The 286,195-nt window shown below is 43.0% G+C and overlaps 6 protein-coding genes across 17 annotated transcripts; 3 read left to right on the top strand and 3 right to left on the bottom strand.

The window, feature by feature from the left end:
• Nucleotides 1-11,493: 11,493 nt before the first annotated feature.
• Nucleotides 11,494-25,405, bottom strand: ETS1 (ETS proto-oncogene 1, transcription factor). The gene is made up of 8 exons (XM_053451870.1): nucleotides 25,087-25,405; nucleotides 16,783-16,902; nucleotides 16,486-16,686; nucleotides 16,088-16,162; nucleotides 15,705-15,953; nucleotides 14,982-15,242; nucleotides 12,030-12,148; nucleotides 11,494-11,772 (listed from the first exon to the last, which is right to left on the bottom strand). The coding sequence occupies exons 1-8, from the start codon at nucleotides 25,166-25,168 to the stop codon at nucleotides 11,557-11,559; spliced, it is 1,323 nt and encodes a 440-aa protein (XP_053307845.1). The 5' UTR covers nucleotides 25,169-25,405; the 3' UTR covers nucleotides 11,494-11,556.
• Nucleotides 25,406-67,157: 41,752 nt separating this feature from the next.
• FLI1 (Fli-1 proto-oncogene, ETS transcription factor) lies at nucleotides 67,158-94,130 on the top strand. Of its 2 annotated transcripts, none has more exons than XM_053452269.1 (9): nucleotides 67,158-67,681; nucleotides 78,439-78,650; nucleotides 80,495-80,646; nucleotides 80,902-81,105; nucleotides 82,931-82,993; nucleotides 90,097-90,162; nucleotides 90,926-90,988; nucleotides 91,921-91,968; nucleotides 92,594-94,130. In XM_053452269.1, exons 1-9 carry the CDS (start codon nucleotides 67,649-67,651, stop codon nucleotides 93,121-93,123), a joined length of 1,371 nt encoding a protein of 456 aa, XP_053308244.1. In that variant the 5' UTR covers nucleotides 67,158-67,648; the 3' UTR covers nucleotides 93,124-94,130. The 2 variants fall into 2 exon arrangements, with proteins under 2 accessions (XP_053308244.1, XP_053308245.1); XM_053452270.1 differs by lacking the exon at nucleotides 67,158-67,681 and adding an exon at nucleotides 68,283-68,526.
• Nucleotides 94,131-102,562: 8,432 nt separating this feature from the next.
• On the bottom strand, nucleotides 102,563-110,145 carry KCNJ1 (potassium inwardly rectifying channel subfamily J member 1). Its single transcript, XM_053452357.1, has 2 exons — nucleotides 110,080-110,145; nucleotides 102,563-104,928 (listed from the first exon to the last, which is right to left on the bottom strand). Exon 2 carries the CDS (start codon nucleotides 104,911-104,913, stop codon nucleotides 103,792-103,794), a length of 1,122 nt encoding a protein of 373 aa, XP_053308332.1. The 5' UTR covers nucleotides 104,914-104,928; nucleotides 110,080-110,145; the 3' UTR covers nucleotides 102,563-103,791.
• A 4,400-nt stretch (nucleotides 110,146-114,545) lies between these two features.
• KCNJ5 (potassium inwardly rectifying channel subfamily J member 5) lies at nucleotides 114,546-117,585 on the top strand. The gene is made up of 2 exons (XM_053452356.1): nucleotides 114,546-115,482; nucleotides 117,255-117,585. Exons 1-2 carry the CDS (start codon nucleotides 114,546-114,548, stop codon nucleotides 117,533-117,535), a joined length of 1,218 nt encoding a protein of 405 aa, XP_053308331.1. The 3' UTR covers nucleotides 117,536-117,585.
• A 5,451-nt stretch (nucleotides 117,586-123,036) lies between these two features.
• Nucleotides 123,037-190,595, bottom strand: ARHGAP32 (Rho GTPase activating protein 32). Of its 11 annotated transcripts, none has more exons than XM_053451730.1 (24): nucleotides 190,479-190,595; nucleotides 168,862-168,970; nucleotides 162,238-162,344; nucleotides 161,783-161,867; nucleotides 147,454-147,540; nucleotides 145,590-145,727; nucleotides 144,608-144,700; nucleotides 143,876-143,998; nucleotides 143,477-143,554; nucleotides 143,229-143,310; nucleotides 141,380-141,430; nucleotides 140,558-140,620; nucleotides 136,273-136,422; nucleotides 134,877-134,979; nucleotides 134,612-134,756; nucleotides 133,946-134,028; nucleotides 132,453-132,581; nucleotides 131,624-131,784; nucleotides 130,649-130,850; nucleotides 129,805-129,953; nucleotides 129,602-129,676; nucleotides 128,188-129,174; nucleotides 126,122-126,540; nucleotides 123,037-125,967 (listed from the first exon to the last, which is right to left on the bottom strand). In XM_053451730.1, exons 2-24 carry the CDS (start codon nucleotides 168,964-168,966, stop codon nucleotides 123,736-123,738), a joined length of 5,847 nt encoding a protein of 1,948 aa, XP_053307705.1. In that variant the 5' UTR covers nucleotides 168,967-168,970; nucleotides 190,479-190,595; the 3' UTR covers nucleotides 123,037-123,735. The 11 variants fall into 11 exon arrangements, with proteins under 11 accessions (XP_053307705.1, XP_053307704.1, XP_053307703.1 ...); XM_053451729.1 differs by lacking the exon at nucleotides 190,479-190,595 and adding an exon at nucleotides 177,300-177,412 and having other exon boundaries at nucleotides 131,639-131,784; nucleotides 132,474-132,581; XM_053451728.1 differs by lacking the exon at nucleotides 190,479-190,595 and adding an exon at nucleotides 177,300-177,412 and having other exon boundaries at nucleotides 132,474-132,581.
• A 41,703-nt stretch (nucleotides 190,596-232,298) lies between these two features.
• Nucleotides 232,299-244,037, top strand: BARX2 (BARX homeobox 2). Its single transcript, XM_053451669.1, has 4 exons — nucleotides 232,299-232,666; nucleotides 241,524-241,830; nucleotides 242,773-242,857; nucleotides 243,139-244,037. The coding sequence occupies exons 1-4, from the start codon at nucleotides 232,480-232,482 to the stop codon at nucleotides 243,436-243,438; spliced, it is 879 nt and encodes a 292-aa protein (XP_053307644.1). The 5' UTR covers nucleotides 232,299-232,479; the 3' UTR covers nucleotides 243,439-244,037.
• The last annotated feature ends 42,158 nt before the right edge of the window (nucleotides 244,038-286,195 follow it).

The following is a 286,195-nucleotide window of genomic DNA, read 5'->3' on the forward strand; positions in this document are numbered from 1 at the left end:
GAGGGTATTAAACATGCATGGGATAGACGTACGGCTCCTGAATCTAAGACGAGACCAACGACTGATTAAGGTTTGAATCTTTACAGCAGGAGATAATAATAATAATACGGTAATAATAATAATACAATAATATTAATAATAATAATAATGCAGTAATAATAATAATGCAATGCTATTAATAATAATAATAATATGGTAATATTACTAATACAATAATATTAATAATAATACAGTAATAATAATAATAAAATAATATTAATAATAATAATGCGGTAATAATAATAATAATACAATAATATTACTAATAATACAGTAATAATAATAATAAAATAATATTAATAATAATAATGCGGTAATAATAATAATACAATAATATTAATAATAATGAGCCAGAAGTCCCTTTCAGTTGACCTTTAATAAACCTGCATCAGCATTTACGATTTCCATAAAAATGCGTCTAATAATTTCTTCTGAAACTTGCAAAGTCTGTTAAATCCCCCCGAGCTCTTTTCATGGAGCCTCAGAGAGGGACATCACCCCCCCCCCAAGCGCCAAAACCCACACAGCGACGCGAAGCATTTTGGTTAAACGGCGAGCAGAAAGTTCAGCCATATTTCAGTTTCTCGCTTTGACTCGATGTTTTCGGGCGTTCTTCGCTGTGCGTGAACCGGATAAAATGACTCGTTACCCAGAACATCACCGTCTCCTTAACCTGCCCCGTGCCTTCCACATAACAGGGGTCATATATATATATATATATATATATAGTCTATACTGTATGGGGTTATATATATATATATATATAGTATATGGGGTAATATTTATAGTGTATGGGGTCATATATATATTAAATATATACGGTATGGAGTAATATATATATATATATATAGTCTATGGGTTATGGGGTAATATATTTATATATATTAAGTATATACGGTATGGAGTAATATATATATATATATATATATATAATCTATGGGTTATGGGGTAATATATTTATATATATTACGTATATACGGTATGGAGTAATATATATATATATATATAGTCTATGGGGTAATATTTATAGTGTATGGGGTCATATATATATTAAATATATACGGTATGGAGTAATATATATATATATATATAGTCTATGGGTTATGGGGTAATATATTTATATATATTAAGTATATATGGTATGGAGTAATATATATATATATATATATATATATAGTCTATGGGTTATGGGGTAATATATTTATATATATTAAGTATATATGGTATGGAGTAATATATATATATATATACATAGTCTATGGGTTATGGGGTAATATATTTATATATATTAGGTATATACGGTATGGAGTAATATATATATATATATATATATATATATATATATATACATAGTCTATGGGTTATGGGGTAATATATATAGTATATTGAGTAGTATATTGAGCATGGGAAAATATTATAAATAGAATAGGGGGTATAAAGTTCCCCAGTTATCTGCGTACCGGGTTGGATATGCCTAGACGAGGGCCGGATGGGGCCGATCTGCCAGCACATTCTGGGTTTCTGGGTTTAAAATGTTATTTTATGGACAGGGGTGAAGGATTTGTACACATGAGCTTACAGTCTAGAGAAAGTACTCGATAAAGTGAGGACTTCAATCACCGCCATGGATTCCTTTCAGGACGGACTCGGTTACGTCGCAGCCTCCGTACGTAACAGAATAATGTGTTTTGGGAAAGTTTATCATTTTATCATTTTTTTGTTGTCTGGTCCCCGCGATAAAGTCACCCAAAACGTCGTCAACAGGAAGCGGAGGAAACCAGGAGTGGAGGGAGAAGAGTCCAGGGCCGTCCATCGCTCTCCCCGCAGGAAACAGGCCGCTCACTCCTTCAGCAAACACAATAACCCAAAGGAAACGCGTTTCACAGAATACAAAGCGGGTCAAGGATACAGACGCTGGGGGAGCGCGGGGCAGGCGAGGGGCAGGCGAGGACGTGTGTGCCGGGCTGACACGCACCGCGTGGTCACTGAAACAATGTAACACGGCACAGTGAATCACAGCTCTCTGACAATGAAAGCTCCCGGTGTATCGTGACTTCATTCATCACGGATCCAGGTGCTAAAATAATACAAGAAATCCAAATAACGGACAAAAAGAGGCAGAAACAGGGATTCCTGCAACAAAAAGGACAGCTGAACAGTGCAGTTATTGGAAGCGGCTTTGAATCACGGTGTTCAGATCCCCGCCGATCCTTGAACATGTGATGTGCTGACAATGTACATGGCGCAGTTCACACGCACTCGCACACGTATGTTTGGTTTCTGTCCTGCGTGTGGATTTTTGCTCTTTGCGTTCACAATTCACACATTTGCAGAAAGTGAAGTCTATTTATTCTCATATATTTATTATATTTATTTATATGGCGCCAGCAGATGCCGTAGCGCTGTTACAATAGGGGGCAATAAGAATGATGGAGGAACTGCCAGGAACGCCCCTCTGGCACCGAACCCTCATGAACGGCACAACCTTTCCCGTCGCGCTGTTCTGGGGACTCGGGGGGTGGAATTATTTCACTGAGGATCGGTTTGCGACGTGCTGGCGAGCAGCGCCGTTTCTCCCTGTGCTGGGCGGAGGATCCAATGTCTTTGTCCCCGCCGACCCTCGCTCGGCCAGAGTTCAGACCTGTAGGAAGCATTTTCCATCTTCCTGTTATTGTGTGTAATGCAGTCCGTGATACCCCGCAGCCGATGACACGGAAGGCACAGGGGTCCCTGAGGTCACGGCTGTCAGCGGAGCCGCTTGTGCCAGAGTGGGTGACACAAGCTGACGGCACGAGGCTCGCTGCATCCTGACCCAAAGCTCCCGGTTACACCGGTTACACCGGTTACTGCCTGCCCTCACACCCGGCAGGGGAGGACATCAATCTACACAACACACAATCTACACAATACACAATCTACACAACACACAATCTACACAACACACAATCTACACAATGTTAGGCGAGAAAGGGGAGGCTCAGCCGAATCAGCCGCACTTGTCTTTGGTTATTTTGGTGTCGGACGATTAATATATAAATATAATAACACGACGTGGCCTCTTTTATTGTTTATCTCACTTTTTATCATTAATAAAGATTTAAAACCTGAAACAAAGTTTAACTTTCTCATTATCTGTAAAAAGAGAAGTGAGAGTTTCAGAAAGGGGTAAAATAAGAAGTGGGTCCGCCGCAGGCAAATCGGGGAGCGGTTACCCTGGGTGTGGGCAATAAGGGGCTTTCATAGAAAAAAACAATCAAAGCCACACATTTTCTAATCAAAAACATGTCGGATTAACCAAGTGCGACTTAAAGCGACATCGCAGTCAGAGATCCGGGGTAATCGAGAGAAAGTACTGTGGGATCCGATACGAGACTCGGGATCTGGGGTGAAAAAACAGATGCAGAAAGTCTGAATGAAACGTGATCCTCCCTGCGGGCAGATGTTACGCGGCGGGAGCGCCGGGAGCGCATGCGCCCTGAGATCTTTCGCTAAATTTAGCAGCAGATATCCAGATGTAACCAAGTCCAGCCGCGGCGCTCGCAGATTAATAATCCTGAGTGATGAGCTCCGGGAGGTGAAGGGTTATCGCCGGACCTCAGGCCTTTTCCTTCTCAGATACGAGATTAATCCTGACTTTCTTTTCAACAAAACGAGGCAGAAAGTGTTAAGATTGCGTAGAAAGTCAAAGCGGACAGAGATAAACAGTCCCTAGATCCCCAGGAACAGAGCGTTCTAATTAATAACTCTATATATCTAATTAACAACGCTATAAACTAATTAATAACTCTATATATCTAATTAATAACTCTATATATCTTATTAATTACTCTATATATCTAATTAATTACTCTATATATCTAATTAACAATGCTATAAACTAATTAATATAACTATATATATCTAATTAATAACTATATATCTAATTAATTACTCTATAAACTAATTATTAACTCTATATATCTAATTAATAACTCTATGGACTAATTAATAACTCTATATATCTAATTAATAACTCCATAAACTAATTAATAACGCTATATATCTAATAATAGCTCTATACACATGAATAGAGCGCTATGTTATATCTTATATATATTATATATTGTAATATTTTATTTTGATATATTGTATCTCGCAGACTGACGAGGTTTCCGAATATTTCTCACATTGGGGCAGATTAAATAATCGTATTCTCTCTCTGGGAAATGTCGTCCCGTTAACCCCCCCCAGCGCTTCATCTCCCCCTCCTTCAACCAAGTTAACCCCTTTATGTCAGTAAATCCAACACGCTTCATCTTCACAGCCCTTATTCTCACCTTTCCAGAATACTCGCACATGTAGGGAGATTCAGGTTGGATCGTTTGGGTTTGACTCTTAATCCAAGCTGCCCCAACCTCAGAGGTGAGCCCAAACTGCCCCCCTGCTTTAATGTGGTGCGGAGGATGAATGATGGGGTGACCTTGCCGTCTGACCTTGGGATCCGGGCTGAATAACTCTTTTACTGCAAGTGATTTTTTCTCTTTGTCCAGATCACTAATAGAAACCCCAATGATTCACGAGCATCGGGAGCGCCGATTCATCTCCCAGCTCTTAACCCTTTCATAGGGTCCGCATATGTACGGCAGATGCCCCCGGCTATCGGAATCTCTCTGGTGGGAATGGTGTTAATGGAGAGAGATGGCTCCGCTGACTACTGCGGTCGAGCTCCTTTGATTTTGGATTTTCCCAAAGTCCTCCATATGCCAAACATCTGAAACAAACTATTTATAACTGAATCAGACGTAAGAAAAGCATTAATAGAAATATTCCAGAGAGGTGAAACAAAGTAACACCGAGGTAACCCTACTCGTTCAACCAATATAAAAATATTTAAAGTAAAACGCGTTTCAGGGAGTAAAAGTCATCGCTAGAACATCCAAAATATGTCTAGTAAGGTATTTGCACATACATGGCCCAGGGCTTAGAAACATCTGTCCATCTTACGCGGATCGGCCGCTCATTCTGAATCTTTTGGTCATTATGTTTAATAAATCCCCAAAATAATTCCCTAATGAAACATTTACCATCCAGAAAGTATTATTGGGGGAATCCCTACGGACATAATGATCCCGCCTGGATTTTTTGGTCAGTTTGCGTGGTTTTACTGAATGGCCGGCGGGGTGTATTTTGGGGTCATCTGTGTTTGCTCGTGAAAACATGTCAGGGATCGAGTGTCTCTCCTGGGACGGCGGCCCCTGAAACCTCGCAGCTTCTGTATCACATCTGCTTTTACTTGGGATGTGCAGCCATCCTGCCCTCTCGCCCTCCCTCCTGCCCTCTCGCCCTCCCTCCTGCCCCTGTGGGTCAAATAAACTCCACTCCTCGCTGGTCTCTTGTTTTTATATGTAAGACTCCCAAGTCAGACTCCTTCTCTTTTCTCACGGCCACAATCTGAACGCACCGCATCTCCAAAGGGAGCTTCATGGCCGGCGACCCGGGAGCTCCCGGCGACCGATCCGATCGGTCAATGAGATGAAGTGTTCGGCTCTCCTACAAGGTTAGGGAACAAACCCCAAACGTTCCACTTGTATAACCCCCACGATCAGCCCCGGCCGGCAGGGGTAACAGAGGAATTGTAGCCCTGCTTACCCTGCAAAGCGCTGTCCTTTTTACCAGATGCGGGGCTAATAAGCTCAGAACGTGGAATAAGACGTCACGTTACTGGGGTACCCAGCGTATGAAATATCATCGGCTTTGGCCAACATGCGCAGCATCTGCCATTCAGTGTCCTCGCTGAACATGCAGCGACAGGAGGAGATGCTCTGCTTTTTATTTCATTCACAAATCCCCCTCGTTGGCGCATTAAAGAGCGCACATCGCGGAGTATTAAGGTTTGGCGAAAGCTCAATGAGTTCCTGCTGTGAACGGAAAAAATGTAAATTCTCATGGAAAAGACGGAGATTTTTAGACCCTTCGTTTGCCGCTAGGAGAGATTCCCTGGTGACCTCTCAGGCACCGTCTACGTCTGCGGCAAAAAGCGACGCTGCCGTGGCGGGAATGTTTCGTCCGGATCCCAGCTAGTAAATTACAACAAAGGAGTTCGAAACGTTTCGGCGAAGCCGCAAAACACAGCATAACATATAAAGCAGCGTCGTCCGGCTGCGGGGGTTGGCGGGACCCGCGGTGAATTCCGAGCTCCCGGGATATATAGTTATACTTCATACAGTTTGTGCTGCGTTACCGACACGCCGTTATTCATGAGAGTTTTCCTCGGATGCCCAAATGGTCCCCCCCGTCTTCTTTACTGCATTGTCGGGGGGCATCTGGCTTTAACTCTAGAATTTAGGAGCGCAAATACCCCCTGGATTAGCGAGTAATTGCCCGTACTCCAGTGGCCCCCTGCGTGGAATAAATCCTCGGCTTTCCTTCTTTCTGCAGAGCGTTGCAGCTGATAACGCCCTGCAGGGTCTGTGTATTCGGATAAAGCGGGAACCGGCCCAATTCTCCCACGAAAAGCGGTTTCTCTTTTGGTCGGTTTCTGGCAGCCCGGACCCCCCGGGCTCCTAACTTGGCTGAGGTCATGTTTTATTTTTTTCCCCTAAGGAAACTTTGTCAGCATTTTCCCGTCAGGAAAAAGAGCTAAATAAGTGTAGATTTTGCGAAGAAGGACAGAGTAAATATTTGTTTGGATTGCGGCGGCAGGGCGCAGCGGCGGGTGAATGCGCTCGCCGGCGGGAGGTTACTGTGCTTCTAATTACAGGGTTTGGCAGAGAACGAGCCGCTCCGTGGCCTTTTCAGGACACATTCCACGTATAACGAAAGTTCTGAACTGTAATAAATCCAGCGCAGAATACTCGGCTTTTGTGTGAATTATTAGTTATTAAGTGCAATGGAATGAAGATTGTGCCGCTGTGGAAGGGTTGGAATTATATTTATTATGTATCAGGAAGCTGAGCGCGTTCACAGGACGCAATGCAGCTAGAAAAGTATTTTTCACAAAAAAAATGAAAACATATTTCGCTGCGACGTTCTGAAGCCAAAAATGGGGCAACCACGCGGTCATGAGCTGCGGCCGTGCAGTAATCACGCGGATCACCCGCTAAGGTGAGAGATAAAGATGCGGGACGTACGGGGTCCGCCCTGGGCCGTGTATGAAGGGTCAGCGACACCCGGGAACCGATTAGACTTCTAACCCGAGATCGCGAGGCAGAATCAGAATCGGATTGTGATGCCCGACTCTTTATTCCAACCCGTTCGGTAAATAAGATGAAGCAACAACCGCATCACTTCTTCCCGGAGCAGAAACGTCCAGCGCACGGGGCTGGGGATGCCCAATAAAATGACGCATGTGCTGGACACACGCAGCCTGCGTCCCGACGCCGTGCAGCCTGCGCCCCGACTCCGTGCAGCCTGCGGCCGCGGGTACCCAGGGAGCGGGACCTACAGCATGAGCCGCGATAACGCTACACGAGAGGCTCCGCTGGCATTCGCCCCGTCCTGCCCCATGACTGCGACATTGCCGTGTTCTGTCGGCATGTTACATGTTTGCTGAGAAGTCGCTGCGTCAGACGTGGTCACCGCTGAATTCAGCAGATTCCAGGTCGCTCTTCAAACCATATTTTGCTTGGTTTTGCGTAACGAGGCTAGATGATTCATGGCGGCTGCGAAGCTCAGCAGGCAGAGCGAAGGAAAGAGACCAGATGGAAAAACAAAGAGGGTCTGAGAGAGGCCGCCGGGGGCCGTCTGCAGCTCCATCCCACGTGAGATTGAAACCACATGCTGTTGGGAGATTTTTGCAGCACATGTTCCTCTCGTGTGTAACCGGCTCAGCGACGAAGAGACAGAGAATAAACCACCGATCAGACTACCAGGAATCTCCATTCCCACCAGAGTAACCAGCCGGGGTCTTCATCATGTTCAGTGACCTCGTTTCATAATCCTCACCCATCCACCAACATCCTGCGGCCGATCCCACCCGTCCCGGCGGCCGCACAAACCGCCCTCCGTCAAACGCATCGTTCCACCGAGGAGCTGACCTGAACCTGTCTGTCTCTTTCTCTACAGACTGCGTGAAACATCGTTTTCCTTTTCTCCTCGAACATTCGGTGTCCGCTTCCTCGTCACGGGCTGAGCTCTTCATACGGTTACAAAGGAGACGTGAAATCACCTTCACCTATTAATGGAGATTTCTTAAAGTGAGACTTTTAGAGCCGGAAGGAAGGGTCAGAAGATGGATATTCCGTAAAGGTTACAATTCTAGCGCGATGTCAGACATGTTGTGGAAACGTCACCAAAAACCCAACGTAATGCATGAATATATTCAATTAAGGGACTCTCGAGATACCAAAAATAGATAGTAAGCTCTGCAGCTCTCCTCTGCTTCATCTACTCGTCTACTATAAGTGGATTCAGATCTCTGACTGGCTGTAGGAGAAACTCTAAGGATCATCAGCGAGTTAAACATTCATCGGCTTCCACGAGATGACTGTAACCTGGTGTTGGTTTGCGGTAACATTGTTTATGGGTATCCATGGTAACGAGAGACAAATAGTTTAATGTAAATGGCGTGTAGATACACAAAGCGAGGCACGTGCAGCATCCACACGCTATAGCGAGATGCTTATGGCTTCTAAATAGTTAACAGCACTGAATGTAAACACCACTGTGACGTCCAGGACAAATTGCAGACTGTGTCTTTTACTTTATTGATCACCATCCGGCCCCCGGCCCCCGTCTAGTCGCTCGTTTCTCCTGCTGTAAAGACTCAAACCTTAATCAGTTGTTGGTCTCGTCTTAGATTCAGGAGCCGTATGTCTACCCATGCGCGTTTAATCCCGTCGCTGGATTAATATTTAATAAAGTGCATATCACGGGTTAACGGGACAGTTTCATATTGACACAGAGACAGAGACATAGAGACATATCGAGACACACAGAGACATATAACATTCCCCAGAGCCCGTCACAGCGAAATGAGCGTGAATGAGCGGCTGGCCGCGAGGCGGGAGACAGGAGGACACCGGACTTTTCTATAAATGCTTCATTTAATTGCAAAGGATTTAGAACATTTTAACAAATGAATATATATTCAAATATACAAACGTATAAAAATATTTATCAGAATTGATGTTCCTGCATCAGTCAACGACAGGGAAAAAAAATAACATCTTAGAGACTTTGTTAACTAAATGCCGCGTCCGGCCCTCCGTGTTGAGCGGACACGGCTCGGCCCCGGAAACGCAGCCGTGAGAATCTGGAATCTCTTTAACCGTCAGAAAAACAGTACGTGTGACAATGCTACACCGGTCAGCTACCCCGCGAACGCCATATAAATTATTAAAACACCGCAAATCGCTGCCAAATACCCCAAACGTTATAAAAACATACGATAGATCCTGGAGTGCACACAGCTTATTACAACAAACATCTATTTATCCTACACAAACCTCTTTGGAATGTTTGGGAAATCCGGCACCCGGGAAGCGGCAACGGGCCGGTTACCGGCAGATCCGCATTTCTGTAATAAGGCACATTAGGCAACAAAACTCCTAAGCAGCGCGTTCACGATATAACCCCAACGAGCTGGGCTCCAGACCCGTGAATAGATCGTAAGCTCCAAGGACCAGGGCCCTTCTCCTTCTATCCCAGTCTTAACATTCGTAACGGAACCAGCTGGTGCTATATTCATAAAATGTAAAAAAGACATTATGGGTAAATGTTTTCGGGTGGTCGGTCATCATTTGGCCGTTACGGCTAAACGTTCAGTAGTAACGAAGTTTAAAGGAGGATTCGAGAATTGAGAGGCTAATAATAATAATTAATAATAATTAATAACATCGCGTCACGCATTACGGGTTTCACCGTTCAAAGCCGTTTCATTTTAGCTTCAATCCATTAATAACCCCTCTGCCCCACGCAGGGTTAAAGAAAGCCAACGACTTTCGGTTTGTGAAATCTGGACTTTTTGAACTGTTTTATGATTTTCAGACATAAACGAGTGACTTGTTACTTGTTACTGCGATTATATTCATTAGAATGTTTAATGAAAAGGGACTTTCGTGGTTTCAATAATCTCACAGTTTTTACAGCAGTTTATCTTACGGGGGACTCGTCCTCGTAGAGCCGCCCGGCAGCCGTGCTGTTTGATTTCATTCCGTAAATTAACACAAAAGCACCGATTTCCAATGAAAACTGAAAGTAAACTAAAAGAATACAACCAAACAAAAACCCCCGGAGTCCCCAAAAGAGATCTGCAAATCCAGACAAAGTTCAGGGAAAGAATCCGAAATAACGGTCAAAATCTGGATTATTGCTTTAAATCTCACAGGAGGAACTGGGGTTTAAACTTTGTTTTGGGGGAAAAACAACAGAGAATGAGTACAAATGTATCCATTACGGACCAAATCGGTTACTAATTCTCTTCTGGCTGCAACCCCTCTGTGAAAGGGTTAATCCCTGGAATGTATAAAGGATTCTCCGCTGGTTCCCATCTTTTGGATAGGAATGAAGATTTGATAACGCGTCTCCTTGAGTGCCTTAAATGACTCCTCGGCTCCAAATCCACATTTCTCAGGATCCGGAAGTTCTTTCTCTCCGTTCCGCTGTTTCTTGTAGGAATTATTTACAAAGCGCCGAGTATCCCGCCGCTCGATGGGCTACGTATAAAACGTCTGACTCAGCAGCCAAGCATCGGCCCTCAGGGACAGACAACCTCTACGTACACAAGGAGCAGCTATAATGTCCTTCAAGTCTTGGGGTGTTTGGGAGCCCCTGAAGAGCGAGGAGAAGCTGCAGGGTTAAAAAACACAACCCCCCCCCCCCGCTTAGCTTCTGCGGAGCAGCCCTGGCCCCCGGCGTGGACCCGGAGCCCCTGCTTTTGGGCACTGCTGTGAAAGCTACTGATAACGCAACTGTACAAGCGTCTCGTACAAAAGTTCCTTATAAAATATATACACACTCTGTAAAAATACAATCGGGGAGTCGCCCGGCCCCCGAATCCAACCAACGGGATGCGGCTCAGCTACATCCCCAAAATAAGACGAGGGGACACGGACCCTGCGCGAGGCGGCTGCGGGAGAGCGGGAGCTCCTCGCCAAACCGTGCAGCAATACAGCCAGAGAGGCAGCCGCCGGGCGAGCGCCACCCCGACGGCAGCCAGAACCTGCGCAGACGCACCCCGAGGGGCAGTGGCCAGCGACACAGGATGGGCTGCAGGCAGGAAATATCCACCTGCTTCGTGGTCCATCGCCTGCTCTGCGCATGTCTGGCTTGGCAAGAAAAAAAAACATAGGAAAAACGTCAGGAATTGGGAAAATACGAAATACTGGCACAAGATTAGGAAAGAAAATGTCTTCTGAGATAAGCGAGTCGCTCTCCTTCCTGATCAGCGACGGACCCCGAGCCGTCTTCCTAGGTGTCCCCCGGTCTCTCGTTTCCTGTTATACAATTTTCCCAGAATCCTTTGCGCCCGAATGAGAAATGGCGGTGAGGGGCGCCGGGGGCCGTAGGCGTCTCTGTTCTTTGGCCCAGGACTTGGTCCTATTCGTCCGTGTCCGGTTTAACGTCGAGCATGGCGTGAAGCTCCTCCGGCACGTATCCCAGCAGGCTTTGCAGGTCGCAGACGAAGCGGTAGACGTAGCGCTTCCCCGCGGTTTTGTGGATGATGTTTTTGTCGTAGTAATAGCGCAGGCCGCGGCTCAGCTTCTCGTAATTCATTTTGGGTTTGTTTTTCCTCTTCCCCCAGCGTCTCGCAACCTGTGAAAACAGACATTAAATAACGACGTGTTCCGTCTTAAAATCCACCCCAAAAAACTCAATGCCGGTCCCCATTATCGTAAGAGTTTGGTAATATTTAGTTTTTTTGAAATTTTAATACAAAAAATTCAGATATTTTTGAATAATTTTAATAATTGTCGAGTTTCTTAAACAATACATAAGCTGGCTGCTGAGATGCATGCTGGGAAGCGACAGAGCGCCACACGGTAAGTCATCAGGATGCAAGCGTCGCCTACCTCGTCCGGGTCGGAGAGTTTGAACTCCCAGCCGTCGCCCGTCCAGCTGATGAATGATTGGCACGATTTGTCCGTCAGTAACTCCAGGAGGAACTGCCACAGCTGGATGGGTCCGCTGCCTGCGGGGAAAGGAAACGCCGTCACCTCCTGCTTGGCCGTCATTTCCCACAACGAAAGGCCTTGTCAACATCTAACACGTAAAGCATCGCTGTCTCTGTCACTGTCCGGCGAGACCCCCGCACCGCAAAAAAACTGTGCATCACTGAGCACCCCGAATGCAAACGGGAAGCTTTAATGGACAATAGTTGGCCTATGATGACGCGTAGTGATGTCATAAATAAGGAAAGCGAGCCAACAAAGCTACAAATTGATATATTCTCACTTTTTTTCGGAATGTAAGAAAGTTTAATTTTACTGAGAGGGTGGTAGATAAGTGGAGCAGCCTCCCGGCATAAGTGGGGGATTTAAACATGGCATGGTATTCCCCGGCATAAATCTCCCTGCCCAACAGCTTTGGAAAAATGTAATATCCACCGGAACCTGTTACAGACAAACACAGATCAGACGAGGACATTTTGGACCCGTCGGCTGACGTATAAATCTGTGATCGCCCCGTCGCATTCTATGCTCAGCACAGATTCAGCGTTTTGAGGCAAACGTCCCTCTCACTCGTCTGCGACCCGCGAGAAGTTTAAGCTGACGGGGTTTCCGTGTTCCAGACATCGCCTGCGCGGCGTCACGTGATTCAGGAACGAGGGATGTTTAACCTCATTGTGAAGCCACAGAGCTGACAGTCTGTCCTCTAACGAGAAGGATTTCTTAGACTGATTTTTGGGGTCCAGAAAATATACATTTCGGGAAAACGACACTAAAATATTTCGCCAAACGACTAAAAACACATTCAGCAAAAAGCTCCCGTCGGTTTATTAAAGTGTCCGCGGGATGAAAGCAGCTGCAGTACCGGCACCGGCCAGTAGCCGGCATTCCCTGCGCATGTTTTGGCTCCCGGATCATTCATTGGCTACTCTCCAGGCGTCACATAGACATAAGCCGAGGGCCAACGGCGACGACTCCATGCGCCACTCGGAATGGCGTCACCGCTATATGGTTACGATACCCGAGTTATCTGTACAGAGCAGTCCAGATCCGATGCAATCAAATCAGAAACAGTCCTTTGGTTTCCATGGTGACTGCATCCGAACTGCCTGCTAGGGCAGGAATCTCTCCCATGTGGTGCGCAGGGATTATCAGAATAATGAATATTCTACTATTTGGCCGCATAAAGAGTCCATACAGAGATCGACAATCTGCCCATTAAACGCGCGTTAAACATGTGATGGCACCGTGCAGTTGTCTGCGTGCCGGAGCGTGGCAATGCATTTCTCGCTACATGCGCGGCTGGATAATCTCACAATGGCCGACAACAACGCGATACTGTCTTCTAGAGCAACCCGACGACCCCTGCCCTGCCCGGGTTCAAAGACTACGGCCAGTCAATGAGAATCACATGCTATTCCTGGCTCACAATGGGGCTCTGTTTGGACCGGGCCGGTCGTGGCGGCCGGAGCAGGAGGCTCATTAGATTTGTCACGCGACAGGAATGTGGCGCCCTCACTGGGAAAAAATGTCCCCCCATTCAGCCACCAGGACCCCGGCTCCTAAAAATAACCTCCGGAGGAGACAGGACCCCATTCTACCCCCGGGGTGCAGCCACCCCCGCTCCAGGACAACGTCTGCTCTTCCAACATAATGGACTTTTTAATGGTTTTAATGGGGGAGGAAATCACAAAAAAGGGGGACAAGACAAGATCCAGACCCCAGGAAAGGGGGCTTTAATGTACATTTTACCAAACTGTGCTGCCCCGGCTCTCGCATGAAACGAATGCATCGCCGGCCGCTAACCCCACTCAAGCGGGAGTCAGAGAAAACGTATCGTGACCCATGGACATTATTTCTACAGCCACCATGCGCAGCGACCGCCAGGAGAGAGAGAGACAGAGAGGGGGAAAGAGAGAGAGAGGAAGAGGGAGAGGGAGAGAGGGGGGTGAGGAAGGGGGAGAGAGAGATAAGTGTTCTCCAGGCCCCGTGGCCGCTTCCCTTTAAATCCACCTCGAGTTAATGCTGTAAACAGGGTCGGGGTAACCCTGTGTAAGTGAAAGACAGAGACCCCCGAACTCGGTAACGAGCAGAGTGTAAGCTCCGCGTGTTTGTGGGACAGACTGGGGAGAATCTGCCCCGCCAGACGTCGCGGGAGAGAACGTGACAGAGGCTCCCCGGCACAGCCGGCTATATATACATGTTTGTGGGTTAGCAGAGTATGTGGTCACGCATGTACAGGAAAGGCATCTACCCCCGGGGGCTGGGGCCATGTCTTCTGCAGACTGTTACCCCCCGGAACGTGCCTGACACCCCGACACCCGGGAAAAGGGTGAATATTGGGTCCCTTTCTGCCAAAATAAGGCCATCTATAAGAACGGGAATGTTTTGGCGCCTGTGAGCGCTGATCTGATGAAGACCCAACAGCGTCAAAATGATGAGATAACACTTAATACGCAGACCAGCACGTGAGGGGTTAATCTGCACATTATCTGCTTTTTTAGCCCCCCCCCCCGAAACATCTGAAATGGGGGTAACTTTGAAGTAGAGCTCCCCGTGCCGGCGCGACGTGTTCACATGTATGTAGGCGTCGTGTTGTAGCGTGTGAGCGGTTAGACGTGTGCATTGTCTGAGATGCTATCTGCCTGCTCCTCACACACAGAGGTGTGAAAGCGTCCCGGGGCGGAAATATCTCCCCCGTCTGCTGCGGTGCCTGTGCAGGCGCGACCTCACTTCGCTTATCAGAGACAAGATCACGACCTGCCGGCAGAGGAAGATAATTGCCCCTGCCTGGCATCCAAGTTGCCCCAGAAGCTCCCCCTGGTGCTGGCGGTAAGGGCTGGGAGGGAAGCGCACCTGTGTACCCGGCCAGAGCGGCCGCCGGGATGACCGGCTTGTCCTTGTTCAGCTCGGCCCGGTCTCTCACGTAGTCCTTGAAGGTGCCCTTGGGCTTGTGGCTGGGCAGCGCCGCGGGGTAGTCCTCGGAGTCGAAGCTGTCGTAGGACGGGACGCGCTGCAGGCTGCTGTACGAGGATTGGCTGCCCCAGGACTGGGTGAGACGGTCGCAGCTGTCATGGCTCTCTATGCTTTCAAACGACTCCTGTCCACCCAGCTTACCTGTCCAGGTAAAGACACAGACGTTAGAGGCATACTGGGGGCCAGCGACGGCAAACTACCCGGACAGACCAGATGCCTACGCAACATGCGCAGCCATCACGCGAAAGCTCCGCTGTCACACAGCTGGCAACAGCAGGCAAACCATAGAAATGGCGACCATTCGGGGGCCACATATCTGCCCCCAACACTTTTATGCTTACATTAAAAAAAAAAAAAAAAGCTTCATAATCTACAGAATAAATTCACCCGAAACCTCAGCCCGAGAACGACCTACATTTCAGGGCCCGGCTCGGGGGCCACACAGAGGGCCGGCACTTTCTATATTAACTTTGTCGTCTCCGGCTCAATCACATTAACTATCATTAGGATTCTCCAGCACCCCTGCGGCCCCCACTAACTGCCCCCCCCCGTTAACACCATTACGGCGTGTGAAAGCTTTGAAGCGCCCCTCGCAGACCCTACCTCGGCTGATGCGTCCCACGCACATGTTGTCGGGAGACACGACCTCCTGTTTGATGGTGAAGTAATCGCCCTGCAGAGAGTCCGGCTGCAGGGGGTCGCGCAGGAGCGAGGAGGGGTATTCGGTCTCGTATTTCAAAGACAAAAGTTCCTCTGAACTGATGGGGTGCAGGGTCTGGTACGACTCCGTGATGAAGCTGGGCTCAGAGAACTCCGAGGGGGGGACGCACTGCGCATGTTCGATGCCGTAACCTACAGAGACAAATCACAACCTCAATGCTCTGCAAGCAGCCAGCTGCCATCTGTGCATGCGCGTGTGGCCCTCTAGAACCGGATCAGACAATTACCCCCAAAAAGCCGGAGAAAGCAATAAAAAGAATACTTACTGATGAAGTAGTCTGAGGTATATCTTGGCTCCGGGTATGCAGGGGTTAAATCACTGGTTTGGTACGATTTTGAGTCTTTCGGGGGAAAAAAAACGAAGACAATAAATGTAAAATGCCCCCAACGTGAGGCTCAGAGATTCCTGGCACTCAAGTAGTTAATAATAGCTTTACCCTCCCAATTACCCCCCGTTTTTACCCCACGGAGAAGAAAGCGGCGGGGCCCGATCTTCTAAATCCCCGACTACCGTGTGCAACACGCTATGAACACGCCTAGCAGCGTCACGCTAACAGAGCGCTATTAACACATTTAACGAGTAACCTCTTGCGCTTATCGCTGGGGTACGGGGGCCGAGATGCCCCCCGCGCTGGTTTATGGGGGCACCGGGGATCTTGGTTACCTTTCTGCAGGATCTCCAGGTGTTCCCAGAGGATGTCGCCCACGAAGTCCGGGGCCAGCTGGAGGAAGCACTCCTTGCCCAACGCACACAGCGCCGCTCCGCTCATCCCAAACTTCTGGAAGTCCACTCCCTTCAGGGTGAACTCGTTCACGGCCCAGGACACCCAGTCTCTGACGTTGGCGTCCGTCCACTCGCGGGGATCTGACGGGAAGTAAACACAGCTTAGTCAGTAAAGCCCTAGCGCCTGCATCGAAACGTTTCCCATCTGCCCCCGAGCGGGGAGAACCGGAGCCTCACCGACAGGAATGCCCAGCCGCTGCTGCTCTTTGGTGAATCCGCTGAAGGTGGCGCGGAGCGCCTGTGACATCATCTCCTTGCTGCTCGGGGTGAGAAGGGGCACGTCGGCGCACTCCATGTCTGAAACGAGACGTGACGGTCAGAGAGGGGGTCCGCGGCGCGTAACGGAAAAACCACGGAAAGAGCTCAGGCGTCTCACACGCTCCTGGGGCCCCCGCGCAGCCACACGCAATGACATCATCAATTCCAGGGTCAGGTAAGACCTGCAGGAAAACTCGGAGCCCTAACATAAAGCCTGCAAACGCCTTCCAGGAACAGCCTGCCGCGTCACGTGAGGCTCCCGCACAGCAGCCAAATCCACAACTCAACTTCCATGACGTTCCAGAGTTACCTCTAGGAATACTTTCCTGCCAAGTCCGGAGGGCCGAGTCTAGATCCGCACATTGAGACTACGCTGCGGAGCAGCATGCGCTGGGGCTGCGCACAAACAATGCAGCGATCACCCCCAACGCCCCGTCCCCATCACGCGACCGCCTCGAGCTTTACAGGCATTAAGCAGACACGGCCCCAAACAGCGATCACAGGGCCGAATTTCCCTGGGTGCAGGCGATGCAGACCCCATCACACTTTATGTATACATTTTTCAGGTTATTTTGTCTATAAAGACGTTTCTTGCGAAGTTATTTTGTCTGCGAGGAGCGACTTCCATAAATAATAATAACCGGGCCTGCCGAGTCGCGTTACACGAAGACAGAGAAATAACATAACGAGATTAACATGAAATACCAGGAAATTGGGAAAAAGCAAGACGCGCCGAATTAAGTTCCATAAAGTCCAAACCCTCAAATAATAATAACGACCGGAAATCATTAAGCGGATCGCGGGCGCCATCTAAATACTCAGCAACGGGCATGGAATTCCGTGACGGTAACGGGGGTCCGCGGGAGAGAATAGCTAAAATACGGGGGATCCATACGGGGGGGATATATATACAGCGGGATATCTATGGGGGGGATATATACGGGGGGGATATATACGGGGGGGATATATACGGGGGGGATATATACGGGGGGGAAATATATATATAGCGGGATATCTATGGGGGGATATATACGGGGGGGATAGATACGGGGGGAATATATACGGGGGGGGATATATGCGGGGGGGGGATATATGTGGCGGGAAGTGGGAACACCACCGATCGTGCAGACATTGTAATATTCTGAACCCCGGGATTTCTGTCATTTAACTCCCAAACTCCGAGCCGGCAGGTAAAATAATGATTGCTCCGCGTCGCGGTGAGAAGAGGTGAATTCCAGGAAACAGAGAAGGAAACGTTCGAGTTTTTAGAACCACTAAAGGTCTGTGACGGTGTAAATCGCGCAGGGGCGGCCGCCGGCTCTCCCGGGGATCGTGTTCCAGGCAGGGAGTCCCAGCCGGTGGTCTTCACAACCCTAAAGGGGGATTAGGGGACATTAGCAGAGAGATTACAGAGGATTATCCCGGCTGCAAGGGCTGCGCATGCAACGGAGGGTAAATTGCAGGCGCCGCTCATAGCGGATCATAAACTCCCCAAATTCTGTACACAGGGGACCCCCAGCACCCAGCCAGAGTAACCCTTTAAATACCAGGGAGAGCGTCAACCTCCTGTCTACCCCTGACCGTCCCAGGTTCCCGCGTAATGTTGGAATGGAGCCGGACAAAACGCCGATAATACCAGACCCGGCGCCATATTGTAAACTATTTAATGGCAGCGCATCCCAGCGGTGTCGGGGGTTTTGTAGGTAGCCCATTCCTCTCGATTCCTGCACCGGTTATAACGCGAGTTGAATGGGGATAATGAATAAGGAGCCGTAGGGATGCAAACTGATCCGAGTGACGCCATCGGCAAATCCACCAACCGTTCCAGGCAACCAATCAGGAAGAGGAGGTCAGGGGCAAACGAAGTGTTAAGAGCAAGAAACGAGGGGCAGATCCACGACACAGCGTCCCCCCCAACCTCACTCCGGCACAAACCTTCGGGTCCTAACGGGGTTTAAACATCACCCGAGATGTCAGACAGATAATTACCGTCAGCACGAGGAGGGCGAGCGGCGCCGGGACCACGGAGCGGAAAAAAATACACCGTCACCCGGCGGCGGCCGCAGACAGAACCCCGACAGTTTGGGGGGGTTATTGCCCCGGGTATGGGGGGGTCGGTAATTTGTAAAAAGACAATAAACATTTGGTGCCATTTTGGCAGAGAGTAGCTGAATCTGGGGGTCACTGGGCCCAGACGCAAAGGGTTAACGGGACCTCCCAGTGAGTCACCCCAGCGTAATACCCCAACCACCAGCGGGGCGACAACGGGAGAGAAGTCACTGCTTCACGTCCCAAATATTCCCACACTGCCTGATTAACCCCCGGCCCTCGCCGCGCCGCGCACGCACGCACGCACATCCACAAACATGGGAACCAGATTGTAACCCCTGCAGTTTCGGGAGGGGCGATAAACCCAGCAGCAAACCGGTTAAAGCCCCAGCCTTCTCCTCCCTGCGGCTCACACCAGCCGGAGAGCCCCCCCAGCGCTGCCCCTTCATATGGAAGTCATTTGGTTGACGAGCGGCCCCCTTATAGGAATTTCTTCTCACAGCCCCGGCGTGCCGCTCCCCGAGGGATTCCTCCCTTTAATAAGCCGAGGCGCAGCGGCCGCCCCTCTCACGCTACCCCGACGTCCACTTCCCACCCGGCCCTCGCTACGCTTCCCACCAAACGCGTCTCCGGCGTGTGGGAAAAATTCCAAGCAGCAGCGGCAGGGAGTCGGAGCGGACCCTCTCAGCGGACCACTCCAACCCAACACCAACGGGGAGCGGGACGCGGAAATAACGGGGCAATTCCTGGGAACGGATACAAACGGGGCCGCAGAGAAAGGGTTAAAGTCACAGATGTGAGCGATTAGGAGACGGGATTACGGGGTTATTATTATTTATTGGTATATGGCGCCGACATATTTTGCAGCGATGTACAATGGGTTACGTGACCCCGTTTCGTGTGTTAATCGTGCAATTGTCATAGCAACCGACGGGGTGGCACCAGAGTTATTCACTATTCATTCCCCTCCAAAGTCTTTTATCAGGAGATTATTTAGTATTATAATGAAGAGCAAAGTGAGCTGATGTTGTGGTCTGGCTCAGTACAGACGGGGTTTACATTAAAATAAAACATTTCTCAGAATCATGCGTTGCCGGGGGAGACGCGGTGAACGTGTGACTCGCAAACCTCCGCTCCGAGTACAGATACTTTGTCTCGTTTTTACTAAATCTCTCGAATGACTAAAAACCCACGAGAAACGGCAACAAATTCAGTATCAATATGAGAAAAACGGCCGGTTACCGGCAATAAACGGTGACATGCAAATGAGGGCCGGAACTCTCCCCGCACAGACTAAACGTGTCTATTATACATTATATATACTGTACATTATATATATATACTGTATATATACACTATAGGCTTATGCTAGTGCCGCTGGGTGACCCTCTCCCAATCGGCCCCCTCCCCACCCCAGGGGCCGCGACGAGCCACTAACTGGCCGCTGACTGTCGTTATAAAGAAAATGTCAGGGAGCGCAAGAGCGGAATAGGAGCCGAGCCGAGGGGCATTAATGGGGACGTTGAGGACGTTAACAGAAAGAAGCTGCCAGAGGGTTAAAGAGGTGCTGCAGCAGCTGCGTCAAGAGATCTGTTACTTTATTATTTATTACTTAAATTATTATTTATTGTTTCATATAGCGCCATCATATTCCATAGCGTTGTAGCAACAGATGGTCAGTCCCCAGACAATAAGGCTCCTTAGCCTCGGCGAGGACAGAACGTGTCTTCGGAGGAAGCTGCAGCCAGAGGTGTGAAGAGCGTTACTGCAGCTCTCTGCCTCCGTGACGTGTGTCTCTCCTCAAATAGAAACTCCCAATACATTCCCCGCGTGAGATGCGTCGCCGCGGAGTCACCGGGTCAGAACCGCGCCGCGTTTAACAGATAAAGTGTCAGAAATGAAGAAATATTTGTGGGGCGAATCGGTTTTCGGGAACGAGAAATAAAGCCCTGAATCCAAACGTAACGGAGAACGCGGCCCCCCAGAGACCAACGGATCGCCGGGGCTTCTGCGGTGCCGGGGGTTCGGAGAACGTTTCATGCAGAGGATCTGCGGCTCCTCAATAACTTCCCCGGCCGAGGGTCCCCCCAATAACATCCCGGCCGAGGGTCCCCCCAATAACATCCCGGCCGAGGGTCCCCCCAATAACATCCCCGGCTGAGGGTCCCCCCCAATAACATCCCCGGCCGAGGGTCCCAATAACATCCCGGCCGAGGGTCCCCCCAATAACATCCCGGCCGAGGGTCCCCCCCCAATAACATCCCCGGCCGAGGGTCCCCCCAATAACATCCCGGCCGAGGGTCCCCCCCAATAACATCCCCGGCCGAGGGTCCCCCCAATAACATCCCGGCCGAGGGTCCCCCCAATAACATCCCGGCCGAGGGTCCCCCCCAATAACATCCCGGCCGAGGGTCCCCCCCAATAACATCCGGGCCAAGGGTCCCCCCCAATAACATCCCCGGCCGGTCGCCCCCAATAACATCCCGGCCGAGGGTCCCCCCCAATAACATCCCGGCCAAGGGTCCCCCCCAATAACATCCCGGCCGAGGGCCCCCCCAATAACATCCCCGGCCGGTCGCCCCCAATAACATCCCGGCCGAGGGTCCCCCCAATAAGATCCCGGCCGAGGGTCCCCCCCAATAACATCCCGGCCGAGGGTCCCCCCCAGCCCCCACCAGTCCAGAACAAACCCAAAACCCGGCATTTGTGATTTTAGAAATATTATGGCACAGACCCAATTCTGTCTTAAATAAACATAAATTTAATGATTCGCTGCTAGAGACCTGAAAATAACTCCTCATACAACGTGCCGGGCAGAAAACGCCCCCGACAGCCCGATTCACACCCTTACGGGGGCAAGTGCCGCACTGTAAATGTGGGGGGGGTTACTCTGCATTGTCTCATTTGGTGTCAGCGAGATACGGGGAGCGAAGCCGAGGTCCCCGCCGTGTAATAAACTCGTCTAATAACGAGGGTCTCGCGGAATCCCCCCAGGAGTTTATAGAAAGCAGCTGACCGGCCAGTCGCCCCAACTATAAATGCAGTCACCGAGGCCGAGACCCCGTAAGACCCCTGTAAGTCAATGAACCATTTTCATCGAGGTTGGTCGGTACGTAACGATTGCTGCCGGCCCCCAGAACAAAACCACTGAGCTGCACCATCCTCTGCACACGGCAGCCATTTAAATACACAAAGGGTTAAACGAAGTACGGATGTCAGGACGAGAGACCGTAGTCTAAAAATAGAGGCGGAAATGTGGTCTTAGAAAGCATTTCTCCACGGGTGGTAGGTGCATGGGATAGCTTCCCAGCAGAAGTGGTAGAGATTAATCCAGTGGGGGAATGTAAACATGTAGATTAGGTTTGCGTTTTTTACAGATTAGATGAAACGATGGCTCTGATTGGCCAATAAATTTAACGTATCAATGTTAAAAAAACAACAGTAAATACGATAACATCACGAAGATGATACAAAGTGTGCTCCTAGTGGGAGAAGCGGCTGACCAGTAGAGGAGGCAGCTGCACAGATAAGGGGTTGGAAGATATCAAAGAAATAATCAGATTAGGCAAATCCCCTTATCTCCTGCCTGTGGAGTCGTTACTCAGGCGGTGGGACTCCTGTCCGCACCATCAGGTCTCCCGCAGAGCTCACAGGTCGGCCTCCATACTGTCTGCTGCTGGGACACGCGGGGCTCGAGCACCTAAATAACTACAGAGCGCACCCCCAACATTATCATTTACAAATAACCAGAGACCACCCGCTGCGGGCGGGAAAAACGTCTCTCCCCCTAGTTATAGATTTCAAACCTTTACTTCGCAACTGAATTGGGAGAGAAACCAGAATCTAAAACTAGATGGGATGGAAGGAAGTTTTACTTAGATGGTAGTCGTTAAGTGAAACAGCCTCCCAGCAGAGGTGGTAGAGGGTAATACAGTGAGGGTATTAAACATGCATGGGACAGACATACGGCTCCTGAATCTAAGACGAGACCAACGGCTGATTAAGGTTTGAGTCTTTACAGCAGGAGAAACGGGCGACTACACGGGGGCCAGATGGGGGCCGATCTGCCGGTGGGTTCTGGGTTTCTGTTTTGTAGCATAAAATACACTACAAGTGGGACAAAGAAAAAAGAGCTCGCGCCCCCCGGCCCCCGCCGGAAAAACACAACTATTTCAAATAAAAAAATAATAACCGGGAGGCCGAAGAATCCGACACGAAGTTTAACAAACCATGTAATACGGGGGGGGGGGGGGGCGACAAATTTTGGACAACGAAAGGTTAACGGCTCCAAAAAGGAAGGCTGGAGGCCGTTACTAAACCCCCCAGATGTGAGACATAAATAATATATATCACCCCCCCCCATTAGGGCTATAAAGAGTTCTAGCTGATAAAGGGGCAGATGTGGCTTTTAGCTCCACACTCAGTGAGTGACATCAAAGGGGGTTTAATGTCATCACCACCCCCCCCCCCCCAGGTACAGAGACCCCCCCCTAATTACAGCAAAGAAGGTTTAGCATCAGAGCCTTTGGAGCAAATATTATATACCATGGACATGCGGCTTAACCCTTTCACTGCCCTCGCTTGCAGGGAACAAAAATTAACCCATTCAAAACAAGGCAAGGCCCGGAACGTCAGCAGAATGAAAAGTTGTGTTAGAGAGGAATGAAGAGCCGTTTGTGACGAGGGAATGAATCCTAATGTCACCTTTAACCCATGACTTGCTGGGGTTGGAAGGAATGGAAAAATGCATTTTTTGGTTCTCAGTAGTGCACCCTTCCCAGACCGCAGCCGCGCAGGAGCTCAGCTGTGTAAATAACGCAGAGAACGTATATTTCATTTAATAAAAACACCACAAATCCTGCACCCTCTTCAATGAGCCCCAAAACCCTGAGTCCTGCGCCTGTCTCACAGATCATATAACATGGAAAACACATGGGGGGGCATAGCATTCAAATCAACACATTTACAACCCAAATCAACAATGGTACTGTACCATACACCCCCCAATCACTCTGTACTGTACCATATACCCCCAATCACTCTGTACTGTACCATATACCCCCCAATCACTCTGTACTGTACCATATACCCCCCAATCACTCTGTACTGTACCATATACCCCCAATCACTCTGTACTGTACCATATACCCCCCAACCACTCTGTACTGTACCATATACCCCCCAATCACTCTGTACTGTACCATATACCCCCCAATCACTCTGTACTGTACCATATACCCCCCAATCACTCTGTACTGTACCATATACCCCCAATCACTCTGTACTGTACCATATACCCCCAATCACTCTGTACTGTACCATATACCCCCCAATCACTCTGTACTGTACCATATACCCCCCAATCACTCTGTACTGTACCATATACCCCCAATCACTCTGTACTGTACCATATACCCCCAATCACTCTGTACTGTACCATATACCCCCCAATCACTCTGTACTGTACCATATACCCCCCAATCACTCTGTACTGTACCATATACCCCCCAATCACTCTGTACTGTACCATATACCCCCCAATCACTCTGTACTGTACCATATACCCCCAATCACTCTGTACTGTACCATATACCCCCAATCACTCTGTACTGTACCATACACCCCCCAATCACTCTGTACTGTACCATATACCCCCCAATCACTCTGTACTGTACCATATACCCCCAATCACTCTGTACTGTACCCAAGCCCCCAATATCTGCACTGTACCATATACCCCCCAATCACTCTGTACTGTACCATATACCCCCAATCACTCTGTACTGTACCATATACCCCCCAATCACTCTGTACTGTACCATATACCCCCAATCACTCTGTACTGTACCATATACCCCCAATCACTCTGTACTGTACCCAAACCCCCCCAATATCTACACTGTACCATATACCCCCCAATATCTGTACTGTACCATTTACCCCCAATCACTCTGTACTGTACCCAAACCCCCAATCACTCTGTACTGTACCATATACCCCCCCAATATCTGTACTGTAGCATATACACCCCAATATCTGTACTGTACTCAAACCCCCCAATCACTCTGTACTGTACCATATACCCCCAATCACTCTGTACTGTACCATATACCCCCAATCTCTGTACTGTACCATGTACTCTGTATAGTGTAACTGCCTCTCACTCACACTCACCGGAGCAGGGGTAAGACTCATACTCCGCTTTCTCCGTCTTGATGATGGTTAATGTGGGTTTGATGTCTAGCGCAGCTTTCATGGCTGGACCCTGAGGACTGCACTCCGGGGTCCTGATCGGTGGTCGCAGTTTGGTGGTCGCAGTTTGGGGGTCCCAGGGGTTGCATGCACTCCGGGGTCCTGTTCAATGACTGAAGTTCAGGGGTCCTGGTGGCAGTTTGGGGGTCCCGGGGGCTGCATGCACCGTGGAGATCCCGTGGAGTGGCTGCAGTCGGGGGTTTCTGGGGCAGGTTTGGGGGTCTCTGAGTCTCTGTCTCCGGCTCAGTGAGGCTCTGAGTGAGGGAGTGAGAGGCAGAGCCGGGGGGGAGCTGGAGGGGGGGAGCTGGAGGGGGTGGGCCCGGCAGTGACAGCAGCAGAGGGGCAGAACCGGGGGTGGGGGAGAACGGGGGGGGGCAGGGGCTGGGCTCAACGGCTCAGCGCACGGTATGGACTACTACCCGCAGCTCACATAGTGTACAATACAACACAATGCTACACACTACATACATTACTACATACTACATACAATACTACATACTACATACAGAACTATATACAATACTACATACAATACTACATATAGAACTATTTACAATACTACATACAATGCTACATACTACATACAGAACTACATACAATACTACATAAAGAACTATATACAATACTACATACAATACTACATACTACATACAATACTACATACAGAACTATATACAATACTACATACAATACTACATACAATACTACATATAGAACTATTTACAATACTACATACAATGCTACATACTACATACAGAACTACATACAATACTACATAAAGAACTATATACAATACTACATACAATACTACATACTACATACAATACTACATACAGAACTATATACAATACTACATACAATACTACATACAATACTACATATAGAACTATTTACAATACTACATACAATACTACATATAGAACTATTTACAATACTACATACAATGCTACATACTACATACAGAACTATATACAATACTACATACAATACTACATACAATACTACATATAGAACTATTTACAATACTACATACAATACTACATATAGAACTATTTACAATACTACATACAATGCTACATACTACATACAGAACTATATACAATACTACATACAATACTACATATAGAACTATTTACAATACTACATACAATACTACATATAGAACTATTTACAATACTACATACAATGCTACATACTACATACAGAACTACATACAATACTACATAAAGAACTATATACAATACTACATACAATACTACATACTACATACAATACTACATACAGAACTATATACAATACTACATGCAATGCTACTCATATGATTTATACATTAACTATACATTATACAGGGGCCGGCTCGCTGATTTATCTATACATTATACAGGGGCCGGTCACTGATTTATCTATACATTATACAGGGGCCGGTCACTGATTTATCTATACATTATACAGGGGGCCGGTCACTGATTTATCTGTACATTATACAGGGGGCCGGTCACTGATTTATCTATACATTATACAGGGGCTGGTCACTGATTTATCTATACATTATACAGGGGGCCGGTCACTGATTTATCTATACATTATACAGGGGCCGGCTCACTGATTTATCTATACATTATACAGGGGCTGGTCACTGATTTATCTATACATTATACAGGGGCCGGGTCACTGATTTATCTATACATTATACAGGGGGCCGGTCACTGATTTAACTATACATTATACAGGGGCCGGCTCATTGATTTATCTATACATTATACAGGGCATTGTCAGACGTGCAGTTTTGCATGTTTTGCCCCGCTGGGGAGTTATTTGGTGACGTTGGGGACATTGTGATGACATCGTGATGATTACACAGATTGCGCAGATAATGCTGTATATCTGGTGGGCAAACAGTGTCCACAAAGTGTCAGCCCTGGGGATCACACACATAGTGTCAGGGGCCACAGATCTGCAGATAACCTGACATTCACTGTCATAAGCGGGGCTTGGCTATAAATGGTTAAAGTATAGACAGGAGTGGGTGGGGCTTGGCTATAATGGTTAAAGTGTAGACAGGAGTGGGTGGGGCTTGGCTATAATGGTTAAAGTGTAGACAGGAGTGGGTGGGGCTTGGTTTTAATGGTTAAAGTGTAGACAGGAGTGGGTGGGGCTTGGCTATAATGGTTAAAGTATAGACAGGAGTGGGTGGGGCTTGGCTATAATGGTTAAAGTGTAGACAGGAGTGGGTGGGGCTTGGCTATAATGGTTAAAGTGTAGACAGGTGTGGGTGGGGCTTGGCCATAGCGGTCGGGTCGTGGGTAGAGCAGTTGGGGTCAATGTCCTGAAAAAAAACTTGCTCTATATAAATAGCCAAGGTTTGTACCCAGCAGCCCCTCAAATGTCAGCAGCCAATAAATGCGAGCGGATAATTCTCAGAAAAGCACATGATGTTGGAGGGCAGTAAATACTAAATAAGACTCGACATCCCCCTGAGTGACAGGAAACCCACCATGGAGGAGTCTCATAAAAGAGCCGAGAGCATAAAGCGCTGCTTGTTCCGCGTCTCTAGGCGATGCTAATCAGGCCCCTCCAAGCATCCATGCCGAGCGCAGCTCCCCACCGGGCAGGGATAATGGCTCAGCTCTGCCCAGACAATTAGCCGGCTAAAAGGGCAGCTCTGCGTAGCCGCCACAGCCAGCCACGTGTCTATCCAGCAGTTCATTGAGGAGATAATTAAATAACACGCTTTCCCTTGTTCCAGTGTCAAACCGGCCCTTTCTCAGGCTTTGTGCGGCTCCCCTGTCTGGGGCTGGAAGGCACAAAAAGTGCAATTAATCCTGAACAGAAACCTAAAACATCTCAATTCATCCCAAAAAAAAAAAAAGGATAACGTAATCAGATAGGGGTCTCGTGGGACTTAAATGCACCGATTGTCTTTGCTTAACGTTACTTTCTGTAGAGCGAAACAACAAAGATTCATACAAAGTGATGTCAGGGCCAGAGGAGCTTACACTCTACCTACAGATTAGCAGCTCCCATGGATTGTGGGGATTGCAGTTCAGCAGCCGCTGACCCGTCCTGAAGAGTTTGTGGACAGAGAGAACGCATCCGAAAATATAGAGAAAGAAGAATGTTTCATATCAAACATTTTTTTCTCTTTTTTGGAAAGTTGGGACATTCCTGAAATCTCTGCCGTGACTTTCTGAGGCTTTTTATTACTTGTGACAAAGCATCCGGCAGAACTCCCCGCTACGGGGCAGGAGGAGAGTCTTAATGTACGTGAAGAAAACATATGGTATGAAGCAGGTCACGCCACACTCGCTATGTGTGTGCAGCCAACAAAAGCAGTAACAAAGTACAATGCGAAAAGAAAAGATTAGCGGAGAGGACAGGAGGTTCAGTTAGATACGTAGATTGCCAAGTAGGAAAGCGCCAAAAGGCTAGATTGTAAGCTCACGGGCCGAGTCCTCACCTCCTGCTGTATCTGTGTAAATGTATCTTTGTTATGTATATGGTAACCTCCCCATATTTAATCTGATACATATCTGACGCGTTATAACAAAAAAAAGGGGCGAGGAGAGAAGACTGCGGCACCCGATCCATCCAAACCGAACCCACCGGCTTCCCCGAGCAAACATGGAGCCCCCATCAGCACAGAGCGAGCCCCCAAACGCCGCTCGCCTCTGAGATGTCAGACACGCTCACTCGCGATCAGAGCGCTCGCCGTAGGAATGAAGCCAGAATGCGACATTTCACAGGAGTTCAGAAAAGCCTGAATGTCGTGACAATGACTCCATGGAGTTCACATTCCTGCTCGGTTTGTTTCTTTTCTCAATCTTTTTAACAAATCTGGGCCGTGGCTTTTGTTATTCTCTCCCACGACATCGCCTTCTCCACGCTCGCGTTTATTTATTTCCCCAAATGATGTTAAAATATCCCTTTCATCCACCGTTCCCAGAACTACGCGTAATAAGCGCCGGCCCCAGCCTTTGGTGCTAATGGCTTTTGCCACAAATTGTCTGAGCTTCTCTTACTGTAAAAGGGGAAAAAAATGAAATGAAGGCCAGGCCTGTCCCTGGGGGCCATCCCTGAGGGCCATCACCCGGTGAAGGGTAGAATGAACTCTGCTAATTCAGCCTAATGGTGCCTGAAGCAACTTAAAAGATTCATTTAGAATGTGCGTGTAATTCTGCAATTATCATATGTCCGTCAGAGCGGAGAGAAAGCCGAAAGAATGACTGAGCGTGGAGTGGGGCTGGAATGACTGAGCGTGGAGTGGGGCAGGAATGACTGAGCGTGGAGTGGGGCAGGAATGACTGAGCGTGGAGTGGGGCAGGAATGACTGAGCCTGGAGTGGGGCAGGAATGACTGAGCTTGGAGTGGGGCAGGAATGACTGAGCGTGGAGTGGGGCAGGAATGACTGAGCGTGGAGTGGGGCAGGAATGACTGAGCGTGGAGTGGGGCAGGAATGACTGAGCGTGGAGTGGGGCTGGAATGACTGAGCTTGGAGTGGGGCAGGAATGACTGAGCGTGGAGTGGGGCAGGAATGACTGAGCGTGGAGTGGGGCAGGAATGGCTGAGCGTGGAGTGGGGCAGGAATGACTGAGCGTGGAGTGGGGCAGGAACATGTCGTGCGTCAGCCGGGTGGATATTTGTAATTTAGATTGTAAAGTGAAATTTTCTAATTTTAAGAAGTGAAACCAGCCGCATTCAATCTTCAGAGCAGAAAAATAATCAGTTACTAGAATGTTACGGTGCTTTCACTCGTTTTACCGCTACGTGCGCCTCGTAAGCGCCTTCGGCCTGTCCTCATTTGAGTAACTTTTACTTGGCTCGTGGACCACAAGCTGCGCAGGCGTAATAAACCAGGCCATTGAAACGGGCAGCCAGTGGCAGCTAATAAAAATTTAAATCATTTTTTATCATTTTTCCATTCCTGAAATCACTATATTTTGGGGGAAGTAAATAGAGATATTATCATCTGTCAAAAATAAAGCTAAAAATCAGAATGCCCTGGGGATAGATTAGCGAAGGAGGAGCTGCTGAGTGACCAAGTCATTTATACGTTTCCAGGAAAGCCGTCGCCTGTAAGATCTGAATCACGGAGGGTCCCGTAACACACGGCTGGCGACTTTAAAACTAAGGACAAGAAAGATGTCCCAAAAAATAACGCTCCAGGACCCCCCCAGTTTACTGGGCTTCATTTCACAGTTTATGAATGTTTGTAAGTAAGCTCAGAAATGATCGAGGGTGGAAAGGTATTAGATTCTACCACTTTTGCTGGCAGGCTGTTCCACGTATCTATCACCCTATAAGTAAAACTTCCGTCTGTTCCATCTAAGCCTCTAGTGATAGATTCTGGTCTCTTGTAACATTTCTCGTCCTTGTTAAATCTCTATGAGTTTAAATGTCTCTCTCTCATCCCCTCTCTCTTTTCTCCCTCGTCACCCTCGTCTCTCTCCCATCCCTTCTCTTTCTCCTCTCCCCTCGCCTGAACTCTCTCCAGGATGTCAATATCCTTCTGGGGTCTCCAGAACTGTACACAAGAATTTAGCTTATTCTAAACTTGAGGTTAATTCATACACACTTGGAGCAAATGAAGAATGAGCTGACCCCCATGACTTGGCACCGGTCCAGCCCAGTCCACTTCTCTAAAAGTTTTGTTTTTGGGGGTTTTGGTGCCCTCCAGAACTCCCTCAACAGAACATTCTGGAGACATTAAAACTTGCGCTGGGGTCGTCATTAAACAAGCGTAGCGAGAAGAATCGCGACGGCTGAGCTCAAACACTGCCTTTAATACTGCGACCCGTTACTGAGCGAAGGGCTCTGCTTTACTATTAACTCGTAACCGGTTCTGGTTCTGGGGAGAGACACAAAATCATTTCTCTCATCACCCAGCGGCCGGTATGTGTTTATATATCAGTGCCGAGCATCTCCCACACTGAGTCACGGCGTGGAAATGAATAAACCGCCGGCATCCTCCTCACCGGGCCGGCATCTTACGTCACGATAACCCCCGATCTGCAGAGCTGTGAAAAAGTATTTGCCTTCTTTCAGAATTCTTCTATGATTTATATTTATCCGGTTTAAATGTTTTGGATCATCAACTAACTTTAATATACGACAAAGATTACCCGAGTAACACAAAACGCATCGTGTCATACAGAGGGATAAACGCTCTCCCACCCGGCCCGATGTGAAAAAGTAATTCCCCCTTAGTTACTGAATCAACCGATCAACCAAATTTAATCAATACTTGGGTTCAATTCTACTAAACGCACCCCGGGTGATTACTGCCGGCCCTGCTGGATCTAAACGTCAATTAAATAGAACCCGTCTTACAAAGTGAAGTCGGCTGAAAGGTCTCAAAATGCAGCGCATGATGTCACCACCTAAAGAGACTCAAGAATAGAAGTGAAACAAAGTCATGGATATCAATCAGTCTGGAAAGGGTTAAAAGACATTTCTAAGGCTCTGGGATGCCAGCGAACCTCGGTGTTAACCATTATCTACAAGCGGAGAACATGTGGAACGGCGGAGAACCTTCCCAGGATTCCTCCAAGAAATCATTGACGACTCGTCCAGGAGAGAAGTGCCGCCTCGCCTGCCTCGTTAAGGTCGGGGTTCCCGAATCCCCAATAAGAGAACGCGCAAAAATCTCACCCATGGGAGAATTCCGAGAACCCGAGAACCACCGCTGACCAAGAAGAACACAAAGACTCGTCTTACATTTTAATAAAAACATCTCGATGACCCCGAGACTTTCGGGATAATATGGTACGAAGTACATCAATGGCGGCCAAACCAGTAACTGGCTTTACTTTTCACAAAAACGGTTTAGATTAATACATGAAACCATTTAAAAGTTCCGTGTTCTGTTTACCAAGTTGTGTTTGTCTTCTGTTAAAATGATCTGAAACATTGAAATTTGACGCAAAAATAGAAGAAATGGGGAAAGGGCCAATACTTTTTCACAGCTCCGCAGACCCGACGCGCATCACCCAAACCGGGCGCTTCATCAGAAGAGCGTCTTCCAGCCACAGCCCTGCGGATGGTCCTCATAGTTTAGGCCGCATTACCTCCTGCTAATGGCTTCATGAAATAAATCAATAACGGCACTTACACGGCTCCAAGCGTCTGAGAGGGAGCGCCGGCATCTCACCAATATACATAATATCACTCGTTCCAGAACCATACGTCTCGGGACATGATATATCGCTACTGGATGCCAAAAGAGAACCCTGCCGGGTTATATCCCTGGCTAAACTGGAAGCCATAGATCATGTTCTGCTGAAGCGAGGTGTAGATGAGGTTGGAGAGGCAGCCGCAGAGCCGGGTATCACTTTATGAACACAGATCCCGTCTCTGAGACTGCCGGCGGGTCAAACATTTCAGTCCGTGTTAACGTGAAGCGCCTTTTCCCGTTTATGAAGACCACAGATTCCGGGCTCTCGTCTTTTTACGTATTTTGCGTCTGACGCGGCTCCGTTTGGTTTATATATTAAATATTTCCCCATAAGTATTACACATTCCCACTTATTACTACAGCAGGACGGCTATAAATTGCGGCTTGACACGGTACTTCATGGGTTAAAAGGGTTAAACCCCCGTGGGTCAGGCACACAGTTCCCACAGTTTACATAACCCCGTTCCCAGCTCCCCCCCGGCCCCCGTTCCGAAGAGGAATCTGCCCTGGCGACCATAATCCGGAAACTAAAAATATCTCTTGGTTTATAAACAAGTCCTAATGAGAGCAGAGACGGCCAAGCTGGGGAGAGGACCACCGATAAGATCACGCTCACACTCCTGAGGGGGTGAGGGGTCCCGTTCCTGATCTCTGTCCAGCATGTAACTGGATGCGAGCTCCGCGCTCAGTAAGGATGCCGCACGGAGCCGCGATGGATTCCCAGCGTAAAGGTTCTAAAGTTACAGCATTTAACGAGCTCATTATCCCAACGTATGGGAACGCCGCGCGCCCCCCGGGGCAACGAGAAGCGAGACCGTTCTGCGCTGGTGTATAGAGGGACAGCGGCCCGGGCGCTCCTTCACAGACCCTCCACGTCTTTCCATACATTTAGAATGTCTTTTGCCCCCACACTTTGCGAATGTATTAGTTGACCCCTGTACTAGACGACATACACATTGGGGGCATTTTCTATGGTGACTGTCTGCACCCACCTGGTCCAGCCACCCCAGGCAAATGCCCGAACTGCCCGGCAACCGCCCGGCAACCACCCCCCCACACTATATATACGCAGGGTGGACACGCTGGTTTCTAATATGATGGCCTGACCCGCTTGCGAGCCAACATCACATCCTACAATAACCCACACGCGGCCTGCGTAGATTGTTTCATAGACATTTAGGGGTCTTCAGGGTTTAAACCTGGGTGAAATATCCAATAAAACACCAGTTTATAGGAGTTTATGGGAGTTTCGTGCCGCAGAGAGGCCTCTATTTCTTGCCATTTCAGGAAACTGCAAGTAATTCTGAGATAATGATTCAGAGCGCTGAGCGCGGCTTTATTATTTAGTAAAGATACACAGGATAATATGTTATATATATATATATATATATATATATATATATATATATATATATATATATACCATCTGATCATGTGACAGACTGCTCAGCACTCGCAGCAGCGCCGCGTTCTGGAGGATGGGATCAAAAAAGATATATTCTGCCCTTAAAATCTTTAAAAAAAAAAAAACAGCAATAATGCGACTGAACACAAGGACCGCAACGAGCAACGGATCGCATTCCCTGCGCTGTCACCAATGCCGGGGATTCCACGTAAAGTGGCTCAGAGTTGTAGGAGACCGGAGGCTTCTCTGGAAGGGCCACCTATAGATTTCAGGATCTCCTGAAAGGTTCCAGTCATAGCATCACTTGGGTCCCGGTCACCAGAAAAGCCCAAGTCAGGTAACGTCACACGTAGGTCGCAGTAGGTTACTATTGGGACGTCACAGCATGACCGCTGACCCCCAGAACCCCCCATTTCCAAGTGCCATGCCTGATTCAGGTACAGCGCATGCACGGTCGCAAGCAGTTCCATGAGTCAGGACCCTGGCAGATTGGCAGCAAAATAGGAACAATTAGGATCAGAACGTTTGCGTAAGTGGACCGAGGCCAAGCGCTGCTTTAACATGGTAAAGGGGGAGCAATCTGCAGGAACGTTCCTTTGATTTCCATGGTAACAGCCCCAGAAGTGCTCTTCACACGTAACCTCCTCATATCTCAGGACAACGATGACTGCAAGCTCTTGGCACTAACCTGTATGGGAACGGAAAATTAGGAAACAACTTTTTCATTGATGAAACATCGAGCACATGAGCTCATCGTGAACACGTATGTAGCAGCGACAGCAGCCGGGTCTGGCTGGGCCCGTCAGAGCAGCGCATGCATACACGTGAGTCTCAGCAGCTGCCAGGAGCGGACTCTGAATCAGAAAAGAAATAAGTTCATTCATTCAGAGAAGAGGAAAATGGGAATACTTTCAAATCCAAGAGCTCTAAAAACAGGATATTTACCACCAATAACGAGTTATTAACCTACCGCCTGCAACAAAACTAAATAAACCCCAACAATAAGAATTATTAAAAAGAAAATAAACTAAAAGCAAATACTTGGCGCTCAGACCGGGCAGCCGACGCGGAGCCAACCACGACGAGTCCCGTAAAAAACACGTACACGAAATACAGAAAAAATGTCTGTTATACTAAGAATTTTTAGTGAATTTCAGTGTTAAATAACATTTTGCATTATTAGATTAGGATTAGATTATACTCCAGGAAATGGGAACGTGTATCTACTACAATTTACAAATCCTGGGAATGATATGAAGTATACAGAGAAAATACCCTGTAAACGATCTTTGCGGGTGGGTTATTATTTAACATTTTCAGTGCCAGAGGAGTGAGAACCGGATGTCGTACATATTTCTATGGTACAAAAAAAGTGGGGTGTGAGTGCGGGGGTCCCAGGATATTGGCCAACGCAGAGGAGTGAATAAACACACGTAGCACCCCCGTTGTGCAGCTAAAGGGTTAATAGCATTCATAATGTGTAACAGCCTTAAAGAAGTCCCGGTATTTACAAGCCGCTCAGTCATTTACTGGTTTAGCAATAGGCTGAGAATTCAGAAATATTTCCAGTAACCCCGTGCGTTAAAACCGAGGCGCCTCAAACGCAATCGCACCACAGAGGTTAAAAAAACGGGGTTAAAAAACAAGAGAAGAGCGACCAACGCCGCTGAGCACTGGATGAAGGAGATAACGGACGCTGAAGGACGCTACGGTGGAAAGAAGCCGACGCATTCCGCGGCGCAGCTTTTCGGCCGTGTCTTAGGGGGGCAGAAAACGAGCGCCATCTTTAAAGCGCAATGAAACACTTCGAGCCAAACCTTTTGTTTGGAAGCCAAGCTGCATGTAGCGAGGGTGCTGGCTGCCCGGGACAGCGGGGGTTAATGATGCGAGGGCTCTGGTTTGTTTCAGTAAGGGAAGTGTGCGCAGAGCTGATTACAGGGAAGGCTTCCTCTTTTCCCATAACCTTCAGACCCCCAGTGGCCTGAATGTTTAAAGCCTCCTGCCATCTTTCCCTTTATTTTATTCGTGTTTATTTTTTGGGGAGGGGGAGCGAGCTGACGGCTCCTTCATGCGCCCAACTTCTTTTTCCTAATCCCGATCCTCCTTATTTCACATTCACTGAATTGTTCCTTAATATTTCCTCCGTGTCATCACTCACACCCGCCGCTCCTTCCACGCAGCCCCCTCTCGGGACCGTCACCAGTCACCCCATCGCCAGAGTCATGGAACCAGCAGGACCGCAAAGCAAATAGCCAATAGGATCCCACGGCCAGCAAAAAACATCAAACTGAAACAAAAACATAATATTTTAACAAAAATAATGTTATAATGTATCCAGATCCCTTCCATAAATCCCTTGACAATTGCCAGCCACTAAAAACAGCCATGACTCTCCCCACCAGCCACGACTCTCTCCATAGGCCACGACTCTCCCCACCAGCCATCACTCTGCCCACCAGCCACGACTCTCCCCACCAGCCATCACTCTCCCCACCAGCCATGACTCTCCCCACCAGCCATGACTCTGCCCAGCGCTCTTCAAATCTCACTCCCAGCTACAGTGGCCATTATCGGTGGCCGGTGTCCCTGTCCAGCCCATCCAGCCCGTCTGATTCTCCAAAAACCGAAATCTTTTATATTCTTTTACTGACAGGATCCCTCTGCCATTTCCCATCACGCTCCTCCATTACCTTCTCTCTCCCTCCTTCTCCAACGTTCACAATCCACTTACACCTCACCCTCTAACCTCAAAACTTTCACCTCATAAGTGCCGCGTTTCCCTGCGTTTCCCACCACGGAGCCTCCTGCCCCGATCGCCCCCCACCTTCCCCTTCCAGCTGCAACATCCCAGCTGATGCTTTTAATGAAGAAGTGGATCCTGCGTCACGTTAAACACAGAGAACATCTGGACAGAGACCACAGAGGGGGGATCTCTGCTAAACCCAGCAAGCTGCGCATGCGACCCATGGCTGGGAAAATGGGGGAGGCGAGGAGTCCTGCTGCACATTAATAATAATAATGGCATTAAGAGAAACACATGTCCCTAAGCTTTAGCACAATGATTTTCCCAAAGAGCGGCAGAGAAAGGGTTACCCAAGATGCTCATTTCTACAAGGAATGTTAAAGATGATTTCTGAGACCCCGGGACTGATTGCTGGATTTATAATGAGAATTATTTGCTTCAATTCCAGAGAATTCTTAAACATTTATATTTATTTATACACAATTCACACACACATACACAATTCACATACACATACACACACACACACACATACAATTCACATACACATACACACACATACACAATTCACATACACACACACACAATTCACACACACACACACACACACACATACACAATTCACATACACACACATACACATACACAATTCACACACATACACAATTCACATACACACACATACACATACACAATTCACACACATACACAATTCACATACACACACATACACATACACAATTCACACACATGTACACAACTCACACACAAATATGCTTATTCAGAGTTTATGAGGATCCGGTGCTCTCTTTTTTTGGAGCTATTAATAAAAATCCTTTAATACAGTTTAAGTTCCAAAAAACAGCATAATTATATTTATGTGTGAAATATTGGGACGCAGGTTAAATATATGATTCGATAAGAACGGAAGTGAGTGCATCTGTTTGATGAATTCAGTGACATATAATCAGGAGCGCCGCGTAACACCCATAACGTTACCCTCACCCGTTACCCTCACCCATTACCCTCACGCGTTACCCTCACACGTTACCCTCACCCGTTACCCTCACACGGAGAGTGCAAGCGAGGAACCCGGAGCTCAGTGCAAGGTAACAAGGAGTGTGGAGCTGATGGAAGGGAGAATTTGTGTATTTATATCTATGGGCATGTGAGTGTCTGTCACTGTATGGTGTTAGTGTGAGTGTCTGGTTCTGTATGGTGTTAGTGTGAGTGTGTGTCACTCTATGGTGTTAGTGTGAGTGTGTGTTACCGTATGGTGTTAGTGTGAGTGTGTGTCACTGTATGGTGTTAGTGTGAGTGTGTGTTACTGTATGGTGTTAGTGTGAGTGTGTGTCACTGTATGGTGTTCGTGTGAGTGTGTGTCACTGTATGGTGTTAGTGTGAGTGTATGGTGTTGGCAGGAGCGTGCATGTTTCCTAGTGTGTCAGCATGTATGTGTATGTTAGTGTATCATGTTAACATGTGCGTGTGTGGTGTTAGCATGTGTGTGTGTGTGTTAGCGTGAGTGTGTGTGTCAGCTATGCTGTGTTTGGGGTGAGCCTTGGGGTTAGTGGTCTGATAAAGATTAACTTTTTGCTGGCATTCAGTCTACAAAAGAAACTAAATGGTTTCCGCACATTATTCAGGAAATACGAAACTTCACAAAAAAGTGTTTAGTTTTTTACAGCATTTTGTGTTATGTATTTTACCAAATGGCAATAAAATCCCCCCCCCCCGCTGATAAATGTGTTGGATTTCACTGGATTTTATACTTTATTAATAGAGTCAGACAAAAGATACGCGAGGGGCACAAAGGCCGAGTGTGCGAGGCGAATGAAATAGCCCGGGGAGGATCGCTCCCACCGCCGTCTTCTCATCTGATTCATACCCAGAGCTCGGCATTCACAGAGGCCTCCCATTCATAGCCTCGACGCATCGCAGCCTCCACATTGGCCAAGCGGCCGGCGGCTGATGCCGGAGAGGGATGGAGGGAGGCCGGTCATTAAACGGAAAAAAAAACACGAGGAGGAGAAGAAGAAGAATGGAGTCTCAGAAGAAAATGTGTTTCTAGTGAAGTCATGTGCAGCTGGAGGGGAATCTTCAAGGGACAGTCTGGTCTCTCGCATTAACTCTTTAATAACCCGAGTGACTAGCAGCACGCATTATCTGAGTCTGACCGCGAGCTTCCGATAGATTCCGCACAAAACGGCCCAGCTTGTGGGATCCTGGTGAGCGGGTCCGTGTATCACACATACATCCACCGCTAGGCCTTGGTGTCAGATGAGACACAATAAAGATGGCAACTCTGACCACATTTTGGTGGCAACTGAAAGTTAAGACCCCTCCATGGTCAGGCAACTGGAGGTACAACAAAGTATACAAACATAGAAATCTAGAATTTGCCGGGAGATCAGCCCCACTCAGCCCGTCTAGTCGCCCGTTTTTCTTGCTAATCAGTCGTTGGTCTCGTCTTAGATTCAGGAGCCGTATGTCTATCCCATGCGTGTTTAAATTCCCTCAAACCTCTACCACTTACTGGGAAGCTGATCCATTTATCTACCACCCATAAGGGAATCGTGATGAAATATCACTTTCACAGACAATAGGGCAAACCTCAGGGTTTGGAGCAGCAGGAACTGCCCTTTGTTTTTTACGGACATTATTTGTAGAACAGCAGATTGAAATCCGTTGGTCCCATCACTTCCACCCACGCCTCCTGACACAAGGCATTTGGCCGGTCACCTTAAATCCCCAACCTTCAGCAGAGGTGCAGACTCCCCCCTTCTGAATTTCATCCTCCCAAACAGATGTTCCTTGTGAAAATTTCAGAGCCATTCATGTCCGCTTATCCCACAGGGGGGCAAAAGAGAAGGGCGGATGAAGAAACAGAGGAAAGGAATCGCCAGTTAAAAATAGGATGAAAGAAACGCAGAAAAAATGCAGGGTATTTGGCAAGTGCGCGTATGAATGTGTATGACTGAGCGACTGCGCATGAATGACTAGCTCTCCTCTGCACACGCGAGTGAGTAATTCAGTGCAAAGGAATCCGTGATGTGTAGAGAATTCCACATCATTTCAAAATCACAATGTTACCATCGATATTGCAGGCAGGTGACACGCGCCAGGTATGTGGAAACACACGCAGGTCGGGAGTGAACCCTCGAGGAGCGTGTTTCTCAGGCCGTGGCTTTGGGAATGTGTTTATATGTCTGTGAGCACGTCTGTTGCGTGCTGCCTTAAGCAGCGTTTGGAAAATGTATCACAGCTGGAAAATGCATTTATTTATTTATTTTCATCTGATGGACGCGAGCCTGGAAAGGCCTGGAATGGTGAAGCCGCTCACGAGATCGCAGGAGGGAGTGGGAGGAAAACCAAGCAGAAACACGTCGGACGGCAGAGGACTTCAGGGTGTTTTCCAACGCTAGGAAATGCATTTATTTACTAGAAATTCATTGCAGAGGATCCCGTAATCGTAGGTTTCCTGATTCCTACACCCGAGCCCGTTAATAATCGTCATTTTATGGTTCCGACACCGGAATTCAGAGCAGAGAGAAGAGAAGTTACTTGACGGATAACAAAGACAACCAGAAATATCTTACGTTTTTGCAAATCTTCAATCTTTTTATGGGAAGAGCCCAACTTTTTTACATCTTCCTCCTTTACTTGGTGAATTTCAAAAAGAATAAGCTGCTGTTCTTGTCAAAAATACTCCATATCTGATGATATTTTAGACAAATCATTGGACGGCGTTGCGGAAGACGGCGCTAAATAAATAAATAATAAATGTGGGGAAATTCTATTGTCTGGAATATAAAAAATGAAAAAGTCTGAGGTAATCTTACATTTTCCAGGGGGGGGATTAATGAAAATAATGCAAGGCCGTTGCCGCCGCCTGCAGGACGTGGCGTAGAATTAGGGGGCATTGCCCCCCCCCCCGCGGGACATAAAGAAGCGCAGCGGCTTGGTTTGGATGAAGATTACATTTGATTTTTCCTTCTCTTGAATTTTACTAATCCCGGGTGACAGATTTTCAGATTCTACGCATTCATTTGGTGGCACCAAGGACACCCCCTGCCAAATTATCACTAAATGTCAGTGTCAGGTCACCAAGCCTTCATTATTGTGCCAGCTGAAGGATTTATTTACTGTCTCCAGTTGCCGTCGGCAGGGTGTGAAGTTGCCGTCGGCAGGGTGTGAGACCGTGTTAAAGGGGCAGCATGAAGCCGCACATTGTGAGAACGTGGGCACTTGTGGAAATGACTGTGCCGAGTGGGTCACGTATACCTGGTCACGTATTGTGGCTTCCTGTAGCTTTCGGGGGTTAAAGATGAAGTCCCCAATCTCTGCGTGGTTTGTGAGTCATACCTTCCAGAGCGGCCGAGAGCGCGGTCTCCGTCACCGTCAGAGCTCGGTTTCCACTGTGAGGCCGCTTGATGTCTGCTCATTAAACATAAGCCAGCCAGGGGGGCAAATAACCTGCGAAAGCCCTCGTTACAGGCAGGGGGTATCAGACATGTAAGCTTTAAGGTACACGCTAACTACTTACCTGCAGTATGCGGCATCCAAAACCCGGACGGTAATAACGGGCAGGCGTCGCTCTACAAAGCTGAAGGCATTACGTTAAGGCAAAACTTGTAAAGGTTAAAGAATGGAGCAGCGATGGACGGCGAGGCGGATATCGCGCAGTATATTAAATATATGGCTGTAGCTGCTCACGGACAGCACCGGTTATGGGTTAGGAGCGAGACAAACGCCTGACCTTCTGAAGGCCGATACACAACAGAATTACAGTCTGTGTAGATACGGCTTCCAGCATCAGTTCCCGCGTATAATGGGAGTCCAGAGCCGCATTCTGACTGAGGGAGAGACTTCTGAGCACCCCTGGATCATTATTTCATCATAGAGAGACAGGCAAATATTCCCACCAACCTGATAGCAGAACATTCAATGTGGAACACAAAGTACAAAATGTCCAGGACGGCCGCGGGTTCAGAGAAAGCAGCGACCGAAAGCTCTACAAATGAACCCTAATAATAAAACATGTTTAGGAGCCCCGCAGTAAATCCCCGCTGGCCGCTCCATGTTTCGCCAGCACACGAGAACTTGTCCTCCTGATGGACGGTGGTGGAAGGAATAAGGAGCCCAGAAGATAAAGGAAGCCTGTTGTACCTCATCTCGGTAGCGGCACAAAAATAGGGTCTCCAGGGCTGGCAGGAGGGACACAGGAGAAACTCTGGGGCGTGAAAGTCATTCTGTGCCAAGTGCTGTCCTGCGTTTACCCCGAACTCCAGTGGGACCCCCGGGCCGGATTCCGCTCCCTCCGGCCGTAAGAAAGGGGTAGGTCCTGGAGACTCATCGCTGGCCACCAGGGATAGGTGCTGACATCCACGGCCACATCCGTGCCAATGATATTAGTGGCCATTATCATTATTATTATTTATTGTTTTATATAGCACCATCAAATTCCGTAGCGCACGTTTTGCGTCTGTAAACAAATATTCAGAGATCCGGCACAATCTGACGGCAAAAGGGTCCCTGTAATATTTAAATAACCCAAGACACGTTAAAGTGGTTTTACTACACAGCCTGCAACGAAAGGGGGGGCAGTAATAACTACCCCACAGGCCTCTGCCCCTGCCCCTAGTATCTGCCCCTGACCCCAGCATCTTTCAGTTCTCAGGCTTAGGCTAAAAATATCCCAATCCGAACAAATTTCCTTATTCTTTGTAAGATAAAACCTCTCTAGAGAGCATTTATTTCTGAGCTAACATCCTACTCGCTGATCAAATCCATCCTGCAAAATCATCCGAATTCTTTCACTACTCCCCCGTGATCTGGCTCCGCTCCAATACGCTCTTTATTTTCAGATAAAAGATTCACAGTCATTAAAAAAATACAATATTTGTCTGTCATCAGCACTCATAAGGTTAATTTCATGCCGTTGCTCTTACTACTTCCGATACCCCAATTAACACCCGGGTTTTTTTCCAAAAGCTTCACTCTAATCCAGTAAAATGAGTTTAAAAAGAATTAAAAGCCATATTTTTGGTGCATATTTTGGTGAAATAGTTTTGCTCATGGCAGCCGCGCAGGTTTAAGGACAGACCCAGCGCTGGTGCCAAATGGTCTAGCTTTATAAAGAGCCCCTCGGTGTGGGGAGGGATAAATGTGAAGCAGTCAGCACATTCTGTTAGTTTCCATGGTGATTGCTCCATGTTTAGAATGTAATTACTTATTTCAGGACACCCCTCTTTCTAGGAGCCCCGCTGAGTCTATTCTCACCCCGCTGTGTGTAATTTGCACCCACAATGCGACGGCATCGGCGCCCACGCAGCCCCAGCACCCGTCTCAAAGCGCAAAGAGAAAGCGGTCGGTTCGAAATGAAACGCTTTGCTTGGAATTATCCTGAGTAGCAGCGCGGCGCGGAAGCCTCGGACCAAATCGGACTAAAAATAAAAAATACATAAATGCAATGTCCAGATAAATTACTGAGAACAAACATGCTTTGTCACATTTCCATTGTGTTCAGTTGCCTTTGGGAGGTAGGTAAGTGGAACAGCCTCCCAGCAGAAGTGGTAGAGGGTAATACAGCGAGGGGATTAAACATGCATGGAATAGACATACGGCTCCTGAATCTGGCTGTTCCACTAATCTACCATAATAATAGAAAGACAAAGGGCTTTATTTCTGGCTATCCCTGCCTGCTTTGTACGTGATGCTGTCTGGCAGCAGAAACCATTAAAACGCACCCCTCACCAAAACTCCCAAAACTGTATTTATTTCCCTCAATACTTTATCTCCACCCCCCGTATCTTTGATCAGAGTTGCGGTCTCCAGATAACCTGCGCCGAGCGCCGCTTCGCTGTCAGGCTCTCCACGCGACTTCAAACGCTTGCAGCAACAGAGAAATCGGTTTCCTGTTATTCTGCAGGTGCGAAAAATTCAGCGATCGGCACAATTTCTGTCGCGCTGACGAATAAAATGTTCTGTTTATTTAGTCAGAAGCCAAACCGTGATCTCAGAATATAAGACTCCAAATAAACGGGGAATTTCAGAAAAAAAATCTTCTAAAATATACATTTTCAAGAAATGAAAAGCCGAATGTAATGCGATCTTCGTAAAACATCCGAGGTTCCTCTTTATTAAATGAGGTCAGATTGGGGCCGATTACAATCCTCCAACACAAATAATATATAAAAAAATATCTTCAGAGAGATAAATATATAAAAAAATATCTTCAGAGAGATAAATATATAAAAAAATATCTTCAGAGAGATAAATATATAAAAAAAAATATCTTCAGAGAGATAAATATATAAAAAAATATCTTCAGAGAGATAAATATATAAAAAAATATCTTCAGAGAGATAAATATATAAAAAAAAATATCTTCAGAGAGATAAATATATAAAAAAATATCTTCAGAGAGATAAATATATAAAGAAAATATCTTCAGAGAGATAAATATATAAAAAAATATCTTCAGAGAGATAAATATATAAAGAAATATCTTCAGAGAGAGGACGCACTGCTATGTTTTGTATTCAAAGAAATACTTTTTTTAATTTTATTGACAGCAACATAAACTTACAAAAAAAACCAACCTTATTTCCAGGGTACAGAGTAGAGTACGGAGGGTTAAAAGCCGTTTTTAATATTTGTTAATAAACACGTCACAAAATGTTTACTTTTAGTCTAATTGCTAATGCCATTCCAGACTGCAGGGACGGCAACAAACTATCCTACGCAAGTAAAAGATAATATTCTAGCAATAATAATAAATCATATTTTAAATGTTCTGATGTTTGCTTGTTTTATGAAATAAGCAACATTCTATCAGAAAATGAAACCACAAAGTGCTGCGTTCAGATGCTTTATGGTTAAACGAGAAGGCCTGAGATCATGCGATGCGTTCCAGCGTCCCTGCAGATTGTATACATTGGCTGCTTCATTCACCGTTTTACTTGCCGTGTGCAGGGAACCTAAAGTTGAGCAACAAAACCAGTAGATTGTACGACCATCTGGGATCAATGCCAAAAACTCAATAAAAAGAGCAAAAGGCGTCTCGGAATGGAGCCAGCTCAGGGCGATCGCCAACAAAGAATCTTAACAATGAACAGAAAGGAATCGGAACAATGCAAGGAGTTTATAAATAAGACGCGGTCCTACGGAACCAAGCGAGGGGTCAGGGGACAAGTAAAGGGTCAGATTAAACAAAGCTCCAAAGAATGCGGGAGAACGTGGAGCCTCCTTCCGCTTTCCTCATTCACCCTGCGCGCATTTTCCTGCTCAGACACCCCGTAGATAGGGCCATAGGACCTAAAAGCATGGATAGAGGACCGTGTCGATGGCGTGCCTATGGAGAGACAGCGGGGTCAGTCCGCATGAAATGCCAATGCCGCTTAGGAGGGGAGTTAAGGAATGATCAGCCCCGGATGTGAAACGTTCCAGATACCCCACACAGACCCGATCACGTAACAGATACAAAAGGGGAATCAGGACGATAAAGTCACTGAAAGGTAAACGCAAAATCCTTTCTCTGGCGTTTGATACGAGTAACGGTTTCTCGGTACGGTACAGATGGCCGTGAAGTCTCCGTGGGGTCAGTAACAGCGAAGCAAGAAGCAAATAACGTACTTTGTGCTTCTATCAAACATTCATTCACAAAATCCATTTCCTTCTGATAATCTGCGTCTCCCTCGGCACCCCGAGGCCCGGCTGCTGCGTCTCATTTCATGGATTTATGGACTGCATACGTTAGAAAATAATAGCGGAAATAACCGAGCCGGTGAGCGGATGACGTTTGGCCACCAAAAGCAGCTCGGCAGCTGGACAGCAGCGGTTTCACCGCCCTCTAGTTACCCCCATTTGTACCGTTAACATATATAATGCGTGCACCAACATGGGGTAGTTTGGCATGCCCGAGGGCTATAAATAAGACCCGAGCTTCAGGGCGCCTGTAAGCACCTGTGAAAGAGGTTATTTGGGGTCAAAAGGAAAGTCACAAATAGGTCTGTGAACCGACAAGACATGGTGATGAATGTGCGTGTTAACGTGACCGTTACGTGTCCGCAGGAAGAATTACACAGCATGTAACACTTCACAGGAGGAGCCCAGCGTGTGCAAAGCTGCAGAGCTTTAAATCATTAGAGAGCCCGCAGCAGACCAACACCTCGGCCATGGGACCCCCAAGCTTTATTTAAAAATATTGCGCACAAAAGAATTACTGGGATCCGAAAAAAGAAAGAATTTTTCCCTTCTAGGTGATCCAGTACAGGGCCTTCCGAGGCGCGCTGAGCAGACGGATTTATAAGATTTCACAGAATAGAAATATCCGCAGCGATTAAGGGATCTCATAACCTGGAGGAAAAACAAGAGAACTAAACATTTACAATCATACGGCGATCATATTCAGTACAAGCGGCGCGTCAGTGAACTGAAGGATTCATTTGTTTATAAAAAAGGAAAATATTACATTTCCATAATACGAGTTTAAAGAAATCTCATGCCCTCTCCTGTTACAGAATCATAATGCAATAAAATGCGATACAAAGTATATTTCAAGCTAAAAAAAACAATAAACGGGCTTCCTCCAACATGATTGTTCTATTGCTTACAAAACAGGAAATGGCCCATTAAACATATGACATCACAGGACAGCTTTTGCATGTGCAGCAGGAGCATGAGGTCACTTCCTGTAAGTTACACATGATTGGTCCTGTCACAGCTTTGCACAAAAACAGCTGTTTATGCTTCATGTGTTACAAATATGAGCCGGACAAGTTTTAGCTATCAAATCCGGAGATATTTTCTACCTTTTTTCTGTATGACTTTAAACACAAAGGAGCGGGAATCGGCCGCCGCATGTATAATAAACTCATTTGTATTTATAAAAACGATGTAACTTATACCAGAATGCTTTTCATTGATGTATTATTTCCGGTGGTATTGAATATAATGATATATAATATAATGGCTGGTTTGGATTCTGATAATGAGATTGTTTACCAGCCCCAGTGTGTCGTGGGAGACGTCGTCCTCCGCAGAGTTCCCTTTAAAGGGCCGTTAAGAAAAAAAATAACCGCAAAAGGTTATTTTAACGCATTATAGACTTTCTTATCCGGTGTCCAGAGTTACGTAGGTTGGGTGGTCAACAGGCTGCCTGGGCCCCCCAGTCAAGTGCGGAGCCCCCCCAGATGAGCCAGAGGAGAATATATTATATTAACTATATTTAGTTAATTAAATAACGATCGGTTTTCACCGAGCCATCGCGCTGCCTTTCCGGAAAGCCTTTTGTTTCTCTGTAAACTGTTTTTTTTTCACCTGGGAAAAGTCTCTCGAAATGCTGCAGATGTCCGAAGCGTTCCCGTGAATCACTTGTCGTTATTAAGGGCCTGGATAGCGCTGCCAGGTTTAGACACAGCGCAGACGTTTATCTGTTACATCTGTGCTTTGGGGGGCGCGGAGGCTTCTGGCCAGACCCCTGCCAGCTGGGAATGTATATAAATGAAGAAACAGACCATTTACCAGCTCGGCCGGGCCGTTTTCACTGTATATTTTAACAGGTTTTGTTTTACTTAATAAAAAAATGAAGAAAAGTGTCCGGTGGATTTATTGTCTAATTGACTGTGAGAACGACTGAATCCTTCTGCTCATTCACTAACCCAACCGCGCAGCCAGCGGCCAAATACCTGCCGCCCCAGGAGACAGCGGGATTCACACTCCTAAAAGATTTTACATCCGACGAAGGATAAAATAAATTGATTGACAGATGTGCTTCCCAAGAGCTTCTGCAGCAGGTCAAGTAATACAAGGGTTTAAAATACAAAAGTTTCCCAATAGTAATGGTCAGACATGGGAAATGCACTAATGAGTGGACCCCAAGAAATGTGAACATGGTCGTGTCTCCCCAAACCGCTCTAATACCAGACATGTCATTATTTAAAGATGCTAATTGAGTCACCTGCATTCAAGCAGGGATATCAACCATAACATGCTGGGAGTCAGACGCTGTGACCCAGAGAATCCGGGTCTATAAAGGCTCATTCAGGGGCAACATTCTTGATGCGGAGCAGTGGAGTTTTTGCCCCAGAATTGGCATTATGTGTCCTTTTACGTTTACATGTGTTTGTTTCGGAACAAAAGGCTCTCATTTGGTAAATTACCCAACTCTTTCTAAAGAGATCCTGGGAGATAAGATGTTTGAGAATTACAGCCACATCTGTTAATCTGAATTTCGAAAATGTGCTCAGGGCAGGCCGAGGTTGCGCAAGCACCCGTAATACATAAAGCTTTATTCTGACCCAATAGCCCGGACCCCTCTTGCTTAGCCCCCTGCTTGTCCTAAAGACCACCATGGCCATGTTTCTCCTAATCTTTCAGCCTAAATGTCTGTGCCCATCTGCTGTCACTGTAGCCCCTCTTTTCTCTTATCTCTTTCCCCGAGGAGCGATGAGGGCTGTTGGAGAAGCTAGAACTCTGTGCGGATCTCTTCCTTTCTTCCTAACACTCTCAGCCATCATCCTAATCAAGCCATCTGATCAATAACTTCAACAGATCATCCTGACTCGACCAACTCATCCTCATCCAGCCGTCCTCTCCTACTTTTTCACTTCCCCTCAACCACCGACTAGATTGTAAGCTCCCGGGAGCCGGGCCTCCTTCTCCTTTTGTACCAGTTTGCAATTGTTTGTGACTTTAAATCGATTGTAACAGCGCTATGTAATGGTACCTCTCAGGAAAGCATCTCGGGACTAAGCCATAGATTAGAGACTAGGCCACAGACATATTTCAAGGCTTCTCTTTTCAGATCCTGAATCTAAATGTATCCGTCGTCCAAGCTTTACAACCTTTTCCTGCCCGTCTCAAAAGGATGGCGAGCGTCACTGAGGGTCTGGAGAAAAGGAAAATAAACTCATATTAAGTCTTTCTTTTGTGCCTCTCTCTCTTCAGACATCCAGACCCCCTGAATGGTCGGAAGCTCCGTCTATCTAAATATAGAAAGGCTTTACCGAGCCTTAGATCCTGTAACAGTTTCAGAGCAACATCTGCTGAGCGGCTTCCTCCATCGAGAGTTTTTTGGCCTTCAAATCAAAGGCAGGAGGAACAATGGTCCGAGCCTCACGCAGAATCAGCACCTTCCTCCCGAGAAGCGGAGGCAACTTAACTCCTTTGTTTCAGGGTAAAATAATCGCAGGGTGTGGAGGGCCGAGGAAATTGTTTGGGTCTGAACAAACAAGGAAAAAACATTTTTCTACATTTAAAAACGAGAACGGGTGGGGAATTTAGTGTGCGATGCAGCTGGATGCCGGGGGCAATTTTTGGCAAACATCACCAAAATTTTAATAGCTACCAACATCCCTGAAAACCTTCAATTCCATTCATAAAATAAACCATAGATGGGTAGAGAAGGTCCTTAAAATATTAACGGTTTGTTGCTGGAATATGAAGGGTCTCTAGGAGAAGAGGTTAAATATTTCGCTGACACGTTTCCTTCATAATGAGCAATCTCTGACATCGGGGCTCGTCATATTAAAATATGTAATTCATCACCTAATGAGATGCAGTCCGCAAACATGAAACGGCTTTTATTATTATTACTCCAAGCCAATCACAACATGCCTTTGAAAATATCATCAAAGTCTGTTTTGTAAACAGGATCCAACACCGTATTACATCTACCCCTCGCCCCAGCCCCTGGCTTAAAGGAATATCATCGTCTTAAAACGTATCCATCCATTACTTTATACAAAACACAAACTATTCCAGCTTTAAGAAGAGACGTACGGAATCCTTCCTGATCTACACGGACGAGGATGTTATCAGTGTTATTCCAGATAATGCCAAACAATGACCATACAGATGAAATGGAGTCAAAGCGATCATATAATGAACCCCTTTAATTCATTAAGCTCCCCATTACAGACACTGGACCCTGGGTTTATCCCACATAGAGGCTGATCACGGGGTTCGGGGTTATGGGGTCTTAATAGAACACTATTGCTACACATAAATCCTGACCTGATTCCAGTGTTCATTCTGGATTTTAGGCTATGACCCTGCAGGCACTCATGCTGTCGAATGAGGTCACGTACATTAGTTTATTTCAAACTTCTGCAATCTGACAATAATTGAAACAAGCCTGATCCACGCGCCTCCGAGGAGATAAAGCAGAGCAGATGTGAAGGCACCATGTGTCTGGGAAGTGTCATCACATCTCTGCTCCTCCACACAAGTTGGACCATGCCTGATCCAGAAATGGTCATCTACCAGGTGCTATGGTTTTTGATGTTTAAATATTTCTGTTTAGAGCCATGCTCAGTACACACATTATCGTATTAATATGTTCTAGGCGATCAGCTAACTATATGTACCGATGAGGCTCCAATCATCAAATGCCAATACATCTCGATGCCTTCACAATGACCACCTTTTGGCAGGTCCCCCCCAGTGTTACTTTGCCAGGGCTACGGGAATGTTTTAGGTTACTCCATGTTCCTGAAAGGGCCGATATGATGTAGATCCTCTCACGCCTCAGAAAAGGGGTAGATGTTCTAAATCTGCTAATGTTGGTGAAATGAGAGCTAGAGTTATGTTCTAGACTCTGCTTTCCTTTGAAGGGGATATTACAGATTGTACAATGTTCCTTAAGTAAGACTGAGTGTTCTTGGTTAGGGCACATATTCATCTTCCATAATAAATGGATGGATCCTAGAAATGGGAGCGATGAGATTTACATTCACTCCAAAAGGAATAATCACATTTAAAACAAAATCTCGTGTTACATAAACCAAATATATTGTGGAGACGTCTCAGCACAAACAGCCCCATTAGGTTGCCTTTGATGAGCTTCGGAGTGTAAAGCGTTTATAGGGGTATCCGAGGCCACCCAGCGCACAGAAAATAAATATAAGGGACATTCACGGCCCAGGATTTTCTGGTAGAAGAATGAGTTGCCTCTGTTTGTAAAATGTTCTCTCTGCATATAACGAGCTGTATCTCTGTATAAAGAGCTGTCTCTCCATTTAAACCACTGCCTCTCAGTAGAAGCCTCCACTCTTCTGCCTTTAGTTTCCATTGCTGTTGCCCCTGTAGCCTTCATATGTTATTTAATGACTGTATAATGTATCCATGTGAGGTATTTTACATTTGTCCACAATATAAACAAGAGGGTGGTAGGTAAGTGAAACGGCCTCTCAGCAGAAGTGGTAGAGGGTAATACAGTGAGGGGATTAAACATGCATGGGATAGACATACGGCTCCTGAATCTAAGACGAGACCAACGTCTGATTAAGGTTTGAGTCTTTACAGCAGGAGAAGCGGGCGACTAGACGGGGGCCGAATGGGGCCGATCTGCCAGCGGGTTCTACGTCTCAGTTTGGTACTTTGTACATCTTCCCTCCCATCTCTCCGCCATCTTTCCTGGTGTTATTGTTGCCGTTGAGCAGTGATTTCTTGCAGGAAGCAGCAGACCCTCCCGGGGTTCTTGAAATACATGAAGTGTTTATCAGGGAAGAGTCAGGGTCGGGAGGCAGAGGGTCCGTGTACACCGCGCTCTCACATGACCCACACGCAGCTTGTCATGCGTTCAGGAAGCCAATTCATTTCTGCACGGTCTAGATAAGCTCATTGAGTTATCAAACGCCCAGCATACGAAGGGATGACATCGGAGGCCTGAGGTTATACGGACCATCCAGAGATTGCTCTGCAAGTATTTCCTGGAAGATTAGCTGATTATCCTGGCCAAGTTTCTCTTACTATAAAAGAATTCACAATTCCCACCATATTCTTAATGCTAGCGGACTGGTTTAGTTGATGAGTTTAAATGCGGAAAAAAACAAAAACATTTTTAATGAAAAAAAAATATATATATATCAAAAAATCTTTGTAATAAAATGATGGTTCTGGTGAAATGACATGGATTCCCCCCATTCAGCCTCCCGGCTCTCATTCTGTGAGATAAGACCCTCGTGGGGGTCACCTTCCTCCTCCATGAAACCCACTGAGATCTCCAACACATTGCCCAACCGAGAGGAATGTAAATAGGTCCATAAGCTACACGGTCGCCATCGGGGTGCTGGGGGGCGAGCAGCGCGTTGGGTCATAGAGTCTGACCACCGGTAACGGGTCATTGTTGTGTTAATACCAGGAAATCTCCAGTACCTTAATCACCACGAAAATACACAGGAGGGCATCTTTCAGCCAATCGCTTATCTCTTCGGTATCTCTCACTTCCTCATGCAGAAAATTTCTATCATTTCGTCATTTTTTTCTCCGCAAACCTTTAGCGATAAAAAAAAAAATCTGCTCTTCTCGGAAGCTTTTGGGTTACAGAAGCAATGAGAAAAAAGAATTCTTTTATTTGACACTTTGTATCAGTTCTGTCGTCGTGGAACGTAAACTACTTGCCATACTTTGTGTCTTTTGCAGCTGAATTCTAAAAAAAAGGGATTGGAACCAAACGGGATACAGAAGATTGAGTGAGCGCATGCCATAGAACGCCGCATCCAGTATTACGCTATGGGATATATATATATTATCTATTTATATATCTATTCTGTACCATGGCAATGACCTTAGGAATGATTGAAGTCATCAGCACCAAGGGAGTTAAAGCGACTTTAAGGAAAGCGACAGACACTTAAATAAGGAATTTAGGGAGTTCACATTTCAAGAATCAAAACATTTTTTTAAGATAAAGATTTCCTGGATCAATTCCAGTCATTTAAAAAGATGCAAAAAGGAAACTGTAATTACCCAGGCCGGTCTCTTACTGATGCTTCTGACCCCGGTGCCGAAAGCAAGGACAATTAACCATTTCAGTGCCGAATTCTGAATGCCGGTTCCAATAGGATACCAGACACTTTTTTTTATTTATGAATATCACCAGATCTGGAGCTAATTTTCCAGAATGTCTTGTGATGACCCAAAATGAGTTAATGCTCATCCGCATCTGCAGCTATTCCACAAACTTTGTTACACTAAGGGGGACTGATTCCAGAGTATCGGCCCCCTCAGTTCATACATCTTTATAAAACATAATAATCATGCTTTTTTCTTTTTTGCTTATATATTATTATAAAAACCCCCTCTGTAATTCCTGCCATGCTGTAAGCGGAAACCTCCTCTTGCTGCCCCATCACATGGTATCAATTACCCCCTCGCCCTGAGATATCTAGATCTATAGATTGTAAGCTCCTCTGAGCAGGGCCCTCCTCACCTGTTGTCTCTGTAAGTCAATTTGTTATGTTGCATACTACTTGTTATGTCCTGTCTACCCATTGTACAGCGCTACAGAATTTGATGGCGCTATATAAAACAATAAATAATAATAGCTGTGATAATAGCGTTACGGAGGGACCTGTGGGCTGGAAACAATCTCTAGCGCTAGAGGCTCATGCGCCGTCCGCTAAAACAATGCAGGGAGAGAACAGGAAGCGGCTTACAACTTCCTGTTTGGGCTGCCGGAAAAATTACGATACAGTCTGCACTGAGGGATTTGCATAAAAATGAAAATATGAAGGATTTTTAATAACTTAATAAAGGAACATAAATGAATGCTGGATTAATATATGGTTTTATTACTTTTAAATCAACTACCATAATATTTACACAAATGAGCATCAGTTATCTTCAATAGATGGATTATGTAAAATATTACTATTTCAATTAGATTTTTTCAGGGACAGTAATGGCTGTAGCTACTAAACACTCATATCTAGTATGCATTTGGAAGATATTAATACTTTTCTTTAAACTCTAGAGCTTAATAATTGGAAGATGTAGAAGATACACAATGCAGATCAGTGGCCGCGACCTTCCTTACCTTTATGTGCTTAACAAACTGTAAAAAATTCATGATGGCGGTGACTGCAAATCTACATATTTATCATTACGGACATCCGTTTAAAGGCCAATTCCCTAATATGAAATAATTCACAACATATTTAGTGGGGTCTCAGAGGCTTTCTACAGAAGCTCATAGATTTATCAGAGCCATCCTGACTACATGTGTAGGGTGCATTCTGCATATAAATACAGATATCTGGGCAGGCAGGGGGTGTCTGAAGGGGTCCCTGTGTCTTGGGGTTAAGAATCCTAGTAGGACTCACAGACTGCATTGTATGTCTTCGAGAGACCTCTGCTGGCCACTCTATGGAACTACAATGTGTTAAAAGAGAGAAGATATTTAAAGTTTATATGACTGCATTTTTAAAATTGTCCCCTATCACAGACATCTATTTCCTATGGAATCAAATTGGTGAAATACATTATATATATATATATATATATATATATATATATATATATATATATATATATATATATACATTAATAAGAAAGTTTGTATAAAACTAAGTAGGCAAGAAGAAGTCGTTGGTCTCGTCTTAGAATCAGGGGCCGTATGTCTATCCCATGCATGTTTTTTCTTATGAAAGAACTCAGCCAGTGTCTATAACATAGAATAGCCGAAATCCTGAATTCTGTGTCCAGGACTGGACTGGGGATAACTTGGTGGCCCTGGCACTTTGAGAACATAACTGTGGTCACTGGCTAGATATGCATGTAGAGTATGGCCAGCGGGTCAGGCTGCTGCTGGAGCGGTAGATCGGGTGAGTATGGAGTGCTGTCGGCCAGAGGCTCACTAGGATTTTGCCAGATGGCCAGCCCAGGCCTCTCTGTATCTATAAACTAATTGTGAGTAGGGAGGCCTCTATAATGTTTTCTTGGAGCTGCACCTTATCTGTGTGATAGATAAATAATAACGATAGAAAAGAATCGATTCGGGCATCTAGTCTCCTTTGAATCACTTTCTCCTTAGAAATTGTTTAGGAGAGCTTTATGCATCAATAAAGACATTGTATGCCAACCTGTTTTTATGCCCATTTATTTCATGAACCTTTTTGAGAAATGCTAAGGTATAACCAGGAATTTATTGCTCACTTTATGTCAAATTACTAAATAATAGATGATTAAAGTACATTTATTGGAAGTTATTTTGTGGTTTAATGACATTTTGATGGCACAGCTCATGGAATAAACTGTAATCCTGTCACTGAAATTTCCCTGCCGGTCAGCAGGGGGCAGCAGTGACCATCAGGGCTGCTCTGGTGACACCGAGATATTTCTCCAGATAATTTCACTCATTCCTGATCTATATCTGTGTCATATATTGAGATTTTGTTTGATTCTTACATTAGTGACCTCAAATTAATATATCCAGCCCAAATAAAAATAAAAACATTTAATAGATTTATTGACAGTTCTGAAAAATATTTTAAGTCTAAAGTAGAGTGACTGCTTTCCTCTTCTAATAGGGTGTTTATTACGGTATATATATTTATTAACTTTATATTAACAATAATTGTATAGAAAGATTTCTTTAAGATAATTTATAGTACTCGGCAGGTCGGAGGCAGCAGGGGTAAGAGGCTGATTTTATTTGTATTGGGGGCAGACGGCCAGTCGCTGGGTGTCTGATGGGGTCTGATTTATACACAATGACGAGGATGAGAGGCGTGAAAGCGTCCGCTCTGCGTGAAGCGTCCATTTGCTGCCTGGGTAATGATCTGATTTCCCCTGAGCTCTTGCTGTCACTAAATCCTGATAATACTTTCATCCCCATTCAGAATGTGAACGAGGCACAGGGGCACGTGGCAGGGATTATATTCTATGGGAGGGAAATGGATTTGGCCAGACTGTGGGCCACGCACCTGTTCTAACGCTAAACACCGGCTGGCCAGGTACTCGGGGCCGGTACCCTATAACCAACATGCCGTACAGGAGTCCACTTAATGCAGTAACCCTTTCAGTGACAAAGGGGTATATGATGCACTGGCCAATCAACAGATGTATAGCTCTTATATCTCTTGCCATGGTTTTTGGTTAGTTTTTCATTCATTATGGCAAGGGCCCAAGGAATGACGCGCTAGAAGATTTGACCAATGAAGATCAGCAGCACACCGAAGATCTCCCATGATGAGTGCTGTGTCGGCTGCGTTGTGGAAAGTGTTTATGTATTAGCTATAGTTTATTGGGTGATTTACCCCATATGACCCCTTTCAGGGACCGTGTATTATTTGTAAATGACTCTAAAAACTAACCCCATCTAGTCTAAGTTTAAAACCCGACTCATCAGTGTAATTGTCACATTCTGCAGTTTTATTGGCTACATTTTAACAAGTTATCGGGAATCATCATGATGCAGTCAACTGGATCGGCACCTAATCAAACTTTTACATTGATCACAATGACTCGTTTACACGTGATTCCTGAGTGATCACAAGGCAGGGTCCACTCGTCCGAGGCTCGTCAGTCACTTCAATTTCCAGTTACGTCACTTTTACCATTAAAACGCGAGTCCTGGGCCTCCCTCTCCTTTTGATCACTAGATCTTTTTCTATCCATCAAATTAACAATTGGTTCCCAATTAAGAAGGTTTGGCACACAAAGATCCTATCAGCCAGTATCTATTTCCTCCTGAGTGCACTCAGGGGGTTATAAACTCCGTCTATAATCACCATGACTGCTTGGGTCCAAGTTGGGCTCTCTAACACTTTCTCAATTAAATGAACCTGCAAACACCTCGGCCCTGGAACAATTAAACATTCCCTGGAAAATTCAGATCAGTTTAAATTCCTCTGCCCATTATCTTTAGCCGGGCAGCTCGCTGGAACTTCTGTGTCCTACTTGTTGCTCAATCAGGGAGCAATGCGTTTTAGGGAAGCCTGTGAGAAAGAGATAAGGCAGGAAGCCGCGCTTCGTCTGGATCAGTGGTTTGTGCAATAGCAGGCAGTTACAGTTAATGCCCTGGGCTGCTAATAGCTAAAGGATATTGGAGAGGAGACGCCGGGGCGTTAATGAATGTCATGAAGGTGTTATCCATAACCAGCGTTAAAACACAGAGCTTTATCTACCAGCGTGCTCCCCATACCGAAGGATCTACCTAAGGAGCAGGACACGGGGGAACTGCAGGACCCCTGACAAAGTGGAGCGCTGTGAATTAAGTAAAACTGCAATGGGAAGGGCGCTGATGGGTACTCTTCTAACGAGTGTAATAGCAGTAGATGGCTTCTCGATGTTTCCTCCACTTTTGCGCATGAGGCGCTGACCCTAGACATGGGCGCCTACGTTACATCACAATAAACCCACTTAAATGATGATGCTAGAAACGAGGCAAACCAAGATACAGACACCTGCGAGGACCAAAAATATTAAATACGAGGTTGAGCAGCCTTCAGATCCCGTCTTCAGAAGGATATTGGCTTTTTGGAGTTGAGAAGAAGGCGACCAAAACAGCGATTAGATTAAACATTATCAGGAAAGAGACTGAGGGATCCCAATATATCTGCCTTGGGGGAGAGAAGAGAGAGAGACGAGGGGCGGGTACTTAAATATATAAAGGGATTTAACAAAGGACAACAAGAGGCCAGAATAAAAACAGAGGGTCAGAGGCTTACATCGAGTGTAAGGAAGTTTTACTTTACTGAGAGGGTGGTAGAGAAGTGGTAGAGAACAGCCTCCCAGCAGAAGTGGTAGAGGGTAATACAGTGAGGGTATTAAACATGCATAGGATAGACATACGGCTCCTGAATCTAAGACGAGACCAACGACTGATTAAGCTTTGAGTCTTTACGGCAGGAAAAATATTTTATTTCTCTAAAAGTATCTTCTAATGTCCATTATTGTTTCCAACACATTGATAAAAGATACCCGGCAGCGCTATCCATCCTCTGCGGCGCGCGCTACAGCCAGACTCTACCGCCATCATCACTGCTGAGCAAGTTTGACTGGCAGTAAAAGGGTGGACAGGCCCACATGAAATTGGAGGAGCAGCCAGTAATTAGACGGTTAATTTTGCAAAGTCTTGTTAAATGCAATGAATTGAATAATTCCAGGCTTTGGGAGTCGGGGTATCTGTAACCTGAGGATTTGGTAGCTGGATGGTTTTAATCAGACTCACATGCCGACACTCCGGTGTCTGAGAGACGGCTGTAACCCTTTCACTGCTAGACTAACATATGGTATATTATGTTAACATATTGTATTATTGCCCTCGCTAGCTAGGAACATAGTCAGCTATCAGGCGGGGAGTCTCATCGAGAAGTATAACCTCTTTCATTACTAATAAAGAGAGTTATCAGAACGTTTTTCTGAATATAAACATTTCTTAATAATTAATAAGACTTTACAAAAAAATCCTTCTTAAGGTAAAAGCCTTCAGGTTACCGGCAGGTTTTTGGCCCAAAGCAGTAAATAAAGGACCCACAGGCAAGTCCACGGCGCTGTCATGGAAACAAAAAAGCCCAATATCAGATATTTTCTCAGAACCCACTAAATATATATTATAAATAATAAATGTATATATTATAATTTATAATAAATGAAAATTTTTAGAATATTGCCTTATTAAAGAATGTACAGAACCCAAAAACAGCCCATATTTAGCATTCAGCATCTAGCAGCCCCTTTTTTCTAATATTCTCGATTTGCCCTCATATTTTTTGTCTCTTCTCCAGAGAAGACGAAATTTCCCAGCATGCACCAGCGCCCCCCCCCCCGATTGACTGCTCATTTAGCAACTTTTGATACTTTGTAACCTGCTTTAGAACTAGAAATAGAAAAAGTCGAGCAGAGGAAACAGAAAGTTTCAAATATTTAATACATTTTAGACCAAAACATAATATATGTTACAAAGATACGGCGCGGTAAATCTCAAATACAATCATCAAACCCAGTCCTTACTTTGGGACATTTAAAGAGCGCGTGTTTATTATACTCTAGTAGCCTGAACATTAAGTCAACTTTATCTTATTAGACTGTCAGCTTGCGAGCCGAGCCCTCTTTCCTTAACGTATCGGGTCATCTTAGCCCATCAGTTCTAGTTCTTTCAAACCCTTTAAATGTAGGGACTGTAAGAAGCGCTGCGGGAATTGTTGGTGATTTATAACTAAAAGATAACAATAATAACCATACGCAGTATAGAAAATGCATATTATATCATACAAGTGTCACTTTTTGCTAAATGTAATAAAATGTGAATTGTACAGTTTGTCAGAAGTACAGAAAGCGCCTGCGTCGCCCAGAGCCCGAGCGTGGCGGAGACCCCCTCCAGGGAGAGCCCGAGCATCACGTTCCCTGCTCGCAGCTCCAGTCTGCGGCCCCCATATGTTTCCAATCTCGCAGCAATTTTCTTTTTGCCAGTAAATCCACGAGGGAATACCTTTAGCCACAGACTGGCAGCACTTGGTGGGATTGCTTCAAGACTTTAAACACGGCAAAACTAAGTCCGTGCTGCCTGGCACCCTATGGGCTGGAAACTGCAAGGGTTAACCGGAGAAAACATGCTATTTACTAATTATTGTTCTTAGCATAGAACCGTATCATTGATTTTGTTTGGTTTTCCCTTTAACGTCCGTGCAAGGGCCACTGGAAGTTATATCTATGGCTGTCGCCGTCCCCCGTATGGCATAAAATTCCTATCCATCAGCCATGATCTGCCCGACACAAACTGCCCCACTTGCCCTCTAGCAGTTGGGGGAGTTGGGTAAAAAACAGAAATCCCGCAGAGGCACCAAATAATCGTACCGGTTGGCGGTTATCCTGGGTATCGATCCCATTTGGAATTGGCCATCCAGCCCAAGATAAATCCACGAGGGGTTCATGAAAATAGGACCGATTACCGAGCGCGGCCTCCATACAGAGACCTCCAAACATTAACCCTTTAGTGTTTGAGGTCACAAAGTACAGTATGGAATCTTTTCCCTGACACGCTGAAGGAGTTAATAATGTTGTGCTCATTTCTCTAGGAATTTCCATGTTTTCTTTCCCCCTCTGCTAAGAGTCTTCTGTGCGAGAAAAGCCAACTGCAGGCGCCCAGACTGACCTATGGCCCTTTCCCCTTAAACACTCTTATTAAGAAACAAAAACGTTTCAATATGTGGGGAAGCCGGGAGGAGCGGAGTGCGAGGGGGGGCCCAGCGCGCAAAACACAACGGGACAGTTCCACCCCAAAACTCTTTAATTGCCATGATTTTAAGATCTATTCCTGATATTTATTGTTTCATTCATAAAAACGCTGCCATGACTTAGAGGCTTAAAGTCCCACCATCTTGAACCTGCGTCAGGAATAAGCCAAGGAAAGTATACCCCGGGGGCCGACCTGGCCCTTCAGAGCTGGGAAGCCCCTCAGTCTGAATCTGATCTGAAAATCAGAGGGAAACATGGATCTGCCTGTATTTAGGCAACGCTGGAAGGTGCCTAGGGGCCCCGGGGAGCGGAAGTCTTTTTAAGTGTTCTGCAGCCTTATCTATGAACGTGTTTTACAAATCATTCATTTCTTGCATTTCTATTCATAAACAGACTACATTTACAGATTTTTGTTTTCTTTCAGTTGAGAGTTTTATGGAAAAAAATCTGCAGTAACAATGAAATTAGTGTTTATGTATAAAAATAGTGATTCTAATGGGAAGTTTGGAAATTAGTCTTATCGCCATAACAACCAAATGCAATGTTTTCTTGGTAGCTGCGGTGATAAGCCCATTTTCTTCATATAACTTTGGTTTTGTGGGATTGGGGGGAGACGCACAGATCCTCTTCCTAAATATAACTACAAAGACCAGCAAGTGACCCCAGAAGCGGTTTTACGGCGTAATCGTCCGTCGCGTTGCCGGAGTGCGACCAGACGAGCTTCAAACCGTCTTTGTGTCTGCGCTGAATCCCCGAAAATTGTTGTTCCCGGCCTTAAAAACCACCTGTAAGAATTGCGGTTTTCTGACCTTATCCGGCGGAATTTCGCATCCCCGACAAGATGAAAATGATGTGCAGTTTATCTCCTGTCATGCAGGATCATTACGGTTCCATTCGCCAAAAGTATTTCCAGTAAGTCCAGCAACCGGAAAACAGCTCCCACTCATATAAATCTGAGCCATTAGACCACTCAGATCAGGGCCATTGCAGGCATTTCCAGGATGATTTCAGGCACCGATACCATACAAGAAGGTATTTTACATGTGTCCACAACATAAATAAGAGGGTGGTACATAAGTGGAACATCCTCCCAGCAGAGGTGGTAGAGGGTAATACAGTGAGAGTATTAAACATGCATGGGATAGACATCCGGCTCCTGAATCTAAGACGAGACCAACGACTGATTAAGGCTTCAGTCTTTACAGCAGGTGAAACGGGCGACTAGACGGGCGCCGGACGGGAAGCCTCCAGAAATATTTGCATCATCCGTCTCCTTTCTCTCTTTTATTAGATAAAATATTCCCTTTAACTCGGAGTGAGAAAAAGCGTTAATCCCTCGCAGTAAACTGCTGCAAAGTCAGATTTTATGGTTAACCACAGCTTGCCACACCTAGAATATATCTTTAGTAAGGCCATAAACATTTAGTCATGGACAGAAAAAAAATCAAGTTCATCTTTACAAGGGATTTTTCAGGCCTATACTAATAGAATTTGTCGGCAGATCGGCCCTATTTGGCCCCATCTAGCCGCCCGTTTCTCCTGCTGTTGGTCTCGTCTTAGATTCGGGAGCCATATGCCTATCCCATGCATGTTTATATCCCCCCTGTATAACCTTTACCGCTTCTCCTGGGAGGCTGTTCTATTTATCTACCACCTTCCCACATGACAGAGTTTACTACAGCATGCTTTGTTGCATTGGATGTAAATATCCAGCACTAACACAGAGATCGATTTCATTCAGTTTCTGGCCCAATAGTTGCTCCACAGCCTGTCATGGCGGACTGCAACTTTAAATCACATCTGTATATTTTTCCCAAGACAAATCCACGGACGGCAGCTTCTTGTGCTTTTGCTCCCTTGTTACATTTAACATCTTATAGGGGTTTTTTTGCAGCAGTTGCAAAGAATGTAAACAGAGCAGAGTCCGGGGCCACATCTGGACTCCACGTTTTTAGAGTCCCACAGAAACCTGAGTGAGTCGAGAGCTTTTCCCCCATCTGTCTGACTCCCGGCAGTCAGCGGATTGGATTCATTTCCAGTGCGTGAGTTAAACGCCTGACCTTTGCTATATGAGTGACAGAGCAGGACAGGTCGGGGGGCGCTTTCTCTTCCACTCCTGGGTCAGATACAGAAATCTGCCCCCCCCCCAAACACACAACGCAAATAATCACAATTAATATCACATAAAAGCCAGGGAATTATCAGAAAGCCTGCCCTGGAAACTTGCTGGGTTTGCTGCACAGAGCCCTGTCAGATATGGGGTCGGGGAGGAACAATTGCAGGAAACCAGCTGAATACAGAGCTCCAGATAACATTTACTAAACGGCTTCATGGCAGCTAGCGAGTGAAGTCACTGGGATAACATGGATCTTTGCTCCGTTATTGTCAGCCGGCACATGATGATAGACGTTCGGACGTCTGAAAAGTATATTGCACTAGCAGCCCTGACGCTGCGCTTATTCCACACGATGCAGTTAAAGGCCAATCTTTCCATGTCCCGGGCTTTGTTTGAAGGCTGTCCAGTCATTTGCTCCAAGAGGTCCGTGTATAAAGTGGATATAGAATCAATAAGGTGATCAAGTCGCCCTTAACCAGTCATTGGTCTCGTCTTAGATTCAGGAGCCATATGTCTATCCCATGCATGCTTAAAACCCCTCACTGTATTACCCTCTACCACTTCTGCTGGGAGGCTGTTCTACTTTTCTACTTCTTGTCTGCAATGAATCCCATCAGATTTGATCTGTAGCGTAAAACATGGTTACCAAGAAAAACAGATAAAGCCAAATGGGCCCCTAAGATGGATTTTCAATCATAGAAAACCCAGAACAAATAATAATTTCAGAAAATAGCAGGCAGTAACCAGTAGCATCCCACAAACGCATAAAACAAGAAAGGTCCAACAAACGTTTTGACCCTGAAGAAAAAAAAAGGTCTTCATCGTTAGTGGTAGAGGGTAATACAGTGAGGGGATTAAACATGCCTGGGATAGACATACGGCTCTCGAGACCAGCGACTGATTAAGGTCCGAGTCTTTACAGCAGGAAAAATGCTACATGGGGGCCGAATGGGGCCGATCTGCTGGCAGGTTTCTATTAAATTTGAGCATTTCAGAGGTCAGAACCTCAAAAGCCACAACTAGCCCCCCTCTGCCTGGTTGCCCCTTGCTACTCGTAGTATAGCAGAGAATTAACCCATGGGCTACATTTACTTGAGGCGCCCAGTAATAAGCTTGTCATAAAGTTAACACCGCATGTTTTCGCCCTCCTGGCTCTATGTAGTCAAACCACAGACCCGCAGCAGACCTCCGGAACATCCCAGTCTCCCCATTTCTGGCATTCCTCATATAACCCCCAATGTCACTGTACCCCCAATGTCACCCCCTCCACTGTCCCCATTTCTGTCACAGCGGCTCAATGCTGACCAACTGCCAAGTGTCACTCACTAAAGTGAGCGTTTCAGTCCCTCAGGTGGGGCAGCAGACGTTTTCAGACGTTCATTGAAGCCAATTCCAGCCCCATGTAAAATGTGCTCTGCGGCCCCCAACCTCCCACACATTTGGCTGCCTGGCCCTGAGATATATGGGGTGTTAGGCTGCGAGAGGGAGCAGAATGCCCCATGGTCTCTGGTAACAATGCATGGAGCTCTTCAGCAGCTGCCCCTCCTGCAGTAATCCCAAGCCCCTTGGCTTCTGACCCAGTATCAAACATTACAAGTGATTCTATAACTATAAAGTGCCGTTACACGGACAGACACCATGCTGCCAGAGGCCATCTCATCTCCCTTCTAAAGATCTGAATGTGATGCACTATTGGTTATGCTTATCCATTGTACAGCGCTGCAGAATATGATGGCACTATATAAATCAATAAATAATAATAACAAAAGCATAATATATCTAATGCGGTCTGAGACAGTGTGTGTGTTCAGTACCCGGGAAAGATTATCTAAACTATTTGTAAAAGTAACCTGAGGTTATTTGTTTTCCTAACACAATGCACCCTTCAACACAATATTTTAAATAAATAGAATGTAAAATGATTGTGTGTGTGTTTATATGAACATAAAATAAATATACCAATACTATACCTAAGCAGAATTGTTTATTTATATTCAGTATAGTTGCATTCCCCCAGTATATTTACCTATACATTATTGATCCATACATTACTGAGTGATAGCATTATCAGTATCTAAACTGGTAAAGCTTTATCACCCAGACAGTCTGCACCTGAGAGCAGCCTCCTGCCTACAAAGATAGGTGGACCATCTCTTATAAATCGTGTATCATTGGCAGCTAATTTATTATAAAAAATCACTAATTATATTGAAATATTCAGGTTTAAGGAGTTTTATTTAAATATAATTCAGTATAATGGTGTGTGTGTGTGTGTGTGTGTGTGTGTGTGTGTGTGTGTGTATGTATGTATATATATATATATATATATATATAGTAGAGTAGAGGTTGTAGCCGTATTAGTCCAGTGGTGTCAATATCAAATAACAGATGGAATAAGTATCTTGTGATAATACCTTTTATTATTATTATTTTATAATACCTTGTCATTCCAAAATTCTGTTAGTCCAATAAAAAAGGTATTATCACAAGATACTTATTCCATCTGTTATTTGATATATATATATATATATATATATATATATATATATATATATATATATATATATATCCAGGTTGTAAAATGATGACGTTTAAAGCTCCAGCTATTAACCCTTGGAGCTCCTGGTCTCTTCATGTTTTACATGAATATGGGAGGGGGTTCTAGAAGATGAAATGAGGCTTTTGCCCCACAGGGGTAAAGCCAGGCTGTTAGAAAGCATTTTCATACAACCCCAGCCCTCTCTCCCGTCACAAAGAGCCCCATTCATATAGGTTATAAATGTTAGCATGCACTGAACACACAGAGCAGTGTGTGGCTGCAAAACTGGGGAAAATCCAAAATCACAGAATCTGATGCTTGCATGGCCTTAAAAATGTCAATTCCCTGGATATAAAAGCTACTGGCAGTTTAAAACATCACTGGCCTCTACATTTTGGGGTAAAGCCGACCCTGCTGGTGTATAGGCAACTCACACACGGCTGATTAATCTCATTAGTATATTTGTGAATCTAAATGCAAATATTTATACAAATGAAACAAATTCCGTTTGTAACAAACATGCAAACACAATATATTTTGGATTTACACAATTTTGTTTTTTGCCGCAGAATAATTCGTTCTACGCATTGCAAACGGGAAAAATAACGAATTGTTCGATTTCTCAAGACCGGGGAAATCATTTTTTGATGACAAATCTATGAATTAAATCAAAATTAAGAAGCCACAACTCCAATTGGAAATATCTTTGTAAATTCAAAGTAATATTTTAAATTCTCGTTTTATAGGTTAATCTGTACAGAAATGTTTGCATTTGTTTCTATATATACACCCGGAGCTGGGTTTAATAAAACATTAACACAATGATTTTTTACATATTTGAAAACTGAAGCAGAAATGATGCATTTAATAAACTAGAACAAGATATTTTAAAATGTTTCAGCACAAGAAGTTTGAAATATTTTGCTCTAATTTGTTAAATTAATTATATAGTAAATTTGTGCAAATTCTGCTTTAGTTTGTAGGCGTGTGTCTGATTTCAGGGGTGCCTGAGTAAAGTGGGAGCAAACACCAGGGTAAAATACCCTGAATCAGACATTCAGCAACTGGGGAAAAAAAAATCGAATTTTTTCTTTGAAAAGGAGTCTAAGAATTCTTGCAGATAAATTGAAAGCAGACTCACAAAAAATGACTTCACATCAAATATTTGATTCCATTCGGGTGCCTCGGCGACCCATTTGCCGGGCTGTTTTTCTGAGGTCAGGGGAGATTTGAGTCTTTCCAATAAAAATAAATCTCAAATTAATTATGGCCCCGAGCGGGAGGCCAGACAGCGGAGGCTGCAGCAGGAAAGCTGATTCTGGCAGAGCTCAAAGCCAGCAAACTGACTCTGTTGGAGGCTGAAACCCAGAACATTGAACCCAGCACTCAGATCTTTGGCAGGGGTGGAACTCAGCACACCGGCTCCGCGAGGGTTAAGGGGTAAAGCATAAAAACTGGCAGTTTGGGGGCTGAATCCCAGCAGACTGGCTTTTTTTAAGCTAAATCCAATAGGATATTTTCCTCCTATGAACATGCAAACTAACACAATATCTGTGACCTGCTCCTCTGAAATGCATCAGGCCAGACAGTAGAAACGGAGATCGGATTATGGAGTAAGGGGCTGATTCACACCATGTGATTCCCAGCCCAGGACTCATTCACACAGAATAACCCCGTTACAGGGATGGGTGTGGGGGGCTGGGATTAAGTCTCTCTCTCTAATTTTTGGAAAAGATACGAAGCATCCTCAGCCAGAGGTGCGAACATTACAAATAATTAGAATTACTGCAAATATGGGTAATGGTGCAAATGATTTGTGTTATATATTTACCTGTCTGCAAACCTTTCCTGATAGGGGCTGACAATACTTGGTAGAGAAGTGAGAGCAACAAAAACAACTACAAACGAAACCAGTATTAGGTCATGAATATCTACCTATGATGTCATTTGTTTTAAAAATTATTTACAGTTTGGACGAATGGATTGAACAGCACTGTGGTGTATGGTGGCGCTATATAAATTATTATTATAATAATGGGTAGATGGTTGTTCGGATGTCGCGGTGCTAAAGAAATTACGCTAATTGTCAATGCAGGAAGTAAATAGAAGTGCAATAGAGTGACGTCACTCAATAAGCCAATACGTTACTTAGTTTCTCATACAAACATCAGTGAAAATAGCGCCTACAGGTTAGTTACACCCAGCAAATTATGTGATTATTTCCCCAAAAGTGGCACAATTAATATGTGTCAGAAACTGCGATAATTTGCAAGAATTTCAGAGCCAAACAAATTAATAACATTATTCCAACTAAACATTTACAAACATCAAGACAAAGCCTCTGCCTTAATGTTTATTGACAATCATTTCGTTTACATTCGTTTAGAAGCAGCGCAGATTTAACGAATCCCTTGATACATTACAACCTCGGGAAAAGAACTCAGCAAATTAGTCTGAAAACATGAAATATTCTAGCCTGGAATTCCTATCCACAGAGGGCTATAACAGAGTGCATGTGATGAACTTGAGTGAGATTTGATGTGGGATATAATTTTAATGCAGAAATGCCCCCATACAGGCAGGTAGAACATTCCAAGCTTAGTGTAAAATTATATGTAGTTATTATTTCTGGAATTGACAGTTTTTGAATACAGTCTGGAAATCCTCATACACACCTTTCCATCTTAAGAGATGTGTACATCCCCCAAGGGTTAATATTCCCATGTACCTTCTCTTCCAATTGTCTTTTGTTAAGGGTCAATGGTGAGGAGGTGCGTTTGAGCAGGGTAGATGGGTATTAGTGAGCACAGAGGGTAGGTGGTATTAGTGAGCACGGAGGGTAGGTGGTATTAGTGAGTACTGAGGGTAGCTAGGGCTGGTACAGAGCATTGAATACACCTTCCTGCCCCAGTTCAGGGACTCCAGGACCTGCAAACAAGTGGCTCTGTTTCTCAAATCTGGCTTCCATTAATTAAGGGGTGTAATGGGGTGTGTGAGCTCCCCTGACCAGGAGGCTGGAGAAGGGTTAAGTCTGCATTCATTTAGTGTTGTTTCTGCCCCAGTGGCCTCAGGCAAGGGGAGAACTGACCCTGCTAGCAGCATCCAGATGTGGCAGGCTCTGGGGACTTTGGATGCAGACCCCTGGATTGGAAAGCAGACAGGAGGAGGGGGAGGCAGAGTGAGTACCCTCCACATCTCCCTCCCCCCCTCTACCCTTTACAGTCTACATGGAGACAGAACCTCCCTCCTATACCTACAGCAACCAAAGCCCTGCACCCCTCTCTGCATCTGCCTGGAAAATGGATCTGAATTGATGAGGGTAATTTCAGAGGGGGAGGTATATAGAGAAAGAAAGAAAAAATATTGGGAGTCATAGAGAAAGACACATTCTGCCACCAGCAAACAAATGGGCGCAGGGGCAGCATCTTCCTGAGGGCATCTCCCCTGCACCTGGTTGATGGAAACTTCTTTTCATTGCTTTATTCTGGACTTGTAAAAAAGTGTTATTACTGGACTAAACTGGAACCTGCAGCCCAGAAGATATGCATCTTAAGAAACTGGTAGAGCAAAGAAAGGTGGGTTACTGTGCACCCTCCCAATTACAGAGGAAGAATGAGGTACCCATACCTTTAACCCTTTCTGTGTCAGTGGGGTTATGTGGTGATGATGCTTCGAGCATCCAGTAAGTTACCCCAGTCACGTAGGAGTGCTGGGGGGATCGGTTTAATGTTGATGAGTACACATTGCAGATCGGTATTTGGGATTATTTACAAACTAAATGGACACCTTCCCCTCTAATTCGTCTTTTGGTTAATTCCAGTTGGATGCATAGTGCCCCATTTTATTTTATAACATTATTCTTCCTCTGTATTGTGGATACTTTGGATTTTTCCAACGTTCTATGCGGAACTGGTGCGATTCCGGTTCTATGTTCTGTGCTGGATGTTCCAGGCCAGTGGTGATTTGATATTATATTAATTAATAGATATTAGTGAGTGATCCCTCATATACCCTGACCGTGAAAGTAGTGCAGGGAATCGCCCTGTGACGGGGGGGGGTGCGTGGGATTTGGGGTCCCGGGCAGGTACTACCCTGTGCTGGGGGTCCATCCGGTGTGTACGGGGAGGGGGGGTTCTGGCTGAATTGTCCTCTTCTCCTTATCTCCCTGTGGCACATATCCTGTCCTGTGATGCCGGGAGGCAGCCGCACCGCAGCCAGCTTCCTCCGAGTGACTTCACTTCCCAAAATGAGTCAAAAAAACTTTCATCCGGTTAAGTGTCTTTCTGTCTGTCTCTGCCACAAGACAATCTGCTGAGAGAAACAGACAGACGGAGGCAGCAGCTGGACCGAGGGACACGGTAACCGGGTCAATGTGTGGCGCAGGACCTGCCTCCAGCTCCACATGGACGGGACCATTAAGGTAAGAGTCCCGATTGGGGCAGAACTCAGCCACAGGGGCAGGATGGGGCCCGCCATGTCTGTGTCACTTGCTCCTGCCCACAGTCCCTAAATATCCTCTCTCAGGACAGATATCAGTCATTTCCTCTCTCCTCCATCCCTGTCCCACTACGTACCCCTCACTCATCCTCTCTTTACCCCTCTCTCTCTCCGTTTCTCCATCCATCCTTCAACCCCGTCCCTCCATTTCGCCCCTGTACTATTTATCTCTCTATTCAGAGACCTGCGAGTTTTTCGCGTAGTACAGAAGTCTGGATTCTTGTGCAATTGCGGTCAGGAAAGGCTATAAATTGCGGGGGCAGCAGGGCGACCACACGCCTAGGGGCTCCCGACTCGTATGACACGGGTGACACAGCATCATGGCATGCAAAGGGGGCCAAGAACTTAACATACTCATCCAAACTCACATATACCTAGAACCATTATATGTATAGGGGACCTGGACGCATTAATATACATAAAGTCAGGTATACCTATAGCAGAGTATAGATGACCATTACAATAAATACTATAAATAATGCAATGTCAGGTATAGCTATAATACCTTTCTATGTATAGAGGACAGGTAACCTTTACAACATATAATATACACATATAATGCCATCCGTACATATAACACATTAACCGTCACCGTCGGGTACAGATACCCAATGTGGGGGAGGTTGGGGGGCATCAAATAGGCCTCTTCTGCACTGGGCTCTAGAGACCCCTAGGCAGTTATTGAACCCCTGCCTGAGGCAGGAGTTTCCCATTTCTAATTGGAATCCTGAAACACAAACTTCTTCGCTTGGTTTGTTCTTAGAACTGGCATTTACTCACATTTATCCCATTCTATGTAATATTCTAACTGATGCGGATGATAAATGGTTTCTATACAATGTATCAGTCTGTGCGATATGTATCATATCACCATGTATCAAGGGCTGCGGAGTTCTGTGTCTTCCAGCAGATTTACATAGTTTCTAATCGAGTTATATACATATATATATATATTTATAAATAAATATAATGTTTGTGTTGAATCTAAAACTAACTTGTTACACTTATTTATTACCAAATATACTGCATGTGAGTTGTTTGATGGCAGCTGCTTTCTTTATGGATGGGATTTGGCTGCAGGCAGTGAAGGGGTTACTGGGTATCAGAGCAGGGATAGGCAGTGCCCACAGACTCGGCTCTTATAATGGGGGTTTGTCCACAGGCCTGGGTGGGAGCACTTTTGATCTGCGTATTTTCTCCTTAAATCTGCTGACCTGGTGGAAAATCCAGCTAAGGAATAACATTCTTCACAAGGGAAAGTGTTTGATTAGAAGACAAACTGCAGATAACCCCAAAAGCAGAAAGTGAAGCTTTATGTCAGAGTGCGAGGTATCCATACATCCTGACCCCATTATACTAATTATATATATACACACACACCTATATACATATATGCTGACTACAAAATAAATAATAGCCAAAGAGATATTACGCTCTGCTGGCAAATAACCCAAAAACTCACAATTTAGCTGTAAAGTTACTTTGGGATCAATTACCAGTCCACCCAGCTTTACAGTATATTCCCAGTGCTGTACATTTACAAAGTCTATTGCTCAGTCCATATGCTGTATATTTGTGCTGGTGTATGAATCCAGAACATGCACTATTGCAACTCAATATAACATATACATAACCTTTGAATATTTAAACATTTTGATGAACAAATTAATTTGAAACGTTTCCTAATAAAATCATCATTCTGTATAGCTCTTACCCAAATGGATCAGCATTTTATTTGTCAGCGATCCTGGCACATGGGATCAAGTTCCATTTTCGCACTATTAACCAGTAAGTCTAGGGCCTGCCCTCTCGTAGAGTATGGGATTGTACATTAGAGAGTCCCAACCTTGTACTCATCCTTGGAACTCTAGGCCGTTGAGGTCTGTTCAGGACTTTACAAATCTTGCAAGGTGACTCTTCCACTGCACTGGAAAGTGAGATTGTTAAAATAAATAAATTGATTCCTTCCAAACCACTGCTGAACCTTCACTGGACTCTAATAGAAGATAATCTGGTGGCACCCTTTGCGTTGGCCCAATTGTGACTGCGCTTTAACATGGCTAATGATGAGATGGACATTAAAGGCAATTGTATTCTACGCCATAACTTTCCCATCTCTTACCAGTTGATGGAAAACCACTAGCCAGTAACAAAACATTTTGAGATAAAACAGATATAAAGTTTTATTTCGGGTTACAGAGGGTGTATACGTATCTTGTCCATACATTTCCTATTATATAGAGGACCCCTAAGCAGGTATTTACATATTACCTTTAATAGTAATGGAGTAATTATAAAAAAAATCTTAACAAGTCCATTGTCATTCTTATTACTGGATCATATTCTTCTGTGATCTAGCGAGTCTTGAGAAAGGCCAGAGACTGAACAGAAGGCCTCAAGAAGATGTGGCCAGCAATATGTAAGAATGGCCTCATCACGTTAGAGCCCAGCTGACTAATTCAGTTCTGTGATAAAAGATGACAATAGCCATAATTTAGCCCAAACTTTTGCAGTTTAATGCCTTAACCCAAACATTTCTGTGACAATTGGCAGTTCCCCATTTTCTGGTCTAATTTCCAGTGAAATAGAGTAATAATGGAAGGACAAAAAGACTTGAGAAGGCCAGGACCATCTTTATCACTGAACCAGTGGGGAGCTTTGTAACCAGAAGAGGTCATGGGTTACTGAAAATGTGTTAACGGGGTGCGAAAGAATGATATCCTGGTCTGTGGAAGATGACAAAGACCACTAGGGAGCTAGGATACAAACCAAGTCTTTATATGATTAGCGCACTTCTGTAAGTAGCATACAATCTGTTTTTTTCTTGACACGTTGAGCATAATTTTCATATAAAGACATATTACACGTGCCAGCATCAGAGGTTTGCAGATTGCAACGTGGTGTCTTCACAGCTGAACATCATGTGTTCCAATGAAAAGTGCCAAACTAAAAAGAGTGCAGGGACGTTAACGGAAAAGTGTTCAAATGGTGCCAAAAGCACCAAAAATGATGTCAATATAAATGTTGCTTTGTGGTCTTTCATGATCTAAAGCTTAAAGAAAATATATTTTTTTTTTCTCCATTTTGAAGATTTGAATAAATCTGTAGCTCTAAATTCTAGCAAATGATCTTCCATCCGGGAGCTGACCTGGAACGGAGCGAGGGGTTTGGTAAACAACCTATTATGCTGAATATTAATGTTTTATAACAGAATAGGACATTAGTAACAAACGTCCAGTTACTAGTAAATGCCCCAAACCTCTCCAGAACTAGTTCTTTAATCATGCCCCGTTCATATTTTCTCTGGCCCTGCTTGATCAGAACTTTATTCTGTTATGTGAAATTAAAAGAGGTCATTGAGAGGGTGAAAAGCGTTTGTTTTACTAAGAGTAAAGAGAAGCCAGATGTGTCTGAGTTGTTCTTATATAATTAAATGTTTGGAGATAAAAATACGAATGACATATCTGCGTCAATTTACTTCTTTAACGTGCGAGCGCTACCAATTAATGTTGAGTCTACAGACTGGCCCCTTTAAGCTCTTGCTCTTTCTCACCAGCTTGGACTACAGGATACCCCTCAGCCGACTGGCAGCTCCGCTGGATGGCAATGGCCAGTAGGGCCTGTCCTTGTTTTGGCTAGCAGGTGCTTGTTTAGATGGGGTCTAGAAATAAGAAACTAATCCCTAAGACCCCTCAGTTTTTGCAGTGCACCTTTACACCTTAACAAGGATCTTTCAGCGGCAATTTGGTTTCCATGGCCTTCAGAACTGATTATGGATCATGAAAGACTCATGTGTTTAAACTTTAAAAATGACAGTAAAATGCCAATTACACCAAAACATATGAAATTCAATAATTATTCATTTGGCTCAAAAGCTCTCTACTGAGAGGTAACGCACAGAAAGCTCTGGAATCTTTCCTTATACTTCTTAAGGCGGTTTCTGTCTTAATGTAAATTTATCTTGATGAATATAAGCTGTTGGTCAATGTTATGGCGCTGTAACAGTTAAGGAGATAAAATTAAAGAGATCTGTCTTTTTACTAAGAAATTATTTAGAAGATGAGTTCAAAGGACATTATATCCTCAGCACAAATGAACACAATACTTTGTGAGTAAAAATGTCAGAAGGTACAGGCTGAGAAGTAATTACGGTTGTTCCACTTAATCGTTTAAAAGACTGAATGCAGCAATCAATGAAATCTGAGTGTCTGAATTATTTGTCTTCAAAGCTCACAGTTTAGTATAAAACGTTCTCTTGTATGGGTTACATCGTTTCTCTGTACTCTAGATCTTTTGTGGGTGCCGCAGTTTTCTGCTTTTTGGATAAAAATGGTGCTCGGTATGTAACGCCTGCAGTTTTGCCAAGATTGTTACTTGATGAATGGCCGTGGAGTGGCCTTGACGGTGGACAGACTGGTGTCAGGCGATTATTCTGAGATTGTGTGTTTGGTAATTTTATCACAAAGACGCTAAAATGTGTTTCATGGGCTGTAGGTTCTGGGTGGACAGTAAGTCTTCTGCTAGATAAGGCCTCAAAAACCATAGCAGACCCAAAAATGCAGCGGCGTCATGCAACGGAACCCACAAGATTATTAGACAGAACAAAGGCCTTACAGGAACCAGGGAGGTTCGCACGTGGCTAGCAGGCAACCAGGGTTTTTCAGGGGCATGGATGGTAAAAAAGCGGCAGTCATGTTGGTTTAAGAAGCCCACAGCCTGTGGTGGCACAGAAATAATATTAATTGATCTGTAAATTCGCACTCAATGGGCCACTGCCCAGAAGAGGGAATTTGAGTCACGGGAGGGTTAACGTCAGTTGGAAGTCTGCAGTTATTTTAGAATATCCTTTTGTCCTGCTAACATTTGATAGGCTTTTAACTGCATTTAATGCACCTCACTAGGTCGCCTTTATCAGCACCAGCCGGACATCCGGTTAAACACATCCAACATTTCCTGATGTATTTCCTCTGGCAGAACAAAGGAACCATCTGACCTCCTCTTCCTATCTCCATCCCAAGGTTGTCAGACTATACAATTGTGAACAATAGGGTGCAGGTTTGCTAAGGGGTGCCACCCTGCCACGCACAGGGAGAGGGCACCGCGGGTGCCAGGGGCAGTATGATGATCACAATTCCTGCCTTTTAAGGAGATTTTGTGAAGCTGGGAGCAAAGCTTGTTCCTTGAAGTCAGGTCCTATGGTCAACAGAACAGCATTTGTTGGTTGTTTCGTCACCAAGTAAATTGGGTGTAAATCAGGGTTTCCAGTTCTAAAAGCACATTTTTTATCATTGTATAAAAGTATCAGTATCTTGTAAAGAGACATATTTGTCCTACTTACTTAGACCATAAATTATCCATGCAAATAAATCGAGAATGAATGTTTCCTCAGATCCGCAGCAGTCTGCACGGTGTTGATATCGCGGCAGCGCCACCGTTTTAGATCAGTTGGAATCTTCACAATGAGATCATTCCGTGTTTGTTAATGATGCAGAATTTGCGTATTTAAGGACTAATGAGATGCTTATGAATGTGGGGAGCACAGCAAGGGGTTTTCGGGTTTCAAAGTGAAGGAAACTTCAGGAATTCCTGAAAGCTTGGGATGTACATAAAGCTATCCTAAGAATAAAAGGTAAAAACAATCATCATAAGGGCAGCCAGATCCAGGACCATGACGGTCGCATGGGCTAAAGTTTATAACAGATTTATCCAAGAAAAAGCTGGGGTTTCCGCCGATATATTTTTTGTGTTCTGGAAAAGAGCCACATGAACCAATAAACATAAAAAACTTGGTCACTTTAAATTAACCCTTATACAATCACTAGAATTTTGCCTTTGTAGAATTATTTTCGGCCGCGGGCACAAGACTGAGTTATGAATCTGAACACTTAGAGCCATCTTTCTTCTGACACAGAAATGGGAGCAAAAGACACGGAGACACTTGAGGCTCTTGTGAGGTTTGTGCAAATTGCAGCAGAAACGTAATTCATAAAACCACATTAATGGGAATGAATGGACTGGAGAAAATGGCTTTACTATAATAAGGACGGTGCAGTCTCACAAGCTGATCGCACATCACACAGCCGGCTGACTGTTACCGGATTATTTCCTTGGCTGATAAATGGCACGATGGTTCTGGGTCTGGCTGGGTTACATTGTAGATCACAAGCTTTTATTAAACATTAAAAAGCTAAATCCTGTATGGAATTAATGGAAATAGGTTTTGTCCACATTCTCATTTTTAGTTCCAGAAAGTCCTGCAGGGGCCTTTGTGCATAAAGTGCAACGACTGGTATCGACAGGCCCAGCATCAGAATAATCTGCATCATCAACGCTACAGAAAGTAGCTTTTTCTAAATATACCAGCCCAACTTCCTGTTATTTTTTTGCAAGCCGCATCTGTAGACTAACCAAGAACAGAACTTAAACCGCAAGGAGGTGAATGGTGGAGAAAATGTTAAACTGGTGATAGAAACATAGAATTTGCCAGCAGATCGGCCCCATTCGGCCCCATCTAGTCTGCCCATTTTTTCTGCTATAAAGACTCAAACCCTAATCGGCCATTGGTCTCATCTGCCCACTTCTGTTGGGAGTCTGTTCCACTTATCTACCTAAAACTTCATTACATCTTATAGCCCCTTATTATGAAGATAATGATGATATATGACAATAAAGGTCTTTATAGCATTCATATGTACCGTATTAGATATAATAACCCCATTGATTAATACGGAAACTAAAATCTTTGCTTCTTGTAGATTTTCTACAGAGCTGAGAGGTTAATGCTGTAAAATGTGCCGTTTAGTTTCATGTATGAAACATGCTAAATACTTATGTCAGCTTCTTATTACAGCACAAACACATCGTGCAATTTGGCTTTTTCAGAGCTTTTACACAGAGGCTCAGATGTTTGCATTCAATACTTACTCTGTGTGTAGATCTGTCTCATTGGGGCTGTACGCATTACAGCAAAAAAGCAAATTGCTACTTTTTTTTTTTTAATTCTTTTAACTTTTTTATACTCAAATTGGTTCCCTTTTGTCCACAGAACAGGTATTGCTGGGACAGGGTGGCAGAGAATTCTAGAGCAATAAAATGTGAAATTCTGCTGTACTCAAAATTTGTCAACAGAATTCTGGTCCATGTGTTGATTTTTTTGTTTTTCATGATTTTATACATTAGCTTGGATGTGATGGCGTTGGGAATGTTACTATTTTAAAATATATTCAAGTTTAGAGCCAGAGTCAGACACAAAGAAATATTCCTGCTGAAAATGTATAAAGAATTTTACAAGCTGATGTATTGCTGTAAAGTGACTGAAACGTATTAATATTTCTTCACGATAGTGTCCTTTCTACTGATAAAAACGTCTCATAATCTGCCAAATGAATGACGACTTAGAAACGCTGTGAAGTAAAAAGTAAAATCAGATTATAAAAGTGACGAATTCGTATGCGAAGGATTCTGGTCTGTGCAGGCTGGGGGGACAATTTCCCTTTTACACAGTTGTGTGCCACAGCAGTCTCCTGCTCTTTTAAAATCTGAGAGCTAAAATCTAAAATTGGTTCCCCCTGACATGAAAACATCCATTTTGATTCATAATCCTTCAGTTACATCAAGGCCTAGCGCTGTTTATATATATAATAAATGTGAGCGTTACCAAATGTTCTCCCATACTCGCCAGACTGTCAGCTGTCTCTTGCCTTCGACTGATCATCAACACAAGACACGTTCCTTCCCTGAACAGGAGTTGTTATTTTTGGGCCGTTTCATGTGATGTAGGCAGAATACTCGGATTCCGCACCGAGGAAGGCATCAGGCCAGCAGATGTAAGAGAAGGCGTTTGAAGAGTCTGGGGGTGAGAAGGGGCAGAGCGGCCCCCACATAATAAATGTTACTATTATTAATATGTTAGTGGCAAACTGGCTCTATTATGTGCCTTTTGAGCGGTGTTGGGCAGGTAAGGTTCTGTCTATGTATCCATGTGTTTAAATATAAACTGTTGGGGCAACGACAGATAATCTGTGAATTTAGGGGCTTTTTGGGCGTCACTTTGTGGTTTCCTTTATAAGGCCAATTGCTTCTTTTCTGCCATCACAATCTAGGTTTCCTCAGTACAATGGAGCAAACGTTTGTAAAATGTCACGAGACCTCAGCAAAGCGACACAAAATAAAAATGAAAGACACGGATTTGCTGTTCTGAAGTCCACGCTGATAACTCTTTGGTTTTTGGCCGATAATAATACTGGTTTATTGGGCAGGGATGAAGGTTGCCAGAGGCCACCTAGACCTACTTTATAGCCAATGTGCGCTGGTTTCTAATGTAAAGGGAAATCTGGTTAATATATATACATATAATATATATAAGAAGTTACTTTGTGTTCATTTATTTGGTGAGTTGCAAATTGTGAATGGGATCAACGCAAGCTTTTGCTATAAATCTTTTAAGTTTGCTTATTTCAATGGTTTTTAGGCAGGACATTATAATGTGTTATGAATATTATTCCACTTTCCTCGTTGCTTATTTCATCGGGTTAAGGGCTGCACAGTCGAGTATATTTCCAGACACTGCTGCATTTGTTTGGAGTATTTTGTCCTGGGAGCGCTTTGAAGGATGGTGAAAAGACGTCTGCTCGCTGCCTGCAGCCCGTCCTGCGCGTCCCAGGGGCCACATGAACTGCCCACAGACTGGATCTACACAAAAAACCTTGTGTCAGTTCCATGTAACGAGGGCAACGAGCAAAACGCACAATATGCCTTTCTTGAAGGCAGCCCATAGGTAAAGCAGAACCCCCAGGCTGTATATTGGGATCAATATTAATTTGGGAATATTTTAGACATGAATTATTTACTGGATATTTACATAAAAAATTAGCTGGAATTTATGACATAGAAACCTAGAATTTGCTGCAGATTCGACCCATTTGGCTCGTCTAGTCGCCCATTTTTCCTCCTTAATCAGTCTTTGGTCACTATTATTAGATTCTACCACTTCTGATGGGAAGCTGTTCCATTTATCTACCACCCTCTCTGTAAAGTAAAATAAAAATAAATTGACACGTTGCAGAGTAATTTTATTTTGTTTATAATGTTGCTTTAAATGAATGACCTGCCATCTAAGTGTTTATAACCTGGTTATAGCACCATCTAAAGACAACCTAATCTTTGGGGGATGACACGCGCATGTGTGTAATAAACTTACATTTAGGAGAGCAGCATCTTCTCCTATACCTGCTGGATAATTAATATAATAGAAACAAGATGTTGGTGGAGGACAATGAGCTCCTTTATCTAGCGCTTGGTATAAACGTCTGTCACAGGATTAGAACTCGAACATTTTACATTAGATGCTATGAATAGATTTTTGGTCGGCCTGTTAGAGTAATTCAGCCCGAGTTGAGTTCTCGACAAGCAGGGAAAGTTTAATCTGAAATGTTTAAAACATCTGGACGTGGTGGCCAAACATTTGCTACAAGAAAGATTTCCACTGAAATACTTCCATAAGCTGCCGCTTTGTTGCACCCGCAAGTAACTTAATGGAAATAAGGTGATAACCCTTGAAGAGTAAAACATAATATTAGATTGTTTTTAACAAAAGAAACATTTCCATATCTGAGAAAATTGGGGCAGCTACTACTGGCCTGGAATTGGTGCTTTGGTGAAAGATCGGGGGACATCTTTAATGCTTTATTGCTACGATTTTTAAGTTCTAGGCAAAGAAGGACAAAGGATACCCGGGGGGGGGGGGGTATAATTTTATCCATTATAAAGAAAGGATCATCAGAAATGATTTTGTTTTGTCTGAGATATAAAAGTTCCATCTTCTTTTGTATCACAGGAAGCTCTGTCGGTGGTGAGCGACGACCATACTTTGTTTGATTCATCGTATGGAGCATCATCTCATCTCACGAAGGCTGACATGACCGCCTCAGGGAACCCCGACTATGGCCAAGCTCACAAAATCAACACTCTGCCCCCACAGCAGGAGTGGATCAACCAGCCAATGCGGGTCAACATCAAAAGGGAATACGATCACATCAATGGATCCAGGTACGAACCGCACAATGAAAACCCCTTCCGCAATGGGGTAACGTTTAAAGAGAAATTCTAGTGCGACGTGGTAAAATCTACACAAGAATTGCTCTTTTAGGGCATAGATGTTTTCTTTTCCTGTGTTTAGACGATTATCCAGTGTCACCTAGCATGGAGTAGTCTTTCAAGTGACATTTTTTATGGGCCCCCATTGGTAATTATATGTGTGTGTGTGTGTGTGTGTGTGTGTGTGTGTGTGTGTGTGTTTTATGTTGTTTTGTGCTTGGTTCTGGACAGAAGGGCTTTTCAGGAGAGCTCTAAGCTTCGTTTTCAGGACTAGGTATTGAAGGGTGGATTATGAAGGACCGCATCTAACTCAGAGCTTTGTCACTTCCAGCTAGTGGCTCAGAGTGGTGGAAGCTTTCTGCAAATAAAAATGCTTGCGGTTTATTCATAGACCCAATTACAATATGTCTGGCCAGCATTACATAGTATATGTGTGGGGTCATATGAAAGCTGTTGTGGTACATACATGACCAAGGGGTAAGAAGCAAAGTTTAGAACATTGAGACTAAATGAAATTAGATTAAATTAGAGAAAGCCCTCCATCTGGATATGTGCATTTTTGTTTGTTGTCTAAACCAAACACGACTCGCTGGGGTTTGTATAACCCCAAGCCTGCGGAATAAAAGCATAGATGTGTACATTAAACGCAGGTATAAGGAGGGTCCTCAAATATTGCAGCATTAACCTGGTCCACGTGTGCAGCGTTAGCGCAACCCCAGCAGCTCCTGCACACCCACCGTGGCAATCGTTCACAGCCCCTGGGAAGGGGAAGAGATTTTTGGTCTGCTGCCTGGAACAACAGTAGCCAAAGAAGAAAACTTAAATTCAAACATATGCTAGTCAACATCTTCTATCTAGCGTGCAGCACCGGCAGACCAGCGCGCACATTCGGAAAAAATTATGGATGAACTGTTAACCCTCGTGAGAGATCAGAAACACATTAGACTGGAAAACCCTGCTACTCGCAGTCTGCGGAACAGTTCTGCTCTGTGGCCGGCGACAACAACAACCTGTTACTGCAGAATATCTGAAAGCGGATCGATAATCTGTATGTAACGGCCTGCAACGCAATATAAACTCTGCATAATCTACTATGATACTACCCTGTACTGCACCGTGATAGAACTCTGATTTTTTTTGTTCACTGAGAAGGTAGTAGATAAGTGGAACAGCCTGCCAACAGAAGTGGAAGAGATCCATACAGTGAGGGTATTAAACATGCATGGGATAGGCATACGGCTCCTGAATCTAAGACAAGACCAACGATTGATTAAGGTTTGAGTCTTTACAGCAGGAGAAACGGGCAAGGGGCCGATCCGCCGGCAGATTGTAAGCTTTCTATCTGATCATATGCTGGAGTGTTGTGCCGTTTTATGGTGTAGCATTGTGTTACAATGTTACTCTGTGTGGTAATGGAGTGTTAATGATAAAACTGAAGCAGTGTGACTGTGAAACTTTGTGAGGAGAACTAAAATGAGGGGGTTTATTAATCCGAACCCCTAAGGATGACTTTCAAGCAGCTATACCCCATGAGAAGCTGTTCTTCATAAGGCATAGTTAATGAGATAAAGTGTTTCAGCCCTCCAGTAACTCATAGGCTGGTGAATAGAGACTAGCAAGTAATATTACAATTACTACAGTTGGGATCACAATGCATGTCTTGTATGTGTTGTGTTTGATTTGCTTTTTGATGCTTTTTGTGATACTTTCCAGACAACAGTGAATTAAATGCTGTCTGCATTCATTCTGCTACATTGATCGCGTCATTCACAGTAACCACGCTTTCCTTGTCCCAGGGAATCGCCGGTGGACTGCAGCATCAACAAGTGCAGCAAACTCATCGGAGGTTCGGAAACGAACGCAATGACTTACAACAGCTACATGGATGAGAAAACTGCTCCTCCGCCAAACATGACCACCAATGAGAGGAGAGTCATTGTGCCAGCAGGTAAATACAGATACACTGATGGTATACGGCCAGGGGTCTCACAATATCACTGCCAATACACGGGAAATATATATGCAAAAATATATAGCATTAGTATTGTAGTATACAATAGTATAAATGTAGTATTAAATTATTTCACTTCTTTGCTAGAAATAAATTCTAGCAACAGAAATGATCTAAAAAAACTAAAGTAGCATGTTTTAAACCAACATATTTTCTGCAGAATAACATGCTTTAACCTGTTTCTGTGGCCAGATCCCACCTTGTGGACACAGGATCACGTACGGCAGTGGTTGGAATGGGCCATCAAGGAGTATGGGCTCATGGAAATCGATCCCTCGCTCTTTCACAATATGGACGGCAAAGAACTGTGTAAAATGGGTAAAGAGGATTTCCTCCGGAGCACGTCTCTCTACAACACCGAAGTCCTGCTTTCTCACCTCAGCTACCTCAGGGAAAGTAAGTAGAATCTATTGTTCCTCAAACGTATTAATATGTTCCTTCATAGGAGCCAAAGACAAATACCAAGACTGTAATGGACTAAAGCTACCAAATTCGCTGGCAGGGCTTGGCAGCCCAATGTTCAGAAATGTAATCAGTTGTGGACGTAAGAAAAATAAAATAACTGATCTCCCCAGTAAAACTACTCACATTATAGGGGCAAAATGTGAGGTAAAGGAGAACCAGTGGGAGGGGATCAGGCCATGCAGGGAATCTACTGTGGTTACGATAGAACCAGGTCCACCAAATAATCTAACACACCATGAATGATTCATGTACGGGCAAGATTTAAGCGCCACGGGCAGTAACTTAAGTGGCTGCAATGCTTTCGATAATGTTTTTTCTTTATAGAAATTCTATTCTCTTTCAAACTATAATAATGTGGTATGAATGAGTACAGTAAAGAGAAGGAAGCCCCTTGACCTTGCCCATACTTGGTTTAATGGAGTAACTGAACCCCCAGTTCCCTAAATGTTATGAAGCACAATAATAGTATTAGGAGGGACGGGTCAGTGGGTCCCTTGAGCATGAGGAACCTGCCTTGCCACAAACAAATTCCATGTTCCTTGTGTAGATTAGACGGTTTAACACTCTGATCTCTAACATCAAAACCTTACGTCAACCTTTAGTGAATTTGAGGTTTACAATCCCACACAAGGAGGCTAGAGAATTACTTGGACCCCATTCCTTATCATAATATTAAGCAGACATCTGTATTCCATGTGTCAGACCTAACCAATCTATTACACCATTCAACCATTAACGACCCCTGACCTGCTTCCCACTGGGGTCGCACTGTATTGACAAGAAGTGCCTCTAAGACTTAGTATTTTACGAATGAACTAACCCTTTTCACAAAATGCCAAATTATTAAGGTCTCCATTCTCTTGTCCACAGGTCAGTCTGGAACTCATTAAGCCACTTTTTTTAAGCAACCATACTGTTTCTGCCCATGGGCTTAGATTAGCTCTATATATTAAAAATTAATCCCAACCGGCTCAAAACAAAGGACTTTCCCAAGATGCTGAAAAGACCATTTTCAGTAAAAAAAGAGAATCCTGAAAATCCACAGAATATCCACTGCATTCTTTTTACATATTTCCCCAGCAAGTTAAAAACAGACCTTTTGATTACTCAGACTCAATAGAACATTGATCTAGCATATTGAAATCTCATGTTCTCTGGTCCTGTGATTTTAGTTAAACTGACAATTAATAATAAAAAGGTCTGTTCCGGTACCTGATTTGATTTCACTGAACACTGTTAGTATCCAGTATCACAATACATAGAGAATACTATAATCAGAAGTGTAATGGTTTACTCTCAACATGCTGTATAATGCTTCACGTACTTCAGATTATTGAAAGCTGGGTCTCCCCAATGTGGGAATTCTTTTTGCACGAGCTAGCTTGAAAAGTTACAAGTCGCACGTAGAGCGAATATGGTCTTATCACCATAGCAACTGAGACAATACCAATGACTGATTAATGTGCCAAATGGGTCTGATCTGATCTGCCGGCAGATTCTATGTTTCTAACCAATGGGATCGTGCAGTCATTGGTTGCTATGGCAAAATAACCACATTTGAAGATGTGCCAAAAGTTACTATTTATACATATTTTTAGGTGGTGCAAAGCCTTTAGTGATGAATCAATCTTGTTTCAATGAAATGCTGTATGTAAACGTTATGACGAAAGCGCGTTCTCCTGGCCTGTGGAAGGAGCGTCTAATCGCAACCATCCATACCACTTAGAAAATATGAACCTTTTCCATTTCCTCCTAGGCTCGCTGGGTTATAACGCTCCATCGCATACAGACACATCTTCACGGGTGACGGCAAAAGAGGGTAAATATTCACTTACTTTCTTGGTTTAAAAAAGTTATTTAAAAAAAACAAACATCTGTGTTAACTGGGATCTGAAATATTCAAACGCAGTGTTTGTTAGAAATGTAAAATATCTGCTATGATCGCCAATAGATATCAATATGTGTAAATTTAGACTTTTTAACTACACGTAATCGCCGCTTTACCACTTATAGGCATGTTAAGAGACTGTTGGACTTTTTGAGAGGCATTATATTGGGGTTAATAGTAACAGTCCTGATATTATTCTATGGTGATAGTGTGTATCACAGAGTGCTCTGGCTGCTAGATCAAACTTACAATACAAACAATCATTTCTATAGAAGAGGTGCACTGATTTTGGTGGATAATGCTACATCAGGTGGTTTGATTTATTAATATGAGGGTTTAATATTGATAATATTGATCTATTTTTATTCTGTTTGTAAATGTCAGCGAGAATGTAGATGCTATAAATCCCGTTGAGCGATTTGATACAAATCCTGGATAGCAGAGGTTTATGGAGGACTATTTGCATGGTTACTATGCTCAGAGAATGGTTAATGGATGCTGTAGCTGGAGTTGCCAGGAGCGTGATGCGTCCGTTTAGGGAGAAGCAGAAAATCCCACTTTTATTGCAGGTGCGGCTTTTGTCTGACATATAATAGCTCGTGAGCTTGAGTGCCGCCAGCTCTCTGGTTTTCTCCTGCCGCCTCACTACCTGGGTGCGCAGGGCTCTCACGAATTGAATCAAGGTGCATTAGCAAGACAAAAGCTAATCAGTTGGCTCCCCGCTCTATGAAGCTTTGATGGCGACCGACAAAAGGATCCTTTAGAAAGGCCACATTAGGCTCCAAAATGCACTCTTAAAGACACATTCATTTTCTGCAGCCGTTGCTTTTGTTACCCCCTGCCTTTAGGTTGATACCCCCTATTTTCCTCTGTGGGACCTGCCTTGTTTATGTCTCATCCAGTTGGGTTTAATGTCCCTTGTGAGTGACAGGTGCAGCAGTTCAGTACAGATACATTGTGTGTTAATATATCCCAGGTTAGTTCAACAAAGCGGGTATTATTTATTAATGTTTAATAGTAAAACTTGTAGGAGTCATGTTCAAATTGATACAAAAGTAGAAAGGTTTTACCGTACCGCTGGGTTATACTGGCAACTGAACGGAGAGGCCACAAGTCTTGATAAGGCTTATAATATAGAGTAGGAAAGGAGAGCTTTCGGTCTCTGGGGAGACTCTCTCCCTTTCAGACACTTCATCATCAGTAGGAATCTTTACCATAAACAAACCAGGAGTCATAACGCCATAGAGGGCTTACTGGCAGTGGAGAATGGATTTTGGCCCGTTCTGTTGATGCCAGCAGCCACATTCTTGAGGCTGGGGATACATACAAACACATGTACACATGCTTATCTCATACTTGTACATACATAGTCTGTATGAGACTGCCCAGGCTGGTCACAGCACAGACCACCACGGCCATCCCTGAAAACTACTGATCTAGACGGATGTCTCAGAGAGATGACAGGTGCTCATGGCTGAGGTTTAAAGGCCATTATTCTGCTCCTCTCCCTCTATGAGTGATTACTCAGTGCTTGAGCGGTTTCAGTCGATGATCACCCACAGTATTGCATGAACTGTGGAGCGGCATTGGGCGTATTGACTGACCAATATTCTAAAACACTACAGATTACTTAATATTTACAGTTTATTCACACTCCTCTTCTTGGGTTAATGTCAAGCTTCATAGACTATGTGAAGATTCATCAGCGACATAATAAGATCACTATTCCAACAATGTCAGTTAGTTAGTAATCACTCAATGTTGGCAATAATAGCAGAAACACAAAATGAATGGAGGACATGTTGGGGTGCTTTTTTTAATGTAAAATATTGCAAAATTAGTAAAAGGAAAACCTTACAATGTTTTTCCTGATTCTTCCTCCATGGCCAGTTTAGACCTCTTTTCTGTTGCTGGGGGTGGTTCATGTAAGGTCATGCGAGGGTCACTTTATGGCCTGGTTTTCTACTATGTGCTATAAATGTACTCCTGTTGTCATCAAGAACTCTCCCAGACTAAAGCACAAGGATATTGAACTTTTTATTTATAACGTTTGCCGCGGGTGCTGCTCATGACTCTAGTTTAAGGGTTAGGGTTAAGCCTGCATTTCAGGCACTCACTCCATATTCCGTAATCTCTTAAAATGAATGGATCGCTTCTGCCCAGCACAGGCAGCGCAGTGTGTGTCAGCAGGAAAGTATGATGTAATCCCGAAGAAATCTCATGTGTTATTTTTGTCCTGGAAATAACACACCTCACTGGGGACAGCATCTCGTGGATGCGGTGTTTACACTCTACCTGTTCTATCAATATCTTGAGGTTTGGCAGAAGCGTCTAGCAAGGGTGGAGCAGCCTCTTTTTGTAAATTAGCTTGGCTGCCGTTATATGAAACACCCCTGGAAGAGGGCCACTAAACCAAGAGAACGTATCTTTTATATCTATAACATATTGACTATCACATTTTATTTACACTCCAGTCTAATCTGGGGCATTTGCTTACATTCTTGTTGTCATTGTGGCCGAGCACAAGGTCGAGTTTGCATGGTATATGCAATGGAACTTTCCACGGTCAGCTCCCCAGTGATGTGTGACATAATCTATTAAGTAAGCAGGGAATCTTGGTTTTCCATTTATTAAAGATTGAGGGTAAAATAGCCATCTTTCTTCTGTAGCCTAATTTTTTCTACTGGCTAAAGTAGTTTAATATATATATTATATATTGATGGATATATATATATATATATATATATATATATATATACACATACACACACATACATTTATACAGCATTTAGCACCTAGAAAGTCCGCAGTCAGATACATATGACAATGAACATTAGTTGGACCGTTAAGGCTGGAATGGAACGTTAGTAGATACATTTAGACAGCTAGTTCTTAGGGGGGGGGGGGTTCTATTTTGTATTGCCACGCAGTGCCAGTGATAAAAAGGAGAGGTTAAGTCAAACAGGGAGGGCTTTAGGTGGGTGATGGAAAAGTCACCAGACACAGAATTCGGGCCTGGGTCCCCAGAGAAATAGTAATTACTAACAACTCTCATCCTTCAGGAATGCACCACTATTTTATTGGTGTTCTTATAGTAATAAATCAATGCCAGGTTCCTCAATAATTAAAAAAAACCTCATAGTTACCGTCACATATTTCATTGTTTATATAAAATTCAAGTGGAGATTATTCCAAGGAAACATTGCGCACGTAATACCAACCTTCACAGACTAGCCGTTTGGCTACCTAAGCTCCTGGCAATACGCGAGCACAGAAAGTGGTACAGTGCCACGCGTACCCTTTGCCACCCAGCTTAGATGGACTTCATGTATGTATACTGGGGTTTTAAATTCAGTTACCTGCTCTGGCTTCTACAAAGTCTTAATATGTTTCTTGAGAAGTTAACACATATCTAATGGGTATATTGCGGACTTGTTATTCTGCATTTTTTTTATGCCAAGAATATTTTTATTTTATTATGTTTTATTCTTTCCTCTTTTTATTTGGTGATTTTATCACTTAAAAATAACACAAACGTTTAAGGCTTTTTTTGCTTCTATGGCGACAACCTATCAGTGCCTGGTTTTGTGTCACGTGAGAATTAAGTGCTCCCAGGAACAAATTATGAATGAGTCTATTTTTTACTTGATTAAATAAATTATTTGGTGTGAGGTTTTTGACAGTTCTAATATTTTTCTAATGTGGTGTTAAGTTATAAAAGTGGCAAATTCAATAGACTTAAGTTTGAATGTGTAACCACATAAAAATGCCCGTCTTTGCCCCATTTTGCGTTGGTGTACTTTCTGGCAAATACCTCACTTTTCGGCATAGTATGTTATAAAGGATGCTCCATTATTCAGTTTATGTTAGAGAGTTTTCCTTGTATATTTCCCTTTACCCTTCTCTGTTTTAATTGTTTTCCTTTGAAATTCCACAGCAAATGTTTTGTCTGATTCCTCTCTCTGACCCACCTCGGTGGCCGGCCACTCTGTTTTTTCACGGGAAGCAAGAAACAAAGGCCGGTTGTGCTAAAGTTGGGGGGAGACAGGAAACTCAACTCACATGGGAGCCTCCAACTCTGCCTGTCCCAGAGTCGGACTCCAGCTTGTAGAATTAAACCTGACAGCGTGTCTGGGACACGTTGTATGTAATGATTATCCGTGCCTTACGCCGAGCAAAAGAACCACCAGTTTATTAAACAAAAATAGCAAAGACCTGTTCGGATGTCGGGTTGTATTTTCCTTTGTTTTTAAGGAAAAAATAGAAACTAACAGAAAAGAAATGCAAGAATATTATTTTTAGCCAAATTTTTGAAAATGATTGGTTTTATTTTAAATTATTAGTTTTTCTAAGACTTATTTAATTGCAATAAAATAAATTAGACCACATTATAACATATCCATCTGTCAACAGGAGCCACAATGAGTTACAATACTCAAGGCCAAATCGTTACTCGGGTAAGTTTTGGCCACGCAGACATCACCTTAAGGGAGCCTGTGTTGGACGCAGATTTTGGCAAACATGTGCCAATATCTGATTTGGTAGAAAAATACATAATACCTACTCTTTTTTCCCCCACTGGCTTCCATGAGACCGAGGAGAGCTTTCCATATGGTTTAACACCTTTAATGTCATAGGTTGGGCAACACATTGAAAAGCAAATAACGCTCTCCCAGGACATGCGAAGTGTTACACGCCAGCGCTCTTTGCTCCTAAGTTACACTGTTGCAGGTCTGTTGGTAAGAGGAGAAAAATCTGAAAGATCCAAAGCCCACATCGCACTTCCCTTTACCCTGCATACACTTGTGTTTATTCGGTTCTGCGCTGACACATTACTGTGTGTCTGTAAATATAGCTTTGCAAAAAACCACATACATCACATACTTATTTATAATCATGGATATTTTGGAGACGTGAAACATCAGGACAGAAACCTTACATTCACCTTTTGTTAAAATCTCTTTTGTTAAAATCACCTTATTTTAACTGATATATTATATATATATATACACACACACACACACACACATACTGATGTACAGATGTGAGTCCCTCCTAAACATCACTACTTTGAGGATAACCCACATAGTAGTAGCGACTCACAAATGTTACCCAAATGTCTCCAATACCGGTCCTACTGGAAACCTTGACTTTATTTAAAAATACACTTAATTGGGTTACCCAAGATTCTTATACACCATCACAGCAGCGTAGAAGAGGAAGGAGTCACTTCCAGCCCGAGAATCTAAACCTTCACCCCGAGATTGGGGCAAAACCCCCGAGATTCAGGGTCTAAGCCAAAGAGTACTCTACAGATAATGTTGGGGAGACAGATCTCAATGTAATTTTTTTCATAACGAACAGTGTAAATCTAGTCAGACAAGTACTTAATCCAGTTAATTCATGAGCGTTTTAGCCATACTGGAGGAGTGAGCTTGGAGACCCCTTGACTGATCCGTGTACAGTTTGTACAGTTCCATTATGTTTCACTGCTTTATAAATTAGGAACAATGAAACCTGAGCTGTACAGCCTTGCGTCTGGAAATCTGGAAGCAGCAAAATGTTTCCTGGGAGAAGGGAAACCAAAGTCTTTCCCCTTCCATGTTCCTATGCCTTGGCTATACCAACACTGGCCTCTGCCGCCTTCCAGCGAGTTTGGCCGGCACTCCTGGCTGCGTCACACCGAAACGTTCTTATTCTTAACACTCTCTTGTTACGTGGGTGGCGTCTGCGTCTGGCACTGTAAACCCAGAATATTCTGCCAAGCCTTGTCTGCGTTAACCCATTTAGTACAGGATAAATACATTGTAATAGGATATAGACCGTAACAAAAGCATCTTTATTGACACTGGAGTAGGAAGGTGTGAATGAAATATTTACAAAGAAAATAATCTATAGGGAAAGAATCTTACAAAACAAAAATCCCAGCAATGGAAACAGAACTAGAACCCATTTATTTCCTGGACCAAGAAAAATAGATAGATTTACCTAATGTGCCTCTAGATTTTCTCAATCACAAAAAGAAAAGCGGTGTAAGACAGCCCGGTGCCATCTGAGATTTCACCATTTGCATTTTATGCAGATGAATTGCTGTAATGCTAAGACGTTGGCTCCAGTAAAAACATCTCATTTGTATAAAGGGTTTTAAGAGTGCAGGGCCTCAGAATCAAGATATTCACTTCGAAAAGCAAATGTTTTTTCAGTATAAACGTTATTCTCAGTGAATCAGTAAAATAAGAACACATTTGCCCGGGCAGGGGTTACTTCTTAGAATTACTTTAAACCATATTTTCTGTACCTCACTACCGCATTAAATGTTTTAAGTGCATGGTCTGGCATTAGATGTAATGTAATGGTGGTTTTCTATCAGTTGTATTCTGAGTGGTAAGATTGGGGAATGCAGCGCTCTCGCTTTTCAAGGGTCCAAATACTGCAGGAACCTCTCACTCCAAAACACAGACTGCGGAAAAACGCTGCCTTTTGTCATTAGGTGCTGGGTTATTACATATTGGTCATTCTTCTGCCGAGACGAAGTCTTAAAGGAACCAACAAAATTCCTTTTCTTAATCGTTTCCAGGTGTTCATGTTTTACTCAGGAACTGAAACTCCACCGAGGGAGCCCCATACGTGTCTCTCTAACAAAATCGGTTACGAGATACTTTGTATGGTTTGGTTTGCGGTGTAGGAAGCAAACAGGAAAAGGCTCTGGTGTATTTTCATACAGTTTAAAATATGCATAGATGACCTCTGGCAATTCAGCAGGCTGGCTGAGGGTGATAGAGTTAGGGGCGCCAGATTATACATTCAAAACTGGAGACTGATTACATTTACACGTCAGGCCAGTCTTGGGTTTTGTTTGTATAATGACTATATCTGAAGCTTACTGTATCTGAGCTGTCACCTTTAACCTGGACTGAAACGTAACCCATGATAACAAACATGTTACTAACACACTATACAGCTTTATATTGATGTGGTCAGATGGCAGTTAATTTCTACGACACTCGTGGCTAATCTGCCTTTTCTTTTAACAGACCCTTCTTACGAGGCAGTGAGGAGATCTGGATGGGGAAATACCGTAAACTCGCCTGTTACCAAAAGTAAGTGGCATTCAATTCACAACTTTCTAATTCCCAAATAACGTCAAACTTTACGGACAGGTCTGAGCAAGTCCTAACACTGCTATGCACCCCATTCAGCAGCAAAAGAGCAGATTGTGTTACAACTTCTACTCATCTGTCCGGTGTTTTATCTTGTTTTATGGCAATAACCAATGACTACTTGTGTGTCGCATGACAAGTATGCACACCCTGAAAAATTATTTAATCGTGTACACTTTTGCCTTTCCATTATTTCAGGAAATCAGCAGTACAGGGAATGATTCTTCTAATGCTGTATTTAGTTATAAAGCTGTTACTATATTTCAAATGGTCAAAGAGGCACACTATTTTTGTAATAAGGGGCTACTGAAAATGTCAAAATAATGCTCTGCTCTTTTAGAGTGTTGTTTTCTCTCCTGGGCATGCCAAACAGCTTATAAAAAGGATCATCAGGGCATGTGTCTAAATGACAAGAAATAATGGTTACACGGAGACGGGGGCAATAGATATGATGCTAATATCAGAATATTATCTGAAACTGACATTTAGGAGATACTTTTTAGAGATGTAGTCCATGAGTAGCATGTACCAAGGGGGTGGTCTAAAAAGCTGGGAGTGTACTCTACATACAGCTTTCATGTGCCGTGGGGTAAATCTATAATACAGGGAAATGTGAAGAAACAGAAAATGCCAAATCCCCACACCCATTGTATTGGTGATAACCTTGCGTGCTGCTGGTATCTGATACACTGTTATCTTGCAGGTCCCCCACTGGGAGGAACTCAAAATGTGAACAAAACTACAGATCAGCAGAGGCCGCAGCCAGGTAAACATGTGGGGACGCCTGACAAGACAAGAACAAAGAGGGGGTCCTCATCTGCTAAATAATGGGTTAAACTGTTTTGAATAAAGACAGAAGGGACATTTATTTAAATTGAGGAGAAATGGCAGAGACTTAGAGTTAAAATAAAGAAATTTTACTTTACTGAGAGGGTGGTAGATAAGTAGAACAGTCTCCACGCAGAAGTGGTAGAGGATAATACTGTGAGGGAATTTAAGCATGCGCGGGATGGGTTAATTTGGATCCTGAATGTAAGACAAGACCAACGACTGATTCAGGTTTGAGTCTTTACAGCAGGAAAAATGGGCGACTAGACAGGGGCCGAACAAGGCTGATCTGCTGGCAGATTCTAGGTTTCTATGAATGGTAACGCAGTTATAAGAGCGGGCTGCACCTACAGCGTTATTATTCATATAAGAGATGATATTCTTCCGCCGACAGCTTTTGTCATGTCTGCCGTTGCTAATTTTTATATTTGCAAAACCAGCAAAATGACCCTCAAGCAATTGTCATGTTAGTGTAGTACTATAACATAGTGAACTATTTTTTTCAGTATCTTCTCTATTAATCCCAGGAAGATGTCACTCACTTGAGGTCTGCTGTCTGTAGGCTGAATTTGTTAAACATACCGCTGTGGCTAATATCACGTAGAGCACTAAGCGGTTTCCCTGGACAAAGTTAGGGATCCGAGCCGTGCATCTAGGATGCTCCAAACTCCAGCCTTTTTTTATACAAGATCGCCCCCTAGTGACAAAGGGAGGGTCAAACACTTAATGAAAAGAGAGGAGAATGAAATTATTTCTGAGCACATCATGAAGCTGAACACCGTAATGTGTTTATCATGCACGTGAATATAGAGAGCGGAGCGGGCCTTGCTGTGCGATGGATGCTTTGATTTTTTCTCTCTCTTTCAATAGATCCATATCAAATATTGGGACCTACAAGCAGTCGGCTAGCAAACCCAGGTGAGAAAAATAAATGCATTTTGGATAAACACTGGATGACTTTTAGAGGCATTAAATACATCGGTACCATGGCCAGCCTGGGAATAAAAACCAGCCCAGGAAATAATTTCATGTTAGCTCCATATATCACAGCAACACTATTATGCACAGATTACATATATGTCCAGCCACACTATATTTTTGTTTTGTCATCACTCTCATCATAACCCTCAATATCATAATATTCCAAGAGCCTCAAATTTAAGTTGACAGAGAAAATGAAAATGTACATTAAACATAACCCAAAAGGTTTAATTTGACAATCTTAACAAGAAGATCATACTGACAATGGTACACTGACCATTCGCACCCAACTGACGCCAATGTAATACACACTGAAACACACGTACCGCTGTAAGCCAAACTGTGGGCTGCTATAGTTTTATAAATGATCTCTGCAGCAGCCGGCCAACATCCAGACCATCCTCAGGGCAGGTGGCCTACAAATAAATGTATGGATACTCGGGTGGGTCAGTCAAGGCCTGAGTATCCAATAAGGGTGGCTCTTGTCAGTGTCTGGACAAATCCTTTTTAACATTTACCGCTCTGATCCTACTGATGCAGTTAATATCTTCATCTCCCGCAGGCAGTGGCCAGATCCAGCTGTGGCAGTTTCTCTTGGAGCTGCTTTCCGACAGTTCCAACGCCAGCTGCATCACATGGGAAGGCACCAATGGGGAATTCAAAATGACAGACCCGGATGAAGTAGCCCGTCGGTGGGGCGAGAGAAAAAGCAAGCCCAACATGAACTATGACAAGCTGAGCCGGGCTCTACGATACTACTACGATAAGAACATCATGACTAAAGTCCACGGGAAACGCTATGCCTACAAATTTGACTTTCATGGCATTGCTCAGGCGCTACAGCCTCACCCTACGGAGACATCCATGTACAAGTACCCATCAGAGTTCTCATATATGCCGTCATACCACCCCCACCAGCAGAAAGTTAACTTTGTTCCTTCACACCCCTCCTCTATGCCAGTGACATCGTCCGGCTTCTTCGGAGCAACTACACCCTACTGGAGTTCACCAAACGCAAATATCTACCCAAACCCAAATGTCCCACGACACCCAAATACCCATGTGCAGTCACACTTGGGAAGTTTCTACTAGATCCCTTCCACACAGCGGACAGCTTTGTGACTTCACTGGTGATTCCTCTGGAAAAATATCTCACCTTTGTTGGATAATGTGTTGCCTTAAGTACAAACGTGAAGAAAATTGGGCACGACCAGGATTCTGGCAACCACACTATTGTCCTTGGCTAAAAGTGGAAATGGATCTTTTGTGGGCCAGTATTACTTAAAAGTTTTTTTCTGCCTTAAAGGTTTGACAAGTTCTGGAGATGGAATTTGCCTGGCAATAACAATCAAGCAATTTATATGAGACTTTATTTTTCTTTTTTGTTTGTTTCTTTATTCTTAATTCTGATTTTGTATTATCAGAGGCACTGGATGGCAACATGGAAATGTTTTAACCAACTGGAAACAAAAGGAAATATTTTTAAATATATATTGACCATAAGGGCATCTCATATACCCCTTTGGAGTGTACAGTGTAACAATCTCATATGTCCTTTTGCTAAATATAGGTTTATTTAACTGAAAATCCATACTTGGGGGGGGCTCCATTTAAAATGCAAATATTTAGCCCAATAATAATATCCATGCAACAGAGTGATTAACAGTTATTTATGCTCTATACAACAATTAAGGCTTATTTTGCTTCTCAGTAGATGATACACTCCTGCAACAGAACGATGTACGTACACAATCGTATTACTGCATGTCTGCGGTGACATTTATGGCGCAAAACCATCCCTCGCTATGCTGTGAATATTCACAATAAGAAATTCAGTATTCTGGGAAACACCTGCATTAAACTGGAGACTGCAACCCAAGGGATCTGCATACAATAAGACCACGCATAAAACATTTAAGATAAAATAACAGATACAAGGTATGTTAGTTATACTCGTTGTGCTTTCCGACATAGATGACACTAGAAAATTAATACCACGAATATATTAAGCCAAACAGAAAAGTAAAAACAACCAGAAAGCTAGGTTTTTATTAACCTGTTATAAAGATGTAGATAAGCCCCCCTCATGTTATTGCCTCCAAATCTCTGTGATACTCCGGCGGTAGCCCTACTAAATCCACGGTGTGCAAAGACATGTCACTGCTCAGTGATGTTCCACCTCAACCTTTAATGCTTGGCTTGGTGTCTGTAGCCAACATAGCCTTTAATTTAACCTTTATGTACCGCTGTCCACAGGCTGCACAATGCTTGGGAAGACCGAGTGCACTTATCACATCCCTATAACTACAAAAATAATTGGCTTATAACAAGTCGAATCTTCCAGACTCTCCTCTGGACTTTACTCACCTTCCCAATTACCCTGAAATTAGTAGGTTCCCAGTATTCTAAAAGGTGCCGTTCCATCTACCCTGCTCAATTTAACGCTGTTATAAACGTCTTTCCAGGAACTGATGAATGCGAAGACCTTTCACGTAAATAATCATGTAAAACTTTCCCTGATTCATGACTTTTGATGGAAACACTTAACTGTCAAATTATGCCAAATAAGACACCGACAGGTTGTTGCCATAGAAACTGAAAAGCCTATTAAAAGTTTCTGTGTTGTTTTGATGTGATTAGACCTTCAGAGGCCAGAAGGTAATGTAGTGCATTTAATGTTTCATCTAAGTGGAACATATTAAAAAGGAAAATAGAAATAGCTGTGTTGGTCCAAAAAAGATAGAGTCTTTATAAAAAGGTGATAACTTTCATTGAGCCTACATGGAAAAAAACGTAGACTTGCATAAACTTTCAGGACCTCAGAGGTCTCTTCTTCAGATGTGAAAAGGCCACTGAGGTCCTGAAAGCTTGTGATTTTACCCCAATGCAAGGCATCACCTTCAACTTAAGATGCCATCTAAGTGGAACAGCATCTTGAAAGCCCATTGTCCAACTTAGCAACCCTTCCTGGCTATTGTAGCATCTCCTATACTCTCTCTAATATACACACACACACACACACACACACAGTTTGAGTACCCCTTATCCAAATGTTTTTTTCGGATAAGGGAAGTTCAGATAAAGGATACTCACGACTGGAAAGAGGTGTCTGACCTCTCCTGTAGTCAGTAAATGCTTTCCACGTTCTCTTTTTGGCTTCTACCCGCAGTCCCAGAGCACTTCCAGTCTGTTGTTCAGGCTACCCCACAGCTCTTCCGCTTCCTCTTCCGGACTGGAAGTGCTCTGGTTCCACGGGAAGAAATCTGAACAACGTAGAGAACACAGGTGAGAAGAAAGATCCCTTTTCTGAAATACTTCTGAACACTCAATCAAGTATTCCAATATTACGCCACTTCTACTGTAACAGCACAAACCAAAGAACACAATTCCTGTGGTTTCCATGGTGACTGTATAACTTTCACACTTTCCAGACTTTTCCTTCCATATCAATGGATATCGATATCCAACAGAACAACCCAAATTATTGGATTTGATTAGAATCTCTAATCGATGAGACAATTATAATTGTTCACGTTCCGGCCTACTGTAACTGCACAAACTGTAACAATGTAACAATCATTAATCCATTCCTGTCTCATTTGTCAGGTTGTGAATGCATAATCTATTCGCACAAAAACCCAACAGAATAAAAGTGACTTATAGGACCAGAAGATACTAACATGAAGGTCTCTTAAAAGATTAGTAGCTTCTACTTCAGGTTCTACATCGTTCATGGATTCACAAACGCTGTGCGTTTGTCAGAACTGTTTTCTAAGGCTTCTCAAGCAATGGGGCAATTTTTCTCTGTCTAAATTATGAATTATTTTTCCTGTATTTCACACCAGAAACGCTCACTGCTAGTGGCAGCTGCAAAGCATTGTAGTGTCCTTAGCACTGAATGTATTAAACTAACGAGTTGACCTCGGTCACAGGTTGTTTTTTATTTTTACTTCGAGAACTGTATTTGGATTTTTAAGATTTTGTACAGGATTCTTTTCAGTTATTTTCTAATCTTTTGAACATTTTGTACATTTTTGCTTTTTTAAACTTTGTATTTACAGTCTACTCATTGCAAATAAAAATGTAAAATAAAAAGTATTTTCTTATTCTTCACGGGAGGTTCTCTGTTTAAAATGTATTTTTTTTTATCTAAAATTAATTATTTTTAAAACAAGAACTTCATGTCAAGGAAAACGGATACATCATCTTATTGTTCCAAAAGATAATCAAGTGCTTAGTTGATACCTTTTATTGGCCCAACATAGATAAAGATGTAATATACATCTACAAGCTGTAGGGACCTCAGAGGTCGCTTTCCATCTGAAGAGACCTCCTGTAAAATCTAAGCGTACATCTAATGAGAGGACTAGAGAGATGTAATGATATAATGTACTGTATAAATGTAATAATAATAACAATGAGAACACAGAGGAGCACGGCTTTTTATGGCATCTGGCACTGCATACATTTTGAGTTTACTGACACACGATAATGGGAAAGACAGTTTCAAAGGTTCCATAGATTCCTGAAACTATCAGTCTGTCAAAAGCTAAAATCAATTCAATGAAACGTATCGTTTAAACTCCAGGCATTACATTCTCAAATTCATTAGCAAGAAATACTTGGTACTCACCCTTAGCCCACACAGCGATTGTCCACTAACAATACTTGGAGTATAACAACAGCAACGGAAACCTGCAATGTTTCTCGGTGAGCTTCGGAAATTTAAAGTGTCCAATACGATGGAATGACAGACATTCTAGAACTGATTGTTAAATAAATACAGCAGCTTTAATCACCAAATCAGAGGAAGGACACAAAGACAACGAGTTAAAAAAATTATACATAATAATAATGCTTCACATGAGCTCGCTAAATGAGTAGACTGTCTATCACAGGCGTGTAGTCAGGGACTTTATCCACATAGCGGAGCAATGGTGTCCAGCGACTTGGAACATACAAAAGATCTATTCACTAAAGAGAGAGCCAACAGGAGATTTGTGATCATAACACCCTGACTTCACTATACACTGCCAAGTCGCCAACTCTAGTGACCATCAGAAAGTGCTTGCCCTGCCCTGTATAATGTATAAACAGTGAGATTTCTTCAATCTGCTTACTCATTAAGTTATACATTATGTAGGGCTCAGCAATCTTGTAATGGAGTAATTATTTATAATGAATTCTTACTCTCCTGCAAACTCCCCCTTTAGTGAATATACCCCAGAGCAACTTTAGCGCACCCCCTAACTACCTAAAGATCCATAGCAAACACACCCCAAACTGTCCTGAGGAGCCTTTAACCCAGGCAGTTGGGTTCAGCAGTAAACCTGGCAGCACCGTGTGTGATATTGGCACATGGGGGGCAGCAAGAGGGGATCCGATCAGCAGCGGAGCACAGAAATGGGGGCTGGGATAGGGGCTTCGGTTATATCACCAATAATCGATACATTATATATTCGCATTGAATGAGGGGAGACCCTTTAATGACAATACAGGTAGACTCAGGGCCGGCCGAAGACTTAACGCCGCCTGGGGCGAAGTTTAAAATGACGCCCCCCCCCTCCCGACGCCGGAAATTGACGCCACTTCCGGCGCTCATCATTACAAGCCGGCACCGAGTCTGAACAGGGAGACTCGCCGCAGAGGAGAGAGAGAGGGGCGCCGAGCGGGTAAGCGAAAACTACTCGGTGCCCCTCTCTCTCTCCTCCGCTTCAAACAAACAACCAAAAAAACGCTTGGGGCGGCAAAGTGCCGCCCCTTCTAAAGTGCCGCCTGGGGCAATTGCCCCAGTCGGCTCCATTGTAGGGCCGGCCCTGGGTAGACTGTTAGCGTTATCCAGTTGTCACACGGCTATGAATTCTCCCAGTTTGGCCATTTAAAGGCGGACGCCTGAGATTGCTGCCTGCACCCTTTGCCCCGCAGTGTGTAGAATACATCAATTATGCCTCTGGAGGGTATTTACACACAGACCGCACCTGTCAGGCTACAATGCAGACGGTGGCATTCAGGGGGCTCCAGTTCTAAAAGTCCAAAATGGATGTCGTGCCAGGGACCACAGGGTGCTTGGAGGGCCTTGAAGGAGCTGGTGAGTTTGTCACGATATGGGGGTCACATTTATTCTGCATGTAATTAATTACCCTGTCTCATGAGGCCTGGCAGGCCAGTGCTTTATTCAAGTAATTAACTGTTATTAATATCTCTATAGAATAATCTATATATATATTATACATGCCCCGACATCAACTTGTAACTAAAATGCTTGTGAGGAAACAATGACATTAATAACTTGTGTCACCCTAGCATAGTTCTCTCTATTTATCGTAAAAAGGGCCCCCAAGCAGCTGATTTATCTACTTACCCCGGTGAGGATAGTTTTTTTTTTGTTTTACACAGATTTCATGTGATTCGGAACGAGCGGGATTATGGCGTCCGGCCTCCCGTGAGGTAAAATATGGTTTTCTGGTTTACCAGGTGCAAGGGAAATAGGACCTGGCAGAGATAGCCATGTACCCCCTACAGGTGGTAATTTGCCCCCAGCGGATGCCTCTCAGACCCTCGGCCGGGTACCCGCTGCAGGCGCCCCTCCCCCCACGCACAGGTAGGCTGCGTCATCCGCTTACTCTAGTCAGACTGCGGCCACGGAATCTCCCGCGCTTTGTGTCTGGTAGCGGAGCCTGAGTGATATGGTGAGTTGGGTCTGGAACTGTGTCCCTCATAAATACCCCAAATACTACCCCTACCCCGCACCCCAGTGTACACATACTACTCCTCAAGTACTACCTCATGGATACTACAGAATACACTCTTTACCCCTCAAATACCTCATAGATACCACAATATACACTCAGTACCCCTCAAATATCGCATAGATCCCCACAATACTGCCTGCACCAAAATATATATGCAGTACCCCTCAAATGCTATTTCAGTTACCCCTAAATACTGCCTGCATCAAAATATACACTTCTTACCCTTCAAATGCTACCTCATAGATACCACAATATACACTCAGTACCCCTCAAATACCTCATAGCTACCCCAAATACTTCCTGCACCAAAATATACACTCAATACCCCTCAAATGCTATTTCCTAGATACCCATGATACTGCCTGCACCCCAATATACACTCCTTACCCCTCAAATCCTACCTCATAGCTACCTCAATATACACTCACTACCCCTCAAATACCTCATAGATACAGCAATATACATGTACTACCCCTCAAATACTAGGTCATAGATACCCCAAATACTGGCTGCACCCCAATATACACACTACCCCTCAAATACTACCTCATAGATACCCCTATGCACTCACTACCCCTCAAATACTACCTCATAGGTACCCCAATATACACTCACTACCCCTCAAATACCTCATAGATACAGCAATATACTCGCACTACCCCTCTAATACTACCTCATAGATACCCCTATACACTCACTACCCCTCAAATACTACCTCATAGGTACCCCAATATACACTCACTACCCCTCAAATACTATTTTAGTTATCCCCAATACTGCCTGCACCCAAATATACACTCCTTACCCAACAAATGCTACCTCTTTGATACCCTAATATACACTTCATACCCCTCAAATACTTCAGATACCCCAATATCACTCACTACCCCCTAAAATACTACCTCATAGATACCCCAAATACTGCTATTACCCTGCACCCCAATGTACTCACTATCCCTCAAATATTTATATATATATTGTATACTTTCCTCTGTGTATTTACCCCAGTTACCCTAAACTCATCGGGGTTGTATGAAATGTCTGAGGGTTTCAATTTCAAATAAACACTAGAATATGTGAATATTTTCCCAGACAGACCCCAAAGGAATCATTTGGGTGGTCAGGACATCTTAGTAGATGCACTATCAATAGTAAGTAAATGGGGGGGGGGGTTGATCTTACTAAGTCCACCAAGTCCAACCCTTCCACCTAGGCTTTTGATCCAAAATAATGCAAAAATCCCTAATTAAGCAGTTTTTGCAAATTTTTCCTCCTTGACTCCACAAGGCAATCAGCACTCTCCTTTTATCAAGAAGCTCTAAAATATTAACGTTTATACTATCATTTATAGCTCTTTATGTTCTGCTTTTCTAAAAAAATATCCAGACCATGTTTGAAGGCATCTATTGAATATGATAGAGCCACCTGTCTTGCCAGTGAATTCCACACCTTTATTGTCCTCCCTGTAAATGTAACTAATATTAACTACTATATAATTGGCATGAAAAATGTATTTTAGATGGTGGTGTTTTTATCCAGGGAATCTTAACAGTACTTTGGATTGAGTGCAATGATTGAACCCAACTATATCGGAGGTGCAGAACCCAGACAAAAGCAGAACAAAGAGGAACTGTTAGGAGGAGTCCCTGGGCAATGCTTCACAGTTAATTGCCTTTGGTCAAAACTTGGCATCAATGCTAAGGGCACAACAGGGGGGCATTTATATAGCCAATTACCCACTCTTACACATAGCGACCATCTACCTTTGGAAAAGGCTCATCCACAGCAAAATACCCTATAAATTCTCACGTAATGAGTTCTGTGCTTTTTTGATGCCTGTTAAATGTGTCCCCATGGATGGTTCAAGAACCGTTGCTGGTTCTTTTTATCCCAATAATGCGGTCAAATGGAAGAAAACTTAAGATAATTATATTAGAGGCCAATCGTCACCCTCTTTTGGTCAGTTACAGTACTACAGGTGCCGTGAGGTTTACTGCTAAAGACAGAAATTTAATAGATTACATTTTAGCCATTGTTTTTATGCGTCCTTTTTTCTTTTCTTTTTTTGTAGCAGAAATTGACGGTGTAAGGCAATGTGCAGTTTTGTAGACTTTAATCTGTTGGAAAGTTCAGCTCACCAGAGTTCCCCCACTCTTGCTCTTCATAACAAATATTAGCTGTAAGGCATGCAAGGGAGGATGTGATATAATTAAGATTTTGTCCGAGGCTTTATTGTAAGCTTTGCATTCTGCAGCAAAGTTGTCAAAGTTCATCATGATTGTTCCTTTCAAATATAATCCTGTCCATGCATATGTGACACCGTAATTTTATTTTTAATACTTTCTATTGTGTTTTAATCAGAAAATGAAAACACATCCTGGGTGGAAGACGTTACATGAAGCACCGCAGATGTGAGTAAAAAGACTTATTCTCCCTCTCCTAAAGTTGATGTTCTACAAATATGTTGAGCTGGGTCTAGCATATCAGACTATAAGGCTTTATCTGCATCGCTTCAGCTGAATCAATAGGTAACTTTGCTGTTGACTTGTTTAGTTGTCAGGTCCCTTAGGGGAAATGCTTTGTGTCAATGTTTCATTAAAACATGAATTCTTCAGACACTGGCAGTTCTTGTGTGCGGCTGGAAGAAGGTTTCTGATGTTAAGATCCTAATTAGTTCACAGAATCATAGCAGATGCCACTTGGCTAAACTTAAACTTGCCACCAAGGAGTCAATTTGTTGCGCTGGGTGCATTAATATAAATAGATTGAGTTACAGCTCTGTGTACCCCATGCTTTCTTTGCGTGTGCCCCTCCAGGCTCCGCTTAGGTATTTACTTTTTGTTTCAGTGGAAGCTACAAAATTCTGCACCAGACACATTTCCATAATTTTGTTCTTTAATTGTTTAACCAGTTATTTGATGTTAACTTTATTTGAACTATGAAAATCTTATATTGTCTGTTCAGCTCATAAATCTTTTATGAATCTCATAATTCTCATGTTAATTATATTTGGTATAACCATGACATCAAGAAAAATGCATAAAAAGACAATTGGTGCATTTTCTTTGTCTGTAAAGTCAGATTTAGTGGAACCTACCACCTAAGCAGCTGTGCCGCTGGTGAGATAAAATTAAGTATTGCCTAACGATTAACTTTTTGGAACAAGGTATATTGTAAACTGCATGGAGTTAAAATAACTACCTGTGTTTGATTTTACTCTTCATGGCCTTCCCATAATCATTCAGGTACTTTGCAATCATTATTTAGCAGATCTCCCTGGGGGTAAGTCACGTTCTTTCCCTATACTGTGTGTCCCGTTCCCTCCCACCTCTGTGGCCGCTTAATGTAAAACGTCTTCTCTAAGCTGCCAAAAACCAGCCACAACCAGGGCTGTTAAATATTCCTCCTGTTTCAAACATTACAAATTAACCCACCAGCTGCTTTGAAAAGGATGAAGAAGAGATCTTCCAGCATCATGTGAGCTCAAACCAGACCTTGTGACCTAGTGGTCTGGTTATGGTTGATAAATGGCACCCACTTTCAATGCCTTATTATCTAAACAAAGCAACATGTTTTGAGCCATGCGAAAAGAGGAAGTGATACTTGGTCCCCTGTCCAATGCTCCTTAATCAATAATTTGCAGCATTGTAATGGTTAGGAATAGACCAGCATTTAGAAGGTTTGATTATTAGAGGTTTACCAAAAATGATATTCATTTATTTCAACATTCACATGGAAAAAACCCTTTTACTGTAAAAATGCAATTGTTTTGTACATAGACATAACTTTTTATTATAAGTGATATATTTAGCATTACTGACAGAAGATCCATTATTCTTCATAATATGACCTTGTATCATAAGCAAGCTTTTTATGATCGACCTTCTCTAAAATTGCAGGGCAACAAACTTTTGTGAGGCAGGTTGTTCTGGAGAGGTAATATAACTGGATGCTAGACTCTGCATATCTCTCTATATAAACTTAATTGATCTCAACCTGGCAAGCAATCCTGCCTAGTTTAATTGCTGGATTGTCTAAATATGAAAGTGTGTTGTAAGAGCTCCATGAAGGTCAATCTTGCCTGGATGGATTGATACATGAACCTTCCTTTTGATTTACTCCATAAAACTCATATTTTTTTCATTTTTTGACCTGTACGTTTAGTGTATGAGTTTGGGTTATTTAAATAGTTAACTGAATAGAATACATTACCTATGTTTTCATAAACGAGGTTTAAAAACATTCTTCATTAAAAAAATAAGTCAGGGATCACAATGGCGTAGGAAATCATAGATGGGTGGGGGTTAATGAGAGTTGGCATTACGTTTTAGGTGCAAGCCACAATCACATTTGCTGAGAGCGTGCACAATCCCAGAGGACTGTACTCATACCAGCTTAATCACTGCAATAATTGAATTTAAATGCCCAAATTATAGGTTAATTAGTTACCAATAACTTTATTAAATTCCCAACTTTTGGAAAAGTCCAGCCAGTGCATAATAGATTTGCTTTGTTTTTCACACTGATTTTTATTAACACGGCTGTATCGCTTATTCTTCAGAGCCCCTGTAATCTTGGTTTATCGTGTAGTTGTAATAATGTTGTGTGTGACACCCAATAATGATACATTTCACTGTATGTCATATTTTTTTTTCTCTTGACTTGTAACACAAAATAAGACATTGAATGCTCTGAAAGCGAACCCCGTGCCTTTATGAATTAAAATAATGTGATAGACTTTTTCTTCTATCCTAAAGTGCCATAATACATAAATACAAAACTATTGTAAAACATAAACATACGCAGCTTTACTTATCCCTGATTTATCTGAAAATGTCTTGTTCAACAGATTTCTGTGGTTCATTGACAATCCCTCTAAATCTACCTTCTCATGGAGAATTCGCTTATACCAGAAGAGTCCTTATGGACTCAAAAAACAAAACAAAAAAAGCGTTATCAATGTAGTCCGGGCCTGTTGCACTAAATGCTCAGCAGGAGACGTGTATGGCTACATTTTGGTTTCGCTGGCCTCGCTGTGTTCTGCGAGTACAAAGGCCGGGTTATCATATCCTGTCTTTATCTTCGCCCTCGCGTCCTTTTCATTGTATAGACAAAAGGCGCAGTGTGGCGTTTCCACCTCCACTGTTTTGCTGAAGTTGGAGAAATCCACCCGATATTTGCCTTCCTTGGTTTTTGATACAATCGGTGCAAATCGATACCCCCAGCGTATCTCATCTGGGATATAGGAAGTGCGGACTTGGCAGGTGGCACTCGTGGCCTCCACTGTACCATCGAGGAAGACCACCAATTCGAACTCATGCTGGAGTAATGTCTCGGCTGACATTTCGAAGAAAGGACTTTTTTTGTCTATGACGTGATAGATGGTCAACGGAGAAACAAAAAACAGATTCTCATTCCCAGCATCCACTAAAAATTCAATATTAACTTGATCTAAAATAATGGTTTCCCCTTCAGGCGTCACCGTGGTTTTCAGTAGTTTTCCGTAGATGTGGCTACCTATTAACATGGTCTTCCTGAGGTTTGCCACTCTGATGAGCAGGCAGAGCTTTCCACCTCTTTTACTGATGACAGCATTTTTACTAAAAGTGATGGTTTTTCCCCTTTTCTTTGGTCGAGAAATTTTGGCCAGGATAGCCCCACACATGAAAGAGTTGATTATAACTCCTAGAATGGACTGAATAACAAGAAGAAAAATAGCTGTGCCGCACTGCTCGGTCACACATCGAAACCCATAACCAATGGTTACTTGAGTTTCCAGAGAAAAGAGAAAGGATGAAGTAAGTCCATTAATGTTTTCCACGCATGGGGTGTGGTTAACAGAAGGGTTAAACTCTGGAAGATCCTTGTGCAGATACGCAACGGCGTACCACAGCAAGCCAAAAAGAAACCAGCTGCCCAGAAACGCTGAAATAAAAATGGTCATCTTGTACCTCCATCTGAGGTCCAAAATCGTGGTCCAAATGTCAGCCAAGAATGCCAACCGTGATTCCTCTTCCACATTTCCAAACTCGATGTTGCATCTTCCATCCTTAGACACGAGTCTGTTTCTTGACCTCTTGTGTCCCGAGAACAAATTGGTGTTTAATTTCCTCCTGAGGTAGGAGAACATTCTTATCGATGTTACCTAGAATACAAGAAATCAGACATATTTTGTTTTAATCTCCCAATGGCAGACTGCACGTTATGTACAACAGAAAGGTCACTCTTAGAGGTACATCTGTGTATAAAACCAAACTCATTGGCTGTTAGGTTTATTATCTTTATTTTTACAGCAAAAGTTGCTGGATTTTACCTTATTTTACTTCCTGCTTTGCTGTAATCCTCTTCACTGATTAGTGAAATGCTCAGTTCCAAGTTCATCTTGTTATTTTAGCATGAGAAAAGTAAAAAACTAACTAGAGTTGGCAGGGTATGAAGATATGAGATCGACCTAATGGGAATGCTTCACAATAACAAGATACCTGTCCCTTTTAACTGTGCGGGCGAGTCTCCTTGAATGTTCAATCAAATCTGTGTTTTATTCTTCAAATGATGCGATTTCGGCAGCTATATGTTCCTTTGGGGGTCCTAACAAAGCACAAGATGTATAAACTAATTATGAGACCTAAACTTATTATAATTTACTCCCCCCATATTTAGTCATGACATTTATAGAAAAGGGTTATTTTTGTGTCCAAATATTGTATATTGCAAGTCTATCCCTCATCATCCCAGGCTTCCAGACAGAATAGTAGGCAATAGTTCTCATACAAATATGTTGACAACTTGTTTCAAGTAATCATTTTTTTTTCTTATACAAACTAGGGGAGCGTACAACCTAAAAAAACAGAAAAGGCAGACACCATGGGGCGTCCAACCTGCGGCCCTCCAACTGCTGCAGGACTACATCTCCCATCCTCATCAGCCAGCCCCTTAGCTGGAAGAGCATTATGGGAGATGTAGTCCTGCAGCAGCTGGAGGGCCACAGGTTGGACGCCCCAGGCATATACCTTCAGATTCCCCGGAAACAGTGCATACCAAGTATATAGCGTTCAAAAAACTTTCGAAGACATAAATATTGGGGATTCCATCATACTATATGGCCATACATTGCTTCGCCCCCCACTATGTTAAAGTACCCTTAGGAATCACCAAACTAATTTTTGGTGAAGCAGCTGTGTACTGGAGATTTCTCAGACAGGTATAAATCTGTAAACCAAGTAATAGTACAGAACTAAAAACAATAAGAAAACAAAATAATGTGGAATATAAGACAGTATATCCTGGGAGTAAAGTACACAATGATGAGGCAGTAGCAGTAAACCAGAATCTGGATAATTGATACAATAACACTTCGACAACATCTGGTACCAAACTGGGAGTTCGTGAAGATTTTTGTTCTAAGCATAATGTATACCTTCTATAGATTTGAGTTGTTGCATTTCTCTGTTAAGTTATTCACACCACTAGCCTTATGAAGGAAACATTGATAGAGCGATGACAGTAACAATGTCGGTCAAACGTGATTCTTAAAATGCCAATCCTGGGCATGCAAAGTGATCTGGAAATTGTGTCAGAAGGGATTTGACCTGTGCCTCATAATGCTATGGATTACCTTTTTAGTTATTGACCATTTTAATTATACCGAGATAAGTGTGTTTGGGATACTAGATGCACAATATCTGTTTTCTTTGGTTGTTTGCTGTCTATCAGCCTGTTCAAAAATTCTTTCCAAAACAACAATCATCCTTCCGTATAAAATATTTGTAATGGCATGAAATACCCTGGCCCCCAAAAGAAAAGTATCCTGTGTCCTAGCTCAAGGACAGAACCATCGTATTCTAGACAGGCTGTCCAGGAACAGCAAACTTTAATAATTAACTGCACTGCTGAATCCCGCGGCAGTTTAATGAGGGACATAAATATTATGGCTAGAAAAAATGGGTAAGTTCCACAGCGAGGTTTTCAGCAAGCATTTAGAGAGTGACTTGCAGTATCGTAATGAAATTCTGGCTCAGTACATTACTTTGCTTCATAAAGGCACGGTTGGATGAGTTTGGTGTGGAAGAACTTGACCATCCGCACAGATCCCTGACCTAAAAAATTGAACACCTTTTGGATGAACTGGAATGGAGATTGTGAGCTCCAACATCAGTGTCTAACCTCCTAAATGCTCTACTGGATGAATGGAAGCCGTTATGGCTGCAAAGGAGGAACCAACTTCATATTAATGTCTATTTGGAATGTGATGTCATCAAAGTCTCTGTCCGTATAGTGTATATGTACTAAACCTGAAATTTCCCAATCTATTTGCACACACTATGTCTGTAGATTTAAACGATTACGTTTTTAATGTATAATACTGATGCGGTGTGCTTTTTTTGGTTTGTTATATATAATGTATATCTGTCAACCTGCCGTAAGAGGGGCTTAATTTGGAAAACACTGAAAGCAAATGCCAAATGTGTGGAGAGCTCGGGGATCCATAAAGACAAACACAGGAAAAGTGATAACGGAAACGAGGCGTAAAAGCTTAGGGATTTGGCATCACAGATGTGAATTGTCACCTTCACAGAGATGTTTCAGCTGACTGAACAGTTCAAAATCATATGAAGTGGATTGAAAACCAGCACATCCCTGGGTTAGAACATTAAGGCATATTAAAGCATTTCTTATCGCAAGTACGTTCTAAAAGGAATTTATGATGCAAATTCTTTTCAGCTTTATAAGAGTGGTAGTGGTATCATAAAGTAAAGATTTGATCTTTTTAAACCTTGAGAAGGATTCTGGTGCAATGTTTAAAAGGGGGTATTATCACCATAAAACACAACTGAAGGGTCTTCTATGGAGATAGGCCCGGTTTTTAAACTTTCTTTAAGAGTCGATGTATAAATTCATTGCAAACACACAGTAAAGTGCCTGAAAAACGGACCTCCGTGTCCTCTGAGTTGTAACTCTGTGCTATCGCTTGAATGGTTTCATGCATTTTATTCTTGCTTTGTAAACCAGCAAATAATTTGCATTGATCTTTATGTATATTATTTTTATAGAAATAAAGCAATGATAATTGGTGTGCATATTTAATGGAGCTTCTTATCGTTATAAAATTCTGTGAAATGGATTATAAAATGTTTTTGGTGACCGTAGATGTTGACTGGGTCAGAGGTTCGTTAAAGAAAAATAGTGAGTTTAAATGCTGTGAAGCATTTTTTTTTTTGCTTGATAATGCTATGTTTGGACAATCAGGTGTCGTTTCTTTTGCCAGTTTATATGATTTTTCATAAAGGGCAAAATTTGAGAAGCGACTGTTATAGAATGTTTCACAATTTTTATTGTTTGTGCATTTTTTTTGCTTTTTATGGCTTACCACGAGGTGGTTAGAGAAGTTTTATCTTTGCATAGTGAATGATCCATAACTATATTGAGCTGTCATGTGGTAACGTTAAACAATGCTTTAAAGAAGAATTTGTGCAATAAACTGCCTCTGAGCGTCAGGCTTGAGGTAAAAATAATCATATTAAGTAAACAATTAATTTCCCATAATTGTTAGTGTTTACATGAGATATGCTATATACTCATTTCAGAGGCTTGCATGGCATCTGGTTGTCAACTTTCTCGCTCAGAATCCAGCAGTCTGGACCTGCGTGGCTCCTGTTTCCTGCACAGATTTACACTAAACTTGTGATATTGAGGACTTTAATACTATTGTCATTGACAATCTACAGACATGACCATTAATTAGTTAAGTTACGATTTGATGGAAACTATAAAATCAGTTTGTACAACCTTTCACCTTCCGACTGGATGTTCTCTGGGGCTCAATACCGTCATGCTTTTGTTTAAAAAAAAAAAAAAAAAAAAAAAGTTGCTGCAGCGATTAATCTCGTATCACCTCGGACATAAATGTGCCTCCTGGCTCTCCCTCGTCAAATCTTGCATTGGCTTTGTAAGTGCATTCACATCCGCTTATAAGTAGTGATTTTGAGGATACATTTGGATGATCTTTTATTTATATAGTGCCAGCAATTTACGCAGCGATTAATACAATACATAAATTCAAGGGGTATGACAAGACGAGAACTGACAGAGTAAGACAAACCGATACATTACGTGGAGAGGCTCGGCTTGCAAGCTTACAATCTTGATAGCTGGTTATTGCAAAAACCTACATTTGTGAGTGACTGGGGAATTATACGGCTTCTGTAACAAAGGTGGGTTATTCACGTAAGTGAGAACTGAGTTTGTAGGAGAGTTAAGATTTAATTATAAATTCTGCACAGCCTCAGAAATATTTCTCTACTAGAAGAGTTTGGCAGACACTGTATGATTTATAGTTACATCAATTGGATTTCTTGATTGAGCTATGCATTATGCAGGGCCAGCTCACAAACACTCTCTGAATAAATATATCCCAGCAAAGAGTTTAACTACACATGGCCGCTATTACATCTACATTTAATACAATTATAGTGATTAAGCCATTCTTTTTCTTAACTGTGCATCTTGTAACAAAAATACTTATAAATCCACCACAACCAAGTTAATTTATATAGCCAACATGTTGCATGCCTGACCCTCGTAACTGTCTCAAAATTCTGCCTTCTGCAGCCAACTTATGAGTACTAATTGTTAATTTTACCAAACACACACACACGGAAGCAAATCATTAGTCTTTCCTATAATATTAATCCTAACCTTAGGAGTCGTATAAGCATCGATGCACCCAGAGGGCATCTATGGAGGATGTATTTTGAAAACAGTGCTCTGGGACATCTTGAAAGGCTGTTCAATGGTTAATTATAATCCTCATTTTCAGTGATATATTCCTCTCTACTTTGGGGGACATAACATTCCCATTTGGCATTCTATAACTTCACTTCACTTTGTCTGTTATTTCACTCCCGGCATCGCCTCTGCAAGTCAATAATGACTCGGGGCATGCATAGTCCCGACGGCTATTCTGCTGTCATCTCACGTAATTCACCTGAAAATCAAAAGTTTACGTGAAGCTGAACAGAAGAGCCCTGCGGTCTCCAGAGGCTGAGGTTTGTGAAACGGCTTGCTCTCACCTTCATCCTTATCCAATATTAAATACACCAAAAGATCACTTCATCTCTGAAGGCCAACTAGATTGTTTGGTACTAGAAGTGTTTTAAGAACTTTTTTTTTTCCAACTTAGTTTAATATTGGGGATTACCCCCTCCCCATTATTTGTTTAATTCTGTTTTATTCCTATCACGCTCTGCATACAACCAGCATCCTCCCGTGTGAACCATCACGCAGATCTTTAATGTACCTTGTTACACCGTCTGCTGCCCTTCCAGCAAGTCGCAGGATGGTGGGTTATATCTGCACTCCAGCAGCCTTTAGCTGCCTGTAATGAGAACAACCTTATATATATGCAGCCGGCTTCTTCTACCTGTAAAAAGGTGAAGGGGGAGTGGAGTGAATTGCTTTAACCATTTCAAGACATTAAACTATATGAGGCCAGCGCTAGAAAAAGCCTTATCCGTTATTGCCACCTCCTTCTATAAATGGGCAGCACTTTTACATTTGAAGTTGAATGCTAAACAAAGTGTACAGTATGTGCCTCAACTATATGTCCTGCACTGCGTGTGTGTATATTATTGTAACATTTTATTGTTTGCTGAAAGTTTGTAACACCCTGGCAATGAGAAACATTTAAATATTTGGTTTCATTATAAGGACTGTCAATAACCAACCTACTTATTTTTCTGTTTATCGAGCTGTTTAGTGTGGATAAAGCGCCACTTGTTCCCTTTGATATATTTCTATTTTCTGTAATTTCCTTTCCTCCTTTTTAATATTTCCCCTAGAATTCTAGGACCCTGAGTATGTATGTCCTGCACTGTAATCACCAGGTCATTTCCACTACAAAACACAGAACGCTTTAAAAGATGCTCAGCGGATGAACTGGCGTGCTGTCCTCGTGCTGCAATGCATCTCTTCTTGTGAAATAAGCATTTTGCAAGATAAGGGAATGGCTGTGCTGCGACTAAGTGCTTACTTGAGAGTGTATTTAAAGTGAATGTGCTTAAAACAGGGTATACTTGTAATAGTTTAATAATATATAATAAACCAGGCCTGGGTCTGTAAGGTTCCTCCAATTCCCAGCTCTCTTGCCAGGCAGATTATCCCTGCAGATTAGGTCTGAAGGTGACATTTCAGACTATTTATGTAGAAAGGTGCATAAGGAGGTAAAGTTTGAAGGGTATATTTACCTGTAACAAAAACCTCTGCAACCTAACAGCCGCTTTCTCTTCAGTCTATATAACTTTTGTTCTCTTTTGTTTGATATACTTTGTTGTCTTGTTTTTTCCCACGATAGTCAATGCAGCAGGTACGCGAGTCACGGAATGCCACTAATCTTTGGAAACCATTACCTAATATACTGGGTCTGCTTGGCTAGTGAGTAAATGTGAGAGGTGGGAAAGGTTGGTTCTCCGGCCTTAAGGCTGAGGACACATTGAGGTATATTTGAAGCCCCCAGATTTGCTCTGTTGGGGTGGTCTCTCAGTGAAGTCACTAGAACTTGTAGTGTGTTTTCCATATTATTATTATTATTATTATTATTATTACAATGTGAGTGGAACATCATGGCTTCATATCCACAGTTGGCTGTTGGCTACTCAAGTTTTCTCTGCTCCAGTCCCATCTGTATTAGATATGGACCGGGTCGTCCTCTCAATCAACACAGACATGTATTTTCATTTAATACTTGTCTGTTTTATTCTGTCGGGTTAATGTTTTTTTTTTTCTCAATTTTGTTGCTAAATATACCAGTTTATAGAATGAAATGGATGTTCCCTCTGTCTCCTGGATGTGATTTGGTTCATTTTTTATGTTGCTGCATTTTTCCCTTAAGGCATTACGAACGGGAAGCGTAGCTGTTATGATCAAGTAGCAACATCAGACTTGAAATGTTACTCTGTAAGTTTGGGCTCCACACGACCCAAAACAACCCAGCAGATGGAGCTGTTCCCTGGGGCAGGTACTGCAGTGTTCATAGGAACAAATTATCACAAAAATCAGTTTGGGATCAGGCAAGGCAGCCTTCACTTTATTGTAAAGCATCCTAATTAAGTTCATGATCAAAATAATAAGAATTCGACTATACCGCTTTGTTAAATGCCCTATGCTGTGTTTAAAGTAAGCATGTTCAATACCAACTTCCCTGCAATAGTACAAGGGTCTAGAAATAAACTCTAGTCTGTGACAATTATGATTTCTGATCCAATCTTTCTGCTTCTTACTAATGTCTCGTATGTAGAAAAGCTGCGACAGAGACTCTTTTGGTTATTATTGTATACTGCTGCTTGCTTGAGTGCTTTAGCAACACAATATGTACATAAATAACCTGCCACAATGCCCTGGCACACACACTGTGACAATCTCCCCGTTATCACGGCCTGGCAGTCACACGTTGATCCGTAAAGCAGGGCTGTTAGCAATCAATCCAGCACGGGGCAGCCGGCGGAGAATCCCAGCGCTTATCCCTCTCACTGCTGGCGGCTCTGGGTAGTGCCGGGACAGGTAGGTATTAATGGCCGTTTCAAATATCAAATATGTTAGTTTATTCACGTAAAGCCAGTAAATTCAGTAGGACTACGGAAATAATTAATAATGTATCATTTGACAATATCATTAACATATGTTATGGCATACTGGTATAGAAGGAGGGGGGGTCCTTGGTCTTGAGAGCTTTTACTCTATAAGGAAAATTCTATTATGGAGACCCTGGTATTACTGAAATGTTGCATAAAAAAGGTGCTATTCTGGTGGGTCTTGTGGGAAAGCATCTAGACGTGAGCAACTCTCTCTGTCTAGATTTATCCATCTCCCGCTTCATTGAGAAAAAAGCGATTGGAACCCCCACCCACAGCCCTCTCCCCTCCCAGCACATAACACAGTGGCAGCTGGGGGGTTAATGTCTGTCACTAGAGGCAGATAGCTGGGAGCAGAGAGTGATAGAGCAGAGGATACGGGGACCGGAGGGAGAGGCAGTGTCAGAAAGTAGCAGCCCATCTCTGCCTTTGAGGTCTCCATCCTGCACGTACGGTAACGCTTTTCTTCTGATATTCTACTATTTGTGAAACGTTTGTGCCACGCGTGGAGCTGTTGATACCCACACCTGGGTTTTGGGATCTGTTTGATTTAAGGCTCGGTTAGACCTGTACTACAATGTGATGTATGTTAAAAGTTTGTAGCTTCTGCTTTATGTGCTGTACCAGTTTAGATGTTTATAGGTATAACATGCATGTTTGTAATGTTATTTTATTACATGTTTACATAACATACATCAGACACAAACAATAAAAGTACATTTTTTTTTTGTTGCATACACCACGTGTGTAGTTGCTGATGTTTACGCTACGTGAGGACAGGAATGATGGAAAAAGAACTGAAATTAGAATCGAGGAATCATTAAAAGATCGTTTAGTGTTATTACCTGGGCAGAGGTTATAAAGAATCATAGACTTATATGTTATCTTTAAGAATATATAGGACATTAATGAAAAATAATTGAAATCTGAACAAGCAGTGATTACATGTTTAACCTTTACAGCGGTTTGGCCTTTTTTCCTTTTTCTAATTTTGTTCTTTGCCCCCAATAGTGATAAATACCTGTATCATTGTAATTTCACTCGTTTTCTTTGTACGTTTCTGCCTAAAACAGTTACTTAATGGCATTTTTCTGGATGTCGCTTTTTATACCTCCTCTAAATTTAGCCCATGAATTAAGAACAACAGTGTTATAGGCGTTGGGGGGGGGACACTTGTTTGTCACCGGATCTCTAATCAGAGACTGAAGTAACTGAGTGCTGTCAAGTGAACTTTGTTAGATTTAAGAAGTCAGCAGCTAATATGTATAGAGCATCGAAGACAAAAGGTAATTTGCCTCCAAGGTGCAGGGTTGGCCTTGAAGATGCAGAATGAGAAGGTGTGTGTTTATGGCCAGCCAGTAAATGGAGGGAAATAGATGAGTTTATCAAACAACCCACCACATCCATGAAACAATATTATAATTTAGTAACCCGGTTAGTGCATTCAGAGTCCTCATTCATCCTCAGCTCAGTGTCTGCTCTCTGATCCAGATTGACAAACTCTGTGTTTTTGATTCGCTGCTGGGTGGCTTGGCGTTCGGAAGGCTGTGTTTGTAGAGAACTGAAGCCATTTTCTTCTTAAAATTTGGAAACATGCAAGAGTCTTTAACTCTTATTGTGGCAGATGGAGGAGCAGCTCAAGGACGTTCTGTACTTATACATGTACTTGGTGTTAAAACTAAAGTCAGTGAACCGTTAAGTGATGGAGGCCTTATTACAGACCTTTTTCTACACGGTACAAACACAAGTATCGTCACATGTGAGTGAATTTCCTTGGATTTAGGAAAAAACAATGCACGTTTGCACTGGTGCAGCCCAGTGGTATATAAGAGATTGGGTTATTGATCTTCAGAACAGCTGCACAACCAGGCACTAATTGAATTCCAGCTGAATTGATATAACATGGAAAGATTTATTGGAAAAATTCACAAGTGTAATCGGATTTCACCTTGGAGTTGCCCTGGTTCAGTAGGAAACGTGATTGTTTGAGAGATCTGAGAACACATGGCTTATAAATTCCTTTATTTTGTGCTTCTGATTGTACGTTTTCAGGCTTTTAAACTTTCTTTACGGTTTTTTTTGGGTACAATAATTATTTCATGGACTTTTTTTTTATTCCATCAGCTTCACCCCCATCATGGCAAGAGATTTAAGAGTCTCCATGGCCCAGGACTCCGAGGTGGACATTACACCCAGGGAGCCCAAAAAGTTACCCAAACAGGCTCGGCAAGACCCACCGCTGACCAAAGACCGTTCACATTTTCTGCCTGAACACAACAAGCAGCGTCAAAGATATATGGAAAAGGATGGCAAATGCAATGTACACCATGGCAACGTCAAAGAAACATATCGCTACTTTAGTGACCTGTTCACCACCCTCGTGGACTTGAAGTGGCACATCAGCTTGTTCATCTTCACCCTAGTGTACACAGTGACCTGGCTGTTCTTTGGCTTAATCTGGTGGTTTATTGCTTATGTCCGTGGGGACCTGGAGCACATGGGAGATAAAAGCTGGGTTCCCTGCGTTGAGAATCTTAATGGATTTGTCTCTGCCTTCCTCTTCTCTATTGAAACAGAGACGACTATTGGCTATGGCTACCGCGTTATTACAGAGAAGTGCCCTGAAGGCATAGTCCTCCTGCTCATTCAGGCCATCTTGGGCTCCATTGTTAATGCGCTTATGGTGGGCTGCATGTTTGTAAAGATTAGCCAGCCCAAGAAACGTGCTGAGACCCTGATGTTCTCCAATAATGCAGTGATCTCTTTGAGAGATGACAAGCTATGTCTGATGTTCCGAGTCGGGGACCTGCGCAGCTCTCACATTGTTGAGGCCTCTATCCGAGCCAAGCTCATTAAATCCAAACAAACCAAGGAAGGAGAGTTTATCCCTCTCAATCAGACTGATATCAACGTGGGCTTTGACACGGGAGATGACAGACTTTTCTTGGTTTCTCCCTTAATCATTTCACATGAAATGAATGAAAAAAGCCCCTTCTGGGAAATGTCCCGTGCGCAGTTGGAAGTTGAAGACTTTGAAATTGTGGTAATACTTGAAGGAATGGTGGAAGCAACAGGTAAGTGATTTGAACCCAAAGCCTTATCTATGTTATTGCAAAATGTGTATATCACACGAGACCCTGGGGATACTACACATAAAAAGGCAGTTGTCCACGGATAGGATTTTCTTACATGTTAGACTAACCGGCAGTCTCAGGTAAATAATTGGAATGACTTTCCTGCCAGTAGAAATATGAATTCTCTTTATCTCTGCATGATTAATAACTTCTGCCAGAAAATGTTATAGTTACTGCCAGTTTACCAATGCAAAGAAAATATTTTAGGCACAATCATTTAGAAGTGATATGAGAGATGCTTTTTTGTTTTTGTTTTGTTGTTGTATCCGTGTTGCTGCCAATATACTCACTTTTTTATGTTATGGCAGACATGAGTGTGATTAATTGGAAGCATTTCCTGGGCACCGGAGAAAATTCACGTGAGATGACAGGAAAATAAGATTGGCTTTCTTTGCCTCTTACGTTGGAGATCAGTTCCACCCACTGTTATTAAACCCTGCAGTACAACGGGTTATCATTAAACACATTAAGGACAGTACATTGTGAGCCCATACATGTACAGGCTTGGTCATGAAGGGGTTAAACCCTGCAGTACAGCCAATACTTCCGTGTACCTTTCACATAAAAACTGTAAAAGTACAAGTACTCTTTGATACATAGTCATATCCAAAGTCAAATCATTTCAGTTTATGTGAGATTATGATATTAAAGCGTAACTGTCCCAGTTATTGCAGTTCTGGTGGCTGCCGTACAGGAGGCTATGATAGCGAGTATATGAGAAGCACTTACAGCGGCTCACAGGATCTCCCAGTAATGCATACAGCTTGTTAGTAGCTTGCCCTTTCTGTAATCATCCAGCTTTTGCAGAAAATGTGACATTTATTTGTCTGAAATGATTAGAATTATTGAAAACACCGTATACATGAGACAGATAAAATAGATTTGAATAAACACGAATGTATTGTTCTCAACATGATTGCATCCCAAGTCTCAAGGTCTTCATGAGAATACAATGTTTACCCAGCGTGTAAAGTGAATCACTCTGGTCCCGTTCAAGCTATATATGTGGCTCAGGGGCTGAGTGGTACAGCTCACTTATGTGAAAGTTTGGTGTCTAATATCCCACCCCGCAAATTGATTTCATTATAGATACGCTGCTGTGAGTTAAGGTGTTGAGTTGAAGGACAAGGAGCAGTGTAATAACTACCGCTGTGGCACAATCCACATAAATCACGGCTTGACCCCAGTAACTGGCAGGCTAACTCCAAAACCAACATTCTGTATTTCAAGGGACATTAAGCAAGACAATAAATAACAGCAAGACTGCAGGACACTTAACCCCTTGTTTGCAAAGCAGCTGCCAAATTACATGCAACATCACGTTCTAACCGGAAACATGCCAGCAAAATACTTTTAACCTCTTGTGTGCCAGATGTCCTGAAAGAGAGGCTATGCTCGCATCTCGTTATTTTTCTTTGATTTTTGTTTTTTAAAGAAATGAAAAAAATGCAGTTTAGTTGTTATCTATTCACAGAATGTGTGAAGTCTAATTATGAATCAGTTACAGTACACATTTTATGCTTTTATTGTAGTCTCTGCCAGGCTCTTTTGTGACACAGCTCTAATGTCATCACAAGGAAAGACAGAAAATGTAGTTTTTGCCACCTAATCCCAGGTTTGATGTAGACAAATCTCCAGATGGCTTTCAGATTTCGGTACGTGCCCGCAAACAGGCTGATCGTTATCGTGATCTGTTTTATAACCTTTTGTAGGAATGACCTGCCAAGCCAGAGGTTCATATGTGGCTTCTGAAGTCTTGTGGGGTCACCGCTTCACTCCGGTCCTGACTTTGGAGAAAGGGTTCTATGAAGTGGATTACACCAGCTTTCATGACACCTACGAGGCCCCTACGCCCAGCTGCAGTGCCAAAGAACTTGATAGTCTTCAACAGGGAGGCCGCATCGCCCGTCTCTTCACGCCTCAGATTAACGAAGGGGGACAGAATGGGGCCCTCGGGTCGGAGGACGTAAAACTAGGATCTCAACCAGTCTGAACATCAGAAAGCCGAGGGAAATCTCTGCTTAAACTAAAAGAAACCAGGAATGCCGCACTCAGTCTTTGGATTCGCAGTACTGGGTTCGGGTCAGAGTTAATGTTTAAGGAAACTTTTTTTTTTTTCTTTTCATTGGTTGGTCAGATGAATTATGTTCTTAAAACCAATGCTTTTTTCTTCTCTGCATAAAAGGAATTCTCTGCACAGGATAAACAGAATATTGCTGTTCCCAATCTGTACTGCAATGGTCATTGTCACCCAATATATGTATCTGCGCATTATGGGGGTTTGGTACGGCACGCAATTTAGCACAAACCTGTGGTTTTTCTGACCGACTGTCAGTGTAGAAGTTCCTTAAACGTTAGCACTTATATACCTTATCCCACAATGCTTGACTCCCTGTCCCTGATTGGACCTATCAATGCAACTGCTGGGTGAAACGGTTGGTAAACCATCTGAAGTATTTTTTTAAAATGTTTCTAAATATTTCAGTTTATCTTGGCTGTAACTGGCGAGTAGACAATTAGCATGTATGAGACTCTTCTAGTTTGTTTCAGGATTTCGAGGAATATGCTCCATTTGTTTCCTAATCTCCAGTAGTGATGGCTGCCGACGGATTGATGAATAGATAGTCAGTCACTTGTTATTGGTTATGTGTAAAATGTTTGTATCCACGCCCTGTGTGTTTGTATGTTTGTCCCGCACTGTTTGCCAGGGTAACGTATCTGTGAATTTTTGTGACTCAATGCTTTGTTTCAACAATCGTCTGTCTGTAACGGTGAAACGCTCCTCCTTGGTGTTGGGTATTATAGATGTCTCTGTGCAGGGGGAGGGTTGGTGCCAGAAAAGCTAGCCTGGATTTTTCACAAAAGGCAAACACACAGATTAAATACAGATTAAATGTTGGACAAATGACTATTACCCCTGTCCTTAATGTTTGGTCACATCACAGCTGAAATAAAGGTGTTTGGCTTTAATGTGATTGCACACAGTCTCTGTGTTTTTCATTATTCAGTTGCTTTAATTTAAGATCTCATTAAGAAGGTATGTTTCCACTCTTTAACCCCTGCTTTTCTGCTTGTGTAGTGCATGTTTGCCTCTATCAGCAATGTACTATACTGGTCCTATAATTCCTGCACCATACAGTACATTAAGGACTCGTACACAAGGATTCCACCTTTACGAGCTTTGCAGCCTTGTCCCAAACCAATCATTTTACATTCAGAGTGCTTTTAATCTCGGAGACGAGCATGTTCTTGGAAGACACGAGAGTGGATGCATCTGCTTTGTCTTTCTCTCACCTTCTTAGCCTGTGGATTTCTTCCAAAGGAAGGTGTAAAACTTATCTAGAAGATGATTAAGTGGCTTAAACGTAACTGTGTGGAAATGGGAAGCAGGGCAGTCTCCAGCTTCTGTCACATCGCTATCCATGGTGCCTCGATTTAAAGTGATCGTGTTCTGCTAACATGAAAACAGGGTCATGCGAGAGCACGTGGCTTTCTCTGCCTTGAAGTATGTGGATCTATATATTTGCTAGCATTTCATCAATTTTATTCCGTGTAAGGTACCCAATGGAGGAGCAGGATTCCTTCTTTATAGATTTGTAGGTTGGTTGAATGGGGCGGTTGTGACTGCTGTACCTCAAGTTGATATTGGAATTTAATAAAGATGATACAATTGTTGGATTATATCCCCAACATGGGAGCTGTTAATTCCCACAGTAAAGAATAGGCCAGCCTTTTGCCTCCTGCGAGAGCTGTCATTTTTATGTGTCCATCGTGGCCTTTAAACCTCTGGGTCAGAGTTCTGAACCTCTTACTAAGCCTATTGATTATTTTCCAGGCTAATTCGCTTTTACATGCATCACAGAATTGTTGGTCTTTTGTATAACAGGCTTGGGGATCTAACCCTTTCCAATTCCTGCTGGGTAATGCTTCATGTTTGTCTGCCTGAATTGTACATTGTGGATCGGACATTTTTTTTTCGAGTGCACTTAGCTCTCTGACCTCAAAGAAAACTTTGCTAAAAAGCCCTTGAATGGAATAGGATTTAAATGACGCATGTCAAGGTGTCCTTGAACCAGTCTGACCTCCGAGCAATGAATGAAGTTTCCATGGAAACAAAAGCAGGGGATGAACCAAGACAGACAGTCAAGGCATTATATATCATTGTACACCAATAACTGGAGCAGCACCTTCTGAGTGGGGACGCACAAGTCGTAGAAAATATAATTAAGAATTCTATGGCCCATAAATATAATAAATTGTACTTCTAGATACATTATATATTTGTAGACGGTGTGAGATTTGTATTCCATTCCCTTACACCAAATCTTCATTACAATTACATGAGAAGACGTTTTTTCCAGCAACATGTTTTGGAGGAGTGAAATTAATTAACCCCCCCCCTTTTTTTTTTTTTTTTTTTTTTAACCAAGTGCTGGTGCTTAAAAACTAGTTAAATAGGGATAGGCTTGAATTAATGATGCTCAGAGTAATAGGAAATATATGCAAGATATTGAAATATACAGAGGAGATATGTGTTTTGTGACTTGTATGATACGGGAGTGATAACTAGTGCATTTTTATATATCTGCTATGGCTGGAGCAGAGAATGCTAATGCTGATAATGATGCTCACACTTGTTGGAATGGGGGCACTTTGCCAAACATGTCATAAACCGTCAAAGCCACGAACCTCACTGTGTCTGGGTTCAGCAACCACCATGTCACATTTACATAATGACCAGCATCTCCGATGATGCCATGTGGTAACATCAGTGTGGGCATCGAGAAGCGGGTGGCAATTACGTTGCATTCTTTTTCGTTTATGCCCTGGGGATTGTTGGCACTGAACCGATGTCAGAGGTTTCTCGAGAGTGGGTAGTCAATATGCAGAATGGTCATCTACATAATGCTGTGATCTCTCTGTGAAGTGGTCGATGTGATATAAGACTGATATCCTGAATGTTAGACAAGACCAATGACCAAGTGAGGTTTGAACTCTTGAGCAGGGAGATGGGGCAAATGGTTTGTATATTTGCTCTGTCTGTGTATTAATGTGATCATAAAACGCTTCCTTTGCTGGCATAACAAAGGAAAGAAGACAAACAGTAGAGGGCAGCTCCTGGTGGTGCTGAAGGTAAGACTCATTTTATTATGTTTGTTTTAAGAAACACTTATTTGCAAATACTGCTCGCGTCCCCACACATCAGCATCTGTTCTCATATGGTACCCACTGAATGAACATGTGTCTGAAATTTAAAAGGGATAAGCTGTGGTGTCATCACCCGGAAGTGCGTTTTGTTTTTTTACCCTTGGTGTGCTGTTATGAATTTTATACCAAAGAATTTGTTTCATATTATTATTTAGGTGCAGCATTTTATACATTTTAGAAATTAAAGTCTTTAGGAATCTGAACATTCAGCTCGTGTCTCAGAATACTTCATGAAATGCCACTTAATGTATGGATTTTATTGCATTTTATACTGACCTGTTCATTTTCTCTTTCATTTAATGAAATCAGTATGTTTGCTGTGTCTCTGAATAACACCCTAAAACTGTCCAGTTACAGCTTTGCTGAATTATTTCATGGTGGAGAAGCCACAGATACTGGTAGATTGTGTTATGGAGATGAATAAGGAATCAATACCAACCTAATACGCATGGTTCATTCTGTGAATAGGTGCGGGCAGAATGGTGCCGTTGATAAATTTATTTGGGGATAAACCAATGAAAATAAAAACTCCAGCCACAATTATTTGTAAAAGGCACAGTGGCATTCATTTTACATAGATTTACATTGAAGTTAAGGGCGCTCACCTGGCCAGGATTCTAGCTGAGCTGAGCTGCCCGGGAAGCACATTTACGTAGAAGATGCAGAGGAGGAACGAAATTAAACAAATTTAATTTTCAACACCAATTGATATGAATACGTGCATGAATACGTGCATGAGTCTGCATGCAGAAGCAGATAGTATAATTTTGGCTCTGGAATGTCTCTTTAATCTCTTCAGCCGAGATGTGCGAGTCCGCTTACTGAGCTCAGTGGGGTTCGGCGTTAAACCTGGTGGCATCTCACCAGCTGTCCGGCCACTGTGTCAAATTATTTATAATAAAGGGATTGAGCAGGGAACATATAAAGAAGTGTTTAAATTAATGGCATGACTGTCCCTTTATATACATTGCATTTTAATTAAATATGTTACTTCAGTGCCTGTAAAACAGGAAAATAAATCCTGCAACATTAGGTGTTCACCACACGATGGCTGTAGAGCTCCATAATGGCTGAATTTTATGGCCAGCATTGAATGTGAATGATTGCGAGCAGAGCACCTGGCATTAAGCAGTAGTAATAGTATTACATTAAAAACTATTTTTCTGTTTGTAAACAAGTCTTGCTTTCACATAATGGTTTGAGACCGTCGTGTGTATCTGTCACACAGTTGTGTGTGGAAAAACCACCTAAAATATCACTACAGCCAACAATAGACACCTCCAGGTATGCAGTTTAATGAATAAGCCACTTTTCAAGCTGATTGCGTTTGTTCCACATTGCCCCATTGTGTGTGTAGATTGGATTTAGATTATTAGACAGGGGTCTTTCACTGTCTGGTTTCCACTGTGATTGCTCTGCATGCACCAATAACTGGTCTTTACAAGGCCCAGAATACAAGCAAACAGTCATTTAGTAATAAACTGTACATCATAAGGGCTCTATGGAACTGACTTTAGCGAGCGAAATACGATGGCCTGTTAGGATTATCTGACATAATTATAGCCGGTGTTATGTCCGTGTGCTTTACTGGTAGATTGTACATATTACAATGACTAAACTATAATTTCTGTGCTGTGGAATTCTCAGTCATGCTCTGTTGTTTTAAATAGGTCTTTCTGGCTGGCACCGGTTGGATTTTATTTTTCTCAATAAAAAGATTAACTAAACAGGCAGGCAGGCGCCATGTTTTCCTTGGACAAAGCCTAATTTGATAGATCTTTAGGATTCCTTTTTTTTCTGTTGCCTCTAAGAAAGGTTCATAGATTAACATTGTTTATAAAGCTCAGCAAGGAAGAGATTGATAACACCGTTACGTATCATTAATTTAACATTGAGATGAAAGCTTTCAGTACCTTCCCTACAATCTTTAATAACGTACCCAAAAAAACTGACAGAATTCGATCTTACAAGGGTCACATAGGCCTGGTAAAGAACTCCATTTACTCACTTAGCCTTTACAAGGCAGACTACATTGTATCTCCGTAACGGTCTGATCCTCGCTGGTGACCTGGTAATCGTATCCTCTCTAATGTGGTGTATCTGAGCCAACAAAAGAAGACCAGGCACTTCAGCCAAAATACTGAGCTGCCTCCCACTGCGCCTGCTTTATATACAACAATCCACCAGTGGTAACTCGCTCACAAACCATCCACGGCCGATGTGAAAACCACCAGCAGGGTGCATAGCAATCTACTAGGTAACTATTTAGAAATAAGATACAACAGCTCTCCACGTGTATTTAATAAAACATATCACCATTACTACTGTGTGATGGTTTATAACATGAGTTCAGTGTTGAATATTTTCCTGCAAGTGGTTGTAGTAAATAATCAAATGTGATACCCCCCCTGCTCATATCTGACATTTTTCCAAGATATAGGCACAATATGTTCTGAGAACCACACTAATAATGGGATCATATTAGGAGAATTCAGATTATTCATGGTACATATTTCTTTTTACACCACTTATAACGACTTGGATTTTTTTTTGGTAACACTAAAACCAACAGGAAGCACGGGGCTGGAAGGATAGTAGAGGAAAGCTTTTTGTTTGCATACATACAAAAACCCAATTAAATAGGAGTCCTTTTATTTCTTGGTGAGTTCTATCACATTTAGGAAGGACACCAAGAGGGGTAATTGTACAGGATTATGACCTCACTGATTACAACATAAAACAGATCTAACAAGAAGGAACATGTGGCTATATCAGTGTCCATGTATATTGCTAGATGTGTACATGTATCACAGTTAATTTGTGTTGCGTCTTGTTTTTTCTTTTTTTTTTTATATGTTTGTCTTTTGGAAAAATAAAACAGTCCGCTGTCCAGCAGAGGTCTGCCTAATAAGAATGAAGTCCTCTTTTCGTCGATAACACTCCCATTCCTACAGCTCTCTAAGCCTTTCTGGTGCAGACAGCACCTCATTCTGCATGAATTTTTGTCTCGGGCCTCTGCAGGGACAGCTCAGCAGCTAGAAAGGCTCCTTGGCCCAGGGCAGTCGCATAGGTTCGTCCGTGTGGAAGAGGGAAGGCATTTGGGTTAGAATGGCTAGTGGATCGATGGTGGGGGAAGGAATGGTAGTCGCCTATGTTATCATATTGGGGCAGTGCAGTACTAGAGTTATTCCTCTTGCCGTGCAGAGTTTGATAAGGATAGAAGATACCAGGGTCTCTATCTAAAGCTTCTGGGTTATGGCCCCGGAGGCTATGGCTCCTTTCCGGCTTAGGTGGTGGTGCAGCAGAGACAAAAGTAGCTGCCTCTTCTCTGTAACCTTCGCGATGTGGGTGATCAGGTCTAGTAAGTGGTCGCTCCACTTCCCCAGAGTGCCTCAGATCTCTGTGGTTGAGTCTTGTGGGTTCCTGCAGGGCCACAGGATACTTGTTGGTAGAGGAGTGATGTGATGTAGATTCTGAGGTGTTTGGCATATTTTTGGAACTATAATCCACAGGTGGGCACGGGGGACCATTCCTTCCATCTGTATGTTGCCTGTGCCCAGGGTCTGTGTGAGACCGGTGCTCGGAGTCATGCTGAAGTCTGCTTCTGCCTGCTCCACTCTGTTTCTGTGGGAGTGATGGTTTGTCCTGGTGCCCATTTCCATAAGCAAGATGATGTGCTGCTCGTTCATCGCTCTCGCCTCGCCCAGAATAGCGGGTATCCTTTGTGTCAGCCACACTCAAGAGGCCAGGAGTCTTGCCAGGATCTGACCGGCTTCGCAGGTGGATCACATCCATCCCTGCTATATCTTCAACTAGCGATGGGTTAACATTATCGTACTGAGACATTACTGGTCCCTTGGTTCTCTGCCGTGTCCTATTCTCTCGCCTCAGAGACTGCAGCCTGTAACGGTCCATATCCTCCATGTCCCATGAGATATGAAGCGGACGAGGATGATCAGGGGGCAGTGCAGGAGGGACATCTCTACTGATGAAATTGTGCTCCCTCAGAGTGCCTCTGGGGTACGGAGCCAGTCCTTGTGATCTGTAAGTACCTTTAGGCTGAACTCTTGTAGTGTAAGAAGCAAAGTCACGGCTTGGATAGAGGTGAAGTTGACGCAAACGTAAGGTACTGTATGGATCCATGTCATAGAAAGTGCCATCTGAAGAGTAATAAGTAGTGCTTCCCGTATAGGGGCTATAACGGTAATGGACCCTCCCATTCTCAAAGTAAGGCTGCAGCTGGGTGACATGATAGTCAGACTGAGGACTGAAGGTGGGACATGGTTTGTACTGATACAGAGGCCGCGGGCAGTATGTCGGCTCGTCGTCTGGTGGCACTTCTGTTCTTGATATAGGGACAGCGCGTATGGGAGGTGGAGGAGGTTGCATAGGCACATGGAGAGACTGCACCCGTCTGATAGTAGGATAGGGAGGTGCTTCCTCTGAAAAACTGCGCGTGCCTGAGCTGACAGACGACATGTAATCAGGCCTACTCCTTGTACGCGAGTGCTTAACAGGGTTAATGTAGGTGCCATAGAGAGAAGAACTTGTGGGGGGTGTTTCACAGCGAGAACCATAGGATGGAGGGGGTATGTGTGATGGGACACTGTCTGCCCGGTATGACTTGGAGACAACTGTTTTGTGTTGCAGGAAATAATCTAAAGGCTCATTCAGAGACTCGGCTTCAGGCTGGGGTGGGGGGTATGGGTGCCGATAACTGGTTACAGGCTCAGTTGTTTCAGACTTTCCAGAGGAGGGATAGGGATAGGGGTGTCTGTATGTATCTCCCGTTTCAGCTATATCCTCCGGCTTGGCCTGGGAGGGATAAGGATGTCTGTAGTTAGGAGCTTGTTCCAACATGCTCTCAGACTGAATGTGAGCTGAATTGTGTCTGGGGAAGGCATCTTCCAAAGATGACGGCAGCATCATTGTACTCAACAGTGAGTGGTAATTGTTGGCTGTGATGGTGTCGTTGTAGTTTGAGTGGAGGGCAGTGGCCAGCCGACTCTCCATGGTCCTGACCGGTGGAACTGGTGGTGCAGAGCTGTATGTGGCCTGTGCAAGAAAGGACTCTGACCGGTGGTGGAGCTGTGGCGTCCTTGAGCTGTCCTTTGCTTGGTCCGGAACCACCGCAGGGAAACATTCACTCGGTAAGGTGGTACTGTGTTCATTGGACCCAGCAGGTTGATTCTCATCAGGTGGAATAGATACAGCAACCTGGAGCAAAGAAAAAAAAAAAAACTTTACAAACCATACTGCTTATAGCTACTTGACCTCACAGGTTTATATGCTGCCAGTCAGTGGTGCAAAATATTCTCAGATACATTTATGTAATACAAGAAATAAACAGAACAGTCTATTGTTTCAGTACCTGGCTCGAAGGACTGAGGCCTGGTGTCAGTCCTGTTAGTGGATTCTGGCTGCTCACGGGGCTGTAGTGGATGGTGGTGATGGAAAAGGAGGAGGCAGTGCTGGGTGTTGTAGCTGGTGATGTCTTTTGGGACTCCAGAGCAGGACTGGTCTCCCATGTGACAGGCAGTGGGACAGCTGGTGTGGGGGACATTTTTTGTGGGGGGCTCTCAGGGGGCGGAAGTTCCTCTGGAGGGGGAGGTAAGGGAAAATCCATAAACTGGAGATATGGAGGTCTCTTTTGTGAAGACGCCTGTTGAGCAGATTCTGCCAATGCTAATGCAAGCATACGGGCAGCATTTTTTGGTGGCGGCGGAGGGGGGATTAATGAAACACTAGGAACAGGGGCCGGTTCTTGAGGAGATTCTTCAGCAAATGCTCCTGGGGAAAAAACCCAAATTATATATTAAGGCTTTTGCTTCAGTTATAAACAAAGACCCGGCAAATACGATTTTGCATAAAATACACTGAACATGAACATCATTGGAATCTGCCGCTCATGCATCGGACGCCCCGAGGTGTTATGTCTGTGATAACATTTCTAGCCCCCGTAAGGATACAGATAGGATTTGTGAACATTTCCCACTTACTGTTGAACAGGTTGTGCTCGTGCACGCACACACACACACACGCATTCCGGTACGACCGCATCTATACCAGGTGGAAAGTACTATTCCTAGGTTAGATTTTTTTACTTTTAAAAAGTATGATACAGGCTTAAGCCACTATCCGAAAGTAGAGTGCTCCTAACCAAACGTTTTATAAGCTGAAATGGCGTAAAACTAAAATAATGAACGCTATTTTCACTTAACTTTTTTGTTCCCGCTGAAAACATGTGCTAATGTAAGTCTTTCATAAAAGCGAAGTGTCGTTAAGTGAACTTTTGAAAAGTGGGGAATATCTGTATATTTTTAAGTGACAGGGGCACTTTGAGATTGCGGGGTTTTTCTACCCATTTTTACGTAGGGTAATATTGTATGTAAGTTCTGGCTTCTAGCGTCAGAACATTCCTTCATTGTCTCCAACCTGTCTCAAGGTTGATCGGGCAGAGTCCTCGATGTAACTGGTGATGTGCCACTGGAGGTGGTTTGGGGGAATAATGTGTACTTCAGCGCATGCATTATTGACACGTTGTTAGCATACAACTCGCCAGGGTCCAAGGCAACAACAATTTGGCAGTATTTGAAATAAGCATTACGCTAAATATTGTGAGGTGAAAGCCAAGATTCAAATCCTTAAGCAAAAAGTCAAATGCCAGATCTGACATTAGTAACTAAGGGCACCAAATAGGCTAAGCCAGATGGCCTGATTGTCCACAGACTGCGTCTGGCTGTTAGTTATTAAAGGATACATTCAGTACATTTATAGCATAAAATGCAGCAAGAATAAAGAATGACATTTTTTAAATCTATCTTTTGTTTAATTATTGAAAGCAACACACCCTTCCCCCTTAGAAAAGTTTAAGTGTTTGCATAAGAAAGCTTGTTGTTTCTGTGTGATGTTTCTCGGTCAGTCACGTTAACTGGGCAGTACTGAGCGTGAAAGGAACCCGGGGCAGATGGCACATTAACAAGCACCGGTTCTACTATAAAATATACGAAACTAGATTGGGAGTGGACTGCACCTTTTTAAACACCAGTTAGGGAGTAAACCTTATATTTAGGAATTGGCGTGGGACCTTCTTTATTTTGGTAAGAAAAATAGTACACCCCGTTCTCTCTACAGGGTGTACCCTTCTGTCTCCTCCCTGCATTATATAATATTGCTGTAGATAAATCCTATATATATATATATATAATCTGCAATTATAATACCTGCCTTATATTACTCTGACTGCTCTATGAGGGCACGGGATCCACACAGGGCCCGTCTTGTCACGTCTCACTGTTGGAGTACTATTTGGAGGTTTAATTTTGACGGATTGTTTTGTGCACAAATTTTTTAGCAACTAAACGGTTGTTTAACTTAAACCGATACAGATGAATCTTTCAGAGAATTAGTGGGTATGATAACTGAACTCTTACATACCTGGAGGGGTAGGTACAGTGGGGGCTGGCTTGTTTTCTTCTAATTGCAGGACTTCTGTCTCGTCCCTTTGAGATGATCCAGCTGTGTTCCTAGTATGGAACTCCTGGTTGCTGTGATCTGTATATTCCAGTTCAGTGATATGTGCAGCTTGTGATGAAGCTGGCGAGATGATTTGTGCATTATCCTCAGTCTCTGGGCCACTGGGGCTCCAATGCAATACCAAGGGAGGCTCAGAGGATCCAGCGGACTCTGCTACAGCTGGGGCAGGGAGCATGGCAGTATCCTCCAGTCTGCATGTAGTATTTTGTCCAGACCCAGCTTCCTTGGGACGCCCATCCTTGCACCAAGCCAGTGTATGGGTAGCCCCGATTGTGCTTTGCATGCTCCCAATCATTTCAGATACCCTGCTAGGCAGCGAGATTGTGACCGGATCAGAGATGGTCACTGGACAACGAACCACTTTACGGCCTACTTTAGGCGAAAAGGCATGGACTACTTTTTCTGCAAAGGATGGGGGCTTTGGGACCTTCTCCCCACTAGGACTGCGGTCAGGGGTTAGGAAGGGACTCAGAATCTTTTCTTGGAAGGGAGACATGGGTTCCGAGCCGGAGGCACTGCCTGGAGTTTGAGCTCCCTTTTGCGTTCTGTCTTTGTGGTTACTTGCAGCGGCGTCCACATGGAATGAGTTGGTGATATCTGGTCCTTCACATTCCAGCTGGGGTGGGCTGCATTGGAAGGACATGGGGTCGAAGTCCAAGCTGGCCATGCCGATGTCTGGTGGACTCAGATCTTCATCATCATGGCAACGTGTGGACAGCATTGCAGGAATGTGAATCAGCCCCTCGTCACCATCGCTATCTTGGTCCTGGGGCAGATTATCATAGGAGTTGCAGCGATTGCAGCCATCTAGAAGATCCCCGTTATACGAGGCAGAAAGAGCATCACTGCTTGAACGAGGACGCCGAGGGCGAAATAACTTGGATTCCCCTGGGGGGGAAAAAAACAAACTTTGAGGGTACACAAAAATCTTTGTGATATACAGAAAGTAGAGACTAGAGTAAGACATTTACTGATCTGGCTCTCCCCAAGCACATTTACCAAATAATGGCACCGCATCCAAATAACTAGTAGATCCTCCCTACAGTGCATGCAAATCTCTCCTTTCTGTCATATTCAGTTCCATAGTACCAGGACCAGACTAGACCCCTCTGCCTCTCTATAGCCCTATGGTGGGTTCAGCTAACGCTAACTCTTAGAAAACCGCTTTACAGGACATGGCCCTCCAATTTGCGATGTAACGCTCACCTCCCAAGGATATTCATCTGCTTTCTTTTCATAAGTTCAGAAATCACAACAATAAGTACTGAGATATCTGCGAATGCCTTTAACCCTTTCATTTACACATCAAACTTACCCTCCGCTGCATGCAGGGAACTAAGAGACTCCTCGCTCTTGGCTGAGCGCATGGTGCTTGTGTCTCCTCTTCCTCCTGCAGACGCAAACCACATGGTCAGTGAGACTTGTTTGTGTTGCACGTTTTATAGTGAAAGTACTGATCTACTGTCCCCGAGCTATCTGTGCACACGATACATGCTGTCCCCTAAAGCTTCTGCCCACCTGCTAAGGCCTTCATTTCCAGCGGCTCACTTGGATTGCGCTGAAGCTTCCTCTTTGACATGGATGAGGAAGAGGAGGATTTGCCCAGGTTAAAAAAGGAACGCCAGCTGCCAACAGGGGACTTCTTCATTTTGTTGGGTGGTCTTTTTCTAATAAATTGCAAATAGACAGTTTGTTTCTACATTGGATTTGAGTGGGTCAGCATAGCATATACACAATATATACAATAACATTCAGGACAGGTCTAATATTGGCATCCTAACACAGCAGATCTGGGGCAGCCACTAAGAAACACCACGACAATGCCCATCTGAATCACTAGTTTGTTCCACGCGAGAAGCACGAGGAATAATCCACATGGAACGTGTGTGTGTGTGTGTGTGTGTGTGTGTGTGTGTGTGTGTGTGTGTGTGTGTGTGTGTGTGTGTGTGTGTGTGTGTGTGTGTGTTATCGGAAGGAAATTAAGTCGATGATTAAACGTGGTAGAGAACATGCCAAACGATCACCAAGATCTTACAAGAAAGTGAATGTCAGGGATTAAGGTGCGGACTCATTTACTGCGGAATGGACTGTACAGATACCGGAGTTGGTTAAAAACTCAAACATGAAAAGAATACCTCGCTTTAGCAGGAGAATGCGATATGTACTAATACCATGCAAGTGACTGTAAAGCAACAGTCTTCTAAATATTGTCTTTTATTTGGAGAACAAATCAGATATCTTCATAAAATGAATGAATGGTCGGCCATTATTACCCGCAGCTTAACCCCTTTACTCTTAGAATTAGAAAGTGCTTGTATTAAAGCAGATTTCAGGAGAAGGGAACCTCTGGTTCAGTTCTTACCTTTCAGCTGGAAAATCTATTACCGTGTGGAACTTTCCCTGCAGGGCTGCCGGCCCCTCTCCCACCTCAATGTACTTGCTGTCAGTCACTATTGGAGAGTTAATTTGGGCCTGCGTCCGTGCCTGAGCCTCCTCCAGGCTGAGTAACTTTGTTGATGGTGAAGAAACCAGAAGAGACTTTGGACGGGAGAGAGACGTGTGACCTGTTAACAGGAAGGTGGAAGGAATGTCAGCTGCGGACTGGCGCTCTACGGCACGTCAACCACCCTACACCCCTTATATGACTTATACACATGCACTGGCACACATGGAAAGGTACAGCAAAAATGGAGACAGCAACACAACCCTAGGTCAATCCTCTGCAAGCAGACACTTTGGGCTCACACAGTGTAACACAAGATGTGCATGGAGAAAAGGCATGGCTATAGGTGTGCCAATCACACAAGGAACCAGCAACATGTTTCTGCAGGAACGGCAGATCCTAAACTACATTAAGTGGCCTCTGTCTCATTCCTAAAGCAGCCGGGGTGGGACAACTATTTGTTTTGCTTTTTGGCAGAACATGGTAAAGTCCAGGCCAGACAGGAACATTCTGCCAATTACCTCGAAGTACAGCCTCAATCATCCATGAGGCTTCAGCGGAATTACCTCAAAGTTACACAATGCCAGTTATCAGCTATCAGCTCTTAACATGAAGGCTGTCTGTCACAGCCTGGATTGTGTTTGTGAAGCTGCCGGCAGCGTTTGGGTTCCCTCCTTGCTGTTTATAGGAGGATTTAAACGTCTGAAGACTCGGTATGTAGCTGTGCCTTATAACCCCTGCTCCACCAATCCTTTACAAACCTGTGACCCTGGAACCCCCGTGCCATTAACAGACAACACTGGAGGTGTCAGTCAGATTCATGGACATGATTCTAAGATGCTGTCCAAACCCCGGTCCTTCATCCCTTCCCAAAAAAGTGAAGAGGAAGCTAACCTTGCTGATACATACCAGCACCATCCCGGATCACGGCGCTGAGTTTGGGACTGAATAGAACCTCTACATGGTTCAGGATGAATTCCACCACCACGGACTGTATCCGCACCTCCATGAATGCTGCGGTGCCGCTGAAACACGCTGATTCAATCTGTTTTGACCTAAAATCAAAAGCATTCAGTCATATACCCAATTCTGACTCACAGCCTGGGAGACGTCTGCATGTTACACAACAGAAGAATAGAGGAGAATTAAATAAGAAAGTTTGGGTTTAAGCCCTGGAAGGTTTGTGGTCGCAAGGAGACTAATTTAGATCTCAAGTAACCAAATACAGAGTATAGTTTGGGCCATTTCACTGGTATTTCTAATCTGCCTCAATTCTGCTGAAAGTTTGACTAAACTGCCACGTTTACAACAATGAGACAGCCCAAAGCCGACCAAAGCTATGCAGCGGCCATCTTCAGCGGATCCACAAATTAATCTTCTTGCTTACTGAATGAATTGAAGGAAAAGTGGTTTTGAATTTGGTATTTGGATAGAAAAATTAGGCCAAAAACATCTTTACTGCTATGCTGTATTTTGGGGGGAAATCTAACCGAATGTTCAGTGTTTTGCGTTTAGGAATTTAAGCACAGAACAGATAACGATCTCGGTGTAACAGGAAACCTGTAGTGTCTGAAGAGCCAGAGAAGTACAGATTCACTCGATACCCCAGAACCCCCTGAGACAGAAAGAAAGGTTGAAGGGAAAGAATATATTATGGAAATAATGCTTCATAAGAAACGTCAGAGGCAAAGAATACCCTAATGCCTCTTGGCATACACCATACCGGGAAGTAATGGTCCCATACCGGAGCAGGTTGGGCGCCCAGACGATGGCCAGGTTCTTGGTGTGCATGTTGGTCATGGAACAGTACGTTGCAAGTCGGGATAAATGGCGCATAAGAAATTCCAGAGTCCTGCATGAGGTAGAGAATACCGTTAGGGGAAAAACCGGAAGTGGGGACAGATCGGGTCCCATTGGCTGATCTCTAGTCCCCCCCAGTGACATGCCACTTCCAGTTATGGTGCAATAAATATATATAAAATACCTGTCATTACAGTCAAATGTCCAATAAATATCCAATTACGTGTTTTATTAAGGTGGAACACAGCGTGAGAATGTATAATTATGTGTGACAAATTAGTGTATCATAACGCATGTAAGGAAAAATGCTACATAAAACAGCGTTTGTGGGCAAGTGATGCCATTAAATATACACTTCATGCTTTCAAAATACCAAAGTTCTTGGTGGGGTTTTACCCTCACTTGAGAGAATATTTATTTGGGCAAACTAGATGGGCCAAATGGTTCTTATCTCTGGTGCTCAACGGGAACGCTCTCAATGCGACGCCTAAACCAGGTCAGTCTTGGGTAGTGTGAATACAGCCACTCACAGCTTTAATAATAATAATAATAATATCATATGTCCCGTTTCCTGCACATGTTAATGACTTTGCTCAAACTATTCACTTTACTCTGTGCTCTGTTGGCTGGAGGCAGCCAGGTTTGTATTTGTAATTAAGAGTTTTTGTAAGGTTCTAGAGGAAATTTTGAATTCTGCTCCAAAGACGTCCATCATTCAAATAAATAAACTATAATATCCCAAATGCTTCAAAAAGCCTGCTAGCTTCCTGCCCCGCAGCCCGCGGAGGTCGGCTAATTTCCTTGTGTGCTGCAAACAACCCTGATTACCGTGATAAATAAATGCAAGGTGAGAGGATGCCATGCATTTCGCATCTCGTAAACGCGAGGGTGCCAGGCAGCTCGCAGCCTGAAGGAATGCCCTGTGTTTCCCATGCAGATGAATCATAAGCTAAGTTAGAGTCACAATATCTTGTGGCGCAGACAGTGGGCCTCAGTAACTCTGTCCTTTCACGATACCCCCCCACACACAGACATTCCTTAATGCCTATGGGGGTGGAGGGTCAGTGGAGCATAAACAGATGTTGCTCTAGCATGTCACCTCCGTCTGTGCTGAAGCGGACGCATGCCCTGCACGCCGTCATCTGGGTGATGAGGCTACTTTACCTTTCTGTGCTTTTTCCCTTTTCCTTGAAATTTCTACTACAAAATATCTTTACATCTTACACAAATAGATTTAAATGACACAATTTCTCACATTAGGTCTATTCACACTATAATAACATGTTTTATAAGTATGGACACATTAAGGTCCACTCCACAATTAAGAATTTAAGCTGGGGCATGTTCACTTTTGCAGAGGTGCAGATGGATGCCTGATATGTTCTGGGTACAGAGATCGAAAGAATGAACTCTGACCTGTAATGAGGTGGAGGCAGCTGTTGGATGACATCATGGATCTTTACTAGTCGTTCCTCATCTGTTGCAGCAGAGACAGCATCCTGCGGGAGAAGAGCAGGGTTCCAGACACAATGATTAGAGACAGATAGATAAGCTAACAAAACTAAGCTGTGCTTGTTTACAAAAGAAGGCCCACTCGGATCTTATCTTATGGCTTTACTGTAAACAAAGTCCAGGGTGATACAAAACATCTCTGCATATATACATTGAAAATGCCTCGGATACACTGCTATCTATGAGGAAAGTCTGACGAAGCTCTACACCAATATTGCAGCATTTTTAATATATTTAACCTTTCAGCTACCCTCTTGTCAGTCAAAGTAAACCGTACCTTTTATGGTGTCATATCCTATGCTATTTTAGAAAAGTTAAAAACTTAACAGTTTGTCCCAATAAATGCTTAAAAATCACGCAGAAGATGTCTCATTGAGGCACCTACAGCGATCAGCCACTGAGGAAAATAGTTACTTAACTGGGCAGCACAAGAGCCCAAGGTAGGAATTTGACGTGGAGAGAAGACGATTAGAAAGGTTTAAACTTATAAACTGAGCATCCTTGTTTCCACTACACTCTCTCTGAAAATCCTACACCTCACCACGTGATGAGGAACCCACTGTGACTTACAGAGAATTTCTCATAGAGCTGATAGGTCAGGAGAGGGTTTGGGAGTTCGCGGAAGTAGAGTTTACACAGAGAGCCGACACAGTGAATGTCCTGGATATACACGTCTTTAGTCAGGTCTGGGATCTGCTCCGAGTCGAACTCGTGGCTGGAAAAGTCAAGGACCACCAATAAACCTTCAAACACTCCTGACATTGATGCATGTGAAAAGCATATTTGTTTGTCAGGTGATAGACGGGTGCGTTGCGTGTGCTCGTGAATCCCTCACCGTAGTTTCTGGATGTTGGATGCAATCCCTGACAGCCGGTAGATTCCATCCACAATGCCGTGCTTCTCGATGAACTCGGTGCAGCTCCTGAGGACCTGGGGAACTTCACACAGAAAAAGAGCAAAGGGGAATCACACACGAGTGCAGCAACAGACTACATACATAGCAGATTTTAACCCTTGGACCAGCCAAATAGGAGCCCAATGAGCCCTTTAACTGGATTCCATTGACACAATATAAAACATAACACTCATGTGAGTGCAAAGGGCCAAGACACAGTCTGTTGCTCACATCACCCCCAGAGAAGACAAGTGCTTAACGTGGCCGAGCTCTTCCAGTACACCCTGCGGAGAGGCATGCAGAGTATGCAACAGATAATGTATAGGACAGGACCTGTCCACCCGCAATGAAAAACTACTGAACCCACATCAACAAGAGGTTATAACTCCAAAAGTACACGTATGTACCTAACAATCCAGACAAACCGGGATGATATAGGATGAGAGCATTTCTCATCAAGGAAGCCGCCGTTTATTTTGAATGAACCAGTGATAAATGTGACCTTACTTGAGTTGATATCTATAATATTTTGTTATGTTGCATCTTGTAGGTGGCAACGCCCCTGCTGCTGATCCGAACCCTCTGAAGTACTAAGAAGGGACACAATAGTGTCTGTATTTCCCTAGACAAACAGCCTATACGTCAATACGCTGCGCGTAGCAGCGCAATTCAGCAACAGAAACTGCCGACACTTCTGCGGCTCACCTGGGAATCGCACCTGGGTTCTGACAATAGCGAACAGGACAGAGCTTTTCCTCCAGGTGTAACTCGCACACCTGGTTTCAGGTTTCCTGTCAGGTTCTATACACCAAAAAAAGCTATCCACTGGTTCCCTGCAGGCCACACCCATGGCTCAGCAGCTCTGCCCTGTAATTACTACTGCTTTTAGTATCTTCTATGTGTGTTGCATAAACGTTAGCAGGTTCTCTGAATAATTTATTAGGACTTGTCAGCTGTGATGCATTTTTGAGCTCTTAACCAATTAGTTACTGGAATGACTTATACCAGGAGTAAGTCATGGTCCCAGGACACACTAATGTGGCAATTTGTGGATGGGCAGAACTGAACACACAGCAGTTCTATCTGCCCTTTGCCTCTACATTAGTCTGATGTGAGTTACTGTTCTGGGGGTGAGGGGTCCAATGTACATCCGCTCCACAAGCCAAGCAGTCGGCTTAAGGTCGTCACCAGGCTGAATACACAGGGCGAACCGTCTGCGCTTTTCTCATTGTAAATCATTCTGTAGCTGGCATACAGCATCCATGTGATGTGAACACGTACAGCACCGGTTACCAGCCGGCATTACCATGACAGAATACACAGAAGGGGCATTTACCATCCTGTCCGGAATTAAGCAGGTGCTCCCCAAGATCGCAGCCGAACACTCGCTCCCTCAGGATTCCCCGCTGCTTCAGCTTCTGTTTACTGGGCCGGGACTTCATGAAGGTTCTCAGGAAGGTTATGAGTTTGCCGTGTTTTCTGGACACTGTGAGACACAAAAAACAAATTGCATTTTGAGCCTTGACATCGCATGGCTTTTAAAATACTAATTAAAACACACAAAGCAGGAAAGTTTAGGAAGATAATCTTTTTGGGCTGATGGACACACCCTTCATTATTAGTTGCCAGTTGTTTGTTCACATAAATTGTACACGATTTCTAGTCTTGGTAACCAGATACTCGAGCCGCCCGTCCTTTTCTCCACCGCACCCCTCACCGACCCATGGGAAACCTTCATGGCAGAGCCATACGTGGCATGGTTGGGTGCTTTTGTCACTCTTTGTTCTCTGGAATCTGTGGCTATTTTCCCATATAGAGGAACTTGTTATTGAGTAGATGGCAGTGAGTTTTATTACAGCGAGGGTACACTCACTCCATACCAGGCAGTATGTTGGACTCGTGCCTTTTACTGCAGGTTCATATGGTGAAAAGAACTTAATTCTAGTTTTCACCTGAAAATATCTCACAGTCACTGGGTTTTAACTGTTCTTAATATCTGCTAAATGGTTGTCCATTTAGCCATTGACACTAACATACAACGCATAGGGCATGATGTCAATCAGTTGGCTGCGCATGCACAGCAATCTTAACTCAAGAGCTGTTAGCAACAGAACCAACCAAACCATAAAGCACCTTCTGCCCTGGATGTGCCCACAGACATTGTGTGTCTAACGATGTGTGGCTAACGATTGCAAACCCGTTCATGCTAACATACTTTGGTTCTGTTTATTAAACGATGTGTAATTAGACTTTACAACAAGTTACACCCCATGAGCATTCCTTAAATCTTATCCATGCACCGCCTGTGTTATTACGGTGAAGTCGCCTGAAACAATCTATGCATCTTCATGTCTGTCTGAACTTAAACCAGTGAAATCATGCACAGGTACCATGGGACGAATCGCGGCCCCCTCTGTCTCCTAAACTCTGCACTGGAAAGGGGCCTTTCCAACCACCCCTGCCAGTACTATCTTAGGCCTCATTTAATGCCCTCTGGCATACAAATACCAGCCCTCTCTCACAGGCGGCTTCAATCACTGCGCGCCTCTACTGTTCTCTTGGGCTCCAGCCCACTCCTTTGAAATCCAGGAACTCCCTTCATTCTAAACACAGAGGTAAAAAAGGAACAAACGATGAACGATTCAGAAGCCAGGTGTCTGCTGTCATTTGCTAGAACCGTAACAATAACTCCAGCTCTGCACCAGAAGAGCAGAATGCTTTCTTAGGAGGTGCCAGGGCTAATCCCTGGTATTTACCACAAGAACGTTAAAACCACAACAAAGCAAACAGCGTCTGGAACAGTTAAATCAAGGAGAAGATGAGCGACATAACAGCCAGTCTTCTTACCCCTGCTTCAGATAATCCTGGACGTTAGAGGGGTCTTGGGTAATAGACCAACCAAATAGAAACCAGTCTGGGGCTTAACGGAGAAGGTGAAACTAATACATAGAAACACATTCCCCTTGTTAGATGTGGTCTTCTCTGTGTGACCCAGCATCACGGAACTGCCCACTGTACCCTCAGGCATTTACAGAGATTGTCCCATCTTTAGGGTTAGCATGGACACCACCGCCTTACCTAGTCCAGGGATGCAAGCAGAGGCAAGAGGGCAAATCCAAATATTTCCTCAGCGTAGAAAAAAATGCACGATTTGAGTCCAGCAGCAGAAGGGCCACAAGTTATTCTCCCCACTGAATAGGACACTCCTGACCACAACACCACTACAGGCAGCCTCTCTATACTCTATACAGACAGCCTTCAACGTTACAAGCCCTCACACTCTATACAGACTGCCGTCCCACGTTCTAAGCCCTCGCACTCTATACAGACTGCCGTCCCACCTTCTAAGCCCTCACACTCTATACAGACTGCCGTCCCACGTTCTAAGCCCTCGCACTCTATACAGACTGCCGTCCCACCTTCTAAGCCCTCACACTCTATACAGACTGCCGTCCCACGTTCTAAGCCCTCACACTCTATACAGACTGCCGTCCCACCTTCTAAGCCCTCACACTCTATACAGACTGCCGCCCCACGTTCTAAGCCCTCGCATACGCTCTATACACAGACGGTCTTTCGCATTCTAAAGCTTCACAGACATTCTATACACAGATCAACTCCCATGTTCTAATCCCTCTCACACACTCTATACACAGATCATCTCTGACCAAGGACACATACTAAAACCCTCAATAACTCATACGCCTCCTGCAGTTACTGCCCCGCATGTAAGTCTCAGCCTGTTCTTGTGATCGCTGGCGATCTCATGCTCTGTTGGCTGTAGTCTTAGGATACATTCCCTTTCTTTGTAGTTCACCAAAGAGCTCCTGTCTGCTTTTCCAGGCTGTCTTCCCCCGTTCGTCCCAGATTAGCCTTGCACCATTTTCTTGTTTTGTGGAGTAAAATGAGCCCTTGTCTTCTGCCTGAGGAATCTCTCCTCCCCTCCTCCTTCACCTCAGGTAAACACTCCTCCCTTCTCCTTGCAAAGAATGAATCTCATTCTCTCCTCCAGCGTCAGTCACACCTCTCAGTACAGGGCCAGCATTACAATGCATTGTGTGGGACTCCCTCCCCCGGCTGCCATCCCCATACCTCGCAGCTCCCTCCCCAGATAAAGAAACACACGCCTGCCTCCCCAGTCATGTCACCGTCTGGCTCACATTCTGCCTGGGTGCTCAAGCAAGTCTCCAGTGCTCCATAGCCCAGTGTGGGAAAGGTCCAAGCAAAAAGATGAATCGTAGAGGACCCCGGCATGTGAGCAGGCAGATCTTTGATGGCAGGGACTGTAAATGTCCCTACACTACTCTCACCCAGTGTTCCCTCTAAGGTGTGCGCTTGTGCGTGCGCGTGCACATAGCTTTTTAAGAGAGTGCACACGTCCAAAAATTGTGCGCACAACAGTTTTTCCCCAAAAAAGAAAAAAAAAATATTTTTTTTTAAACTTTATGCGACGTGGATATTGTGCGCACAAAATTTTTGCTCTGTGAAAATTTTTGCACAAGAGAAATTTTCTGCGCACGCCAACTAAGAAAAATTAGATGGAACATTGCTCACACCTCATCATCATAACAGATGAAACATAGAAAATGGTATAGTTTTAATACATTGCGTACGGTCACAGGGCCTGGGTTAGAGGTAAATCACAGGTTTGTAGCATTGAAAGAACAACAAACAAAATACCCTCAAAAAGTGTGCATCTCCGGACGATGACACAGGGAGGTCCGAAGGGGTGCCTGAGGATGCTAGGAGATTGAAACCAAATGTTCCAAATCACAATGACCAAAAGCAGACAATGGGGTAATGTGTGGGGCACACCAGTGCCTGATGGTACAAAACCTTAGACCACTGAGATCGATACTTCATTTCCATGTATCAATGCAACGGAAAACCCCCAGGAGGGGGTTTATAATAATTAAAAGTGTCTGGGCCCTCCCTGCAGAATAAATGCTGACCCTCTCCAGCTGGAAAGGGCAGAGGGCTGGTGCCGATTCCCTCACCGCCTTTTCATTTGTGGGAACACTGTTTGATTGGCGAGTACAATTCTCCCGACAGGCGGTATCTGTAATAACTTACCTCTTTTCTCAACTACTGGGGTGATTGCGTTTTAAGGTGTTAAATCAACACATTGCAATCGCACCACTAATCCATCCAAACTTTTTTTTTGCTGAATATAAATGTAGAAACAAAGCAAAGACAGCTCTGCAAATAAAAAAAATGATAAAGAAAGCACACGCAACGCTGTCGTGATTTCCCATAACGCACTGCATGTGCCAAAAAGGAGGCCATTCCTGGCCATACAGAGGAACGGGTGTTAGTAGAGGGTGCTAAGTCTATACTACATACAGGGTTAGGCTATCAGAGCCGGTGCAGAGCCCACTGGGAGACATGGCGGTGGCGGTAGGAATGCCAGATGGGGTTACAGACCAAATAAAGGATATGGGGATATCAGAAACTCATTACTAAATGTTATACAATAAGTGTGAATGCCCATGCTATGGAGTAATAGCCACGGCAGGGACCTTTAACCGTTAATATATCTGTAACCCGGCATGTTAGGTGAATGAACTCCCACGGGCTCAGAGACACAGGATCTGCTCGGGGGACACATATGGAAGAGGTACCTGAGGAGGGCTGCGAGTAACTCTGAGAAAGGCACGCTGGCCCCACACTATCCATCTCCAAATCTGCATTTATTTAGGGAAGGGAGAGGGAAGACAAAAGCGGTTAAGGAGGGTAGTGATTAGGAAAAGCGTAATATAATTTACGGGCACAAAACTGCAGTACTATTTATACATTTCAAAAGTGCCGCAAGACAACTTCTCAATACAGAGCATGTTTAGCCTGTCTAATACAGAGACATCCCACCCTGCATACATAGCGACTGTAATAAAGAGACATCCCCTCTATTCTGCATCTCCTGCACCCCTCATAAATACTGCCTTATGATTAGTGTAATACAATAATGTGATTATTATACCATTAGATTATTTACTTGGAATGCCATGATTTCTGGTACAATTTTTACTTCATTTTTTGTGCCTGTATGAGATTTTCTCTGGAATGAGGGCGAGATGAGACGTCCTTTAAACTATTTTCACTTCCATAATTTACAAAGTAAATTGTTACTATGATATTGTCTAAGTTCACGCAGTGGCCTTTAGCGAAAGGAACGATGGATTGACAGGTACAGGTAAATGTTTTGCAGCATTATAAAGCCAGGAGCTTAACGTTAATGAAGTCGGCAAACTTTTTTAGGGTTCCTGTCTGTCCGGATCAAAGAGCGAATGGGAGCTTCCAGCAGAACGATATCTGCTACCCCTGGTATGGAGCCTCCTACCTGTATGGGACATGCTGAGCAGCCCTGCAAGTGCCTTACCCTTCGTGTGCAGAACATGCATTACAGAAAAAGAAAGTGAGGTAAGACAGAAGACATGGAACCGTACAGGGGGGGAAGTAGCTCCAGGAAGCCGGCCTCATTCCGTGCGCAGGGGAGACTGGATGGGAACAGATCACAACGAAAACAGAAAAAAGGATTAAAAAAGCAAACAAGCAGAGCCATGTTTAACCATTCCATTACTTGCTGCACCTGCAGCTCGGAGCCTTATGGCTGCAGCCAACGCCATAAAAGTGCTACATACAACGCAAAGCTTGCCACCACTGGCGTCTGGCAACGTAGCACAAAATATTCCAGGTCACCTCATCCAAGGGGACAAGATGTTTGGCAGCAGGTGCCAGGACCTCTTGGTGAAAAGGACTGAATTAGTTTGCCACGTTGCAGATGCCAGCACAACGCCTAAATATGCACAAGTGATAGATTAGTGAATTAAGCTCAGTGCTGCTCAGACTTACTGCGGCCAGAGCTGATCCGCGGTTCCTTTGTTAGTGCAACAAGCAAACATGTGACACGGAATGGAGATGGAGAACAGAAGGAGAGATTGAACATGGGAACATCAAAGAAAGACAAGACCTTAACAGACACATCAACAGGTCTGAATGGATGGATGTTTTCTTCACTAGGGTATCATGAGAATTATAGCGATAAACTCGGCAAAGCCACCAGTCCTCTGCTTCCCAGGACAAAACCTTCACAGTTCCTCGGTTAACAGAGTCCTTGGCCGGCCCTGTGACAGGCAGCAAGATTTGTACTGATGGCCAAGATCAAAACTGTGGCTGAATATAAAAATGCAGAATGTGCAGAACCTGCGCATCTTACCAAAAAACAGGCTGAAGCCTAAGGCAAGATATTGGATGTTTGTATGACAGTATATATGTGTAGAAATAAGAGAATTCCAATATTCTTCATTTTATAAATAACGAAAATGATAATGGAAATGGTGTGAATGTGACCATAAACATTCTGATTTTTAGTTAACATTTCCAGAATCCCAACCCTATATAATATCCACAGGTCTCTCTAGAGCAGACATGTTGTTTGACATTGTCTAATTACCCCCTGCCTTGGGGACACTGTGATTAGGGTCGGGGGATGGGCTGTGGTGCATTAGCTGCCACAATGTTTACTGTTGTACTCATCTTTATGGTGGGCTGTTTGGGAATTGCCTACAGTAGGAGGGGTGTCACTTAACCGTAGGTTGAGGCAAAGTAGATTAGGGGCAGATAACAGGCTATGGAAGAATGAGGAGTAGGTTCAGAGGCGATAACCAAATCTTTGGCCCAAACCACGCAGGGAGGCCACTGAGGAGGCACCTTGGAAAGATAATATTGTTCATACTCGGTTATCACTGAATACACAGGATGAGATGGAACAGATACCAGGTTAGACCAGAAATATATACAGCTATGAGGAAAACCACCAAATCAATGTCACTGGACCCCAAACTGCACCCCCTTTCTACCAAAATAACACTTCTGCAATCAGCAAGGCACACGTGCACCCCTATACCCCCTATACTTACAATCACACCCCTATATCGTCAGGAAAGAGAGAGTATGCAAATGTGCACCCCTATACCATCAGGAGGTACACCCAGGGCACCTGCTCAGGACCTGCACTGATGATATAGACTATCCATCCGCCAGACCCACCAGTCTACTTCATGTCTCTTGATTCCTAATAAATTGTGTTGATGCCTTAGGTAGACAAAGGGTTAAGTGTCTCGTAGCCTTACAACATGCTTGTGCCTAGATTACTAACTCTGAATTTTTGAAGTTCGGATTAACAATATGGCACGTAACAAAGTTGGACAAGACAATGAAATGACAGACAGAACACCGAATGAGACAATAACGCCTCCTCAGGGCGCATGGACTGGCCTGGATATCCGCACTTACCTGGCTTGGGAACGGAGTTTGTCATTGACTGGGGGACTTTATCGTTGATTAACTCCACACACTCACTGGGGAAGAATCCCACCTGCAGGGGAACAGTCAGATTCTGGATAAGCAGGTGCTGGATAAAGGAGCGAATAGGTCTTTAAAGCATATTCCAAATCACAAAAACAAACGGGCGACAAGCTGCTGCTGAGCGCAATGAATGTCTCCCAGAGAGATCCCTTAATGAATCCCTCGCACTGACCCACCTGGAATCCATGTTTCCCCCTCCACCAAGTGGTCAGCTCCTTTGGCGGCATGTCAATAACTGATACAATGTCTCCCACCTGCAGATTAAAATAGTCTGTAATGAAAAGCTTTCCCTGGCAGCTTAGCAGGACGGAGTATTACAACGTATACATCATATAGAAGTTACAGCAGGACGGAGTATTACAACGTATACATCATATAGAAGTTACAGCAGGACGGAGTATTACAACGTATACATCATATAGACGTTACAGCAGGACGGAGTATTACAACGTATACATCATATAGAAGTTACAGCAGGACGGAGTATTACAACGTATACATCATATAGAAGTTACAGCAGGACGGAGTATTACAACGTATACATTATATAGAAGTTACTGCTGGAACGCAGGTACCTCGAACGACAGTTCATCTGGGGCCTGAGCGTTGTACCGCTTTATGACGTGGGCAGCAGCAATGGCCGGGACGTTGATGGAGGACTCTTCATGTACGAGCAAGTGGTTCCCTTTGTTATCGATCTACAATAGTCCAGACAGCACAATTACTTTAAAGTGTTGTACCCATCCAGAGAAAACCTTTTCAAACATCACCCCCCATTTATTTTGCATTTTTCACTGGTATTCAGAAAGGGACAGGTAATGCAAGTGGTGTATTTACCAGGGACTCGTTAGGCAGGATTTCAATCCAATTAAAACACATTAACTATCTTGCATTTTATTCCGTCACTCGCCGAGTTGAGCCTTTTCAGAAAGTAGAGTTTAATTGTTCCATTTGGAATTATTTCCTCGCTGCTCTGATTGCAAATGTAACAATTTCTCAAGTGGGAAATCAGCTCGTATTGTGCATTAAGAATGAAATATTTCTGAGAACAGCATTTATCTCATTTCTTGTGAGAAGCATTACGCCGGGGAAGGAGTTGGAGATGCCTGTTATAGAGTCATAGAAGAATAGAAGTGATTGACTTCCTACAAAAAAAGATCCACCTCGTTTGTGCCAGGTGATCCCAAAACAGAATAATGGAGCACAAGCCCCATTCTGGCAGCTATAAATTCAGAGGGTCCTTTACTTAATACCATTTGTTTATGGTTTGTACTCCAGATACAGAAAACAAGGACTTTCCCACCTACCTCCATCCACGTCAGGGCTGGTCCGCAATTGATCTTGTTCCCGGCAATGGCTGAGAGTCGGGACAGGTAAGCCATCAGCATCTGTGTGACCAGCTTGGAGGAGATGAGCACGTTAATTAAACAATCCAGGACAAGATACTTTTCATATAATATATGTAATATTTTCAATTGGTTTCAAGCGAACTGATCATTTATGTGGCTTATTCACGTACAACACGAGCTGTTATAATCCAAGACCAACTGGCGAACAATGTGTGATGTCGTAAGATGCGGCTATCTGCGATGCCGTGATCTAGAAATGCATGGGCACTCTTGGTCACTCAAGGCAATTCATTATACAATAGTGCCATTTTCTTCTACAGATTACATGCTGAGAATCACTAATACCCATAAAGGGTTAATCCTTGTGATGTCACCTCTCCCATCCAGAACCAGAGTTCAGGTTCCTTTCACACTAAACTAGCAGCAAATACCGTAAACCTCATCGTTATGTAAATGCAAGCTAAAAAAAAATGTAAAGGATTTGCCGAGAATCACAGCATTTAGCCGTTCGGCTGCCAGTCACACCCGGCTGCCGGGGACAAAGAAAATGAACAGGTACTTTCGTCTCGCCCTCTGCACCTGGAAAATCTGCCTCTGTTTATGTTACATTTTCCATGGCAACAGAAATACTGTACTGTACGCAACTGGTTCTAAGGGTCTCTGGTACTAAACGCAGTAACGTCACGGAGCCCAGCATATAATGGCCGCCTCCACCACATGTACATATATATGTGGAACTGTAAGGGTTAACCCTCTGAGAGGTGGAAGAATGCAAACACCATTGTGCAGACCACAAGGCTACCTCAATATGTTCTTTTAAGGCGACCTGGATTTACCCCGCTGCCTACAGCCATGGCATCTTTTGGCCAACAGAGACAGCCCTTTCAGTCAACAAATGAGAGGCTACAAGAGGAATATTAATTCCATCTGGGGACGGTACCTCCGGACTGTCCTTCACGGAGTCGGCACGGGGCAGCTCTGAGAGCTGAGAGAAGCGCCGGTCATAAATACACAGATGGAGATGTTTGTCCAGAACCCGGAAATCTTCATAACTCCGCTTAACAATCCAGCTGCGTCCCTGCAAATACAACATGATTATTGAGGTGCTTTCTATGAAACGTTTCCCTGCCGGACAATTGTATTCCAAAGCAGACGGTGCACCGCAATCGCCTCAGGCGTGCAGAGGGTTAGACCAGCCTGTATTTGGACTTGGCAAAATTAATACCCACCAGTCTAATTAAAATCCATTTTCTGCCATGTGCAGTGAGAAGAGCGCTAAAGCCATCACTCCTGCAGGCTGCAAAGTCCCCCCCCCCGGGCAAATAACAGGCAAAATCTGGAATTAAACCCTAATTCTACTGCTAAGTCTGGGATATGCAGCAAAGTGCGAGGATCGGCTCACAAAACAGGGCACATGGCAGGCGCATATGTGCATCCAGCGGCAAATGGAACTCCATCGGGTTATATGATGGGTTAAATCAATGACATTATTCTAGAAAGAAGATCTGCATTACTCCAACTGCCTTTGGAAATGACCTCAGCGGCAGGTCTTGGATCGCTAACATGCGTTGGATGCAGTCTCCAGTTCATACCGTGCAGCGCATTTAGACCCACAGACGCAGCACAGGGAGCGTGGAACGAGGCCGCTGGCTGCCGTCCAAACGCTGTGGCTGGAAACAAGGTTGGGTAGACTTTGACACCGGGCCAAATAACACATTAAAATATTGATATAAACTCATGTTCGGTAAATTGTTTTCGGGTTGAAAGTTTTTGTGCACATCGCTGGAAACACAGAGACCAGCGGCATCACTCCCGCTCCACCTGCACAGATATGGCCGGCACTCGGCGAGGTTTATTGGAGAGCTACAGACAGACGCGGTAATCAGGATGCAATAAATGCAGAGATTTGTATACTGGAGAGGACCACAAAACAATGAGAATACCAGGGTGCTGTCTGCTGCCTCAGCCACGTTATCAGACTGTTTCACAATAAGAGTATTATCAGTTTTTGCTGGGATTTTCCCATTTTCTCCCTTGCTTCTGCCAGGCACGTGTAATAATGTTTTGTGAATGCCAGCCGTACAAACAGATTCAAAGGGCAGGAAACCTCAGACAGACCCCGGTGCCTACAAGATACGGTGATCTCAAAGACAGGAATAATTAGACGGTACCCCACGTGAACAAGACACACTGAGCTCGTGGATGGGAATCAGAGAGTGGACGACCCTTAATACACTCGTGTCAGTGCGAACGCCTGATGTATTATGTAGAGGTCTGTGTGCTGTAGGCTGCTCTGTTGTAAAGGGCACTTTTCACGTTCAGACGGTAGGGGCGTAACAAAACGTGGGTGGGGAACATGGGACACGCACAGCGTCACGGAGCTCTATTCAACACAATAAGCGCGAACGCCCCAAGTGTGTCTTGCACCTGTTTGCTAGTTTGTTTTTTGTTACAATAGACTGATTCTCCAGCCCAAATCCCAGAGTAACGCTGCCAGAAATCAGCACAGCTGCAGAACACAGCAGCCTCTGAGATTATCACATCCGCTCCTTGGAAACCCATTCAGCGTACGGCCGTGACATCAGGAAAATAATATTCATTTAACTTGTTGCCTTCACTTAATATATAAGTTAATAAACGGACCCTGCCTTGCATTAAAAAGAACTAGTTCCCAGGAAAAGCACTCATTATATCGCATTGAAGTTTCAGTCCTCTGCCCTGAGGAAGGTTGGACCCCAGAGGCCGCTGCACTTCTTTAGTTTACTTTCAGGGGTGACGTCATGATAAGTATGGGGGGTAAATACCTGACAAGCGACCAGCACCAGGAAGACGAGCTCGTTCGATTCACAGCCGTTCCTGCTCACTTCATTCTGTTCGTCTGCGAGTGTCAGCTGGGGAGACAAGAGATTAAATATAAATAAAATGAGATTTCTCTCCAGAATCCCAGTTTACGCATGAAATTTACTCAACTTAATACGCTGTGATTTTTTTTTGTTTTGAATAATCCAAACCAGATCTACAACCAATACTTTTAAAGTATATTATTTGTTTTATATAGCGCCATCATATTCGGCAGCGCTGTACAATGGGTGCATAAAATATTTAACAAATTTGTGTATGATATTACACGGATGCGAATACGGTATATACAGAGGTATCAGCTGCGGATGTGAATACGGTATATACAGAGGTATCAGCCGCGGATGCGAATACGGCATATACAGAGGTATCAGCCGCGGATGCGAATACGGCATATACAGAGGTATCAGCCGCGGATGCGAATACGGCATATACAGAGGTATCAGCCGCGGATGTGAATACGGTATATACAGAGGTATCAGCCGCGGATGCGAATACGGCATATACAGAGGTATCAGCCGCGGATGTGAATACGGTATATACAGAGGTATCAGCCGCGGATGTGAATACGGCATATACAGAGGTATCAGCCGCGGATGTGAATACGGCATATACAGAGGTATCAGAGGCGGATGCGAATACGGTATATACAGAGTTATCAGGGGCGGATGTGAACACGGCATATACAGAGGTATCAGAGGCGGATGCGAATACGGTATATACAGAGGTATCAGAGGCGGATGCGAATACGGTATATACAGAGGTATCAGAGGCGGATGCGAATACGGTATATACAGAGGTATCAGGGGCGGATGTGAACACGGTATATACAGGAGGTATCAGAGGCGGATGTGAACACGGTATATACAGAGGTATCAGAGGCGGATGCGAATACGGTATATACAGAGGTATCAGAGGCGGATGCGAATACAGTATATACAGGAGGTATCAGATGTACAAAACAAATACTGGCTCACAATGCCAGGGAGACGAAACACAAAGGACTGGCATTAGCATCTGATACAAACAAACGCGAAATAAAAGAATCCTCTCCTAAAAGGCCACGTCAATATAATAAAGATTTCTTTGTAAATTCATATTTACTGTGAATACCGAGAATCACCGTCATGTCTTAAAAGCTCTGGACAAAGCACCAGGTTATGCATCAAATACTTTGAAAATACACTCTTTTCTACTTATTCCATTCCATAAACGCAAGCTTTCAATGACTCAACACATTGTGACTTGTTCGCTTTTTCCCCAATTAAATCTAAAGTCAGCCGAGGACGCTGATTCCTAACTCACACATCTCTGCTTCGCCTGCACCGCTACAGGGGCATTAACGTAACGCTTGGCTGAAGCCGGCCTGTCACCACAAGAGAGTTCTAGCCCCGAGGACCAAGGACATGCTCGAAGCCATCAAATCCCGAAGGTGCAGCGAGTCCTGCCAGGCCAGCCGTCGTCCAATATAACGCATCTCATCTGGCAGAGCAGTAAATCCTCAGATCCTCAGTGCAAATAATGAATTAAAAACGTTCTGCAAGAGCAGCATAAAGTAAAAACGACCATGAATTTTAAATGCATCATTTTTGCAAGTATTATATCTGGTAAAAGGTCAATAGCTGGTAAACCGGCTGCCAGCCTGAAACTCGGAGCTTAATACTGGACAGAATTAATTCCTTTACATAATGCAGCAAGACATTAACATTCATGGAGGCGCACGCAGGGAAAGCGATTTTTCTCTGAACCAGTTATGAATTTCTCCTCCAAGGAGGAAAATGACAAATGTTGCTCTAACTGCGAACACATTACACAACGGAGCTCAAGATACACAATATATCGGGGATTAAACAGAAAACCAAAAGCCCCTGCTGCAGGTGATATAACCCTCATACCCCAGCAGCACCCAGCTTAAATAACGGGGTGGTTAGACTGACGTAACTCGAAATCACCTGATAGTGGCTAAGCCAACTCAACGTGCCCATCCATTGAAGTGGTGTCAGATTCCTTTTAGTGAATAGATGTGTTGGCCAGAACCTGTCAGCCCATCACAACTTTGTAAATGGAGCCTCCTGACTTGATGAATCCATGCACTTTATTACACACCACGATCTTAAAGAAGTATTATTGTGTTATACTAATAACCGCAGGCTGGTGAGGTCCTCTGGTTACCCGTTTGGCGGATCCCCGCTGTCCGGGTCACATATGTGAGTGAGGGCGCAGGGCCGGAAAATGCCAGTTTGGTCGCTTTCATCCTCTGTACAAGTGGCCACACACAGACAGAACTAGAGCAATGCCTGGTGTTTGCTGTCAATACATTCTGTACAAATGTACAACTCCAGCTGGTGCATCTCAAAACACAACAATACAAGGAGAACAATCCGAACCCACATACGATGGGGGAGAATAAAACATTTCCGCCTCTAACTCTCCTCAACATCAGAGCTTTACAGCCAACAAAAACTTCCACCCTGGAGATGTTGGGAGAACAGAACAACGCTGCTGCTGTATTTCAACATACTGAGAGCACAAACTCAACTAATATGTCCATAGCTCTTCTCTTTACCTCCGGACACGAGAAACCAGGGTCTCCACGTACTTCACGAGTCTCCTGGCCAAGGAAGGCCACCCCAACAGTAAAGGGAGCTTAATAAAAGGGTTCAGAACATAACAGCTTTCTGCTCCTCCTTATCGTTCTAAGCTTATTTACAAGTATTTTTTTGTGGCACTAGTTTCTATTCTGAATCGATCACCACAGAGCCCAAGACAGGAGAATTACACGGTGACCCTCTAACTAGCCGATCGGTCACTCTGGCTGACACGGTGGCAGATCACATACACCGGCAGTTTACATTTGAACTGAATCCCCAGCTCATTGTGACATATCTTACGGCAAAAATAATACAGAGATTGTTGCTTAAAAAAAAAAAAAAAAGCATAACAAATATTTATTTTCAGTGATAATTATAAAATAATGTTTTGCTTAAAGAAATTCACGAATAGTCTGTTCTTTGAAAAACAAAGAATGGATTTCACTCAACAGAAAAGAAAGGAATTGAGGGCCAAAGAGCAGGGTCCTCATTAACTATTGTTTCATGTAACGACTTGCTGTAAATCCGCTCCTTGGTCTTCCAATTAAACTGTACAGCACTTTATGAAGAATAGTCTACAGTGGCGCAGTGCAGTGAAACAGTCGCACGGTGTTTCTGGCCTCCCCCGTCCTGGGTGCAGGAGAAATCACGTTCCCGTTAGCACAGTTATAGACGGCTGACAGGTTTTATATATACTACAGCCTGAAAAATAATTTCATCTGTTATATGGCTTTACGTTGGTGCATTTTGTGGACAATCCATAATTATAGTTTAAACCATTTGGTGACTTATGTTGAAGAGGCTCTACATACAGTACAGGCATAAACCCAACCTTACACCGGTGCCATTCAGTGGACGGTAGGATCCTGCCCAACCTGCAGAAAGACGTTGACTCGTTACCCCACGGCTCTCTCTAACGTCCAGCGTGACACCGGCACCTCACACGGGGCTGGCGGCTGAGACCGTTAATACCGCAAGAAATTGGCAACGTGAACTCAAATGTCTTAAAAACTATTTTCAAGCATCGAGGTTCCCATTACTGCATTCTTACAGATTTCTATATGGATTTGTTATATGTGTTTCATTGTTAGAACATTGTTTTCGGTTACTGGGGTCAACGTAGCAGCACAAGGTTTACCAAGCTGTACTATAAGGAAATTAGTACAAGACTTAAATGTGAATTTCACATCAGGAATTAAAGGAGATTAATAGATTTTTATGTACAATGCGAGGAGTCCGTATCTGGACACTAAAACTCCAAAATAGAACGCTGTGTCAAAGACTTCTATCGGCTGATACCGCAAGGTGCTTGGCCAGAGGCTTTACCTGCCTCAGACAGCAGAGGACATCATTCCCCACCGACCCCAGGAGGAGAGCGGACTGAATGCGTTCCTGCACGTGTATCCGAGGCCTGCGTATCCCAGCTGCTGTGGCGCATGTTAAAATGCTGCTTAGAATTCAACTGTCAAAACCTTTCGAGTGATAAATGGGAAGGCGGCATTTTAATGGGAAGGTTGCACACACAAAAAGGTTAAAAATCTTTGCAACTGCTAACTGGCGGCGGCGTGGAAAATGCTTACCAAGCGTGCATTTAAGGATTAATGGGTAACTGAATACGGTGACTACTTCGCTGTAGTGTTTATTGTGCCTGGTGAGTGCTGTGTGAGTGATTACAATGTTACTTGTATTTAACAAAGAGAAACAACAACAGGACAGAGCTGCCATCACTTTGTATTTAATGCTTAAAGAAAGATTGTGCTTCCCATTCTTGATAACGAATATCGGTCTTCAAACCCATTAAGTTGTGAATGAATTAATGTTGCTTTTAGCCTAGTTCAGCGATAACTCACCTTTCTACTATATGATGGCACCCATCTTTTGTCTAGAACACATATTCTGGCCTATATGTGCGTGGTCCCAGCAGACTTATTTTGCAGAATGTGATGTTTCGGCCACCATCCATGAGCTGGAAGAACACAGCAATGAGGATCTTACCGTAAAAGCCGTGGAATACACCAACCTCTGACCAGCCCTTCAGCAGTCAATTCCCACCACAGACGGCAGCTAGACAATCAAGATGGGAACACAGACCCTAACCTCAGACTCTAACCCTACTCCTAAAACGGGGTCCCACCTTGAAATATCCTGCAGAATCTACCGCAGCCAGAGGTACCAATCCCACACCACCAAATGCAAAACACTCATGGGATAGACATACGGCTCCTGAATCTAAGACAAGACCAACGACTGATTAAGGTTCAAGGCCTTACTGCAGGAAGGGGTAACTAGACGGGCAGAAGAGTCCAGATCTGCCAGCAGCTTCCCAATCACTCCTCAACTATATAGAATATTACACTGGTGGCTTAATGATAGACAGTGAAGAGCTAGGATATAGTGAGAGGAGACCATCACTCCCTGCTCCAATTACACTAGCTTTTATTCCCAACTGAGCAGCATTTTATTGTTAATGCTTAATGAAAATATAATTGACCATTATTGCTCATTTTAAGAAGAAAAAAAGGGACCCTGTATGCATCTCCAGAAATAAAACACAATTAGTGGTCGTCCAACACGCTATCTGAATCGCTATTCACGGCTCGGGTAATAAGTTAATGTAACAATCACCGCCTTTGCTCCCATCAACACCTAATGATTAAGCAGCGGTGCTATAGCAGCTCCTCACGTTCTCGCACCCCTGCTGACGTATGCAGTATTTTTACTGTAGTTTCTAATCAAATAGAATCTGATGCAGACTCATCTGTCAACATCTCTTCCTGGTTAAATCTTAATACAGAGAGAGCATTAATATATTTGGCATATATTTATTATGCATTCATATGTACACTTATACTCTTCTTCAAGATTAAGACAGTAAAATGTTTTTGGTTATTTTTGTTAAAACTGGCATCTCTGCGGTATCCGGCAGGTGCCTCGTTACCTTGGCTTGTGCTATGGTGATACCTCAAGCGAATTCAGACACTTAAAAATATCATGGCCTGGTCAGCTCCCTTGCAAACTGATAGAAATACAGAATGTGAAGCAAGCCAAAGGTCTGTGACAGCAGCCAGGCAGGTAACAGAATACCAGGAAGCCACAGTAGAGCAACCAAGCGCTAGTAACTGGGGTTCAACGTCTGTTCCAGGTGCACTCCCATCATGAGCGCGTGAACATGACAACTTACGCATACATTACAAGAACACAAACGCATCGATGGTTTCCATTGGATGGCATCCTGCGCACGTCAGCCACAAACAGTAGCTGAGCTGACACAAGGAGGCCATCTGTGAAGAAACCCACCACCGAGATGCGAGACCTGGATCACCGGACACAGCGGAGGCGACCACAACACAGCAGCCAAACCTACATCAATGTTCTTAACTAGTGACTCTGTTACACCACCAACTGCAGACATGCAATATATAGACACACAAGGCCTCTCTGTACCCGTGTTATCTGTAAAACTAACGCAAGCTAAAGAGAGACTGGGTTATCGCCACAACAGCAGTGTGACCAACATGGTGAGTCTGGCATCACCTACATAACAGGAGTACGCAACGTACTGGTCATTTCTCTAACATTCTAGCCAGTCTTAAAACGCACACTCCACTTGCACTCAGAGCGGCCGAGCGCGTCACTGGATTACCAGAGATAAGGCATGTCCTTAAGGTTATACAGTGGCCTTGATTCACTGCGTTAAAAAAAAGCCTTGAGATGACAGGCGTCAACCCGGCTTATGCAACAAAAGAATGCCCCAAATTTACACATTATCCTTTAAAGTTGGTTAAACGTGTGATAAATAAAAAAAAAGGCCACCGTAGTTTATTGTGGCACGGCGTGTAACGGATTCACAGCCTGTGTGCCGAACACAAGTGGTCCAATCCAATGGCTCTTTGGCTGTTCTCAGAGTACGTCTGCGAGACTGTAAAGTATGAAAGGAGGACCGGTGCCGTCAGTGTGACACAGAGACGAAATCCAGAAAGCAGCAAATTACCCAACAATATTACCAGCCGCGAAGCAGAGATATTACGGAGGATTCTGAGATGCCTGGGCGCACAGCACCGTATACACCTCACATTCAGCTTGGTCGGCCCTGTTAAGAAAGTAGTGTAAAGGAATTCTATGGCTGCCTCTGGGTTTGAAAGAACTTCCATTACTTCTATTGATCCGTTTCTGTCTCTCGGAATTAGCAGCAGCAAAGCTGATTAGGTCGGAGCCGAGAACCAATAAAGGCTCCCTGCTTTAGCCCTGTAAGTAGGTGCCGGGAGGACACGAGAGCTCAGCTGCTTTAATGAAATTCATGGCCTGTTTCACATCACGCATGTACCAAGCATGTACACGAGGGAGTCATTTCATGTTCCTCTGTGCGACACAAAAACCCTCTCATAAAATGAATCACAGAATACGGAAAAAAAGGCAGAACCTGATCTTACTTACATACAAAGTCCTCGGTGAAACGGTCAACGCGGTGATTACTTTATATATGTGATTCTTGGTCTCAAATACTTAAAACTGTAGCAGCCAGGAAGCAAACGGCACTGGGCCGGGGCATATTTTCCTGCTGGGGTATTAAGGGCTCTTGTGGTGCCTGATGGGTTAAGATAAAGCACAGACACACTCGGCAAAGTTGGAAAGTAGACTAAGAGACGGCCCAGAATCCCAAGGCCATATGGCTACATTTTTCTTTAAATTTTCATTCCATGCAGCACAGGAAACTATGACTAAATCATCTTAACCCTTTGGGCTCCGGCAAAACAGACTGCAGAGTTTAGGGATTTGTAAAAACATTTCTTTCTTGGTTGGAATTCCTCACAATTCTCCAGGGAACAAAAACTAATCAATTACATCTGCGCAGCTGTGTTCAAGTTAACCCTTTCACAAAGGGCAGCTCCATGCAGAACCCGTACAATTGCAGACGACTCTAGAAATGGGACATATTAGGTAGGAGAACACAGAAATTAATAGCAAATAATTACAAAGACACAAAGCGATTATATACACGAACGCCTGTGCACACAGCACCGCCAAACTGCTAACACCACATACAGCATTTAAATGCATCCTTTTCTGGGTGCCGAGCCGCTGCGTGGAACGGGCTGCAGTATTCTTGGAGACAAATTGTCTTTGTTTGCCAGAGAGAGCCGTGGATTCTGCCTCTGATCCCAAACGCTGCATACGTTTCTAAGAGACAAAGGCAGAGCACCGTGCCGGCCGCCGCTGCTCTCGCTTACCTCCGTCAAAATGAGGGATTCGGTGGGTCGCACGGTGCAGGCCGTATGCCCCGGCTCCGTGGGTTCCAGGTTCCAGATGCCAGAAGGCTCTTTGCAGGAGGCATTGGAGAGAGCGCAGACCCCAGCGAAAACCTCCTTACATGTGCATGGATCTGTTAGCCCTTTGATACAGATGCACTGCAGCTTTTACCCCGATACCACCCTTGTCTTTTCTGTAGCTTGCACGCTGGCAATTTCATGCTCAATTTGTACTACAGAGGAATCGGCGGTGATCTCTTTTCTCTCCCACTCGCTCACTCTCTGCTTCTCTAGCCGGCTGCAGGGGTCCCAGAGGACACGCTCAGGAGCTTTTCACGAGAGCCGAGAAGGGGAGGGAGGATGGGAGGCGATAGTTTATGCTGTGCCTCTCCTGCGCTGCTGTGACAGCCGGCTGTCCCCGTCTGCCTCCGGGGGAGACCTCGATGCTGGATGCAGAGAGGAGGGGAGAGGACACAGAGGAGAGGCCTGAGAGCCGCCACTTAACGGGGAGACAGCATAGCTGGGGTGCAGAATATCAGCCCCAGGGTCTCTATGTATGAGTCCAGCGTTTGTATGTGCCCCCCCCCATTCACCAACCCATCGCATCAGGACCGAGATCCCACTACGTCGTTCGCTAAACCACTATACAGAACTATAGACAAGGACAATAAAAAATGCAAAATTAACGGATTCATTCATGTTCTACACTAAAGCCTCTGTAACGAGCCGACGCCGTCCTGCAATCCATGCATCATATTGATCGTATTTTGGGTTGGGCCGATATAATATACCCGTGTGCCAACAGTATACAATCGAGACAAAAATATCATCCCTTCTCACACCGTACCTCGTAATTTCATTGACACAATGCAAATTTTACATTTCTTGCGGAACTACATCTTCGTGTTGATGGAAACATTTTCAAATTTAGACTGAAACAATTATTCCAAATTATCTGAAATAACAACTGATTTCAGGGACTTTATAATACATTTTTTGTTGATTGCCATTTCAGTAAGTGGGGAATTCAGCAATATTTTAATTATGTTCTTAAATGTTTACAGATTGCTGTGATAAAAATATATAAAACATAAGTGATGCCATTTTGGGAAAATGTATTAGCTCTGAGGGCACTTTTTGTGATATTGTAGTCTTGCTCAGAACAGACTGGGGCGATTGGTAAACCAAATAAACTCTATGGGGTATCTATATGGATTCTTTACTTTCAGAAGCGTCCACGTTGTTTCTTTTCATTGTATCGGAGTAGAGCTGCGGGTTGGGAGTATTTCAGTAGTTAGGCATTTATTGTGTTGTTTGAAAAAGATCAGGGTTAAGGCAAGGGTTGCAGTATTTCTTTAGGACCCCCAACTAAAACAAGCACATGGTAAATAACACCTTCATACACACCCATCACTTAGACCTTCATACACACACGCACACACCTTCACACACACACACACACACCGCCTGCACGCTCTTCTCCGAGATACGCCCGGCAAGCATTTGCTGGAAAAGCGATGGAGACCCCGCCATCCCTGTAACGATACTGATGGGTCTCCTATTTTAGTTCTCAGGGGCCTGGATTATTATTAATGACCCTCTCATCACAGTAAGATATTTTCCATCTGTACGTCTGACATTGCAGTTTCTTATTCGGGCCTCTGGTGTGTGTGTGTGGGGGGCTCGTAGAGACTTCCCATCTGGCCAGTTGGCAGGAGGCGGTGGTCCTGGGCCAGGAGCTCCCTGCCTCCTATAGTTGGGGATTCTGGTTTGGAATCTGTATATTTTACTGATAACTGAAACTGGATTCAGGATCTCCGTCTGCTCCCAAAAAATCCACTTACTCCTTAATGAGATCTACTCATCGCCATCCCTGCCGAAAGGCTGTTCCATGCAACTATGACCCTTTTCCATGACAGAATACACAGCAACAATGACATGAAGAGTTGGGATGGGGAGAAGTCTAAATGTTCCAAATGAAGAGCTGGACAATTCATCCTGAGGACATGAAGCGGGAAGAGCCGTTTGCTCTTCAGTTGAAGGATCCTGAATGGCATAATATTTCTATTCCACTAGTCATCTAACAAGCCTTGGTCTGATTGTGCCGGCGGGCTTGTAAGCCCAATTACTCAGAAGAACAGGGAAAACGGTTTCCATGGAGACCAATCCAGTCTCCAGCTAGAGGCCCAAATGATCTGGAAAACAAACTCACACGTTTGCTCAGCTTTGCCTCCCCCAACAGGGCATCAGCCTGAAAGAACGACGGCTCTCGGGGGCAGCAGACGCTGTGGTACCTGCACCCACTTTACAGACTTCATAAAACTCTTTGGGGTATTTCTCAAAGCTGATGTTTCTGGAAACGAATCCCAGACAGATCCGGAACATAAGATAGGAAGGAGGATTCCAAGACCCCCACCTCCGTGATTGCATCTCCCACCATTCCCAGGCAGCTGAGGATGATAGGAGCTGAATCTCAGCAGTAGAATTTTAGTTTTGGGGAAATATCAGAAAATGAGCACTAAGGGGATTCACAAACTGGACACACGTTCTTGGATTTAATAAAGACCAGCTCATAAATTATAATGTTACATTTAGCATTCAGTTGCAGCCAGAATTCACTTAAGACATTACTGTGGCCCCTGATCGTGTAATAAAAATCCCCCCCCCTTATCCGCATTCGTGTGATCTATGTGGAGCCGCAACGCCAAGATATAGGCTGTAACCGTCAGCAATTAAACAACAAGTTTCCACTATATTTTGTCTTCGCAGACATGCAGCGATTCGGGGCCCATTCATGCTTTCCATTCACCTTCTATTCAATCTGCAAAAGTCATTTAACTTGGCAAAAAAGTAATGGAAAACGGGCTGAATTCCAGCATATTCATCTATTGCGATGGAGGCCAATTAAACTAAATAACACAACTGCTTCTGAGAGCCAGCCGGCAGTCGCATGAAAGCAACCAAAATACTATCATGACCTCAGCACCAGTGAAAAATCTGCACTAACCCCCAACCCCCGCCGCAGCTGCAATGCATGGCGCCCTGCGCAGCAAACTCACCGCGTGATGAGCGCAAAGCGGTTACCTTAAAAGTCATATCAAGGACAAAAACGAGATCTCGGCTATTAACATTAAGGCATAACATGAATGCGCCAAAGATTGGCTGAGGACCAACGGCTGCATTTCTGCCCTGTGCTAGTGATGCTAAGATGTGACGGTGGTGTGAAGGGGTTATTAGCAGGCATTCTTACTGCCCCTAAGTAGGTCGACCCATAGCTCGGTTCTACAGCCCTAAAAGCCCCAATAACGTGTATAGAAACAGCAGGAAACAGGCGACTAGACTCGTTGTTAATATCATCAGCTCCAGGATTCTGTATTCACAAAAAGCTTCAAGTTGGGGCTACCCCTTAAAGTGGGAAGACAGATTTTCAGAGAAATTCAGCAGATTTAAGAGCTCAAAAGCAGAGACAAAACTCAAACCCTACAGTAAACATCCACTTCAGTGTAACAAGGGACCATCAATATCTCGCCCGCTTAAAGAGTTAAACATATCGCCTTTCGTTCTTGGAAGTGTCTTTAAAGGCCAAACCCCCCACAGTGCACAGAAATGCATGTGTTTCCCATCAATCTGCCTCCTTCCAACTGAAACCGGAGCCGGAAAGGGTAAAAACTCACAGAGGGAACCTTCAACTTGGCCGTAAACGCCAGACCATAAACCGGCTCCGCAGTTACATTGTAACCAAATCAGCCGACATCCGACCTTTCCAGCGACGGGAACTAACAGTCCCAGAATCCTCTCCCAGTCCGTGACGGGAACTGCCAGGCCTGCATCAGCAGTCGACAACTTCGTTTCCCATCATCCTCTCCCAGTAAAGGGCAGAAGGCCAACAGTCCGATTACCTTTATTAATACAGGTAATTACATTATGAGACATCTCAGCTACAGTAACACAGGCTCTGTTGGAATTACCCCGTCCGGCCCTGCACATGGCCCGTTGGGGTGACCAGACTCTCACTCTGAGGGCTGGTTCATTGCTGTCAGGGTCAGTCCGATTATAGGTGGATGTTAACGTTTGGCATGGTATTGGCACGCGTCACATCCGGGTTTTGGGCGGCTCTTCGCTTACTGCAGAAATACTGCGACATCAGCGAGGTGCCTCAATTTATAAATCTATATTAGTCTCATATTTACTTCAGTTGAACGTTTGCCGTGGTTAAATTAAATGAGAAAATATTTTAAAGGACATTCTCTTTTAAACTGGTATCAAAGATCTTTAAAACAGATATTGCTGTAAAAAGAGGGTGGTAGATAAGTGGAACAGTCTCCCAGCAGAAGTGGTAGAGGGTAATACAGTGAGGGTATTAAACATGCATGGGATAGACATACGGCTCCTGAATCTAAGACGAGACCAACGACTGAGTTACAAACTAGACAGATCGGAAGGGGCTGATCTGCCGGAAGATTCTACGTTTATATCGGGACCAGGAGTAGAAGAAGAAATTGCCAAAAGTTTTCAAAAGAATCCCAGCCTCTGCGAAACGCGAAGGATTTCCACCCCAGCCGCTTCTATTAATATAGCCGGGAGGGACAGATGGCTCTGTAAGCTCTTGGGGGGGGCATGTAGGCACATACATCTATACATCCACTAATAGTTAACTGCGTTTGCCTCTTCCGAAAGCTTGGAGATCTGCCCCTGGCACGGAGAACGGAAAAAGGAACTGGCAAGCGAATGGTTCGTAATGGCCGGCGTGTAAATCCACCAGTAAAGCGACGCAGATCTGGACCGGAAACTCGTCAGTTTGTTCAGGAAATAATATTCTGAAGATCTTCCACTCCAGCAGATATCCCTCTAAGGTCTCCTACAGGGACATCATCCGCACGACGGACGGCAGCGGGAAAATCAAGATCACCACGAATGAAGATCAATAACGATCAGTACAAGGATGATTACGAAGGCGCTCTGTCTTTGGGTAAAGGAAGGGCAGAAACGGGGGATGAGGGTACGAAGAAATGAAGCAAAAGGCAAATATTATCTCGCTTCGAGTTACCAGGTAGATGACGGCCGGTAGCGTCCACTAAACAGGATGAAACCGGAACGCACCATTATCTTTGTTTGCATGACACACGTAACCGCGCAAAACCTACCCCTTCCCTCCATCTTCATGAAGGATGTCAGTTATGGTTAACCCTTTAGTGCCAGCAGGAAGAAATCATTTTGAAGGATTAACCTGAACCTCACCGTGATCTCCTTTCTCTCCCAGAGCCTTTAATTCGTACGGAGAAGAAACACCGATCTGCATTCAATCAATACATCCACGACCGTAATTATACCCACAAAGCGGCAAAGGCTCTGAATACCAACGTGGGCCGTAGCCGAGAACCCATTGTCCGCGGGTTCATTTCTGGCATCCCAATAAACCACAATCCGGCTGGTTATCCGACACTGAAGGAATCGGTCATATTACAAGAAATCAGAAAACCGAAGGTAAAGGCGTTTACGCAGAGTTTCTGCACTGAACAGGTTAATATTTTGAGGACCCCATCACTCCCACCCACCTGAGCCCACCGCAAGCCTGCTAACCCCTCTCCACTGCCACAGCGGCGCTCTTACTCCCGATAAAGGCAGAATCCATCTACAGACACGACGGAGAAATGTGTGAGCTGCCCCCTGCTGGCCAAACTCAACCACAGCGCCAACCATCACAGACATGCGATCTTCTAACCAGGACTTCATCATCATGGTGGCCACCATCATGGTGGCCGCCATTACATTAAAATAAAGGATCCCAAAGATTCCATTTAAAAGGTTAGTTATAAGACATGGATCCCCGAAATCTCCCGGAAGCAAGAGCTACAGAAAAGCCAGGCATATAAATTACAGGCTGAATAGTTACTCCAAGGACTCCATCAACAAAAATACACACAAGGTTTAACTATCCGTCCCTGGGGCTGACTAGGGAAGATGTCACGCTGCCGTTCCGTTCCACGTGCACAGGCTTAGCAGACGTGGACTGATAAAAAAATCACTAACATTCAGATAGAAGATTACGTGAAGGTCGAGTCTGCAGATTATGCCCCGAGCCTGAGCTTTCAGCATATGTCGGGCATTTAAATGACCTCATAAAAGTCACTGACAGGTATGGAGTTGAAGAGAGGAAGCAGATTTGGTAAAGGCGATGCCTTTATGCCTTCTATATTACACCTTGATACCTACAGATAATCTTATTAGCTTGCAATCCATTATACGTCAGACAATAAAAGTATCATCTTTACCAAACAGAGTCACTTCAAGATGTTTTACATGATTTATAATGCTAAGTGATGTTTGGCAGCACAGACAGAACTTACCTAAAAGCTTAAGCAAATTACAACCAAAAGCTATCCTAGACGATTGTCTGAGTTAGAATTAAAAGGTACAATCGCCACTCAAAGCCTTACCTGTATGCTGCCGAAATCGACGTTCTCGTAGTGGAAGTGGGCACATTCTGCGAGCTTCGGGAAATGTCCCTTGGTAAAAGATAACCTGTTGGATGGATTAAAAGGGGAATAAGAAGGGGTGCTTCTGACTCAAACCCACAATTCCTGAGGGGAGAGACAGGCATCACTTTTAGGGTTAATTTCTTTTTCTATATGCACCTGCGTGTATTATAACAGTAACTGTGCTGGCGGGGGAAGCAGACGTCGGGCAGATGCTTATTCCCCCTGAAATTCCTATTTTAATGATCTTCTCCTTGTATGTGTTCAGGATTATCGCAGGATCAGTACGAGAAATGATTTGCCTTCACATACGTTCCCCAACATTGATCAGAACCCAAAGTAAAAGAGGTTCCGTTCTGCGCATGCTAGAGCTTTCTGAGGGTCAGAGCTGCCGCCGTCCATCTGACGGCACTTACTTTTTCACATGCTTGACCTTCATGCTGGCGGTGCTGGTGCACGGGCGCAGCGGGATCTCTGCGCCGATCGGGAGCTCTCCAGGAACGGGGATGTCTGCTCCTCGAGCCTACGACACAGAAAACCAAGCCTTAATTACACTTCAAACGGTTCAACGGCAAGGACGGGAATAACGTTCTCAGTTTGAGGTTTGGCAAAAAGCTGTAAAATTAATTTAAAGCCCGGCACTGAAACACAGTGTGTCTGCTGGGTACATTAATGAGAAATCTGATAAAGCAACCCGCAGCGAATACTGCCAGCAAAACACGTTTTACCCTCCATATCCCAAAATGCATCATGTATTTAACGACACAAACATAAGACACGGACACCGTGACCCTGAACAGCGGTACTGAAATCTGACCGCCCTCCACAAATACTTTATACAGGTCTGGACAAAACCCAGGTAGCCACGGTTTCGGGATTTGCAAATCTTTATTAATGAGTGAACTTTTTATGCCTCCTAAAATATATCAAGAAGATTATTCTGGCTTCTAAACTTCTTCATGTCTGCTTCAATAGATCTGCAACCTCTGCTACGTCACCGGCCTGCGTACCCATCTATCACCGGGTAACGGGTGGGAGCGGACCCTCCATCTGCGCAGAAATCAGCCCAAGCCCTCCAGCAGAAGCAGGCGTTACCCGTCCTTACCTTACACACAGCCGATGCATGGTTATTTCATGTTAATATATACACATTTATTAAATTAGCGCTGCAATGACTAAATATCACCAGCAGAGGGCAGAGAAACAGAAGAGGAAATGTGTACATGCGCGCCTTCCGGGAGCAGGGTCAGCGGGGAAAACCTGTTTCTTGAGCTGCTTATTTCTTCTGAATCGAATGTTTTAAAACAACAATTATTAAAAGCAGATAATGCTGGAAGCTCGGCGTTTAATGTGAAAAATCACTTACCAAGGGATAGAAAAAAAAACCCACTGAAATACGACATAATTGTGAAAAACTATGGATCCGTGCAGCTGGTGGCCCAATAGAACTATCTGGACCTGCGCAGGACGCACTCCCTGTGCTTGGCTGCTCGCAGACACAAAAAAACATATTTGTGTAACATTTGGGGACAATGCGGACCAAGCGAGGGTATGAACAACGGCCGACAAGGATGAAAATATTCTACGTATAGTACAAAGCAAGGGCAGAATTTTAAGGGATTTCCCAGCAACCCCCGTAAAATATAGAGCTCCAGGTTAGGACTTTCTACACCTGACTGGGAACGTCCCGATACGGCAATCACAAAGGGCATCTCCGTCTATCTGCGGCAGATCCCGGCACCGAAACCATCTCTTTGTTCATTCGGCTCGTGATGCCAGCTCTGGGCCACCGAAGACGGACGCATCGCTCAATTTATTGATTTTTCGGTCTATACGGAGCCATCATCTCTGACCCGCGCAAAGCTGAAGAGCATCACGGTGCGGAAGCCCTAACAATTCCTTGTGAACCTGACATATAAACCGAGTCTCGGCCGGCTCTACGGCCAGAGCTGTCCACATAACAGTTTTTTTGCCACAAACAGAATTCCCCGACAGCTGCTGCGGAACGGCTGATCCAATCGCACAATTATGCGAGTTATGAAAGGAAGCCGTCCGACAGCCAACACACAATCACACGATGACTTTAAATTCAAATCCATTACTGCTGCGGAAGAAATCCCAACGCAGGAGGACCCCACGTCTGCGGGGGTCTGCAACACTTCTGCAAACGGAAGCACAGAACCCTGGGCCTGGTTCCCCATCGCATCGGACTCGTCGGGTCTCTGCCCTCATATATTCGTTGCACAAAGGTTTGGTGCCACAGACGCTACGGGGGCCGCGCTAACACACTGTGTAATAAATCACACGGGGCACTACCCGTGATCAGCGAGCACCCCACGCGTTTCAGATATGCTGCCTTCTGAACAACGTACAGTCATAACGGGATGAACTGCGGATAAATCGCGTTAATTTGCTTTCAACTGCAGGCAAACATCAAGCACAAATATTTAGCCGACACCTACTGTGCAGAGTCTCTGGAATTGGGTTTCTCTAGAAATATGTCATTAAAATGGAAACACATTCTGTGCCAATAAATCTAATTATGACATTTGTTATTTTGTTCACATTTGGTAAAATGACATTTGAATTGTTTTATTTAATTTAAAAATATTTTTACAAGTCACTAGAATTTGTACCCATAAAATACACTTAATATAAAACGTGAGCTGACATCACAGCGTCGGGGGCCACAGGTCTCTCCTCATCACGTGATGGCAAAGAGAACCCCGCTTTAGCACCTCCTTATCAAACAGCGACTTTGCTTGTGGCCGCGAACCAGGGAGACATCCGAAATCACGTAGAATCCGGCTGACGAAACATTCGCTAATTCAGAGCAGAACCCTCAAATACTTTGGCTGTTTATTAATACAATCTTATTAGAAAAATTAACAGGCGGGAATTTTTTTTTTTTTAGGGGGTCTCACCAAAGTTATGATCCACTTTGCCGTCAGGCAGGGGGTCTGCCTTCTCCACATGAATACTAAACACAAGTGAAGCACGTATGTTACGCGTAGGTTAAAGGTCACGCCAAGATCTGGAGAAACACGAATGAAGTAACCCTGCCCGTGGCCTAATTCCTAATCTACACACAATTAAGAAAAGGGATAATTGAAAGAGTCCGGAGTCTCTGAGCCAATAGAATGCAACGATTAACCTTATCCCAGCACAACCACCCTCATTTACTGAAATCTGCCCAGAATATATCTGAGGAGCTTCCCAGCGAATCTGAACATTTTACCAACTGAATCAGTACCGGCAATGATTACCACCCTCCATGTCCCGGCATAATGGGAGTTGTAATTCACAGCCGCTGGAGGAGAGGCTCTACCGTTTCTCCATTATTTTCCCTCCCCAGCTGACTCATTTTCCTCGTTCACACCATCAACCCCAGAGGAGCTTCTTCATCATGACAGTCATTCTAGTAGCTAATGGTTTTGGGGTGAAACTGGCCATTGTTTTACATTTATCATGTTCTGGACACCCAGAGGACTCCATATACACAACCAGAGCTAAGCTGGACTCCTAAACACGCGTGTCTGATGCATTCTCGGCCAGTTTCGCCAAGCAGGCAGGAGGCAGCTCCTGCCTGCTTGGCGAAACTTGGCGGCCCCCGTTGATTTCGTATCAGGGATATCCTGCATGAAGCCGGAGATGTCCCTTGACAGTCTGGACCCACTCAGATAGATGGAGCCGATCATGGATTAGAGCTGAAACTATTTACGGCAGACCATAATGATAGTTAGTGCCCACTCAATGGGGGGGGGGTGGTATACAGTTCATTTGTCACTAAGAATGAAATAGCTCCAAAGATGTTCTGCCTCCTTGACTCTTCCTTCTACAGACGCTATCGCACCTGCCTCTTCCTCCGTGGCCTGACAATTCTTGCCACCGATTGGCTGCTTCAAGCAGTAAAGTGCTCCCACTGAAATCAATAGAAGTGCATTCTGCAAATGCACATGGAGGTCTTAAAAGACCCCCGCCTGCAGTGTTCCTGGAGCTGACTGAAAGGAGTATATCGCATGCATAGACATGGCTGGAGTATCCATTTAATGAAAATATAAATAATATATACAAGAAAATTCAGGACTAACCGGGCAGAGAATCCAAAGCGTGCAGCCCAATCGGCGCGTTTACCTGTGACAGGTAACGCAGGGAGCCGGAGATAACACTTTATTGCTTTGCAGAAATAAAACACAAATGCCTGTAATATCTGCAAACCTCGCCAAACCAGTAATTCCAGTACAAATCTTCTAAATGAAAGATGCGCAGTAATTAAAGTGGGCGAGAGCAGCCCGTGGATAAAGCAACACTTTCATATTTCTTAAGGGGAATGTGTTTTGAGTCATACAGAAGCTCAAACACTAATAACTCAAAGCTCAACTTATAGGAAAAGTTTCCAGGGTGAGACTTGGCTCGTAAATTGAATAATAGAATCCCGGAGCACGATCCCGTTATTACCGACACCGGTGTACAGGACGCCGCGTCTCCTCCAAAACCTTCCCGCAGCAGGCGGTGAGCTGGACCCGCAAGACATCAATCCCCGGACATGCAGCTATCAACCAGATGACGCACGCAACATGCGATTCTGTCCCGTTACCATGGAAATGCATGCTGAACTACTTGTCGCTTTCGACACCCTGGTGGCTGCACATGGAGTTGCAGAGAAACACACAGCAAAAAGGTTCACGTATCCACCCAAAACCCGTGAACTAGAAGACCGGACAGGACATTTACCCCTTGTCCGCCTACCTTGTTTAATCTTCACATTTGCTAGTAATTTGCCCAGCACAATGTATTATAGATATAGAATTGCTGGTGATGTTCATGCGCAGCATCACTGGGGTAGATCAGCTCTGATACGTCTCGGGCTGCGTTTCTCAGGCGTTATCGTTTATTGGGCGGTATATTGGATAAGGCATATTGGCGGCACGTCGGCTCTAACGCCCACCGCAGCGGCTTATTACACCCATCTCCATGGAAACCCCCTTCCCAGGGCTCTTAAGCTACACACCATTTACCCGCTGCTGTATAAACAATGCCAAGTCAGCTGTGAATGCCACGAACTCGGGCTTTTGTTTGCGCCTAATCAGAAAAGAAAAACGTTGCAAAAGAAAACCCGGTCCGGTGTGAACGATAATACGGGGAGGAAGAAGCACTAATCTCTGCAGCAGAATCTCAATCCCCCGGCATTTGTCTCGCGAGCGTGATATGAAAGGTCTGCAGGATGTCATGAAATTAACTGACCCCGGAGCCGCGATGCGTGTGAGACGATCGGCTGAGAGCGAAGCGTACAGCGTCCCGGGAGGAGTCGGACATTTCTCTCCGCGGCCGCTCGTTAGGGAAATGAAACAGAAATAACGATACAGCAAAGGACACAAAAGCATCAGAACTCGGACGGCAGCACCAATGCGAACGAACTCCCCGGTCTCGCTGCCTACAACCCATTTAACAAGCTGTGGCGGATTATTACACGCTTCCAGGCGGCGGGGGGCTGCGAGTATCTCAAATACCCAGGCAGGAACATGAGGACCAGCGCTAAATATCTGCGGAAAACCCCTCCTTTAACTGAAAAATTAGCAAATGTAACGTAACATTACAATAATAACTGTCCGAAAACCGAAATCCAGAAAAGGGGGTCAGAACGTGAGAACATCCTGGCATTCATGTGGATGGGGCAGCCGTAACGTCGAGGGGCAGATAACACGTGGATGGAGCAGGATAGATGGAAAGGGAATGGCGGGGTCAGGGAGAAGGACAAAAATTGGGGCAGAGTTGAGAAATAACCTGCTCTGGTGTATCTGGTGTATCATTAATATTTCATCAGCCTGAATCGGTTGGTCCGGTGTAGTATAACTAACCCCGAGGAAGCCGCTATCCGGCAGCTGCTCCACATAATTAGATTCATGTCCAAACCTCATTTCAAATATTAATTATAAAAGTAAAATAAAGTAAAGGCCTGAAACCCCTCGCCTGACCGAGCTGGACGCCCACTGGATTCAAGAGGAGCAGAACACGAAATATCCTGCCAGCTAGAGAGACACCCTGGAGGTCATGATTCCCGATGCCTGGGCGAAGGAAAAGCCACACGGCGGGTGATACTCAAATTGCCCACCTGGACCCACAGACATGGCTGCGGGCTGCAATAAATCCCCTCTAGAGGGTCCTGTTGGATTAACTGGTGGTTTGGGACAGAAGCCACACTTTATCACGATCCATGATGAGGCAAAAGTTGGGTTGGACAAATACCTGAACCAGACTGAAACCTTTGGGGATTTTTGGAGGAGGATGGATCTATAGAGATCAATAGAAGATGGCGCAAAAACATAAGCAAACGCAGTAAAATCTTGGTAGCCATTGGTACCTGGCCCCTGGCCATTCCACAGCCCTGATAAGAAAAAGATAAACACAAACCCAAGAGGGCAAATAGAATGTGCATTTATTTTACATCCTAGTAATTTGTGTTCCGTATACTTATTGTGCAGATAAAACATTTACTGCAGCCTGGACCCCGAGGCGCGGTGCAGCCAGGCAGGGAGAAGCCAAAGCGATACATCAATCACCAGATCCAGAGACATTCCTATGAATACATCACCAAGCCCTGCCTGCCCGGTGACAAGACCCAACATGCTTCGGCAGACGAGCCACCTCTGCCTAACAGCCCAAGAATTCCGAGCAAGCGTGAGCTCAGGCTGCGGCAGAAAGGGGACGCCGGCGATCAAGGGTTTTTGGTCCTGTATGGATGCACTAAGCCGAGTGACCTTTCAATGCTTTCATTGGTTGCAGATCTTGAGGCCAACCACAAGTTTAGCTGTTTGTGAAAAACAAGGCAATGGCTTTCCCTCCAGGCAGTCAGGTGGCAGGCAGTCACGCTGGAGGCATAAGAGCGCGAGATAAAAGGTAAACGCCTCGAAACGCACCTCTCACATCTTTTTACTCATAAACACAAAGGAACAGCACTGAAAAGACTTATCCAAACGGGGCGTTCTCAGGCAGAGGACACAGCAGTTTGTGGGGTCACCGCGCCGTCCCTCCGTACTCACCATCGCACTGATGGTCTCCTCCCAATCCGGTCTCTCACGGGGATGGATGCTTCGCGGCAGCTCTGGTACAAAGTCATCTTCCTCTAAATGCAGAGAGGACTTCATTATTCTGGCAAGACAAAGGGAGGGCAATAGTTACAACGCTGATCACGAGTCCTTCTACCCCAAAGAGATGTCTGCGGCTATACAACCCACTGAAAAGGAGTACTTTGCACACACATTACGTATTTTGTATCTAAAATCTAAATTAGAAACCAAGCTGAAAATAGTGCTTAGAAGGAATGCGTGTTGGCTGACATCTAATTACATCTAATGCAAATACAAACGTGCCCATGGCTTTAAAACATCTCCAAAATCCGATCCTCTCCACTAGGAGACTTACATCGGATGGGTTCCTGCCCTGTCCTGGGGTAACATATACCCGGATGTAATCGAGCATTTTGTTGAAGGTGGATGTTTGAAACAAACGAACCGCGGCACGGCCTCTCCCCAAACCGCTTTAAAGCGCAGTAAAACCAATTTATGTAGTTACTATAAGCATATAAAACCTGTTTACAGGCGTTCTGTGCCGTGCTTATTAATGCGATACACAGCCAGCTCTCCTGCTCACGTCACCTGGCTGTAAAGTAGTTCCATTAGTTTTGCACCATGAGCAGGGGGGGGGCAGCATTGCACATATAGTCCTCCCCAGGATGAGATCAGGCAGCGTGCGCAGTGATAGCATCTTCCGAGACGGCTACCGTTGGGGGCATAAACCCGCAAACAACACAGAAACCAAAACTACGGATCACAATGTGCGAGGCTGACCGCTGACTGCCCGCGGCACGGTAACAACGAGGAAACTTCTAATAACTATCTAGCTTCCAGGAGGCTTTTAATCCCTGTCCACGTGATATCCCCAAGAAAAGAAGACAAAGAAACGCATAAAGGTCAGTCAAACAAGTCGCTCACCTCTGTGCCAGGCGGAATCAAAAACAAAACCAGCCGAATGCTCATTCCAGAGACACTGTGATCAGGAAAAGCCGTCTCTTCCTTGTAAATTGTGCATTCAGTCTAAGAGACCGCTCTGAATTCGCGCTCCATCGAGCCGGTGATTCTCGGTACTCGGATCAGATTCAGGCAGCTGCTTTATTACAAGGTCAGCGCGAGTTACAAGCAAGAAACGGCATCGGCAGCATGCAGATTACAGAATTACGCCAAATGCTGTCAGAATGTATAATTTGACAGTAACGTTTGAGTTTTGTGCTCGGGGCAGGTGCCGGTACGATGTTCCGCAACAATCGGACGTACTTTGAGGAGAGCGAGAATTATTCCTGTCATCGCTTGAGTTAATGCTGATCAACAAATAGAAAGGGCCATATATCATCCGTGCAAACAGAGAACCGCCGATAAACCAGCCGACAGAGAGAAGACGTCGCCCCGTGGGACCCAAACGCCCCTTTACAGGGTTGTTACAGAATTAATTTGTCTTTGGATCAAAAAGCTGGAAGGGTAGGCAGATGGGTTAAAAAGAAGGCCTCAAGTTCAACCTAAGTTACCATGTCACTATACCTGGTGTGTATCATCTACAGGTGGAATAAGCCGGGACACGTATGTAACATAGTAATTTCGTGTAAAAAAAAAAAAAAAAAAGACCCAAGTCCATCAAGTTCAACCCTTTTACCGACCATTCCTGCGTTTCACCCAAAAGAAGGCAAAAAACTCAATTAAGCCTTTGAATTTTGCTACTAGGGGGGTGTACAGCATACATTTGCTCCAAGGGGTCAAAGTATAAAATGGATAGAGAGGAAAAAAGGTGATCTTTGTTAATGTAATTTGCATGTAGCTACCCAGAATCCCTTGCAGTGCTGATTCCTGCAGGAACAGCAAGTCTCTGGGCTAGCGAGGTGGTTGCCGGTCAGCGTTAGTGATGCCTCTGCTACCCCCATAATATGGCTGTTCGTCAAACTAACAGGTCCAAGAATTCTCCATCCTTAGTAAATACACTGTGGTGTGCCGGGGAATGGAGGAGAGGTGAAAGACATGAAGATAAAAGTGGAAATGTCTGAATGTGAACCAGAACGTGGCTCAGGATAGTGTTCTGTAGTATTATTTATAGTTTTCTAGAGCGCCATCATATTCTGTAGCTGTAGAATGGGTAGACATAACAAGTAGTAGATAACATAATTTGAGGAGGTGTGAAATAATCCCATTGTGCGCCCTAACCCAACAGCTGGGCATCGCTATCAACGGCCGCCATTACTGTAACCGCAGTACCCTTCTAACCACTGGCGCTGGCATCCGACGTCATGAGACCAATAAACACCACTGGAAATTCAAGACTCCTGGGGCTCCTTCTTTAAGTATATAAAGTTATAAACCAGCCATAGCGGGGGTCCTCAGCGTGGCCTCACTATCCAAGACACAAGACCATTTCAGTAACGGGGGAGTCCCAGTGGAATCTGTCACTCAATAAACGAGCCCCTCGCACACCTGCAGCAAAAGTGAACAACCGAGAACCAAAAGCTGTTTCTCCTCCTTCTGAAGTTTGCAGTAGAAGCTTCAGTTCCAGCGGGCGCGCAAAATCACCCTCTCCGGTAAAACACGCAAATGGAGGTTTTTCCCTCAAAGATTTCATTTGACTGAATTACTCGATTTCAGATATTAATAGATTACGATATATAGATGGCTGCTACTTCACAAACATCATTTGACATCTGATACATTCAGTTTGCTAATTAATTCATCCGCTGAGCGAGTACGGCTGCTGGCCATAAGCTGCCAGAGAAGGATCTACGAAGCCCAGCAGAAGGAAGCGTCCGCCGACAGCCAAGACCTTTAGAACCGGACAAACATACGTGTAACGCTGGAGCCACACATTTATATGTATTCGTGAAATGAGATCTCAACACATGCATGAATTCCGCACAGCTCAGTCTGGCTCGCGTATATATCTGCATATAATTAACGGCAGACTCATTGTGTTTTAGCAGATATGAAGACATTGGTATCTTAAAGGCTTTAACCCCATTCTGTGTACGCCAGCTCCCGCTCTCATTCACATGCTAATTGTTCATTCTTCGCACGCGCCATTGTCCTATCCTCCTCAAATTCTTTCAGATTTTCCCGCAACAAGGACTAATTGTTAAGCCTGGGTTTGCACAGCAGTGTCCAGCGCCATTGTGTGCACTAGGCTACGCTGGCATTTAACTCTGTGCTTGCCACATACCTCAGCCTGGAATGCCGCAGATTATAAATGGTGGCGAAGCCGAGCAGATGGAGAGATGACGTTCCGTTCAGCACTTTGCTGAGGATCCTTCTGTCTCTATTTAACGAGCTCGGATCTGTCAGATCTCCCGGGAGGGAATGATGTTTACCTCCAAGGCCATGAAATCTCTCACCTGTCTGTTACCCTCTGCCACGGACGCCTCCCAAGCCATGCCATGTATGTGATAAGTGGGAGCCGTGCACAGGAAGAACAGCCATGCACATCACCCCCCGTGCAGCGCAGACAGGAAGGGAAGGTAGAAAGGGCTGCGCACCGAGGATGCAGCACGCAGTCTACATTCTGTGTGTACATGTGTGTGCCTGCGCGCAAACGGAGACCAGCCAGGCAAATGAGGGACTTAACAAGCACTGAACGGTATTGCTTGGCCGAGGAATACATTTCGGACTCTATTTTGAAATAAAATGTATCCCACAGACTAGATCAAACCCGCCACAGCAAACAGCGACAAAGGATAAGGCGAAGGACGTAAAACTGACTGCAGCCCCCCGAGGATGGAAATCATTTCCCCTCACAGCAAACCAAGAGCCGGCTCAGTCTTGGTCAGGATGATCTTTAGGAGATGTTCAGACTCTGAATTCACAGAGGACTTGGAAACCTCGTGCTGCCTCCCATAAGCGTCATTATTGGGGGTTCATATTAAAATTTGGCTTAAATGCCATGTATTTTGGGCAAATTAAATAATTATTTAGATTTTTATGTATTTGCTCCTGAGCAATTCTTGGAGTCATGTGTCCCCCACCCTGTAACTGAGAAAAGACGAGGACATGTCTGGCTTATTCCCGATAAGGGCCCATGTGCGGCGGTGCTCAAGGGCCCAGATAGTGATTGCCCCCACCCAAAAAAAAAAACAGCCACTGGACTAATATACAATTTCTGCGGCCACAACGATCCATCCACCGTTGGGGGTTATGGCCCTGCGTGCAGAGGGCGCAGGGGATGCAGCTTCACACAAAACACACTTTGAAAATAATCGTAATGCTAAAATATAGAATGGGCAGCTACATTGTGTTATAAAATGTATCCTTTAGTTAGGTTGCTATGGTGACAACATCACTTCAAACTTTGTACCTTTTGATACATAACCCACTACGTTCAGTTTTCTAAATATACAAACGAATAAAGTGAGAAGTGTTTTGTGACACGGAAGAGGTTTGGATGAATCCGTTTGATGCGTGTACATGCGCGCCACGTTCTCTCAGCACTTCTTGTGACAAGAAGCCGTATTTAGTGGACCCCCAGGCACAAGGAGCTTAACCTGGGGATCTTGCAAAAAACAGGGCAGTTGCAGCACGACCCCAAAATACAAAATATTCCTTCTACAAAAGGTAATAATAATAAACGGCGGGAACGCGCATCGCGTTATCACCAACAAACCCATTTCTAGAACAGTTCGGGGGAAGAACCGTTAACGGCTGGGATTCATTCCTTTTCTACAGAGGACCTTCAGAAACCTGAGCAGCCGCCAGACAAGGTATGAGGGGCAAACATTTGGCATGGAACGTGCAGCCATTGAACCATCCATGATACTCAGTGCTGTACCCGTGCTGTATAGTCATGCATTATGGATGACAAATCCTTTCATCTGTCTTCATATCCCAGAGATATACGGAACAGAAACATATCAGCCAGACTGCCTACAACCGATTCACAATACAGTATTTGTGATGACAAGACATTAAAACAATTATAAATCGAAGCAGATGTTTGCACCAAAACGGCCCAATTCCAGTAACACTTTAATGGCAAATGGCAGCCCTGGGGTCTTCTAGAGTGAAGCCCACCGCCTTCTCAAGATGAGCCGGGAACAAAGCAATATATAGATCTGGTTTCTATTTATAACAAACGCTCCTGCCTTCCTGAAATGTTACAAAACATGTTGTTCTGCCTGCTTTAAAGTCAGTGATCCCCACAGCACGCAGCCTCGGTACACAGACTACGCAGGGGCAACCGGAACGCGGAGATCCAAACGCACGAAACACGCTGGAGCGCTCGGGTTATATACATCTCTGGGGTCCCAGAGGAGCCGCTTAGACATCCTCTACTGGGAGACAATTCATTTCAAGGCTCTAATATTCATTTAAAGGTTATTTGAAGAGATTCTTGAAGGAACCGCAGGAAGGAAAATCCTAAAAATAAACCAGAAAGGATGGCTGGCTGATTCCAGGTCAACATAAAAACCAGAAGAACATAAGGATTACGTCAGGGAGGAAGAAAGGCAGCGAAGAAGAAGGTTCCTAAAAATATACTTTATATATACATACAACAAAGGCAGAAACGTGCGCTTTGGTGAGAAGTGGACGTGGCCGCAGGACGGGAATATACCGTATATATCTGAGCCCTGCGCCACCTCCATATTATCGTTTATATCAGATGCAATATCCGGCCTTTGGGATATTTACCCATATACAGATATATTTCCAGATACAAACCAACAATATTTATGTGAAAAGAGTACAAACAATATTTGTGTCATAATTAAAAAGGCGATTCCAATGCCAAGTTGCTATGCTGGTAAGGCCACATTTCAAACAATATACCCAAATCACTTAATAAATAACCAGAACCCATGGTGTCCGATCATACCGGGACTTGAAAGAATCCCATCGACATTGCGGTTTAAGGTATAAAAGTGATTCTAACGGAAGGATTTAAAAGTGGTCTTATCACCATGACAACCAACGGAATGTTCCTGCTGACTGCTCTATATACATACACTAAGTACAGATTAGGGGTTTGTATGTTATATAAAGATATTAAATAGAGACACAAATTCCTGCCATAGACGCCGGTTTCTCTATTCTCTGGTTACAGGGTGCAGGTGGTGATCGCTCGGCAGGTCCATGGGATGGGCCGCTAGTCCAAAACCCGGCCGTATCGACCAGCTCCTGATGGTGACTGCAGATTCCACTCGTTCCGTGTGAGGAGGTGGCCGCGGGGAACGGTCTTAAGCCGGAGCGGCTATAGTTCGGCAGATAAACCTTTTTCTAGAATCACAGAAGGATGGAGGTCTCTCCGTGACAGGACCGTGAGGTCCCCGTAATGTCGGTAAATATCAGAAATATAGAAACATTTATCATGAAGACCAGGAGGCGTTGTAGGGGAAGCTAGACGTGGGTCCGCTCTCCGTGATGCTCTATATAGGTGAAACGTTGAGCTCTCCTGTCAGTATTCATGAAAATGCCCCGTATGTTTCCAGCGGCATCACCACGCAGCGAGACCGACACGCGGCATAACAGAAACACCACGAGGACAGCCGTACACAACACTTTAACATGCGCAACAGACGGCCGTCCCCTCCGGGACTCAGACAGTTAACCAAATCTAAGCAAAGTACCAACTGCTGATACGTCCTGAATTATCCTACGCAAATAAAGGCGCGATCGCTCCCCGCATCCTGCTCCATATACCTGAAACCTGCTAAACGTGGAACTTCAAATACAAATTTCACAACAACTGCATTAAAGTCATCGAAATACTTCACAGCCGCTGCCGAGACCTGCATACATCAGATCACAACTGCCCCAAACAACTGCCCCCGAATTCAGCGCACACGGGGGCGAAACCCCTCAAGGTACACGACATTCACCTCTGAAACCTCCAGGCGTGGGACGCAAACCCCAACAAGGCACGCAGACGCCCCGCTGCTAAATAAAGCCCTAACCCCAGCGTGGGTTTACCCAGAAGGGGGTTGTTTGCGAGTAGAGAGCAAACACTGCAGTCTGTGATACAAACCACCGGAGAAGGGCCGAATGTGACGGGCACTCAGAGCCTCCGTATCCCTCTCCTGTGCGCGTCACAGAACCCCAGTACCCCGTATGTCTGGGGTAGATGGTTTGACATTCGCAGGCATGTGACGTAGGTGGTGTCAGCGACGCTCCTGCACAGAGCCGTCCGCGTCATGCAATTGCTGCAGTTGGACAGGGAGCTCTGCCAGCCGACCAGCAGCTGAGTGCAGCGACACCGCATCAAACAGGCAAATACAGGGTGTAAGCGCAGCCCCCCCCCGCCGGGGAAACAACGTATCGAACAAAACCACAAACCTGCCCCCCCCTGTCAGGTATCCACAAAAACAGCTTCACGCGCCGTAACCAACGCTAATAGGAAGTAAATCGCACGCGGTGGGTTCACAGAAGCTCGCAGGCTACAATATGTTCCAAGGCACGAGGGATGCTCAGTAAGGGGCACTGACCCATGCAGTAAAATAGGATATCCTTGCCCACAGGTGTAAGCCGCCAGCACAGCTATATACTACTTGTGTCCTGTCTACCCATTGTACAGCACTACAAAATATGATGGCGCTATAGAAAATAATAATTATAATGACTGCACCAATGGTTCTGTCCAGAATCCGGTTGCCTGTCAGGAGCAACACTTAGTCAAAAGCAAAACGGTCATTAAGCCGTAACACTTCAGTCTATGTTAGCGATACAGAGCCGGTTACAGGGAGCCCCCTCCCAAAGAGCAGTCTGTCCCCACTGCAGAGGCACCCGACGCTGCTACAGGGCTGGGGATGGGATCAATGCCGCATACTGCCCCACAGTGTGATTAATGGGGGGGGGCTGCTTACTGCCCCACAGTCTGATTAATGGGGGGGGGGACTGCTTACTGCCCCACAGTGTGATTAATGGGGGGGGACTGCTTACTGCCCCACAGTGTGATTAATGGGGGGGGGGACTGCTTACTGCCCCACAGTCTGATTAATGGGGGGGGGCTGCTTACTGCCCCACAGTCTGATTAATGGGGGGGACTGCTTACTGCCCCACAGTGTGATTAATGGGGGGGGGACTGCTTACTGCCCCACAGTGTGATTAATGGGGGGGACTGCTTACTGCCCCACAGTCTGATTAATGGGGGGGGACTGCTTACTGCCCCACAGTCTGATTAATGGGGGGGCTGCTTTCTGCCTCAAGGAGTGGGAGTAATGCTGGGGTAAGGGGGGACGCTGCACACTGCCCCACAGTTTGATTAATGGGGGGTATTAACGGCGGCGGGGTGCGTGCTGCCCCTGGCTCCGGGGTACTGTATACTGTCCGCACGTAGAGCCGGAGTAATGTTGCTGCGGACGCACCTTTGCTGCAGTCAGCGGGCAGGCTCTCGGTGTCCGCACGGATACCGGGGCCGCACACCCCGTCCCCTCCCACTCTCGCCGGCTCGGACCGACCACACTCACCGGCTCAAAGGGTTGACTGCCCGTCCCGGTTCAGCCTCCATACTGCAGGGTCTGTGGGGGCTCCGGGGGGCTCCTCATTGCGCTGCCTCCGGGGCTCAGCAGCTTCTCAGCCGGTCGTTCCCATGCAGTGGGAGGGGAGGAGGAGGCCGCGCCCCCGGGGCTCCGTGTAACAGGAGAACAACCACAAAGGGACCGGCTGCGCCTCACATGGCAGGGCGGGGGCACGGACAATGGGCAACAAGGGTGGGGGCGCGGGTAACGGGGTGCACCGGGCTCATGGCTACATACCCTCCCTCCTATGAGGGCCACGCGTTACCCCCAGTGGGGTAATAGTGTTGGGATATCAGGTGCAGCAGGAAAGCCCTGAGAGGGTGGGAGGGGAATGCAGTGGCATGAAGTGGCAAGTGGGCCCTTAGAAAAGAGCCCAGAGTGAGAGTCCTCGCACAGGTCGCAGGGCACCCTCAGGTAATTGCTGTGCCAACGTCATGTGACCTAATGTATCCAAACACATCTCTGTGCCACCGTCACCCTGCAAGGACATGAATCCTAGATGCCCCTCTGGTGGCAGATACCAAGCGCGTGGGAACCGCCGAGCAACTCCGAGGAGCTCGTACTTTAACTCTATGACTTATTCAAGAGAAAAATGGTGTCATGTTTTATTTAACGTGAGAGCTTCCCATCAGATGTGGCCAAAGCATTTACTTCCCCTGAAATAATGACATCGTTCCCCAAACTGGATCATCAGATGCGCACAGATCCTGTCCACATTGCACCAAGTAGAACTTACATGTTACTTACACGTTACTTACACGTTACTTACATGTTACTTAGACGGGTCAGAGACAGAGAAGATAAAGACAAGCACCTCGTATCATGCAAAAAAAGGGGGGGGGGTAAGACTGAGTTGGAAAAACAGGAACTTACAATCTATTGCTATAAAACGGACCATTTGACCATCCCCCCCCCAACCTGAAGTGGAGCTGCCTGATTAAATGTGATCTGTTTAATAGGCATGCAAGATGTAAAATGACCAATTACAAAGGAGAATCAGGAGGCCTCGGCGTCCGGCACATTAAACGGGTTACATCCAGGTAGCAGTGGAGCGAACGAGAGGAACCGTTTCAGCTGCAGGTGCTTGAGGAAGAACCAGGACAGGTCTTGGTGTGGAATGAATGATGCCCAATGATCCAGTGTTACTACCCCCAGGGTACAGACGGTATCACCCCCCAGAGAGACCAGAGACTGAAGTCAGTGGTAGTCATACAAGAGAGTTTAACTTCCCAGCGAGACTGAGGATAATGACAAGCATGTGACCCTGCACCGCCGAGCCGTCCGTCAACGTCGGTGATGCCTGGGAGAAGAAGGCCAACTTTACTCATTTACAGCATCGCAAACAGGCCTCGGTGCGAACGGAACGATCAGGACCTGCCCCGGCCCAGACTACAGAAAAATAACGGGGAAAACCCGAAGATCTACCAGACGTTCCCCATCATCGCAGACGAAGTCTTCTGCTGATAAAAAGAACGTCGGAAATCCCGGTGGACGTGAGACCTTTCGCTATTCCAGCAGAGTAATTAGAATCCCAGAATGTGAAGATAGCTGATATGTATCTATAGGGCTGAGCACATGCAGTGCGTTTAGCGTCTCTATACGCTCTTTGGCACGCGTTGCGTTCTTTTCGGAACCGGTATTATCGGCGGGGAAAGCGCTCAGTGTTGCGCATGTATCGGAGAAATCTGTAATTATCTGCTTTTCCTGAACAAAAGAATCCAAAATCACAAAAACCTACGGACACCGGCCTTCTCAGACACCCCGCTTTGGGGCATTATTTACTTTCCCCTGGGATTTGTTAGGAAGTCTTTATTTACCCCGATGATGATGATCCAATGTGAGCCTGTGCGGGGCTTGGCCTGTGATAATTTAACCTTTGCCTCCCCCGCAGGGTCTCCATTCACAGCCCAACGCATTGTTATGTTATAGAAATGCAAATTACCATCCGAAACGGCCAGGCGGGGCGAGCCGTCAGCTGGAGATTCCTTCACATCCCACGGAGGAGCAGCATGGAGGCTGCAGAAGACACGGTGCTCACTGCAGAGCGTCACGGAGGCAAAGGCCATGGCGGGGAGTCACTGCGCCTTCACACGCGTGTTAACCATTTTTAACCATTTCCCTTTGCAGCCGCTTTGCTTGCCACAGTACTGAGAACACGCTAAGAGGGGGGGATTGCAGAATAATGTCTGTCTGTCCGTCCCCAGACTGTGCTCAGACCTGATGTCCAAGTAGAAAAGGCACCGCGGCGGGAAATAGTGCTGGACGGAACGTTACGTTTAGAAAAAGGATCCATCTTGTTTCATGCATCTGGGCCGGCGTACGACCTCCATTCCAATAGCAATAAACAGCAGGATCCAGAAAGCACGTATTCAAGGGAAAATCTGCTTCTAAAAATATCAAATGTCAATCCCCAGGTATTGTGTGTTTTCAGAGCAGACAGAATGTGCTTCTAAACCTTTATACAGACAGGAGAAAGCGAAGTCCACGCCTGCCATTAACGCGCCGTAATCCAGGAGCAGCTGTACGGGGTTTAAAAAGAAGTAACCACTCCTTATACTACAGAACAGAGAGAGTTAAAATCCGGTATCTCATATCCGCACGGGGACTGGGACACCGGCGATATAATTAAAAACATATCATGCAGATTCATGATCGCGATCACGTATGGGCCAACATATCACAGCACAGAGTCACATAACCTTCCAGAGGAGGTCTCTTCAGAAGAAGAAATGGCCACCTGGTGAGGACCACAAAAGGTGCTGCGGGGATCGCATTTAATGTTCTCAGTGTCAGAGCGCATGCACAGGCTAAGGCAGCACTTTAATATCCATAATCTACAGTAAGAAGAGCACTTATTAACCTGAAACACTAATGGCCACAAAGTGAGATCCTGCCGTCTCGAGACACGCGAGTAAAAGGCGCACTCGGATTCACATCTCCGCCGCACAGAACTCAGGAGGTAAATCAACGCGATGTCTGATGAATTAATGGCTGACTTGTTCTAAAAATTCTTTCCTGCATTCTGAGGAATCCATTTCTTCTGCTTCTCTGACCCAGACTTCCCATTGGTCACTTAGAACTTTCAGCCAATCAGAATGAAGCAGCCCCTAGGACAAATGGGCAGCGTCCCGGGGGATATGGATGAAAATATTTTCGGCCAGATGGTCCTGTCCTGCAAGTCTCCCGGCATTCAGCTTCTCTTAAAGCGTTACTAAACCTCAGGGGCAGAATCCATCACTAAAGTCTGCTGAGGAGCTCCAGACGTTGTAGAGACAGCGCACTTCAATACCAGCGAGTACACCCATCAGGCTCTTTCAGGGGTGGAGGCCGAAACATTTCATACCATTTTCTCTTTGAGGCCTCACGGACATTTCGTTGGTTTAGAACAAAGCTTTCCGGATGGAATTTCAAAGACGTTCAGCCTCAAGGGCATTATTTTCACAAACTCATTTGGGTAGATTTCAGTTAGAACTGTTTGATTTGAGGAGTATGGAGAGAAGAATGCTCTCCGATATTAGAGAAGTCCAGACATGAATTTTACACACAGACTTGCAAAACCAGAAATGCCACAGACATCATCGCATGCGGATTCCTACAAATTACACGTCATGTAATAACTAATTTTCCGCTGTTACCCTGTCCTGGAAAGCGCGTTGTCCCTGGCGGGTGGAACAGTCCTTGTTCTGTGCTTTATTAGGGGCAAACTGTGTATTTACAGTAAACATGTTACTAACGGCCGCGTGTTCGGTGCGTCGCCTCCGATCAGCTCGGGGCATCAGATAGGTGGCCGGCTGGGAGACCCTGACAGTAACTCCGAGCCTCTGAGGCCAATGCAGCTTCCGCTTACTGCTACGTGACTACAAAGGGAGCTTCTTATTGGCTGATCCTGTTCAGCATGCGGGGGAGACAAAAGCACCGACTCCACTCAATACGCATTTTGAATGTCGCGTGATGTAGCGGAACGAGACCTAACATTTACAAACGCAAGAAACGTGCAATGCAGACGCAAGCCGTTCGTATAATACGTGAACACGGACCGCAGACCCCGATAACGTGTCACCCAGAGAAGCCATTAGCGTACTCTGTGTTAAGTAAAAGATGAAGCCCCCGGTCACAAGCGACCTACTGGATCATTCTAAACATTATAGGCTACAAACAGCTCAAAGCTGTGACTGTCCAATAAAAATGTATTCAGTATTTTATCAAAAGTAACAATTCATTGAATATAATAAAAAATAATGCTAAGCAAACTAAACGTTTATTAAAAAAAAAAAACAAAGGAAGCTGGATTTCTTATCCATTTGCTGACACTCTAAAAATACAGAACCCCGACGCTCCGGGGTCCGTCTCCCACCTTCCCCAACACTAGAAGACTGGGAATAATGAGATCTTCTGAGAATGAGTCACATTTCTGCCTCTGTGGGCTGGAAATCTACGAAATGCGATGTCAAGAACTTGGTTTCTATTACTGGCTGAAAGGCTCCATATAATGAAGGCGTTCAACATCCAAAGCCCCAGACCCCATCAGCCTTTATATATGATCTGAGGGGCCTTTAACCCATCGCGTGCTTAAAAGGGTTAGCGGAACAGACCTGTGCGCTTCATGTTGGCAAGGCTCAGGGTGACCGAGAAAATCAAAGGATAAATAACCGGGAATGTTTGGCGCTGTTAGCGATTAAAGAACAGGCTGCAGGAAAATGTTCAAATAAGATATCAATTTCCCAAAAAGAGCAGCTGCTTGCAAACAGTGTTATCAGCAGCAAATGAAGGCACCGGTAACAATTAACCATCGCACCTCTGGCGTTAACTTGTGCCCCCCCTGACACCGACAGCCCGCTGCAAGCCGAGGAGCTTAAAGGACACGCGGACTGTGCCTGCTGAGTTTACAATGAAATAATAAACCACGGAACGCCTGCTTTAATGAAAAACAGGAAAAATGGAGACTAGGAACGCAGCTGCACAAATTATCCTTCGAATTCGAGGGCGCTGATTCATCCGTGAATCCGACGCGCATCCAGTCTACACGACACCCACGTTTGGCTCCATTAACTACACGTTCTGGCAACTTTCCAGCCCCACAGCCCGGTTACTATGACAATGTCGATATCCGTGTAGGCCCCGTTTAACTCTACAAAATGTGAATTCCAGCCAATGGAAACAGTTCAAGAAAATTCAAATCAATTTCGTGTTCTATAAATGGAGTCTCCACTACACATTATTTACTAAAGTCACTGATACATTACTAGCCCGCTATGCCATAAACAGGGTCTTATATTTGATGCGGTGTTAGTGGGACAGGATCCCCCGGCCGTTATCAGGCGCCTTCCATTCACCCAAACATACTTGGCTTGTTCACCGTTAATAAAATAATTTGAAATTGTGAAACAGACAAGCTGATGGCCGCGCGCCGCTTTGGGCCAAGTTAAGGGAAATATAATAACCATTCCTTGGCCGGCAGCGAGAAGAGAGAAGCCTCCGTCCATCCCAGAGAGATAACGGAATCTGCCGGCTGGACGCGTCCACGTGAACACATTCATTAACGGTGAGGTTCCAATTCTTCAGCTTCATGCGTCCAGACAACTGTTTGCTACAATTCGCTCCGTTATTCTCTTGCTGCATGAAATGCTAATTCAAACGCTTCTTTTATATTAATAGAAACTTATTTTCTCCCCAATACCGGAAGTCAGCAGAGCAATCAAGTGAAGTCGATGGAAATGAGTGTGGAAGAGCCGGCCGGGAGTTGCTGGTAATTGGGCAGACCGGGTACGAGTGCGGCTCCTCTCTGCCCGCCCGTGTCTTGATGAATAAAGTTATGCGTAAAGTGACCGGCGCGGATTTGTTTTATTTCCATTTTACCGCATTCTTCCAAATAATCCGACAGACGTCTGGAAGTAAAATATTCATGTATATTTATTTATGTAAAACACTAAGAGAACAAAACTGCAGGAAAACCTATTCTACCTACAAGTCCTGATGTTTTGTGCGGTCACTGCAGCTATCCTAAAACTAGGAGAACGTCGTTTATGTGGGATTTTATAGAATTTCATAGTTTAGACATGAAGTTTTTGCTCAGGTGGAGGATCAGAGCCGTTTAGTAGGGAAGCGGCAGATTGCGCAGGTCAGCTGGCTCTTATCTGCTGTCACATTCAATGTCTTTGGAATAATGCGCTGAAGGCACCTCTGGCGATGGAACGATTGCAGCCACGGAGACAATTACTGAACGGTTAAAAAAACAGTTTTTGGTTTATGAAATCGCTGTAAATAAACTGTCCGGGCCGACACCGATCGCCATAAGGCCAGAGTTAGTAAAATGCGGTGTTTGTCCTGAAGTATATCACGACTCCAGAGTTGCAGATCTTTTTCTAAACACCTTCACCGAAGGGGCTGCTCCAGGCCCAGGATTACCATAGTGGCCCCCAACAGCTGACCCATCGTGCACCTCAACAGCCACCATAGTCTGGAGGTGGAGGTCTGTAATCCTCTGTCAGAGAGCTTCGTCTCTGGTGGCTGCGCATCACCTGCCGAGCAGAGCGTTGTAATATGACATCATATCCCAGGGTTTCTTTCACTATTGTAAGGATGCGGATGGTCCCGCAGACCTCCCAATGACGGTGCAGTGCTTCAGACACATGACATGTCAGGGGTTTGCTTCAGTAAATATTAGAAACATAATCGTAATCTACACACAAGTGAACAAATTATTGATGTTAAACCTACTTGTACAGGCGTGTGTAGTGTGTGCTCTGTGCACGTACAGGTGTGTGTAGCGTGTGCTCTGTGCACGTACAGGTGTGTGTAGCGTGTGCTCTGTGCACGTACAGGTGTGTGTAGCGTGTGCTCTGTGCAAGTACATGTGTGTAGATTAGGTGTGTATAAATCTGACAAGGAACAATATGTTTTCTAGTCCAACACAACCTGATGATGGGAGGTTACACGGGGTAAATGTGATAGAAACATTACGAGAGGTCGTGTATCACAGCCGTGTACAGTCCTGCGTGTCTCGTTCAGAGCAGCTCTTTTGATCGAATTTTTGTGTAGAATGAAGCTTTTTTTGAGGAATGCGCCTCTCCCTTCGAGGCAAAGATCATTATCGTTGACATCATAACCGTGAGAATTCTCTGCTTCAGTGTCTTAACGATGAAGTTCACAGGAACGGGTGACATCACAAACCTCGTCACCTGTAGCAGGAATAGGTCCTCTCCCCATATGCAATTATTATTAGCGTACACAGTATATGACATATAATAACATCTCTAAGCGTTAAGATGATGGGGTGATGCGCCTGTTATTCCGGACAGTGAACGGTTATAAACCCGCACAGCTCCATGTTCCTAGACCTTGCCCCATTTCTGCTCTGAGAAGAGATATTAATTGTGCAGATTCCAGGTCAGCCGAAACAAACAAAGGAGAGAAACAAGAGCATTACACAACCGGCAGCCTTCGGTATTCACTAAAGTCCGACACATCATCAAGTAGTCAGTCAACTGGAATTTCCCAGTAAGGGGAGTGATGAGAAGTGTATCCGTCACGGGACTTCATACGGGATTTATCTGGTTTGATGCTACGAGGCATTTCAGATTTCTTTCTGATGAGGAGATCAGACTCCCTTCCCAATCTGGCCCCGTGGTCAGCAAATCATTCCTGCGGTCGGAGTTCTTTCACGTGAGATCCGTGACGCAAGACGTTCAGATATCTTTAAACGCGGCTACACAAACACGAGTCCCACGTTTAGCTCCATTCCCCCCCATGGGCCTGTAATGGAAGCTGAGCAGAAAACTGAGCATGCGGGTATCATGTGCTCAGCAGTTACCATAGCAACGCACAGCCCCGGTACAACGTCTGCTGTCAGCCTCAATGACCTGTTGCTAATAGGACATTCGCACAACGAGGAGTACGCAGGAGTCCAGCCTCCTAAATACACAACCAAAGCGAATTAGAGTTCACAAACCGTATGTCGCTTGGGAATGCAGATGCTGCCGGTTTCTGAAATGATCACAAATAATAGGAAATTAGAGAATTTAGAAGGAAAATCCAGTAAAGGTTAAATATACGGTGATTTCTTGTTGTTTGTCCCCATCCACATTCCTCATACAGCTTCGGATTCCGCTTTCGGACACTTGTCATAACCCCAGATTAGAGTGTATGTGACTGCATATCACGCAATATATATATATATATACAGAATCTATATCACGCAATATATATATATATATATATACAGAATCTATATCACACAATATATATATACAGAATCTATATCACACAATATATATATACAGAATCTATATCACACAATATATATATACAGAATCTATATCACACAATATATATATACAGAATCTATATCACACAATATTCCGTATATATATATATATATATATATATATATATATATATTTATATATATGCAGAAGGGACATCTGACGTCACATTAAGGTCCATCGTATACATTCCATAGAGAATCCTGAAATAATGTATCCACTGATCCATTTATAATGTCCTGACGACAACATTAGGTGAATATATCATTACTAAAAATAAACTAAAACCACAATGACTGCTTTTATGACAGAAATCCATAGACTACAAAACCAACATTTTCCTCCCTGAAGCAAATGATTTTATTAACAAACGGCAAAAAAGCAAACTTATATAAAGTATAGAAACCTGTAACTGTATAAAATGCACACAGCTGATATCTGACCTCATGGGGGGGGCAGTTTTAAATCCTCATTATGTTTAATTTTAAATATAATTAGAACATAAGATGAAAAACACGGCAGCCATCAACAATCATCTGCATAAAAACAAAAGGAATTGGTTCAGCCGATTATAATTCCGGGAACCTTGACCTATTTACAGTCAGAATGAATGATAATGAAGGAATTCCCGCTGCTGGAAGGAGCCGTCGGACTCGGTGATTGTTTTCTCTTTCATATTATATTTATGTTTATTAACTACAAGGCGATGGCTGCCATCTCGCCCCCCCCCCGGTTAGACATCATTCTGCTTCCGGCCTCTGTAAATATTCTTTAACGCGCCCGAGAGGAACGTTCCGAGCTGGGCCTGTCAATTAACCATTTCAGTGCTGGGGAAAAGCAGGTTGATCCCCGTTACAGTCTAACAATCATATAACTGTATAAAGTTCATTATACTTTATATGGGAAGAGGTTTAACGCTCTCATCGATGTTTAACTTCCCGTTAGCGAAGCGCAGTGAGGTATTTCTGGAGTACCCGCTGATCGCTTTACGCCACAATCATTCATTTTATTAAGAAAGGAATATCTTCAAGCTCCGTGTCTCTATTGGACAAAACCTACATCTCCCGAGGACCAACTAAATATTAGTATCCGATAATAATTAGTATTATTAATTATCCAATTAGAATGCTGTCCATCTTAATACTGTTCTGCTTGTGAAAGGAAAATAAGGAGTTGCTCGTCGAGCAGCGAATCTCCGGCCAGCACAGAAGTTATTGGCGGAATTTCTTGTGTTTCAGATCTGTGGGAAAAGTCGCTTTGTAGCAATGAGTTCCTTGCAATGTTTGAGGGATGTGAGTCGGGTCAGGCGTTGGGAAAGTTCTGCCCCGACGAATCCCAGAGCACAATCAGAATGCGCTGAACACAGAATATGTATTCCTTCGGGTTTCATTAGGCCAGGAGGTGATCTCCTTTTATTGCACATACATTCTGACAACTCATCCAGATAAACGAGGATTCAAAGTGCAATTACAGAAGATCTACTCGTTGTCTGTGTGCATAGCAGCATCATGTAAATAAAGTTGTAAAATAAAAAAAATGTCACTCACTAGACTGATGTGATTGGTCAGTGATGTCCCATTAACGGAAATTCGGAGCTGCAACAAAAGCAGCGGGGGGGGGGCAGACCGCTCGTTCCAGACTGTCCTCCTGCTGCCGTGTTCTCAGCCCCTGTCCAATTATTACAGCACGATATTAAAAATGTGAGTTAGGAAATTATTATTATTATTATTATTATCACAGGCCACAAACTAGAGGTGAACTTGCACCTCCGCTGGTAGAAGCTGCCCCAGGCGGCAGTCGCCGGGCACGCCAGGTACGCCGCAGGAACAACCTTTCTCCACGTTTTTATATAAATTCTTGCAAACATCTAAAATCACTAATGTCTTACACAGGCGCCTCTCTAAATATTGTGAACAGGTCATTGATATCGGGCTCCCCAGCTGCTGCTAACCGGGATCTTTATCTCCAGATCTTTTCACAGAGAAAAGATTTGCTTTCGTTCCACATTTTTACTTTCCATGTTTGGCAGCATTTGTATCTGGAGAGATAAAAATAGCCGTAATTAATGTTTGCCTAAATGTCACCCTTTAACAAACCTTTGTCTCTTAGCTCCAGGAGCGCTTGTCATACCGCTGTCACCTGCAGCCGCCTTGAAGATGACACCTCGGATCATCACACGCGGAACAAGCAACGCTCAGCGCTAGCGCACCCCACAATATTTCTTTGCAGACGTATCCCCCCCTGAACAGCACTCCATGACCACCAATAGTGAGATATAACTCACAATAAAAGCAACCCAACACAGTGGAGCGCAGAGAACGAGTGCAGCCGCACACAGGGTCACACAGGACTCGGCAGGACCCTGCTCGTCGGGGCGAGAGCCGGTTGTTGTAGGCCGGGTTCTGTGTAGGGGTGAAAGAAGGAGAGTGTGTGTGACGGGCGTTCGCTGGTAAGCTACTGGCTCCCTTCAGATGGATGATGAGAGCGCACAGCTCACCGAGCAGCCCATCTGCGTGTCTGAGGAGAGGTTAATCGGATGTTTTTCATGGCAGCGTTTCAGGCAGCCTTGGCCTGTGTCCAAGTGTGCGCAGGGCTCCGTCTCCGTCCGCTGTGATGTAATAGATTAAAGTAACGGAGGAAGAGCTCGGGCGGCCCTGACCGTCCTGCGAACAAACTGTGCAAAGGGCTACTGTCGTTCTCTCACGCTCAGGAGGGGATGTCTCACGACCCCCCGGAAGGCAATGCTGCCAAAAAATTTGGAAGAACTTTTGTAAAATCACATCTGTACATTAAAAACTAAAAATCTGGAAATGATCTTTATTTAGAGCTTCTGTTTAGGCTTTAAGAATGAAAATGAGAAATAAAGAGATCATTCAGCCAAATTTGTATCTACAAATCCTCCATCGTAACCGGCTGCCGACGGCAGGGAAGGACGCAGCACAATCTCAGATGCCAGCCGCTATAAGCCCTTCATCTCTGTGATTCCGAGTTCTGATCAGACGCCGCATACATTTTATCACTCACCAGTTTAGGGAACAGACCAGGCCGGCTCGGCGGATCTTCACAACTTTGAGGACAAAGGACATTAAAGAAAATATTTAAAGCTAGACCTGCGCGGGAAGCTCCCAGAACTCCGAAGCCGTCCATCAGCAGCTCGACCCTCAAAGCACATAACATCCACCAAGACTCCGCAGACACCCACAAAATCATTTCGGTAGAAGAAAGCATCTTAAAAGCTTAGAATTCTGCTGAATTGCGTCAGGAATGAATGTAATCGAAGTGCACGTTCCCTGCATGGAGCGCTAATCGGTGTAATTAATAATATTTCTATAACATAAGGGGAATAAACGTTGACGGTGATATGTTTCACATAATTATCTTACCTCTGTATTTTTCAATGCAAAAGAATTGGTTGCACAAAATTAAAAAAAAACGATAATTCACAAAATAAATTAAATTGTTTTGCATTAAAGCGCAGGGAGCCTCACTGATTCACACATCTGGATTGTAATTTAACCCCGTATACCCCTCTCCACGGGTAACTAAGAAATAGCTTGTGCTGGAACAAGATGAGCCAATATATTCGAGGTGATGCCCCAAGGGTATTGGGACATTGTCAACAGCACTGGGGATCTGGGGCAAAGGGTCTATAGATAATAACAGTGTTACGTGTACAGGGGTCTACAACCCGCGGGGTCTTACACGGCTCAAGGCTCAGATCTTGTAGATTGTAGGAACATATGGACGCGTGTTATCGGAAATGACCCCTCCAGAAGCTCTTTCATGGAGCTCGTTGTTATGTCCCTTAGAGGTTTAAGCTCCAGACACTTGCGGCGTGTTATGCTCATTACACGCAATGTCATTAAAATAAAAGCCTGCAGAGACTCAAAAATACACGCAACGAAGAAGCTGCATTCACTTTATAATAACTTAACACAAACTGTGGTAAACATCACATTCACTGCCGCAGGGAGCCGATGACCGAGAGAGGAACCGGACAGACCCCCGGCAGGACTCTACACATCCTACCCCCATAGCACCCGACTGCCCCAACAGAAGCCAGAATCGCTCTGTCTCATCAGAAACAGCCGGCAGCGACCGGTAAGGGATCCGACCCGTCTGATGATACAAAGTCCAGAGCTTAGAAAGTGGAGAATATTTTCTCATATATATTTTAAGTCAATTAATTTTAGGCCATGCTTTCAACATCACTGGCTCTTATCTATGATACTTTGCTCTAGGGTGCAGGAGATAATATATATATATGTGTGTGTGTGTGTGCGTGTATATATGTGCGTGTATATATGTGCGTATATATATATATACAGGGCGTTTTTACTACATACAGAATACGCAGGGTTCAGCGTACTTGCAGCGCCGGGTTTCTTGGAGTCACATAACCAATCACAATAGAAACTATGCTTGGGGTAAACGTTCAATCACCCCCAAGCCTTTATCAAGTAGATGAGACGGGATCAGCGACGGGATCAGCGACGGGATCAGCGAGGAGTCGGGATAATAAGCCTCAGACTCGGTTTCAGGGGACGATTTTAACTACAATGGGTTTAACACAAAAAGGCTCTTTTCTCTTCTAATGCATTAAATGGAAAAACTGTTTCCTTTTGCTGAAATGTACGACACGCCGGGTAATATCGATGCTATGTAATTAGTTAAAAGTGGATTAAGACTTATCTTTCCGTAACTTGACAATCAAACAAGAACAGTAAATATATTGATCCCTTAGCATCAGACACGCCGCCCGTCACATAAATCAGATACTCAGCATTCATTTATAGTGATGCAGGTCAGGTAACAAACGGACAAAATGAGGGATTTGTGCAGCTTCGTTAACACAAAAAATATTTACCTTAATGCTTATTAAAGCTTCGATCAGCTGTTGCTGCGAGGAAAGCGCTCCGTAATACTTCTAAGGATATTTAATGTTCATATAAATCCATCTGCAGCGTGTTGGGGAGAGCCGTAGAGCCACACGATCCTGTCCGATTAACCTGCTCTGCATTTCATGCCGTTTAACCCTTAGTGACTCCGCTTTGGCATTAGAAGAGTTACCGGGTTTGAAGATCCTGATTAAGATAAAGAAAATTCAGCGAAATACAAAGGAATATCGCGTCTAACCTCCCTGCCTTGTGTCGCTTCCGTCACACATCATCCTCCCTCCCTGGCTTCTCCGCAGCGCACTGCTGAGCGTATTGTGCCCCCGGAGCACTCTCATTACCGGCGTATCGCAAACGTTTTAGCATCAGGACCATTTAACCATTTAATCACCAGAGCTGCCTTTCTCCCTCTGCTACGAATGCTGCAGCTTCTGTGTTCAGCGCAGGCAGAGCCGGGAATCTCACAGACCTGCAAGCTTTTCACAGTTAAATGTAATATTTCTACTGATTCTGTGACATTCTCTCCAGCTTCCACCTCCACTCCCAGCGACATCGCGTTTCGCGCTCCGAGCTCCCGGGGTGACCCGCGTCCTAATACCATATCATTATTTCAGGGCAGAGTAAATGTCACCCCGTGCAGCGTCTCTGTGGGCACCGAGTCCCCGGGTCCTCTGCGTCTCCAAATCCGGCATTTTGGGCTTAGAAAGAGAAATAAAACGAATCGGAAAGCGGGGGAATTTTCAGTTACAGCCACATATAGACAAATCCAAGACCTCCCTATATAAAGCACAGTTCCCCTAAATAATGTGCAGCTATCTCTATATAACACACATCCCTCCCTATATAACACACATCCCTCCCTATATAACACACAGCCATCCATTTATTTAACACACAGCCACCACTATATAACACAGGTACCACTATATAACACACAGCCACCACTATATAACACGCAGCCATCCCCTATATAACACACAGATACCACTATATAACACACAGCCACCACTATATAACACGCAGCCATCCCCTATATAACACACAGATACCACTATATAACACACAGCCACCACTATATAACACGCAGCCATTCCCTATATAACACACAGGTACCACTATATAACACGCAGCCATCCCCTATATAACACACAGCCCTCCCTATATAAAAGCACTTCCTAGCAGGGCTGTCATTATGGGAAACTCTCAGATATCCGTAATGTTCCAGCTCCTGCGTCTCTTTGGTGTTATCAGCATCGCTCTCTGATTTGGATCACGTTGTGATGTCTCTCAGTAATCTCCGCTACCTTTTCACGCCAACAAACCATTAAATGACGGTCGCCGGCCTGCACCCGCTCGTATGATCCGTTCACACTAATTCCTTGGCTGACGTAAATCCAAGTCTACGTGAAGGCAGCATTTTTTCCCAGTTGCTTTTCCATCAGGCATTGGGAGAAATGACGGCTTTATCTGCAGTGAGTATTCTGGAAATCTCTCCTGTGACGCCCTTTGAATGTTCGCATATTGTATCTGTCCGTTTTTACTTTATGGTGGTTTTATTTTTCCTTTTTTTATTCGGTTTTACTGTACTTTATAGAAAAACATCAATAAAAGAAAAAAAAGAGGCCCGTAGCGGAAACCTTCCTGTCTTCCTGTCCAGGATTGGGCCGCCTCGCTGAGACACTCTTATGGATTTACTTCCGGTACACATGGCCGGACCGCTGGTGGTTCCTGCATTTCTCTCGAGTTCCCTGTGCTGGCCGCAAACGTTTGCTGGAATCGCTTGAGATATAAAAAGCTCCTCGCTGATGCGAAGATTTCAGAAATAACATTAAAGCTCCGCCGTGCGGATTTCTGTGGGCGCCGGGAACGGCGCGGCTTTCATGTCCGTATACAGAGTCTGTCAATAACACGATCTTAATCATCTCCGTATCCATAAGAGCGAAATTAAAAAGCAACGTTCCAATCCTAATGAGTCTTTTGACATTTCATGAACCTGGAGTGGGATTCTTTAGGATTCGGATTGTTTGATGTTTATCTCAGAAATGTTCTGTGATCAGAGAACTAAACAGTGAAGCAAAGACCCCGGAGTGCGGAGCCGGCTCCTGCTGCTGTACTGCAGCTTCTCAACCAGAAACCCTCAGAGGCAAACCTTTCTCCAAAAAGGTACCCCTAATGACAACCGTTTCATAACTAGAGACAAAAGTCCCCATCGGGGGATCATCCTTAAAAATATGAGTGAGCGCGGAGACTCTGACCGGGTACAAAATAATACAACAAATATGGCGGACACTATAGCAGTATGTCTGGTTTTGCAGCAACATTCCCCACCCAGAGAATATTTATAACACATGTGGCTGTTATTCACCGGAGTCCCCGAGCTCCTCATTACCTCGTAAACATTTCCAGATAGTCTGCAGAAAAAACAAGGCCTGTCCCAGTAGAGCGCTTGGTCTTAGCAACCCAGCAGTGACTCAGGTGGCTGCGGTCTCAGGTAGGCATGTGATACGTTTCGCAGAAAGGGGCAAAAGCAACAGGGGACGTTCCATACGTGTACCATACGTGTGTGAATGACGTTCCCAGAGGCAATGGCGGTAAAGAGAGATACAGCTTGGGAATAAAATGAAAATGTGGGGTTCAGTCCCTAAAAAGCAGAGAGCGCGATGTCTGTTGTTGTATGTGGTGCCGCAGCGATCTGCATTACGATCCCCAGGTGGATTTTTAGGCGATTAATTATTAAAGCAGAATTAATACTGCAGCCAATGTTATCACCTGAACATACGATCCCGCTATCCTGATTTATGATTGGCTGGATGAGCAGCCTCTGTCTCTCCTGATTTATGATTGGCTGGATGGGCAGCCTCTGTCTCTCCTGATTTATGATTGGCTGGATGGGCAGCCTCTGTCTCTCCTGATTTATGATTGGCTGGATGGGCAGCCTCTGTCTCTCCTGATTTATGATTGGCTGGATGGGCAGCCTCTGTCTCTCCTGATTTATGATTGGCTGGATGGGCAGCCTCTGTCTCTCCTGATTTATGATTGGATGGATGGGCAGCCTCTGTCTCTCCTGATTTATGATTGGACGGCTGGGCTGCTCTGCACAGAACATCAGATTGCTTTCAAATTGATTTCTGCACAGTCTGTATTACAGAAGGGGGGCCGCAGGCAGTAAGAAGGCTCCTCTTTAATACTGGCCAAAGGGCCTATACAGCAGCCTGGTACAATGTCTAAGTACCTGACCTGTGCAGGGGACCTCTGTGGCCTCACATTCGTGGGTATACTGCACAGCACAAGGTGAACAGAGACCACACGGGGTTAAATGCCTGAGTAGGATGCCTTGTAACTCAAAGCAGTAAATGAGTACGAAGGACAATACCCTACCGGCTCTGACCAGCTCTGGATGAGATATTTCATAGGCCGGTTGGAGTATGTAAGTATGGAGTATGTCGCTGCACAGACGGTTAATCCACACGGGTCGTTTCAAAATGGCACAAATGGTTTGCATTCGTTTCAAGCTGTGTTTTTAACAGAAAGTCAAATTTCAGGATATGTTCTCCTGGACAAGAGGTTTTGTGTTACTAACTTGGATGTAGAGATGAGGAGGTCACTCAAACACTTTAAGCTCTTAGTTAATAACCCAGAACCCAGAATAGCCGACACATTTAAGCCACAAATTATGACACAAAGAGTCGAGTCTGAGTGCACCAGCAAACCTGGAACGTGAGTTTGGTTCGTCTTTGGCTATTGGCGAATAAGATGGTGTTATTTGGAAAGACGCATTAATGCAGACAACATATGAGCAGGTCACGGGGGTCTCTTTGGTTGGAGGGGTTCGGTGCGCTGAACGTTCTCATTGACCTCCAAGCCCGGACTCCAATCATTCACTGAGACTGAAGGCTGAATGCCCGGCGGCAGCTGCTGGGCACGCAAATGAATACATCGTGATCTGTTACTCCGCTATCGGTGAAAGCAGCGGCACCGAACGAGAGCCCTAATATTTCCTGGCAGGTGAGAGCTATGATGTGAAAAAGATGAATGTAACAGAGCGCTGCGGGATTCCAAAACAGTTTTTTTTGTTTCAGGCAAGATAACAAAAACCGTACCTTGGAAACAAATTGGAATTGAAACGCTGATGCGGCGAGAGCCGTTCCCGAGGAAGCATCATGGGATAGAAGCCAAATAAATGTTTCAAATGCAGGATCAAAGATGCTTTACAAGTCTCCAAGTGCCAGACTCCACAGATAAAGGCTCGAGCTTCCAGAACTTATAGATCCTGATAACTCAGATACAAAACCTTTCCTAGGCTCAGGCTGTACAGCCAACAACTTAAACACCAATCTGAGCTCGAGCCGCACCGGCCTGTGCCAGGAAAACCTCCCAACTGTGCTTTTATCAAATGTAATTCACAGCGTCTGGGCGATTAAGACTGAGCCATTCTATTGTTTCCCACAGGCAGTATGATAGGGGGTCAGGGTGTTTGTCTAATAGCGAGAACTCATAGAAATGGCTAAAAATCCTGAAAACATTATATTATGGGCCAAGAACTACAACTGGGGCAAATAAAACAGCGCAATATCAGTGAAAGCTAAGACTGAACAATGCCATTCCAGCACGGATAGAAGGACTCGTTTTGCTGACATGTTTTGTGGTAGACGATGCAGACTGCCTGCCTAAAAGGGACAGCAGAAAGCAGGATCCCGAATGGATAAACGTGATGGGTTTTCCGCCATTAGATGCACGGAATGGAAACGAGGGACTGACTGTAATCGCGTGATGTTTGTAGGGAGAGGAAGGTTCAGCCGCAGGAAACACAAATGAGGCATTAAAAGGAGGTTTGGAAAAGGCTGAGCGCTGAGACGCGGGGCATATTACAGCCATTAGAAGTCAAGCACATTTAAACGGCCTCTCGAGCAACACAGAGCGGTCACAGCACGTCTCCGGGGAGCGTACGCAATTACTGCATTGAGCAAATCAAGTGCAATTAATGCTGTAACACACATAAGAATTAGCGATTGATTCGCCTTCTGCTCAGATACCCCTCTTTCATGATTATAGGGGTTGATCAGGGGGCCACAGGGGGCAACACTGCTAAAATAATATATATGCCCTATAGTGGCAGTGCATTAGCAAGCCATTAGCGGCTCAGTTTGAGTACTGCGTGTCCTTTGTACAAGTAAGTAATATAAAGGTAAGCTTAATATACGGCACGGTGATGGAGGCAGCTGCTTCTTTCCTTGCGTTTTTCGCTTGCAAACTTAGCTATGCAAAGGCATTAAGCATCTACAGATTTGCCTAATCACATGCATTCACACAAAGACATCCCTACACAACACACATAACACACATACGTGCATTTCCACACGTGTGTATCAAAACCTCTACCTGCGCAGAGTCATCTCTGCTCCTGTGACTGCAGGCTGCTGATCCTGAAACAGTCACTCTGACAGCTGCCGCTTCCTTCCAAGCAGACAGACATGCAGTCAACATGTGACCACGAAGGGAGTTTCTTACCGGCAGATACTGTCATATGACGTGTGGAAGTAGGAAGCTCAATCTGCGCAGGCAAAGATAGAATGTAAACTCCAGTAAGTGGCGGTCCCAGAGGAAAATCTGTTTCCAAACTGTTAATCCACCCCTGATAATCATGCAATACAGATGAACCATGAGGTTGTCCAAGGTACTGAAAGTTAGCAGGCTACTAGGGTGCTGAAAGCAACTGGTTAGTATTCGAAAGGGTTAAATTTCTCCAAGCATGCGCAGTAAGTCATCTAACCTTCACATGAATGAATCCAGATCAGGAGGTGAATGTAGACGCGGGATGAACGTATGGTGTGTGGACAGAATGGCGCACAGAGAAGTATCCGCCGAGATACGCAGTGCGCTTTTTACCAGCTAGGTTTGTGCTTTTTGTATAACCCACGAGCTTAAAATATTCTTTCATGCGCAAAGATTCCGTTCCAGCGGCCACTTAATACCTCGCTGGGAAAATGCATCGGCTGCGAGATATTACAGACTCCAAACACGCAGCTTCAGAAAGCCGTCTCCGCGGTCTGTAAGTGAACGCGATTCATATTAGCGATATATATAAAGATAGGAACAAAAGCATGAATGTTTAGGGATTGGGATCCAGGTGTTGAGCTGCCACTCACCTGTTTATCTTTGGTAAATCTGAATAGTCCCAGCTACACTCACCATATTAATTCCCTATACATCAAGAAACACTAGGGGCCAAACTGGCCACGCATGCGCTGTCGTTAATAAACTGATTTTCACCAGATACTGAATATTTAACCCTGCCGCGTACCCAGCCGGCCGGCCCCTGCGTTGGCCGTTCACATGTATAATCCCAACTCACGACAAGTCGATAAGCAAAGTACGAGGCCAGCGCTAGAAACACGGTAATAATTATAGAACTTAGTTGGCCTAATAAATACAGACTCAATTCCCACCCAGACAGAGAGATTTTTTTTGGGAAAAGGGCAAAATTCTGAAACCATTTTTGTAGAGAAATAAAGCTTCCCAAGGGTTCTGTCCTAGAAACGTTTTCCCAACCTTACCAGCAGATGAGAAGTGATTTGCGCATGGACTGGTAGAAATATCCAATTAATTAAGATCAGTCCTTTGGGAAAGACTGAATAACGCGAGGGGGCTTTTCCTTACTACGGCTCAGAACATTTTACCCCAGATAAAAGTTTGCTGTCTTCATTGACTCAGGTGTGGCCAGAGGTAAAGCCGCCGGAGACCGCGTTCCTCCGCGCAACGTCTGCAATTTACTGCCGATAACCGACGCAAAAATAACCAAAGTGCCCTCACCCACCAAATGCAAAAGGGCCGAGCAGCTCATCAGGCAGGCTAAAGCCCCCAAAATAATGAATGAGATCCCAAAGTTGGGCTCTCAAAACCCTCACCCACATCCTTGCCCTCGCCATCTTATCTATGACCCCCCCATTTAGGATGATTAGCGTGTTGTATATCTGTGTGTGAGTGAATGCTGTGTGTTTGTGTAACACACGTGAAATAAGTGTGGATCAGGCTGTGAGGGCGAGGGTGTGTGGCAGGTCAGTGTGATGGGAAGGCAGCGGGGAGTGAAGAGATTGTGTTATTCTGTACACGCCGGACGGACGGCGCAGATATCACAGCTTAGTGAATATCTTCCAGAGTCTCCTGAAATTTTCATTTCTTCGTTACATTCAGAACCAGAACCCCAACGGCTCCAATCTATCACTGCACTCGTGTGCTTAGAGAGTATGAGAGGTGCAGAGAGATGCCTGCAAAGGACCCCAAACCAGCGTGATTTCCACCTCCAGGGGTGTTTGCCGAGGGTCGTAGTCACTTTGGGAAGAATGTCCAAGAAAGAACACGCAGCAAGAAACTGGAAGCGGCAAGAAATGCGGCCTGAGGAGAGCGAACAGAATGTACATTTTTCATGGCAGTGTAAACTTTTTTTGTGGGGTGAAATAATAGTATTTCCAATTAGGTCATCATCCATTATTTGGGATGAGGAGCGTCTAGTTTGTTCAAAAGCAAAAAATGTAAATTAGTTTTCATACTTTTCTGGGCCAGCAGATGATTGTCAATAGCCCATTATGCAGGCGGAGAACCAACCACAATGTCTGACTGTGCAGCATAATTAATTATCAATACGGCCATTGTGGGCATAGCCCGGTCTTTGTCCGGCCATCAATGGCAGAGAGACCTGGAGGTCACTAAAGGTTTAAGCGGGTGAATGGTACTGAGCAAATCCCGCGCTTACGCTCGCTAGGACGCACGTTAAAGAGACAGCGCCCAACTTATTTAGGGAAAGCTGTTTGGTGCTTCGCTGGGAATTGTTGTTGCGTATGATCAGAGCCGGGCTGAGCCGGGTATTTGCTGCATTCACCTGACGACGACCAACAACCCCTGAGACCCATCAGTCTAAAGTATCGCGTTATGGTACCCTGTACTGTACAGCCCAGTGGGGTTTTACCGAAGTAAGTGAAACTTTCCTGCCCTGCATTGAGTATATTTAAAATCTCTGCAGCGTGCCCAGGGCACCCAGTCGTTTGGCCCGTGTCAGAGCCGTCAGCCTAGAAAGCAGCTGTGAGAATTCCACCATTCCTACTGAGCATGCCCAGAGAACGGGCGCCATCGGGGAGGAAGCAGCAGGGAAGCATTTCCTACCAAACCTCGGCTCACATTTCACTGAAACATGATTCCCATTCACTAATGACTGTAATACAGATCCGGCTTCTGCATGAGAACGAGTGCATACTCATATTATATATATATATATATATATATTATATATATATTATATATATACAGAGCGCACATCACCCGGGTCTCTGAGTTACAATCCGGCTCCAGCCTCTGGAGATGAAACAGTAAATTCAGATATTTTCAGCAAATCTGCAGTCAGGAAAATATAGCGAAAATCCAGGGTGTGAAGGGTAACTCCACCTGTGGCTTAGCAAACAATCACAGCTGGGGTACATCTACCAACCCGTCTGGAAGGCAAACCCCGGCTCTACTCACAGAGGGGAGAAGGCTGGTACACGAGGAGTAATTCTATTTTACTGCAGGAACTACTACATTCAAACGCATTACCTAAAAGGATGAAACTCACAAAGCGATGGAAAATAACTTATTGTTTGGGGTCATATTTTGTGAAATATAAATTCATCGCAAGCATTGATATTGTGAGGACTGCCGACGGCCGAAGCAGATGACCTAAAGACTCGATATAACGGCGTCATTATCATCTCCTAACGGCTAGAAACCAAACCCTTTAAACGGCATCTCCAGATAACCCCAAATAAAAGAACTCATTACAAACCTTGTGTTTTCTGCCCTCCCCGGGGCTCTGCTGGTACTCAGTGCTTCACGTTGATCGCGGAGATCTCTTTACTGATCCGGATTTTCTGTCTTCCTACGAAAATAAAAAGAAGGCAGATAACTTACTAATGATGGCAACCGCAACACGAACTGTTTATCTGCACCTTCCATGCAATGTGAGATGAGCATTAATAATTCAGGTTGCCCGTTCCCTGCCCGGAGAGCCGGCTGAGCAGCCGGTGAAATACTTTTCCTTCGTGGATAAAGGTTGAGCTGGTGGGATAGCGCCGGAGAAACCATTTCGCTTCCCACTTATATTATTACAGAGACTGGCCGCCCGAAAACAGATTTATTAAAAGCGAAGAGCGAGTCAAACATCCTGGCTGCGCTCGTAAAATCATAGAAATATAATATAAATATAATATACATATAATATAAATGTGTGAAATATATACGATATATATATACGCTATACGAAGTGAGGGGTATGGGCAGAATTAGGCCAGCGTCCGCGGGGGGCACATGGAGGGGCGCGGGGCAGAAGCGTTAATATCTCCAGCGGCCGGCAGATCCATGGAATCCAAACACCGGAGAAATCCCGTAATTCTTTTTTTGTGTTTTAGAGATATGATTGGCGTGAATCCTCGAGGCTTCACCATTCTCTTTACCCAAGGGCTCCGCGCAAAGTCTTTGCTCTCGATTCGGCGATCATTTAGCGGATCTCTCTCAGGTAGCTGCTGGTTAAAAGTTGGTTTGTTGCTTCTATTGGCGTTAATGCACTCAATCTGTTTCTGCCAATACGAAGTTTAAACCGCAGTCCAAGAGATTTTCTATAAAAAGCAACAATATGAAGACGGGGATGTAGGTTAAATACCTCTATATGCCTGCGCGTCGGCAAAACGCTGGAAAAAGCTGAACTAAAGTAGATTATGGAGCAATCGGCTCACGGCAGGCACTGCAAAGATTAGCATCGCAACCGTGACCCATTAACCCCATGCATGCCAGACTAATGCAGCCAGCAATGCCCTCAGCGACAGATAGAAAGCTTGAATTTGGTGTTAAGCCAGGAAACTTCTGGTTCAAAAGAGATGGAAAAACCCAAAGGCCAAAGGAATATTTTATTTGGTAGAATAAACAAATGCATGAGGCCGGCTGCCGTCAGAACCAACGATCCCCGACCTCAGAATAATTGGAACATATTTACAATTTGTGCAACGATGTATCTGGGATTCTGCGCTCATTTCCCGTAACATGGCGACGTCTCGTCAGCTTTCCACACAGTGATTGCGAATAATTGGTTTCACATTCTGGAGATCGGTTTGTTCGCAGTCACTGCAGTGCGGATAGTGCCAAAAGGTTCTATGATTTGGGAGAAAGCTGCGCTCTTCTCCTCGATCCCCCACAGCCCCTGCCCTGTCTGCCCCGTCTACCCTGTCTGCCCCGTCTGCCCTGTCTACCCCGTCTGTCCTGTCTCCCCCGACTGCCCCGTCTGCCCTGTCTGCCCCGACTGCCCTGTCTACCCCGCCTGCCCTGTGTGGGTAAAAGGCGAGTTATTACATTTCTGATATTAGGATTCTGCAGCGGCATCTCGATGTCCTCGGGCCGCACATCCCGCACGGTTCAGAGCTGCAGCGCCGTGTATAAGATACCCCACACACTGCGGGACAGAGGAGCAGCACATTTTTGGCCCTTCTGTCACCATGGTAAAAGGTGCTTTGGATACACAGTATTGTTGCATATTGTGTGACTTGCTTTACATTGAACATGAGAGTCGGCAATGAAAGGTGGGAAAAAGCAAGTCTCGCGTCAATAAGGGGGAAAGAAAGAATGGAAATTGTGAGAAGGGTGGACGGGGCAGAGAGAAAAACAGTAAAAGGAGAAGGGAGTGGGAAGAGCCGGTGGTAGTAAAGGACGTTAATGCAAATGAAAGGATTGTGGCCACAATCATCACTAAGTGGGCCAGAGCGAGTTGATATAAATTCACCAAACGCCCAGAGCCCGTGGCTGCAAACTCCTTATTAAAAGCAGAATCATCACAAATTCCTCCAGGAAAAGTGTTTTAGTCACGGGGATCACACACGGGACGATTCTCCAGATGTCAGAAGGATGGGTCTATGATCCTTCAATCAGCCTGAGGCCTTCCTGCCACTAAAGGGTTACTTTTCCATGTGATATTAGCATATATGAACATTCACATTCGTAGAACATCTGAGGATTTATGAATAAGAGCGCCATAAATGTATGTACACATATCTTTAATGTATTATACACGCTTTGCGCAGGTTTACCTCTCCCTGTCCACGATTACCCCTCCTGCTCCCTACTACTACTTCGGCTGTAAGCTCCTTTCCTGACGGTACCCGATCATACTGCGCTTGTATATATGACTATGCTTATCTTACCTGTCCTTCGCTTATACTGTAAAGCGCTGAGTACATCTGTTAGTGCTTCAGAAGTAAAATTCTGTGATACTTGGTGCCCAGCCGCTTATCATGACTGAATAGAAGCCGGCCGGTGCTGCCGGTAGCCGCGCATCTCCTAGCCGAGGGTTTTTCTTGGATCTCTCTCTGTGTCTTTCACTGCAAGAAGTGAAAGGAGGCTCAGACAGGCCTTTGAAAGAAGAGGCCGATCTCCCAGCGGGGGGGCAGAGCGGGACAATGGTTTGGGAGAGAAGTGAGGTCACGTTTTACAGCATTTCGCCAAGAATTTTATTCAGGTCAAGGAATGAGACGGAAAAAAAATAAAAACCGCACTGGGAAAGCAGTTCAGCTTTTCCCACAAAACAGTTCCCACCAGGCTGAGCTCCGCGGACACCCCGTCAGACCCGAGGGCTTTTACTCGACAAATCCATTGTGGAAACCAATTAGACAATTAAAAGGGCAGATTAGAGGAACAACAGAATCCAGTGTGAGCCGCGTCTCCCGACAGATCCTGCGCATGGATTCATGCCGACTACCTGCATGAAGAGCTATATGCGGCCTTTATGAAGAAAAGATAACCGGCAGCTATTAAGACACAGTAGCCGAGCACAAGAACCTTCATATAGCAGCGTGCCGAGTACACAGAGCCGCCGAGCATTAACGTCACACGTCACAGAGAACCTGTTACCGATGGCGCGAACACAGAGCGTGCGTGAGAAGTGCAGTCAAAATCCACACAACCATCAATACAAATAGATTTTCTGAAAGATAGTTCAGAACGGAGAGGATTCGTATATTCGTTTCTATGGCCGGCATGAGCTAAACGCGTCGGCCAGACACCCAGGACAGGTGACGGCGCACAGCTAAATCCCAGGAATCTGGCGGAACGTCGTCGGCAGCACGGAGCGTATTCTATTCGTCTGGTCGGATGGAATCAGCCAGGGCCGAGCAGAAAAGGCTGAAGGTGTCTGGAAGGCAAGCGTTATATAATCTGACTGCGCTGATCCCAATTCTCTGACCCGGCTTCTTCATGCGAAGGAACTTTGTAGCAGCAGCTTTTCATGGCATTTTTAATCTGCCTTTTTTGCAAGCACGGCTGAACGGTTTAACCTCTTACATGGCGATCATTTGTATTTCTGTCACTTTGCAATTTTGCATAATGCAGAGAAATAAAGTAAAACAAACATATAAAAAAACTAAAATTCTCATCTCAGATTTAATGTGAACAAACACCGTGCTAATCATTTATTTGTGCTTTCAGCGCCCCGCAGTTATACCAACAACACAAGGTGATCCCTCCAAATGTGCGGAGCGACATCTCACGCTTATACTACAGCACAACTTATTATATGACTCTCGAGGGATTTGCAGGAAGATGATAATGATAATTCGTTTATTTGTGGAGCAATCCGCTGGTGTGAAAGTGATTTCTTGGGCCCTGAATAACATATTGAAGCTCTTTTGGGTTCCTCACTGGGAAGGAGATGCTGAAAGGCACTGACCTACTCCACGGCTCAGAGGGAGGTTAGGTCCAGACAGTACTCCACTCAGTCTGTGATCCACCTCTATAGGGCAATGGTCTCCTTAGATCTGTGCACAAGGACCGTACTATATATTTGTCTGATGGAGTCCATCCAGGTTCTATAAGCCATGAGCTGGTCTACTGTGAGCATAGAATGAGTCTTTCCCTGTACTTCTCTCTCTCTCATTAACCGTTTGCTGTACACATGGGGAACATCTCATAGAAGAAACAGTTCTAACAATGTCACTGCAGCATTAATGGCGGCACAAGCTGGACACCATGAAAACTGAAGTACAGAGAACGCTCCCACATGCCAAAAAGTAAAGGTTTACTGCGGAAACGCATGCTCGGGTTTCTGTTTTTTGAAGATAAACTCCATGAGCTAGATAAGTATTTAGTGTTAATTTACAATATACTGCGTATTTATTCATGTAAATAGTCTTTTACGTGTAGTTGGTGAGCTATCACCGTGAAATTGCCCAGTATCTGGGATGTGGTTGGCTGCATTTTTATTTTTTACAGCAGACAACAAGGTTGAATGGGGATGTCTCGGAGGAAAACATAATGAATGAATTAACACTATTCTTCAGCACTGAGGGAATGAATCCTTTTTCTGCTCTGGAAGTATCAGCTTTGTCTGTAATGTCAGATGGGTAATGCTTGTCAATGAAGACATTTTGGTGCTGAATGGGGAGAGGTAATGCATGGTACTCATAGGATGAGTAAAGTACCGCTCTCTGCTTTATCTGTGCTTCAGACAATGACCTAGAGAAACAAGGAGGACTACTTAATGTCTCTGGAGTCCAGTACTAGTTTAAACATAAAGCTGCATTAGGCTGGGCGCACGGATGTTAGAAGCTCTTCTGGCCGAGGTGTGTCGGAGGAAAATGTCGTCTAGAGTTGGAACACAAATCACTCCAAGATGCCCCAAAGACAAAAGAACAGAGTAGATCAAATACTCAGAAACACGTATGATGCACCAGCTCATGTCTGTCTCATTGAAATGGTTTGCAAGTTTGCAGCGCTGTATGATTCATTCCTCCGCTTGGACCATCGCGCTCGTTTATATGCCAGCTGGGCCACAGATTTTGGAGATCGGCAGAGAACACGAAAGTTTCCCTCAAAAAATAGTTCTGCTGCAAAGTAACTGTATAACTATAAAAAATCTTATTTATTGTCTTAAAAAAGCAAAATACTTCCTCATTCATGAGCTAATTGTACGTTTTATTATATAGTCGGAACTCCCATATGTTTTACACCAAGACTACTGTTGGACTGGAAGGATCATTGGCGACAATAAATTTACCTCTGACTTTGCTTCTTAGGTCAGCTTTACATTTTTCCATATGGGCCAAAACAACTGTGGATCTGTTATTCATTCCCTTTCATTTACAATCCTGTTCACTTCCTCCATGTGCAGCCCAAAATATCACAAGAAATGATTATAAGTAGTGATGCCTGCTGCCCGTCCGCTGATTATGGGGCTGACCTTCTGTCTAAAGCCCAGGATTGAATTGTTAGCTGCAATACACAAGGATACCCCGAGCTTCCCATAGGGTGTGAGAGCCACGGCTAATACCCGCGTTTTGATGGACGTGCGTTCTGGAGCTGGGTACGTTGCCAGGTTCTTTCCACTGCTTTTATCTCCTATTTTTCACCAGAGATTTCAATCTGAAACTGAAGACTGATGAGTTTTTCACTCAGCGTGGCAAGCAATTCGCACGGCTTTGATTCCGCTGCTCGCCGTAAGATAGATTTGGGACCTAAATCTGATAGGAGGTGGTGCTGGGTCTCAATAAATTCACCTGTCTATAATTATCAACCAGACTTTAAAATAAATAACCAAGGAGCAGCAGATACAAAAAATACATCTGCTTTTCTACCAAGTAAGTAGGTTGGGTATTGGAATAGTAACGCTTCCCGCAGAATTTAAAGGTCTTTCTATAGAGGAACATTTTGCATTAATTGACTCTGAGACACCTAACCATTTATTACTGGGATTTGTAGTGACAGTAGCTGGACGAGATGCTTTCTAGAGCCTCCAGAACAAGATGAGTCTTTCCTTCTGGATCATGCTGTCCCTTTATTTGTTAACAGATCCTTACCACCTGCTGTGATGTCTGTATTCCAAACCTTTCTTCAAGTATACCAAAAACTAGCCCTCGTGTGGGTAAACCAGTCCTGCTCACCTATCAGGCTGCACTCGGTCACCAAATTATTAGCCCCCTCCCTGCATTCAGATTGAAAACCTTTAAATTGTGTATGTGGCGCTCACATGGGAGCCACTGTACGGAAATGTAATAGACCTGCATTTATACTATTTACAACTAAATTGGAGCTTGTTAGAGATACTTCTTCGCACACAGAATTGCTCAATTTGTGCCGGGTAATCACTGCACTTATCTCTTAAATCTGCAGCTCTTTTTACCATTATACAGATTGAGTAAACACTCACTTACGGCAGGGAAGGCAGCCGCCTGCTGGAGAATAAGGAGCAGGACGTCTCTCTAAAGCCTCTAGTGAACTCCGTGATGGGCTCCAGGGCCCCTAAGCCGCAGACTAGGAATGAATAATAATGAATTTCTCCATCCTCGCGGTCTCAGTGCCTCCCTCACCCCATAAGAAAAAAACAGTTATTGAAATAGAATGTTTCTGAGTTTGGAGATATTGGAATAAACAAACCTGTCCACAGGATATCAGCTCATCCTAATATATGTACTGCGTTGCTATGGAGATGACTATATAAGATTGCTTCGTTTGTGATTTGTGGCCAATCACAATCATTTGATACATTCTTCAGACACATTGCTGGTTCGTCTGCCTCCACTTCATTATGGCAACCAAATGTGATCTCACTAATCAGACAGAAACCCGGGTACATTTATGCTAAAGTGCTAAATTACATATATATATATTATAGTGTGTTACTGGAACACACATCACACACATTTAAAGCACGCAGATCCTATTACCCGTTTCCATTGGTGTCTAGGAGAAAATCCTAACCTTTGCTTACTTTCAAATAACTCTTGCATTGATATTCATGCGCTCCTTATCGCATGATAACAAAATAGGATTCAATAAATTCAACAAAGTCTCATTTCACACAATGAAGTAAGTCATTTACATCTCTGTCACTTTGGGATGTTTTTGCAGGTGTGTGAAGATGTTGGCAATACCTGCAGAGCCTCCGGATCCTGCGGTGTGATGCTGCCCCCTAGTGCTTGCTGTCAATCTTTACACAATTAGATCAAATTATATATTATTGATGCAGGCAGCCAAAGGGCTAACTTACTCCCCCCACCAAAAACCAAGACTTCAGGGACCCAGCTACTGTGACATTTTCAGTGCAAAGTATTTTTTTAATCCATATTACAAAAAACAAAGTGAATCTGTAAATGTGCAAAACCATTCCAGGTCCCAATCTATGTCTTTTTATAAAAACCTAATTCCACCTCTTACCAGCCATAGGCCAGGTTAATGGGAAAGAATGAAGGTGCATGGAGGGTCTGAAGGTGTCCAGTGCTCTCACCAGCTCCGTACACCAGGGCATGTTTACCCCGCCACAGAGGAACCACTAGAGATGGAAGCCCTGATAGACCAAAGTGAAGGCCCTCACAACACCTCAGTCCTCTATGCATTCAGCCTTAAGGCCCACAGGACCACACTTTCCCTCTCTCACAGGTACCCACTTGGTCTCAGCTAAAAAGTGCCCATTATTGGCCACACTAGATCAATGGACCTTTAAATCTACATCTTCTGGGGTCTCACTCCCCGAAGGGATATGTGTCCCCTTGCATCTCTTCCACTTAAGTCTGCAAGTAAAAGTGAGACCCATGTCCCCCACGCAAAAGAAATCTTCCAGCTCCTCCGGGTCCACTGTCCAGGTGAGCAGCTCCCCTAGTACTTTCATCTTGAATTGGAGTTTTAATCCTTTCCATTCCAGGTCATTCTTCGCATTTCTTACTGGTGAACCTGGTTTGACATAAAGGCTCAGACTGGTGACTCTGGGGAGCTTTAGTCCTTGCTGGCAGTCTCAGTGCATTCATGTACCAGCTGTGCCAGTAGATGGCAGTATAGCACAACTACAAACTGCTGGAGGCACCCAGCGGTAATAAAGCCCACGTACTACCCCAAAATCTCAATGTGTTTAATGGACAAACAAAAAGATGTTCAGCATGCAATAGAAATCTTCAAGTCAGGGCGAAAGTTCCGCACGACAGACCAGAAAGGTGATCAGTACCTGGATTCAGGAACATCCGTGTGCAAAGCACTTGTTCCATCCTCTAGTAGTTATCATTATTCCGGTGTAAACAAGTTCAGCTAGTACATGTTTACATTTCAAATTATTTTCCTGAGACATAAGTTGAACAAAAAGTACCCACCAGGCTTTGAAACTAATGCTATGTTAGGTATAATGTCTGAAATGTCTCTCCGTGGCACATCTTACACTAAAGAAATACATGTGAACAATGATCGTGACAGAAGCCAAAAACACAAAATTTCCGACAGAAAATAAGGGTGGATTTGCATTGTGTCCTCCTGAATTAATCACATTAACCTGTCGCCCATCTGAAAAAAACTCTTGAAATGTAGGGTTTGTCTGAATTATGGACATTTAAATGCGTTGTGGCGTTTTATACCAACGTCTGCTGAGATATCACGTTACGGCTCCTAGATCCGCTTTCCGATGGGATTTATTTTCAAATAAAGGTTTTCTGCTTATTTACAAATTCTAAATCTAACTGCTCGTCATTCAGCAAAGGATCCTAACAATGACCCAACGTTCATCATCCACGCTCACTGCAGTCCCTCTTATGAACTAAAAGTATATGTGAGAGCAAAATTAAGAAAAACATTAAAAATGCCTTTTTGTTCCCTTTAACGTTCCGCGTTGAAGACGTTTCCCTGTTGCCGGCTACACCTTTGAATGCTTTTAGCGAGGGTGTGATTGATTTTGCGATATGGGAAATTTCTTCTTTGAAGTGATCTTCTATCTGATTGTCACATTGTGTTTGCGGGGTAATTATGGGAACCGATTCATTATTCGAAGGGCCTCCTAATTCCTTCACATTGTGTTTTATGTAAACAGACTTTGTGTTATTTTGTTCATTCTGGAATATTCATTGCATTTTGTTCATTATGTAAGCGTGTCAATGAATATGAACACACATACTACTCCTAGGAGTGATAGAGGAGGCTGTCTGTCTGTCTGTCTGTCTGTAGGAAGATGTTCTATCTGTCGCTTACATTTACATTTTTATTTTACTGAACACTTAAAAAGCTTCATTCTTATTCTTCATAATTTATCTCCTCCTCATTGTAAAGCTGCAGATTGGTGTTCAGTGGCTTAAGAGAACATGGGGGGGGGCAGCTGAGAACATCCAGAAGTTGATTTGAAAATGCTGGCTCTGCCACAGGCTGCCACATACCTCAGCTTCCAGGAAGGGAATTAAAAGGGAATCTGATGCCCGGATGGGCTCCATAAAATAGGTAACTGCCCTCGGTGATCAGATCTCTGTAACGGGCACTATCAGTAAAGCATGATCAGGCTGATGGGGGCAGAACAAACATCTCTCTGCGTAATTGCCACATCCATGGAGCTTGTAGGCTGCTGAGTAACATTATAGCAAAAAATACAGCGGCCAAATAATGAACTGGCAAGCCATTTCCAAGACCGATAGCTCGATAAGGCCAGTTCTGGTTTTATAGATGTGTTTGCTCTGCGTCGAAGCATCACCAATGGAAATATTTATGACTTTCAAAACAGCATAAATAAAGTAGAAACCTGCAAAGTACAGCAGCGTAAAGAAAATATTTTGTTTTAAGGAAGGTTTTTTCAGCTTGGGGAAAAAAGCATTAAACAAAATATGTGGCTTTTAATCTATTTAAGCCCAAATGTGATGTCATTTTGACAGACAGTCCCTCAGGTGACACTGATTGATGGTAACTTACCCCACAAGTGCTTTACTTTAGCTTGATAATATCCCTTGCTAGCTACGTACTGTGGAAATTGTTGTGTTTTTGCTCTAATTTTTCCCTGCCATCTAAGAATGTAATCTACGCCTGTCATTTACCGCTGACATCCCCTCTGGCCAAGTTTCATTTTTTCTACAATATGTCAACCAAAGAGGATAGTAGCTCATTGTTCTGGCTGCAAAGTGATAGGAAGTTATATTTATCATTATATATTAGACGTAATGCTCATACAGATGGCTTTGGGCAATATTGGGTCAGTTTTGCCCTGTCCGGTAACTAACACAGCATGCGCAGCTCCTGCCAGTCTGCAGATCAGGCCGATACACTTATCATGTTTGATAAGAATGGCTCTGTTGTTCTAGTCCTAACATTTTGACACCCGCCCCCCCCATGTAAATATTTATCCGCGTGTCTATAGCTCTGGGTCTATTCTTTTCTCTCCTACTATTGTTTAAAGTGACACCTGCCGGCTCATCCTCCTCCATGAGCGCAGTGGATATATTCCTGGCGAGGGGACGGGGGGCACTCATGGAGAAGGCTCCTGGGAATCAGCGTAGCTAAATGGACAGGGAGCATGTATGTGTGTGGGTGAGTGCATGCTCAGGGCATGTGTGTTTTTGATTGGGGTATGTAAATGTAGGGGCGGGAGTCACTAAGGGATAAAGGGTGCCCTCTGGGTGACCCCGGTCACTGTCATTTTTCCAGAGACAGTCAACAGACTTACCTGCTTCCCTCAGCCACTATACAAGCAATGGCTTGGTTACAGCTTAACTCTAAAGCAGGCGAGCATCAGCTCAGTTATCTGCCACAAGGAATGATTGAGTCCTGACCAGAGCAGGTTGTATCAACCATACAGCACTTTGTCATATTCCTAGCTGTTTAATTGCAGCACTTCACTTTATAATGGCCGGGTATGTTTCTGAGGTGGGATTGATCAGTTTTAATTTTTTATTTGTCCCCTTGCAGCATGGATGCAATAATCCTGTATAATGACAGCCATGTGGGATTGCAAAGTTTTTATTTTAAGTCTAGGGATAAACCAATTTAATGTTATGTGAATGGCTGGGGGATGATTACTCTGCTGCAGGGTCCTTATATCTTAGTTCTCTACATATAGGTTTATTAGTAATCCCCCTGCTGCACCTATTTAGATGGAAGATGCACTTCAGTAATATCCATCTTATTTGTACAAGGCCTTTTGCTAAGTATCTGAGGGAAAGGATTTGCTGTGCTGTTTGCTCAATGGCAGGAACTCTTGCAAAGTAAAAACTCTCATGCGGGCTTTGCTAAGCATTGCTAGGCCTTAACGTGCCAAAGCTAGGGGTGGGGGCTGGCCCATTCACTCCTATACAATGGGGAATGGGTTAATGTGATCTTAAAAAGCAAGATTGTAATGGATTACTGACTTGGCTGATATTTAGCAGTCCCTCCATTAAATTGGCAGGTGATGGAAAATGTATTGGTCAACAGACCTTTCAGAATATGAACTGATACTTTCAGTCTAACTCCCACTTTGCAGTGCAGTGATTAGCTTGTCATGTTTTCACGTCTTAGGTTTTGGTGGGAAGATTTGTTTCATTGCCCTTTATGTAATAATTCATCTAAAGTCTGATCATTGGCGCAGCAACGCTAATTCCACTTTACTTTTACATGGTGCCTCTGCCTCCATTCTATAATCCGTTCACTGCATGTTAAGATTGCAGTGCTGTGCCAAAAGTAGTAGTGAGTGCATGGCACCGCTTTATTCTTGGCTTTCCTTAGGATGGTTGTGCTTTTCTATTTAAACGTTTTATCATGTTTTCCACATGAAGCTCCTGATACATTTTGCAAAGTAAAACATCACTGCACTTTGGTTTGAATTGCAGATTGTGGTATTATATTCTTCTGTTTACAAAAAAAAAAAAAAAAAAAGTTTTTCAATTGTCACTATTTAAGGTGAGCTACTGGTTATGCCCCCCCCCGCTTTAACTAGCCACGTGGCTAGTGCTCACCTGTAACAGGGCGGTTTCAGGAGTATTGAGTTACAACTTGGCACTCCTTTATGAAATTATTTATATTTGGGCAGATGGCCCCATTTATTTGGTTTTCAGAGCTCTTCATTTCATTTTTCATTTTATGGGGGTTGCTGTCTGAGGGAGGTCCACCCCGGATAGCAGTAGCTGTGGTGGCTACCTGCAGGACTCCCTCTTGGCTGGGTGCCTGGGATACGGGTCGTGCAGCTACTGTGCATGGAAGATCCACCAGTAGCTATTTCAATCTGAGTTAACAAAAAATAAAAAAATAATATGCCTTCTGTGGTAAGGCAAACTCTGGGCACAGGCTATGGTGGCTTGCGTACAAGGGCTCCCCACTGGCTGAGTCCTGGTAGGAGTCTGTGATCTGGTTTGCCCGGTGCCACGAATGGATGTGGCCGGGGTTCTGTTTTTACATGTCCCTGGTGGTATTGTGTGAAAGGCCTACCCACGGGCTGAGTCCTGGTGGAAGTATGTGATCTGGTTTGCCCAGTGCCACGAGTGGACGGCACTATCCCTTGGTTCGGACTATCCTTGGTGGTGCACCATGGTGTGGGAGTTAGCCCTCTGAGGTGGTGCTGACTCAAGTCACAAGCTATGGAGCTTGTTATGGTTTTGCTCCTGGGCCATGTATGATCGGCCAGGAGTTTAGGCCCCAAGGGGTGGAATCATAAGGATCTACTGGACTTGCTTTCGCTCTCTGTTTCGTTCTACGGCCCGACATTCACACCCCAAGGAGTGGAATCCTGCGGGATCTATAGAATGCTTGTCCTCGGCTGCCACTAACAACTGGTGTTTTTCTAGGCTAACCAGTCGATCGCTCACCGGTTTTCTCTTGCAAATATTATTCTATTGTTTTGCTGGTACTTTGTTTGCCCTGTTCTCTTCGCATGATGTGTATGTACTTGGCTATAGGTGAGGGCCTGGGACTGTACTTAAAGTCAGGAGGACATCACTACGTAGATGGGTAACTATAGGTACACCATATTTTCCATGTTATTGCTTCAATGGGGCTCAGGGTGGCATTTGTATGCTTGACCAATTTTCTCTATGCCTTTTCATTTTCTGGGCTTAACCTGGTATCTATCTCTAAAATTGCATACGTGACCTTAAGTCAAATATGCAAAACAAAAAAACAAAAACAAAAACAAAAAAAACAAAAAAAAAAACAAATTAATAAATTAGATAAATAAATAAATTATTAGTTGGATATGACCTCACCTTGGTTTTCCACATACGGGGGTTCATTTATATATAAAATCCATTTTTCCATGTAATGGAAATTTGTAATCGTGTGATAATTGCCAAGACCATTTATAGCTCATATTGAAATCAAACCTTCATGTTCCCAGCGTGTTTGCTGGTTTTTAATACAGATCTTTTAGTATGCATACTGCACAACCTTAACCAGAGAATCCATTGGGGCGGGAGGTGGTACTTCTTGCATGTGCCTCCCCCCCCCCGCCTCATAACTACAGTCACAACTTAATATCTGCATCAGTTATAAAGTGAAGTTCTTTCAGGGGAACTACCTGTGGTTCAGTGTGCCATTTAGGACAGTTAGGTGATGCCTGTCTACTTGTATCGTGGTCCGCACAGTCTAAGGTTTGCATTCCGTGCGGCTGGATCTTTTACCAACAGATAAGATCCGGTTCCATTCAGCCAATGCTATTACGAAGGAGTTTAATCATTACATTTTCATTATACTGGTTGGTTATTAGCATTCTGCCCAAAACTGTATTGAAACATATTCCTTTGGCCTTCACCTATAGCCTTGGTAGCCCCCTAACACTTTCATGGAAGGATATCTTCTCCTCAAGCTAGTAGGGGGCCTGCTTCTGGTACATCAGGACGGGTCCTAATTGTCGCATTTTCAATTTGTGGGTGTCTTTCGGAAATTGCTTTTGGGGGCATTCCTTCTGTATTCGGGCAGCCACGAAGGCTACCTGGGTGGGTTTGCCCGATTCCTCGGTGCAGCGTGTTGAGCGTTGGTGATCGGGCCGTTTTAGGTCTTACGTTCGTTTGGATATGTCTGCTTAATGTTTTCTGTTTTGTAGGTGCGGTTCTTCCTCAAGTTTGGCTCATCGGACACTCATTCGTCTTCTGGGCTAGGGAGAGGGTGGAGGTACGCCAGAATGGGGCACAGTTGGGGTTCTCCCCTCTGGGGGTTGAGGTGTGATGGTTTGGGAAGCGGGGGATGCGGTGGGTTCATCTCCTTTCCAAAACTTATCCAGGCTGTTAGGTTCCCTGTCAGTTCTAGTGATTCACCTCGGGGGGGAATGATCTAGGGGTGGTCCCAGTTAGCTCCTTAGGGGATATCATTCTTAGGGATTTGTCTAGGATTCTGGTGTTATTCCCGGAGGTTCAGCTGGTGTGGTCCGAGGTAGTGTCTCAGAATTTCTGGCGTCAGGCGACTAGCCAGCTGGCGCTGGAGCGGTTGCGGGTTAAGTTGAATCGTTGGGTATCTAAGTTTGGGGCTAGTGTTAACGGTGTGCCAGTTAGGCACAGGGTGTTTGAGAGGGACGCCGCTAATTTGTTTTGAAGCATTGGTGTTCGTCTCAATGATATTGGTTTAGATATTTTGAAATTGGCACTCCAGGAGGCGATCGGTCAGGCCATGGCTTTTGTTGGTGGGGGCCCCCGCTGATTTTAAGGGGTTAAACAGCGGGGTTTGTGGCGGTTTGTGTGTCCTTGCCGGTCTGGTTTTGGTAAGTGATGGAGTTTGGATGCTGGTGTGAAGGAAGGCTCAATCCTCCCCTAACCTCTGGTGTTTTTTATTGGACGTGCCCACCGAGCTTATGGTCGGCTGGTGGTTAGCATTAGTTCTGGGACAGCGGAAGTTAGCTGTCAATGTTATTGGACGTGCCCACCGAGCTTATGGTCGGCTGGTGGTTAGCATTAGTTCTGGGACAGCGGAAGTTAGCTGTCAATGTTATTGGACGTGCCCACCGAGCTTATGGTCGGCTGGTGGTTAGCATTAGTTGTGGGACAGCGGAAGGTAGCTGTCATTTTTGTTTGGACGAGGGGGGAGGTGAGCACCTGTGGTCTGGATTGTACAGTGGTGAGCGGCCGGCAAGGACGGGGTTAATTCAGTTCCTGTGTTGGCTATGTTTGAATGTATTATGTGTTATGTATATTTGTATTTACTATTTATTGTGTGGTTTATTGTGTATTTATGTTTATTGGTTTATGGTGTTTAGGCCAACACAGTGTTTGTGGTTATTCTTAATAAAATATGCTGTGGCCTGTTTTATCCAACTTCAGTCTCTGTGTCGTTAATTGGTGGGGTTTAGGTGGTAGTTGGTTTGTGATGCACGGTACACACTACCCACATACAAGGCTCCTGGGAATCAGCGTAGCTAAATGGACAGGGAGCATGTATGTGTGTGGGTGAGTGCATGCTCAGGGCATGTGTGTTTTTGATTGGGGTATGTAAATGTAGGGGCGGGAGTCACTAAGGGATAAAGGGTGCCCTCTGGGTGACCCCGGTCACTGTCATTTTTCCAGAGACAGTCAACAGACTTACCTGCTTCCCACCCTCCCTCCCTATTTTTTGTGTACTAACTTTCTTTCTTTTGTCACAGCTGGCGGTTTGTGTGTCCTTGCCGGTCTGGTTTTGGTAAGTGATGGAGTTTGGATGCTGGTGTGAAGGAAGGCTCAATCCTCCCCTAACCTCTGGTGTTTTTTATTGGACGTGCCCACCGAGCTTATGGTCGGCTGGTGGTTAGCATTAGTTCTGGGACAGCGGAAGTTAGCTGTCAATGTTATTGGACGTGCCCACCGAGCTTATGGTCGGCTGGTGGTTAGCATTAGTTCTGGGACAGCGGAAGTTAGCTGTCAATGTTATTGGACGTGCCCACCGAGCTTATGGTCGGCTGGTGGTTAGCATTAGTTGTGGGACAGCGGAAGGTAGCTGTCATTTTTGTTTGGACGAGGGGGGAGGTGAGCACCTGTGGTCTGGATTGTACAGTGGTGAGCGGCCGGCAAGGACGGGGTTAATTCAGTTCCTGTGTTGGCTATGTTTGAATGTATTATGTGTTATGTATATTTGTATTTACTATTTATTGTGTGGTTTATTGTGTATTTATGTTTATTGGTTTATGGTGTTTAGGCCAACACAGTGTTTGTGGTTATTCTTAATAAAATATGCTGTGGCCTGTTTTATCCAACTTCAGTCTCTGTGTCGTTAATTGGTGGGGTTTAGGTGGTAGTTGGTTTGTGATGCACGGTACACACTACCCACATACATGTGTAATAATGAATAAACTCCAATTGTATGCACTATACGGAAATACTTCAATGAGAGGAGGCTTCATACCAGGACGGTATAATGAATTAATCCCGGGTGGCGTCTCACAAGCTACGGCAAAAGGATTAAAAGGGTCAGCGTGTCTGTGTGCATGATGCACTTATAAGGCAAGGATTTTGGGGGCAGCGTGAGCCGCCGATCCTCCGAGCCATACGCTTGTATTTGCGGTAGATGGAGGAACGCCGTGACGCGATACCAGGGTATCATTTGTTTTGTAAGCAGCAACTTATTGGCTAATAGTTTCCAAGATCTTTCAACCGGACAGATAATATTATATTCTCCGGAGCCGCCTGCCGTCAGCACTGCTTACCTTCCGCAGAATAACATCTACTGCGTGACGTGCGCTACGTTCAGTGTAACCGATCAACTCAATGAAGACTGACTGCCGACTACCGTTCTGTAATATGGGAACATCTAAAGCAATAATCAAAATTATTCCTGATATCTAGTGACAGCTACGGGTGTGAAACGTGCTTCTGAAAGCCTGCAGGGAATGCCACGGCCGAGTAACAATTAATATGCACCCATATGTTATATTAGGAAAAGAGTTATTCATATGACTATGGTAATAATTTTAGGGAGGGTACTTCGCTTGCATCAGTGTTATATTTAAAGTAAGTTCTCATAAATGTTAAAATAAATCATAATGACTGAAGTGTTTTTGATTCTGCGAGTACCTATAATCAGGAAAAGGACGCAGGGAAAGCAGCATTAACAGGGTGTTATCAATCATTAATAGTGTAAACAGAATGGAAGCCAATTAAAAACGAATAGATAATACACAAGGTGTGCCAGGCGTACTTTTGAATTCAGATTATATTCATAATATAAATGAAGTCCTTGCGACTTTGCGCATGCCTATGGGCATACAGCCCATGGGGGTAGCCGGCCAAGCTCTTCTGCCATTCTTAAAGGAAGTGCCGGGAACCTCACCTGAATGTGAATTGAGCGGAGAGAGGGGGTTTCTAGTAGCTTTTCACCAAAGATAAGCATTTACCTCTGGAGAGCACAGCGTGGTAATGCCCCACGTCGTTGTGGGGATGGTTGGTCCCTCTCGCTCGGATATGGTGACCCCGCGGTGGACCCAGAGATCCATGAGAGCGCCCTCTTGTGGGGCCACAAATCACTGATGGGCGGTAAATGTGCTTGCGAAAGAGTAGAGGGATACGCAATTCAGCAATTCCTTGTTTACAACATCAAATGAAAAGGGATGACCTGAGTTGATTAAAAAGTCCAACGTCCCTTGTGTATGAAATAAGCACTCCCTTAATCGAGACCTATTAACCTCTTGTTAACACCTCCATATTTGGCCGAGGGCTATGTCCTCGAGGCTCTATGTTTAGAAAAAAATGAAACACAAGCTTTATGAGAGTGAATATGTTCATATTTCATAGGAGGCTTCTCCTGGAGTGTATGAGATCACACACTTAACGGTGAGCAAGCAATGTATCTGCTTAAAGATTGGAAGAACATTAACCTGACTCTCCACCATCAAATTCACTCGTTAGACTCTTTTTGACACATTTTAGCGATATTGCCCAATGTTTGACTTTATCGACTCCTTTTTGTGAAACCGGCTCTAAGGCAAGCGTCTCTGGAACTTTAAATACTTCGGCCCAGATCTGTTCTCCAAACGGAAGTTACTTTTTTCACAGGTTCTAGCTAAGCAACAGGCCAAAAAATGGGTGTCAGAGTCTTTGGGATTAATATGTCCCGGAATACAGACTGGATATTTGACGGGAACAATAAGAACAGAAGTCCTTTTCATCTGAGTCAGCGGTGTAATTGCTGTTACAATGGGTTTCGTTCAGTACCTCGTATTCTTTTGGGGGAGAATCTTTGCTGCCTACACTGTCCTTAGTTATACTTCATCACCTCATAACTCTGACATATTTACTAAATATTTACATTTCCCTAATTGTTTTATTTGTCTATAATGTGAATGAAATGAATGCCTTATTGTTCTGTGATACGGCAGGTCTGTGGCAAAAGGTTAAGGCAGAGAATCTTCCCAGGCCATACTTTTAATGCACAGAAAGCGTGAACCTGTTTACTGTTATTAAGAAATCATCTTTGCCCTGTGATCCAATAATATTTAGGAACATAAGCCGGTATTGTGTATGACATCATATCATTCTTCATTGTGGACAAAGGCTGAGTAATGTTCCTGTTCACTGCGCCTGCTGTGTTCTAACACTCGGAAACCCAGCGTAATTACCGGTAGCTCCGATGATCGTGTGTGGGTACCACCAAAAACGAGGGATTATTTGGTTTAGAGGATGTTCCCTCCCTTGTTACCTTTTGTCAAATGTAATTAAGGACATCTCAATTTATGCAATTTAAAGAATTTAGATGATTAAATAGATGAATGTGATAAAGGAAATAATTACTGACATAATATGACATATATAATAATGCCAGGAAACTGCCTATTGGAAACTTTAAACATATTTGGTTCAATGTAATTCTTCCATTTATAGATCTGTACTATCCGGTAACAATGAACTCACTTAACATCGTTATTTATTTTTTTACATTCATTTACTGCTAATAACTTCCAAATAATGAGAACAAAATGAAAGACAAACTCAAGAAACTGCAGAACACGTATTGGGCCGGCCAGCTTCTAAGTCCCATAGAAGTCACGTAAATCTGCGGAGGTCAACCCCTGAAATTCCCGGTAACAGAGAAAGGAGAACAAAAACCTGTCTTAAACCGGTGCCAATTTTGCTCAGAAAGGGGAACAAAATTCTTCACAACTTAATAGGAATCAAAATAATTTCTGAAGCATAAAGTTTGTACCGATAAATGCCTTTCCATGTAAAAACTGCGGTCGGTTGGTAAGCGTTACCTGCTGCCCCACCTCGCTCTCACGGCCCCCATCCATCCCCTGAGATGCCTTTAATATAATTTTACTGAATGGAAGTCACACCTTGGTCTCCTTTTTTACAGACGTTTTTCTGTGTGCGACATCTCCCCGGCCACAACATGCGGCACAAAGTATCCATTTCTTGGCAGTCATTGAGGATTTTATTGCACATTGTCTGTAATCAGAGTCATGTTTTATTAGTACATACTGTGTATTAATGTAACCAAGCAATCTGCCACGCTTCGATATAATTCATTCACATTGCAGATTGGTGCATTAATGACTCGATTCTTATGACGCATTTGGTGAATAAACAAAAAAGCGACTTCCTCCAACGAACGCTTTCTTCACCGTATTCGAGTTTAAGGTACAGCTGATCAGAGACGCCTTTCAATCACTCTCAGGAGAACAGGGTCAGTTTATAAAATGAGAACACCAGAATTCACTAACAAAAAGCACCCAAAATTACTCTGCTGCCCTCTCCTCTGACCCTTGTCAGTCTGCTGTTGGCCCCCAAAAGAACTACTGCCATTCAATAAGTGTAGCATTATAGTTATACATATACATATTCCAGGGTAATGCTGCGGGATAAAAAGCAATCTTTTGTATAACATTGATTTCTAAATTTACATGAAGAATCTCAAACTGATTTCAGACTCATTCTAAGACAGTTGAGTTCATGAACTTGGATGAGGAATACCTGCGCGGTTACTTCCCCCAACCCATAAAAAAATCATTAACCTTTTGCCTGCTGGGCTGGTGAGCAACATACTCAGAGGTTATCTAAACTTTAAAGCAGATGAGCAATGTCGTTCTACCCGTTTGTCTAAAAACTATTATCAAACAAAACCACCGGCCTGCCTATTCGCTCTGTCAGTTGCCATTTGTGGCTTGGGTGTTGATGTTAGAAATCCACAATGCGGTTTTTATTTTCATGGCTGCAGTTAGCATTGAAAAAAGTGTTACGTGGAGCCGCTCAGTTACTGGCATGTGAGAACGTGAACTCTACCTAAACCTGCTTGTCATCAACCACCGGGGGAAGCAAGTCAGCACAAGGTCTGGGTCGTGGGTCAGATAGAACGATGAAACAAGGAAGACCCGATGTACACAGACGTCCGTGCTTGCAATAAGGTGACCAGATTTCCCCATTAACTCTAGGCTCTGAGAAATGCATCACACCAGCCTACTGCCATTGTAATAACCTCCTAACTTAGTTATATATATATATATACTGTATATATAGAATACGCTGATGATGCTTCTACACAATAGTCACCAATGACTCTTCTACAATCAACGAGGGAAATGCAACGAGACAGGATTCTTGGATGGACCACGGCTGTAATTAAAGACAGACAGGCAGAGCTAATCATCACTAATAAAGAGCTGAATCCTTTTTCTGTGGAAGCGTGGGAAATGTGGTCATTTATCGCTTATTGTTTGAATATAAATGTATATTTGGCAAGAGCTCCACTTTCTGCAGCAGAAAAGACTGGGGGTCTCCCTTTGTTCTTGTGCTCAGGATGGGGGGGTAGGTTAAGGTGTTTCATTGTGCTCCAAAGCATTAGCACGCATATAAACGTGTATGAAATGAAGTCAAAAAGTATGTTTAACCCCTTAAGGACAATAGGGGTTTTTACTCGTAGTATATTGTGGGACAATGGCTCTTTTAACGTTTTTCAGTGTTACTGTTTAGCTGTGATTTTCTTCTCTCTCATTTCGTGCTCCCACACATATTATATATTGTTTTTTCCAGGACAAACAGGGCTTTCTTTAGATACCATTCATTTTATCATATCATCTAATTTAGTATAAAAAAAATGATAAAATATGGGGATTTTTTGTTAAAAAATTACTTTTTCTCACTTTTTAAACAGAAAACTTTTACTTATCTGCAAAAACAAATGAAAAAACCTGCTAAATAGATTCTACTATTTGTCCTGAGTTTAGAAATACCCAATGTTTTTATGTTTTTTTGCTTTTTTCTGCACGTTATGGGGCAATAAGTACAGGTAGCGTTTTGCCATTTCAAAACCATTTTTTCCAAATCTGGTAATTCTTCCCCCCATGTGCCATTTCGGGTATCTTTGAAGCCGGATAATGCAATTTACCCCATCAAGTCATATATTTTTAAAAACTAGACACCCCAAGGCATCTGAAATGCTGGTATTTTAACCCTTTGCATGCACTAATTTTACCACCACCCTTAGTGAAACTTTATGGTAGTAATTTTTTTTTGTATTTTTTTCACACGTGTTGGACTTCAGGTATAAATCTATCGCTCCTGGTGTATGTCCGTGTCAAACAACACCCCAATATGTGTTCAGTAACATCTCCTGAGCGCAGTGATACCCCACATGCATGGGTTTGTAGGGTTATTTGGGAAGTAAAATGCCGCCTTTGTGAGGCGTGTATTTTTTGCCATTTAGACATCTGCCCCATGTCCCATATTTGGGACATCTTTGAACCCGGCCAATTCAATTTACCCCATCAAATCATATATTTTTTAATACTAGACACCCTATGGGCATTTGTAATGCCAATATTTTAACTCTTTCCATGCTGGAATTTTTGTAAAGATAAAGAATTTTAGGACTTGCTTATTAAAAACTTTTTTTTTTTTTTTTTTTTTTTTTTTTGGTGACAGTGGGGATTTTTACATGTTACCATATTTTTTTTTAATTTTTTTTTAAACATTTTTGACCAATTTTTTTTTTTTTTTTTTTTTTTTTTTTATTACTAATCACTCTCAATAGTGAGCTGGGCTCCATTGACCTTGCATGGTTGGATGCAGTACCTGCATTCAACCTGCAGGAGGAGCTCGAGAGTTCTCAAGAGGGTCTGGATAGACCCTCTGTGAACTCAAATCTCTTGTTAATGCCATCCTGTGAATGACGGCAACGTCATTCACAGGATGGCACTTGTGGTTGCTCCTCGGAGCAATCACAAGGCGATCGGGGGTCGGGGGTAGTGTTGCTACATGCCTCGATACTGAGGCATGTCAGCAACACAGTTTATGCTTAGGAAGCGATTCCGATCGCTTCCTAAGCAGTTTTAGCCGGGCGCCGCCGCGATCTTTGATGATCGGTGCGGCGGCGGCCATTTTTCTTCCGGGGAGGGCTGCCGAGGGCTGCCCTCCCCGGATCCACGGTCAGCCTCACTTGTGAGGCTTCCGTGGATGCTGCAAAGCCGCCGATCGCGGCGAAAACGCCGCGATCGCGGCAATGCAGCTATTTAACGGCAGCCCGTACATGTACGGGCATTGTCGTTAACCCGTTGCACGGCAACCCCGTACATGTACGGGGATTGTCGTTAAGGGGTTAAAAATGTTTTACTTGTTTAGTATAAGAGGGTCGTCTCTTTCTAGAATGTTCTAAAGTGCAATATATAAGGGGCACTTTTTTGGGGGGTGCTCTTTACTGTAAGGGATGGGGTCCCTTCCACCTAAATTTGTTTGGCATGTGACACGACTCACGACCCAGGAGGAGCAGGAGAGAGATGCCAGGCAATTGGGGACACGAAAGCTAAACCTAATGAAAGCTAAACCATACTCACATCTTCAGCTATAGATCGATGCACTATTCATGTAGAACCAACTACTAACAAAAAATGGTGTTCCCAAGATTTAAAGTGTTGGAAATGGAACACCTGATCCGGAAGAGGTGGTGAAGTGCATGCTGGGATATTATGTTCTACGCATAAGAGATGGCAATGAATATCCAGCTGCTATGCTGAAAAAATCCTAAAGCATGCAGAATTCTTTTAAAAATATGAATGCCTATTGAATTTTTTATGTTTTACGGGATATATTTTTCTGTTGAGTGTATTGTGCCGTTTAATTACCTTACGTCTTCTATTTGCCCAGAACAATATTAAGCCGTATAACCAGTAGCTGGCCAGGGCTGCTAGCAGCGGGTTTACCCCTTTGCTGTGCTTGTTACATGGCGGCTATTTGGCGTTGCTGTTCAGTGTTTAGCTTGGAATCACATGAAACCCACAATCTCATGGATTTACACTGTTTGGATCACCTGATACTTTGTATTCTCTCTGGAGGATCAGAATTCTGCCCGACTGACAAAATCTCTGCCAAGTCTACATTACACAGGGAGACCGAATTACACGATGAGCTCGTGCTAAGGTCAGTACGAGGCTGCACCTGTAGAAGCGATCTCTGTTATAAGAACATTACCCCAGTATGAATATCTTCCCACATCCTCGACATGCCTCTTCCCATGGCACAAGCTCAATCTGGGATAACGCGCTGCTTCAAGTAAACATTCTTCCAATGTCCTTAAGTTCCTCAAGAAGAAAGCCGTTTGGATGCTGCATGAAGAACATTAAGGCAGTGATGTTACTGATCACTCAGTCTGGGAACCACATCAAGTCTACACGATAAAAAAAACTCAGCTGGCTCTCTGTATGACGTGAAGAAGTCAAGTCAAACACTAATAATTCCCCATAAATAAAAGTTTTTATCTCAACTTTCGGATGCAGATTCACTGCCTTGTGTTTTCTGCAACAAAAGCTAATTGTTACTTGTGTAATAAAAATAATAATAATCATGATATATCTGTAATGGTTTTGGCCAAATACTTACCATGAAGCCCACTGCATCCGCCTGTACATTATTAACCCACAGCCCTCCTCTCATCTATACTTTGATTCGTGAAATATGAAATTCCTTGTTCAGGTGAAATGTTATGTCATATAAAGAAAATATAAAGCAAAAAACACTAATAGTACCTTGGAAGAGTAAAGACGGTATAAAACATAAACTGCCTGATGTGATGCGGAGGCGCAATTCTTACAACATATAGAGAAACCGCTTTTAAATTCTAATCGAGACACTCAATGAAATCAGACCCGATAGCAGACTGGCAGCAGGGTAAATAATAAACGATTTAACGGCATATTTAAGAATTCAGGTGCAAGGGTTTAGAGCAGCCCCTTTTAACTTTATTTCCTCTTTTAGCCGCGTGTCCTTTTGCGTCCCTGGCAGGTGTATCGCTCACACTCGGAGTGAGTTTGGCTTTTTAATAGCTGTCGATCTGGAGATCAGCTGAATCTATGACTAGGTCTGTGTAGATGAAAGGCACATTATTGCACATCAAGCACTTTGTTGATATGTAAGTTTTTAAACTGATGATTAGACATTAAGTTCTGTTATTTATCCATTCGCAAAGCCTGCTGTTGGATTTCTTTTTGTGCGACTGATTTGCTGCTGCGAGCGCCCATTTCTTCATCCTCGTTTCAGCCACAATCCCTCTTTTTTCGTTATGCATTTTGGGGCTTCCCATAGAGACCCCGCAGTGGGAATGCGTGGCGTTTCACCCGGTGTTCAGGCTTTGCCATCACTGGGTAACTGTAACCGCAGGCTGGAGAGGAGCTCTGTTCATTCACGCCTGGATTAGACTCTTCATTGTGACTCATCCATGTCATATCCTCTGGATGCAGTACCTGCCTTGCAGCATTCTAGTCCATGGTCCAGAGAACCCCATTCTGACCTGATATTTCTTAGAAATAGCACTTACAACACAGTAATTACATGACACAATTCTCACATTGCAACAACTCCCATTAGGCAACGAGGAGAGGTAACTGAAAACACCCAGGACTCTGGGCTCACTGGGAAATATGCAGGCTAGCTTTACATTAGTTTGGGTTTTACCCAGCGTGGTTGGGTCCTGCATGTGTGGAGATTTTATAAATACAGAGTGTCTTGTAACAAAATCCTTAAGTCCTCGTCAGCAGGTTGGCCAACTAAACCTCGGGTCAGTCTGGGGAAAACATAGCATGAGAATTCAGTTATTGTCAGCAATGCCAGCAGCCCGCTGTAGAATTTACATTAAACTCAGACAAGGAAACCCAAAACGTAATTCCCGTGTAACGTGTTCAGGATGTACAGGGCTCAGTGGATGGTCGAGGAGTTGGGGGTGCGCTGCGGATCAGTACAGATAGGGGTTTGCAGATTCTCTCAATCGGCCAACAGATCTACCATTCCGCTCTGGCAGGTTACAGCCGCACGCCATGTGCCTCAACCGCTTGGTGATTTCCCGGAGACTCATAATGGAAGCCGTAAGGTGACTGAATTTCTCCACTGTTCTCTTATACAGCTTGTCAAATCTAAAATACCCCCCAAGGGGCAGGTGTATCCTTTTAGTTAATCCTGCTGTGGATCACAGATAGCCTTTAGTTTTTGGACCTTATTGTCAAAGATAATATTTATTCTATAGATTGCAAACAAACATGAGATTTAACTGACAGTATCATATGATTGATTTATTATCTATTTATCAATAAACAGAGAGAGGTAAATGCCCATCACGGTTATTGATATCAGGCCATCGGCCAATATAGCTAAGGCTAGAACTCTACAGGAGGCAATATATATAATGGGCATTTCTAAGGCTCTTTGATTTAACATTGGACGGGGGTCACCAAATAAGATCTTCTTCTATCTGAATTCCATACAGTTTAAAAAAATAACAAGCAAAATGTATGCCAAGGAAATTCTAACCACCGACTGAGGAATCCCCCTGAGAACTAAAAATAACTATTAAAGAGCGGCTTGTTCTGTATATGACATTTATAATACCTGGGTGCGGCAGGGGCTCTTTAAGAGATTATCCGTGATAACATTCTTGTAATTATGTGTCAATTTTTTTTTAAATATGAGAAAATGTCAAGCGTCAGTCAAGAAACATCAATCAGGTCACAAATAAATATCTTAAATTACAGTAATTATAACAACACTGGAAATAATTTTGAAGATGAATTTCGCAGAGATTGTTAGAAGGATGGGCCAAAAGATTAGCGAGAGCAAATTTTCCCCATGAGCGTGATGATTTATTTAGAATAACTTGTTAAGCAGAATTAGTAACATGTAGAGAGGTGTCAGCGATGTCTTTTGGACTGATTGCGTATATTCAAGTTTAGCAGTTTGCACAAACAAACAAGTCTCGGGGACCAACGTCAATATATTATCGCTATAGGCAGAAAATGTATAGAACTCCATGCAGCTACTACACAGCTCTAAACGCAGATCTCTGAGAGATCCCATAGGAAAAATCCCACATAATCCAACGAACAGACATTGAGACAATCGGCTGAAAGCTGCCGCGGAGGTCACAGCTCGGCATCGTTAGGCATGAGATCTCGTTCTATATTCTTAAGGAATACTCAGGACAGTAAGAGGTTATATCTCTGACCACTCACAAGGCAATAAACCCATTCAAAATGCACGCTCAGCAGTAGGTTTTAATAGCCTCCAAAGCATGGGGGAATCTCTTTTTATAAACATAGTTATATTATAATTATGTCCTTCTGTGTGTCCAATTATACATTAAAGTCATAAAAGGTCTCTAATCCTCAAGAGGGAGATGATAAAATTATCATTACTAATAATGATAAATTATATTATTTTCAGAATTGTATTTTTTTCATTTCTTTCAGTCTGCATCCAGCATTAATCGCCAGAAAGCTGTCCCTCCACTTTTATCGGGATGCAGGTGTCCTCGGCCATGTCAGTGCCCGGGGGGGGGGGCGGGGGGGGATTGATAGGGTTCAGGGAACACAGAGCAGAGACCTCGGTGACCGATCAGCCGCACAATTTACTGAACTGTGTGAGGCAGACACACTATTTACATGTTTGAACACATGTTTCTCCCAGAGGTTAAGAGGTTACCGGAGTAGGAAGACCCCACAGATAGTATAGGATTGATTTCTCCTGCCAGATGGCAGCTTGTTCGCTCTCTTCATTAGGGTTGTTGAAGTAAACAATAATTGTCATTTTATTCCTTCCCCAAAGCACAAAGCACCTGACTGACAGATACACTGCGTGGCACGAAGCCCAAACACGCCATCCAAAGTATTGGTAATGAGAGGTGCTGAGAAGGGTTCTGTGACATGCTAAATGAGCCGTGATTACCCCGGCAGCAGTGCTCCCAGTGCCCCCATTGCCCTCTGCAACTCCAGAGCTCCCTTAATATGGACAGAAGGTCTCAGAGGAGAACGAGACTTCACAAGTGGACAGATGCAGAAACCTGGACCTAAAAGCTGTTGGCCCACCAATGGTCAGGTGTTTGCAGAGTCTGTCATGGAACGTGTGTGATGTTTGTACTCATTTTGCTCAGACCCACATGATATGCACCCAATCCTACCCTGGATACACTCTGAATCCTATGTGGGATATACACTCGGATCGCTGGCAAGCTGAGTCGAGTCTCTTTGGGTATATTCATTAAAGCTGGAGTTGGTAGAGAAATTATGGTTTCAAACCCCCAAATTTACCTGCAAAATGCATAGTTCGGTGGGTGAGATGACTTTCAGGAAAGTTCACTGATTTAAATATGCTTGATATAGGGTCATTCATGGAGCTGCAGCTCACATGGGGCCATCTCTTCACAATATAAAGTGAAATGAAGAAAAAGCAACTCTCCGACCAACCCCCTCTTTAGAGATCATAGTATTAACCCTTTAATTGCCGTCCACTGTACATGGGTAATTTACAGATGAGTTAATGTTATCCAGTTAATGTATTAAATTAGTTTTAAATGTTACTTTTTTTAAATCCAATATCTTACAATTCAAAATAATGAATATTTAATATTATTAAGTACTCAATAACCTACGTAATTGTGAACATTATGAATATACCATTGAAGCAGGCATTCCTTAATTATTGGGATTCTTCCACCTCATGTAACTCCTCCCCCAGCTGCTCTGCTGACAGCAGGGAGTATACTGTGGTATGCTTCTTGCACATGCTCAGTAGAACTCCCAAACATGACATTGGACGTAGCTGCAGCCAATCACGTGTATCATATCTTAACACTCATGTTTTGCTGGCATACATGCAATTGGCTGCCGCTTCAATGACCTCAATGTGAGTGTTACTGAGCATGTGCAGGAAGTTTACCAACTAATGAGTCCTGGTTCTAGAAGGGGCAGAAGTCTCATGTTCTAAAAAAAAATAACTAAAGAACACCTGCTTCAATTTGCATTTGGTAAAAAAGTATTGGCGTTCATGGACACAAAAATAATCATCCAGCTGCAGTAATCCTTTTTCAAATTACAAATCATATAAGAGTAAGTTCTTGTGAGCAGGGCCATCCTTATATTTTGTTTCTATCCAAATACTTATGTGATGCACCACTTGTTATGTCCTGTTTATCCATCGTACAATTAATAAATAATTATAATATAATTAATAGATCAATAGTGAAGCAGCTGCCCGTTAGCAGACGTCGTGTAAAAATCCTTTCTCTCACCTGCATTCGGAGTGAGTTTGACACCAACGGTTCATTGTTTTTCATTCTGATAAAGATCAACCCGCATTAATTATCACTAAAGAGCTAATTTAAAAGGCACCATCAGCCTCGGTTTGGGACACTGACAGTCTGAAGGTTGAGCTCCAGAGATTAACCCATTGATAGATTGGCTTTATTATTCCTTTGAGGTGAAACTTTTATGCAACAAATGATGTCATTCAGCAGTTCACTTTCCTAGCAGACACTCTGTGTTAGTAAAATCCATCAGGTCTATAAACCAGGGATATTTTGATGCAGCCGACATACAGAAGAAATATTCTCTACTGCAGGGAGCGGAGTGTCACACCGAGGATTAAACAACAATGCTTCTTCTAAGCAACAAAATTATTTAAAGACTACCCCACAAACATGATCATACAATATACAACAATACTAAATAAACGGAATATTCTTTGGTAAATCCTGTCCTGGGTTTGGTTACGTGTAACTTTTTGCTATTATTGTTCACAAGGAATCAATTAAGCAAAGCAAAAAAAATATTGTGTTAAGTCTGACACTCTCACTATGCACGACCCTCGGCGTTGAAAGGGTCCATACAGATTTCTGTTAAGTGTGACACTGTATGAATAATTAATCGAATTCTCTTACACACAACAAACTAAAATACTCAGATACTCCCCGTGCCGCACACTACGGCAGGATAACTGGAGCCCAGAAACTAGAAACAGACAAATGTAAGGAAAGGCAGAACCCGTAACCAACAAGGAGAGCAGCCATTGACATGCCTTTATGGTTAAACCGGTTTATCGGGGCTGTGGTCTTTCTTTACGTTATATTAGAGAATATGTGCTTGTTTAGGGGTTAAAGTCCAGAGTGAGAGTCTGCAGAGGGCCGGTCTGGCCCCTTTAACTTGGCTTCCCATGCAGAAAGAACCACTACATACTCACCAGGATAAACACCTCGGGGGAAAAAATCAATAAATAGAGAAAATCTGGAACACGCGTTATAGCAACAAACTAACGGTTACAATGGCCGGCATCAGGTGAGGATTAGGGATTTACAGAAAGCTCTGATGAGAGCCGTCTGATGAGAGTCTCATAAAATATTTGTTTGCAATAATTATAAAAAGTGTTTTGTTCCCTTAATTTATTTAATTCTTAATTTGAGAGAGAGAGAGAATTAAGTCACCTGTGCTACTTTCATTAAGTTAAAAAGTTTATCACGTTATTTATTTAGTTAAAAGGGCTGAATCTCCCGATTTATTTTTTAGTTACTGTTTTTACGAAGCATTCAAACGAATTTCTACAGAGGTGAACTGCATGTGAACCCCTGGTGGAGAATGATGGACCGGGGAAAATATTTCTTAAAATAATGCATGTTGTCTGTTGGAGCCCTTGGGGGAGAAGTGTTTTTGCAGACAGAGAGTTAACATGTAACGCTGACAGATCATAGAGATAAATAACATACAATGTATCGTAAAAGTTTAATATTAAGCAGGAATAAATAAACAGGAAGCCTGGATGCTCCTCGGAATTAATTCATCATATAATATGACCGAGCCATTAAAATATGTTTCACCTTGAAAAATAAGCCTGATGATCCTTTTAAGCTCGGAGGCATTTTTTGTTTTAAAACCTCGAGAGGCAAAAACTGTTACAAACTAATCAGAGCTGTCACCTCCGGGCGGTGAAGGTGAAATCTGTCCGTTTTCTGGCTATTAGCAGATTTCTGGAAAACTGCACAATTACTCATTTTTAGAAAGTGATTGATCACAGCATCTGCCAACGTAAACTCACCTGGCGACGGCGCTTTCTGGGGAGGAGGAAATATGAACGCAGTTAGGTCCTGCGGCCTAATTATAAAGGAGGTTATGCTATCGCCGGCCCTGGAACTGCCCAATACTTCAACTGATCCTCGATATATATCGCGCCTGTACTATAAATGGTTAATATAATTATTACCAGTACATGTGCAGAAACTGGTGAATCTAAACTTTCAGATCACTTGAACACCAATTTTTTTTATTGGGTTATTTTGTCGGGTTTTTTTTGTACTCTTTGTCAGAAATTTCAGTTGGAAAACCATGAGTTTGGTAAAAAGCATAACCGCATATTGCCCCATAAACCTTCCAAACGAATGGAGGGATTAATGTGTTTAAGATTCTCGCACAGGTCTGTTATATCGAGATTCTAATAAATTCACTTACACGGGGCAGAGAACGAGATCCCTACGGATATAGTGTATAAAATAAGTAAACACGGCAGATTTCACGGTAACTGGTGTCTCGTTGAAAGAATGTGCCAACAAACATTTAATTCTCTAAAACATGTTACTTAGCCGCCAATGGGCAAAATGTTACTGATTAAGGTGTGGTTTTAATATGTCATAATGACATAATATTCTGATGTGTGTGAAAGACACATTAAATACGTTACAGATTTTGGAATTATATATATATATAGATATATATATATAGAGAGATATAGATATATATAAACACTCACACATATAGTTACTAGTGATGTAATGTCATGCTTACACTAATATAGAACACGATAAAGGATTTAAAAGCTATTGGATTTTTATTCGCTAAAACACAACAAATAGACTTTTGTGGTGGGCATTATAAAGGATAATTTGGAGAATAATTACTTGAAGAATGAGATAGATTTTTCATACTTGACATATATATCTATAGAAGAAGAGAATATAAAGACAAAAACACAGCTTTAAAAAACAGATGTAAACAGCTACATTCCATTTAATAGCTGCCACTATACATCACGGCCGAAAAACATCCCAAAAGGACGTTTTTTTAAGGTTAAAAAGACATTGTACAGATAAAAGATGTCTTTACCATACAAACTGAAAAGGTAAACAATGATTTTACATCAAAATTATAAAAAGACTATACATAATAATTAATAAAGTAAAAGATTTAAATAGACTAGAATTAAACTACAACACAAAAATAAAAATTGTATCCCTAATAATATACCAATTATTAAATATCTTATTATTAAACATTAGCATGTACTATTGGAGGATACAAGTCTAAATACAATAATTCAATTTTTTTAAATAAATCTACAATAAGAGATAATAGAACAAATATAAAAAAAAGTTTCTGCTAAATATTTCTTAAATACATCTAAGGGTTTCTTGGGTGAGGAATGTGTCTTATCTATAAAGAAACGTATTTAAAAAAAAAAAAGCAATTTAATTCAAAGGGGATTGAAAGGTAAAATATAAAATAAGTGAATTAATTACATGTTATACATGTAGGGTGAGAAGCACCAGACCATTACAGAGCATTTCACATCAGAGTAGAACATATAAGAAATATAAAAAGGGTTGTAAAAAACACAATATTTCAAAACATAAAAAGCCACGATTTGAGTTTTATTAAATGTGTTCTTATTATGGAATACAAAAATGAAATGGACCTTCACAAGGTTTACAATCTTTTGGATTAAATACAGATTTTGAATTATGTGTTTTTTTTATAATTTATAATTAATATTGTAGTTGTTATATTACGTAGAAGGTTCCCTGGAATTCTGTACTGAATAAAACCTTATATTTTTTAATTAAGTTCTGCTGTTCATTATTGTAATTTTGTAATTCAAATATTAATAATAATAATCTATAAACTGGGCATTGCCAACATTTCGAATTTCACAAATAAAAAGATTAGATTAGATTATTACATAGCTATAGATACTATGCTGTTAATTTTTGATTATTACTGCCTGCTTTCCATGATTTGTGAAGGGGTCTCCTGTCTTTTACATAAACAGGCATTAGAGACAGGACACCCGAATAAAACCTAAATAAAACATTACTTCGTGTATGCTGTATAGATAAATGCCCTGTGACAGTTCCAGTCCTTGCTGGGGCAGGTGGGATGAGATCTGTTCGGGAATGGGGCAAAGCAGGGCTGTTGATATGAGTGACATTCTTTAGGATTTCTGTGGAATAAATCCCTGTTTGGCGGTTTAATGGACAGAATGCTAGAGCAATTAGAATAAAATCCAGCGGTGACCCCGGATCAGAAGGAACCCGGACCCCCGCGGTATGAACGGGTCACGGGAATGTTTCAGACGCTGATAGTAAGTCTGTGGGACGTGCCCCCCCCCAGTATTTAACAGGAAACGTGTTAATTTACCCCTTTTTGGCATCAGTAGTGCCCCCCTTAAAGTGAGATGCTAAGAAAACAAATCTTCGGATTCACACTCAGATTCCACAAGCCTGGAATTATTTTCTCTCAGTGTTTTTAATGTAATTATTTTGGCTGTTTGTGGCTTTCTTTCCACAAAAGTAAAGAATTTGGAGCTTTAATCAAATGAGGAACCGGCTGAAATGTGGAGAAAAAGCCAAGTAAAGGATGGAGATGGAGAAGGAAAGGGAGGCAAAAAGAGGAGAGAGAAGAACGCAGGGTGAGTGACAGGGACAGTGTGTGAAGTGGGGAGTAACTGACAGGGACACTGAGGGTGAAGGGGAGGAGAGGGGGTAGAAGGGGTGGAGTGTGGAAGGGAGAGGTGTGAGGTGCATCTCTGCTGGGGAGGAGGAGGAGGAGTGCTGCATTCTCTCCCTGGATGTCACAACATGGAGAGGGCGAGCTCCCGGCCGCAAAGCGCTCTGATTGACAGCTCCAGTGTCCTAAAAAGGGATTGAAATGATGTGTATCAGACGGTTTATATAGGAGGGCAGAAAGGCACTGAGCACGGGCACACACAGCCCTAACCCCGCACACTTCAGGATAACGTGCCCCGGCTCACCATGCACTGCCAGGCCGAGCTAAGGCTCACCTCTCCCGGCCAGCTCAAGGCAGCCAGGCGGCGCTACAAATCCTTCATGATCGACGAGATTCTGTCCAAGGAGACGTGCGACTACTTCGAGAAGCTGTCCCTGTACTCGGTGTGCCCGTCCCTGCTGGTCAGACCCAAACCCCTGCACTCCTGTACCGGTAAGGCCGTCCGCATTGGCATATAGAGCTGCGGGTATAAGCGTGTGCCAACTGTAAGGCGACAGTGTGTCCAGCACTGTGCCCTTCATACTGTGTGCCAGTTACACAGTGTGCCCCCACTGGTCCTGTGCCCCCTCATATAGCTGATGGTTGTCTGGACACAGACGTGAATGGCACCAGAGACTTGACAGTTCGATCTGCTCCAGAGCAGGGTAAAGAAGTTTACCTAAATGGACTGGATCTTTCCCAAACGGGATCTGCCCCGTTATAGACCCAGAACCGGTGGGGATAATAAGATTTCGCCCATTTCTCCCGGGTCTCTCGAGGCAGACGCCCGGAAAATCGCCCATATTGGGCTGCATTTACCCCGAAACCGGAATAGAAATGGCTTCGTTTTTTTATTTTTCTGTATATTTTACGATGTTAGGAGAACCGGATCCCAAACGAATTGGATGAAATACGGGATATACAGCATGTATATATATATATTAAAAGAATAGTGAAATATAGAGAGAGATATTTGGTATTTTATGCGGAATAATTGAATAATTATGTCTGTCCTCGATTGTGTCTTGTGTATGTATATATCTATCTGTATCTATATCTATCTATCTATATATATCTATATATATAGATATATACATATAGATATATATAGATAGATAGATAGATATACATATACATACACATGCATACATTATAACTGCCTGTGCTATTGCTCCCTGTGATGAATGTATGGACCCTCTTTCCCTAATGCACCGGCTCGTTTTAGCCTGTCAGTGCCAGTTTTGTAGGGACTGTTAGAAGCGCTGCGAGAATTGTTGGCACTATAGAAATAAAAGCTGATAATACTTAAAACAGCCTGCAAAACCCTGGCTTTAAGGGGGTTAACCCGCATACTACTGTAATAATTATTCAATATTCCACCAAAACATCAACTTCTCTGGGGTAATAGCAGCCCCTGGCATTCCGGTATCACTGCACCTGGGGCAGATTTCCACTTGCAGTTTTCATTTTTTCAATGATTTTTATCGAAGTTTGTAATTATTAGATCATCGAGTATAAATATTATCTTAAAAAGAACAAGATCTAAGATTTATCCGATGATCTTTGCTTTGTGCTGGACTGAGTCCTGTGTGAGTCTTGTGTTAATAAGTATCCGTGTGTTTATATATGTGTGTCTGTGTGTTTTTATGTGTCTATAGGTGTGTGTGTTTATATATGTGTGTCTGTGTGTCTATAGGGGTGTGTCTCTGTGTTTGTATGTGTGTGTCTGTGTTCATATGTATGTCTATAGGAGTGTGTGTTTATATGTGTGCCTATATATGTGTGTGTGTTTATGTGTGCCTATAGATGTGTGTGTTTGTATGTGTGCCTATAGGCGTGTTTATATGCGTGTCTATAGGTGTGCGTTTATATATGTGTTTATATGTGTGCATATAGGCGTGTGCGTTTATATGTGTCTATAGGTGTGTGTGTTTTTGTGTGTGTGTGTTTATATTTGTGTCCATAGGTGTATGTGTCTGCGTTTACATGCGTGTTGTGTTTTTTGTGATGTTTGGGGAGCTCTCCAGTGGCAGGGAGTGAAGTAATATTTCTGTTGAGTCTCTTGATTTACAAGCAACATTTAACATCCCCGGACTCCTCGCAGCACAATCATCCCTGATTAAAAACACTGTACACACTGTATATGGTTGTACCTGCAGCAAGAAGAAATAACCACCACCTATGATAGCCTATAGGTACCCAAAACACATTTCATTCTTGAGTTTAGTTATAAAGGTCCAAGGAACTCCCCACTGCTGCTTTTAAGACACTGACTCCGACCTCCGCACTTCTCTGCAAAAATGGCTGTGCAGCAATCTGGGTCCATTTTAAGTAAACTCAGTTTCCAGCGGGGGGCTTTAATGTCAGGGGTCCTACCTATACACAACCCAAGGAATTAGGAAGCAACATATTAATATTACATACAAAGCTAGTGACGTAAAGCGCTGACATTGCCGTTGATTCGTACCGACTGTAGGAAAAAATGTACTTATTTGCAACAAATATTTATAGTATTAAATATTAAGATGCCAGGAATGAACAGTATTTGTCAGTTACTCATAAGCTTCAGATATGTATCATACTATAAATCAACAGAGCGTTTTACACAAAGAAAAAACGAATGAACGGCTTTAATTTACATTTTTGGCTACGTGGAAAAACAGACTGGCCCCAAATAATAGCCCGGTTACAGTAACAATATGTATTAATGTCCCGTGAAAGCTCCAGGCAATTAGTGAATATATAGAAATATATAGAAATATATACGGTACTTTCCGCAGTGATCTTCTCTCATCCAGGTGACTTCAACAGAGATTTTAAATAATGAAATATTTTCACCCCATAAACTGATCTCCCGCAGTGGCCTTTTTTTCTTAAGGAATATGTTACAGATTTATACAAACCCGAGGATTAAAATATCCCAAAAATATAATTGTATTTGTGAATAGCTAGTATTTAAGGGACAGAGGTTTTCTATGGATCCTGATATCTTTCATACTGAATTCTAATTAATTTTATTACTTCATGTTGCTTTTTTGTGAAAAAAGATTACATTTCATTGCAATCAGCCTACCAAGCGGTACACTGAGGTGCCCTCGCCAGAGTACCACCGAATACCCCATAAATGATTTTCCTTGCAGAACCTGAGTGTCCGGTTCACTTTGCAATTATGTGAATGCCATTTTCATAAATGAATATAATGTATTTATAACATAAATATAATAACGTACGTCGGTGTGTAGAGCCGATACCCAATAGCTGCCAGGCAGTGAAGGTGTTAAATCACACGCAGCCCCAGTGATTGCTTTGTAGAGATTTGTGGGAACTATTCTGTGTCTTTGGGTTATAAAGGCTGATGAATGAAGAGATACTTTTGGACGGAAAACACTCATTCCCGACACTCTCAGCTAGGCGTTCTATAGTCTCTCCTTTTCTCCCGATGAGGACGATCCGTCTTATCGCAATAATAGAAGCGGCCGCTGCCGATCAGTGCTCTGCATTTTACCGAAAGCATATGGAACTTCGAACCTTAGTGAATTTGCTCTCAGATGTAACTATTTGACACTCTAGGCGTCCATATCAACATTCATTTTATTTCTCACATTCTTTTGTAAACTTTTATTTATTTTATCTAATTTGTTGTTATTGTATGTGCATTTACATTCCAGATAGTTTAGCAGATACCATAAATAAATAATTTAAATATTTCTTATCTAAACGTACCTTATCACTCATTTTTTCTGTCACCTTTTTAAATGCATAATGGATTCTGACGGAGTGTAAAGTAAAGAAAAGATTCTACAAACCCAACTGACAGCCCTGTGCGCCCCCCCCCTCCGGCCCTTCATCTGCACTATTTCTACCCTTTGCTTGCAAAATTAAGCTTTTTGTTGTTTCTGCGTTTGCCATACAATGTAGTGAAGAAGCTGCCTCGTGTGTCATGAAGTGCTGTTAAGTTTAGTTGTGTTGAGGATACGCCATCATTATTTAATAATAATATTTACTAAGTTTACTCAGTTCTGTATAAACACAACGTGATTGCATCATCGCCTACAAAGCAGTGAAGAGAAACGTGTCGTTAACTGTATCACTATTCTGCAATGACATGAAAGCGAATCCAAAGATGCATTTGATCTGGCGATCTGTGGAGTTCCATTATTTGGCGTGGGTTGGATCCAGTTTAATTTGCGGAGTTTGTAAGGTTTTGCATAGTGTGATGTGTTTGAAATGCATGGTGCGCAGTGTGTACTCGGTACCCAGCGACAGCTTTATTGTAAGTAACTCCATGAAACACAAATGCCAGGAAGGTTGGACACATATTCAGGGAACCAGCTAAAAATTATTGGGTACAAAATGAAACGCATTTAAGGTAAAACACGTTCGTTTTTGCTCTAGAGGTTAATGCACCCTGGTAGATGGCCGAGCTTTATAAACTTGCCACAAGGCCTAGTTACTGCCCTGAGCCACAGGTACCCCAGGGATGTAATTCTCCCTGACAGACAGGGGTAATTACTCGCCTGTGGCTGGCGATCTGTGGATCCAGGCTCTGGAATTGGCCCTGCTGGAGATATAAGAGCAGATGCGAGTATCTTCGCGCCTCTAATGGAACATAACGTCCTGTGTTTAATTGTATTGATCATTTTAAGCCAGTGAGTATATGACGTTTAGTCTGCTATACAATGACGTAATTATTATATAGGAGGCTTTACTGTTTTACGTGTGGAACTGATCCTTGAGTTGTTTCAAACTGCTATACAGGTCCAGCTGCTCTCGGAGATGTAACTGTTCAGTAACCCTAATGATTAATCAGGCACGTCGTAATATAGAAGCCGTAAAACAGACAGACTTTAACCCTATATATCACGGCACAAGTTGTTTTACCACCACTTTTAGTATCTATGTTTTGCGTTGTTTGTGTTGTCTCTGTTCATAAACACTGTGGGGGAATGTTGTGTGTCGCCACGTTTAATTTCAATAATGCCATATTGTGAGTTTTCTGTCAAAATATATCTCCTTATAACTCCTTATACTGCTATTTGTAGCGCCACTGCTTATGTTAGCGCTTTGGCAAACACCATGTTAATGACATCGGCCGTATTGTAGGAGAACGCAGAGGCATTATCTGCATGTGAAGTTTAGTGTTGCCTAAGGTGACATATAAAGTCTAATTACACCAGATTATATTTTTAATAATGGGATTTATGTTTGTATTTAAGTTCAAAAGCGCTTGCTGCTGACTTAGTGTAGGGTAAACGTACATTTCCTGGCGTTGCCAAGATGTGTTACAGAATCCTAAGAGAGCGAATTAAATCCATCATTTCCACTGATATTAAAAGATTTCTACAAACTGCACAAATTCCCAGAGCTACCGGCGGGTGCAGAGACAAAAATCCAGACAAATGCATTAAACAACGGGAAAACACGACCGGAGCTCAGCGCCAAACCGGCGGGGTTTAAGAACTCCATTTTTTGTGCACTTTTTCAAAATACAATAAAGAATATTTACATTATATTCTAGCTGATGGGGAAAACACCGCTATAATTTCCCCCCTTTAGTAGCCTTTAGCCAGTTCGTTGTCTAAGGATCATAGGAACTGCAGTCATTTATCAGTAAATGATAAATGCCAGAATCGAACACCAGAAACAACGCAACATCCACCCCGGGACTCAACTTTAACCCATTAACTACAATACTAATTACGCAACCATGTGAAACGTTAATAGTTAAATCTCCTGGATTCCCCTGACCCTTTGATAAGGTCCGTCCTTCCGTCCCTTTCCTGGAAACACTGATTTATCATCCCAGTCATATATATAGAGAGGGAAGGTTTTACCAGGAACATCGGCTGAATATATCGCTAATGAGAACGATAAAACAAACACCGATTTCACTGACTCGCCTGGCGACATATTTACTCCAAAGCACATTTCTAACTTGTGGTAAAATATAGATCATACATTATAATATAATATGATATAATATAGCAATACAGATAAAGCATATGGCTGGCCAGCCGGTAAATAACACATTGATCGATTTGAAGGAGTTAGAAGCTGTGGAGATGAATCAGATGACTGCTGACATAAAATCACCAACGCATTCCTAACAGTTTTTTTCACTAATGTTTATTATGAAACCTTTATGACAAGGTGATTGTATTTAATTATGAAAGCCTAATTATATGTTTATCATATTTAATCATAAAGATCCAGTGACACGTTTATCATTATTTCTTAATAACTTACAGTCAAAAATCCATTTGCATTTACACAGCATTTATAATCCAAAGGGAACAGGAGATGAGTTTGGGGTTCGTGTTCAGGTGTAGAGGAGCTGCCTGGGTTTGGCAGGGACACTGCGGCCTAACGCTAGGGAGGGGACGCCGGGAGCCGAATAATAATCTGCCATTTATGTAATTCTTCATTAAAAGGGGGAGAAAACAAGTAAAGGGCAAACACTGCACTCCCTGACTTCCCAATGATACAACCCCAGGGAGATCTATGTAAATATAAACCAGCTCTTTACATGAATGACAGTCAGCATAGGGATGAGCCCCAGTTCAGGTTTGTTACTACCCTGCATGGTTAGGCAGGCGTATTGACTGTGGAATATAGTTTAATGCCGATTAGGACATTTGTCCTTCATGTAACTGCTGATAATAATGGCTACTGGGTTATTTTCACAACCTCTGCCTCATTTAATTATTATGTGGTATGTAAATATATATGGTACATATTGTGATATATTGTAGCAGAAGCTGATTTTTGTTTTGATCACATGTATTACATTGTATTTGCCATGATAGGAAAACCATTTCTAATAAACAGTTTTGGTTTAATTTAGTTTGGCTGTCATTCTATTGCAATAACAAAAATATCCAGTCAGCTTTGTGTAAGAAACCCATTCTTCTTTCTTTTTTTTGACGCAAGTCAAACCAAGACCCTTTCTATCCAGCTTTTGGTGCCGAGTGTTTGAAGTCTACTCTTCTAAAGACTGAAAAGACAAATGCGATTCTGAGCCACAAATAAGAGAATTGCAGAAAAGAGATGCTTTTTGGATAACATACGTGAAATAAAGCGCCAGGAAATATTTGGCATTACTGCTCATTCATGCATGTGTGTTCTGTGAACATAGTTAGGGCAATTAAGGTTTGTCTATAACAAAACCATTCATTTTCTTGCTAAAAATACCTCAGCAATGCCGCTAGCACGCCAAAAACCTCTCTGTGCCAACAGCGAACGCAAAACAACAAAAAACAGGTTTATCATATATCTGATGAGAAACTGCAGATAAAAAGCCATTTGCAGCCACAATTCACTCTAAAAGCATGCATTCCCGTACCTTCTTCTCACAAACAATATTTTCTGAAATGTAATATTCTCTATCATTAATGTGTTTCACCTTTTTTTGACTAGCGTGGGAGTGTAATGAGGCCGATAGTGGAAATCAAACGCTCTTATATATAACTCCACACGTAGCCTTGTCTTAAAATAGAATAGCAAATGTTGGGAAGGCACTACAAAGTATTTTGTTGTGGAGACGACGGATCTCTCGATAACAAAAAAAATCTATTTTGAAAGCAGAATAATTAATTTTTAATGGAAGTGCCTTCTCCCTCTCCACTTGTGGCAGTTATTAGTAAACTTTTGGTAACTGCCCCAGTAATTCGTGCACCGATATGTTCGCAGAAACCAGCAACGGACCCAGAATCCAGGGAAGGGAATTCATTCGGTTATTCATGCTGTAAACCGCAGAAACCGTGATGGTTGGAAGAAGAATATAATAAACACTGGGGCAGTTGATAATGCATTTACCAATAGGGTTCCTTGATTTTCGTCACTTCCATATGTGACACAATCAGCCTTCGGTACTAACATCGGCTAAAAACACGACATTTACTGACAATGTTAATGCGGGGGCCGCAGCGTCTGGGTGTCGAGTTACTACATGTGCTAAGTTCAGGATGTTTTTTGAGTCCTGTACACGAAAATGTTAAAGTGTGCGTGTCACTGCAGAACTCATACATATATCATTAAACACCCCAATAATTCAAATCGATCAATAGAACGTGGTAGTGGCCCGTGTTTACCACACATAGGAGATAGTGACATATAAATAAAATCATCCGTTTTATGTCATCCCAGTTCCTTCAATATTTATTGTTGAATGTAAAGAAAATATTTATAATGTAACGTTGTACTTTACTGAGAGGGTGGTAGATAAGTGGAACAGCCTCTGTTCAGAAGAGGTAGGGGCTAATACAGCCATGGGGTAGGCTCCCGAATCTAAGACGAGACCAACGATTCAGCAGGATAAACGGGCGACTAATCTACCGGTAAATTTGATGTTTCTATACAATGGATTGAGTGAAAAAGGTGTTGACTAAAATATGTTTTTCCCGTTTTTCGCATGTTAGAAGCATTTTTTGCATTGACAGCAAATTCCATTCTCCTGTATTACACAAGAAACATAAAATTAAACTGACAATTTAATTTTAACCATTTCTGTATGAGAGGGGATAGGGTTTGCCGTCATATACAGGGCTATTAGCTTATTTTAAGCGCATTTCACTTATCTTTAGGGTGTCAGATCTACAGAAAACCCAAAACCCCAACCAGTACATTTACTACAAAAGGAATCTACCCGGATCACATCCAGAAAATTACCAAGTCATAATCCCTCTATATAAACATATAGAGTCAGCAGAAAACAGGCGTTGATAATACATATACAAGTTGTTCTCGACAAGCATGCCACGTAAGATTTTTACCCCAAAAGTACAGATCTAAAGCATTTTGGCTACCGGCTGAGCCAATCTGCCATGGGGTGTCATTTATTAATCTGCCATCTTTTGACCCACCAGAAAAAGAACAGGTTGTGTCTGCCCAGAAGGAGAACACCGAGTTTTTGACATCCTCGGTTCTCATAATCGTTTTTAACCCATTCAGCGTTCCCAGCCCTGGCCCCAGTTACACTCCTTCGAAGCCTGGAGGCGCACAGCTCTGAACACATCGAGCCAAAAAAAAATATGGTTCAAGCCCTTCATTAATTAATTCAGCTATTAATTAATCAAAGCGGTAGGGCTGACACTATTATTTGTGGCTTCTTAATTATAACTGTGGAAGTTTGCTGGAGCGTAACAAAGTATTTTAATCCTGTGCAAGAAAGTCAGAAGTAGTTAACCCTTTTGCTGCTATATTTTAAACTGGGCCAAGCGCTGCCACACATGTGTTTAATGCTATTTATTTTAGTATGTATTAGTTATCCGACGTCCCCGTGTTTATTTCTCCCGTATTCTGCCGTTTTCAGGCTCATCTCCTCTCAGATCATATCCTCTTCTCTCCGTGATCTCCCGGCAGCCCGGCGTGGTTACACATTTGGTCCCTTCACCCTCATCCCCTAACGTCCAGGTGCTCTCCCCAACACACCTGTCTCCGGGATGCGTACGTCCTGAGACCCCTGCCAGTGAAGCCCACCCCAGCAGTGAATCAGAACACGAGCAATCTATCTCTAGAGCGAAAAAACCTCGGCGCAGCAGAACCATCTTCACTGAACTGCAGCTTATGGGCCTGGAAAAGAAATTCCAGAAGCAGAAATATTTGTCCACCCCAGACCGGTAAGTTAGGTGGCGAACACTTCACAGATCTTCAGGCATATCTGGGCCATGGCACCCTCGCACATATTTCGGACAGGGCACTGGCAGCTATAGAGATACCCGCACTATACAGAGATGGTAGATTAATAACACGCACGTTTAGGAAAGATTTTGTAGCTGTGACATACACACCTCCATAACTCATAACTCCATAACTTTGCCTTGGGACGTGCTTAATACACTAAGTAAGAAGAGACATTCCTCCCTGGGCAGTTTTTAAAATCCCAGTAACTATGGAAACGTTTACTTATATAGATATTTGTGACTGTTACGCCATCCTCTTTCATATAACAGAAACAATATTCTCCTCTCAAGCGTCCATCAGGCATTTTTTAGTCTTTACGGATTCCTTATTATGCCGCTCAGGTCCAGCTGCTTCCACAGCTGCATAGTGATGTCACTGGGCAGAGGGCTGAGGCTGCCATCCTACTGGGCATTACTGGCAAATGTACTCGGTGTGAAAGCCCCCCAGCTCCTCCTCTCACCCACTTGCTTCAGATCAAAGACATTAGTCTTGGAACAAACTGAAAGATGTGTCTCTGTCCTGGTGCAGATTTCAGGCTTCAAGTAAAGAGACACCAGCCCATAAAAAGTCTTCCAATGGCACTGAACTAAAATATCAACGCTCAAAATGCTCTTGTAGTCGGGGGTTGCTGCGGAGAGGGGTCAGTTTCAGCGCTGGGGACACATGGCCTCCTGAGTTTCTTTCATTCATGTGATGTAAACATAGGCTGTCAAATTGCCCTACAGGGCCCAAAACCAGATGCTTCCCATTTTCTATATATTTTAATATATATATCATTATTGTTATTAAAGAGAAAGGGCTTCACAACTGAGATATTTAAGAAATCTGTTACTCGCCTTCTTTTACATGCCAATAAGTTTTCCCTGCATCTTTTACAGCCTAGACCTGGCTCAGTCTCTGGGTCTAACACAACTGCAGGTCAAGACCTGGTATCAAAATCGCAGGATGAAATGGAAAAAAATTGTAAGTTTGCTAAATATGTAATTTGTTACTTTAAGTCCTTTATGTAGATAAAGCTTTATGTAGCATTTATGCTCTCCCAGAAACTTCACTCTTATTGTCATTACATTTGTCTAAACCTTGAAGGACATTACAGTCTTGTGTTTAATCAATGTAGTGATCTTCCTATTCACCACTCTATGTAATGTCACTCTGTCTTTGGTGAATGTAAGATATCTTTTTTTTATCAAATCTTCTTTAACAAGGCTCTGTAAGTAATAGTTGTGAACCCTTCCTCCAATCAGGTGCTCAAAGGTGGACAAGAGGCGCCCACCAAACCCAAAGGACGTCCTAAGAAAAATTCCATCCCTACTTCTGAAGAAATAGAGGCTGAGGAGAGGCTGAGCAGACTGGCACAAGCTTCGGAACTTGAAGAAGATGAGGAGGAGAAGCAGGATAAAGAATCAGAAGACAACGAGGATGGTCAGAAAATGCTCCAGGTGACTGTGGAAGACGAATACAAGAATCTTGAGTCTCCTTCACCGACGTTGCCACCACCATCATCATCCGAGGTCTCGTCCAGTGAAGGAACTGCCTTGGTCTAAATGGACAGCATCTGACAAAACAAACTATTGATAATTCTGGACATAGAGCTGCTGGAACGACCCAGGTGGGCTCTGCGGACTCAGTACATGTTCAGGACATGTTGGTTATAGAAATCTCCCACTATTTCCTTTCACCTAAAAGGGAAGTGGTTAAAGCTGCCATGTACGAGAATGGAAAATCTCCATGACTAATGCCAAAGGAGTCTCTTACTGTGTTAATATGACAGGGATGTTTGCTGTGTTGGTAAAACAATCAGACAGTGTATATATAGTGTTCTTTATTTTTGTGCCAGGAACTGCCGTGGAAAAGAAAGTGTTCCCCTATTGTGACTTGGGAATGCCTTCAATTAAGTGCCTTTATTTTGCATGTTAAACGTCGAAAAACTAAAGGAATATTACAAGTGTCTGCAGAACAGTCCTATTATAACCTTCTCTGGTATATTAATTCCAATATGGGTGAATAACACATGGAACCCCCCAAATTCCAGACAGAGGGAACAATACCTTGGTAGGAAGGTTTGAGAAGAGTTGCTAAGCTCTTAGCTTCTAAACCCCTGAAAAGAATTTCCATGGTTTATAAAACTGATTTCGGACAAAAAGTTGCAAGAGCGTAAATATAATCACATATTGGCACATCAGCTCAGCCTAGCACTTGCATTTGTAATCTATGGGAAAATGTCTTCTAAGATGTGGGACAAAAAGCAGATATTCTATTATGAGGTATCATGCTTATCAATACCCAAGTAGAGAAGGCATTTATACAGAAAAGATGCAATCTCCCTTATGATATTGTCTGTTGGTATTTGGTTGTGCATCATTTAAATGGATAAGCTTTGTAGAGTTTGCTATTTTTTGTTTTCTTAATGATTTTGTTTTGGATGCTGAAAGAGGTAAAAGGGCTGTCTGGTCTGTCAGTCATGGTCCTTACTGTCTCTTCAAACCCAGCATACTTGTAGTTTATGAGACCTGGGCTGGTATCTTTTGCAACAATGCAGTTGATTTGTTTTATTCAATTTGAAAGTGCTTTAATTTTGTGGGATTTTTTCCAGCTAACCAATGTCAAGTTGAATTGCCAATCACCAGGTCCAGGTTGGGCATTAAAAGCCCAAGTACTTTAGGCCAGCGGCCAATAAAATGACATAAGCAGTAATCTGCTGGATACAGACCGACACGCTATGTTCTTACATTCTTCTGTTTAGCATGCAGTCGGTGGCCGCAGACTTAAAACACAAGGTTTATTTAACCATGAGTGCCAGTAAAGGTATGGGGAGGCATTTGCCTGGTTTGCCAGCTGTGGAGTCCAGGCCAGCCTTTCACCTTATCACATTTCTTAGGGTTTATTCATCGAAGGGAGAGTTGGCAGGACAGTTGTTGTTTCAATAGTCTATCCCCACTATTCATTGGGAAGTGCCAACCATGGTAAGTTCTTCTTGCAAGAAGAGCTAAGCTGGCCCAGCATAATGTATATTTCAGCAGCTCAGGAGAGTGGATGAAACACTAGGCCAGAGCAAACTACTACTTTACAACACAACAAGAAAAAGAAATCCATGAGATGCGCATGATCCCACAAGGGCAGCCTTGTAATATACAGCCTAACGAAAAATGCACACCGACATCCGCAATATACATATCCATGTTACGTACTTTCCATTAAATACATTAAATTTGCACTTGCAATAAAAACTGGAACATTTGTCTGCAGGCACAATATTTACCTTTAACTAAGGAAATACAAACTAATAATAGATCCATAACCAGCAGATATCTACAAGTGAGTTTATTCCTATACTGCAGCTCATATTATGTTTAATGGGTATTTTTCCCCTCACTCATCCTTAAGGTTTTTCTTTTTAAATCAGCATTTTATATGTTGGTAGCTGGTCACATCCAGCAGAAGAAAACTGTATCTGTAGCAATTCATGCAGGGAGCCATTAGTGCTCGGTGTTGTCTCATGACATTAATGCCACATCATGGCGACCTCCTTAATCGTCCGAGGGATCTTTGTCAACCAACTACAAGCAGGCTTAAGTATCCCTGCTGCATTGCCCTATGTCTGCACAACTCAGGGACATTGTAACATTATAACAGGACATAACTGTCTCTTGTTTACATGGGGGAATACGCCTGCGTACTCTATAACTGTTAAAGGCCTCAACTACTTATGCTGATATCTAATCATGTTTGGGAATACAATTTATAATAAAGTATCTATTTTTTAATGAAAGTTCATTAGTTTTTTTTATAATCTGACTGGTGAATACCTGCTTTCTAAATTTTTAGAATGAGCGGGATGGCTGAGCCTGAGAACCCTTTTCTCACCTCAAGGGGTAGACAAAGGGTCCATATAAGAAACAGTGGTGTGTATTGTAGTATAATGTCCTTCACAAAGTCTGTTACATTAGGAAGAACATATTGAGATTTTTCTTCTTCACCTGATAGAGCCCTTTAATTCAGTATTCTATATCATGAGGCTTCCTGACCAGCAGTTTGGCCAGCATTTGCCACACCTCACCCTCCCCATGAAAGATATGAGGGCCCAATTTTTTCACCTGCCTAGGAAGTCATTTTTCGCTGTTGCATCGTGAATGCTAGACATGGAGATATTTATGGGCTATCAGTGAAGGCCTTGAATAAACACTAGGATGATATTGTTGGGTTGCCTGGGCAGTGCCTGCTTGAAAGGCAAAAAAGACCAGCCTTTCCTGATACAATACTGAGCCTCGCCTTGCCGCTTTGTTAAAACTTGCGCATTTAGGCTTTTGCAGCAACACAGCCTCTATTGTAATCTTCCAAGAGGAGTGACATAAGGAAGGCTCACAAGCAGCTGTGGGAGTATGCAGGAGATCACAGGAAAATTTTGTTATTTTTGGTGGTTCAGCTAAATCTATCAAAAAAGTGTCATGCCATACTAAATTATCATCAGTAAATTGCTGCAACAGCAGTGCCAAAACTCTCTGAGCTATGGAAATAGGCGAGCTGGTGCCAGAACCTGGAGCCAAATAGTGCTTTCCCGAACACCTCTGATACACCAAAACGTACCTACAGATCTCAATGGAGAAATCTTACCATTTAGGGTTAACCAATATTTATTTTTGGCTTGAAGCTACAAAAATAGATATTATCAATGTTAACCAACAACACTCCAGGACTGGTTATTTTAAGCCCATGGAAAAAAAGGCAGTAGAATAAAATTAAAAATATAAAGACAACACTTAAAAAAAAACTCTGCAAAAATACTAATCTGGTGAGCGCCTAAAATGGTGATGGATTGAGAAATAGATACGGGCTGCCCTGGGAAGTGGACTGTGCCCTTGACTGTAATAGAAGTAATAGCCTAGTTCAAAAAGAGACCAGGCCGTACTTGGTCTGTCAGATTAATACCAACCACGACACACAGATGGCGGAGCAGAAAAAACCTGTCTGCTAGGAACCCCAGACTTTTTTCTAGTAGAGTTTTCTGTGCATTCTTTAACTCCCTTACTTTATGAGATGTTACGGACTCATCCGTGTCTATCCTTGGTGAAATATTAATTGCGTTTTCCTGGGAAATTGATCAATATATATATATATTGTATACATTCTAAATGACTCAGTTACCAAAATAGCCATAAAGTTTCAGGTTTGTGATAAGCCGGGTATTTTTACACCCAGTGTTGTAGGAAACTATGAAGTAACTATGATTAATGTGCATCCCTAGTCCAAGTCTCTCAGAATTTAAAACAAAAAAGTAAAATAAAATAGTTATGGGGGGGCAGCATTATTCCTGAGATTTTATTGTAGGTCGCAATATACGCTTTATTTTAGGAATTTGAAAATAGAAACATTTGTAAAGCAATAGATGAAAAACTACAGCTGACATCCCCTAAAACATACACACGTTACATGGGACAATTCACATGCAATTAAATCCACTCGACAAACCAATCCTGTATGATTGATCATGCTACCGTCACCTAATTCACTATATAATTATCCTGTATAATTTGTGCATACCTTCATATCACATTTTAGTGAAATTACAAGCACCCCTGTGGCTGCTTGTTAGAAATGTGCAAAAAATGTTAATTACTGATATTTCAATATTTAATGATACCCTACATGCTCCTTTGCGTCCATGCAATGTGTACTCTAAACTATAATAGATCTACCTATTTGGCCACTTAAATGTTTATGTGATGTTTACATAAGTAGAATAAACAGTAATGCTTAGCAAACTGGGTTAGTTAGTGCGGACTTTCTCGTTATCATGGCCAATGATTAGGGTCAGAACAGCAGCATCAACTGATCAGAGTCTGATGATTGGCACATAAAGGATAAGGACAGTTTAAGGAGTTTTGGCATCGCCTCTACGTGGCAAACTGTTCAAAACAATTAAGCAAAATAACATATTTGAGTAAATAAAATATTTCTAGAACTCCTTATTTATTTGATATCTATACCAACTTAGTAGCGGTGTTGTCCCACATAGAGAAGCCTCCATTCTGCGTTATGTGGCTACATTAAAATGAACCATTCCTTGAGAAAATATTAATGTGGCCGTATTTGGCATGGTTAAAGGATTACTTCAGGACGGGAATATAGGTACTGGAATGTTATTATTCTAACCTTGCAGATAAATTTGGCCTGCGCCACCGGTGAGCAGTTAAATCCTTTTGAATATATTATCTGATCTAATGTTTTCCCTTGCTTCCCAGAACCGATCTATGAGAAGTAGATATTATTAAAGCCCCACTAGTCAATTCAACAGCATTTAGTCAAGCTGCCGTGCTCCCTCCAGGGCTTAGCCAACGACAGAAACAAGGCAGTGAACACGCATGATATTAACGCTAACTACCATTCTGTGCTATTTTAAGTCGTCACAACTCTTCCTGGCTTCTAAAAGTCAAACTGGGTCTCTAAAACGTTTTTTGTGACATTCCGCACAAATTTGTTCTACCCTGACACCTCTGCATGAGGGTGCATTGTAGCATAAAGAAATATTTTTTTAATACACCTTTGGGGTAATTTTTTTTTTATCTGAAGTAGCTTCAACTGTCATCACAGACCGTGGCAAAGCTCAGAATGCTAGTAGCTAAAAACCAGAAACAAAACCCCCTCCCCCGCTATCTTGTTCTAATGCAGGTCCCGGTGCAAGACTCAGCCCAGCTGCATCAGAACATTTGGATGATGATATCGTATTTGTTGAACCAGCTTTACAAGAAATGTTTTTGGTTCAGTGATCACTTTTGTGACATCCAAAATGATTGGGCACCTTACTTTGAGTGCTCAATATATTAGTTAATAACGATTATTAATAACAATGTTTATGTTATGATGAAATGCTTATTGGTAGGCGCACACCTGACAGAGGCACCATTGTTCTGACCAGGAAACTCCCAGCTTCATTATGCTCCTGAACATGATCAAATCACTTGAACGATGGGTGACACACTCCTCCTTTTCCAGTTCTGTTACCTCTGATTCATTAATAGGACTCATCCGAAGCAGGTTGAAGCAGCTCAATTTGTGGCCTCCATTGAGTTTTGAAAATCCTACAATCCACACACCCACATTTGAGATAATTGCTACTAAAGTTGGTGCTTACACTTCCTCAAAGTTATTAACAGTTTGGCCGATATTCATCACAAAAAAATTTACTTATTGCACAGAAAATAAATAATAAATAGAAAATAAACGTGGTCAGAGCACACCCAATGAGTGCAAACTGCAAATCCTGCATCCCCCGATAAACATGATAGGGGTTCTTTTACATTAGGTGGCCAAGCATATGTAGAATAACCAAATCATCTATATTTCCATCACTTTATCCAGAATTGGCCAGAATTTACAGTTGTATTTACCAGTGCAAACAGATATCGGGTTAGGTGAATGGTTTCTTATTTATAACAATGCTTATTTAGAAGATAAGAAAGAAGAGCCATGTAATGAAAGTACAAATATTATTTTTTTAAGTAGATATTAAGCCACTTTATAACAAGGTTCCCTTTTCTATAAAAGGGTGTAACAAGCGCATAAAATGACTATAAACATTTTTAATAAGGTGTCTGCATTTTACAAAAACAAAGATGTCATTAAAAATACATTACCAGATTATAATGAAAAAAGGTCATAAAAGTAGAGAAACAAACCTATTTTCAGATACAATTTAACTGAATAGGATTATTAGTATTCGTTTTCTACCCTTTCCAAATAACGTTCTGACAGAACGGGGCATTTCATGCTGAGGGGTAGTTGCAGTCGCGCAGGCCCGTGAGTTTTTACAGCGGCTATTTCGGAATGGAGCAGCCTTGTGGTTTGACGCTGAGAGCTGCCAGTAACCGCAGAGAGTTAATGGCATGTTCTGTCGCCTTTGGCACATTCCTGCAGATGAAGCTACGCGGTAGTCAGTTTCGGTTGATTTTGGCCTCTACGGTGACCTTCTGCAGGTTCAACTTTTAGCTTTTTATTTGTATTTGTTTTTATTGTTTTTAAATTGTCAATGAATAATCCCATTAAGAAACCAGTAGCGATGACAGCTCGGTGCAGATAAATGGCTCGTAATTACAGCTCTAATGGACAAGGAGGAAAGGATGAAAACGAAAATAAACAAAGGAGGTTTGCATTTCTCTAATAGTGATACCTGTAATGCATTCCTAAAGAGAAAGGATTAACCAGCGCGGATGAATGTGCGGTGCTCTGGGTTTCTCTGTGAAGGTGACATAGAAGTATTTCACAATTCACTCATTGTATTACTGGGAATGAATTAATTGTGTTAATAAAAATAGCATTATTTCATATCCTGGAACAATTCTGAATTCTTCTGTGAAGTTTGAAGCTGTATTTTTCTTGCAATTTCCCAAGAAACCACAGGGGGCATCTGGTGCAAATCAGACTCTTCACTCAGGATTGGATCGTTCCTGGGATGTATCTATGAGCCGTGATGCAGCTCATTTCGGAGGGTCCCCCTGTGTATAGGATACAGGCGAGCAGATGTGCAGAGAAAGTGGCAGAATTAAATTAGGCCTCAGGTCTTACTGATGCGCCCTTAACAGTCAGCAGGTTAATTCATTAAACCATTTAAACATGCTTTCAATAGATAGCAGAGATGCTTCACAACACAATAATTACAAGATTTATGGAACAGGACTTCTCACTTATGGCTGGTGTGAGTTACATTAAATAACAGGGCAATGTTTGCTATACAGATGTGTGATTTTGGTTACACATGCTTTTCATATTTGTTTCAAGTTAAAGAGGAAAGCTCGGCCCCAGTGGCATGTAGGCCACTCGTAACACTGCTCAATACCTGCTTTAACGCATTTATTAAAAGCATTAATCCATAGAGTTCAAAAAGCAGGTATGATTGCCAGATAATGCACCGCGTGTGTAATTAAAAAGGTGCATTGTATTCCTTTTGATTCCTAATGTACAAACACATACATGATTGAATCGTATGTAAATACAATAGATATAAGGGCCAGTTTCCTTCCGCGCTCAAAGTATGAGTCACTTGTATCCACCACTAATGCCTTAAAGAAGGCAGGCAAAGGCGTGGAATACGGAATGACCCCAAGCATGTAACCAAGTGATAAAGAGTCCTGAAACACACATTGCAACAAGCATAAGCTGGTATTCACCTAAAAGTACCGGGCCCTGCATGTACCTCTTCCTCAAACGCCTGACAATATTTCCTTTGTTTTTCTCTGATCAATTGTGAATTGCAAAAATCAATCAAATAATTATTCCCTGCATAATACTGCTTTAAATTTATAGGATGGCACCAGGGTTGGTCTTTCATAATTGACTTTGGGAAAAGTTGCAGCATAGCCTTCCTCTGAGATCCTGTTGTCATGCTACTGATGAAAACCCTGCCATAGAAAGCAAAGGGAGTGCTTTCTGCACACATGTATAGGGGTTCTCATTATTGGATCCTCAGAACCGTCTCCGAGCCAGTTTTGAAGCTCGCTAGCACTGAGTATATCAGGTAAGAACCTGCAGTAGGAGCCTAGGAACTGGGGGGGGGGGAGAAGGCATATGCATATGATGGCATGACATGGACATTCAGAGGGAATACTCAGCTATCATATGCATGTGCCTATAATGGATCGTATTCTAAAAGATTAAAAACTTTATGAAAAGAAGGCAGGGTGTATAGGGTTTAAACATGTAAACAAACAAGTAAAGAAACCCTTTATGATTTTCCATGCCATCAAGAAAACAAGTGCCTAAAACCGACATCAACAGAGACTGATTAGTGGCCTCAGAATTGTTAAACAATATATATCTATAAAATGTTTGCTGTGATTAATGTGTGGAGCAGACAGTCTGCTACCAAAAGTAAAAAAAAAAATTATGCCAGCATCTTGCCAGCTGATCTAACGAGCCGAGCGCCCTAGACAAACAGTCTGGTCCCTGTGACATTGTGGCACAATCTGTCACTCTTCCTGCAAATCACAAAATCACATAAAAAATACATGCAAAATTAAAAGATGACCTGCACCGACATTTCTGAGACATTTTTTTTTTAAACTTTTGGCAAAGACTGGTGGTATAATGCTTGTATAACAATGATGTGAAATACCTTCCTGCTACTGTCTGCTTTCCAGAAATATGCACTTTGTGAGTAATTTATTATTTTATTTGTATCGTTAGAAACTCTTATACTGCCTGTGAAAATAATGGAAAACGATACTTTGAAACAATGTATGCCGTCTAATAAAATTGCCACAAAGATATAGTAATTCTTACATATAAGGTATTTCCATACTGAAGGCACTTAAATTAATGCATTTTTGGGATATTAGTGACAATTAACATAGAAACATCATACAAAATTGTGGCGCTTTTTCATTTTTTTTCCATTTTTTAAATATATTATTCTTACTGTTGGATTCTTCAGCTTAAAGTGGTATCAAAGGAAATAGAAAGTACCCTCGGTAAAGAAGGGGTTAAAGGCATAAGCTGGTGATTTGACAATAACAGCCCACCTCTCTGCCTACATTCAAAGCTTTGTTTAAATCTAGTAGCAATACTATAACACGTTTCCAAATACTGGTCTGTAACAGGGCACATAGTCTATAAAACAAAAGGAATGCTATTAAAACAGGGAAACTCTACGTTAAGAGGTATTTTTTGATACTTCTAGGCAATTCTCTTTAGTTTTTGTTTATTTGTCTAGTTAATTTGTTGTTTTTGATGGGAAAAATTGAAAACATATAAAGTGATATTATAAGTTTCCTAGTTCTGATGACATAAGTGCGGCAGCGCGTGGGAATGTGTCCTTGGATCTAAATACAATACATATGTTTCTTTAACAAGATGATTTACAAATCGAGCAATAGCATGGATAGGTTGTGTAAAGAAATTGGCAAAATGTAAAATAAAGTCGAAAGGATAAAAAGGGTGCAATAAAAAGGGATGTTGAGTGAGTGATTTTGCAAAAAATAATTGATGATATAATGAATGCTGCATTATCCCTGTAACCTGGCTTGCTAATCACTGGTTACGCTGCAAAGCAATTCAAGTTTCTTAAAAACAGTTGCACAATTCTCTATATTAAATAATACAGGGGCAAGGTAAGAGCATAATCAAGAATGAAATTAAAGTACTTCTAATTATAATATAGTCATTAAAGTGTTGTGAGGCAATTATCATTAATGATTTATGCTTAAAGAAATGCAGTGTTTATATAATTGCACTCAGGTCACTGCCACAAGGTAAATGAAGGAAGCATAGTTTTGCTAAACCTTTATTTTTCATTAACTTGTCATTTCTGATAGTTTGTTCTTCAGCACTAAAGGGATCCAAGAATGTATTTTAATTACAAATCACCTATATTTACACCAATCCACATATTAAGTGCTTTGACCAAGGAAACATGAGAACTTCCCCATATAGAGACTACTAGCAGCCATGACAGTGGGGGTATTAAACATGCGCGGGATAGACATACGGCTCCTGAATCTAAGACGAGACCAGCGACTGATTAAGGTTTGACTCTTTATAGCAGGAAAAAAGGGCGACTAGACGGGCCATTGTGGGATCGGCATTTGCACAACATGTAGGTAATTTCCCAGAAAATGTAAATAAATAAATTTTAAGCTCCCAGGGTAAGGTGGTGATATAAAAAAAGTTGTGTCCCAATCTTTTCCACTAAACACCATGTAAGCATTTCATATGAAATCGATAAATTAATTGGCACTAATAAGGATGCATGCCCTATGTTTGACGCTTTGGCAGCATTACAAAGCCCGGTTACCTGCTGGATGTTTGCCTATGTACAAATCCCTGCTCCAGGCGGCTCTCACTGTTACAGGATGACAGAAAGTTTATTATCTGAATTTTAATTGAGCATTAGTAATTTTTCTTTTAATGTTGTTTACTGCGGGGGTTTCTTCTCACCTCTTTTTGATTTCATGTAATTATGATCGAACTTTACATTCAATGTATTGAAACTTCGAGGACTGGTTTGATTTGTACCATTATTTGCAAAGAATTCTAATATCAATATTTTCCACAGTTAAATTGCTAACTCTAGGGATTTAAATACTAAAACAAATGCCCCTTTTAAGGCAAAATATTCCTGTCTAACATATTTAGCATATGCCAGCATATTATTATTGTCTAAGTCATGTACAGGCTAAATATATATATAGTTTTACCTGAGGGAGCAAGCGCTACATGACACCCTCCGATACTTCTCCAAGGCCATAGTCACTAGGTGTTTGGGATAAAATTTAGCAAATTTCTACATAATGTGCCTTGATAATTGAGTGATGACATGTAGATGAAGCCCTGAAATCTGCAAGGTCTGCAGTCTTTTAGGAGACAGTTTGACACTTCAGCTACAATCTGTTAAAATAAAGTGGTGAGATGGCTCTGAATTTAGCAGTTTTTTGCACAGTTATACAAGTAACTTTATCTTTTGATCCAAAAGAAGGTTAAATTAGACTTTTCTCCAATATTATCATAAAAGTAAAAGAATTAATGAACATGGAATTCATTTTTTCTCCAACAAATTATCCATGAATCAATTTAGCAGTTTAATATTTATCAATTACTAGCTTTATTTACCAATAATTTCATGTATTACTTTATTAATTCATGAAATTGATAAATGTTTTCACTAACTTATTAATCAACTCTTTATTAAATGGATTATCATTAACACATATTTGCCAAATATGTAATGAATTAATACTTTCATCAAACACTTTTTCTTTTATTTATTAGATATACTTTGTGAGATATGTTCATTAATTATCTTTATAATGGGACATATTCCATAATTATTTTATAATTTATAATACATTTAAATATAGCAATTTGTAGAGGTAATGTCGGTGTCAGAATCCCCCTTGTTGCTCTACACATGGACACCATACATGTCTTTTGTATACATTTAGAATGCCATTTGTAGAGGCTTCTGTCCGTATACATGGAGGGCATTTTCTTGGGTGACTGCTGATACTTGGTTCAGTAACCCTGGGCAATAGAAACACAAAGAAGATACATTTTCATTGAACAAAGGATTTGAATAAGAGAACAAAATGAATGCTGACTTTCAGTCTTCTGATGCCAACCACAGGTAGGATGAAAGGGGGAGAGGCATTTTTACAGCTGGGTGCAGTTGGATAATTTGAGAGGTATTTTATGATACTTAATTCAATGCTCAACTGTAAAGGACATGGTAACATTTATTGGTGCACAGATTGTATATTTGGTTCACTTCCAGTTTTGGGAAGGAGGGCTGAGAGAAGGGAGGAGGGTGATTGACAGAGGGAGGCAGTTAGGGAGGAAAGCTGCTGGAAACAGAGTGTTCCTGGCTGGCATGCAGTGACAGGACTCCGATAGCCCAGAGCTGAATACACCCTTTGCCATATCGGTAGTGTCAGTCTTCCTCTTTGGGTCCCACTGGCAGAAGCTTTCTTGCAGGTGTCTTGTTTGTTTTCTCCAAGAAACAGAACATATTATTATGCGTGAGACTTTAGATGAACCCGGCCTGGTGATAGTTACACGCTGGATCTGTGTTTGCTTAAATAAAACGCTAGCAACCACTCTCTGCAAAAGACCAAGCGGTTCGATCACAAAGTATTATCATGGCTCCTAAGCTGTACATATTTGGTACATGTTCATAAGATATGAGTGAAATAAAATAGGCAAATAAACAAGGGGCCATCCACAGTCAACAAAATAAAATGCAGAATGGTTTTGTCAAAGGAAAAGACTACATATTTCTACACACAACTGCACAGTCCTGAGTTTGATGCTCATATTGGGGTCACACATCACCCAGGTTTACAAAGACCTGCTTTTACTCTGCTTTTTATATGCCTGACTTTCTTCATGATATTCCTCCCACTTTCTGAGATTTCCCCTGGTCTGCTCTATCAGTGCATTGATTGCCTTCCTCTTTATGTAAAGGGTTAAGGGTCACAATAGGGTCTGGTGCCCTGCTGTATATCCTGCTCCACAGGGCACGCGTCACCTCTGTTACCCTCCCTTGTTTCACAGCTCTTGTGTTTTGGTTCCTGTTGCTACAAACACCTGAGCAATTAAGTATGTGAATGATCTTATCTTATTCAATCTGGACTCTATATTACCTTAAGACAAGCTAAAATAATAACTGTGCTATGTGTGTTTAGTTTTACATTCTTACTAGTTAACCGAGTGAGACAGGAACAGATTAGCGCATGCTTAGCTGTTTGTTCCCACTGTATGTTATAGTCACACAGGCTGGCACTAAAAGGTTAAAAGTGCAGGAGAATGGTTATTTTAGGTTAAAAGAAATAGCAAGTTAAGTTCCACATGCTGCAAGCATCGTGAGCTATTTAAAGTAAAATGCCTATAAACATTGCCTGACCTCACACATGATCTACTGGCTGAATGGGCAAAAATTCCCACAGAAATGCCCCAAAATCTTGTGAAAATCCATTATGGCCGCAAAGGGAGGACCATCTTTATATAAATGTCTATTTAGAATGGGATGTCAGAAAAGTCCCTGTTGGTGTAACGTTCAGGTGTCCCAATACTTTTGTCCATATAGTGTGATCACATGGTCAATGCATGGGGCATGGCCTTTTAGAAGCTGGTTCACGGCCACACCATGCATCAACTTGACAGTAATGAGGATGTTTTTAATCACTCAGTGCTTGTCCTGTTTAAGTGTTAGTGATTATTTCATAAGATCGAGTATATTGCCAAATAGAAGTTCTACTTTACTTCAGCACTGGGGTGATTATTTATGATATGTTATTAAGTTGCTTGCTTATTGCACAAGCCACTTCTGATTGACCCCTAACAGGCGGTAAAATCAGAGTATAAATCCCCAATCATTTGTTGCGCCAACAAAGCGTAATAATATAGTAAAGAGTATTTCATAAACTCAAGAACAGCATTCATGCTCAAACTGACTATTTATTTGCATAAAATATAAATCTTCGGTAATATATTATACTAGTTATAGAAGGGCTACGGCCTCATTGTGGGTATCTCAATGCTTCCATACAATGGTGTGGAGGAGGGAGGGGATTTTCAGAAACCATGCAGAGGTCCGATGCATGCGTTAAGTTTTAGTAACAATAACTGCTTTGTATGACGTTTGGTGCACTGCATATCTTTGTGGCTTTTGCAGAGACTATATTAACAGGATTAATGCGTGTTTTTGTTAAATGTGAACTCATCTGTAACATTGCTCTCGATTTAATGGACTGACCTTTCGGAGACCTAGAAGAATAACTACACATTAGTGCTATAGTAAAATGTAACTTGTCCTTTCATTTGGCCCTTTGTTTATTTAAGTATGACATGTTTTGATAATCATTTTCTGTGAAAGTGTCAACTGAAAGCTCTAAGTAAGCAAGCATGTGATTTCAGGTGCTCTAACAGGCTACCTAGCACCCCCCCCCCAAACCTTTTTGGCATGGCCAAGCGTCACAAGAAACGGCGCATGTTCATGACACTTAATTTAAAGGAAAAAGAGATAGTTTAAGATCATCAACTAAAATCAAATCGCAGATGATGTTAAACATCAAAGGCTTTGGCTTAAACCAACCATGTGATTAAAAGCCAAAAGGAAACAATGTGGAAGCGCTGTTTGCGTTACGAGCTCTTGTAATGTTTGCAGTAATCTTGGCATTGTATTTGCACCTACAAAAAACAGACATTTATACCATGAAGTATTTCATTTTCTCCTTTAGGGCAGCTCAGCTAAAAAACCCGGACAAGAAGCCGGCTGCGCAGAGCGCCACGTTTGCCAGCTTACTGTTTTCACTCAGACTACAAGTTGGCCAAAAGTACAAACAAGCAGAGCCGGGAGTATTGTTTACATGGCGTGATGTGAAGGCAAATAGCACGTAGATCATAGAATAGAAATTGCACTTTAGTAAAAAAGTTTATATCAAATACAAAATAATCTGCCAATACTGCCGAACTACAGATTCTGCCACAATAAACGTATTAATCAACAGTGATCATATAGATACATTTAAAAGCCAAAACTGAATTACGTCATACTTCTGTCAGTAAATATTTAGTACGGCTTCAAGTTATAAACTTTCTGCAGGCACCCAAAGTCCTGAACAGATTGTAAAGCAATATTCAGTACTCACTATGAATGAAAGGCCAAATGGAGTCTTTAATAACATTGTCCTGAATATGTGTGAATGTATAGTGCTGGAGTCAGTCTGTGAGTGTGTGTGAATGTATAGTGCTGGAGTCAGTCTGTGAGTGTGTGTGAATGTATAGTGCTGGAGTCAGTCTGTGAGTGTGTGTGAATGTATAGTGCTGGAGTCAGTCTGTGAGTGTGTGTGAATGTATAGTGCTGGAGTCAGTCTGTGAGTGTGTGTGAATGTATAGTGCTGGAGTCAGTCTGTGAGTGTGTGTGAATGTATAGTGCTGGAGTCAGTCTGTGAGTGTGTGTGAATGTATAGTGCTGGAGTCAGTCTGTGAGTGTGTGTGAATGTATAGTGCTGGAGTCAGTCTGTGAGTGTGTGTGAATGTATAGTGCTGGAGTCAGTCTGTGAGTGTGTGTGAATGTATAGTACTGGAGTCAGTCTGTGAGTGTGTGAATGTATAGTGCTGGAGTCAGTCTGTGAGTGTGTGTGAATGTATAGTGCTGGAGTCAGTCTGTGAGTGTGTGTGAATGTATAGTGCTGGAGTCAGTCTGTGAGTGTGTGTAAATGTATAGTACTGGAGTCAGTCTGTGAGTGTGTGTGAATGTATAGTGCTGGAGTCAGTCTGTGAGTGTGTGTGAATGTATAGTGCTGGAGTCAGCCTGTGAGTGTGTGTGAATGTATAGTGCTGGAGTCAGTCTGTGAGTGTGTATAAATGTGTAGTGCTCGAGTCAGTCTGTGAGTGTGCGTGAATGTATAGTTCATAATAAATGAAAATGAAATCATGATTTGGGAAGAATAAAAGAGTTGGCTCCTACATTTTTTGCCTGACTCCTAGCTCCAAACCCAATTTTGTCGATGCCTGCATTAGTGACATAAACCAAGTTACACAAATAAATAAAAAACAAGTGATAATTTCTTAATTGGGCTAACATCTTAAAACTCCAAATGTTTGTGGATGAAGTGTTTAAATCAGTAACCGTATTGTTTTATAATGTAGTAAAGCTTGGCTTATAAGAACAGTGATAATGATCATTAGAGACGGTCAACAGTAACCAAGAAACAACACAAATCATGTTTTGTTGAAAATACCAATTCATGTATTTAATACCAGGATTAATGGATCCTGTCTAATTGTTTGGGTGGGTGAGGATGAGGCACAGACCAAGCAATCTGATGCATCACTGGAATATTAAGATGAATAACAAGGCTGCATTGTGTTGTAAAGTTGTCTTTTTGACTCAGATGATTCTCAGTTATTGATATGCTACAGAGGACAAGGAAGGGTGCGGGTGAGAGTAAGAAATGGTCCAAAGAGTAGCTCAATCGAAAAATATGGAGAATGCAGTAGGAAAAGACAGGCAGAATGGTTCTAATCTTCAAAGTCTCTATGCAGAGGCCACAATCCCCTCCTCACAGTTACAGCAGCAATTCATTTGTTTAAACATTTTTATATAAAAAACACAAATATTTTCTTTATAACCAAACATATAACTGGTAACCTCATTTAATAATGTTACATATTGTCATGTGATGATGACAGATAAGTTCAATCCTTTCAGTATAGTTTGTTGGGCTGCTAAAATGTGTATCTTGAAGCCAAATACAATTTTTCAAAGTATTTGGCAAGAACGTCCCGAGGGCTGTTTTTGGTGAGGACATTTCTTAGAATTAATTGATTAGCATGTATTGCAGTTTTTTCTCACAATTTATCCCAATACTAAGTCGCAGTACTCAATTAGCCAATTATACATTAGAATGTCATGACTATGTCGGTGGGAATTGGCGCTCCTGTGTCTTATTAGTGACTATGATTATGTCAACATGACATGACCCATTTCCACCCGTTTTCCATAACCTAGATTACTTGGTCATTAGCAGATTGTAAAAGCAGAACGTGGTTTCTAACTTTGGGAATCTGTAGCAGAAATGTTCAGGTGAGGCAAGTCTGCAATCAGCTTCATATGTTATAGATCCAGAATACTGGAAAAGTAATATAATCCTTATTATTCACACTCAAACAGTTAAGGTGGGAGGCAATAAATACTGTAATTGCGCCTCTGCCCGAATGTTACTTAAAGCAATGCATTTTCTCAGCCACCACCACAACTTCATAGCCCATGCAATGTTTAAGAGCAAATGCACGTGGTTCGAAACTATGTTACAGTTTCCTTGAAAGGATTAGCAGAAAATGTGAATTCTGTAAACATGGTTTGTTCTTAAAGGGATAGTCAAGCTAGCCCCCATTTTTTAGCATGCGGTGAAAAAGTCCCCCATTACATTTCAATGCGATCCAACCATAAAAAATCTGTTCATCAGTCTCATCAAATATAATCATAAAACAAAACAAAACAGTTACATTTCGTGTTATGACAGGTAAGCAATATTTTTTTTAGAAGAGGGATAGAAATGTCTGTTCCTCTAATATAGATGTCACTGGATCCCAGGTAAAGATAGTATTTTTTGCAGTTATAAACAAATTAGGTTAGTGACGTTAAATAAAACATGAGTGAAAGATAAATTAAGGAATCGGCTGAAAACTGAACCGTAAAAACACTTTGCATTGCATGACCCTTCTTGAATTTTGTCTCTTGCTACAGAGCGGTGTAATGAATCGTTTATCCCTGGGGGATCAGTATGAACAATCAAGTATTGTCTAGTTTCTCAGTTTAATGTCAGAGACTTTGATGGATGAAGAATTAATTTGCCGTAAGGGACAAAGGTGTGAAAAAAATCAACAACTGTGTCTTTTTCTTATTGGATTTTTATTATTTAAAATAATAATAGTTATCTATTAATCTCACTTTTTTGCCAGTAATTTCAAATATTATTATTATTATTGTATGATGCATGTCTCCATTAATTATTGTACACCAAGTGCATTAAGCAGGTCGTGACCTTAGTGCAGAGAGCCACCAACCTGCCCTTTAATGGAATTTTAAAAATTATATCAACTATCCCAGTTGTTGTGATTTGATTTATTCCAAACTATAGTGGGTGTACAGGGCCCCGTACACTGTATCTCACACGGTCTGTGCTATAATTGAGAAGACGTGTGACTGTGAGTGGTTTTCACAGAGGGCTTTAAACATTAATCACTGCAGGTTCCTCCACATTCCTAGCTCCTCACTGAGTTATGATGGCACAAGTGCAACGTCCCCCATCATGAGACTTACTACAGGGAAGTCAAGGTTCTTCCAGGCTTTATTGATAATAAGATAACAAATTCATTAACCCTTTGAGTGTCCAGGAGTACCCAAATATGTCTTTATTTATATTGCACCATTTACCAAAACCCATCTAATTTCCAGCGCCTGTGTATTGGATAGTTAGCTATAATACTCCTCTATCATTACATGCATTTTTGTCATAAAGCGCAATGTACATTTTTATAGCAGGAAACCAGTAACTTCATAAAACGGGTACAAAAGGCTGAGCTGCATACTTTTAGATCTGATCAATGAGATGGCTATACAGAAAACTGTCCAGGTTAAAGCTGCTAATCCACTTTCATACTGTCAATGTAACACAGAGACTTTTGAGAAGCTTTTTCTGCTTCTAAAGGAGCAGCCTATTAGAGCCTGTAAAAATATTAATTCTACGATTAAAAAGATTTCTGTGAATGTTTATAATGGTGCATTTCATTCTAAAAGTGTTAAACTAAACAATGTAGGCGGAACAGCAACTCTAACTTCCCATTATGCAGGACCGGCCCAGCCTTTCCTCAGCTCCCTGGGGTCCGTTAGGATTTAATGCACAGTGGAGTCGGCTGTCCTGGAGACTGCCATCTTTCTTTGTGCCGGAGAAGATGTCAGTAAAATAAGAACAGGCTTTGAGTTCATAAAACCAACTCCTTTGCCAGTACGCACTAAAACTACTTCTTAATGTTGTACAATCACTTTTTATGTCTCTTATTTACACATTTCTAAGTTTCCTCTGTCATAACAAGGAATTTAAAAATGATATTGCCAAATTCTTTATATTCTGAGTTGTTTTAATGCACATTATGGTTTCTCAGAAAGGTGAACAATTATCTTCCTTGAAAGAAAAAAAATCAAAACATGTAGCTCAAACCTCATGCCATTTATAGAATATACATTTACAAAAGAGATGCCAATCAGCATTCTATACTCCGGGGCCAGAATTCCTTGCATTATTTCTGTTCTCTCTCTCAACAACTTTCATTTCTCTGGGTTATTTCCTATTGTCAGATGCAATAATATGTAAAATGCCTTCCAGAGGTATGTATGAGGGCAATATGCTACAAATAAACAATGCACTGTTACCAGGCAACAGGTGCATAAACAGTATAGTAAGAAAAATAATACATATCCTGGCAAACAAAGGAATGAGTAACAATCAATCAGCTGAGAGTGACAGGGTACAGATCGCTGCACCTAAGCTAGTTTCGAAGGATCTTATCCAAGTTTCAGTCACAAATACACAGCTTGCTTTCATACTTGTCATCTTAAAAAACTGACATTAAAATTCCATTTTTAAAGTGAGAAGAATCTTGTTAACCTTCATATTTAATTCTCAATTTTAGAATATATTCCTTTTTTGGTTGAGTTTCAGACCAACAGAAGCATCAGGGACGGCTCTAGGTTTTTAGGGGGCCTTTTTTAGCACAACCGATGGAAATGGATAATTATACATAAACTATGGATCATTATACTTGTGATCACAAGTTTGTTAACGAACAAGATGCCCAGTGATTAATGTGAAAATTAAGAGGCATCTGTGCCTCACACCTACCACATCCTCAGAGGGCCCAAACATCAGTGGGGCCCATAAGCAGCTACTTAGTCTGCATATACGCAGCACTGCCCCTGACGTGCGTGTCCTGAAGGAAGAAGACAGACCTACATAGAGGATTTGCCATGGCACACACGTTTTATGCCCTCGGGACACATCATGCAGGCACTTGGGCCATGATAGGAAGGTCATGGGCCAACTAGATATTATAAATTATACCCATATAATGTGTTTAGTGTGCATATAACCACTTATAACGCCCATCTCACAAGCTATCAGAACAGGATCTACCAGGTCCAGAGACACTCACTTTGAATAGGATGCATTGAAAGTAACATTTCAAGGAATAATACCTCATCGTTTCCCCAAATAACTCAGTCCATTGTGTGAGTGAACATGTATACTTAAAGACCATAAAGAATTATCTAACCCTACTGTACTGATATTCTCACAGGGAAAAAATGTGAGTAATTTGAAGGCTGAATGGTAACTGTAAATACTCGATCTGCCTCATTATAAAAAATGTAAAGCGCTAGCAAATCTAAAAATACACTTGTCAAGAAAAAGTATTTTCTTTACATAAGCAAAACATACACAAATAGAGAGTAAGTGATAACAGCGTCAGTCTTTCCAACACAAAGAAAAAAGAACCTAAAAACAAACACATGTATAAGTAGGGCTGGGTAGGAGATACGTTTAGGGGAAATTTGAGTGCCTCCTAAATGCCACCAAAACAATGCATTTCAGAAACTTTACCATGTTTGAAATGCCCCTTTATATTAATGTAAGCTTTTTGTTACCAACTTGTTTAGGTATTTCTGTTTTTTCCTCGCAGGGGTTAAACATTAGTGGGATTTTGTTGGACATATGGTACAGATGAGTTAGAACATCACACGTTTCTATAGGGGGTATGGCACTTTTTTAGCATCTTTTTAAACTGACGATAAAAGGGTGCGGCCGGTAAAATAAGAATTAGGTTGTGAGTCACGTTCTGCTGAGGTTACATGTGCCGTGTGCCTCAGCAAACGGTAGTTTGCACTTATGGAAACTTTCCTTTTTAAATCCATAGTGATATCTTGGGTATTTTTGCTCCTTCTTTAATAAATATTGTTTTATCTGCACGTGCTTTAGTTCTTGGTGTTCCTGTTATTCTGTTTGCTGTATTGTGCAGAGCTGAGAGTCCTGCTGGCCCTTGTGGGTAGAGCTTACTCTGGACAGAAAATATCCTAGAAATGTATCATATTGTTACATAATGGCTTAGGGAAGCTGAAAAACGTCTTCTTATGTTGCTGTAATAACAAGAAAGGAAAGTTGCAAGATGCAAGAAGTAAATGTGTGTTACCTTGTAGCCCATTCTATATGAAACCCCACCAAGCATTGTGTCTCACAAATGGCTCTATAGTTAAATGTTCCAAAAATCACAGGCTTGCAAAAACAACTTCATTAATAGAACAAGTGTTACATAATAAAATTCCATGTAAACATTTAGAAAGAAATAGGACATGTGTCATTCAAGTAAAATAAGCCTGTTGCTTGTTTGATATTATTAATTATTCAAAGGGTCTAAACAACAAACAGTACAAACATTCAAAGGGTCTGACAAAACTAGAATAGAAGACTAAGACGCTTTACAATAAGTAAAGCGGGTCCTGCTAGTAACATTTATACGTTGGCTCAACAGGGTTAAAGAAGAACTGGGGATAGGTTTATTACTGGGATGAAGGATCCCCCTGTTCATGACTCTAGTGAATATCTCCTCCACTCTGCTCATGTATTATGTCACTCCGATGGGTCACACTTCTGCAGGCTGCTTCTCACAACATCAGTAAGGTAATAGCCATATATCATTACAACTTGTATGGTCTTGCCTTAAATAAAACTTGTAAATTTCACATCACTGTTTGTGGTATAAAAAGAAAATAAAGCACGATAATAGCTCAAGATAATCCAGTTCAAACATAGTCTATCCCACCTATTCTGCTCGGAAGGATTTTGGAGATGACTAGGTAAGATAGTAATCTGATCTGTATAATAGTCATCTTGTATGAAAGAATAACAATGTGAATACAAACAATTAAAGGAAAAAAGGTTTCCAAGATATAAAGAACATATATAAACTTGAACTATACGTGCTAACGTTCCCAGATTTCCAGAGATGGGATTTGTCTGTCTGTATCAGCATTTAATCACGCTATATACATTATATACATACATATTATATACATATAACATGTATTACAATATGCATTCTGTAGGGTAATGGATAACTACAGTATACACTGTATGCATTATTTGTGTTTGTATTCCCCTATAATCCTGTTCTGTCTGCAGTCTACAAGTAAACAACCCATGTGTTTCGGAGAGAGAGAAAAACATCCATTTCTAAGAGAAGCCATTCTAACAATGAAGGCTTGAAAGGCTATAGAGGAAGAACTTTGTTTCGGTAGCACACAATTAACGCGTATGCCTGCACCAGACATCAAATGACCACGCATCACAAATAACCTTTCCACACCAAAGGTTTATTCCACAATAATACACAGGTATTTATTACACAAAACTTTGAGGGCCACACCACTCCATGTCTGTTTATGGCTTGTGATGCATGTGGCTTTAGGTTGGTGGCTTCCTGAAATATATCTGCCTAATGTATGCTTTGAGCCAGTTTCATCTTTGCATTTACCCTTTTTTTCTCCAGTTTGTCAGTGTGTTTTCTTGATGTGTTGATTGAGGTCCATGACAGCAGAATGAGAATATGCATTTACCATAAGGTAGAATTGATCACCTCATCCCTTAGAGGTTTCCAGCACACCATTATTTGGGATTTCTCTAATGAACTAGTAATTGACCAATTAACTTTATTTTCTATAGTTAAGAAAGTGTTTTATTTATATCCCCCTAAAATCCTGTTCTGTCAGCAGTCTACAAGTAAACAACTAATGTATTCCGGAGAGAGAGAAAAACATCCATTTCTAAGGAGACATTTGTCACAATGAAGGCTTGGTTTTACTGTCAGAAATAGGCTATAGAAGAACGACTTTATTCCATTTGTGTTACAGAAAGAATTTTCAGCCTACCTTTTGATCTAATGCTTTCAAAGTGGTTTTAAATGTGCTGTTCCACTTAGACAAAATATGAATCGTGTGATCTAGTACTCTAACCAAATAAATCTTAGCAGATCTGTTATCCAAAGGTTTTGTCACATAAAACAACACAGAAACATTAAGGTTTTACATTTTCTATGGCAACCACCTATCAATGCCTGATTTCATTCATTATGACAATTAAATGTTCTAAGCAACTAAGCAGCACTGGACAATACGAATGTGGATCGGTGAAGTCGGGTTTAATGGTTCTTATCTGCCATCCTGTTCTATGTCTCTATAAATACATGAAGCTCAGAATCCAAGACAGTATACCTGGTTAGAAAGTAAAAGAATGCCATCCAATACAGCATTTCTGATTAGAATGTGTAACTTAGCAGTAACATCTGCTATTCTACTGGGGATCCCAGCCTTCTTCAGCATGTTTGCATTGGGTTTATGAACATTATTGTTGACAAGATAGGATAAAATTACCGAGAAGCATCTGCACAGACCGACCACTGCCTTCCACAGCTCTCAGATCTTTGTAACATGATGATGGGAACAGGAAGAAGACAGGGAGATGTGCCAACTTATCTGATGCCAGTTAATAATAAAACAAAATCCCATACATTTATAGAAAGGGAGGGATCCTGCTGGGCTTTACAAACTAAAGCTAAGAGTTACGGGGGGGGGGGTTATCGATGGAACTTTGAAATTCTTTATCCAGTTTAGATGCCCCATGGTGGCCGTATGCAAAAAAAGATACTAGCCTTTAAAGCTAAAACCTGTAGCATTTAAATTTTACTACATACTGTGATTTATTTAAAAGTAGGCAATTCAGCCACAAATTCCATCTCTCCATTAGGAAACAGGAGCACAGTACAGGTAGCTACTAGATTAAAATATGCATGACATGTTTCTGAACCACACATTATGAGATGTCTCAGATAAAACCTGACAAAGATTTACAGCCTAGCGATATTTCATTTCCTTGCACATGTGAAAATGCTGTAAATTATGAAGTAGGTGTAAGAGCAGAGTGCGGAGAACATGTGTGGGTAGCAATTACATCATGGAGAAAGCACTTTTTATATGGAGTTTCTTAATGGCTTTTGTCCAAGTGAATTATAAAAAGGCTACTAATGAAAGTGGGAACATCTTGAAAGAGAAATAGAAGACAAATACAATTCGTCAATTCATTGCAGCTGGATTTGGTCTACCTTCTTGACTATAGCTTTCCTTAAGGCAGAACCTGTATAATAAATGGGTTCATTTGGTCAGAGCTATTTTGTGATGCTACTGAAAGTGTAACGGAAGCAGAATGCAGTACACATGTTATAGCGTACAGAATAATAAGAAGCCCCTCTGCATTCTTCTCCATAATATTCCCAATAGCCTGCTACATAATGTACCACTGGAATCATTCAAATCCTAACAATATTAATATGAAGCTAAATATATATATATATACATATACACACATATGCAATAACGCATGGAATTGTAGACTAATAATAATAGAAACTGATTATATATGCAATGCAATAAAAGCCCAGGTAAAGATTTTTTCTTCTACAGTACCCCAAAGCATTAATGCTTTATTTTTATTTTTTTAATCCTTTTGAAATAGACTAACTTGATTCTGTATTCAAATTAGATTACAATATGGCCTTTACACCAGTTATTCCCACATCCTTATTTTGGGGGGGGCACCAGCTCCCCTGTTCTGCTTGCCAAATGGTTTTCATGTACATGCATGAATCTCAGGTTGTCATGGCTGTATTTCTTTAATGAAGCATACATTTAAGGTTGTTAGAAGTCTATTAAATATAATTAAGCATGCAGTTAAGGTTGTTATCTCTCAGCTTTATTTAATTTACCACAAATGTAAAGCTTGATTCCCTGGCATAATATCTACAGTTCTTTTTTGCCAGGGGAATCAGGCTGAGCCATCTAATATCATCACACAAGCTGACAAAACTAAGCCCGGGTCAGCTCAGAGGAACCCTCCCGCCCTGTTTATTTCTCCCAGGTCTTTCCTCACCACCATCTATTCAGCGACAAAGTTCTCTCCATGTAATAATTGTTTCTGGATGCTCAAACTTACAGCAGTATAAAAAGTCTCCCCCCTTCTCACGGGATCACCAATCACTCTAATTTATCCAATTTAAAAAGTATTTTATAAGATCTACTTAAACATCAACATAAAAGGAGTACTGCCGCCACCTTAACTGCAAGCACCTCATCTGGATCAGATAAGGATCTCTCCTAACCAATGTTTAATTGTACACAAGCTATAAATTACACCAGGACAGTGAAAGGAGAAATGATTTTAAGTGATGAAATAATAAGCCATTTATATTCTCACTGTTGATTTTATCTAGTTTGAAAATTTATAAAAAAATCTTTTGATCAGCATCAACAATCTCCTTCCAGTTCACCCTGCAGGCATTGGGTATAAGCATATGATGAAAGAAAAAGAGGGGTCCATCTTGGAATAATGGAATGCGTTCTTCTGTGTTCTGTTCATCATATGAACTGGTTACGTTGTAACAAGTTAATAAAGTGCATTTTGCCTTTAAAAGTCAAGGATTGTATCGCTCGTTTCCATTTTTACTGAAGATAATAATAGGGCCATCAAACCAGAATTACAAGGATTTCTAGTGCTGATGAGATTTTTGGGATTGTGTAAATTAACATATAATTAACCAGTTTACACACATAGCAATATTAGTATAAAGTATGTTAGAGCCCCAAACTGCGCCAGTAGTAGAACTGAAATACATTTGGCCAGATCTCCGCAAACGTTCGCTATCCATTACTTGGTAGTATGGCAAGGTTTCCCAATCACCATACCCACATCACTCAATGTACCATCCAAACTCAGCCCATTTTGACCATCCCCGTCTTTGTTGTTGACTATTCCCTACCTACACTTTTTATAGAATAAGCTTTTTTAACTGTTTTTGGATTGTGGGCTGAAGTAATTGCACTTTAAACCCCTGGAAATGATCTATCGTTTGAAAAATTACATTGACAAGGGTAAGACACCCAAAAAATGTGTTAAAGACACGTGCAGCAAACACGTTAACACAAGACAAGAGAAGACGCACTGCTACTGGCACCCTGATGGTAACACAATGTTCTTTCTCTCAATACGGAGGAAGAGCTAAGATTTGCAATGACATTAATTCTAATTCTCAGAAATAATGCGAGCTCCGATAAGCCAGATTCAGAAGCTCTTATCTTATAGTCAGGAAAACATCAGCTATGTTTAAAAAACCCAGCAGATGAAAGTGTAACTGATGTTAATTGTTAGATTTTGTAACTGACCGCAGACTACTTGTGTAGAAAAAATGCTAGTCACACACAAACACGTACATCTTACACAACTCTAGTCTGCCAACCACATATCTAAAAACATATAACAGTCTGGTGGTCAGAGAAAAGAGAAGGCTGATGATGGATGTACGCCAGACAGAGTGCAGACCACTGGGAAACCACGATTTAATCGTGCGCATACTTTGTAAATGAATGTGTTTAGTGCGTAAAAAGGTTTAATTACTTTTAGAAAGGATGAAGCCTGCTCTCTGCTGACCGTATTTCTCACATACTTGCTTCCATCTTGATCAGATTTTGATTAACATGACCTCACCAGGTCCAAAGGTATATGGTTTCCACAATTTTATTACTGTGCATATTTCTGACTTTCCTGAGGAAAGTCAGAAATGACTGAAACGTTGACTTTGTTTGAATAAAGAAAAATTGTTGATTTAAAGACCTGGAGTGCTGACCATCTCTTGAAAGTGATATATATATATATATATATTTATATATATATAGAAAACCCCAACTGTGACTTCTACATGATTTAAGTTTACAATGAAATGGCTGCATAAACATTCAGTTGTTGAGGATTTGTTATGACAAGGCTATAATATTTCCATCTCCCATTTATCATTTATAGCAAAAAGAGATCCCAACGTGTTGACCTTCATATGATCAATTTTCAAGGTGTCAAAGTTGAAAAATATTTGGATTCAGAAATTAGAAATAACATTGTTCCACGGTCCCTATGATCACATGAACTGGAAGTCACAATGCTTATGCACGCCACATACAGGCATCTATCTCTCTCCATTAACACAAATAAAAAAGGAAACAGCACAGAAAAAGGGCACAAGGTATGAAATAGGGAGTTGAAAAAGAGGAACCAAGCAGAGCACCAACATATTCTCACACAAACATCCAGAATCAGCTTCACATTGCATTGAGAAAAGTGTTGTGTTGGGGTGATTGTGTTTTGGTGTTTTAAATCTAATCAAACATAATATTGTTTAATGTTTTGTAAAGAAAGACAAGTTTTGCAACATTTTAAGTCCACAAGCAGCTTCTCAGTTTTGAATGAACAAAACCAAACAGTGAAAAAGCTGTGTTGCTTGGCTGCAACCAAGTTTCTTGCACCTCTTAATAGATCCGTGCCTGCGTCAATGTCTCAAGCGGTGTCAGAATTAGTGCAATGATCACTGGATTATGCCTCTATTGGACAAGATGATCCACTGTATTAATGATTAAAGGAAGCCCCCCTTTGTACATGCATGGGGGGGCGGGGGTCCCACAGAATCCCCTATTATGTATTTGCTCCATTACAAACCCCTGTTATTTGACATGCAGGAGATGCGTTCGGCCAAACACGTCTTCTTGCACAGGATATACTTACCTCCAGTCCGCTCCAGCTCTGGCTCACCAAGTGCTCCTAGCGGGGGTCTTTTCTGTAGGTGAAATGAATGCATATGAAAGCACATAAGCAAAGTAGTTTCATATGCATACATTGTTCAGGCGCTCCCTGAAACACTGAAGTGTCCCTTTAAACCGCATGCCTACATATTTTTATTTAAAAATTAGATTGATTCGTTTCAGGTTTCTGAAGTCGTGGGCATAACATCTCCATAAATAACAATAGCAAACAGCGCCGCTGAAAGACGAGAACTGGCAAGCACATTGCACGCAGACACTCCTACACTTACATGAATCATCTTTTTGCAGTGGAAGTTCTTCTTTGTTTTGAAAATACTAATTCTTTATTTTCTCTGTTTGTTTCAGTCCCAGTAAGTGAGCATGACGGTGAGAACATAAACAGACATATAAAAAACTACATACAATTTGACATTAAGGTCATTAATTATTGCTTTGGGAAATTTCTCAAAAAACATCAACAAGCAATCAATTTTACTTTAACCATTAAGTATTACATCTCACAAACTGAAAATGTAAGGATTTAAGGTTCAGAAGATGAAGAAATGTTTTAAACACAAACATGCGACTTCTTTTTAGACGTCAATTACTTTAATAGTGATTATAAAAATAAATCATGGAAAGCCCTTGATAGAATCTTAGATCCTGCCAAATGATTCTGCAGATGCAAATTGGTGTTAAACATACAATGAATTAGTAAAACAAATTAGATGCACCGAAAAGCCAAACAGAAGTAAAAAGTTCTGTGTTTATAAATACAATCCAAGAGAAAAAGCCAGTTTTATGGGTACATCGGGGGTCGCAGGAAAAACTATCATCCGAGAGAGGTTGCTCTTTCTGGTCATTTCAGGACCCCTATGTGAGCTTTAAAAGGCAGCGATGATAAAACAGATGTTATGATTTTATCTCAGCACCGGCTGTTCTACTTCATATTTAACCAGAAACTGAACAGGGTGAGACTTGGAATTAAGCTCTCCGAAAAAGCCTAATGATGGATTTAAGACTGACTGCATCCCACATATTGCAATCAAATCGTCTTACCATTAATTTGTACTTTTGATGTAAGTGCTAATATGGTAACGGCAATGGATTTAATATCCTCCATTTCAGTTTACACATTAAAAAGGTAAAGTAAATTATGCATCATTTAATTCAATTGGACCATTAACTTGTTACTTACTAGTTATGGGAGAGTTCACAGATTCACCCAATTTTATACATTAATGGATCCAGGGGGTGGCAACAGGGTAATTGACCCCCCTTCTCAAGCGTGCAGAAATCCTCATCAGTATTAACTTATCCTGCTGTGGCCAAAGTCAGTAGCCATGCTGCATGAGTGCATGGAGTCACAGAATGCCACTCATTGCCCCTCCTGAGACTGGGTTTGGATTCGCCATGGGTGTATGTATGAAAAAAAAGAAACCCTTCTTTTGTGAAGGCCAGCGATGCAATAAGGCTAATAGGATCCTGGCTTAAGGTCTGGGGAGATAATGCACACTACACATTTAATATTGTCCAGTTAACAGTAATTATAATTATTATCTTTTATTTATATAGCACCAAAAATTTACGCAGCGCTTAATACAATCCATATATTCAAAGGGTATGAAATGACAGGAATTGACAGACCCCAAACTACCATTCCCCCATCTGACAACGGGAAGCAGCCAGCAGGTAAATGCACCTTGCATTGTGCACCCAGAAATGATGGTTATTTCACATTAGTTACTTTACAGTTATTCTACTGAAGCAAACCTCTCTGAGGAAAATTCTAATAGAGTCAGAGCCTTACAGGGACATCAGCGTCTCTCTCAGTGAGTAAAAGCCAGTTCAGGAGCTTAGGACATTTAAGGATATAAACTCCGGGCTTTCTATTGCTTCCCATGCTCAGGGGTGACCAGCATCACTGCAAAGCCCTGCCTGATTCTAAATGTTTATTCTTCTAACGTTATGACTACTGGCTTTGTCACATCCAGTAAGTGTTGGTGATGCACCTTAGTTTAGATTACCATCTTCTCTTGTTCATACACACTTGCTGGTTACCTCTGACCTTTTCAAACAGGCAAATCTTCAGGAAACCATCAGTGAAATAGTTTAGCTGATTTGAAATAATATAAAGCAAACATTGATTTCATTTCAACACCCCAGCTGTGTATTGGCAGCTTTATTTAACTCTTTAATTAGAAAGAGACCTAACATAAACATCATAGAGGCTCATAAAGGGACAAGACCCGTGTGCAATGCCGAAATTATAGATCCCAGAGTGATAAACTCTGTGGCATGGCAAGATGTGCCTGAACATGTTAACCTCATTTTTCACTGCACTTATAACCCTTAGGTTTAAACTACAGCACACAAACTTCTATCTGTCATGACAGGCAACTTGTGCATATTGACAAGTTTTTCTCAAATCCCCTCTCAGTCTGTTTCCCCACATAAAATAATCCCCCGCTTTGTATGAGTGCCATTGTTATGAATCTGACGCTTGTGAGGAATTAACGGCGAGGGGTATGAACTAATTGACATGCCTCTCTCCTATTTGAACTGTAGGTTAAACTATCCTATCTTTCAGTTCCTAGGATTCTGCTCAAACATAAGGCTCTAAATCTGTGACCCTCCGTACTCATATAAAGGAACAGCTGGAGCCCATTAATGGCCAGTCATACTGCATGGGGTTTAAACGTAAAGAAATCGAAGCCTCAGTTATCCACTATTTTCCGATTTAACCCTTCACACTGAGAATTCCATCAACGCTAAACGGTAGTGTAATTTACCACGCTGGATACATATCGAGAGCTTATCTGCCAATAGTCACTGGGACAATTTATTTGCTGTGGATGTACTTGCCATTGCGTCACCAAATATTTGTTTCTGGAATTATTATTCCTGCGTATTCCAATTAGATCCAAGGTACTGAGGGTTTTCTGCAGGATAACAGCAATGATTTGCCTTAGTCTTATTTACATTGCTACTATTCACAACCTTATCCTTCAAATCTTAAAGTAATACTGTAACAATTTGTGTTACACATGGCTCAGTTTAACTTTTAATCATATGTTTCACGCAATATACCCGCAATATAACAAACATATAATTAGTCAACACTAATGTATTAATTAGTGATCTATTACTGCTAACCTCTCATTAAGATGTATGGCATTTCTTATTAATAACACCTGTATGGAATATGGTCAGTTATCTTAAAACCATGTGGTCACCCCAAGTGGCGGCTTGAAGGATACAATTATCTGCCAAAGGATCCATCAGTGGTTCGGTAAGTAAGGTCCACAAAGTTAGTGACATGTAACTCAATCAGGAAGCCGTGGTGGGACAGCAGCTGCTCTTCATATGACTACTATACAATTCCAACATTGACTATGTGTACAAGTCTGAAATAACTTCATGAGGCGGTCTATATCACATACACTCACAATGCTTATATATGGGCAGGTTGGTTGATCTGATTATCCTTTTCTTGAACTTAATGACCGTTAGTGGTGGGATGAAGCAGTAGGGAGCATTTGACTTGACAAAACCATGCCAAATATAAGATGGGGGGCTCATGGTGAAATAAAAATTACACTTTGAATACGACACCTGAAGCCTTTGGACCATATCTGTTGTTATACAAAACTCTTTATAAAATTGTTTATTTATTTCCCATCCACTGTGTCCGTGGTACCGTGGGCTTTATTATCTAGTAATTAAATAACACTCACAGTTATTTAATATTAAAATATTTTAACAATTACTGTTAAGAATGTAATTTATAAATTATCAGCTGAGCCACTTGTTTTGGAATCTGTTTATCAATTTAAAAATTAAATTTGAACTAAAGTGAGAATGAATAATAATAAAGTTCTGTCACCAACGTAAGGCTGCGTCCACTGCATGGACAGTATATGGCAGGTGATATTAATAACCTGAGTCTGTACAATGCCTCAAAGGGCTATTCTAGACTGGACTGTTGTTCCGGAAACAATTCTCATGTGTGTTTACGTGGCATCCCTATTTTATTGTGTCAAAGATGAAATAGAGCAAGAGGGGCGCAACTTCAGTCTTCAGGGACCAAACTTTGTGGATATTCCAGCTCGACCACAGGCCTTAAATTAAAAATTCATTAAACCACTTACTTTTTGTGCACTTTTGACAACTCTGCTCTGCTCTGGTTTAATATCTGTTAAACTACGGTATAATCTACAAGTCTGTGCTCATGTGTTGATTTTTGCACTTATATGGCAATCGGAAGGCACTGTACTCAGTGACAATATACCACGGCCCACATTTGACCCATTGATAGCAAAAAAATTTTACAAAAGAAACCAAAGTTATTTATAAACTCATCTGTCCTGCTTATAATCTGCCCATCTATCTGTCAGCGGTGCTTATCTATGCAAGATACAAATTCATTTGTACAAAGGCCGACTTGTTAGAAAACAAAACAATGAAAAGAAATGATGTTTCTGGGATTGGCAGGTACGGCTAAATATTTTAACAAGTTTCTCTGAATAAAAACTGCATTGTTTGGAAAACCCCAAAGATTCTGGGGTTTTAAGGTCTTAGATGTATTTTTTCCAGCTTTTGGGTAGGGTTTTGGCAGCCCAGTGTCATGGTTAAATTTGTAATCTTTTATTGGTTTAATGACAATATTATTTAATACCAGGAGGGCAAAATATATTTATTGTATGCAAAGACCCACCTCACCACTTAGAAGAAGCTTCTTCTGCTAATTTTAATGACATCTATTTGCGGTTTTAGATTTGTTATTGACAAACAGCTATCAAAAGATATTTAATGTGTTATATAAATGATACATTTTTTGATCCACTCTTTTCCTTCGTCCATTGAAATGAAATGCACAAGCTGGGACTCTGGATGTCTGAAGCACATGGATGCTGCCAGTAGAACCTCATGGGGGACAGGCTGCCATTTTGAAAACTACGCAACATTATGTAAACTATGCTTAAGACGTACCATATAATACAATAATAACCCCTTTCATTTTAATAAAACACTTTCACCTCATATTGTGGAATTCTGGCAAACAAGACTAGCAAGCTAACTGCAACAATGTTATCCAAACCTACTACACACTACCTAGGGGTATCCCTTCCAAAGATAAACAGAAAACTTATTACAAGAAAATAGTATATAAACTTTGTAAAATGTACTTTATATCATGAAATACGTCTCCCACTGGAGCACGAGTTTAGCTTCAGTTTCATGACTTCGGTTTCATGACTTCAGTAGGCTTGTGCTCCGGGCCACATAAAAGGAACAATTTACTCCATAAGAAATGCGTTACAAACTAGTCTTAAACATTCAAAATTCTGGAGGGTTTCCAATGATTAGATGTTTTTCAGGCCTTTGTGTTGTTACGTTCAGCAGCGTTGAATGTATCATTGATGCACTCAACAAAGTAACCCCGTAAGGCCCTCGCATTAGTATTGCACTTCATCTCGAATAAGAAAATCCTTGGCATGGTATTTTCCCATGGATAAAAATGTGACATTTTTATTTATATGCCTAGTGAGGTTTTTCTGCTTAAGTGCAAAATTATAATAAATCTTGATTAATATCTCTTATTATTTTCCCACTGATCCCTGTAAGTATTTTATGTTAAATTCCTGGTGTTGAAAGACTTTCTCATTTCTAGAGCCGCTGGTTTATTTAAGGGGCTGGTAGCAGGCTGCAGCACACAGCCCAAGCGGGAAGAAACATTCTTTAGCTATGACACGCATTTGGAAGCAATACATTTTCTTCTGCAGTCATTTGTTTTCATGTCTGTCTCATGTGCTGAGAGAGGGAACACGATCCGAAAACAAATTAAAAAAAAATCTTTTAGAGATAAAGTATTTTAGCTGAATTTTCCTTTGTTACTTTCTTCCAACTAACACATCGGTTCATTCATCCTAATTCCACTGAGAGGCTTCTAATAGCTGACCTCTGATGTGTATAAATTCTAGATTTACCATGGATGCTTTCAATGTGAAAGATAGAGATTCTCATGGACATTTCTATACTTTCTCAAACTGCTTTATAACGATATTTTTTGCTGGCCCTGAGTGTTTTTTTTTATTATTATGGCAATTGTCTGTCAACTGGAATTGTTAGTTGCAAAGATACAACTATAAAAGTGTTGGGTATCGTGACACTTCATTTCGGTAGAGTTAGCAGCTTAAATAAATAGTCATTACCTTACTAATTTTGTTTTATAAATATCTTGGGGTGATAAATATGTTAATCAGAGTTTCTCCATGACCCTTCGTTCAATCTGCCAAAAAAAATATGATCTTCTGTTTGAGAGTATTAAAAGTCTTCAAAGTATTGGGACGTGTCTGTGTCTTTAATGCAGGCAGAACTAGCATGTGTGGCTTTCATGCAAGGATCCCATGGGAGGCTCCTTTAACAGCCTGCTCTTAATCCCCTGGAAATCTCCTGTATACTACAGCTGTCGGTTACCCAGATAAACTATTTGTTCAATTATTCTTGGACTAGAGTGTGCGGCCTACCTCAAAGAAACCTTGCTTTATAGTTCGGCCTACTTCAATCGTTCCGACGGTGTGGCCATAGTGATTGCCAGACTCTGTCCGCATAAGCGATCTACACCAAACTTACAAGGAACAGATATCCCATGTTCCAGAAAAGATGAGAAAACATTTTCCTAATGCTACATGGTGGGTGATAGAATAATTACAAATTGGAGATTAGAAGAAGCTGCTACGAGACCAATTGTCTCAAATTGGTGTCTTAAAATCCGGCGGCTTGAATAAAGTCATCCACAGCTGCTGTCGCCAAATATCCAGACCGGCTCAGGCAAAGAGGAATTGTGTTTCGCAACAGTACTTACTACTGTGACATTAAGGAGAAAGATGAAAGGGTGGTCGCTTAGGTGACAGATAAAAATGTTCTTCCATTCCCTATATATAAAATGCAAAAAAAAGTTCTACTGGTCATAAGTTTGGGGTCACTCTCTAAGCGACCCTGCATTTTTAAACAGTAGTGTTTATTGTATTAGGGGGGTGAGTTTCCCAAACACTTTGCTCATCTCAGCTCATTAATAGCAGAGAAGCGTAAGGCAGAGACCAGTTAGATCCAACTCCTTCTCTCATACGGTATTTTGTTTTGAGAAATCGCTGGATTTAGTATTTCAGATGTAGGTGAAAGACTTTGCTGTCAGATTTCTTTAAGCTTTCTAGTGAATTTACATTAAAAAGGTCAGTAATATCTTAACATGCATTTCAATTAAAATAATGAGAGGCTGTTACAATTTATGTAGTATTCGAACAGTTAGGAGACTTGATTATCATGCCTTGTATTGTCATAAGAAGCCCTACATGCTTTTTGGAGTTATTCAGATGACAACTAATGAGAAAATGCACAGATAACGATAAGCTAATAGTGGCCTTCATATTGACCAATAAATGAGAAATACTCAATCTCTGCACTGTATAAATACGATAATTGGAGCTTAAATTGGAGAATCAGTGTTTTTTAATGGTACGTCCTATAATTTCAATGAACGTTCAATCATATAGCATTCTCTTTTTATTTGTATGTTCTCATTGTAATTGTGATTTTGTGTTATTTGCATTTTCTCTATTTCCACTCTTTCTGTTAAATTCTAGATGCCTTGGATTGTTGCAGACCCCTGACGGCCATTTTTAATAGATCACACTGCAGATACAGATAGTAGATGAATTCCACGCCCAGCATGCGGAACAAATTACTTGTGTGTGGAATACATATGCTCAGTGAAGGGGTAAAAAGCTTAATGTATATATTCATTTTTTCTTTTATTTGTAGCGACACAGTAAACAATTACCAGGCACTGTTAGAGGTGACAAGCTCTTGTCTCCGGTGTGGCTGGCCAGACAAGCATTTTTAGGGGTTAAATTTAGCATCTAATGTTTTTTTGGATTATCAAGTGGAATGAGTGATATGCAGGCAAGTGGCTTTTATGATGTACTAATGCTATTCAGTACAAGTCTAATGTAGAGGTCACATTAAAGCTAATCCACAGACACACCGCTGCCAGTTGGAGGAATAGAGGGAAGATGAAAAGCAGTCTGACCAAAGTCATGAGATCTTTATACTGGCCTCTTGATAAAAGCAACTAGCCTTAGATTTGAGAGTGCAAAAAACAGCATTTAAATAATGGTAGAGAATCAGGAAATGGAACTTGCATTCTTACTCAAGCCATGGAATAAATTATCAGCTAGTGATGGCACTAGCAACACAGTTGTATTGAACACCCATGGCTATCCTCAGGAACCAAGAGGTATAAAATTATGTTTATCTTCTATGTCAGGTTAAAAATCCAGAATTGTGACTTCTATAAATTAATCATCTTTGCATGCTAATCCATAGAAATTCATTATAATTCTCTCTATGCCGTTGCTCTCTTTTTCTACCCCCAGGTATTTGCCTTGCATCAAAACGCAGCCCCTGCTCAACTCGCACAGGACGCTCACCACCATCGCACAACAATTGCTTCAATGTAAAGGCTTTTCTGCCAACCAGTAGCTGCTGTGAGCATCCAAACCTGGGACAAATTGTGGCACACTGATGCGGCAGAACACGGCAGCGTCCTCAGATGTAACATATCCTGGCCGGCAGGTCCCAGGTTTAATTTTAACTCTTTAATCCTCTCCTGATGCAGATGTTGTCATCTGTGAATTACCGAATTTAAGTCTGAATATGACAGGCATAAGGCTACAATGAGGAGAAGGTTTGAGCTCGTAAAGTTGCTGGAAAAATGAGCAGATTAGATGGGACTAATGGCTCTTAGTAAATACTGTAATTTTACATTTCTAATCTGATGTCACATCCTCATAATAAAGTATCGTGATGTTACTATATTTAATTATAGTTAGTGTGATAGCTATAATGATAACAATAGCTGAAAATGTATTTTATGTAATAGGTAATGACAACTCCACTAAATGGAGAAATGCAATTACGAGATTCTGAATTCAGGAATTTGCCATAAAAGTCCCCGTCCATAGTCAAAGGGGGCAAAACAGAAACAACTAGTACTAGTAAAACATTTGTACACTTTTGTATAAAATATTGGCCACTATTTTTAAACCAAAAGTAGTTATTATTATGTATTGTTTTATATAGCGCCATCACATTCTGCAGTGCTGTACAAAGGGTAGAGAGGCCATAACAAGTAGTATTAACGAGGACCCTTGCTGATTATGGCAAAAACAAACAAAAAAAATCACTAAAAACACGATATGAAATTACTGAATTACCTGGACCCATGAATCATTTTCCATAAATGCATACAATAATTTTGTTTGCATTTTGAATGTTTCTTTTGACTCAAGTAGAATTGAGTACATGGTCTTGGCCATGGAAACCATGGCCATTTGCCATCTCTTGTCAATACAGTAATAATAATATAGTTATATGCAGTTTGACAGAATTTAAATAGATAATGTGCTCCCTTAAGTAAGTTTTTTGTTCAGTGCTAAAGCCAGTTTTAGGTAAGTTCTTTACAAGGTCACCATGTCAACCTGTTTGACAGTCAGAAAGAAAATCCTTCAAGAATGATCAGTTAATGCAATCTCCCACAGGGGCTGCTGCTCCCTCTTGGCTTTGCACCAACAAAACATGTTCAACAGAAATGCCAAATCCCTGAACACCTGAAAAATGATGTCATTTTCTTGTTCTTTAATATCACTCTGTGTTGCTCGCAGTTACTCATATAACAGGTAAGCATTTCAGCTCTGAGCGGAGATGGTTTTATACATTACTCATCTGACAGTTATGCTTTTTGGATGATATTGTTGACAACTCAGATGCACCTTAGTTCACCTCTATACACCTCCATGAGCCATGCTTCCCAAATCCCCCATCTCACGATTATGGGGAAAAATACAATGAAATGCAATACTAATATGTGCTCCTGCTGTACAACATGCTGTTAATTATATTACGACCATGTAAATAGCTAATAATAAGCATAATGTTACCTGTGACGTCATCACTCCATGATACCGATTAATTAATGGAACATTGAGTAGCCAGCCAGACATCTGCAAGAAAGAAAAATGCACAAAGTTATCGTAAGAAAACTGTACTTAATATGCAAGACAATGTCATCCTGGAAATAAGAAAAATACTGTTGATAATACAATCCTACTGCACACATTGCTCTGCCCTGCACTAAATCCATGCTGCATCTTCACAGTATAACACTTTAGAAGCTGATGGACGGTGTGATGACTAGGATATGATCACAATGTCCAAGGTGATTTGTCAGGAGTTGGCAGTGTGTGGACCAGCATTCTGCAGAATATAAGTAAAGCACCACTGGTTGCACCGGTAGGAGGCTCAGCACCTGGTGGCTTCCTTACTGTGACTGATGGCCTCCAGATATGGCATTATATTCAGACACCCTCAGTTGCAACTCTCTACCCCCCCTTTGTTCCTTATCAAGGTAATGTACGCATGGGTTGGGGAGGTGGTGGACCATGCATGTGATGGAAGTGGGACAGTCAGTGCAGTGGTTCTTCTTCTCATATCCATACTCATACTGAATTAGCAAACACTTGCTTAAATACTTTGCAATGTCTCATTTTAGGGCACAAATGCAGGTACTTACTAGATGAGGGCCAGTTGTAAATTAAACTTTATTTCATTGCTAAAACAAATAAACAAGTGACTTCACTAAACAATTTTATATTGGCGGCACTATATGCCATCTAACAAACAAGCATTGCATGCAAAGCTGAACTGTGACAAATAAGAGTTCCAGTCCAAAAATAAAAAAAAGCGCTGCTCTTTTAGTGGAATATGAAGCCAAATTTAAAACAAAAACTGAAATACTAAAACGAGATTCAATTATTCCCAAAAGGTGTTACCTCATATTACTTATTTTTAGTTACAGGTAGGTGTGGAAAAGAAAAGATTATCTGCAACATACAAAAAAATCTATAGGACACACACTGCTAGACCTCTTCCGTGTATATCCTCCCCGTGAATTATGTTAGAATTTAAAAGCAGCCAAGTTCATGTGGCATTTGCACATGGAGAGCGGCCTCATGATCACACAGCCTGTGCCGACGCCACAGTGTCGCATTCTAAGGATAGCTCCCAGCCCGAGCTGCGTGGTGATGCCACCTGGCTGTGTAAGAACTTCTGATGACCTCTGGCCGCTACAAAGCAAAATAAGGAAAGATACGGGAACACTCCATTGTAATTAGAGCACTTGAGTTTGCTTTGTCTGCAACAGCCACAAGCTGCGCTGAATATCCCCACTCGGGAGAACCATGGACCACCCTGTAGGGAAAAAGTGCTAAATTTCAGCAACTGTTCTTCCCAATCAGGGTGATGTGACATATAGAAGTGGTATAAAAAATGAAAGAGACACATAAAGGTGTTGGTGATAAATCTGAGAACGAAGGAATAGTATAATTTAGTGAGAATATAGTGGGACTAACCGAAAACCATTGTTACACAGACTGCCCTGTGTTACACGGTGTTTGATACATTTCTGCCTCCTCATCTTTTTTTAGTAAGTAGAGTCCTCAGAATAATTTCATATGTTTTAAGTAATGAGTGGGTACTAATGAGAATGAAAACAATGTGCAGTCCTTTCAGTGTAAGAGGTTAGGTACTCCTTGTGCATTCTGTACTCATCAGTGGTCAAGTCAAGTACTTTTAGATCACTGATTCCCAGCAAAGTTATGGGCTGATGGCTTATTTCCCAGTTAACGTGCAAACTTTAGGACTTGGACGGATATTATTAACAGCCAGGAAAAAGTGCCTATGCAGAGAAAAATATGAAATAGTACACAATTTTGTTGCAACTGATTCTAGTTCTACATCTATGTCCCCATTGTGGTCTTACACACGTGCTGGCCTTCACTTGAATGTTCACATTAATTCACCTATTTGCCATCACTAGACTGTGGTGTTTACTCTGGTTCTGGGTTTAGAAAACATAACCTTTCCCATCCATAAGCAGGTTGTAACTACTGATACCAGAATTGCACCTGTCCTAGGTAACCTAAATGAATATTATTTCTTAAACAACTAATTAAACAACTAATTTCTCTGCATAGGCACTTTTTCCTGGCTGTTAATAATATCCGTCCAAGTCCTAAAGTTTGCACGTCAACTCTTCCTCTTCAACTGAATCAACATGCTGTGTTTTTTTGAAAGACACAAGCTAAACTGAGCTGCAACATTACATGGACATTCTAATGTCCCATGCAGACTCACCTACAAATAATTCATATTAAAGTACCGTGAGCAATACATTAAATATTTTTCATTGTCGAGTCCACTTTAAGTAGTTGCATTTAGATAAATGACTGTCTACATAGGAAAATTACCAGAGGGAACTTGTGGAATGATGCATAAGCCATATTACTGTTACAAGGGCACAGCAGAACTTAAACCTCTTAAACAGTGACAAGACCCAAACTGCATGGCTATCAACACATCCAACCCAGACCCCTCCCTACTCCTAGGTGTTTAAGAGCCATGCAGGGCAATTAATTCCTCTGCAAGTAAAACTGGCCTGTGAAGTACTGGCTGTATCCGTGCTTTCAATCCATTCATACTCTCTAAAAATAGCAACAGGCTGAAAGACAGGTTTATTGTTATTAGTTGGATTACAAAATAATGCGTCGTTTATGTGATCTTGGTGAAAAATGGAATAGCATGTAACAAATCACACATATCCAGCTCCATTAGTTGGGAGACCCATCAACCTGCCCTTGGAAACCTGAATGAAAAGCTGTAAATGTTAGCATTGGATAACAAATCCATAACATTTGCATTAGTGGCCATTTACTTCATTCTTGTCCAAGTATGATTTCAATGCAGTTATAAAAAGACAAAAAATGAGTGATGAGCTTATAACAAATTGCACCAGATGGTACATTAGTATCAGTGTTAAAGAGGCAGTGCAGACTGTATTCTCAGAAGCACATAATTCATGTTCATATGTGATGTCAAAGCGTCAGGAGGACCTTTCCACTTCAAAAATCCAGAAACAGCTCAAGTATACTACTTACTTAAATGTATATTTACATTTTGGGAATTATGATGACAGACTATAATTCAACAATATGCAGTCAATTATAATCACGTGTTTTATTATGTAAACAAATGCAATTAATTAATATCCAAAAGCAAAAATATTATTATAATATATAATAATGAATAATAATATTCATCTAAGCATGAGGGCGAGAATATTTTGTCATAAAAGGGCTTAGCTATACCCAGAACTTGTACTTGCTGTCATGTTTACATTGATCAGCGGAAAATGAACTGGTTTATATGTTCTGTTATGGCAAAACTCAGGTGTGGATACAGCTAGACAAACACAGACTAGAATATTAATCCCCCAGAAGTTTTTGGGGAGCATTCTTTTTCTTTCACGTTATACAAGCCAAGAAATGTCTTCATAAAGAATTGTTGTTTAATATATTTAACGATTCATCATGTAGCTGTAGAAGAGCTGGATGTGAATATGACTTTATTCTAAATCAATGAACCACTTGCACTTACCTTAACAAAACACAGTGATGCAGGGCTAGCTGTTTGACAGGTGATTTTGTGGTTACACCTAAACCTGTAACAGTTTTTCCTAGAAATCATTTTACTGTTGTTCCTGAGATCAAGTGAATAGAATAGTTTGGTACTAAACATTTTTTCATCGTCTTCAAATCTAAGTCTCTGTAAACATTTAATATGTTGCTTCATCAGTTCATATTATGAAAAATATATTTGGTGTATATACAGGTCTGAGACTGTTTCAATCGACTGAAGCACAATGCTGTAAATTCCCTGCATGCAGAAGAATGAGGAATGCAAGCATCAGCCAAGAACTGTATGGATCTATAATCTAGGAACTCTTTTTTAAGTCCTTCTTCAAAGTTTTGATCCCTTGGGATGAAACATTGAGCAGTGTCTGCACAGAAGGGCTAAATGGCTGGGTACAACACGTATGCCAAGAAGTATGTTGAGAAAGTTAAGATCCTTGCTTTGCATCAGGGCTCTCACAGTCTGACAGTTGTGGAGTTTGTCGCTGCGGGGGATTAAAAACGCTTCCTTTATTGCATTTTCATGCCTCGAGCTGGGGTGGCCATATAGTACTTGTCCACTGTCAGAAGATAAAAAGAGTGAGAGATATGAGAATAAGATTGAAGCAACAAAACACATAACATACATAATTCTAGGTTCTGGGTTCCAAAGGGAAACATGATGTAGTGGAATGTTTTTTTTGTTTTTTTTTAAAGCTACATACAATTTTCCCGTGAATCAAGCAAAACTTTTCAGCAGCTATGTATTATATTCTAACTTTAACACAACTATTTTATGTGAATCTATTTTTTTCTGTACATTGTTAAATTTTAGAAGTACTTTTTTTCTAATCACCTTTATAAGTATGTACGATGATATGACCTCCAGAGTTGGTCACAATATAAAAAAAATCAAGGGACATTGCCATAATACGTGTTACAGTCAAAAAAGTAAAAGAAAAGACATTAAATATGACCATGAAATGTTAGGTTTAGCATTCAAAAATTAGGAAAACCATCCTAATGTTTCGGTCCAATGTACCAGTTTCCTGTTCTCTACGTGTGGCCGAGTAGCTTTTTGGGAATTACGAATTTGTTGATCTGATTCAGAATCATAAAGATGGATCACGTCCAGCAGATACATGAACACAGCAGCGTACATTTTCACGTATCCACTTATTTATCATTTAACACATTGTATCTGTGTTTTTCCCTTTTATTTGGTCAGTTAGGATATCGAAGTATTGTAAATATTTTGGGTTACTTTATTCTACAGTTTTTCTATTTCTCTTTTCCCCATTTCTTCAAATTAATATATTATTTATATTTTTTCCACCCCTTAGCCTTTATACTCTTTCCCGGCAATTACTGGTAGAAAGGGTAGGCAAGCTGTCTAAGTGCTGTGTTAGCACATGGTTATATTAGTTAAATAAAAGCCAATGTTAGTTAAATAATGGTCAGGTGTCAGGGTCTTTAGTTTAGGGTATGGGGGCTTGGATTTAGTGCTTGGGGGTTTCGGCAGACAGATGAGACTTTTGTCATGCTGTTCATCCATGGTTATTTATTTCATTCATACAGCACCTCAAGACATTATTATTATTATTACCTTTTATTTATTTAGTGCCAACAATTTACACAGCACTTCATATAATGCATATATTCAAGGGGTATGACAAGACGAGAATTCACAGACTAGGACAAACCAATACATTAGGTGTAGAGAACCCTGCTCGCAAGTTTACAATCTTGAGATAATACAGAAAATGTGCGTAAAGGAAACACAGAATTACACAGACTTTTTTTTTGTTCATTTGAATCCAGAGCTCCAATATCACTGTTCACTCCCTCTCTATCTGATTTTCTAAATAGACTCAAACCATTCGTCTGACTTGTCCATTTGCACCTTTTAGTAGTTCACTTTCCATTTGTGCTTTTTCCACTTAACAATTTAACGCAGAGTGAACAGCAATATGACAAGACATTGTAAATGCCCCTGCCCACATAGTTATAGTAAGCCAC

This window comes from Spea bombifrons, chromosome 12, assembly GCF_027358695.1.
Source record: "Spea bombifrons isolate aSpeBom1 chromosome 12, aSpeBom1.2.pri, whole genome shotgun sequence".
Classification (NCBI taxonomy): Eukaryota; Metazoa; Chordata; class Amphibia; order Anura; family Pelobatidae; genus Spea; species Spea bombifrons.

Bases quoted from the DNA above. Each gene is read 5' to 3' on its own strand.
- ETS1 (XM_053451870.1), bottom strand. From the start codon at position 25,168: ATGAAAGCTGCGCTAGACATCAAACCCACATTAACCATCATCAAGACG. The intron at 16,687-16,782 runs GTGAGGCTCCGG...ACTTCCCGTCAG, and splicing joins GCGGCTGGGCATTCCTGTCG to ATCCCCGCGAGTGGACGGAC. The intron at 12,149-14,981 runs GTGCGCTTCCCT...CTTTCCCCGCAG, and splicing joins CGCTCTGGCCGGGTACACAG to GCAGCGGACCCATCCAGCTG.
- FLI1 (XM_053452269.1), top strand. From the start codon at position 67,649: ATGCATCTTAAGAAACTGGTAGAGCAAAGAAAG. The intron at 67,682-78,438 runs GTGGGTTACTGT...TTTGTATCACAG, and splicing joins AACTGGTAGAGCAAAGAAAG to GAAGCTCTGTCGGTGGTGAG. The intron at 90,163-90,925 runs GTAAGTGGCATT...GTTATCTTGCAG, and splicing joins AAACTCGCCTGTTACCAAAA to GTCCCCCACTGGGAGGAACT.
- KCNJ1 (XM_053452357.1), bottom strand. From the start codon at position 104,913: ATGTTCTCCTACCTCAGGAGGAAATTAAACACCAATTTGTTCTCGGGA.
- KCNJ5 (XM_053452356.1), top strand. From the start codon at position 114,546: ATGGCAAGAGATTTAAGAGTCTCCATGGCCCAGGACTCCGAGGTGGAC. The intron at 115,483-117,254 runs GTAAGTGATTTG...AACCTTTTGTAG, and splicing joins AGGAATGGTGGAAGCAACAG to GAATGACCTGCCAAGCCAGA.
- ARHGAP32 (XM_053451726.1), bottom strand. From the start codon at position 177,340: ATGGAGGCTGAACCGGGACGGGCAGTCAACCCTTTGAGCCG. The intron at 147,541-161,782 runs GTAAGGCTTTGA...TTGTCTCCCCAG, and splicing joins TCGATTTCGGCAGCATACAG to CTGACACTCGCAGACGAACA. The intron at 126,541-128,187 runs GTATGTAAGAGT...TTTTTTCCCCAG, and splicing joins CACTGTACCTACCCCTCCAG to GAGCATTTGCTGAAGAATCT.
- BARX2 (XM_053451669.1), top strand. From the start codon at position 232,480: ATGCACTGCCAGGCCGAGCTAAGGCTCACCTCTCCCGGCCAGCTCAAG. The intron at 232,667-241,523 runs GTAAGGCCGTCC...TGCCGTTTTCAG, and splicing joins ACCCCTGCACTCCTGTACCG to GCTCATCTCCTCTCAGATCA. The intron at 242,858-243,138 runs GTAAGTTTGCTA...TCCTCCAATCAG, and splicing joins GGATGAAATGGAAAAAAATT to GTGCTCAAAGGTGGACAAGA.